The sequence below is a fragment of the Podarcis filfolensis genome (genome assembly GCF_964270895.1).
Source record: "Podarcis filfolensis genome assembly, chromosome: 2".
Taxonomy (NCBI): Eukaryota; Metazoa; Chordata; class Lepidosauria; order Squamata; family Lacertidae; genus Podarcis; species Podarcis filfolensis.
The window spans coordinates 99,997,383-100,285,740 of NC_139605.1; the positions used below are offsets into that span (position 1 = coordinate 99,997,383).

General features: G+C 42.6%; 5 protein-coding genes and 5 long non-coding RNA genes across 31 annotated transcripts in view; 5 read left to right on the top strand and 5 right to left on the bottom strand.

Moving 5' to 3' along the window:
- The first annotated feature begins 8,569 nt into the window (after positions 1 to 8,569).
- Positions 8,570 to 64,065, top strand: ABCA5 (ATP binding cassette subfamily A member 5). 10 transcript variants are annotated; one of them, XM_083598535.1, is made up of 40 exons: positions 8,766 to 8,987; positions 16,167 to 16,363; positions 20,008 to 20,126; positions 21,048 to 21,252; positions 22,293 to 22,454; positions 22,846 to 22,943; positions 24,449 to 24,678; positions 26,795 to 26,936; positions 28,572 to 28,760; positions 30,874 to 31,021; positions 32,582 to 32,750; positions 33,524 to 33,582; positions 33,924 to 34,034; positions 34,524 to 34,699; positions 34,848 to 34,967; positions 36,466 to 36,604; positions 36,744 to 36,834; positions 37,340 to 37,479; positions 38,106 to 38,225; positions 38,787 to 38,988; positions 40,359 to 40,528; positions 41,391 to 41,563; positions 42,405 to 42,542; positions 43,820 to 43,933; positions 45,926 to 46,096; positions 47,267 to 47,380; positions 47,711 to 47,848; positions 49,173 to 49,238; positions 51,716 to 51,807; positions 53,512 to 53,635; positions 54,057 to 54,174; positions 54,278 to 54,369; positions 55,329 to 55,504; positions 56,116 to 56,191; positions 57,847 to 57,941; positions 58,739 to 58,858; positions 59,002 to 59,151; positions 59,497 to 59,576; positions 60,386 to 60,441; positions 60,959 to 64,065. In XM_083598535.1, the coding sequence occupies exons 3-40, from the start codon at positions 20,022 to 20,024 to the stop codon at positions 61,061 to 61,063; spliced, it is 4,974 nt and encodes a 1,657-aa protein (XP_083454661.1). In that variant the 5' UTR covers positions 8,766 to 8,987; positions 16,167 to 16,363; positions 20,008 to 20,021; the 3' UTR covers positions 61,064 to 64,065. The 10 variants fall into 10 exon arrangements, with proteins under 10 accessions (XP_083454663.1, XP_083454661.1, XP_083454660.1 ...); XM_083598536.1 differs by having other exon boundaries at positions 8,980 to 9,220; XM_083598538.1 differs by lacking the exon at positions 8,766 to 8,987 and adding an exon at positions 10,943 to 11,036.
- Position 64,066: 1 nt separating this feature from the next.
- On the bottom strand, positions 64,067 to 68,558 carry LOC310755750. The gene is made up of 2 exons (XR_014544507.1): positions 68,488 to 68,558; positions 64,067 to 65,282 (listed from the first exon to the last, which is right to left on the bottom strand). It is a non-coding gene; the product is annotated as an uncharacterized lncRNA (long non-coding RNA).
- A 17-nt stretch (positions 68,559 to 68,575) lies between these two features.
- LOC310755543 (cholesterol transporter ABCA5-like) lies at positions 68,576 to 125,701 on the top strand. 8 transcript variants are annotated; one of them, XM_083598551.1, is made up of 41 exons: positions 68,734 to 68,882; positions 69,604 to 69,931; positions 71,043 to 71,111; positions 71,866 to 71,986; positions 72,713 to 72,917; positions 74,481 to 74,642; positions 75,210 to 75,307; positions 77,473 to 77,702; positions 81,036 to 81,177; positions 85,136 to 85,324; positions 86,721 to 86,868; positions 87,988 to 88,156; positions 89,441 to 89,499; positions 96,408 to 96,518; positions 97,874 to 98,049; positions 98,186 to 98,305; positions 99,922 to 100,060; positions 100,168 to 100,258; positions 101,640 to 101,779; positions 102,979 to 103,098; positions 103,197 to 103,398; positions 105,271 to 105,443; positions 106,251 to 106,378; positions 106,750 to 106,887; positions 107,431 to 107,544; positions 109,804 to 109,974; positions 112,420 to 112,533; positions 112,908 to 113,042; positions 114,186 to 114,251; positions 115,266 to 115,357; positions 116,197 to 116,320; positions 117,625 to 117,742; positions 117,848 to 117,939; positions 118,585 to 118,760; positions 119,319 to 119,394; positions 119,852 to 119,946; positions 121,007 to 121,126; positions 121,238 to 121,387; positions 122,372 to 122,451; positions 122,953 to 123,008; positions 123,331 to 125,701. In XM_083598551.1, exons 4-41 carry the CDS (start codon positions 71,882 to 71,884, stop codon positions 123,436 to 123,438), a joined length of 4,932 nt encoding a protein of 1,643 aa, XP_083454677.1. In that variant the 5' UTR covers positions 68,734 to 68,882; positions 69,604 to 69,931; positions 71,043 to 71,111; positions 71,866 to 71,881; the 3' UTR covers positions 123,439 to 125,701. The 8 variants fall into 8 exon arrangements, with proteins under 8 accessions (XP_083454679.1, XP_083454682.1, XP_083454676.1 ...); XM_083598554.1 differs by having other exon boundaries at positions 74,484 to 74,642; XM_083598553.1 differs by lacking the exons at positions 68,734 to 68,882; positions 71,043 to 71,111 and adding an exon at positions 68,576 to 68,727 and having other exon boundaries at positions 71,868 to 71,986.
- On the bottom strand, positions 70,125 to 72,826 carry LOC310755753. Its single transcript, XR_014544511.1, has 2 exons — positions 72,733 to 72,826; positions 70,125 to 70,639 (listed from the first exon to the last, which is right to left on the bottom strand). It is a non-coding gene; the product is annotated as an uncharacterized lncRNA (long non-coding RNA).
- Positions 102,962 to 104,630, bottom strand: LOC310755766. The gene is made up of 3 exons (XR_014544525.1): positions 104,288 to 104,630; positions 104,087 to 104,146; positions 102,962 to 103,080 (listed from the first exon to the last, which is right to left on the bottom strand). It is a non-coding gene; the product is annotated as an uncharacterized lncRNA (long non-coding RNA).
- A 294-nt stretch (positions 125,702 to 125,995) lies between the features above and the next one.
- LOC310755544 (ABC-type organic anion transporter ABCA8-like) lies at positions 125,996 to 210,460 on the bottom strand. Of its 3 annotated transcripts, none has more exons than XM_083598558.1 (40): positions 210,187 to 210,460; positions 189,860 to 190,220; positions 187,499 to 187,611; positions 182,168 to 182,378; positions 181,287 to 181,460; positions 179,138 to 179,238; positions 176,329 to 176,555; positions 174,605 to 174,743; positions 172,382 to 172,567; positions 170,665 to 170,797; positions 167,457 to 167,628; positions 166,948 to 167,006; positions 164,372 to 164,482; positions 163,695 to 163,870; positions 161,150 to 161,269; positions 158,988 to 159,126; positions 157,511 to 157,601; positions 157,019 to 157,158; positions 156,703 to 156,822; positions 155,775 to 155,937; positions 154,870 to 155,033; positions 152,421 to 152,548; positions 150,622 to 150,759; positions 149,880 to 149,993; positions 146,529 to 146,705; positions 146,139 to 146,252; positions 144,387 to 144,500; positions 141,219 to 141,287; positions 139,531 to 139,622; positions 136,448 to 136,571; positions 135,405 to 135,531; positions 134,458 to 134,549; positions 134,022 to 134,194; positions 133,624 to 133,699; positions 131,978 to 132,072; positions 131,385 to 131,504; positions 130,692 to 130,832; positions 129,529 to 129,608; positions 128,930 to 128,985; positions 125,996 to 127,753 (listed from the first exon to the last, which is right to left on the bottom strand). In XM_083598558.1, exons 3-40 carry the CDS (start codon positions 187,601 to 187,603, stop codon positions 127,655 to 127,657), a joined length of 4,860 nt encoding a protein of 1,619 aa, XP_083454684.1. In that variant the 5' UTR covers positions 187,604 to 187,611; positions 189,860 to 190,220; positions 210,187 to 210,460; the 3' UTR covers positions 125,996 to 127,654. The 3 variants fall into 3 exon arrangements, with proteins under 3 accessions (XP_083454684.1, XP_083454685.1, XP_083454686.1); XM_083598559.1 differs by having other exon boundaries at positions 187,499 to 187,614; XM_083598560.1 differs by lacking the exon at positions 189,860 to 190,220.
- LOC310755735 lies at positions 190,214 to 198,238 on the top strand. The gene is made up of 2 exons (XR_014544487.1): positions 190,214 to 190,423; positions 197,710 to 198,238. It is a non-coding gene; the product is annotated as an uncharacterized lncRNA (long non-coding RNA).
- A 4,707-nt stretch (positions 210,461 to 215,167) lies between the features above and the next one.
- Positions 215,168 to 242,212, top strand: LOC310755667 (uncharacterized protein). 4 transcript variants are annotated; one of them, XM_083598958.1, is made up of 6 exons: positions 215,168 to 215,226; positions 218,123 to 218,349; positions 225,659 to 225,873; positions 237,311 to 237,438; positions 239,201 to 239,347; positions 241,441 to 242,212. In XM_083598958.1, the coding sequence occupies exons 2-6, from the start codon at positions 218,189 to 218,191 to the stop codon at positions 241,753 to 241,755; spliced, it is 966 nt and encodes a 321-aa protein (XP_083455084.1). In that variant the 5' UTR covers positions 215,168 to 215,226; positions 218,123 to 218,188; the 3' UTR covers positions 241,756 to 242,212. The 4 variants fall into 4 exon arrangements, with proteins under 4 accessions (XP_083455084.1, XP_083455083.1, XP_083455082.1 ...); XM_083598957.1 differs by having other exon boundaries at positions 215,186 to 215,597; XM_083598956.1 differs by having other exon boundaries at positions 215,186 to 215,354.
- A 31,337-nt stretch (positions 242,213 to 273,549) lies between these two features.
- LOC310755742 lies at positions 273,550 to 275,071 on the bottom strand. Its single transcript, XR_014544495.1, has 2 exons — positions 274,936 to 275,071; positions 273,550 to 274,713 (listed from the first exon to the last, which is right to left on the bottom strand). It is a non-coding gene; the product is annotated as an uncharacterized lncRNA (long non-coding RNA).
- Positions 275,072 to 275,123: 52 nt separating this feature from the next.
- Positions 275,124 to 288,358, top strand: part of FAM20A (FAM20A golgi associated secretory pathway pseudokinase) — a gene marked incomplete at its 5' end in the record, with an annotated part of 44,059 nt that continues 30,824 nt past the window's right edge. The window contains one exon of the mRNA XM_083598811.1: positions 275,124 to 275,473. Coding sequence (XP_083454937.1) covers positions 275,124 to 275,473 — 350 coding nt within the window. The remainder of the gene's footprint in view (positions 275,474 to 288,358) is intronic.

Below are 288,358 nucleotides of genomic sequence, written 5' to 3' on the forward strand. Positions count from 1 at the left end.
GTACTGCGTGAGATGGACCAATAGTACAAAGCAGCTTCCTATTTTATAATGCATGACGGACACAATTTTGGCTTTATGTACTATCCCCGGCATGTATACCCTGTGTAAGTTTAGAGTCGCCTGTAAATACTCTGTAAATACTCTGTATACCTGAAGGAGCATCTCCACCCCCATCGTTCTGCCAGGACACTGAGGTCCAGTGCCGAGGGCCTTCTGGCAGTTTCCTCGCTGCGAGAAGTGAGGTTACAGGGAACCAGGCAGAGGGCCTTTTCGGTGGTGGCGCCTGCCCAGCAGATGTCAAGGCAATAAACAACTATTTTACTTTTAAAAGACAACTGAAGGCGGCCCTGTTTAAAGAAGTTTTTAATGTCTGACACTGTATTGTTTTTAATATTCGGTTGGAAGCCTCCCAGAGTGGCTGGGGAAATCTAGCCAAACTGGCAGGGTGTGATGGGATGGTGAGCTGCTTGCCATTCCTTTCTTTGCGGGCAGACTCTGGCAAAGTGACCTGGCTGCTGGCAGAGATAACATTTCTTGGCGCTCTTTCCCTCCTTCTTCCTCCCTTCACTGGGATTTGAAACTGCGCGCGCGCGCGCTGTTCCAACTTCCATCGGCTCTCCAGGCGGGAAACTTGGTTCTGGAATCTCTGGAATGCGGAAATCCCTCCAACGCTCTCCTTTCCCCTCCCGCTTCTCCAAGGCTCTTGCCTCCTGGCGGGCTCCAATGGTCAGCGCTGATTTGGTCAGCTGGTCCATAGACTCCGCCCTGGGCGCCCGGGAAAGTTCGTCTTTCACCGCCGAAGAAAGCCCCTCTTCAAAGAGCATTTGAATGGGTTCCGCCGATAAGTCCCACCCCAATTTATGTATCAACATTGTAAACTCAGTCCAGTACTCACGAACCGATCGGCTCCCCTGTTTGCAAGCCATCAATTGCCTGCGCACCAGTCCCTGTTCAATCTCGCTGGAAAACATCAAATCCATGGCGCGAAAAAACTTCCTCGCGTCCTTCAGCATGTCACTATTCCCTGCCATCAGGGGCCTCACCCAGTCTCTCGCCCCCCCTTCGAGATGGCCAATCACAAACGCCACTCGCGATGCCTCATCGGGAAAGTCGTTAAACTGCAGTTCGAGAGCATACTGCATCTCTGTCCTAAAGGCTTGGTAGTTCCTGGGGTCCCCCCCAAACTTCTGCACCATTCCTGGCATCTTTCTTGCTAGTGTAGCGCCTTTTGCCTTTTCTGCATCCTGCGCCCTCCTTTCTTTGTTAGTTTGCATTGCTAGCTGGAGTTCCAACACTCTGTACCTTTCTTCCAGACTTTTACTTTCTCCAGCTCCTGCTGCTCCTCCGGCTCCGGCTGGGTTGCTCATGATGCCTCTCTGCACAAGCTGCTTTCAGGGACTGTCCGATTGCTGTGATGGGATGGTGAGCTGCTTGTGCGTAAAATCCTGATCCCTCAGAGTTTGGCTAAGTCCCCAAACCTCTGTCTGTGATGGAGCTCCTTAAGTATGGCTCCATCAATCGCTCGTTGAATCGGACAGTGGGCGTTTACGGAACTTCTTCCAGCATAAAAGCTCCTTAACGGAAACGCGTCTTCTGGACTCTCGGCGTGACAGTTTCCGCCGAGGAGTGGGTGTCCCTACGGGAGGTCCTGAAACCTCCCCACTGTTCTCACTTGAAGTGTCTCTGAGCCCTCCCTCCGACTCACTTTCCCTTGGAACTCCACTTCTCCCCCTGCTGGTCCCCTCCTCCGCTGAGTGGTCTCTCTCACCCTCCATGAGCCCTTTCACCTCCTTCGTCTCAGATGACAGTTCCCTGACACAGGGTATTAATAATAATAATAATAATAATAATAATAATAATAATAATAATAATAATTACTACTCTTCTTGATGGTAATGTTGCACCATTCTTTGGTGTGTGTGTTTTTTTAAACTGTTGATGGGCCCATATTTATAATTTTTCTTTGACCATTTTAAATTTATTTCGTCTCTACTTGGATCTTTCATATTAGCATGTTAGCTTATGCACTTGATCCCAGTTAGCAACAGAGTCGAATACCATGGCAGCATCAGTCTCGAGGCACATTCAGTAAAGCCCCAGAGCTCAGACTGGGCCAAGCTGCTTTTGCCAAGCATGAGGCTTTCTTACTAAGCAGCAGACTAATATTTATTGTGCATGCAATATGCAACAGTAATAGATAATTTGAGGAAACCATGGAAGGGAAGTCAGTCACTAATGTAATGTATATTGGAAAATGTTGGTCTAATTGTATTTTATTTTTGGATAAATAATAATAATAATAATAATAATAATAATAATAATTGTGCATTCTGAGCAGCAGCAAGCTATAAATCGAGCCAAGAATCCCCACCGACAGTAATATTGGAGAAACGGGGGGGGGGGGGACAGGTTTTTTCCAAAATGCTAGTCAAAAGAGCAAAACTGAAAATCTCTTGAAACTGGCAAGTTCCATTGAACCATGACATGAGTTCTATTATAACTCAAAACATTTAGTCAACTAAACATTTAGTCAACTATTTGATGAAGAAAGCATGCAAGAAATCGGTTTTCTGTCAATAAAGATGGTAATTTAACATTACTATGTTGAAGTTCTTTTGCTGAATACTGTTAGGAGCTCTTTTGTCTATTTGTAAGCTAAAGGGAGACAGTCTTACTACTTAGATCCCTAGTTGAGAGCAGAATACAAATGAAAATCACTGAATCCAACTCTAGAAATCTTAGAAGAGGAAGTTAAGGAGTGATATTAAAAACAACAAACACTGGGATTAGATGGATTTATTTAAAAAATATTAAACTGTAAAGATGCAGCTAAGGAAAATTGGAGATATCCCCCAGATGCAGAGAAAAACTGGAATAGCAGCTATTCCTAAGCCTAGAACAGGATGCATGTACAGTGGTACCTCGGGTTACATACGCTTCAGGTTACAGACTCTGCTAACCCAGAAATAGTACCTCGGGTTAAGAACTTTGCTTCAGGATGAGAATAGAAATCGTGCGGCGCAATGGCAGCAGGAGGCCCCATTAGCTAAAGTGGTATCCCAGGTTAAGAACAGTTTCAGGTTAAGAACAAAAAAATTTTTTTCCTGCCAGTAGCACCTTAAAGACCAACTAAGTTAGTTCTTGGTATGAGCTTTCGTGTGCATGCACACTTCTTCAGATACCTGAAGAAGTGTATCTAAAGAAGTGTGCATGCACACGAAAGCTCATACCAAGAACTAACTTAGTTGGTCTTTAAGGTGCTACTGGCAGGAAAAAAAATTTTTTGTTTTGACTATGGCAGACCAACACGGCTACCTATCTGTAACTAGGTTAAGAACAGACATCCAGAACGAATTGAGTACTTAACCCGAGGTACCACTGTATCTGGAATCTTACAGGCACATCGTTCTACTAAACAAAGATGCTAATTTATTCAAACATCCTTGCCAAAAGCGTTAAGTGCTATATTAAGAACCAAAAAGGTTTGTTCACAGTGGACAGAGGGTTCAGTATGTACAATATATCCACAGAACTTGCCTCTGAACAATGGCCTCCCTGGAGGAAAACTGCCATGGCATTTATCCGAGGCACTTTGTCTATACTGTACTTCAAACTGTGTATAATCTGTTCCTTACATTCTTACTGCTCACAGGAAACTCTCTGCAAGCAATTTAGCAACTCCTGTCTATCTCACTTTTAATACCAACAGACAACTCCTTTTCCAAGATTCATAAAAGTATGGTTCAAAGAGTGGGGAACTCCATTCTCACGAACAACTAACTCAAAAATAAGAGGTTATGAAACCTACTTGGTCCCGCCTGTTCCAAGCAAGACATTTGTGCTTCTGACAGATTTTCAGCACTGGGTAATGAATAGATCGCATATAGCAGCAACAAGTTTTCACATTATATAACACGCTGCTTGGTATTTCAGGCAGACGGCACAGAAAAGGTTGAAATCTGCATGGCAAGAGGATCTGTAGGAACCCTTTGTCTGCAGGGGGGAAAGCTGATCCAGCAGCTGGAGACAACAGCAGCCTTTCAACATGGGTTAGAGAATGCTCATTGATATCTGTCCAAAAGCTGACATTTGTCCTCACTGCAACTGCACAGCGTTTATAAAATCCTACATCCCAGTGTTGGAGGGCTTGTGGGAAAACAAATACAATACAGAGGCCAGTGTTGAGAGCGAATATTTAGTGCTTCTACTTGAAACTTAACGCTCTCTTCAGAGACCCTGCTCTGAGGGTCCTCACCAAAAGAAATGAGGTGGAGGACCTCTAGGAGAGAGCCTTTTTGTGGTGGCACCCCAGTTATAGAATAGCCTTCCCAGAGAAGTTTACCGGGCACTATCTTTATGGTCCTTTAAGGTCCATAAACAGCAACATCCTAGAGGTCCCGGGCCCTAAGGAAGTGAGATTAGCCTCAACCAGAGCCAGGGCTTTTTCAACACTGGCTCCGGCCTGGTGGAACACTCTGTCTCATGAGACCAGGGCCCTGCAGGATCTGATTTCTTTCCGCAGGGCCTGTAAGACAGAGTTGTTCCGCCTGGCCTTTGGCTTGGAGTCAATTCGATTCCCTCCCCCTCTTTCTTTTTTCCTTTCTCCTCCTGTGATGAGGCAGCATTTTAATGTCGTATTTTAATCTTGTTTTTAAGTTGTATTCATTCAACTTGTTTTTATTATTGGTTGTTAGCTGCCCTGAGCCCGGCCTTGGCTGGGGAGGGTGGGGTATAAATAAAATTTATTATCATTAATATGTCTCCCACCCTGCCAAAATCTGTTTTCCAGGTGGGGCTATACCAGGGTTTCCTCAACCTGGGTCTCCAGCTGTTTTTGGATTACAGTTCCCATCATCCCTGACCACCGGTCTTGCTAGTTAGGGATGATAGGAGTTGTAGTCCAACAACAGCTGGAATTGGGAAACCCTGGGCTATACAAATAGACAGAGACCAAATCTAAATAAGGCAAAAGCGTCCAGGAGGGTGATCTTTACAGTGGTACCTCGGCTTACATACGCTTCAGGTTACAGACTCTGCTAACCCAGAAATAGTACCTCGGGTTAAGAACTTTGCTTCAGGATGAGAACAGAAATCGTGTGGCGGCGCAGCAGCAGCAGCAGGAGGCCCCATTAGCTAAATTGGTGCTTCAGGTTAAGAACAGGTTCAGGTTAAGAACGGACCTCCGGAACGAATTAAGTACTTAACCCGAGGTACCACTGTATTTCACTGCTGCAGCAGGATCCCTTGCCCGACAAGTAAGGAGGGGGGCAAGAGATGCCCATGGCGTAGAACAAAGAACCCTTATGCATCTTCTCAAATGAAGAACTTTAGGCTAATTGGTGACATTTTGTTGTGGCCTGCACGCACTGCTCACTGCCACTTATCAACAGCTACATTCCTACCCTATCAGGCTACTTTTGAAGTAGACTTTGCTCCACAGTGGGGGCTCCTCTTGCTTATCTTCAACCTCCCTCCTCATCTGTCTCACAACTATCAGGTTGCATAAACATTAGGCATTCAATTGTCCGCCCTTGGCCTTGCTCAAATGCAAGCATTGTTCAGACAGCTGTGTTGTTCCAAATTAGTTCTTCACAGGTGCCGGGTTACTATCTTTTTCACATGAGCCTTTAAACTAAAACTTACGCCAGGTATCCCCAAACTTGGCCCACCAGATGTTTTGGGACTACAATTCCAATCATCCCCGACCATTGGTCCCGTTAGCTAGGGATGATGGGAGTTGTAGTCCCAAAACATGTGGAGGGCCGATTTTGGGGGTGCCTGACTTATGCTTTTCAATTTGGGTTTCTCAGTTTTAAATTGGGGTTTGTTTGTTTTAAAAAAGTAATAACATAGTTCAATATTAATGGCACCTTCAATATAAAAATTTAAAAACAGTGCTTGTTGTTGCAGGACATTCATGTTTGCTGGAGTTCTTCAGTCACTAGGACATTGGTTAGAAATATGCAAACTAAAAATTACATCATCTATTACACTAATGGGGCACAGTAGCCTGGTTGGCTCAGCAATGCCATGGGGGGGGGGGGAGGAGAAGGGACCAGGTAGGAACGAAGTGGTTCTGAACTCCTCTCTGCGAGCCTGCACATTTGCTTAGCTCCATAAGCCATAGTTTCGCTTACTCATGATTCACAACCCAGACTAGCATCTGCCTGGCTTGTTATTTGCTGCTGACATGGATGGCGCAATTTTATAAAATATTACGGAGTTTACTTGCAAGGGACAATGGTTCAAAAGTTCCTGGTAACTGGAATAATAATTCCCCATATTTCCCCATATCATACTTTGGAATGTTGCTTGCATGGCAAGACGCTCTTTGGTTAAAAATGGTAGAAAGGTTTGTTGTTTTTACTTTTTTGCAGTTTGGAATTACACATATGGTGACAGCGTCAATTTGATTTCTTGTAACTACTACAGCTATATCATAATAAACATAACAAATATACACAATTTCTACTCAAGATGCCATTGTTTATATAAATATCAGGTGGCAAACTGTTGTTGTTGTTTTTAAATGCAACAGAATTTGGTAAGAATTCTGAGGATGACTACATGTGGCTCACTAGCTCTTCCTAGACTGTGGGGCTAATAAGCATCTTCTACGTTGAAGAATTATTATGTTCAGCTGCTCAGTTTTCCTCCTGCCAAAGTGTCCTGAAATAGCAACAAATTAGACCCCTGTCTTTGAAGCTTCAAGTTTCTGCCTGGAATGAAATTAAAAGGGAAGAACGAAGATTCAGACCTAAAGCATCTGTAATCTTGCTAGGAGTCTCTCTCCACTCCTGTTAGACCTAGGTTGTTTATAAAGCCTCAGATGCCATCCTGCCCACACTTCCTTGGGAGTAAGCATCACAAAACCCAGTGGGACTTACTTCTAAGCAGGGGGGAGGTCCCAGATTTACAGAAGCCATCCCAGTTTCTAATTTGATCCTGGAATGTCTCACTTTTCCTTAGGAAGTCCCTATTTTGATTGGAGAAATGTTGGAGGGTATGGAGTTATCCGAGCTCTGAGCTATCTGAAGGCAGCCCTGTATAGGGAAGTTTTTAAAAAATGTTTAATGATGTTTTTATATATGTTGGAAGCTGCCCAGAATGGCTGGGGCAACCAAGTCAGATGGGTGGGGTATAAATATAATAAATAATAACAATAATAATTTCATCAGAGAAATGTTGGAGGGTATGTACATTTAAAGCACACAACTTCCCTCAAAGGAAACATGACAACTACAATTCCCAGAATCCTTCAACTACAGTTCCCAGGATCCTTCCTTTTGCGAGGAGAGGAGAGGCATGTGCATTGAACGTGCTCTGAATGTACGGTTTGGCTCTGTGTTCAAAGAATCGTAGAGTTGGAAGGGACCCAAGGGTCATCTAGTCCAACCCCCTGCAATGCAGGAATCTCAACTAAAGCATATGTGACCGAGGGCCATCCAACGTCTGCTTAAAAACCTCCAAGGAAGGGGAGTCCACAACCTCCCAAGGAGGACTGTTCCACTGTCAAACAGCTCTTACTGTCAGAAAGTTTTTCCGTACATTTCGTCAGAATCTCCTTTCTTATAACTTGAAGCCATTGGTTCACGTTCTACCCTCCAGAGTAGAAGAAAACAAGCTCGCTCGCTCTTCCATGGGACAGCCCTTGAGATATTTGAAGATGGCTATCCTATCTCCTCTCAGTCTCCTCTTTTCCAGGCGAAACGTAGCCAGCTCCTTCAAGCGCTCCTTGTAAGGCTTGGTTTCCAGACCAATTGATCATCTTAGTTGCCTTCCTTTACACACGTTCCAGCTTGTCAACGCCCTTCTTAAATTGTGGTGCCCAGAACTGGACACAATATTCCAGGTGTGGTCTGACCGAGGCATAATAATAATAATAATTTATACCCTGCCCATCTGGCTGAGTTTCCCCAGCCACTCTGGGCGGCTTCCAGCAGAATATTAAAATACAATGATTCATCCAATATTAAAAGCTTCCCTAAACAGGGCTGCATTCAGTTGCCTTCTAAAAGCCCAATAGTTGTTTATTTCTTTGACATCTGATGGAAGGGCAGATGTGGTACTATGACTTCCCTTCATCTGGACACTATACTTCTGTTAGGACTGCCATATTTCTAAGAGCCAAAAACATTTGCCGACTTCCACTTTTAACTATGGAGCGCTATGACGGCTCTCATTTCAAAGATCAATGAAGAAGAAGAAGAAAGGACTTGTCCTGGAAAAAGAGGACATACAGTGGTACCTCGGGTTAAGAACTTAACTCGTTCCGGAGGTCCATTCTTAACCTGAAACTGTTCTTAACCTGAGGTTCTTAACTTTAGCTAATGGAGCCTCCAGCTGCCGCCACTGCGCAATTTCTGTTCTCATCCTGAAGCAACGTTCTTAACCCAAGGTACTATTTCTGGGTTAGCGGAGTCAGTAACCTGAAGAGTCGGTAAACTGAAGCGTCTGTAACCTGAGGTACCACTGTATATGGCCACCGTGTTGATGCAGCCTAGCATAGCATTAGCTCTTCTTTGCTGCTGCATCATCACACTGTTGATTCATGTTAAGCTGGTGGTCCTGGTGTTGCGCGTGCTCTTCCTACGCGTGGCCTGGCTTCTCCACCCGATCCATCTCCCCGCTGCCCTAGGGGTCGCCACCGGGATTGGGTAGGCAGACTCCTCAGTGTATAATCCGGTGTGTGTGTGTGTGAAGAAGAGGCCACCGAATGCATTGCCTGGCAACGCGGCTAGGATCTGCCGCATTCCGTCCCGAGGACTCGGCGGGAGAATGTTTCTTTTCTGTCGTTACGTCTAAAGCGGCGCCTGCGGAACGGCGCCTTTTATTTCCATTTCTTCCCTTCCCTCGGAGCGGGGAGGAGGAGAGGAATTCGCTGGGCTTGGAAACTTGCTCCTACCAGCAGACGACGCTCCTTCCTCTCTGCTTTCCGTCCAAGCCGGCGGAAGGCAGCTCGCCTCCCTCTCGCACGGCAGAGCCAGGTAAGCTGCCGGCTGCTGCCCTGGGAACGAGGCTGAGGGGGCAAAGGCGCGCGACGGCAGCTGCGCGCCATGCGCGCCGGCCGCCGCCTCCTTCTCCGCCTCCTCCTCTCAGCCCCCTTGACGAAGCGGGCCTGAGGTGGAGGAAGCGGGGCCGCCGCCGCCACTGCGTCTCGCCGGCTTGGCTGTTTTGGGGAGCGGCGGCTGCTTCTAGGCGAGGCTGCGGCTTCTCTCAGGTACAGGCTCGGCGCGGGGAGGAAGGCGCCGTGTGGGGCTGCGCGCTGGCGAGAAAAGACGCGGGGAAAGGGGAGGCCAAAACGAGGGGGGAAGAAGAGACCGTGTGGAAATATTCAGGGGAAGGAAAGGAGGCGGCGGGTTGGTTTGTTCGTTTGTCCCCCCTTTTTTTTAGAGGGCGAGCAGCACCCCCAGGCCCAGGCCCCTCTCCTCCCCATGTTCCTTTGCTGGAGAAGCCGCTCGGGGGCAGCAACCCGACGGCCCCCTCTCTGGGAGGGTTGCCAAGGCCACGGGGCTGTCTTGGGCAGGTCGGCGCACGCGGCTCCTCTCCGAGCCCAGACAGGCTTGGCTGCTGTCGCTGCAGGTGTATATGGGGCTGGAGCTGTCAATAATTGAGGAGCAACCCTCACGACGGCGTCGGGTTTCTCCGCTTCTGGGCGCGGAACGCAGCGCCTCTTCGCTGCTACGCGGGCTGGGAGGGAAGGAGTTTGGTTTTTGTAAGCTTGTCCGAAAGCATGCCTTTCGCTTGCGTGCGTTTATGCGCTTTTCCCTCCCTGCCCCTTCCAGAATAGATGCTTTTGCACAACCTCATTATGCTGCCCATAGGAGCCAACTCCTATGAAATATTGGAGGGGGGCCAAACCACCCCCTCCCAAAGCTGATGGGCATTGCAGTTCAAATGGTGTGTGATCGATTATGCTGGGCAGGGTTACCGCCCGCCCACCCCATACAGTGGTACCTCGGGTTAAGTACTTAATTCGTTCTGGAGGTCTGTTCTTAACCTGAAGCGCCACTTAAGCTAATGGGGCCTCCCACTGCCGCTGTTCTTATCCTGAAGCAAAGTTCTTAAACTGTGGTAATATTTCTGGGTTAGCGGAGTCTGTAACCTGAAGCGTATGTAACCCGAGGTACCACTGTATTTTGTTCAAGTTGGCACCCCGGATGCTGCATATGAATTAGGCATCAAGTGACATCGTTGCAGTTTTGCAGATAATGAGATATGCAGGCAGGGTGGGGAGGGAGAAGAAGAGCAATAGCAAGCCAGGTCCAAGGGATGAGGCTTTAGTAACACCTACTGCTTAAATTAGAAATATCCATTCGGGTGGCATGAGTTGGCAGTGTGCCTCCTCACGTTTGGAATGCAGACAGTGGTGCTTTAAGAACAAATCCCAAGGCTGTTCTTCTAGAGCCACAGCCAGAGTGGCTAGCTGTCAAGATATCAATGCAGCCACCGTCAGTTATCTTTTGAATGCAGTCATGCCTGCACATGCTTTGATTATGGGAAGGAACAGTCCATATCTAGCTGCAGACAAGGAAAGGCCATCTTGTTTTCCTTTGAGGAGCAGCTGTATTTTACAATTCACTTCTACTGTAGTCCTTCTGGGTTCTGGTTAGGGTTTTTGGGGAGTGATTTTGTTTAACTGTAAAGAGAGGCTGTGAAGAAGAAAAAGACCAACAAGAGCACAAATTAATTCTCTGGTTTCCCTATCGCCCCCAGCTGCTCTCTCTGCAATGGCATGCCAAGCCCTGAATTGATGCTGCACCTTCCTGTGGCGCAAAGGCATAAGATAAAAGTGAATAATGCAGATTGAACACATGTATGTTAGGGCTGCCGTCTTGTCAAACCATTTTGGCAGGAGGTTCCAGAAGCAATAAAAATAGATGATGGGATATGATGTTCTGTTAAATCCTAAAGAACTGTTTCTGGGATGTTTGAAGGGTCACACCTGACAGGAAGACTTGGAAAGTTCGAAGAGTTTTACGTGCGATAGCAAGACAAGTGGTAGCTGCATCTTGGAAATCCTCGAGAATATTTTGGTATGAGGAAATTTGACATTTCTAACCAAAACGTACAGATTAAAAGGATACTCAACAGACAGGTTTATTGAAAAGTGGTGTTTATTTATAATCAGTGGAATATGAAATACCATGATAATTGAACCATATATATTATTTTGATAGGTCCAACATGATGTTGTTGTTGTTTTGTTGTTGTAAATTTAAATCATATCTTCATATGCTGTATATTTTATTATTTAAAAGTAATACGGTTTTTTATGTTTGCATTTTCACAAAAACAAAAATCGTTTTTAAAAAAATGAAAAATGGTAGATTTGAATTGGAAGAGCAAATAAGAATGCTCAGCTAATTAACTTCCCATTAAATTTGTGTTATCGTCAACACCGCTTTGCAAATATGAATGGTCACTATAATGATTTTACCATTAATGTATGGTAATTGTCACAGTCTGGTCTTGTATTGCATTTATCCCTTATCGCTTACACATTCCCACTCCCCATCTGCATTCCCATGCAACCTTATGATGTATAGATCGGTCAACTTACGTAAAATTTAATGCATCTGAAGTGGAGACTAATCCGCAGAAGCGTATGCTATATATCACAAGCTTTTCAGTAGCTTTTAATATAACAGGCTTGCATGGCTAACACACTGGATGTCTGTTAGCTGATTGATAGTGATTGCCTGCTTCATGTGGAAATCTGATTGCATTAACAAAACGTTGATTTTCATCTAGCAGGCCATAAGCATAGTGTCAGAGCAAGTTATTGGCAGTACAGTTGTACCTTGGAAGTCGAACGCCTTGTGAGTTGAATGTTTTGGCTTCCGAACGCCCCCAACCTAGATGTGATTGTTCCGGTTGGCGAACGTTCTTTGGAACCTGAACGTCCATCGCGGCTTCCAATTGGCTGCAGGAGCTTCCGTGTCTTAGTTCCTGAACGTTTTGGAAGTCGAACGGATTCCGTTTAACTTCCAAGGTATGACTGTACTGCATAAGAACGTAAAAGCTCTGCTGGATCAGACTAAAGGCCCATCTAGTCCAGCGTTCTGTTCTCACGGTGGCCAACCAATTGCCCTTTGGAGGCCCACAAGCAAAACATGAACCTTAAGTGCATTCTGCCAGTGGTGATTCCCAGCAGCTGTCAGCCAGGGGCACATTGTCTCTGATGCTAACTGTAATATAGTTGTTGTCTGTGGTAGTGAAATATGTATATTGAAGTTTATATTTCAGCCATTCTTTGGCAGTTCATGCCACTAGGACTGCAACACTCGGGCTTCTCCTTTTTTAAAAAAACAAACCATAATCCCATTAGAACTACTGTTTTATTAATGTGCATATTTTTGCATAATTAATCAGCAATTAATCAATTAAACCACATAGCTTATTCCACTATGATTTCTTCAGACAAGTGGCCATTCTGTTTGCCAGCAGCTCCTACAGTTGCTCATTGGGCTGGCTCACTGTAAGACTGTGTTTCCCTGGTTAAATGGCAACTATAGCTGAAGCCTGCTTTCTTAACCTTACTTTTTTGCAAGTGACTTCAGCTGAAATAAGCGTAATTTTGAATAAATGTTGTTAGGAGTGCTTGCGTCTGAGAGCTGACAGGCTAGTTGGCATGAGGGAGAGGACCTTTTCAGTGGTGGCTCTATACTTTTGGGTTGAATTGCCAGCTGGGGTTCTTCAGGCATAAGGAGAATCCCAAAACTCATGTTCTTACTACCACTTCTTTGATATATATATTTTTATGGTTCCCTCCTCCCCTTTATTTTAACTGCCTTTTGTTGTGTTTTTATTGTTGTTCGCACTGTATTTTTTTATGGTTCACCATATCTAGAGGGCTTGGACCCTTAATGGCAGCTTAGAAGTATTTTAAAAGAAATAAACGAATTAGGAGTATGTTACTTTAAATAGTTCATATTAATGTTTGGACTGAGAAACAAAATGAGCATATGACTGAGGTACTATGCTCTTTGTACTGCATCTTTTAACTGATTCCTGCCCTGTAAATAGTGATTCTACTTTTAAAGAGTGTGCACAGCTTTTCCTAATCTCTTGACGTATTGGCAATATTCTGAGCAGATTTAAGAGTAATCCTGTTCTGTTTGCTAAAAAAAAAAGTAGGCAGTTGGCAGAAAAGATGGGATGTGATCTGTAATACTCACAGGTTGATCATGTGTGGATATTGGATTAAGAGGAAGGAGAATGATGATGTATTATCATGCATCTTTTCCTACAAAGTACAAGTACGATTGTACGTGAGAGCTATACAGGCTAATTTCAATTAACTTGTGTTACCAATAAACTATTGGCGGATTTTAGATAAATCATTTTGCTTCTTGCATTGTGTAGTCTATATAGACCTTGGAATTTTCTCTCTCAGAAGCTGTGGGTGAAAAGCATTCAAACAAGGACCTACAAAATGCTTGTAGGTTACCCCTAACATTAGCTCTAGGTTTCTAAAATCATATTAGCAAGGAGGTTTTTGTGTGTGGGGGGGGTAATGTCTCTGGTTCACTGCACTGCAGCTGGGCTGACTGATTGGCTAAGTACCTTTGCGTGACCTCCATGCTACACCCCCCCTGCTTTCTTCAGATTTGCATCGGATGCCACTGCTAATTTAGCATTACAGCACCATGTAGAAAGGAATGAGAAGTTGCTTTGCAGAAGTCGCCTGTACTTCTTCTGTAAGCCAATACTGTACATGTGAAGTTATCTGGATCTTTAACAAAAGGGGGTAACTAGAATACAGTTTAGTTCAATAGAGGCTTCAGTCAAACATGACGGGCATTAAATATGTAAACAGAATGCCTCTGTCTGGTCAGGAATTGTCTTTCTTGAAGTAAAGTGTATCTGCCTACTATAATGACATTTAAGTCTGCCTTACTGGCCCCCGGATGAGGTTTCACACAGTTTCTCCTCCTTGAGTGCTTTTATTTCAGTACGCCCAGATTGCAAAGTGCTGTGATCACAAAGCTGTGTGTCCACAGAGAGACTCTAAAAGCCTCTTTCCTTTTTGTGCAAATTGCCTCATCCAGCCAATGTTGTCAGTTTTGTCAGAAATCCCTTTAACCCAAGTTCTTCACAGGCCAGATCCTTATAGAGAGGAATTGCTGTCAGATTACACAAATGTGCTTGAAGGATAACTTCCCTTTCAAGATGATATTATTATTATTATTATTATTATTATTATTATTATTAAAAACTATTCAAAGAGGGGAAGCAAGATTAGTGATGTAAATGAACATTGATTTCATATAGCAAATGTGCCATCTCTGTGTACATATGGTTAACTTTCTGCACCATGTTTTAAAGAGGTTTTTTGGCAGGAGTGACAGATAATTTTAAGCTACAGAGGTGAGAAATAAGTTACGGTTTGTTTGCTCATCTTTGAGATGACTTGTTGAACAAATCGTGGTAAAAACAAACCATAGTTTAGCATTACATGCAGACAGCCTGTGAGTTGAACTGAAATAAGCATTTGTATTGAATACTTCACATGAAGCGGTTAATACCGTACAGTAAGCTGTCTTTCCAGGCTTAGCAAGGTCACTTCCCCTACCTTGGGAGGAACTAAGTAATCAAACCTATTGTTCAACCCCTAGTTTACCAGAGAAGCTCAACATGTAAGGAGGTGTGAGCTTGTTGCTGCAGCTCAGACTGCATGGCTCTCACAAGCCATTCTTGAGTTTAGGGAAGTTCTTAATGTTTGAAGTTTTATTCTGTTTAATATTTTGTTGGGAGCTGCCCAGAGTGGCTGGGGAAACCCAGCCAGATGGGTGGGCTATAAATAATACATTATTATTATTATTATTATTATTATTATTATTAGTTCCTATGCCAATAATTTAGGAACTGTAACTCAGCCAAATTTTACAGTCTGTGCTGCTTTTTCTGAATGCTGTATGGAAAAGCATATGAATCTGACCTTCGAAGAGTTTGTAAGTAAACCATTTTAAACTTGCCAAACACGTGGTCTTTTTCTATGCTGGGAAGAGGGACATTTTTGAACTCACAAGGACATATTTTAAAAGTAAAACATGCTTTACTTTGCTGCATGTTTTATGATTTTCAGTCTCTGCTCGGGTTATCTCACCAAAGAGTACTTGCCCCAGATCTGAATTTTGGCAACCAGGAATTCTTCTCATAATATATGTATTCTTGCACCAACAATATTACCCCTCATAAGAGAAGTCAGGATTGCAATAAGGTGCAAGAATTTGTGGAGTAAGGTGGAGTAGAATTTTGGGCTGTGGTTGTTCACACACTGTGGGAGCCAGTGTGGTGTAGAGGTTAAGAGCGGTAGATTCGTAATCTGGTGAACCAGGTTCACGTCCCCGCTCCTTCACACGCAGCTGCTGGGTGACCTTGGGCTAGTCACACTTCTCTGAAGTCTCTCAGCCTCACTCACCTCACGGAGTGTTTGTTGTGGGGGAGGAAGGGAAAGGAGATTGTGAGCTGCTTTGAGACTCCTTTGGGTAGTGATAAAGCGGGATATCAAATCCAAACTCTTCTTCTTCTTCTTCTGGCGCCACCTCAGGCTATATTTGTGGAGGGGACACTTGGAGTTGCTGCAAGGGACATAAACTTTGCTTGCAGATGGCAATAGTCATTTACCATCACAGAACAAATATGACTTACTTAACTAGTATGTGCCTGACTAGTGACTGCCACCTAAACAAAAGTACTGCCACAAGTGTAGTAAGATATATGACACAAGAAAAGACCAACTGTTAAGCAAGACCAACTCCACCTTGTGTAGCCATCTCAACCTCAGTTATGCTTGCTGGTAATGAGCTTTTAAGGCATGAGCAAAAAAGAAAAGAAACCTGCTGGTGTTGTATTATTTGCTTTTGCATAGGATTCTACAAGATGTTGCTAACATGATTAAGTAGACATATACCAAGAAGTCCATATAGGAAGTATCTTAACAGTTAGCTATTGTGCTGGCCATATGACCCAGAAGCTGTCTGCGGACAAACGCGAGATGAGTGCCGCAACCCCAGAGTTGTCCGCGACTCTAGGTACCCCTAACGGTCAGGGGTACCTTTATCTTTTTATTGTGGAAATGTTCTCTTGTTTATTTGCATGTGCCGCTTTGAACAAGCTTTTCTGGTTGCTTGTCTCACTGTCACCTTTCTTGTCTGCAGCTTGAAATAAAATCCGATATCATTTGAAAGAAGCATTTCCCGGTCTCTCTCATCAGTGTTGGGACTAAGTGATTTGGCTGTGCCTGAACCCCTGGCGGGCTTTTGCCCATAACAATTTGGTGACCCCCAAAGAGACCACACTGCTTGATGTTGCCAAGGCCCTGATACTCTTAGACCTGACCAAAGGAGCAACACAGGTAAGTTCACATTCCTGTGGTCTTTTCTTGGGAGTTTGGACCTTTGTATGAATCGCCAAGTTTGTCCCGAAAATTGAGAGACACCTTTCTGGTCTGATTTTGGAAACCTCTGGACCGGTGGGGTCTGGAATCCATGCCTGGATGGTCTAGTAATGTATTTGGTTTAGTTCTGCTTAAATGTCTATAGCTCAGATAGTTGGTTTTGAAACAGGTTTGAGACGTGTAAAAATAAATTGGTGATCACAAGTTGAAGTTCCGTAGCCTGTTGAGTAAATTTTATTGGAAAATCCATGGTTTGGATCAGTACTGTGTGTTTTGTTGGTACTTTTAATATATATTTTTAATATGGCGCTGTGGGTTAAATCACAGAGCCTAGGTCTTGCCAATCAGAAGGTCAGTGGTTCGAATCCCCGCGACGGGGTGAGCTCCCATTGCTCGGTCCCTGCTCCTGCCAACCTAGCAGTTCGAAAGCACATCAGAGTGCAAGTAGATAAATAGGTACTACTCTGGCGGGAAGGTAAACAGTGTTTCCGTGCGCTGCTCTGGTTCACCAGAAGCGGCTTAGTCATGCTGGCCACATGACCCGAAGCTGTATGCCGGCTCCCTCGGCCAATAAAGCGAGATGAGCACCGCAACCCCAGAGTTGGTCACGACTGGACCTAATGGTCAGGGGCCCCTTTACCTTACCTTAATATGTATTTATTGTACTGAGGAACACAGATTGTGATGTGTATATATACAATACCATTGCCTTGCTCTTGAGTCCTGAGAAGGCAGGGGTAACCTTTGGTTTTGACCTCTTGATCTCTGGGCAAGACAAAGACATTGTTTGTGACTACTGGATGCTAGAAGTTAGTGAACGTTGTGTTAAGAATATTTGTTTCCTTCCTTTTTAAAAAACTTATATTTGTTTTATTTCCTCCTTGTTTCTCTAGAGAGGGGTTCCCAGCGGTCCATGACACTTGAGTTGCAGTGGACAGTTCGTAGATTCTACTGCAGATGTCATGACTTTCAAGTCCGGGATGCCAGACAGATGTTGTAAAAATAATAATAATTAGAAGTCATTGGCTCCTTATATTCTTTTAGAGGTGCACTTTTGTCCACATCATATGCAGTAAACAGAAAATCAATATAAGGACTTGTTTGTTCTTTTTAGGATAACAAGATGCCAGAGATTACTAACATAGATGTGTCAGGCAGGCAGATTGATAAAAGTGTTTCTAGGCAGCGGTCCGTCCTTCCCCATGCCAACTAGCTAGTGGTGAGTGCTTTGAAATGATGCAGAGCAGCAGGAAGACTATGCACAAAATCTAGTCCTTGCTTGAAGCTTTACTAATAAGCAGAGCAGTCTGTTGTCAGTGAGCTGAGTCTTTATCTGTGTGATTTCATTGCCTTGGTAGTGTCGGTAGCAGAGAGTAGAGTTCTCACATTTTTGTCTGTCTGTGGCGTATTCAATTAAAAAGCAATTAATAGCAAGCATTTATTTCAGGAAAACTTAATGATTTGATAAATTGTTTGTTTTCGTGGAGACTAGGTCAGGAGTGGAGCCATAGTTGTATAATGTTTGTGATGGGAATAACATTTAAAAACACACGCACACTTCAATGTTGTTTGGCATTGTTGTCATTCACTCACACTTGGCTTCTCAGAAGACAGTTGATATTCAGTATTCCTAAGGGCAGTGCTTTCTCTTCCTAAATCACAGGGATTTTCAATCTTTTCCTTTCCTTTTCCTTTTTCAAAGTTCCCAAGGATGGAGGCTTAGAAGAGATGCAAACATTATAAACCTAACCATGCCTTGTCTGTAATGCTTACCATGGAGCACCATTAAATTCATTAATGGCATTATAAGACATGGTAAGCCATCCACCATGGCGTACCATGGGTGAGCAGTGCGCTAGCGTCCAGGCTGGACTGCTCCTTCTGCACTCCTCCATCACAGCAACAAATAAGCAATTGTAACATCTGTACATTTTCTTTTCATACGCTCCCAACATTTCCCGAGAGGAATTTGGGACACTCCCCATCCCACTGCTTGCCTGCTCACCCCCCTGCCACCTTATCTTCCTCTCTCCACCGCTGTTTGTGGCCTGTGGTTGCAGGCAAAGACCACAATGCACGGTCAGGGGAAAAACAATGTTGTCCAGGGTTGTAAAGACTGCAGAGAGAATTGGGTGCATTCTTCCCACCTTGGATCAAATCTATGCTTCCACATGCCATAAGAAAGCTGCAGAGATAGCGCAGGATAGTGCGCACCCCGGAAATGATCTCTTTCAGCTTCTGCCTTCTGGAAGAAGGTAAAGGGTTATAAAGACTAGGACTAGCCGCCTGAGAAACAGTTTCTATTCAAATGCGATTTTGGTTTTAAACGCAGTGTAAGGTAGTCTCTATGGGAGTATACTGTATTTAATTATGGGGTATCAGAGTTTCTAGAGGGCTAACCAGGCTGGGATAGCAGGCTTGTTGGTTTCTGAATGTCTGGTGTAGATTTTCAATTTCGTTGTTCTATATGGGACAGTGACAAAAAAGACTATCGTATTGTATGATGCTGTAGAGGTGGAGTTCGTGGTGCAGCAGAAGTGTGTTTTCAGCACACTTCTGGAAAAGCCCAGAGCCTTGGCTAGGGCAGCACCAGCACAGGTGGAGACTGTGGCAGTGGTGGTGTTGGCCAAAATGGGACATCCAGGATTACTTTCAGAAGCTGGGGTTGCTTATGTAAATCTGGGATGTCCCGGTAACATTGGGACAGTTGGGTGGTACGCCTTTTTTTTTAGTATTGTTAAGTCCAGTTTTACAGCAGTACCTCGGTTCTCAAACGTAATCCATTCTGGAAGACCGTTCGAGTTCTGAAATGTTCGAAAACCAAGGCACAAAGGGCTGTCTGCAAATTCAATTGAGAAAATTGAAAAACACGCAGCGGAAGCTGTTTGACTTCTGAGGCGCATTCAAAAACAGGAGCATTTACTTCTGGGTTTTTGATGGTTGGGTTCCAAAACTTTCATCAGTCTAGACGTTTGAGAACCGAGGTACTACTGTAGTAGCTTTTCCCATGCTTGGCAGAGAAGAGTATTTCTGATCATGTGCAAACATAAAGCTTGATGGAATTCTGCTAAATAAATACAGTGTTATAACATCTGGACTTGGAGGGTTGTTTGTTCATCACAAAATTAACTAAAGTGTGGGGATACGGATCCTTTTTTTGTGCAGCACCCATATTTGTCTTTAAAACTTCCACAGGCCCAATGTTATGATACCAAAAGGTTTTTTACTTCTACCAAGGCTCCCCTCATTTCCCCCTCCAATTTAGACTTTTAAATTATTCTTTCTTGATTGCTCCCTTAGTTTCTTTACCGTGAAACTGTGATGTCCTGCTTAAAATATGTGATTCACCCCCGCCCCATTTGACATTTACAAATAAATAAATGAATGAATGAATGAATTTTGTAATAAATGACTCAAAATAATGTAGAATCGCTGATGGAAAGGTCTTTTGGAAGGCAGCCTTGGGTAGTTGTCAAATTATTCAAAGCTCCTGTAAGAGTAGTCTGCTCATTATTCTACAATTAACAATATGCACATTGGACATTTAAAAGGTACAAATTCATTTTAGGCAGCATGCCTCATGCTTTTTGCTTGCTTTTCAGGCCACGTGTGAAAAATGCCTACAGATGCTCCAAGACATGTTGGAGTGTGGCGACAAACCAGAGCTCTTTTATACAAGAACTGCCTAGTTAAATGGAGGACGAAAAAGAGCAGTGTTCAGGTGAGCTGAACAGCAGTATTCTAATGTTTATGGCTGTCTGTGTTTTCTAGATTTATGTGAAAATGTTGCTGAAGGTTTAACGGCATTGCTTTATTTCTTGGGGCTATGTTTTAAAGAGCTCTTTCAGATTCGCCCTTGGGTTCCTCCATCAAAAAACAAAATTGCTTAAATGTGATGGGCTATGCTAAAGGCAACGTTTTAGTTAGCCAATTTTAATCCTTTGTGCTCCACGTTTTCTAAAAAGTGGAACTTGCAAGTATAAGGAATGTATACAATGATTATCATGAGCTCAGTAGGAAAACAGTGTAACCATCTGAATTGCTGTAATCACGCCGTCATTTCAGTACTGCCACAATCTCAGGAGAAGCCTTGGTGCTTTTCTACCCATGCTGCAGCTGACTGTGCTTTTTGTTATTATGAATCATCAAGGGCACACTGACTGCGAGACAATATTAGGAGCAATGCTGTAGACCAAGAGCTGTTCTGCAAAGAGCATTTGCCAATGGAACTGCCAGAATGGGGCAGAATCATGCAAAGGACATGGGTGCTGCTAGAATAGACATGCCATATCCTATACCGTTTCAATCTGCAGTGGGTGTAGCTGTTGACAGAGCAATTTTGCATCAACCCCAGACTTGGTGTAACAAATTTCCCTCCCGCTGGTTCTCATTTAAGTCTGTTGAGATGCTGTACCCACTAGTCATGATTATTTGCTTCTAAGGGTTTTGAATTTATCTGAATAATGTTGATTAATTTGATGTACCTCTTTTATACTGAGCAAGTTTGTGCAAAGGGTACAGTCCTGTTTATTATGCATATTTAAGCTTATTGCCTACCATGGGGTTAGGTACAGGAATGCAGCCTTAGGTGGCTACTGTTAGTTACTGTTACCCATTTAACTTATTCATTTCATTTGTGCAGGAAGTCCTACTTCCACTTTTCTTTTTATTTTGGCTAATATTAATGAGCATGATGTATCCAAACAAGAAATATGATGAGGTGCCTGATTCTGATCTTTATTCTGTGGATCACTCCAGCATCTCTGAGTTAATTGTTGGCTACACACCAGCGAATGATGAGACAAGAAAAATCATGCACAAAATGTCTGCAGAATACTTTACAGAAGGTATTGTGAGCTTTCTTTCTACTCTTCTTCTTTTTTTGTTCCATAAACGTGTTTTGCCTTTTCCCTTTGCATTTACTTGGCAGATGCAGTTATCAGAATGATTTATCGAGTACGTTTTCTGCATGGAAGAGTGTTTCTCCTGTGTAAACACTACATTCTCAAAGCCTTTGACTTCACATTTTGTTCATAGTATCTAATCCTACACGACTACTGAATCCCTCTTGCATCCAGCTCAGCGACATATAAGGGCTCAGACAGACACATTTAAGGAGGAAGGTTTCTTTTCTCTCTCACTAGAATCTTATCTCCCAATGTGCTGTTCTCCATTGTTTCCCACTATTCAACTTGTCATTGATGTTAGAAGACTGCCTCAGAGGCCCTGAAGAATACATCTTCCTACTATACAGTGTTCTCATTGCTGCATACCAAGGGAGTTTTCACTACTATTCCTGTGCCACTGCCTAAATCACATTAATAAGCCACATAGCAGTTATACCTTCCAGAAACAAAGAAAACAAGTTCAAGTTTTGTCTTTCTCCTATTGGAAAAACTGGGTGAATATCCCTCCAGGGACATTGGCATCCTGAGTCTTAAGTGACCTGCCCCCATCCTTATGTTACTTGAGAGCAAAAGATCTGGGCTCTGCCATTATATTTCCAGTTGCTTGAGTAGAAAACACTTGCACTTCATTTGCCAGGGGCTCAGAGCCCTAATCTATAGAATCGGTCCACGGAAAAAGTACTTTTCTATTTTTGAAGCATACAATTGCTAGGCTCATGTATAGGACATGATATTCATACGAGTTTACAATTTTCACTTTGCTGTCTGTTGCTTTGAATAACTTCAGGGGTTCCCATGCTGCCTGAAAAGCTAGAGCTGCCCTTTCCAGCACATACCGGTATTTGTAAAAACAAAAACAAAAAAGGCCTCCTAGGCTGTGGGCTAACAAATGAGGCAGCAGCTAATGTACTGAATTGTCCTTCTGTTGATATAGATGTCCATAGTTGAGAGTAGCTAAGAGAGACTTTTATATTTTGCAGGAATAATTACAGAAGAATTTCTAAGTGAGGAGGGAATGCAAGAGGCTAATCTTCGTAACCCTCGAAAATTTGTGGGTGTAATTTTCAAGGATTCTATGTCCTACCATCTCAGATTTCCTCCTGCAAAGGTTCCAGTATCTGCAATTTATATGGAATCCAGAGGTAATACCTGTATGTATGTATGTATGTATGTATGTGTACCCCTTATAATATTACAGCTTTAGTCATGGGAGCAACTTGCAACATTAAGTTTCAAGACAGTTGTTTTTGGTTGAGCAACTGCTAATCTTTTTGCTGATGCTTTTTCTTTGTTATTTTATTGAATGTATTTTTTGAAGCTGCCTAGAGTGTTTAGGTAGAAGAGTGCATTAAGTAAGACTACCAAACCCACATTTTTGTTCCCATAGCATAGAATCACTGGGCAAAATCTAGCTCGGTGACAATAAAACAAATTCATAGGGTTTTGTCATCAGAATTTATGTCAGCCTTTTTGCTTTTGGCTAATTAACAGAGAAAGTTTAGGTTTCTCATCTTAGAATTTGTTTTTCCACAGCCAGCTGCCCAAGCCCTTCCAAGATATGTGAAGCTGAAACGTACTGGCGCAATGGATTCACTGCTCTACAGATCAGTATTGATGCAGCAATTATACAGGTAAATGCAAAGAATGAGAATGTGAAACACCGTGAATCATTGTTGTTCAAGAAGAGTTGATGTATTAAAAGTCATTGCACTTTCTTCCTTGCATTGTAAGGCATTTCACATAATGGAGGGCTTTTGCTCAAATGAATGGCAATAACATTTGCTTTCATGGTGACTATCAATCAAGTGTATATGATGATTTCTATAAAGATATCAAGGCCAATGGTTAGCCAAATATAAAACGCTTTTTTCTGAGTAATGCCATATATGTCCACCCAAATGGGTATTGTGGATATACGTGCAAGCAACATTAACTGTGGTATGTGTTGGTAAAGTTGGTTAACTGGATATTTGCGATAAGCTACAGCAGACAGGTAAGTGGAGAGTACCATCATAAGAAATGAGAAAACAAGAGGTATGGTACACTTGACTTACAAGATATGCAGAAACATCAACCTATAACTGAAACCATTAGAGGAACAAGGAGAACCAAGAATAAAAGGCTCTGTATTACATCAAGAATTTTTTTCAACCAATTAGATGTTACTTATCCCAAATTTCTTGAGAAACTTGCAGAAGGGACAAATGTAATTTTTAATTTTTTTATGTATTCAGTAAAATCTCACCAAACAGAGGCAAAAGAGGTGGCCTTTGTTTCCCTTTCAAAAAAACAAACACATGAAAATTATATTACATGAAACATTTACCCACAGGTAAATGTCTCACATAATGCAATTTTCTATACATCACTCCGCCATCATGTCAAAAACAGCATTTTGAATTGGACATGGAAGCAAGACTGGAAGCCCATAAACACAACAAAGCACTTGAGAATCTCACAGAACTCAAAAAGAACTTACTTCTAATGACTGCACTGTATGGATGCTTTCTGAGCATTTATCATTTTTGCTTGTGAATGTAACATCCCATGCCAGTTTTGGTTTGGTTTAGTTTTCATGTGCTTGTCTCATAAAGTTCTATTTTGCTATTTGGTTTATATGGGTAAAATAAAATAAAAATAAAATAAGGCCGTTCTTTGTTTTGTTTTGTTTTGTTTTGTTTTGTTTTGTTTTGTTTTGTTTTGTTTTGTTTTTAAGTGGATTTTGGCATGTTGAACTAGTTCCAGGAATGCTTTGACATAGATATGAATCAGTTTTTGGAAAACCTGAAAAGTTGGCGATAATGCAGCGTCACAGGTTGTAGTATGGACATGTTTTCTGTCTGAAATTCATTTTTTATTAATTTATTTGACTATTCCTCTGCTCAAGAACCCCAAGATTCATAGAGTGAAATAGATAAAGCAAGCAAGCAAGCAAGCAAGCAAGCATTTAAGAAATCAGTTTTGTGAAACTCAAAAATGTTTGAGTTCCATGGGATTTAGCTGGATTACTAAACTACGTTAAAGCACACATTTTTGTTATCTTTGTTTTAATGATTTTGGAATTAAACTTTACTTAATAGGGGCAGCATAGAAACTGATTTTAACATTCCCTTCCTTTTCTTTCTTTCTTTTTTAGCTGAAGACTAATCATTCGCTATTGGAAGACCTGAAACTAACAAACGCGGTCATGATGGGAGAGTCTGCCATTATGGAAATAGACAATTTCCCTCGTGCAATCATTTTAATTTATTTAGTAATTGCCTTTTCCCCCTTTGGTTATTATTTGGCAATTCATATTGTGGCAGAAAAGGAGAAGAAATTGAAAGAATTTTTAATGATCATGGGTCTCCACGACACTGCCTTTTGGTATGTATGTGCCTTAGTTCTTTGATGTTAAGTAAACAGAATGGATAGCAATGCAAAGCCAAAACCATGTTTTAGTGTGATTGCGTAGGCTCTCAGAGACGAGATCATAGCTGCTTTGCTCCTTCTAATCCTGCTACTGTGAGCTAAGCCATGGTTTACAGCATGTGGTTTGTCTGGAGGAGACTTACCTGAAGCCTTTCTCCTCCTCCTACCACAAACATGGACAAACAGATCACAAGGGCTTAGCTTACTCTCAAAGCCATTGTTGATTTTTCATGTGCTGCCATTATTGATATAGAGATGAGCTCTGCCAAAGGCTCCAAAATGGATCCAATGGTGCCTGGTAAAGAAAAACCTATTATCCTAATGATGCTGCCAGCCTTTTGCTCAATATGAATTCCAAGAGGCCTTGCAAAATGTTTCCCCAGGCCAGGATCTTATACCTCATTTCCAGAGGTCAACTAACACTTAGATTGGGTACCATTATGTAGCCCTGGTCTTGGCAGGAGGGAGCACCTTTGTAGTTCTGACTGTTGCAGTTCCTCTGTTGTGGAGAGGTCTGGAAAGGAAGCCTCTCTCCCTGCCCCTGCCCCGCTTCAGTGTTGTTTCCCTTATCTTGAGCCAGAGGATGATGATGATGATGATGATGATGATGATGATGATGATAATTTATTATTTATACCCCGCCTATCTGGCTGGGTTTCCCCAGCCACTCTGGGCGGCTTCCAACAAAAGATTACAAATACATTAAAACATCAGTCATTAAAAACTTCCCTAAACAGGGCTGCCTTCAGATGTCTTCTAAACGTCTGATAGTTGTTTATTTCTTTGACATCTGATGGGAGGGCGTTCCACAGGGCGGGTGCCACTACCGAGAAGTCCCCCTGCCTGGTTCCTGTAACATCGCTTCTCGCAGTGAGGGAACCACCAGAAGGCCCTTGGAGCTGGACCTCAGTGTCCGGGTTGGATGATGGGGGGTGGAGACACTCGTTCAGGTATACTGGGCCGACACAGATAGTTGGCAAAGGATTAGATACATTGGCAGAATTTCTGAGACAGCTGTTTTGAAAGAGTTCGGAAGAATTATGTACTTTAGAACCTTTTGGATTAAAATGTTATTGAACTCATTTCAATATCTGTGCCACAATGTGCTCCATTCATTTGAGATTCACGCGAGGGCTCATTTTAGGGCCTTATCACTTCGTGCAGCATTGAGTAGCATGTATTACATTTGGCTTCAGTTTGTTGTTCTTCATGGTCTCTGGAGTTTCACAACTGAGTTCTGCACCTATGTTGAGCGAGTTCAGGATTTTCCTAGAACTCCCCTTCTCTTTGGATACAGCACTGAATTGAGAGACAGGTTCTCTTCTGGCTGTTCTTACAATAACAGCATTGATAACTTCCCTCTGTCAGTTCCCTTACAGAATTTCTTATAACACAATCCTTTGCATGTTTACTCAGAAGTACGTCCAACTGTATTCAGGTTGGCCAACAGTAATTTTGTCTTGTCTTGTTCCAGCCTCGGTTTGTTAGCCTACGTTCAAACCATCCCAACAATGATGTAGAACCTTTTTGGCTTTAAATGAAACGGAGAAATATTGCTGGGTGTCAAAATCCCTGGCCCGCCATTTCCTGTGACTTCATGTAGATGCTAAATAGTATGAGGGACAAAATGGGCCAGTGCCAAAGGGGTGAGCGGTGGTCCCCCCAAACCACCTTCTGGGGACACTTCACCAAGCAGGACTGAAGCCACTGAAAAATGGTGTCTCCAAGCCAAATGTTAGCCAGATGGCAAAGAAGGCTATAATGGCCGGTGGCATAAAAAGCCACTGAGCATTCTAGTAGAACTAAGAGGGACCCCATTACTTCCCTGTCTATTATCTAGCGTAGATAGTTGGCAAAGGCAATTTTAGCCCCAAACTATTTCAGAACCGAGATTGGAAGGCTTTGGCCTTCCTAGAAAGTTCCCAACTTGCTCTTCTCAGGTACAGAAACCAGGTTTGAGACGTGCCCAGATGACCATTCAAAGGACTCACAGAAAAAGTATCTTTATCTGTATAGTTGTACAGATGACCTTGAAATTTATGAACTTTCATTGTGTTTCTCCTCTTTCTAGGCTTTCTTGGGTCCTACTGTATACCAGTCTGATATTTGTCATGTCCCTTCTCATGTCGGTCATTGCAACATTCTCTTCGCTCTTTCCCAAAAGTAGCAGCTTTGTGATATTTCTTCTTTTTTTCCTATATGGAATATCTTCCGTAAGTGTGTGTATGTGTTCGTGCTCATTGTCAGTATATTGAAAGTACTGTGTTTTGGAGTCCTTCTTGCTATATTGGCACAAACGATTTGTTTATGATGTGTTTTTTTCCTCTGCTGTGAATAGCAGTAGGTACCCTACCTCTTTGACATAAGAGGTCCCGAATAGTTACATTTGCTTATACATTTTGGCAGACATTATTTCTCATTTGCTGTTGAATGTATTCAAATGGCTACTTACCACATAACCCTTCCCTGATATTAGAATGAACTGCATTACTTATTCACTGCAGTCTTATTTTAAGCTGGCAGCTTTTAAAGAGTTATTAATTATCCATTAGCCAAGGGTGCAGTTCATCTTGGAAAAATTATTGCTGATTTTTAGTGGACCTGATTATTCTAGTAGTTTCTGAGTATTTTAAGTCTTTTGACTTGTGAATAATTTATTGCAGGCATAGGCAAGCTCGGCCCTCCAGATGTTTTGGGACTACAACTCCCTAGCTAACAGGACCAGTGGTCAGGGATGATGGGAATTGTAGCCCCAAAACATCTGGAGGGCTGAGTTTGCCTATGCCTGATTTATTGTTTCTTGATGCTTGCAGGCATTTAAATAAATCAATGGTGGGTAGCAGAATGCACTCTGTGGATACGAAGATTAATTTATTTACAAGTTTATCATCTGCACTCCCATAAAAACATAGCAAGGCAGAGTACAACATACAGATAACATCAATTGAAAACATTAATTAAAATGTACGAGTTCAAATGAAAAATCATTTTGTAAAGTGCTGTCTAAACAAAAAAGACATCTATAAGAAGGGAGGGATTGTTCTTGCTGAAACTACTAGTAGAGAGGCCTAGTGAAGGCCAATCAAGCATCATGGACATAAGGAACCACCAGAAATGGTCCATTAGAGGATTTCGATGGGGCAAAAGGAATGAGGTGGTCCGTAACTGGAAAAAGTTATTTGAAAAGTCTGCTTGTTGATTGTTGGCAGATCTTATTTTTAAGAATATAGTGTACTCCATATCACTTTCTCTTATCACTCTGGTCTCATGGCCAAAATGAGATAATGGATGTTAACATTGACTGTGTACACTCATAATGCTAAACTATAATTCAGTGCTATGTGCATGAGCAGAAAGGAATTCATGCAAAGTGATAGCTACACCCTCTCGCTGCCTCCTGTGGGGCCAGGAGTTTTGGCTTTTCAGTTTCAGAACAAACATCTTCAAACAATGAAGCTGGCTTGTTTATCTAATCACTGTCCATTTCAAACCACAATTCCTCGTTTGCATGTCATGACAAGCCACAAATTGTCCAAAATGAAATGTAACTCTGGCAAAGTCCTTAGCACGCGACCCCACGTTTTTGTGTGGGCTCCTTTCTGTTCATGCACACAGTAAACAATGGTTTAACACCATGTGCAAATTCAGCCAGCATATCAAAAGCTATAACACTCTTAGGAAAAGGTCCTCAGGATGATGAAGCCAGTTGATTTCTTGGATCAGGTACATTATAGGTATTAAGAGAGCAATACGTTGTAATTGTTCCAAATTGTCTACACAAATTATGATTTCAGCAATTTTAATCGAGGTTTATTGTGCACTGAAATAAATGTTCTGTTTCTGTTTAGGTTTTCTTTGCATTTATGCTGACTCCTCTCTTCAAAAAATCAAAATATGTCGGTACGGTTGAATTTCTGACCACCCTGGCTTTTGGTTTTGTGGGCCTGACAGTTGTCCTGCTGGAGGATTTTCCAAAGTCATATGTTTGGTTACTAAGTCCTCTGTGTCAGTGCACATTTTTGGTTGGTGTTGCGCAGGTTAGTAAAGTTCCCTATTTAATCAGTGCTGGTATATGGGTTTCCATGAATAGTAACTTCACTATGGCTTAAATACAAGATAGGATGATAAGATTTCACCTCAGTGTAAAAAATGTGTGACACGGAGTTGTCATTTCTTAAACTTGCAGTGAACATGTTGCTTGTTTATTATCAATGGTTTTCTCATCAGCTAACACTGGCAGATATTTTGGGGGGACCAGAGCCAGAATAAATCTGCAACCCACACCCAGCACTCTCTGGGATGAGTAAATTTGGAATAGCTGGATCTTGGGCTCAGCCAGGGCTATGCAAGCTCAATTCCCTCATCTTGGCTCAGCTGGAGATATGCCAGTATAAGTCCCATAGCCAGCTGAAACCTGCTGAATTGAAGTCAGGTCAGGATAAGTCCCCCCCCCCCCAAAGGGCATTCTGTGGGTGTGGTAGGGGCAGGGCAGGGGAAGACTTAATGTTATTCCAAACTACGTTCAGCTCAATCACATGAACTAGTCATACTTGTATTTTAAAGGCTTGTTTAAAGCCTGACACCATCCCCGCTCCTGAATGTGTCCAGGATTTCAACTAGTGTCCCAGGGGAATTTCGGAAAATCGGCCAGATGTCAACAACTTCCCCCAAAAGAGCTCCCCAAAATAGCTCAACAACCCTGGGATGTGTCCCAAAGCATTTATTTTTTTTACTCTGGGACAAATTACACTGGCTTCCTGTCATTTGCACTGCTCTAATTAGCCTTTTCCTTTTGCTAGTATACAAACCAATAATAATAGGTCTACACAATTATTGATGTAGGAGAATTAATGGTTTTTGTTTTTATTTTGTTATGTATTTTGTGTTCTCATTTTGTATTTTTATCTTGTGAAGTGCCCCGTGATCTTCAGATGAAGGGCAGTATACAGATTTAAATCATCATCATCATCGTAATAGTCTTTAAGGTGCCGGAGGACTTAAGCAAAAACAACAGTCATAGATAGCCCTCCGAAAGGAGGTTTCTGCTGTAAACATTTGTACTAAGTGTACTGATTTGCCACTGTGAAAATGTGACTGCTAACCTTTCCCCAAGATAGTCAGTGGTTAGGTTCACCACCCATGCACTATATAAACCTTTCTCCTTCCATGTTCTGAGTAACCTCAGCTAGAACCTGCTAGGGTCTGCATTCCAGCAAAATAGGTAGGACCAGAATAAGTGCACATTCACACCCTTCTATTCTCCTCTTCCCCTTCCTCTCTTATGGAAAGCTAAGTAGAGACAGGCCAACTGCCTGGCTTGAATTCTCAGTCGTGGGGGGTTGAGTGTGGCATTGTAGCCTTTGTTGCTTGGGCTAGTGTGCTTGTTTACATGCCTGCTTTCTTCACGGCACTGCAACCCAAGAGGAGGCAGCCAAGGAAGCCATGGGAATTGGAGAAGTTGCGAAGTTGCACTCCCCACTCCCAGCTGTGGTAGAGGTATTCTGGTCCCCTCTCCTGTTGTATCATTGCTAGGCTGACCAGAGCAGGCATGGCTTGAGGTGAGGCCGCTGAGGTCTGCATGAAATGATATCATGGTCTGGAGGTTCACCATTCCTGTTACAGGGGCAATGTTCAAGCTCTCATTTCCCATGAAACATGGGCTTACTCTGTTCCCCGTGGGATGGCATTCACTCTACCTGCAACCATCATTAATGGTTCATTTTGAAGCTCATTGTTTCCTCTCAAAAATGCAGGGTGTTGTGTGTCCAGTTTCACACAAATAACAACTGTAACTTCTTCGTCGTCGTCGTCTTCTTCTTCTTTATTTATTTATTTATTTATACCCCGCCCATCTGGCTGGATTTCCCCAGCCACTCTGGGCGGCTCCCAACAGAATATTAAAAACACGATAAAACATCAAACGTTAAAAACTTCCCTAAACAGGGCTGCCTTGATGGCCAGTTAGAAAAGTTCCCCTGATAATATTAAATAAAGTAATTCTGTTCCATAGTATCTATAACTTCTATGGTCAGTCAGTTTTATTGCACATAGCCAAAGGCTGCTGTAATGTACACAGAATCATTCAAGAATTAAAAGAAAATACGCTGGATTAATACGCTGGATTACTATAACTTCTGTATTTGTTTGCAGGTGATGCATCTGGAAGATTATGAAGAAGGAAGCGTTTTCTCAAATTTAAGCCATGGTCCTTACCCTCTAGTTATTGCACTTTCACTATTGGCCCTGGACAGCATGCTTTATCTACTCCTAGCACTTTACCTGGATCAGGTGATTCCAGGTATGATTGGTTTTAGCATACACGCACATATGTGCTAAACATTGCCTAACACAGCATAAAGTTGGTAGCATCTGGTAGGACAACATCCGGTCGGTTCAATGCCCACCTGTATAGGTGCATCCCTGTTCTAATAGTTAAGTGGGAAATTGTTCAGTGGGTTATCCCCATCCTTCATAAGAGAGAATGAGAAAGCATAAATAGGATTCCACCCCTGGATCTTGAGCCAGAGATGCTCGTGGGTGAAAGAAGGATTTATATGCACCACTAGTATTGTGCAAAGCAAAGCATTGTGCAGCTGCACAGACAGCAGATGTGTATTCCCAAACAACTGTCTGAAGGCATTTGACACAAATGCATTACTGGAGGTCAGCTGGTGTGCCTGATAAGTTGCCTGGGTGGGAATCTGTTGTTACTGCTTGGATGGGCTGGGGCCTTTGCACATGCCCCAGAATTATGTGGTTCTTTTAGCTTTGCTTAGCAGGTGACTATGCAGTGTGTACACTCTCGGTGCAAGTGCACAGAGGGGGCAAACCATGGCATAAACTGGCGGCTGTAATTAAAAAGAGATTGTTTGGGAATTGAGAGGCATGTATGCTGACACCTAATTAGGCACGTGATAGTTTGCTATCTGCCAACACCAGCATGAGCCTCTGTTTGGTCTTCATTAGCCCTGGCGAAAAGGAAAAGAACCTTCTTTTGATTTACACTGTCATGGTGGGGACTGAATCAATAGCCATTTGCGTTTCCTAAGATTGAACACCTTTACCTTCAGTTTCCTCTGTATCTTAGATCCAAATGTAGCATGGACTTGAGACAACTGAGTTCTGATTGGTTGTTGCCAATGGAGGCTGGTCCATTAGGGCAAATGGAGCTCTTCTCCACCAACTCAGTCTACCATCAGCCAGTCCCCGTCCCCCCCGCCTTACAGCCTGTCCTGGGGGTGGCACTATCTGCCAGCCTGCTGCTCCTTAGTCTCAGTGCTGCACTTGCAGAACTTGGCAGGGAGGAGGATGGGGGCAAGAGTGGAATTAGTTGGCTCTGCTTGGCTTTGGCGCCACCTGCTGTTGACCTCCCTGTCTCCCGTCATACTAATCCCAATGGGCACTACCCACCGCGAGTTTTTGCCTCTCGCTCTTACCCCCTAGGTTGGCCCAGTCTGTGGGGTGAAATTTGCGTGGCCGTGTTGCGAGAACGTAAATAAATTTGAAACAACTTTCCCAGGCAGCTGTTCAAAATGGTTCCATAAATCCAAATATGTGTTTCTGTTGGGTTCAGAAAAGGCAAACTCTACACGTATCTCCTGATTCATTTGAGCAGAGCAACTGGGCATTAGTTTATGCTGATAATTGAAGGACGTGCATGCTCTGTAGTACTGACAAACTTTCCTTAATAAAGACCTAAACCCCGAATAAACCTTACAGTTTTCTCAGCTATCTAAAAAACCAGTAAGCCATAATTGGAAATCAGTGAACATAAAAGCACCTAGCATTGATATGCTTTGATCAGCCTGTAGTTAATATTTACAGGCCTTTCTTCCTCTCTCTTTTTTTTATTTCTCAGGAGAATATGGATTGCGGAGAAACTTTTTTTTCTTCCTGAAACCATCGTTTTGGTTAAAGCGAACCAGAAATTATAAAGAATTGTATGAGAGCAGCATTAACGGGACCTTAGATTTCAATGAGATAATTGAACCGGTATCCTCTGAATTTCAGGGGAAAGAAGCTATCAGGTATGGACTGATTATGCTTCATTCTAGCTTCTGTTGCTAATGTCAGTTACTAATACATCAGGGCATGGGACACGGATGGCACTGTGGTCTAAACCACTGAGCTTCTTGAGCTTGCTGATCAGAAGGTCAGCAGTTCAAATCCACGCGTCGGGGTGAGCTCTCATTGCTCTGTCCCAGCTCCTGCCAACCTAGCAATTTGAAAGCAGCCAGTGCAAGTAGATAAATAGGTACTGCTGCAGCGGGAAGGTAAACGGCATTTCTGTGCGCTTTGGCACTGGTCACGGTGTTCTGTTGCACCAGAAGCTGTTTAGTCATTGTGGCCACATGACCCAGAAAGCTATCTGTGGACAAACGGCAGCTCCCTCGGCCTGAAAGCGAGATGAACCCCACACCCCATAGTTCCCTTTAATTGGACTTAACCGTCCAGGGGTCCTTTACCTTTACCTTTTTTACATCAGGCAAGTCTGAAGTAGCAGTGATTCAGTGATTGGAATGTGCAGTTACTGCAAGTAGCAATTATTTTCATGGTTCAACTAATGTCGTGTAAGAAATGTTATGTAGTGGTTTCCGCATGTTACTGTGAACCAACTGTACTTCTTTTGAATATTCAGATCAGCTTTCATTGCAAACCAAAGCAAGCATTATTTATGGTGAAATAAATATTGATCCCTTTATATTGTTCACTTTTTATCTGGCTAGGGAAATTCTGCCAGAATTCTGTGTTACCTTTTTTTAAAAAAATAAAAAAATAAAATTAGCTTGTCTTCTTTCAGAATCAACTGTGTACAGAAAACATTTGTTAAGAAAGGTGAAACTGTCGAGGCTCTAAAAAGTAAGAATTTCATCCCTCTGCCACAAGTGGGAGTCCTTGTACTTCGGTTGCTGCTGTTTATTATATAGGGACAGCAGAAGCAATGATATAGCACTTGATCAAGCTTCTCTTAAACCTCACTGATTATTAACTCTTCTGGATGTTTAAATATATTAACTAATATATGTTATATTATGTTGTGATAGTTTCTTAAGGGTGAGTGGGACTGTACTCTGTATGGCAGGGTTTCGAACATTTAATAAGGAAGCATGTAGAAGCACTTTCTTACAGCTTTTATCTCTGTCCCTCACCCCCACCCCAAATCACTTCATTCTTCTTTCCTTTCCTTTCCTTTTTTTAAGGTTTATCCTTTGACATATATGAGGGTCAAATAACAGCATTACTTGGACATAGTGGAACAGGAAAAACAACCTTAATGCACATTCTTTGTGGATTGTGTCCACCTTCTGATGGTAAATATCATCAAAATGTGTCTAGTTTATCTGATCTGGGAGCTAGTAAAGAAAAAAGAAAGAGTCTTTCTAGGAAGAATTAAACAGGTAGAACTACTTGAATTAATTCATAGAACAACGAGTGCCACATCACTCCCGCAGAGGGCCTTCTCGGTAGTGGCGCCCTCCTTTCTGATGTCAAGGAGATAAAGAATTACACAACTTTTAGAAGACATCTGAAGGTAGCCCAGTATCAGGAGGTTTTAAATGCTTGATGTTTTTATTGTGTTTTTAGATACGCTGTAAGTGGCTGGGAAAACCCATCCAGATGAATGGGGTATTAATAATAAAATTATTATTATTATTATTATTATTATTATTATTATTATTATTATTATTATTTCCAGCTAAGTCCCTGCTGCAACTCCAGTGGTCCACACTTACTATTTTTTGTCTTAAGATTTCTTTTCTGCATCATTGCCTATCTTAATTGTATTTTTTCCCCATTAGGTTTTGCGTCAATCTATGGATATAGAGTTTCTGAAATAGATGAAATGTTAGAAGCAAGAAGAATAACTGGAGTTTGCCAGCAGTTAGATATATATTTTGATGTACTAACAGTGCAAGAAAATTTGTCAATAGTTGCCTCAATTAAGGGGATACCCCCCAATGATATGATACAAGAGGTGAGTTAATTGGATGCAAGCTGCACAGTGCATGCAATCATGTTTAATTAAGGTCAACATATTATATTTAATGTTTTCTAAGCGAGCTTGGTAGATGTCCCGGTAAATTGAGGTTACCGCTAAGTACTTTTAATCCTTATTTTTAAAGGTCCAGAGAGTTTTACTAGATTTGGATATGCAGCCCATAAAAGATAACCAAGCAAAAAAGTTAAGTGGAGGACAGAAAAGGAAGCTGTCAATTGGAATTGCGATTCTTGGAGATCCAAAGGTAAACGGTGGCGTAACTGAATGTCCATAATATTTTGTTTTCCGCATGCAAAATAGATGCTTCTTTGCCTTGCATGTAACAGTTAAGTATCTGTAGAAACATTTTACAGTGCATATTCATTATTCCCATTCATTATCCTATTTCTGCTTTTAAAGTGACAATACAAAATAGCCAAGCTGTGGTTTATTGGAATTGACTGGGATTTTTATATCCAGTTCAGTTGCAATAACACTCTTGGTGAGAGTGCTGAATCCTAACCAGTAGACCACCAGGGAACTCAATAATGCTCTTGGAAATGTATGTCCATCTCTGTATACCCAACTTGCCAAAAAACTTATGTCCACCTCCCCATACATCCATCTTGGGACTGAGTGCCTTTGAGGGTCTATTGTATCTAGAACTATTGTTGAGGGTCCTCTTTCAAATCATTTTTGGGCTGCAAAGTTCAGTGTTAAAGGAAATAAGTTGGTAGCTTCCAGAATTGGGAGTAGAGGAATAAGCAATTGGGTTTTTCTCTCTCTCCCTCTAACAGCTTCCAGTTGACCAGCCCTGAATCTCAGCAGCGCAGCACTTTAATGCTCCTTTCCTATAGTGTTGACAAGTGAAATGCAGTGGTACCTCGCAAGACGAATGCCTCGGAAGACGAAAAACTCGCAAGACGAAAGAGTTTTTCGTTTTTTGAGTTGCTTCGCAAGACGATTTTCCCTATGGGCTTGCGTCGCAAGACGAAAACGTCTTGCAAGTTTGTTTCCTTTTTTAAAAAAACCGCTTGAAGAGGTGCAGTTGCGACTGACCGTGCTCCGCAAGACGAAAAACATTGCAAGACGAAAAGACTCGCGGAACGAATTAATTTCGTCTTGCGAGTCACCACTGTACAGTGCTTGTGGAGCATCCAAACTGAAAGGCACTCAATCAGTTTATCATTAGATGGAGCGATGGGGACGCGGGTGGCGTGGTGGTCTAAACCACTGAGCCCCTTGGGCTTGCCGATCAGAAGGTTGGCTCTGTCCCAGCTTCTACCAACCTAGGAGTTTGAAAGCGTACCAGTGCAAGTAGATAAATAGATACTGCTGCGGCGGGAAGGTGTTTTTGTGCACTCTGGCTTCCATCACGGTGTCCTGTTGTGCCAAAAGCGGTTTAGTCATGCTGGCCACATGACCCAGAAAGCTGTCTGCAGACAAACGCCGGCTCCCTCAGCCTGGAAGCGAGATGAGTGCCGCACCCCATAGTCGCCTTTGATTGGACTTAACTGTCCAGGGGTCCTTTACCTTTTTTACATTTTAGATGGAGCAAGTGGCTATTACCTCAAGCATGCTGATAGCTCCCTGTTGTACGTTAGTGGTGCCATTTTTGGTACCCATCCCCCAGCACTCAGAATTGAGATGACTGTATGATAGTGGTGAGGATAAGTGGCTGCCTTATTGCTAATAATCTCACTGGCAATTTGAAATGAATAGCTAGATATTCAATCTATTGCTTTCCTTGGCCAATAATTCAGGTATTACTCTTAGATGAACCAACTGCTGGCATGGATCCGTGCTCACGGCATACAGTTTGGAACCTGTTGAAAAACGGAAAAGCCAATCGCGTGACGGTGTTCAGTACCCATTTCATGGATGAAGCAGACATTCTTGCTGGCAAGTGCAAAACATTTTTGGGGGAAGTGGGGTCTTTGTTTGTTAAATATGTGTTTGGCAATATGACCAGCTTTTTACTCCATTGGTTATTACTGTATCAACTGGAATAACTGACGGTACCCTCTGCTTTTGTTTCTAGATCGGAAAGCTGTGATTTCTCAAGGAATGCTGAAATGCCTTGGCTCCTCTCTGTTCCTTAAAACAAAATGGGGGATTGGCTACCGCTTGAGGTATCTGTAGTTCGAAAGCCTGTTTCACTGTGTGTGGTAAAGGCCACAGCCCAGCCCAGGGTTAGATGCTATTAAACCCAATGAAGTCAATATATTGCTGCTCACAGGGCCGGCCCAAGATATTTTGGCACCTGAGGCAAACCACAAAATGGCGTGCCACCCAGGGAAGAATGGGTGAGTGAGGATCTACATTAGAATACAGAAGGGTGGAATAAAGATCTACCCTGGGATCTGCTGCCTCTGTGTATCCTGCTGCCTGAGGCAGTAACCCCACCTTGCCTCATCGGTGGGCCGGCCCTGGCTGCTAATATTTCCTTTGGCTTTGTTGGAATATTAGAATATGGAAACATACTTATAGATTTTGTTCTTCAGTTGGATTAGGAAAATACAATTTCTCTTGTAAGTCGGCTTTCAGTATGTTATTATTCCTAATTGTTTCTAAAAACAAGACAGGCTCGCTTTGTAAACAAAAAATGCTTATATTTTGTATTTCCCTCCCCCTTAGTATGCACATAGACAGGTACTGTAACACAGAAGGTACAGCATCTTTGATCAGACAACATATCCCTGGAGCCAGTTTGTTAAAGCAGACTGAAGAGCAGCTTGTGTATGCCTTACCTTTTAATGACATGGACAAATTTTCAGGTATAACTTAACTGTCTCTTGAAATTTCTAGTGAATCACATGGATGGCTTTTTAAAAATAAATTGCTGACATGGGAGGAATTGGTTCAGATTGGGACCCCAGTGCAGAGAAGCCTTAACACTTTGCCCCACATTGTTGTCCCAGTCTGGATGACCCCCACCCCACCGAATTGCATTGGGGAGGAAAGTTCCCATTGGACTCTCTAGTTTGGTCTTTATTTCAGGCTATATAGTCTTTGACTTACGTCCTGTTATGTGGAACAAAGATACGGCAGTTATTCTCGAGGAGGACTGCTCACTCCCAACTCTTTCCTCCACAAATAGCAGTTCTGGAAAGTAATAGGAAAGTTCACTGCAAAAAAAAAAATTCCCCAAGGCTTTTTGTCGCTTACATGAACACATTTCTGGACTACAACTCCCATCAGCCCCAGCCAGCATAGCCAGGGATGATGGGAGTTGTAGTCCAGAAACATCTGGAGGGCCACAGATGTTGTGCACCTCTCCCTTAAACAGTAGTGATAACAAAAGCCATGTTGTTGTTGTGCTAAGAACAACTTAAAGAAGTAAGAGAGCATAATTGCAAAGAAATGTATTTCCAAGCATTAACTTAACTACTTCTTCTTACAGCACTGTTTGCTGATCTAGACACTCACTCTCATTTGGGTGTCATTTCTTATGGAGTAGCCATGACGACTTTGGAGGATGTGTTCCTCAAGCTGGAAGTCGAAGCTGAAATCGACCAAGCGGGTGAGAAGCAACTGCAGTGCTCTCTCTAGTTTTCTAAAATAAAACAACATTATTATTTAAATGTAGACCTACCTTTCCTCCCAAAGAAGCCCAGTGCAGCAAAGATGATCAGTATTGAGTTTATTAAGGTTGTATTTGCAACTGGTAGTAGTGTACAAGATCCCATTCTCGTGATATATTTACAATGGGAGAGATCATTAAGACTGCAGTGCCAACCATATTTATTGGAAAGCTGTGCTGAACTCATTGGGTCATTCTAATGCAAGGGTTAATATATTGTTCTAGAGCTGTTTTTGATTTTCAAGATTCTGGTTCCAACAATGCCGCCCTCCAAAAACAGAATTTTCTATTTTCTCCTTTAAGTAATACCTCATACCTCTGGGCACAGTCCTGGTGGCACTGCCAAATTAATGCGAATCCCAGAGTATAGTGTGGCAAACTTAAATGTAGGGTGTTACTGACAATCATAGTATAAGTGTGGACCCAAGCTTTATAGTGCTGTGGTTTGATCAGAGGGGATAAATTCTAAATTGCCAACCTGTTCTACTCTTTCCCTCTTAGATTTCAGTGTATTTAACCCAGAGCAAGCTGAAGAAGAAATGGATGAGAAATCTGTTGATGAGTTAGAGCAGAGCCTACTACTGCTATCCGAGACGAAATCTTGTGCATTGAGCAATAAGTCTCTTTGGAAAAAGCAGGTCTTTACCATGGCGAAAGTACACTTCCTTAACTTAAAACGAGAGGTTAAATCAGTGGCAGCGGTGTAAGTATTTCAGCTTCGCGTCCCATAGAATTGTAGACCTGGGAGGGACCTCAAGGGCACTCTACTTCAACCCCCTACAATGCAGGAGTCGCAGCTAAAGAATCCCTGACAGAAGAGCAAGGTCCAACCTTTGTTTAAAACCTCCCAATTTTTTCCCAGAGGGCGAAGCATGTGGCGAATGGAGCATCACGCCACTCCCACTTCTCTTTATATATGTTTACTTGATTAAATGTTGGGAAGCATTGGAAATGGTAAGGTAAAAGGACCCCTGACCACTAGGTCCAGTCGCAGACAACTCTGGGGTTGCAGCGCTCATCTCGCTTTACTGGCCGAGGGAGCCGGCGTTCGTCTGCAGACAGCTTCTGGGTCATGTGGCCGGCATGACTAAGCCGCTTCTGGCGAACCAGAGCAGCACACGGAAACCCCTTTTACCTTCCCACCGGAGCGGTACCTATTTATCTACTTGCATTTTGACGTGCTTTCGAACTGCTAGGCTGGCAGGAGCTGGGACAGAGCAACGGGAGCTCACCCCATCGCAGGGATTCGAACCGCCGACCTTCTGATCGGCAAGCCCTAGGCTCTGTGGTTTAGACCACAGCGCCACCCGCGTCCCACTTGGAAATGGTGGGAGAACAGAAAACTTCTTGTTTACAAGTAGCATTCGTTCCACATGCCAAATATATATACATAACCTCTGGTTACGAACTTAATTCGTTCCAGAGGTCCTTTCCTAACCTGAAACCGTTCTTAACCTGAGGTGCCACTTTAGCTAATGGGGCCTCCTGCTGCCGCTGCGCGATTTCTGTTCTCATCCTGAGGTAAAGTTCTTAACCTGAGGTACTACTTCTGGGTTAGCGGAGTCTGTAACCTGAAGTGTTTGTAACCCGAGGTACCACTGTAATAGGGATGGCAAACCTTATTCATCCCGAGGGCTGCATCGCCAAACACAGCATTTCCCCAGGAGTTGTGCTTACACAGGAAGTTGATAGCTGCCCGTTGATAGGCTGTTGGGGGGGGGGAGTCTTTAAGGGGTGGATATAAGAGGAAAACCAGGGACAGTGTGCTTGTGGGCTGTGTTAAGATGCTGGCCTGCTGGCAACTGTCTGAGAATGTGGATGAAGGATATGATATCGTTCCTTTAGACATGCCTTGTGTCTGTGTTTTGATTGTTAAGTCATTTCAGTGTTACAAACTCTATATCTATTTTTCTATCTATCATGGGTTTTTCTAAAAAAAAGAAAAGAAAAGACTTGAACACCACAAAAGTCTCAAGTTAGGCTCTTCACTGAACTAGAGAAAAGGAATTATTAAATAGACTTACATATAAATTGGATCCGTTTTAATTATGCTTTTTCTTTCCTTTTTTCCAGATTTTTGCTATTCGCAGTGTTTCTTCTTATTCAGATTCTTATGTTCCTTATACACCATTCCTTCAAAAACGCAGTGATCCCTATCAAACTCTCCCCAGATTTATATTTTCTTAGGCCCAATGAAACTCATCACAAATACAAAACCAGTCTCCTCATTCAAAACTCTACAGGTAAGATGTATTTTATAATGTATTTCAATCACAATTTTAATACGTGCATCTTTATCATATTGTTTTATTTTCTTATTGTGAACTGCCTTGGAATTATTTTTTAATGAAAGGTGGTATGAAAATGATTTTTAAATAATTAAAAACATCCAAGTTATAAAATACAATTGATTGTGATATACAGTGGAAATAAAAGAATAGTATGTGTTAGTTCAGGTTGAAGAGTGGCTGGTGTGGAGCATGACTGGCAGGTGGTAAACTCAGTCCTCAAAAGCAGAAACAAATCTGGGCATTCAATCTCCTCCTAATTCATTTGCAAATTGGACTGACAGACATGTTTTGCACCAACAACCATTCTTCCCCCTGATCCTGTTAGCTAAGAATCATGGGAGTTGTAGGCCAAAACATCTGGAGGGCCGCAGGTTGGGGATGCCTGGTTTAGGCAAAGCATCTCTTGCTGCTGTAATAGCTGCTGGTGGCGAAAAGGGGGAGTTATTTTTTGTTTGTTTTAAATGAAGATTTCTGCCATTATTCTCAAAGGTGAGCAGCCCCTTTAAATCTTGCTACTGGGTTTCTGGGGGTTTTCCTGTTGTTATTCTGTCTCTCACAGCTACAATAAACCTACCATTAAAATTATGGACTGGTCATTTCTTCGTCAGAGGGCAAACGGGCAAATTTAGCAGGGGATTAAATACTTTCTCCCCTCACTGTATATTCAACACAAAAAAACCAGCGACAATTTGTTGTTGACAAAGGACAGCTGGACATATAAAGGGCCCCGTTACCTTCAGTAGCTTCGGGCCTCATCAAATCTAAATCCAGCCTTGATACTCGCGTATCGTTCTCTTCATTGTCTTTAACCTAGGATCAAACATTGACGACATCCTCAGATCTCTTAGGAGCCAGAATATTCTGACAGAGATACTCAATGGCAGTGACTACGGATCAGCTGACTCCCATGGAACACCATTGAATGGTAGTGATTACGTCTCATTTGCTCCACATAATGCAGGATTAAACGTTTTGCATGATGACAAGGTGAGAAGAAATACTGGTCCTCATGGGATTAGAGACAGGAAGGCCTGCAGGGGGGGAAAGCCAGAAAAATGGGGGGGCAGGGTTTTTTTTCCATTTTCTTCCAAATGGGAACAAACAGCTTTGGGGGGGGGAACCCTGCCCCCCCAATTTTCCCGGGTTTTTTTTTCCAGGCCTTCTCCCATCTCTGCTTGGGATGTAGAGAGCTCAAGTAAACTGTTGCGCGTGTGGTTGCAATATGATGGAGTTAACTTGCTGGAAGCCAAGTCGGCTGGGTCACTGCCTGGATGGGTGGTTATCTGAGAACCCCGTGTACAGGGCCCTGAATTCTGGGATGGAAGAAATGTACTAAATATAAAGAAGCAATACTTTTAATGTTTATTTTTAGTGCAAAAATGTTTATTAAATGTATGAGTCACCTATTAAAGTGACATTCAGAACATAAAAAACAGATCCCTCCCCCGGTTGTAAGCGATGGACGATTACTTCTAAGAAGTGGGAAAGAATCCTACAATAAGTCCCAAATTAGAGCCATTGCTTCTTGGAATAAACACAGGGGAGTAACATGGCGAATCACTATTTTTGCATTGTGATTTGACCACCAACAACCATGCAGTTGCATTATAGCATTTATCAAGGTGGGACTTGTAATGTTGTGACATGTTTTGTAAAATCCTTTTAGAAGCACATGATAGATACTCTATAGTCTGAGGGCATCCTTGCACAGAGGTATTTGCAAGCCTGATGTCCCATAAGTAGTATTATCTGAGTCTTCTCAACGCTTTGTGAAACTGTGTACTTTTGATTCTGGAAGCTAGTTTTTGCGTTATATTTTTTTTTGCAGAACTACATGTTTACAGTGGCTTTTAACCGTACAATGGTACATTCTTTACCTGTTATGATGAATATCATTAGCAACTTGTACCTGCACAATTTAAACGTAACTGAAAGGATCCATGTCTGGAGTAACCCTTTCTTTCAAGTAAGTGAATGCAAAACCCAAAGACTAATAATTGTAAATTGAAGTGGTAAGGGAAATGTAGGTGTGTTTTTTTCTTGGGGATAAGCAATCCCCCTGTTTTGCTCCTTTATTCCATTATGGATCCACTGCACTCCAGTCTGGTCCTGTAGATGTATGCTCAGCGGCGGAGCTTCATGCTCCAGCATCGGGGGGCGGAGAGCAGGCGGGGGCAGGGCTAGCATGTGTCCTGGGGGTGTGGCATGCCACCTGCAGGGGCATGGCGCCCAGCACAGGCAGGGGGGCAGCCATAATGGCACCCCACTGGGATCGTGCTGCCGGGGGCGATGCACTCCCCCCGCACTCCTCTTCCTCCGCCAGTGTGTATGCTAAGAACTGGGAATGTCTGCAACATTAATTCCACCCTCATATTTTTCTTGCTGCAGTTTCACCATTTATATTTATTCGAATTAAGCACACGCACACAGACACACATTTTTTCTTCTTCTTTGGCGATCACTCGTAGCCGAGTAAGATAGTCTTCCATAAACACGGTTTTAACAATGAGTCCGTAAGTGACTGTGGAGGCCAATTCTGGATCCACACGTCCTTCCACAGTGGGGACATTGGTTTCCAGGCGGGAGTTGATCACAGTGAAGGTTTGTCAAACGTGTCTTCCTCTTACCACGTTTCTCCCTTGCGTCCTGAGTTCGAGTGTCTTCAAAGCCCGTGACACCTTTGGTAAAGGCTGTTCTCCAACTGGAGCGCTTGCAGGCCAGTGTTTCCCAATTGTCAGTGATTATACTATATTTTTAAAGATTTGCTTTGAGACAGTCTTTAAACCTCTTTTGTTGACCTCCAGCATTACGCTTTCCATTTTCAAGTTCGGAATAGAGTAGTTGCTTTGGAAGACGATCATCAGGTATCCGCACAACATGACCTTCTTCCAGTATACTGACATTAGTTTGCCTGTCTTCCCAAGTGATGTGTAAAATTTTTCAGAGACGCCGTTGATGGAATCTTTTGAGGAGTTGGAGATGGCGTTTATAAGTGGTCCATGTTTCACAAGCATATCACACATGAGCACAGCCAACCAAACACAGCCAACCATCCAGCTGTGTACGTGTGGCCTACAAATGTTTGACAACCCTTCTACTGTATACCTTTCCAGTCACTAGCAGACAGCAAAAACAGGGTGTTGATTGAGTCCATTTGTGGACCCCCCCCCATGTCTGCAGACATAAAATTAATGTTCCAGGTGATTTTTTTTCCTTCTTACACTGAAATCTTTTGACTTGCAGGAAATTACTGACACAGTTTTCACACTAGTTCTGTACTTTGAGGCTGTGTTACTAGGAGTCATTGTAACTGGGATGCCGCCGTATTTTGCCATGGAGAACGCAGAAAATCACAAGGTAATATATTTCAACCCCACAGTATTTAGAAAAGGAACATAAGTCTTATTTACTGGTTCCCCCAATCATCTGGTCAAACATGATATGATATGAATGAGTAGATAATCAGGCCATCTAGTTGTCCTCATGACCCACATTAATTGATCTCACTTTGTAGTGTACTAATCCATAATATACACAAACATATTATATGAGGACCAGCAAATAACAACCACTTTCTCCAAGATTGTTTTAGGATGGTACCATTCAGCTAATCAATACTAAACTAACACAGTGCAGCCTGAGAACATTTGTAGGGGCAAGTATTGAGAACACATTCCACCAACTCTGGTCACACCTATCCAGTGCTTTTTTTCTGAGGGGGGGTGGAACGCAGGGGTATGCATACCCCTAAACATTTTGCGAATCTAAGTTTGGCCTTATTGAGGGGCAGTATTTCAATATGAGTAGGAACGCCTAAATATTTTTTTAAAAGAAAAAAAAAGCACTGCACCTATCTATTTCTTGGTCTGATTTAAAGTGCCTAAATGGTTTGGGGCCTCCACATGTTGGAATGTGATGCGAGAAAAATAAAAAATTACTGGAGGAATTTTTTTTAAAAAAAAACACAAATGAAAAATATCTTAGGCTGTGAAATGCCTGTCTGTCTAGTACTTTTCACACTGAATTTTGCAGAAACTTTTGTGTCATCAGAAAAATTAACTTCGTGTATGTTAGCTGCAGCAAAAATACTTTTTTGCTAAAACACGGCTAACACATCATCTATTAATGAAAGGTTGGAGAAACTTTGGGAGTTTGCTGCTAGGGCCAAATTAACTCATTACTTCACATTTAGGCAACAGGAAGGTATGATAGCTTCATAATAAGATGGAATAGTTTTATTGAATATAGCAAAATTAAATGATTGTGGCCACATGTAATAATAAATCAGTTTGTAATGCAATTCAGAACAGATACAAATAGTTTTCAATATAAATCAGTAGTTTTTCAGTTCTTCAGCAGGACAATACCCTCTCTTTGTTGGTAGAGCCAGTGTGGGGTAATGTTTAGAGTGTCGGACTAGGACCTGGGAGACCAGGGTTCAAATCCCCACTTGGGCATGAAACTCAGTGAGTGACCTTGGGCCAGTCATTGCCTTTCAGCCTAACCTACCTCACAGAATTGTTGTGAGGATTAAGGAAGGAGGAGGGAGAACCATGTACGCGACCTTGAATTCCTTGGGTGGGGGGAAGGTGGGATAGAAATGCAATAAATAAATATTTGATAATGATGATAATAAACTATGAATAAATTAGTAGTATGCGATTTATAATATCGCAATTAATTATAGTTTTAAAATTAAAAGATGCTGCACAAAGTAGGTATATGCCCATATGTGTTTTTAAAAAAATGGTTTGGGACCACGCTAACTGAAGACCCCTTGTACCTGCCTAGGCTTTATGACCAGTCACTGAGGTCCTGGTCTCAGCAATAAGAGATGTTAGGTTAACAGATTACCAGGGACAGAGCCTTTTCAGAAGTCATTGGCATTTGTAGACCAGGGATTATATCTCCTTCTCTAACCATATAAAATCCACACGCTGCTCTGGAGGATTTTTATTTATCTTACGCGGGCTTCCCTCTCTCTCCGACACCGATGTATCTGTCTTTCCTTCTTTGAGCTGATCTCTACTTACTATATAGCTTTGTTACTAAATAAGACTATTCTTATTTGATCTGTGTTCATCTCTTACTGGTGTTTTGGCTGCTGTACTTCAGTCCAGGAAGTTCTGGGCTTGCCGGAGGCATCTTGTTGGTGAGAACAGAATGCTAGACTTGATGGGCATCCAACAGGGTTTTTCTTACATTATTACATTTCTGTGATGTGCATGAGCCGTTCAGCTCTGTTCATCCCAATCCAAAACTGCTGAAGAGCAGAAATCTGGTTAGGCTAATCTGGTTAGGCTTGGTGCCATTTTCCATGTTTGACATGTATTTTAATGTGTTTTGCAGATCAAAGTCTACACTCAACTTAAGATCTCAGGTCTTTATCCATCTGCATACTGGTGTGGACAGGCGCTAGTTGACATTCCTTTATTTTATATTATTCTCCTCCTCATGATGGGTAGCTTATTTGTATTTCACCATGGAGTTTATTTTTTCCCTGAAAAGTTTATTGCTGTGGTAAGTTTTGCTTAATTTCAAATAAATTTCCTGTATTTTACTCATTCTTTGTTGTTGTTGTTGTTGTTGTTAATATATTTGGGTTATTAACCCACTTCTCAAAGGTGGAGACAAGATCAAAAATACCTAAATCTTAATTCCTACTACAATAGAAAACAATGATACCACTTAGCCCCTCATACTGGTTTCACTATGGCAGTGAAAATCCAGCACAGATGCAAACATCTGAGCGCTTCCCAAACATTCAGTTTTTGTACTGTCTTGGTATGCAGGTGCTGTAAACATAAGAATTATTTCCATCTCTTTGAAGTTTTTTTCTGGCTCATGGCATTTAAGGATTTGTATGCCAGTTCCAATCCAACATGGCAAAGTATGTCTGAAAATGGCAGTAGAGATACAACAGTGCAGCTGTGAATTTGCTTTCTAGTAGCTACTCCCATTAGGGTATGGGCTGCTGCTTTCTTCATGCAGATTCATGGGCAATTTTGAGCAAAGCGCATATTTTTACTGATAAAAAGTAAGAACATCATCAGTGTACGCCAGCATGGTGTAGTGGTTAAGAGCGGTGGACTCGTAATCTGGTGAATCGGGTTCGCGTCTCCGCTCCTCCACATGCAGCTGCTGGGTGATCTTGGGCTTGTCACACTTCTCTGAAGTCTCTTAGCCTCACTCACCTCTTACAGAGTGTTTGTTGTGGGGGAGGAAGGGAAAGGAGATGGTTGGCCGCTTTGAGACTCCTTAAGGGGAGTAAAAGGCAGGGTATCAAGTCCAAACTCTGATTCTTCTTCTTCTCCCTCCCCTGTTTCCCTTATCAAGCGGCCATAGTACAAATGTGACCAGCCATTTTTGGTAAAAAGTGGTCTGTGTTTTCCTTTATCACATGGACCCAAAATCCTTCCCTCCTTCTGAAGTCTCCATGTGCAGGCTATAATCCTGAGTAGCCTGCAAGACCAGTCCTGGACAGGAGCAGGGCTATTGGCTTAAGGTCTGTGAGGGAAACATGAACAAAATAACAGAAGGGGGAACTTAAAGGACATCATTGAGCCCTGTAGGGATTCCCTGCTCAGGGGTTTAGGGGAGCAGGGATTGCCTTAGTTTCTTAACTGCTGTTACCTATTTCCACCTCGGAACATGTTTTAATTAACACTAATAACTTTCCTTTCCTTACAGATTTTTTGCCTCATTGGCTACGTACCATCAGTAGTTCTGTTCAATTATGTTGTCTCCTTCACCTTTAAAACAATTCAAAACACCAAAGAATTTTGGTCATTCATTTTTTCAGTGGTAAGTTTAATGGTTGTGTTGAAGTTGCCTCTCCTGCTTACTTTGCAGTAAGTATTGTATCAGTTACATTCCCCCTCCCCCCCCCCAGTAATTTGGATGTGGCCCAGTCCTGCAAGCACACAAACCCTGTTTAGTGTTTGGCAGCCTTGGCTACCAAATGCAGGATAGGACTACCAAGAATACATGGAGCGGCCATGTCCTCTGGGTGGTGGCACTGGCCATGCCTTCCCTCCCCAACCTCATAGGTATGCACACACGGTTCCCTCCATGAGAACGGGAAGCCGGTTGTTGAAAGTCCAAGTCTTTATTTTAATTTCTTTTCCCTTTCAGGCAGCCTTGGTTTGTTCTGTTGTCATCGAAATAGCGTTTTTTATGGTGTACTACACAACAGCGGCCGTCCTTCACACCTGTTTTTCTGTCTTCATTCCAATCTATCCCCTTATTGGGTGCCTCATTTCTTTTATAAAGGTAAGTTTTCAAGGAACTGAAATAAGGATATGTTCTGCTTGTGGTGTGTCCTAGGGGAGGGAATATATTAAACTGCAATGTGAGTGCAGGATAAAGACATATCCAATAGTATTATGTGGGTTAGCTCCTTCCTCTGATACCCACTACAAAATAAGGGTAGACCTTTTTCAAAGAGCATCATGGAGGTTGCCTGGGCAAGAGGAACGATGTGAAGAGGGGCAGTTTCTCCTTTCACTGACAGGAAGAGTGGAAGAGGAAACTTACTGAGGCAATATCCCCAACCATAGCAGCCTCTGAAGTAAGAGACTGGCATTGTATTAATGTATGCAGTACTACCAACCTTATTATATACTTGTGAAACATGGATCACTTATAAATGCCACCTCCAACTCCTCGAAAAATTCCATCAACGGTGTCCCCCAAAAATTTTACACATCACTTGGGAAGACAGGCGAACTAATATCAGCGTACTGGAAGAAGCAGAGATCACCAGTGTTGAAGCAATGATTCTTCAACATCAACTTTGTTGGACTGGTCATGTTGTGCGGATGCCTGATGATCTTCCAAAGCAACTACTCTATTCTGAACTTGAAAATAGAAAGCGTAATGCTGGTGGTCAACAAAAGAGGTTTAAAGACTGTCTCAAGGCAAATCTTAAAAAATATAGTATAAACACTGACAACTGGGAAACACTGGCCTGCGAGCACTCCAGTTGGAGAACAGCCTTTGATGACACTCAAACTCAGGACGCAAGGGAGAAATGTGCTAAGAGGAAGGCACGCTTGGCAAATCCACACCGTGATCAACTCCTGCCTGGAAACCAATGTCCCCACTTTGGAAGGACATGTGGATCCAGAATTGGCCTCATTGTTAAAACCATGTTTATGGAAGACAGTCTTACTCAGCTACGAGTGACCGCCGAAGAAGAAGAAGAAGAAGAAGAAGAAGAAGAAGAAGAATCGTGCATTTTAGTCACAGGCAATTATGGGAGCTCCCTTTTACCGTGTCATTTTTAAGCATCATGAAAACTTTGATAATATTTATCTTTGAAATATTCTTGTTATATTTAAAAAGGAGGGGAAGCATTTAAACAGCATGGTTACAATCCGGAAGAGACATCCCATTGGAATAAACTGGTATTTTTAGTTTATGGTATCTTTAATAGTGGTATTAACTGTATTGATTCACTATAATTCAGAAGAAAAGTTTTATCACTCTTTGGGAAAGCATGCAGATTTTCTGAATTGCAGTGTTAAAATTAAAATTGGCATCTGCAAAATACATTGAAAAGAGTTGTATGAATAACTATTTGTTATCTTGTTAGATAGCCCGGAAACTTGATAACAAGATGGAAAGGAATTCAGAAAGATTACTGGTTTCAGTAGTAGCGGTAAGCATGCTGTTTTTCTTTTGCTATTCGGGGGATCGGCTATTTGGTTACATTTTGGAGAGTAATTATTGTTACTGTTTATCATTTGTGCAAACCCGTCATATTATTGTGTGCTTAACTTTTGTTTTTTTTTGTTTACATGCAGTATTCTAACATCAAGTAGTATAGTTTCACCTTTTCAATCAGAGGGCATGTGGTGTTTGTTCCAGACAATCCTGGAAGTCCATAGATTACTTGGAAGTCCATAGATTACTTGGGTTTTTGTAAGATCCCAGTTGAACTATTGCAATGCTTTATAAAGTGGGATTTCTTGAAAAAGCATTCAGAAATTTGGACTAGTGTAGACTGTGGCAGATTATTGACTGGAATTCACCACAGGGAACATATTACCAGAATGCTGAATGATTTTCTTAAGACTTCCATTCAGTTTCTGGGTACCATTCAAAGTGTTCGTTTTAACTTTCAGTAGTGAGTCTAGAATTTTAAATGGCCAACTTCTCTTATGTGAGAGTTCTTTAATTTAAGAGCTTCATCTGAGGCTCTACTTTGAGCGCCTCTGTCTTTGGAACTTAGGCAAGTGCCTGCAGAAGAGAAATAGCACCCCAGTTATGTAGTTTCTTTTCTACACTGCAGTCGAACGCATTGTTATCTTTTAAAGTCTTGTGTGTCTGTCCTGATTGCCCATGCTTTACTAGAGCTCCTAATATTTATTATCTGGTCTTTACTTGGTTTCTTAATTGTCGGGTTTTAATTCTGATTTTATGAGGAATTTTTTTTTTAACATAAATAATTTAATCTACAGGTGGGTCCAGAAGGTGCAATGACAGAGTGAAAGATGCTCCATCAAAATAATTTTACTTTTACGGTGTTTTCCTAAATACTCCTAGCATTTTCCATGCCTATAAAACTGAATGAAAAAGGCAAATTGCCCAGAATATTTATGCCACATTCTATATCGCCTTACTATCATTCAGATTGATACTATTTAAAAGTAGGAGGTTGTATCCAACCAAGTTCTACTAAGAGCAGATCTGTTAAAATGAATGTACCCAGGTTAGTCATGTCCAGCAATTTCAAGGGGTCTCTTCTGAGTAAGACTTAAACTGGAGACATCCCAGTGAATTATTCCACTTGTGAACTTGTCTTCAGACTTGGAGAAAAGGAGAGAAGAACTTCACGAGAGTGGTTGGTAGCAACAAAACCAAAAACTTCACTCCTCCATTCTTCATAAAAATGTGACCAACTGAACCACCTTTTCAAATAACAATTAGGATGCTATCCTTCATTCTGGGCAGTGTAATTCAGAAAGATTATTTCACGCTTAAGGCTGCTGCTTGAAAAATCAATCCGAGGGTTCAGAGGTCTCACCTGAGGTCTCATACTTAGGAATGATTAGACCTTTGTTGATGCAAGAGGCCTTGTTTCCAGTGCCAACATAAGAACAGCCATTTTGCCTGACCCTGTCACTACTGTGGCATGTAAGTGCTGCTCAAAACGGTATTTAGAAGGGACAGGGTGAGACAAACCTACTTATTTCTTAAATAAAACAATAGTATTTATTTTATTGATCTTTGATCAAAACATTTGAAGGTCACCTTTTAGAACCTGGTCCTTTTAGGCTGCTTAAACAAATCAGCCTACAGATGGATACAGAAAAAAATGAAACCATGGAGTGTAACACTCTCCCTCAATCTATAATTTTAGGTGGTGTACCCACCATGTCTTCAAAGGGCATTTGAAACACATTCTTTCCCTCACAGAATTTTGGGCATTGTAGTTTACTGCTCACAGAGTTACGATTCCCAGCTACCTTTAACAAACCACAGTGCCTGGAATTCGGGGGGCGGGGATGTGCTTCAAATGTGCTTTATATGTTTAGTGTGTACCACAGTTTTACATTACACTGTAGAACGGGAGGAGTGTTAATAAATGTTCAGATCCTGAAGTTCAGTTGAAACCCAGAAGAAGACATGTAAGAATACCGTGGGAGACCTCATATCAGGAAATATATCTAGTTGTTTTGGACTAGTCTCCATGAGCCCCAGCCAGCATAACCAATAGTCAGGGATGAAATGAATTGTAGTACAAAACAAGCATTCTGTGAATGATGAAGAAAATCAGACACCTCTTTCATGAGGGGGAAACGTTCAAGAAATTAAGAGAACAGATTTCAGCAGATTACAATTAGGAAGACTGTGATTTCCAGATTGAACATTTTTTAAAATAGAACTTATAAAAAAAATCACCACAGAGCCTGCAACCTTATCATAAAGGTTTGCACTAAATGTGTCTGCCTGCCAGTGCCATAGTCTCATAACCATACACAATACCATGGATTATAAATATAGTACAGCAATTGGCATGCCCCATTCTATAAATTCATGTTTACGTTTCAGTAAACTTGCAGTTACAAATACAAATCAGCACAGGACCAAAGCTGTTTCAGTTAATGTACTTTTTTCCTTTCTTCAATTTAGCCTTATTTGCAATGTGTAATTTGGCTCTTCCTTCTACGATATCTTGAGGTGAAGTGTGGAGGCAAATCGTTGAGAGAAGACCCATTTTTCAGGTTGGTTTGTCTTTGAAGTAGCAGTATTCAGAACAGTGTGCACCAACCAAAAGAATCAGCACAGATCGATGCAGAGGCTGAGATCCAAACCTGATTTCAGGATGATATTATTAGTTGTATTCGTATTAGTATTATTTGCACTTATTAGCCACTTTTCTTACAAAATACAGTGATACCTCGGGTTACATATGCTTCAGGTTACAAACTCCGCTAACCTAGAAATAGTACCTCGGGTTAAGAACTTTGCTTCAGGATGAGAACAGAAATTGTGCTCCGGCGGCGCGGTGGCAGCATTAGCTAAAGTGGTGCTTCAGGTTAAGAACAGTTTCAGGTTAAGAACGCACCTCCGGAACAAATTAAGTACTTAATCTGAGGTACCACTGTAGTTCAAAGATTAAAATCAATATAAAACCAAAGCAGAAAAACCCCCATTCATATGTATTAAAAGCCCTTTCATTTCACCACGCATTGGATGCTGAACACAAGGTTTGAGTTCATGTGAGGAGAGGCGGTCCTTAAAGTATTGAGCCACATAAGGCTGGAAGCTTGATAGGCCCAAAACCAGCACTTTAAATTGAGCCCAGAAGCTAATTGGTAGCCAGTGTCATCATGCCGGAATTTTTATATGCTTGGACTGACTTGCTCCCATTCAGCTCCCAGCTGCAGTTTCGGAACTGTCTTCAAAGGCATCCCCCTCCCTATACAATGCATTGCAGTAACCTAACCTAGAGGTTACCAACGTAAACAACAGAATTTAGGCTGTCCCAGTCAAGATAGGGGCACAGCTGGGCCAGCGGTCAAAGCAGATAGATAGCCCTTGGTGCCACTGAGGCCCCTTGAGCTTCAAGCAACAGTAATGGTTGCCAGAAGCTATGTAGCTGCTCCTTCAGAGGGAGTGTAACCCCATCCAGAGAAGACCACATCCTCTTCATCTGATCTAACATCTAACCCTAGCAGTCATGTCTGGATTAGGTTCCAGTTTATTGACTCTCATCCAGTCCATTACAGAGGTAAGACGTCAGTGCATCACATTCACTGCTATGCCTGCAGATGTAAAAGAGTAGGGCTGGGTGTCACCAGCGTATTGCTCACGGTGTACTGCAAAACTTCTGGTGACCCCACTCAGTGGTTTCATGTTGGTGTTAAGCAGCACGGGAGATAAAACTGAACCTTGCAGAACCCCACTGAAGGCTCCATGGAGCTGAACAGTTGACTCCCCAAGCACCATCCTTGGCTGTTGCTCCTCTTCAAGCCAGTACTAGATGACTCACAGAATCTCGGCACATGGGGACCCTCTCCTGTTGCGAGGGACTGTGCTTACTGCCAGTTCTGCTGCAGTGATGCATCGGATAGGGACATATCAGCAGGGTTGCATGTATGGAACTTTCCATATTATGGACTGGCCTGTTGAGCTGATGGCATTACAGTGGTACCTCCGGTTGCAGACAGGATCTGTTCCGGAGGTCCGGCCGGATCCCGAGGTTTTTGCAACTGGACAACTGCTTCTGTGCATGTGGTAGTGGACCACTTCTGCGCATGTGCGCACAGCAAAACCCGGTAAAATACTTCTGGATTTGCCGCTTTCGCGTCCTGAAATTTACGTAACCAGAGGATTACGTAAACGAAGGTACTACTGTATTTCTGTTAGTGCTATGTATCCAGCGGTCCCATGAGCAGAGTTTTAACATATTTCCCTACCTTCAGAACTCCCGTGAAAGTGAAGCCCTGGAAGTTCCCAGATGTGCCACATAATGAAGATGAGGATGAAGATGTTATGGCTGAGAGGTTGAGGGTTAAGGAGATGACAACCTGCCAGAGCTGTGAGGAGGTAAGTCTTTCCCTTCAGTGAAAAATCACACTCCCTAGTTTGCACCCAATGATGTGCTAAGATTTAGGGAAGCTGGAAGTCTTTCTCCTGGCCGCACAGGAGGAAGACAGGTGAGTGAGGAGTAGATGAGCCTGAGGCTTCTGCTTAACCTCAAGCTCACATGTTTGTGCCTTAGGCTCGTGTGTTCCTGCACATCACATTTAACCAAGGTTTGCTAATCCTCACTTCAGTGGGCTAATTCACCCCGATATTGTTTTCTGCTGATTTCGGTGTTGGTGATGTAAAGAACAGAAATTAAATTAGACACAGCACGCATCGGGGGGGGGGATGGAGCTCAGTGCTCGGATGGATTATTTTTTAAAAAAAATTGCATTATATAATCTCATTCAGTATTCAACTCTATCATCTTTTGTTTTATTAGAAACCAGCAGTTTTGGTCAGTAATTTGCATAAAGAGTACGATGAAAAGAAAGATTTTCTTCTTGGCAGGAAAATAAAGAAAGTGGCAACAAACCATGTCTCTCTTTGCGTAAAAAAAGGTTTGAGTTAAATTGTTTACTACGGAATCAATACCCTTTTTTAGAAAATACAACACACCCTCTTGTGAGGCACAACTGCAGGTGCTCTTTCTTTTTATTTCAGGGGAAATTCTGGGACTGTTGGGCCCCAATGGAGCTGGGAAGAGCACACTCATTAATATATTGGTGGGAGAAGTCGAACCAACTTCAGGCCAGGTATTCAAATGCAACCTAACCTGTCTGCTCACTCTTCCTTCTGAGTTTTATTGTGTTCACCATTACAGGAGTTCTCTTTTAATTAAAAAAGGAGGGAGTTTCATAGCTCAGGCATTGGTCCCTCTTTCTAGATTGAAGAAACTGATATCTCATACCGAATCTACATAAAGTTTACGGTTTGTTTTCAGAATGAATTGTCCATGCAGCTCGCTGCTCACTCCACACCCTTCATTGAGTTGCTTAAGAGCAGTAGCTCCAATGCCAGTCTTCCTTCTGCCACAACAGCAGTGTGGCTCACTGGGAAGCGTGATCTGACACGCCAGCCAGCCAGAACAAAAAGCGTACAGAAAGAGAGAGAGAGAGAGAGAGAGAGATTGTGGTGGGTTGACAAAGAAAGAAGGGGGATTGTCAGAGAGCATGGGGTGTGTGAAGTGTCCCTTTTCTTCAGAAGCTCAGTGTGCTGATACTGGTACAGCTGTTGGTTTTCATTTGCGCTGAAAAGGGCCATACAAAACTGAAATGGTTGAGCTGAACGAAACAGTGTTACGAGTTACAAACAGACTCACGCTCATCTTGATTCTGGCAACATTCCAGTAGAAACTAAAGATAGGAAAAATGGGTTCCCCTCGTGCATATAACACTTTATAAAGTCAGAAATAGGTTCGTAGGAGGGTTGGAACTTGCCCAGCTTCCATAGGATTATCATTTATCAGTAAGATAAAAACTCTTCAGATGGTATTTCTTGCCATTGTTTTAATTTAGCTCTTCCTATTGTTCAGTATTTCCTTGCAAACTTTATGTAGGAATTTTAAAACCATAGACTGTGTAGTTTATTTTTATGTACACCATATTGGAATGCTAATTATTAATCGGTATAGAAATGTTTTAAATAAATACATTAACAATAATAATGACAACAACAAGGTGAAAATGTTAACTAAGGATTGGTATATCCACAGGTGCTGATGGGAGATTATTCCTTAGGTGAGAATAACGAGGATAACTCCATGAGATTTGTGGGATACTGTCCTCAGACAAACCCACTCTGGCCTGATATTACATTGCAGGAGCATTTTGAAATTTATGGTGCTATCAAAGGAATGAATGAAAGCGACATGAATGAAGTCATAAAATGGTAAATATTTTATTTTGAACACTTGTTGTACAGTAGTCTATCCCCCCCCCCCTTGTCCTTGGGTATGGGTATCTTAGTTAATTGCGAAGTATAAAAGCTGTAATTGATTTTGATCAAATTGTACTTGTAAAACTTAGCATGTCCCTTTAAAATGCAGCTTTCAAGTATTAAAGTGGTACATACTATATTTAACAGAAGTGTTTCTTTTACACTTGACAAATGGCTCAAAAGGGAGATAACCCCAGAAAGAAACAAGATTTAGAAACCTCAGAGTGGTGTTTATAAGTAGCAAATACATACCAGGAACTGCTCTAAGTTTTAAGATACTGGATGGTTCACAGGGGGGTGGCCGCGGAAAAGGATTCTCTGAGAGCTGCTAAATCCATCTTCCATGCCCTTCTTCCTTTATTGGACAGTTTTCACCAGGCACTGTTTGTTTTACTACTTTTGTCCAGGTAAATCACATAAATCTCACTAGCACATTGAAAAAGATATAATGAGCATATAATGAATTTATTGATGTTCTCTCATGTAGGCTTTTTAGAATGCTTAATACTGTAGTGACACCCCTTTCTAGACTACAAAAATGTTGGCCATGTGGTTTTCTGCAGCGTTTCCAGTGCACTTGACTTCAAGGAACATCTTCAGAAAAGGACAAAGAAACTTGGAGCAGGAATCAAACGGAAGGTATTTTATTGCTTTAAAACGTTGCATTTCTAATTCATGCTACATGGAATAAACGGGCATTTGACTGTATGAGCACCCCCTGTTCAAACTGATGTAAGCAAGCAGCCCTCTGCCTTGATTTTTCCTCAAACTCCATTCTCTGCCTACCTCTTCCCCAACAACAATAAAATCTCACCTTGCAAGAAGTGGACATGGTAGCAAGTGGAGGAGAGCTCAACCGAGAATGAAAAATGCCTGTCTCCCTAGGCGATCATCCATCAGATAGGTAGATACTGACATCTATTGTCCAAAGGCAGAAAATGCAGAATTGAGGAAGTAGATTGCCTCTCAATGTACAGAACCTCCTGTCCATTCGTGAGATTTTCATGGCATAGTGCCTCTTTCCCCCTCCCTCAGCCCCGTGCCCTTTCAGTCATAGGGCAGTGGTACCTTTCGTTCTCAAACTTAATCCGTTCCGGAAGTCCATTCCAAAACCAAAGTGTTCCAAAACCAAGGTGCACTTTCTCATAGAAAGTAATACAAAACGAATTAATCCGTTCCAGACTTTTAAAAACAACCTCTAAAACATGAATTTTACTATCTAATGAGACCATTGATCCATAAAATGAAAGCAATAATCAATGTACTGTACTATAAAATCAATAAGACAGTATTATAGATGATAAAAATGAAATTTATTTTTTTCTTCCTTGCACTGATGATAGTCATTGTTTGGATGGGAGGCTTTTATCCATTTCCGCAGTCACACAATCAGTAATCAGTAGCTGAATTGGGTTCCACACAGTCACAAAAACAAATTACCAGTAACTGAAAAAGCCTCAAAAACAAAAATGCAAAATAACTAGCAAAAACAAAAGCACCATTTGACTTCCGAAATGTTCGAAAACCAATGCGCAGCTTCTGATTGGTGCAGGTGCCCTGGAAACAATAGCTGACAACCGCATTGGGCGTTTGGCTTCCAAAAATCGTTCGAAAACCGGAACACTTACTTCTGGGTTTTCGGAGTTTGTGAACCAAAGCGTTTGAGAACCAAGACATTTGAGAACCAAGGTACCACTGTAGTGGTCGTTTGCTTTTTAGTTAACCTTCCTTCCATCTTCGTTTCTGTGAGTGGTGTGTCAGCTCCTGGCAATTTATGCTGGGTTTCTTGGTGGCATGCTTATCTATTTAATCTCCAGCATTTGCAATTCCACATGCACAGCAACGTTTTTCTCCCTTGCCAGCTTCCCCCCTCCAAAGTAAGCCTTTTTTCTCTGAGACTCTTTTCTCTTACTTTTCAATGTCACTTGATTCCTCCTTTAAACAAACAAACAAACAAACAAACAAACTCAATCTGTCTTTCCTACTTTCTTCTTCTACTCTCTTCCCAGTGGCAGTCTGAATGGGTTGGAGCCCTCCTCTACCTACCACCTACTTCAGCTCCCCCAAAATGAGACTTCCCCCCCCCCATTTTGGGGGAAGAGGCAATAGACAGAAATATTGCCATTGCACCCTCTGGCATTAAATCGAATGCTTGGAGATCCCCTTTGAGGGTTTCCAAGTGTTTGCACACTTTGAGGATTAAAGTCAATATAGTTTCAGTGTGTGCACGTTTTCTTCATCTGTAGAGTACCTGACCATCATATTAATCTTTCTTTCCTGCCCTCTTGTTTTAGCTATGTTTTGCCTTAAGTATGCTTGGTAACCCTCGTATTACTCTACTAGATGAGCCATCTACTGGTATGGACCCCAAAGCAAAGCAACATATGTGGTGAGTAACACCAAACGACATGGAGAATGTGTTTTAGAATGGAATATCACAGCTTTTTATTTAGAATTACATCTCACCCCTTACTGCATCACTTTCAATGCAGCTAGCAAAACCTGGAATAATCATCTGAAAAATCAGCACAGTAAACAAACATTGACGGCAGGAACATAATACAGTTGCAACACAAAATAACACTGATTCTATTATTATTATTATTATTATTATTATTATTATTATTATTATTATTATTGCTGCTGCTGCTGCTGCTGCTGCTGCCTCCCCCACCCCCAGAATGCCCAGGGTAATTTTGGACAAAGGAAAATTGACAAAGTAGGTGGCAGCTATCTTAGGGAACCTCAGCTACCTCTGCCACCTCAGAATCAGCAAACAGTTGAGAAATATAGATATTGTGCTACCCACAGTAAACTCCAATCTCTTAAGAACCCTCCTGCTGATTATCAAGAACTTTCAACTCCACAGTACCAGAAAAGGGAGTTTTGTGCCATTTTCCCCACATACCCCAATGAAAGGATTTATCAGAGTATTATGTAAATTGTAACCTATGGCCAGTGCGCTGGACCTACCTGTCATCCCTGGGGAATGGGTACAAAAATACTTGGATATGGAGATACAATTGAGGTGTGTGAGAGATTCGTATTCCATTGCGTCTCCAGCTGATGGAAAGTCCAGCAGATGACTTTATGTCCATTATATGCTACTCCATAGAGAAATACTAAAAAAGTGAACCATTTGCAGTTTAGCCACTCCACTTTTCCACTATTTATTACATCTGACAGGAAAGCAATTCGTGCAGCTTTTAAAAGTAAAGAGAGAGCAGCCATTCTGACAACTCACTATATGGAAGAAGCAGAGGCTGTGTGTGATCGAGTCGCAATCTTGGTGTCTGGAAAATTAAGGTACCTCCTCCGCGTCTTTGGGATATCTTGAATAAAAGCATCTTGGGCTTTTGCATTAAAATATCATGAAAGATTTTAACATTAAGTTCGCCTTTGTCTGCCTGCCTGCCTTTTCTTACCCTCCCCCCCCCCCCCGCCCAAAGATGCATTGGTACAGTTCAACATCTCAAGAGTAAATTTGGCAGAGGATATTTCTTAGAAATGAAACTGAGACATGTGCCGCTTACAGAGAAGAAGGAGTATCTTCAGAGGGAGATTCTGCGCATCTTTCCAAATGGAAGTTACCAGGAAAGGTAAAAAAGCAAATCGTGTAAGAGGTCTGGGTATTAAACTAACAAAAAGAAGCTTGATTTCCCTCAACACCCCTGACAGGCAGCTAAGATCTGCTTGTTATGTTTGGTTTTCTCTTTGCAAATCACTTTGATTGGTACTTTTCTTTGTAGGACCCTCAACTGGCTGTGTTACAAATAAGTTGATAGAACAGATAAAAGCTGCAGTCTGATCCAAAACAACAGCCTGTTCAGGCGTATTACAACATTTTATGCTTAATTCCAGTAACATTACTTAAGTAGCTGGTGGTTTTCATTTCTGCTTAGTTGTTGCTGAATGCGCTGATGCCTGTTTTATCTTTGTTGCAGTTTTGAATCTATTTTGGCTTACAAAATCCCAAAGGAAGATGTCCACTCACTTGCATTATCGTTTTCTAAACTGGAGGAAGGTGAAGTAACAATTTACTAAGTAGAACCTCCATCTGATTCTCAATTTTCTATCCAAACCACCTGTTAACCTGAATTCATCTTAACCTGAATTCATCTTGTCAATCACCACCCCCATCATCACGTCTCTTAGAATCACAATTCTCTCTGTAAATAATATATTCCCTTATCCAAACCCCTGGTCAGTGGATATGTTGCCTTCCTGATTTGCCTTCCTGAGACACATTGAAGTCTGTTAACTTTTAGAGCATTTAAAGAGGTACAGGATTTCCTCTTGATGCATTAACTTGTTGTCTTCTCACAGCCATACACAATGCTTGACTAGTGCTTGCATCCTTAAACATTAAAGTCGTCTGGAAGCTCCTAATGTGCAGAAGAGGTACCTTGGTTCTCAAACTTAATCCATTCCGGGAGTCTGTTAGACTCCTGAAACCGTTTGAAAACCAGAACACTTACTTCCAGGTTTGCATTGTTTGGGAGTTTTGTTCGACAACTAAGCTGTTCAAGAACCAAGGTACCACTGTATACTGTACTGCAATGCACACAGTGGCTTTCCTGGTCACTGGAATCTTAGGGAACAGCAGGGTACATGTACCCCGATGTGTCTGTATATGCGGGAGCCAGAAACTGCTAAGAGCTTTAGGATGTGCACATCTTAATGCTTACGACCTTCAGATTGATCAGTGTTTTCTATTTTTACTGATGTTGAGAGACAGGTTTCATTTTAAAATGCATGACCATGTAAAGTAATTTTTGATGTATAATTAATTACTGTTGAGGAGTAAGGAGTTTTTTCTATCACTTTTAACAGCAAAACATGCGTTTGATGTTGAAGAGTACAGCTTCTCTCAAGCAACACTTGAACAGGTAATTTAAACAGACTTTTTCAAAAATATAATGCAGCGTTCCACAGAACATAGTTTCACGGTTTTCAAATTTATATTTGGTAAAATCAATTGTTTGCTTCTGTAAGCTAGCTATATTTACAGAAAACATGGTCACAGAAAACATTCACACCTCTCATATCTGGCCATAATTTTATTACAGCTTTCCGAGTTCACAAAAGTTTTGTAAATTAACATGACACATAATTTTTGGACCAAACTATGGCTTAGCAAAAATGTGCAAATGTTTGGGTTCTGGGAGCAAATATCGTTGCCGCAACACTCCTGCTTCTTCTCTACTAACTAAAGCTAAGTCATCCTTTGGCTTAGTGATACATCTAAACGCGGGCTTGTGGTTTGCAACCAAAGTTTTAGTCTTGGTTTACTGCTTGTGGAGATTTCAAACTCTCTATTAACTTGGGCTACCATTTTGCCTGCAAAATTCTCACATGCATTGTGGTTGTAATTTAACATATTCATGAAGCTCTTACTTGTTTTAGGTATTTGTGGAACTTGCAAAAGAGCAAGAGGAGGAAGACAGTGGTTTTGGAACACTAAACAGCACACTTTGGTGGGAACGAGCGCAGGAGAGAGTGGTTTTCTGATCTGGTCCGCGTTGTAGAATTTTACCCGTTTCATTCTTCAACTTTTTTTTTAAAGGACTGTTTTTCCCCCCGTCTTTGTTTCCTTCTTTTGGAATGTGTATGAGCACAGTGAATCGGAAACATATTCCCAAACAATTCTAAGTATAAATAACACTGATTTCACCTAAAAATGCAAAATGGAGCCTATTCACCTTCTTTGCCTTACATACATCAACATTATAAATGTCTTTTATCTGTGACTTGCTCTTTTTATGTGAAACGTTTTGTAGCCATGGCAGAAAGAGGGCAGATTAGAATTTAATTTTTTGGATGCAATATATGCTTTCTACTCTAGAATTTCATATACCAAATTTCATCAGTCAGTACAAGTATGTGGTATCCTCTTTAGCAGAAGACAACTACAGATTTTTAAAATTTATGATTACAAGGCATTTAAATGTGATGCAGTTCATGAAGCTTGATTTCAAGAACCACCTCTGAAGAAGTTGTAGGGAGAACATTTTGTGACACCACTGAGCAGTCTACAGTATAGTAATCGGTTTATATGGATATTTTTCAGAGGAGATTTTTGCTAAAGACCATACTGACATGGTTCCGGTTCAACCTGGTAACTCCTGTCAGTTTGCACACATTTTTATGTAAGCTAAATCATAAGAGAAAGCAGTTCCCTAGACTAGCAGGTATTATTCAGGTGGCTCAAAGCTCAGGTACACCTCAACTTGTAATAAACCACAAAATAGAATACTTAGCATTTATTTAATCTTCTTCAAACTTCTGGGGAAATTCATATTGGAATTTTCTTTGTATGTTAAGTGCTCAAGTTGATCGTACTGTGCAACCCAAAGTAAGGAAGTCTGCCCGGGGACAGGAACATTGGCAGTTCTGGCATCACAGACTCCCATTTCATACAGTCCCCATTGTATGATGGCTGAGAAAAGGGGAACAAGAGCATCAGAAGGCACAAGGACACGTCCATGATAACCCCACCCACAGCAGCAAATTCAGACACAGTTCCCAGCAGCAAAGGCTGATCCACCCAGTACACCCATGACCAGACAACACATGACACTCACACTCACTGTGATACTGTAAATACACTTAGCACCAGCAGTGCTGCAGCTGGGTGGAAATCAACACCTTGTCATTTCCACTTCAGGTCCCTAAACGCAGCACTCACACCACCGAAACACACGACAACAGGCAGATCATTTTTTTTTAAGCCCTTTATTGCTACGATGGAACCAGCTACACAGTCAAACAAAATATCTCTGTGCACCTTGTTGGGGATCCCCCTAGAATGACATTTGTGCATGTTGGCTCTTACATCTGCAACCTGAGCGGAGTAGCAGAAGTTTATTTTATTTACATTTGTATCACAAAAATATATATCAAAGCGGTTTACAGCAATAAAAATATAAAATGGGGCCTGTGGTCGTCCATGGGTGGGCTGGCTCCTTTGTTGCAGGGGACTCTGTCGTTTGCTACAAAGACATGCTCCCTTTTTCTGGACTAGCTTTGCTGGGCGGGGTGGCTGTGTGAAGTCCTCTCCAACCCGGTTATCATTTTTTAGTGGCATTTCCTGCTGGGTCCTGTTATCTGTAGAGCTGCTGCTAAAAAACCTGGTTGGGATGGAAGCCCAAGAGTAGTGTTAGCTTTGCCCCATGAGCTGTAGAGGCAGGCTTTGAACAGAGTGCCTTCTGTTTATGTTCTGTGCAAAATGCCCTTTCACCAGAACCCCCCACCCCCTCATGTTCCAAGTCCACAGCCAGAAGCATAGCCTCATGCACTTTTACCTGTTCTGACATTCTGAGTAGGGTTTGACACGTCACAGGTTTGTATCCAATGTACTGCAGTGGTTGGCTGTCTGGTTCTGCCACATGGATGAGGGAGAGAGGGCAAACTGGGAAGTCTGGTTTTGACACATTCGATTGTGTCTTTCTGGGTTTCCCTTCCACCAGACCTTTCGGTGGGATTTGCCAGGTTGTGAGGGTGTGGCCAGCAGCTATAGGGTCTGGTCTATGTGGAACTGTGTCTGTCCCTAACCACGCCCATTCTTCACCAAAAGCACCCCATCCGTGTGCTTTTCACTAGGTCAATTACCAGCAATCATGTCTTCTGCCCTCTCCATGGCCAAGGAGACACCTTTCTGACAGCTTGGACCCTCTCTGTCAGTACAGGGCCCCAGTACTGCCACATCCAAACCCATTTAAATGAAGCTATGCACTATTTGAGTTAGAATCTACATTGTCAGTTTGCAAATTTTAATGCTTTTTTAAAGCAAATTTTGCATCAGAATTAATGACTGGTGCATTTATGCACTAGCCCCCATCTCCAAGCCCCTTTCCTTTTGTGTTGTATGGGCTAAATACCAGCCACATGATCTTATAGCACTGCAGGTCAGTTGGGCATAATCAGCATTTCACTAGTTTAGAAGAGAGATTTATTGGGTCAAGTCCCAGAAATATATTGCACTTTAAGGCTGTGTAGGATTACATTATAAACCACTCTGAACAACCACATATTAGTCAACAAAATCCAAATACATGTACATAAAGTGTAGTATAAGGCTGCCAGGTATATAAATTGTTTGTTCTGAATGGTAAGTCTAAATTGTGTCACTGTTGCAAGTTGCACAGAAGCCTATACTGCATGCACAAGTACATTTAAATAGTTTAAAGAAATAGGTTTCTTTCACGTTTACAAATGCAGATTGTGAAAACCAAATAGCTAAATCTATTTGTACATTCCTATAGCATGTTGAACTATTGCATCATTGTGGTTATTTCTGTTGAGAGTTTCAACACATTAAGATCTACCACTTTTGGCAGGCAAACTTTTCTGTGTTCAGTTTTCAAGGTCTTTCCTTGACAGTGAAATTGTAGCCACGCACACCACAACCTTGTATTTATTGTGATGTTGATGATGATAACTATGGAAAAACATAACGAAGCTGTTCCAGTATCACTGGGAAGTAATAAAGATCTATGTTTCGTATAGCCATACTTGAATGTAATCAATTTATGATTGGGATATAAAGAGAATTCTTCAAAAATGATAAAGAGGCGATCACATTAGCACACCCCTAGTGTAAGCTGAATTCCATGCAAAGGCCTAAAATATCTGTACTTAATTAAAGAATGTTAACCTCTGACTAAGCACTATAGTATGAAAGCTAAATGCTGGATTCTAGCAGACTTACTGTTGCTTCAGCATGTACTCTTACGAAAAGTCAATTTTTCCATTAGGTTCTAGAGACTCTTGCTATTGCTACTTCGATTCAGACTTTGCTAAATGCACAGTACAAACGCAAAACTAAGATGTGGAAAAATATGTGTATATATGACAAATGATCCTCCAAAATCTTGTTCCTATAAAATCATGTTATTTTTGATGTTGGAAGGCTGTTTCTCAAGCACAATTTTCGCTTGCAGGATTTGTCATGCCTTCCTATTTGAAGAAAATTGGGAGAAGGGTTTTTACACAAGTCAAAGTTGTGCTGCTATTATTTTAGGGGGCTCGGTACTTTAAAAAGAAGGTTGAGATACCACAAACAGGTTGTTGCTGACTGGTTGGTATTTTAACCAGGCAGATTTCCCCCAGAAGCGGTAAATCTGGATTGAATGGGGGGAAATGCAGGTGGGCATTTTGATGTCAAGTACTATCATTGTGGGGGTGCTTTAAATATGCTTCAAAAGTATGGTCTGTATGCAGCCTAGGAAAGCTTCGTCACTCCCAAATTTACAAAAGAGGTATGTAAGCAAAAACACGTTTCTGAGCAAGACTCTCTTAAATGAGACTTTGGGGGCTTTTAAGAATTGATTTAATCTTCCACTGCACTAGATACATAGCTTTGGTTCTCTATGATTATCTTTAACTTGAAATCGGTAGCGAAGAGGTGAAGACCAGAGTGCAAATTGCTTGGCCTGCAGAGGTATGAACAGCTGTTCTAATGTTAGGGGTGTGAAAGGGGAAAGTCAGATTTGAGGGGAGAGAAATAAGTTGAAGGTCAGGCGTTGCCTATTCTAAAGCAAAGATGTCTTCCTTAAAGGGCTATTTGCAAGTTGCAAAATGAGCTTTAGCTAACGACAGCTTAGTGTCTCACGTAAATCAACTACATTTCTTCTTCCACACCAGGATTTCTCCTTTATTGGGGACCTGTGCCCCTGGCAAGGAAGCAGGGGGCAAGTGGACACTCCTTTGCCAATTCCTATGGAGACACCTATAAGGATAGAACAGATTGGGGGAAGAAAAATAGTACAAAGGAAACAAAATCGATTTCCAGGGCTTCTTACTACATGAACAGTGAGCTGCAAATGAATTATCTGACAAGGAAAAGCTTTTAAGTGGGAGTTGGTTTGGGAGAGTTGGTCTTGGGGAGGGTGGGGGGTTCCCAAAGATGAAAGAGAGTGTAGAGACGATTTAGATGGCACTGATTCAGCAATGAGTAGTGCAAAAATGTTGAGTGCAAGAAAAGGACTGTGCGCACATTTCGGATGTAGTTCCTTAATCTTGATGGATGCTAATGGGTGACTAAGTACCCTCGGTGGATATTCCGGTGGGCATGCTGTTACAATTTAAAGATTTGAATAATTTATTTGAATTATAATGCTAACAGCGCTGAAGCACTTTTGTGCCGGCAGCTGGAAGCAGAGTAGGAGGAAACTGAAGATGAGGACTAACACAGGACTTAGGTATAACAAGCTGCACTTGAATGCTTACAGCTTCCATAAATCTGCTCTCATACATATACATTCCAGTGTTACCGACAGCCTGTCTGCTGGCACTGAATGCCCCCAGCTTTCCTGCTGAGGGACACAGGAAGGAAGAATGGCATCAGACAAGAGCAGACAATTTAAACAGCTCTGGCTGCTTACCCTCACAAACCTCATGCCATCTCAGAGAGGAACTGAGAGGTGTCTGAAGGGTTTTGCCCAAATATGGTCCCTGCCCTATGCCTGCACCCCAAGACAGTTTTGATAGAAACGAGAATCGAAAATAAAAGGTGGTGCAAAAGAAAACAAAGCACCCAGCTAAAACTTAGAAGGTAAAATTCCACACTGGGTATTCACCTCATATTGGCTCCCTCTAGGCTCTAAGTCTAAGTGGTCCAGAAAGAAGTCTCCCCTCTGGTCTGCCCTGATTGCCCCATCCATAGACCAACCAGGGATGAGCCAATATGGCTGTGAGCAGAGACTGCAAGTGCACTCAGAACTGAGTGATCCCAGCCACACCGACCCATATCTGTCTTCCATCCTCCTGCTCCCTTCTCTGGAGGGCAGGGGACTTTGCTTCTGCTAGCATTAAAGCATTTGTTGTTACATGTGTTTGCAAAACTCTCAAAACTATCAGCAGCTCACCGCTACTGGAACCTTGTCTGTCTTAAGCACTTTTTGTATCTGGCCTTCCTGCCATGACTGAAGTGTTTGAATTATGTAATCAATAATATTAAAATGGTCAGTAAATCATACTGCTGACTGCTTTATGGGGAAATCAGAAGCTGGGTCAGACCAAATGTCTATATAATTCAGTAGTTTGTTCTCACAATGACCAGCCAGATGTCAATGGGAAGCCCAAAAGCCTAAGAGCACTTCACTGCTTGTGATTTGTTAGGAACTTGGTATTCAGAAGTAATATAGTAAAAATACTTTGGCCATCTCATGAGAAAAGAAGACTCCCTGGAAAAGACCCTGATGTTGGGAAAGATTGAGGGCACAAGGAGAAGGGGATGACAGAGGATGAGATGGTTGGATAGTGTTCTCGAAGCTACCAGCATGAAGCTACCAGCATGTGGGAGGCAGTGGAAGACAGGAGTGCCTGGCGTGCTCTGGTCCATGGGGTCACGAAGAGTCGGACACAACTAAACAACAACAACATCTGGCTGGGTTTTAGTGTTAATATAGCCATCATAACTAATAATATGTATAGCTAAGTTACTGGAGAAATATAGCTAAGGTAATTTGGCCTTCATAAGGTATAATCATGGACAGGATCCTCTGATCCATTTTTAAAGCCATCTGAGTTGGTGTTCCAACGTGTCATGTTATGGAAGCAAATTTCATAGTTTGAGGATGCACTGTGTGAAGTACCACTTTTCTGCTTCCCATAGATGCCTGGTTGGTCACACTGAGAATGAAATGCTGGATTGTTGGGCCAATGGCTAGATACAGCAGACTCTTACGTACTTGTTTATTTTTGTCTGTCTAGTTCCAAATGTCTTGAGATGCATTTGGTATTGTGTTTTTTGAGCCGTTGTGCCCCTGCCCTTGAATGCTGTGTCAAATCATTTTTGAAACTGCCACGGGTCTTTTCAGAAGCAATGCCAAACAACGGAGGACTTGCTGTTCAAAGGTGCATGCACGGAGAATAATAATATTGCCTCAAACCTCCAAACACAGTTACCTGATGACTTTTATTTAACTCTACACATTTGGGACTACAGTACTCCTCCTGAACGCAAGAACCCACTTTACATAAATTGCGAATCTAAATTTTCTTCTCGTTATCAGTAATCAGTTATCAGTTCCCCTTGCCCTCCCTCCTGCACCTCTTGTTTAAGGCAAAGAGGCTGTATCCTAAGGAACCTTGCTTCAGAGTAACATGCCCTCCAACACTTCTCGGTTGAAAACAGGGGCATCCGATTCCATAATGATAATTTTAATATTTATACCCCACACATCTTACTGGGTTGCCCCAGCCACTCTGGGTTACTTCCAACGTATTTAAAAAATATAATACAGTAAACATTAAAAAAACAACACCTATACAGGATTGCCTTCAGATGGCTTGGGGGGGGGGAGTCAAATAACTCCATACCCTCTGACATTTCTCCAGTGAAAATAGGACTTCTTAAGGAAAAGTGGGACATTTCGGAATCAAATCAGAAGCTGGGACGGCTTCTCTAAATCAGGGGTGTCCCTGGAAAATAGGGAGGGTTTGGAATAAATCAAATGAATCCTCGAAGTTAATTTCATGGGCGTAGCCGGGATTTTTGTTGGGGGGGGACGACAGCCGAGGTTTCTGGGAAATCACGGGTAAAAATAACAAAAATAACATTAACAACAAGAAAATGACATTAACGGGCGGGACATGCTTCTGCTGGGTGAAGGCAGAAAGTCAAGTTAATTAAGTACCCCTTGGTTAATTTGCACACATATTGCACACACACTGGAGCGGGGAGGGCAGAACCTCAGTTGATTGAGAACCTCAGTTAATTGAATAGCCCTTGGCTACGGCCCATGGTTAATTTGCTTATTGGCCGCAGTACACACACAGAGACGAAGACGGCAAAGCGAGGAAAGATGCTGGCCGGTCTTTGCCTCTGATTTGGCGGCTCTACCGACGACTTAGCGCAGCTAAGGCTCCCCCCCCCCCCCCCGCCGCCGCCGCCCCAAGGACAGGTGAGTTCGGCTCCCTGGTCCCCTCACCAAAGGCGCAGGTGAGTGAAGAAGGGCGGCGCCGGCGGGAAGTAGCTGTCGCTCCCGCGTTCCCCTCCCTCCCGCCGCTTGGGGACTAGAGAGACGCCGCCGACGCCGCCGCTCGCTGCTCGGCAGGGATCCTGCGGCCTGACGCAAAGGCCTTCTTCCCATCCGGAGGCAGCAGCTGCGCGCGCAGGCCGGGAGCGGTGGCACGGGAAGGAAACCGCCGTGAGGAGGAGCGACGCTGCGGTGAGGCGAAAGGGAGGGATGCTGGAAGCGTCGAGTTGGAAGGGGGCACCCCGAGGGGTCATCTAGCCCAACCCCGTTTGCAAAGCAAAGGGTTCTCAGCTAAAGCATCCATGAGGGGAAAGCAAGCGAGGGAAGGCAGGATACGTTAGTGTGGGGTAATAATAATAACAATAATTAAAATTGTTGTACCCCGCCCATCTGACTTGGTGACCCCAGCCACTCTGGTGATAAAAGGGAGGAGGGGCTTTTGTGTTTTTTGGAGGGGGGGGACGCATGGGCGTAGCCAGGATTTTTGGGGGGAGGGGTCCTCAGATTTGTATTGATTTAAGGGAAGCAGCTCCCTCCCCCCTGGATACGCCCATGGGGCTGGGGGGCTGTCCCACCACAGCAGCAGCAGCAGCAGCAGCAGCTGCACCTTCTCCAGATGCCTTATTGCCCTTGGCTTGAGGGGCAAGGAACCGACCTTTGTGCTTTGAAAGGCGTCGCAGAGGCTGGTGCATGGGTTGCCTTTTTGGGCATGGAGCCAGCGCCCTAATGCATCCCTCAAATCGACTCAGTCAGGCGTCGCTTGGAGACACAGTGAATAGGGAAAAAAGAGAGCTTAGGACGGGATGAAGGCCAGCGAGGAAACAGGCGCTGTTTCTCTTATCCCCATTATCCCCTCCTTTTCACTGCTCCTCTGCTCCAGCACCTGCCTGCCTCCTTGGGTTTTAGGATTGCCTGCTGCTGCTGCTGCTTGAATCCTCTCCTCTCTGGGCTGCCATTTAGGTCCAACCCATTAAGCTGCCTCCGCTGCCACCGCCTGGTCTGGCTCCTTGGAGGCTGCTTGCTGCTGCTTTCTATTACTAATTGTCATCTTCCTTTCCCGGACTGCAGTGAGGAGGAGGACGTGATTGGCACGATGCTACGTTGGGGACTGAAATGCCAACCAGGAGACGGCAAGGCGATGATGAGCTGAAGTGTGGCTGAGGGCCAGTGGGAACACCGTGTCTGTGCTTCTTCCTTCCTGGGGTCTTTTAACGGCCTCCTGCTGACTCCTGTTCTTGCTTGTCCATCTTAAGACTTTCACGTCCACGGGTGCGGCTTGTGCCAGATGTCATATAGGGTCAGGATTCTGATGTCTTGACTTTGGAATCCCAGAAGAGCTGAGACACAAGGATCCTGCACGTTTCTCTCCCTAGCAGATCGTTTTCAGTCTACACAGGTTGGTTAATACTTTTAAATTTAAAAGCATTACTTTTTAATTAAGCATTTAACACCTGGCTGTTCTGAAAGGCTGCTGTCCAAGGAACTCGTTTAAGTAGGTGCTGTTGACAGACAGATGTAAGGTGGAAACTGTTCAGGTGAAAGGGATTTTTTTTTTTTTTTTTTTTTTTTGGCCATGAAGAATGTAGAAAGTTCTTTATTTTTGTCTCATGGGAAGGATTTTGTGGAGAAGATCTGTTGCTAATTCTGGGCAAGTAAGGGAGGTATGTTTATTAGCCTGAGGTGGGGAGAAGGAGATTGTGCCAAGCTATATAAGAGGAAAGTTCTCCTGGATTTAATCCTGGATGAAGGGATCGATCTGGCATGTGCTACAGAAACCTAGCTGGTGTGACACTGTGTCTTATTCTGTCCTGGAGATGTCCAGCTGCATTATCTGCAAAGCATCACAGGTGAATAGATGGCTAGGGTCAGGCAAAACAGCTGTATTTCATAGTAATTCCTTTTTCTTTTCTGTTTTTTTACCCATCAGTGTTGGGCTGTGGGGAGACACTGAGGTTCTAACCATCTCTGTGGTGGTCTCAATTTTACCATGTTGGAGATTTCTGGGCTGTTGGTCTGAGTGGGGGCTGCAATAATCCACATGAGGCCTTACTATACAAGGAGTGACTCAGGATTTCATAGCCACCATGGCAACCTTTGGACTGTCCTGTTATATAGAGAGAACAGATACATGGATCTGGTCATGCACTTGATGTGTTTGGTGCCTTATCTGGATTGAGGTAGAACTACTCTAGTGAAGGAGCCCTTTAGAATTAGTTCACTGTTGTGGGCCACTCATTGCTTGGTGAAGTTCAGAATCTTGCAATATCTGATTCTTTCAAGTGTGAGGAAATCTGTTCAGATGGTTGATAGCTATTAGTTTTCAGAATACCTTAAAAGATTCCTTATTTAGAATTACTTGCAACCCTGTCACCGAACCTATGGGAGAGGGAGCTTATGTGGATAATCAATATGAACTTGTGATAGGTATGTTGATTGTATGGTGACTTGCCTGCCTATTAGAAAAATTCCAGATTACTACCCTATAAATATGTGGTGAATGTTCACAGTGCAGGAGAGGGGTCAACAGTTGTGGCACTCAGACACAGATGAATTGTGCAATCTAGGAAGAAAAACTAAGGAAAGACAATGAAGTTCAGAACCTCCTCAATAGTGTTTCCATAAGTGTTACTTATTCTTGAATATATTTCATATTCCACATTTCCTCTAAGTAGCTCAAGGCTATATGCACTCCTTCCTTATTTTCCTTACACCAGCTCTGTGAGATGACTTAGTATGTGAGAAAGTGACTGTTCCAAGGTCAGCTAGTGAACATTGTGCCAAACTTGAGTCTCCCTAATCCTTATACAGCCCACTAACCACTATACCACATTAGCTTTCCTACTTGCTCCATATGCAGGGTGAACTAGATTGGGTCTGTGAGGGCTTGTTCTACGCACAGGACCAGAACTGTGAGGGTCTATGTGTTGATGAGTGAGTCAAGAGAAAGAATTTAGCTTTCTTAAAGCACCAAGGAACAGTTTGAAAATAGCTGTGCCTGTTGAAAAGAGATAAGACTCCATTTGATCTGTGATGGGATTATAATGGTGGTGGTTAACATCAAACAAGTCCTAGAGCAGCTTTTAAACTGACTTAATGGGGGACTACTTCAATGTGACTCATTCCTAAATGAGGATACGGTAAATGTTTATGGCCATTTAAATGAGGGATAAAATAGAACTTGTGAATGAGCATCCAGAAAGACCCAATATTAACTTTAAGAGTATGTAAGAGTTGGCTGTTTTAACTATTGTTGGGCATTTTTAAAGGTGCAAATTAATTTAAAGTGCATTTTTAAAAGTGCAAAGGCACTCATGTATTGCTTTGCTTTTCAGGCTACACATAAAAAATGTCTCTGGATCCTCCGAGACAAATAGGAGTGTGGCGACAGACCAGAGCTCTTTTATACAAGAACTGTCTAGTTAAATGGAGGACTAAAAAGGCTAGTGTTCAGGTGAGTTGATTTTTTTATATGCTGTTATGAGTTTGGAGTGCTAAGCTGTGTGCCAGACCACTCCAATCCCTGGATCCAGTGAGTGTTAAATTAAATCAAGGCTTCTTATTCTGGGAATAGACAGACTAGCCTCCTGCTGAAGTGATAGCCTGGGTGGTGAGTTGTTAAGGGGTTCAGTGTGAGATGGCAAATGTCAACAGACAAAGCCAGAGTTTGGAGTAGAGTTTTTGAGTGATATGACCTAGAAGTAAAGCAGCAAGCTGGAGAAAGGGTAGGAAATGTTCGATTTCTGTTTGAATCCAAGGCTGTGGCTAAGGGAGACAAAGACAGAGCTATGGATAAGGGAGAAACAAGACACTTTAGGGGTGTTAATGCTGTGAACGTCATAAGCTCAGTTTGTATATATGTGTAAATAAACCATATATCATAAATACATCAATCTCTTTTTCTTTAAATGCCAAGAGTTGCTAATACGTTTTTAAACTATTAATAGTGCATGATGCAGAATTGCAAACCACTTTGAGGTTTTACTATTGAGCAGTATGTACATTTTGTTACATATATCTCATTCATCTTTACGTTTTGTAGTAAATGCTGCAGCCCCTCTTCTCTGTTATGTGTACCTAAGCTGGTTGTCTTCATTGGGCCTGTGTGCATAAATGCAACTGTGGCTCTCTCATTTCGTTTCTTCTTTTACCATTTAACTTGTTTGTTCCCTATATACAGGAAGTCCTGATTCCACTTACCTTTTTAGGTTTGCTAATAATAATAAGCATGATTCAGCCTAACAAAAGGCATGATGAAGTTCCAGATTGTAATCTTGATTCTACGAGTTGCTCCAGCATCTCTGAGTTTATTATTGGCTACACACCAGTGACTAATATGACAAGAACAATCATGCATAAAGTGACTTCAGAATACTGCCCAGAAGGTACAATGAGTTGTCATTCTGCACTGTCTTTCATCAATTTGTCTGGTGTGGTTTTCCTTCTTGAATTTACTGGGGAAAGTATGTGTCTTATTGCAGAGATACTAAAAGTTGAAACCGCTTGAGTTTGTTGCATGTATTTCTCATACTAAACATAGAAAGTAACAAAAAGGATGTAATGCTCTTTAAAACCTAAACATAATTATGTAGCCAAATATTCACTCCCTTTACTACCACTAGACAATACAGTGGTGTGCTTTTAAAGCTCAGTTTCACAGTTGTCATTTTGGCATTTTAAAACAATTTGTCTATTTCTTATTTGTACTGCATTTATATATTTTTAGTATCAATTCAGGAGCTGTGAGAACTTTCTAAGATACTTTTTGTCTTATCCATTCTTGATATTTTAATTATTAGAGCCTTAGGTTGTATTAGGCGTATTGCTGGATACTTGAAAGAATTTGGGTATAGGTTTGTGACACAATTTGCATAATATTTCCAAATGTTAACATTTTTAAGAATGCTTTTAGAGCAGGAAAAAGTTGTGGCTCTTGCTGTCAGCAATTGATCTGATCTATGGGGCACTAGCAAGATTTTCTTGGCCCAGCTCACTATATATGTATTCACACTCTTCCCACCTCACCCTCCATAAGCAGAATAGAGTTGACCCTCTCAGTAGGTTGCTTCTGTGTGAAAGATATGGGCTCTGCGATGATATTGCCAGATTTGGCAGTGCTTCAGTGGGTGATACTTGCACCATATCTAGCATAAAGTGCACAATACATGACTAATGAACAGAATTGAGCCACAAAGGAAAATGGAAAAAATCCTCCTATTTTGGAAATAAAAGAAAGCCATGCTCATCTACAGCAGGGATGGTGAACCTGTGGCCCTCCAGATGTTGAATTACAGCTCTCATTGGGGGAGGGCCTTAGCTTAGTGACAGAGTATCTCCTTTGATACAGACAGCCCTGGGTGCAATTCTCAACATCTTCAGGTAGGTGCAAGAGAGATTCCTGCTTGAGATCCTGAATTCATCAGTATAATCATCATTTATTTATGTTCCGTCTTTCCATAGGAAGCCACACTCAAGGCAGCTAAAAATATAAAAATATGCATAATTTACTAAGTTACAAAATACAACAAAATGTAAACAGTCAAACAATAAGCTAATTAAAACACGTCACTAGGTAATATACTAAAAATTATAATTCATAAAAGGTCTAACAAACAATAAAATACAAAAACAGTCCCAATAACAGTAAAAAAACCCCCCCACACCTCTTGAATTAAATATTTACCCCAACAAAAACAGCCCATGTCCCTGATAGTCTCTGGGGATTCTGAGCAGCATGTCTTTCTGGACTCATGGCAAGGTGGATCTCTGTCACCTTCAACAGTAACAGTTTCTGTCGCTCCCCTGGTACCTTTAGCAGTAGTAGCTTTTGTAGCTGGAATTGGTCGAAGCCAGCACAGAGATCTCTGAACTAGATGGACCCAGTGGTTTGACTCTGTATTAGGCAGCTTCCTGCAAAAAAGTAATCAAGTAACTTTGCTATTTTGCAGCAGAAGATGCAAAAGAATTTCTGAGTGAGGCAGAAATGGAAGAGGCTAGTCTTCAGCACCCAGAAAACTTTGTGGGTGTCATTTTCAATGATTCCATGTCCTATCACCTCAGATTTCCTACTGTAGTGGCTCCAAGATCTTTAATCCTCCCGACATCAATAGGTAAGTTTAAATAAATGAATATGTAAAATATGTGTGCTTGTTAATTTTAAAGTACAAAACGTAGATGTTTGACCTTGTCTTGAAAATGGAGACTCAAAAAAACAGTCAACAACAATAATCGGAGAAAACTGTTTTAATAGAAACAGATATTTAGGAATCCTTTCCACATGCTTATTTTAGGCCCTGTTTGCAAGCTCCCAGATTTTCAAGATATTTGCACAATTGGCATTACTCATTGAATAGAGAAATCTTATTGTGTTAGAATTTCAGTCGTAGGGGTGGCTTGCAATAGCAAGACTATCTGCTACTACTTGTTTTGCCGATTGTGTATAGCTCCGCATGGCTATTTTATTAATTTCTGAGCATCAGTATCTTGATCCTCTGCATGAATTGTAGGGCAATCTATCCATGCTGGTATGGTATCTAGAATGGTGGAGATGAGTAAATTCATAAGTTTTTAGAATCTGCATGTATAGTGCAGAAACCTAATGTCAACCCAGTTTTGATGCTTTTGAATAATTAACAGAGTTTAGATTTTCCTTCTTATGCTTTGATTTTTTTCCATAGCCAGTTGTTCAACCCCTTCCAAAATGTGTGAAGCTGAAACATACTGGCATTCTGGATTTGCAGGCATACAGATCTACATTGATGCAGCAATTATAGAGGTAAATATAAATAATCAGAATGTGAGCAACTCTGAATCACCATTATTTTGTAATAGCTGACATATCAAAAGGTAATATGGGTCCCCCCCCCTTGTATTTCAGGATATTTTATATAATGGTGTGCTTCGCACATCATGTTAAGCCAAATCAGCAAATGTGTGGGCTCCTGGATAAGAGATCATAGCTGCTTTCATGATTTAGCTCTCCCCAGACAAACCACGAACTGCAACCAAGGCTGCTTCTGTGGTTTACAGCTCACGGCTTGTCTGGGAAAGCGAAACCACAAATGCAAGTTTGGATGACATGCTAAGTCAGCAGCACAGTACAAAACAATTAGGGAAGAGCAAAGCAGCTCTAATCTCCTTTCTGAGAGGTTTGTTTGTTTTTGTTTGGCTTAATGTGATGTGTGAACAAATGCAATGAGGTGCTTTCCCCTAAGCATAAGGCATGATAGTAACAGTTCCGATCATCACTGAATGTTAAGTTTAGGCAGTGATTTCCATCAGGATATCTGCGTCAACCATTAATGGCAGATAATTTATTCTGAGTGTTACCATATACATTTATGCAAATGAATACTGTATATATACCCCTAAGGAACTATGGCCAGTTATGGATCCCTGTGTATACACGTAGTATAAATATATGTGTTAAAAGCCATGATTTGAATCTTGAGTTACCTTTCTGCAAATGGAAGTATTCATTCTATTCAAGGACGAAATGGTGGGAGGAGGCAGTTTTTTTCTGATTACCTCCTTTCCTATGCAGCTCACCTTGCATGTTGTTTTAGAGAGTTGTGGAAGCCTTCGGAGCAGAATTGAGGGTGGGACATGGGGGTTTTATAGGCATGGGATAATTAGTCAAATTTGCCTCACCCCTCTTCTTCTGCCAGTGGGAGTACCCTCTGAGTGGAGTTCTACTCACATGAATTTGTATTTGACACCCATATGTATCCTTTCATAGACACTGTAGCAATTACCAATATGTATCCAGCAAACACTACTTTGTATTTTTTTTCTTCACGAACCAAGTGAGAAAAAAGTTTGTGAGAGTCACCACTAAAATTTTATTTATGAAATTTCATAAACCACTATTTAAGCCGGCACATACATTTATCAAGAAAACACTGCTAAAATTCACAAAGTTGTCAAATACCATGGTACCTCGGTTTTGAAACATAATCGGTTTTGGAAGACAGTTCGAGATCCAAAACGTTCAAAAACCAAAAACTCATTACGGAAGCCTCAATACGGAGGCCGCATGGCATGTTCAACTTCCAAGGTGAGTTTGAAAACCAAAGCATTTACTTCTGGGTTTACGACATTCGGAAACCGAAACGTTTGTCAATGGAGATGTTCGAAAGCTGAGGTACCACTGTATACATAAAATAATCAGTAAAACTTTTAAAAACAAATATAGATACTTAAATTATATGTCTTGAGTAGGCTTGCTGAAATAACAGTTTTCAACCAGCATTTATATGAAGTGAAAGTGCCTGCCTAATGACAATTGGAAAGGAATTTGGAAGTATAGGTGCTGCCAGACTAAAAGACTGCTTCACTACACTGGGCTACTAGATCCAGCAATTGCATCCTGCCACACTGATATTCTAGAACTCTGAGAAATGAAGATTTCCAGTTCATGAATATCTGGGTAATAATTAACGCTGCAGAATTTATGTGGCCACTCTTTCATATAGTAAAATAATTTGGTACTGATTTTTTAAAGAGGGATTTTGACATATTGAACTGATATCCTGAATGTACAGTAGGGGGGAAAGTATTTGATCCCCTGCTAAATTTGCCTGTTTGCCCTCTGATGAAGAAATGACCAGTCCATAATTTTAATGGTAGGTTTATTGTACCTGTGAGAGACAGAATAAACTGTAATTTATAAAGATTGCCATACCCACTTTTGGAAAATGTGAACTTGGTGAAAGCAGAACAAGGCAAACTCTGGGCACTCACTATACCTTGTAACCAAAATGCTGTTGTGAAGGATCCCTTTTGAGTTTCATGGCAGTAAGTTAAGTTTGGTATAAAAACTAGTTAAAGCAATGAGATTGGTATTTGCAGATTTACAGTTTATTTTGGAAATAAAAAATGCCTGTTGAAATAGCTGCTACAGTAATTAGAAATCTGATTTTAACATTTCATTTTTCTTAGTTGAAGACTAATAAATCAGTTTTGGAAGAACTGGAATCAGCAAAAGCTGTCAAGATGGGAAAGTCTGCTGTTGTGGAAATAGATAATTTCTTTCGTGCAGTAATCTTAATTTACTTAGTTATTGCCTTTTCACCTTTTGGCTATTTTTTGACTATTCATATTATGACAGAAAAAGAGAAGAAACTGAAGGAATTTTTAATGGTAATGGGACTTCAAGACACAGCTTTTTGGTATGCATATTTCTTAGTTCTTTGATGTTAATGCAACTTTTGTTCCGTTTATTTATCTCATATCAGTGCGTTATGCTACTCCAGGAAGAAGCAGCACATAATAAGTTAAGCCAACTTAAGAAAGTTCATAAAAGGAAAATTTCCTGTGCCTTCCTCCCCTGCTGCAGCCATCTGAGACTTGGTACTGGTTTACAAAGCCCTATTATAACAGCTTGGGACCAGGATACCTGAAAGATCATCTTGTCTCTGTGGCTGTACTCTGCACTTGTATTTTTATTGGTTAATCACTTTGGGATGTTTTATGTGAAGTGATTCGCAAGTGTGTGTGTATGTATTTATGCAAGCAAGCAAGCAAGCCTCTCCAGAGGACCAGAGGTCTCTCCAGAATGTTTCAGTGCTCTAGAACATGTTGCACCTGTTGAGGGAAGGGAGAATCACTAAAAATTAGAAACCCTCCATCAACCCTCCCGCATTGCTCAGGAGGACACCCCCCAACGTTGCAGTTGTTCAGCAGAATCTCTGATCTGGATCTTGCATAGAGTTGGATTTTCTCCACTACAATTATGAGTTTAAAAGCTTTCCTGCGGAACAGTCTTAAATACTAGTTGCAATAAGATAAATGTCACGAAATAACAAAGTAACCCATTACAAACGAACAATGGGGTTCAGTCCTTTATACTTTCCCCCCTCTGGTCCCAGCGGGAGAACCTGAATTTACTCATCTTTGCAGAGCTTCTCTGCAACTCTTCTGATGATGATACTGCTGCTATCAAACACCAACAAACTCACATACAGGCTTAAGTTTCAGCTTCCTGCTGTGAATTTCTGGTAATGAGTCATCAGGTAGCTTATCTTACTGAACTGGAAAAATGCCAGCCTTTTCTGTTGCTTTTGCAGCATTTTAAATGTAGTGCATTCAAACGCAGCATGTTATGTGCTTTTAAACTTATAACTTTAACACCCTACACCCCCCAACCCCTCTGGAAAGGTTACAGGAGTAAGGAAGGCACAGTGTTTTTTTCTTCTATGATTTTTTTTGTTTGTTTTAGGATCAAAGCTAACATCATCATGGTGTTCTTGTGACAGTTTTTCTATGTGAACATCTTTGGTTAATTTAAGTGGTCCCATTTGTGTGCTAACTTTAACCTTAAGGCAGTGAACCAAGCTGCATGTGATATGCATTATATGATCAAGGAAATGGGCATGTAGAAGACTTTGAGGAAATGATTTCCCCATTTTATATATGGGAACACAATGCCAAAGCCTGAGAAACGGCAACACACAAAGCCGCCGCTCTGTCTCTGTCATGCACCCAGAAGAGCTCATACAGCCACACATAAAATAAAAACTGTGTTTCTGTCTCTCCCTAAGTAATCAGATGTTAAGGGACAATGGGGTGGGGATGCTGTTGCCCTCATGCCTGTTTTACAAGCTGCGTGGAACATTTGGTTGGCTATTCTTGTGAAAAGAATGCAGATCTAAATGGGAAAAGTCAATATGTCAAATGAGTAGAAGACAGAGGTCAGCTTTGAGCCCCAAAAGGTTAAACACCTCCTTTCAGTTAATATTTGTTGTTGCAACACAGCATATTTTTGCATTACAATTCCCATTATAGAATTTACATGTGTAGGCTACTTATACAGATATTAATAAGAGTGTAGGGCCCAAAGTATTTTTCCAGATATCATGCGTAAACTATTGAGACTGTGTCTTGCTTCTGAGCAGATATGCAGACGCTCATTCTTCAATCTACAGGTATTTTCTGTGCTGTTACTGTTGGTGATCTTCTCTATATTATCTGTCATTCAACTGCACACTTTTAAGCCTTCATTTCATCCCTACTCTCCATTTCAGTTTATCTCCATTTATTTCCTCTAGTTTATTTCTCTTCTCCATAGCCAAATCAATTTCATTTCTCTTCTCTAATTTTCCGTTCAATTTTATTTCATTCCCATTCATTCTTTCTTGTAGTTTATGAAAACCCCTCTTTCTGCAGTTTATTTGTTTGAGATTACCACATGACTAAAAATGCCTATTATAAAATATTGCTGCTGTAATAAAACACTTGTGGAATGAACACCACTTTGAGGGGTGTCATGCACCAACATTGTGCATTTACTACTTGTCAAAATTTCAACCATCTTTTTGCCCAAGGTTTTGAGACAAGTTAGATAGAATGTCAATTATACCAACTGTTTTATTCAATCCCTGCTGCCTTGAGAAGTTTGAGTGATTTATTAAAATAGACAATATCCATTTTGCCAGGTAACATCATTGTGTGAAGTGCATGGTATATTAGGAATGGAAATAGAACTACATGCAACTAGAATATATGGGTGAGCACTCTCAAGATCACCTTGGATTAAATTGGAAGTGATCCAGGGCTGGCCCAAGATATTTTGGCACCTGAGGCGAACCACAAAATGGCTCTCCCTCACCAGAGAAGAGGAGAGGAATGGAAATCTACATCAGGAACAAGGGGGAAGGGAATAAAATCAATCTTTCTCAGTGGTTAAATTGGGAGTCAAAGGGGCCAACTTTGAATCGCCAAGAAGCTGCTGTGGAAGCAGTATGGGAGGGGCTGCTGAGGAGGCAACAGATTCAGCCTCTAAGGAGCACATTGCAGCCATCACTGCCACCATGGTAGCAGCAGTAGCAATGGGCGATGCATTCCTTGGAGGCCAGATCTGCTGGCCTTGTGGATCCTACCACCCGAGGCAGTCACCTCACTTTGTCTCATGGGTGAGTTGGCCCTATCGAAGCCCTTCCAAAACCCTTGGATCACTTTTCTGAGCCAATTCAAAGCTGGCAAAATGATGGACCTCCTCCCAGCTTGTGAGGTCTGCAGGGACAAGTCGTGTTCACTCTTCAGTTTTGGTCTTGCCAACTCTTAATCTCCGGCAGACCTCACAAGATGAGAGGACCTCCATCATTTTGTCCTCAAGTCATATGTATTGCTTGTACCCCAGTGGTGTCCAAATGATTCCTTCCCAGAGAAGCCTTTCACTGGCAGCAGACAATATATGTACCACTTGTTTATTTCAGTGGAAATGCCCACATAAGCTCTAAGCCTAACATTAACTAGTTATTTTCTTCCCATGACCAACTTACCCAGCAAAAATTACTTTTCTTGGTTTGTGGCTTACTATGTACATTGCAAATATTTTAGATGAATATGAAGTAATTCATCTTGTCATGCTTACTGCGATTGTGTGCTTCATTAATTTCAGGCAAGGGTCCATTTTAGTATTGACTAATATTTAGCTTCAACTTAGTAGTTCGTATAGATAACTTTGAATTCATGAGCCTTCATTGTGTTTTCCCTTTTTCTAGGCTTTCTTGGGTCTTGCTCTACACCAGTCTGATTCTTGTCATGTCCCTTCTCATGTCGGTTATTGCAACATTTTCTTCGCTCTTTCCCCAAAGTAGCAGCTTTGTGATATTTCTTCTTTTTTTCCTATATGGATTATCCTCCGTAAGTGTGTATGTATGTGTGCTTGCTCATTGCCAATATGCTGAAGCTACGTGTTTTAGGATTGTCCTACCTGTTGACATAGAGGTATCCTATGATGGTGTTTCACAGGTACTCACTAATTTAGGGATAATCCCAGGGGCGTTAAGGGAAGATGCTATGGATTTCCACCAGAATAATGTTACTTCTACCCAGATAAAATGTAGCAGGTCTAACAGACACAACTACAGCCTCCATGGCAGTTCTGCCACCCCACCAATTCGCAACACTGAATGCTGATGGCTTCGCCGTATTAGCCATCCATGGAGGGATCCGGTCAACAAGAGTGATGGCATCATGTCACCCTAGCTAGAACACATATAAAATATAACCCAGCAGCCCCAAAGGCTCCACAACACTGTGCCCAGTATAGACCACTATGGTTTAGTGAGCAGGAGCATAATAGCTGATACGTACAGTGAAACCCTTCAGGGACCACTTCTTATTGAGAAGAATTATAAATCCCCCTAATAGTGCTACACAGGCAGTCTGCAAACAAGCATCTTTTGACAGACAAGTGCACAAAGTCATTCAAGTGCACAAAGGCATTCAGATTGGCTACTCTGATCACAGCACTAACACAATGGATTCCCAAGAAGGTTTAAGCTGAATTGGACAATAATGTTCCCCCAAAGATACAGATTTTGGGATGAGCAAGCTATTTGGAAAGGACAGGAACATAACACATAAGGAAGAGCAAGGACCTCAACAGGCTGCTCCTGGAGGCCATTTCTAGGACCTGCATTTTAACGCAGCAGAAATGAGCTGTGCAGTATGTAGCGGGAGATAGCAGGACCCAACTATATAAACCAGGACTAAGGGAATTCTTAAAGAACCCAGCACAAGTTTAGTATGCATGAGGTCTCACGTGGGTACAGTCTCTCATTAAAAGGACTGGAAGACGGCATACCTGAGGCAAAGCAATGTGACAGCCAATTGAAAAAGGTGATGTGTGGACCTTGTGGAACCCATAGAGCCAATGGTTTGTCACTTTTGCTCAGCCCCCTTTATCCCATCCTGTCTATTTCTGCCTTTAGTGCTGTGTGCCACCTTCTTTGCTCCATCTGACCTGGTAAGGAAGAGAGCTTATACTAGGCATCATTGGGGTCAAGTGCTCCACTTCTCAATCTCAAAGGTAGCTATGCATCTCATTGCCTCTGCTGGTATGCGTTGAGATCCCACCTTCATGGCAAACATCCCCTCTTCCTGCAGAGTGTGTACGTACCCTGAGCTGGAGACAATATTGGTTGCCGTTGAAGGCGAAAATATTATTGGGAGTTTACACTGTCCATATTGTAGCAGCGGGTGAGGATTGGACAAAAATGGGAGAGATCTGGAGAAGTAATGTTTCAGGCATGGATTCCTGCCTTTCCCCCCGCCCACTGGGCTTCCGTTTAACTGTGTGTGGTGGCCAATGGTAGCAATGGAAGTTATTGTGCGTTATCTGGGATCCTGAGAGACAGGGTATTTGCAAGAATTCTGAAAAGATACACATGACCGTAACCTTTTTAACTTTGCACAAACAGTAAACATACAGGGCTAATAAGTTTCCAGAGTTCTTCTGTGATTTCTCTGGACACATGCACAGAGTAGTGTAACTTACCTAGTTGTCTGAACTGTGTTGTCCCCGTCTGAGTCTTATATACAGCTGTTGGTGTGTCATGATTGCCTGCAACATTTGTTGAATTCCTCTCCTTGTGTAGTGCAGAAGGCAGTAATGTTGAAGTGTCCATTTACAGCAGCAGGAGTCTCTGAACTAATGCAAGCTCATTTGTTGTAATGTTATACCACAATCAGGGTTAACATTTTAGTCAGAACAGGATTCCTCTCCTTCTGTAGCACATTATGTAGGCATACTGTTATGCCAGCACAGTCATGGCGCTGTGGTCTAAACCACTGAGCCTCTTGGGCTTGCCGATCGGAAGATTGGCGGTTTGAATCCGCGCAACGGGGTGAGCTCCCATTCCTCGGTCCCAGCTCCTGCCAACCTAGCAGTTCAAAAGCACCCCAGTGCAAGTAGATGGGAAGCAGATGGGAAGTCAGGGCAGGACTATTAACATTGGTGCCGTGTGTGGGCAGTAGTCTGTTCCCATTGCCAGTCTGTCCACAGCATTCTGCACAAGAGTGGCCCTACATAACGCATGTTGTTTCTGATTTATCTGTGTTTCTCAGGACCAAACTGCATGTGACAGGGTTGCCACCCATCTATCTGTCTGCCGTTTTTGTTCAGATGCCAAGTGCAATTGGAAGGGCAGTATATCTTTTATATGAAAGGGCATACTTGGGGAGATGAGCGAAACTCGCCACTTCACTGTGCTTTGTTTCATTAAGCAGTCTTCTTCCAGCTCATCTTTGATAGTGGGACAATTGGGTAGAAGAATTGAGCTGGGTAGAATTGCTTGAAGCAATGGAATGTGGTGCTGGTGGGAGTTGGGGAGAACAGACTGTATTTCTTTTCATGTAGTCCTCTTTCCCACCATGACATGTGAATGTGCCTAAGACCCTTATGATTGCCCCATCTCGGTTATTTAGACCAATTTGTCCATTCCTATTTTAGTCCATGTGTCTTTTGCATGTATTCACTTATATGCCCATTCTGTCCCATTTCTGTACTAATTTACTTTCTTTTTAAAAAGTTTGCACAATTTGCATATAAATAAGTGTTATTGAATGTATTTTATCTCAAAATGTTAAAACTTTTTTGGGATAATTGCTGTGTTGCAACATTCAGAGAAGTGATTAAAATAGCAATGTTCTGTTCCATACATTAGTCCAGGAGTTTTGGATTAGGTCAATTCATATTGGAATTTGTAAAGTTCAGATTTCCCAAGCATACCTATGTTTAGTTTGGCCCAAAGTCTTCTGGCTCCTAACATTTAATGTATGGAAACATCTATTTATAGCAAGAAGAGAAGGTGACCTGTGGGTACTGATTTTGCACTTATTCCGAATTTATGAATATAGCATATGTAAATGGACTGTATATTCAAGGGCCTTTAAAGTCAAATTCTGATCTTGCTCTCTGTTCTGCACAATCTGCCCATTATTTACATGAAAGGTTTATATAGGCTGCATATTGTACAATCAGGCCTCTACTATAATGTGTATAGTCCGTACATTTGGATGAAGTTTAGTGGAAAGACTGCTTCTGTGGGCTGGCATCTTTACCATCAACCAGTCCCTGAATCTATCTGTGATTCCTTCTGCCCCTTGAGAAAATGCTGCTTGGGTTGAGAACAATAACCTCCCCCAGAAATAATAACATATTGCTTATAAAGATTTTAATTTTAAACTTCTTTGGGAATCAATCTTGGCCAGAAAATGTTATATAAATGTAGCATTCTGCTCATGGGACATCTCATTCATAGAAGGGCATGGCAGGTGACTCAGAAGACAGTCATGGGAAGAGAGAATTGGGAAAATTCCCTCCCATCCCACTTCCATGAGCAGCAGCTCCTGCAGCCCGTCTTTTCATGGAATCAAAGCAAAATACATAATTGCTTAACATTGAAAACCTCATTAAATGTAAGAGCTGCACTGTGATTTGAATTGCATCTTGGCCATTCACTGTCTTTCTGAGCCTTGAATCTTAATTGAAAGTGATCATTTTTGAAAAGGTGACCTGTTTTTATTGCAAAAGAATCATTCCTTTAAAATCACATTATATTTTGTTAATGCGCTCCTTGCTACCTTAGATTTCCCACTCTGATTTCATAACCAATTTGGGAAATTTTGATGTTGCGGTTTGCAAGAAAATCCTCAGCCTGTTAGCCAGCTGATGTCTTTCATTAGCATATTATATTATCTTTAGCAAATACTAAGTGATACAATAATTATGATTTTCACATATAAAAATTGAGATTCTAGTAATTTTAATCAAGTCCTATTGTGCACTGAAAATACGCTTTCTATTTCTGTTTAGATTTCCTTTGCATTTTTGCTAACCTCTCTTTTCAAAAAAGTGAACTATGCTGGTTCAGCTCAGTTTTTCACAACTGTGGCTTTTGGTGCTGTGGGCCTGAGCATTGCCCTGTTGGAAGATTTTCCAAAGTCTTTTGTGTGGTCACTAAGCCCACTGTGTGAGTGCCCCTTTTTAATTGGTGTTGTACAGGTTAGTAAACTATTTGTTTGTTACTGTGGCATGCACCCATCACTGTGGTTCTAATATGAGACGTGATAATATTTTAAATCTTTCATCTTGGAATAAAGTATGTAACAGATCTAGAACTTGCTTTGAACTTTTTATATATGTGTTTCTTGTTATTTTCTAATCCGTTATTAAGTAGACATTTTAACCGATGAGAAAAATCAACTGTAATAAGTAACACATTTGTCAGAAGTTCAAAGAACACTGTGTGTTGCAGACTTTTTATGTTAATTTTGCAGCTTGCTGTCATAAATGTGTAGTTTTCAGTGTATCACAAGGAGACTTTTGCTAGTAAAGCAGGAGATCACCTTACGGTCTCCGCCTCTGCAGTCTCCCATTCACCTCAAAACATTTTCTCTAGAGGCTCCCCCAACTCTCTGGAGCAGATTTTGAGGATGCAGGGTGGGAAAAAGGAAGGTAGAAGAAGAAGAGTTTGGATTTGATATCCCGCTTTATCACTACCCTAAGGAGTCTTAAAGCGGCTAACATTCTCCTTTCCCTTCCTCCCCCACAACAAACACTCTGTGAGGTGAGTGGGGCTGAGAGACTTCAGAGAAGTGTGACTAGCCCAAGGTCACCCAGCAGCTGCATGTGGAGGAGTGGGGAAGTGAACCCGGTTCACCAGATTACAAGTCCACTGCTCTTAACCACTACACCACACTGGCTCTGTAGTGGAATCCCATTATATGAGCGGAAGTCAGCTTTACAGCCACCGAGTTTTTCTTGTGGGTCAGATATTAATCCAAACTGTAGAAGAACACCTTCCCACTCCCATCCACCAGCTATGGTGGTAACAGTGAACTTACCTCCCCACTTCTTTTTCTCTTCCGCTTTCCCTGGTGTCTGGAATGCTGCCACAATAGCATTCCATGTCTCTGAAACCCTGATGTTAGTTTGGGCATTTTGTCGTTAGAGAAAATTATGCTTCCTGGGGATCCAGGAAAAGGAAGATCTGAAAGAGAGGGGGAGGATAATGGTTGGGAGAGAGAGACAGACACATTCAACCTTTCCTCCTGCTGCTGTGGCCACAACTGCCCTAAAGGTGGAGGCGAGAGAAAAATGGCATCTCACTGCTCAACAGTCTTTGCTGCCTTACCAACCATGAAATATAGAGGGTTGAGTACTCCCAGGGGATAAGCAGTTAAGAATGAATTTAGGACTGGGGGTGGGGGTGGGGAATAACTTGATTGTTCTCTGCTTTAGCTCATAATTGTCTGCCCAAATGAGGAACTTGGCCCATCACCCCTACTTATGATGGCAACTTGATGATCATCATCAAGGTTTATATAGTGTTACATTACCTTACTATTTTAGTAAAGTAATGCTGTCACGTACCTGCAATTTTTATATGTGTTTGCAGGTGATGCATCTGGAAGATTATGAAGAAGGAGCTATTTTCTCACATATAACTCATGGCCCTTATCCACTAATTATTGCTTATACGCTATTGACCCTTGATAGTATGCTTTACCTGCTCCTAGGGATTTATTTCGATCAAGTGATTCCAGGTATGTTACAATCAAAGAAAAATACAAAAAAACTTGAACAACATCAAGGGTTTGGTTACATATTAAGTATTGTGATGCATATTATACCGTATTGGTGAAATACTCATTTTAAGTGTATCATCATCCTTAGTGAAATTGTGCCCATACTAGAAATCTTCATTCTCAACCTCTTTAAATTCATTCTAATCATTTGGGAGATATGTCGGAGAACCAAAATGTCTGGATATGTTATGACCTCTGGGCACTATCGAAATTGCCAGTTCATATACAATGTATGTGATTTAAAATCCCCACTGGGATTAATGCAGACTGAAACCCGTTAATCATATACCCCAAACTACCCAAACTATAAGTTATATTTCATAATTCTGGTATATATGTTTCTGGTCTACTAATAAATAATAGTAAATCACCCACATATCTGTCTGTGCTTAATAAAACCATCCTAATCTGAATGGACAACTATTATTATCACTGGCTGAACTCTATTTGACAAAATCGCTTTTAGTATCTTCTGTGTTAATTAAAGAAATTTGCCTATAATTTGCACACATGGTCTACTATTCCTAAGCGTGGTACAAGTCATACATCTACACATCATAAATTGAAATTGACTGGGTGCCTAAGCGTTTTGATAAATACAGAAAAGCTTAGGAGTCATATAGTTTGAATGTGTCTTTTACTATTCTATTCTATTCTATTCTATTCTATTCTATTCTATTCTATTCTATGGTATTGCTCTAATACTCCTGTAGGATTCAGAAATGGTCATTAATCATGGGCATTTTAAATGCAAAACTTTTATATCCCAAACCACCTTAGATTTGAAGCCAATAAATAAACAGAAATAAATAGCACATCCATATAAAATTAAAGCAGAATTTCAACTTGTGCATAGTGTGTATGTATGTCTGTGGCACCAAAGATGTATTTGTAATTTATGCTAAAAATTACATGCCAGTCTGTAGTACAGGAAGATTTCCTGGGTTACAAAATAAGGGATATAGTTTGCACAAGTCTAAAAATTAGCAAATGATAAACAGAAAACAGTCCAAACATGTAATTATACTGTGTAATCCATATGTTTACAGATTCTTTCTCATCTTTTTTTACCCCCAGGGGAATACGGATTGCGGCGAAGCTTTTTCTTCTTCCTAAAGCCCTCATTTTGGGTAAAGCGAACAAGAAATTACAAGGAATTGTATGAAAGCAGCATTAATGGAAGCTTAGAATTCAATGAGATTGTTGAGCCTATATCTTCCGAATTCCAGGGAAGAGAAGCTATTAGGTATGACGGATGATGCTGAAGTTTAACTGGAACCTATTGTCAGTTATTAATTGTTTTTGCACTTAGAAAGAAACTGTCTGTGTTTGCATGAAATGATAAAGAACCTTGGCTTAATAAGTAATTTTGTGTACAAGCAGCATGCACACACTTTCCGATTGCTGCAAGCAAATCAGCTCAGCCTGACATTTGAATGCAGGAGTGTTGTTCATTTCTCCCTAACAAGCAACTCTTGGTAGGCAGCCTTAAATCAAGGCTTGCTGTTGGCTTTCAAATTCTGGTTCATTAGTGATAAGCAAACCACACTCCTAGGTCACGTGAAGGGAAGAGGAAAGAGTTGAGTAATCCTCTGCATGTACATTATGGTTTATTAAGCCAGGGTCCTTGGCTTAACATTGCAAGCAAACATGGCTGCTGTGTGAAGTATGCATGCAGTGATAATTAATTTGTCACTCAAGAGGAGCAATGTGATAGTTTTCATATGCAAATATAGTTTGTGATTGTCCTGTGAATTGATATTTTTGGCAAAGAAAAAAAGTCCATATTGAGAAAAGACAGTGTTAATCAGTTTTGGTTCTATCAAAACATACATTGTAGACCAGTACCTGTGCAAGTGATCTGAAGCTCCATGTATTGCTTAAGATGCAAATGTTGCATGTTGCATGCACTAATATTTCTTTCCTGATAAGAGTCAACAAGGGAGTCACTGCATGTACAAATCTCTGTTGCATGTTGACTAGTCAGTTTGCAATTGAGGCAAGGAAGGTCATTTTGCTAAGCACTCAAAGTACTATGTAGGTCTTTGCGTAGGAACCAGCTTAGTTTCAATCAGAAGTGAGGCATATTCAATCCAATTAACCTTGGGTGCCATTTACCCATATTTTCTTTAGTTTGACAGGAAGCCAAATAGCAAAAAGTGGTATTTGTGGTTTAGAAATGTTCCATTTCATCTTTTTCACTGTATTCTGTGGTTCAGACTCCTCCTCATTGCATCCATTTCTCAAATGTTTTATGAGAGATCAAAGTCTGGAAGAAATCATAGTCAAATTATATGTTCAGGAAAAGTATGTGGTACTTTCTTTCTGGGAAGGGGTTGTGGCATAGTTTCCCAGGTGCATTGTACTACTTTTGAATCTGAAGATCACCTTGCATTGTAAACCAAAACAGGAATATTCAAGCTAATATAAATATGTGGCACCTGCATATTCTTTGATTTTTCTTGCTTGGTAAATTTCCCCAAAGTTCTGTGTTTCTTTTTGAAAATAAATTTATCTTTTCTTCTTTCAGAATCAATAATGTCCAGAAATCATATATTAAAAAGGGTGAAACTGTGGAGGCCCTGAAAAGTAAGACTTCTTAGGTTTTCAGCTATCTGCTACAAGTGTGAACCCTTGTCCTTTAAGTGTTGCCTGTTTGTTGTTTTCTGACAGTGACTATTTGCATGTCATGCTAAACCGTGGTTGAGCACAACATGCACTAGCAGAAATGAGTTTCAGCAAGACTTAGGCTAGTGCACTTCCTTCTTTTCCTTTTTTTTTTTTAAATACATATTTATTAAAGTTTTAAAAAACAAAGAATTCATCATTTCAAAAAATATCATTTCCATACATAAAGCTCAAGAAAAACAACAATATATGACAGAAAAAGGAGAAGAAAAAAAAATGAAAGAAGAAAAATAGAAAAACAGAAAAAAGAAAAACACTCTTTCTTAAATTTATAAAGTTCCATACCCCTCTGTCTTGACCTCCTCACATCCCCCTTTTTTGTGTTCCACTTTACTCCAATCAGATTCAGCAAATTCAAAACCTTGTTTCAACCATACTTAATTTTATATTCTAATTATTATGTCCCCATTTTCCATTTTTTTAATCCATACCTCATCTTATAAAATATGACATAATATTGTTCTATTCATAACCCCTTATCCTTTTTTTTCTTAGATTCTTCTTTTCACACACCTTTGGCCAAGGTCACACAAACCCTGTTACTTTTACTTCCCACATCCTATTGACACTCAAAGATTTTACAGTATTTTTGTAGATAGTCCTTAAACTTTTTCCAGTCCTGTTCCATCGATTCTTCTCCCTGGTCACGGATTCTGCCAGTCATTTCAGCCATCTCCATATAGTCTATCACTTGCGTCTGCCATTCCTCCACGGTGGGTAGATCCTGTATCTTCCAATATTTAGCTAAAAGTATTCTTGCTGCTGTTGTTGCATACATAAAGAATGTTCTATCTTTCTTTGGCACCCATTGGCCAACTATGCCCAAGAGAAAGGCCTCTGGTTTCTTGGGGAAGGTACTTTTAAGTACTTTCTTAAGTTCATTATATATCATTTCCCAGTAAGCCTTAACTCTTGGGCAAGTCCACCAGAGGTGAAAGAATGTTCCCTCAGCTTCTTTACATTTCCAACATTTATTGTCAGGCAGGTGATAAATTTTAGCAAGCTTGACTGGGGTCATGTACCACCTGTAAATCATTTTCATAATGTTCTCCTTTAAGGCAATACATGCCGTAAATTTCATACCGGTGGTCCACAACTGCTCCCAATCAGCAAACATAATATTATGACCTAGATCCTGCGCCCATTTGATCATTGCTGATTTGACCGTTTCATCCTGCGTGTTCCATTTCAACAGCAAGTTATACATCTTTGACAAAATCTTAGTTTTTGGTTCTAACAGTTCTGTTTCCAATTTCGATTTATCCACCTGGAAGCCAATTTTTCTATCCAAATTATAGGCCTCTCTTATTTGATAATAATGAAGCCAATCTCGCACTTTGTCTTTTAATTTTTCAAAACTCTGCAGTTTCAATCTGTCACCTTCTTGTTCCAAAATTTCCCAATATTTTGGCCATTTAGCCTCCATATTGAGCTTTTTCTGAGCCTTAGCTTCCATAGGTGACAACCACCTTGGGGTTTTACTTTCCAGCAGGTCTTTATATCTTATCCAGACATTAAACAAAGATTTTCTGACAATATGGTTTTTGAATGCCTTATGAGCTTTAACCTTGTCGTACCAAAGATATGCATGCCACCCAAAAACATTATTAAAACCTTCCAAATCCAAAATGTCTGTATTTTCAAGAAGCAGCCAGTCTTTCAGCCAGCAGAATGCTGCTGATTCATAGTACAATTTAAGGTCTGGCAGGGCAAATCCACCTCTTTCTTTTGCATCAGTTAAAATTTTAAACTTAATTCTAGGTTTCTTGCCCTGCCAGACAAATCTAGAGATGTCTCTCTGCCACTTCTTGAAACAATCCATCTTATCCAAAATTTGCAAGGATTGAAATAAAAATAGCATTTTAGGCAATACATTCATTTTTATAGCTGCAATTCGACCCAACAAGGAAAGCTTCAAGTTAGACCAGATTTCTAAGTCTTTTTTAACTTCTGCCCAACATTTCTCATAGTTCTCTTTAAATAGGTTCAAATTTTTCGCCGTCATATTAATCCCTAGGTATTTCACTTTCTTAACCACCGTTAAACCTGTTTCATTCTGAAACCTATCCTTTTCCATTGGAGTTAAGTTCTTCTCTAGTACTTTAGTTTTTACCCTGTTTAGTCTAAATCCCGCCACATGACCAAATTCTTTAATCATTTCCAAAGCTCTTTTCATACTGGATTCCGGCTCCTGTAAAGTTAGAACCAAATCATCTGCAAAGGCTTTCAATTTATATTGTTTGGCTCCGACCTGAATGCCTTTTACAAATCGGTCCCCTCTTATCATGTTTAGCAGCACCTCCAGGACCGAGATAAATAATAATGGAGAGATAGGGCAACCCTGACGTGTTCCTTTTTCTATCCTAAAATCTTCAGTCACCACATTGTTTACAATCAATTTCGCTTTTTGTTCTGAATATATTGCTCCTATACCATTTTCGAACCCCTGACCCACTCCCATCCCTTTCAAATTCTTCTTCATAAAACTCCAAGAGATATTATCAAAGGCTTTCTCCGCATCGATAAAAACTAAAACAGCTTTCGTGTTGATATTCCTTTGCAGCAACTCCAGAATGTCAATTATATTTCTTGTATTATCAGACAGGTGTCTGCCTGGGAGAAAGCCTGCCTGGTCCTTATGTATTACTTCCATTAATACTTTTTTAAGTCTGCTAGCTAAAATGTCTGCAAAGATTTTGTAATCCACATTCAAAAGGGAGATGGGACGGTAGTTCTTTAGTTGTGTCTTTTCAGCTTCTGTCTTGGGTATCAATGTGATGTATGCTTCTTTCCACGATTCAGGCGCCTTTTTCCCTTCCAAAATCTCATTACACACCTCCTTTAATGGTTGAATTAAGAGATCTTTCAAAGTTCTGTAGTATTTGGAGGTTAGTCCGTCCGGTCCTGGAGATTTGCCCAGTTGCATGTTCTGAATGGCACCTTCAATTTCTTGTTCTGTAATTTGCTGGTTCAATACTAATTTATTTTCTGAAGATATTTTTTGTAATCCATTGGTTCTTAAAAATTGGTCTATCTCAGTTTCTTTCTGCGGCCCTTGCGTATAAAGTTGTTTAAAATATCTCTGAAAGCACCTTCTAATCTCCTCGGGGTTCTGTATGTTTTTTCCGTTGATCTCAAGATTTGTGATCGTGTTTAACTTCTGTCTTTTTTTCAGTTGCCACGCCAATAGTTTCCCACATTTATTAGCTGACTCAAAAGTCTTTTGTCTCATTTGTTTAATTTTCCACTCTATTTCTTCATTAATCAATTTCATATATTGCACCTGATATAACTTAATCTCTCTTAGAATCTCTTTTGAGTTTGGTTTAACTCTTAACTTCTTCTCCCCTTGTTTTATTTTTTCCAAAATTTTCATTTTCTTCTCATTTTGAGATCTCTTTTTTATTGCATTCTGTTGAATCAAGAACCCTCTCATGACCGCTTTGCTTGCGTCCCAAACCGTTCTTTTTTCAACCGTAGTTCTCATATTAATTTCAAAATAGTCTTTCAGAGTCTTTTGGGCCTTCCTTACGATATCTTGGTTTCTTAGTAAGGTGTCATTCATCCTCCATCTGAAGGAGCCGATAGGTGTTAGTTTCATTTCCATCTTTACCGCATTATGGTCGGAGCAGGTTTTTGGGCAGATTTCCACCTTTTTTATTTTAGGTGCCAGGCCTCTAGTTGTCCAAATTTGGTCGATCCTTGTCCATGTCATTTTGGCTTCAGAAAAGAATGTTCCCTCTCTACCTAGGGGATTTTTGGTCCTCCAAATATCAATCAAATCCATATTGTCAGTCAGTTCAAAAAAGGTTTTTGGTAGTCTGCCCTCTTTCGTTATGGTCTGTCTTTGTGCTTTATCCATGTTCGTGGACACCACTCCATTCATGTCTCCCATCATAATAATATTGTTATAGTCAATAAAGTCCATCAACGTCTCATGCAATTTCTTGTAAAACTCTGATTTCCCCTCATTTGGTGCATAAATTCCTAAAATCAGAAATTTCTCTCCTTGTGTTTGGATTTCTATTGCCAAAATTCTTCCTTGTTCATCTTTAAAGAGAAGCTTTGGTGATAGGCTTTCTTTTGCATAAATTGCCACGCCTCTCTTTTTAACCTTGTCTGATGAGATAAATTCTTGGCCTAATTTTTTATTAATTAACACTTTTCTGTGCAGCCTAATCACATGTGTTTCCTGCAAGCAAATTATGTCCAATTGTTCCTTTTTTAATAAATGAAAAACCTTCTTCCTTTTTTCCGGGGAGTTTAGACCGTTGGTATTCCAACTTAGTAGTTGCAGAGACATGTTGAGATGGTGTTATTTTCCTCCTGTTGCTCCCAGAAGTGGCGTGTCTTTAGGATCTTTCAATTCCCCAGGTGCAGGTATTAAACTTGATGATCCCGATCCTGGATCGCTTGGCTCTTCAATCCCTTTCTGAAGGTCTTCTCCGTAGTCGTGCAAAAATTTGTCTTTATCTTCCACCGATTTGATTTTAACTTTTTTCCCTCTGAAGGTAAAGGAAATCCCTTGGGGGAATTCCCATCTGAAGATAATCCTGTTGCTTCTCAGAAGTTGCACCAGATCACCGTAATTCCCTCTGAGCTCCAACAAATGCTTAGGAATATCCTTATAAATTTCCAACCTTGATTCTTGGATCTCTAATGGCGTCTTGAAGTGCGCACTCAGGATTTTGTCTCTTTCCTCCCTCGTTCTGAGGGAGATTAGACAGTCTCTCGACTTAATCTTCCTCCCTCCCTTTCCCAGTCTGAATGCGCTCACAATTTTAAAGTCCTTTTCTTCTTCCAAGGGCCAAGATTGTGTAAATTCCTTCGTGAGGTACTCAGTTAGATTTTCATTGTCAATTTCCGGTACAGATCTGATCCTTAAATTGTTTTCCTTATTTTTCAGTTCAATCATAGACAGCAGTGCCTGGTGTTCTCCTATCTGTTTGCGCATAGGTTTGATTTCTCCCTGAACTTCTTCAACTTTCTGCTTTGCCTCTTCAGCAATTTTACGGTTTGCGGTAGTGTCTTCCACCAACTTTCCAATAGTTTGTGCATTTAAGTTTACTTGTTGAGTCAAATTATTAATGCTTGCGGTGTTTTGGTCTATCTTGTCTGACTGGTCAGAGACTTGTTTACTTAAGCCTTCCAACTTTTCAAATATTTTATTTAACACTGAAGTGAAGTCCCCACCTGAGGCCATTCCTTCCGGCCTAGGTTGTTCTATATCTTCCACTTGTGCCACAGGGATTGTGGGGACAGAGGATCTGCGCAGCTGAGAAGTTAAAGTAGTTTGCAGTGTTTTGGCTTTGGCTGATCTTGTCCTTCCGCTCATAACCCTTCTTATCTATGCGTCAAGGTCGTTCTCACAGTCTGTCTTTCTCATGGAAATCCCCAAATCAACAGATGGAAAATTCCCCCAGTAGGTTGCCAAACCAAATTATTCCACTAGAGGGATACTGTAGTCAGGAAAGCTCAAAAATGTCGCAGTTCATAAAAGTTGAAAGTTCCCTCTAGACGTTAAACAATATCCAATTTATAAAAGACCTTCAGACTCCTCTTAAATTCCTTAAATTTCCACAGAGTTACTCTTTAGCAAAGATAAATTGTCTCAGCAAAGTGCGAGATATAAAGTAACAGTTCCAAAGTAGCCTTCAAATTCCAAACCCTGGCAACTCAGTAGCCAGGGATTCAATGCTCTACGGTCCCGAAGTTCAAAGGAATCGGCTGGAAAAAGCTGATTTTTTCACCCTCCTCCCCTCAATAAAATTGAGAGGGGGTCTTCAAAGCTTGATGTGAGAGTTTGCAACTTATTTATCCCAAAGTCTGGGGCTTGGGTTTTTAAAGAGTCTTTGCTTTGTTCTTGAAACAAAACCCGGGAGACGGACTTCCTGGTTGCGTCTCCCGCTTGTGTGCCAAATTCTTAAATTTGTCTTCATAAGTCAAATAAAGTCCCCCACTTACGGGTTGAAGTTTGTAGCCGAATAGTCCCAGGAAAAGGGTCAGCGCTCACCGGCAGCAGCTTAGCGGCATCACTCCGCAAAAAGAGCGATCGACTCACAACGCCGCGCCACCCCCGACACGATCCGGAGCTCCTTACGGGGTCCCTTCACGTAGCGGAGGAGCGCTACAGGCGCCCGCCGAGTCCCACGACCACAGGCTATCCCCACCTGTGGGTTTCTAGCAGGGGTCTCCGCTTTGCCGTAGCGGACGACCCGTTTCTGCAGAGCTTCCCCTTCACGAGTGGAAGGAGACCGCCATTACCGTTCGCGCCGCCCCCGGAAGTCCACTTCCTTCTTTTCCTCCCATATGCCTGGCAGGGCGAGTCCAGAAGATTTTGCTTTTGCTTTACCTAAATCACATCTTAACCATGGTTTAGCATGGTGTGATCAAGGAAAAATAAGCTGCACCAAATCTTAGGATTGTGCACTCCTGTTCAGAAACTGGGTTTCTTACTTCCAAACTGCTCTTGACCAAACCAGAGGAGGAAAGCGGAGCACATGAGGCCAAGGCTCAATGCAAACATGGCTAATGGGAGCAATGATATGGTATGTGGGTGAGTTTCTCTTTACTGACTACTCATCTGTAATCAGTAAATATCTCGATAAGGAAACATCAGTCAAAATAAAATCTGTACACAACTGTGTGTTTGGCTTTATTAAATATTAAATGTTCTGTTAATGGTGGGGTTTTTCTTAAGAGTAATTGATAGTGTACTCTATGTAGCAGTGGCTAAATACTTCCTGAAGCTTGTAGCAATACTATATAATGCCATTAATTAATCCCCTTCCTGTTTCGTTTCTTATTAGGTTTATCCTTTGACATTTATGAGGGTCAGATCACAGCATTACTTGGACATAGTGGAACAGGAAAAACAACATTAATGAACATTCTTTGTGGATTGTCCCCACCTTCTGATGGTAAATATGTGCCTACTTCTGTTCTCTTTGCATTTGTCTTAAAGAGCGTTAATGGAAGAAATCCCCTGGAAGCCTATTTTGTGGTTTTTGTTTTGAAATATGTAACCCTTGGGATGGGCTTAATGTAGGTTCTGACTCAAGACCCCACTCAGGAAACCTGGGACATTTGAATCTTTGAACAGAAGCCTTCTCTCAATACACACACACACACACGTGCAGGCAGTGCTATTTATTCAAATAATAGTGGATGAACAAGAGATTAACAATGTAGGGAGCAATACAAAAATATATTTTAGTCTAGTTCATTCCACTGTCTCTCAGGGTCCATCTATGCCAAAGGAAGTTTGTGCCCTTAGGTCTTACTCATGGTCAGTTAAGGGATTCGGCCCATAGATGCAGAATTTGAGAGCATCACAATACTGTACAGTCATACCTTGGTTTTCGAATTTAATCCATTCTGGGAGTTCATTCGACTCCTGGAACAGTTCGAAAACCAAGGCGCTGGATGTTCAGCTTCCAAAAATTGTTCGAAAACCGGAACAATCACTTCTGGTTTTCAATCGTTTGGGAGCAAAAACATTCAAGCTCAAAGGTGTTCGGCTTCCAAGGTTCCACTGTAATGAAATCCAGCTAGCAGGTCACAGCAGAGAGGCTGCAGTGCAGCGGCAACTGAGGTGTGCTGCAATTAAGAACTACAGCAGATGGTGGCCCCAAGGCTTCTGTGACTCCACAGCTGCAAACCAGTAGTAATGGTTAATTCAGCCAGTAAAGCTTAGCAATTCCTCATTTCAAGCAGTGTGCAGGAGAACAGTTCAGCTCTCTTTCAAAATGTTCCCCCTCTCTCTGATCAGGTCTGTGATCCCTGCTTTCCAGAGGTTACTTTTTGGGCATCCAGCATCACTCTTATTGAGGGTAGCTAGCTGACAAGAAGGCACAAATGGTCTTCATTAACAAGTCATTCATTAACTAATTCCAACTTTTACAATAAAACATAGAGGGCAGCTCTAGCCAACATGCAAATGATTGTGGCATGCTGAATTTGGACAGTGTTTTCTCTGCACTTTCTGCTTCCAGCTGTTTAGTGGCATACATTCTTTTCTCTACAGCTTTACAAATCAGTTCCAAGAGTTGTACTGTTTCTAATGTTTTCTGATTTGTGTGCGTGTTGGTGGTAGTGCATAAATTTTTTTTGATCGCTTTTATTTTAAAATCAACTCTGCATGTTCAGTGATGTTAGACATCTTGACTTTTGGGGGTGTTCTGCCTCAGGTTTGAGCTAGCTGCCTCTAGATATATGTTCTACGCTGGTAGCCATCACAGTGTTAACATTTCCGCTCTTGCTTTTCATGCATTAGGATTTGCATCGATTTATGGCTGTAGAGTTTCGGAAATAGATGAAATGCTAGATATAAGAAAGGTAATTGGAGTCTGCCAGCAGTCAGATATATATTTTGATGTATTAACCGTGGAAGAGAATTTATCAATAATAGCTTCGGTTAAAGGAATACCTCCCAATGATATGATACAAGAGGTGAGTGCAGGCTAATGACCATATTCCATTATGCTTTCATAAATATATTCCATTATACTACCATAATGTCTGCAAGCCATCTTGAGCCTTAAGGGTAGGGCATTTAACATGAAATACTTCTTGTCCTTGGTTTAAGGTCCAGAAAGTTTTACTCGATTTGGATATGCACCCCTTTAAAGATAACCAAGCTAAAAAACTAAGTGGAGGACAGAAAAGAAAACTGTCGGTTGGATTTGCAGTTCTTGGAGATCCAAAGGTAAGCACCAGAAGGTCAAAACGGTTGATTGATGCAGCAATAATATGTAATTTATTTACAAGAAATGTGTTTCTCTGCACTGCTTGTATGGTAAAGTAGTAGATATATAGAATCAGTTACATGGCATATTTATTATGCAGATTTGTGCACCCATTCTAGTAGTTGTTGAAACTAGAGATGGAAGCATCTGACTGTCTTATAGTGGCATCTCACAAAGTTAAAGGAATCCAGAAGGATGCAGATTTCAATCTGAACCGCAGGTCTAGTCTGTGAATTGGTTAAGGGGTATCTGTCTTCAAATCCTAGTTTGTTGGGTAGCTATTCCAGCTCTAGTTGAAATGGATCAAGGTAGTCCCTTCCTGTTCAGTTCTGACAACGTGCTTGCCCATCTCTCAGTACCAACCATGCCAGAAATGTGGACAGGGACACTGGGACAATCTAGCAAGAAATCTTTGAGCCAGATGCTTGCCTTGCTGGAGCTGTATTTCCAACTGTATGTCAAGTGTTGTTGTGGAATGGGGATGTTTTATCAGAGTTAACCACCTATATTTACCTGCGTGCATTTTTTTTTAACCTCTGTACTACTACATTTGATTGGTCATAATATGGCTTTGTGCATTTGCCATATAGCCCTCAACTTCCGGTTACCAACATTGAGGTTGTTGGTGTAAATTTCCTCATTGTTACTGATCAGAGCCAGTTTAGCAGCTGCATATGTATTTAAGTCATATTTAAGCTGCATATTTATTTGAGGCAATCCTACATAACACAAGGCCTGGAGGCCTATTACATCCCCTCGCTCTGAGTGTTTGAAGCCTCCTAGGATAATTCCAAGCAAAGTTGTTTGTAGCTCTCTTCCCACTACTTTGTGAAAGCATCTTAGGCACTTTTATACATAACACCAGACGGTGTGGGCTAGGGCTTCTGATCGTCTTTTCCCACATCAACATGGCTATTCTGAAATGGCTTCTAGAATAACATAAGAAATGAGCTAAAGATCCATTCACAGCCCATCAGAAGTGGTGATAGCACTGAAGAATGTCTATGTCACTACATCTACATTGCTCTTGGAATGGTGCCAACATTTCTCATCCAAATTTCTCCCCAGAGTTTTTGCAGTTCTTTACTAATGGAAAGGTTAATGAGAATAATGCCAGAATCTCTGGTGTTGTTTGATTTGTACTTCTGGACTGTGTTTCTTTTGGTAGGAATGGATTTGTCGTAATTATTATAAGGGGTGGGTGTGGGCATGTGGGTGTATGAGACTTCTCAGTTTGCAGGAGCTGAACAGGATGTGTTTCATGAAGCAGAGTGTTTTAAAAATTATTTTATTTTTAGTATATTCCCAAACTACTGGCAGGCAGACTGAGACCGTGAAATAAAAACTTACAATAACAGGAGACAATGTGCCTGAGGAAACAGTAGGGTTGCCATATTTCAAAAAGTAATAATCCAGACACAAAAGTTGTTGAGCTTTTTTCTTGGGATCTTATCTGGTCAAACTGTTCACATATCTGATAGAAGTGATGATAATGATAAACAATATTATTGATAAGGGATAACTGCTACTTTAAAAATGAATATCTAGTCCATTGTTTTCCATGGCCAATATTTAGGTATTACTCTTAGATGAACCAACCGCTGGCATGGATCCATGTTCACGGCAAACAGTTTGGAACCTCCTGAAAAATGGAAAAGCCACTCGAGTGACTGTGTTCAGTACCCATTTCATGGAAGAAGCAGACATTGTTGCTGGCAAGTACAATTTGGGGGTCTTTGTGTTAGTACCAGTTTGGTAATATGGCCAGCTTATCGCTGTATGAACTGATATAACTGAAGGTATCTTCTGTTCCTGCTTCTAGATCGGAAAGCTGTGATTTCTCAAGGAATGCTGAAATGCCTTGGCTCCTCTCTGTTCCTTAAAACAAAATGGGGAATTGGCTACCGCTTGAGGTATCTGTAGTCTGAAAGTCTATTTCAATGTGTTCATTATTTTCCACTTTGCCAGAATTTTACAACTAACTTAAAAAACACCCAGTTTGGTTAGCTGGAAGTATAATAGCAATGAGTAAAAATGAACACTAGTTGGTTCATACTGCCTTATTTTCTTTCTTAATTATCGCTACAAAGCAACTGTGTTACAAGGTTATAAAAAAGCATTTGACAGAACAATTCTATGTCTATCCACTCAAGAGTTCCCACTAAATTTAATACCACTTACTCTCAGGTAAGTGAGTACAGGATTGCATTCTGAACAAAATATTAAATAATAATAACTTTTTTGGATCAAGCAGACATTTATACCTGCTAGAAATTTCAGTAACATCCACAAAGTACTGAATGGAGATATGATTGAGTGTATCAGATAGAGTTGCCCCCAAATGCCAAAACCCCCGCAATTTTTTCATTGACTTGCCTAATATCAGGCATGAAGAAACTTCCAGTTTGGACTGCCAAGCCATTTCCCCCAAATATTGCCAACCCTGCCCATCAGCTACTATCGTTGGTGATATCAGCGAGTGGGCTGGACCTTCTTGGAAAGCCATCTCTTCAGCCTCTGAAAAGGATCAGTGTACGGTGGGCCTTCCAAGAGGAAAAAAGAGTCTGCTACCTTTTTGCTGCTGGAGAGAAGGAGCAAAAGTGGGAGAGAGAAAATGCTGCAAAGAGCACTCAGTCTCCACTCTCCTATGCTCAGTCAGGAGTGTGGATATTAATTTAAAGCAGCCATTCTTTTGCTTTTTTAAAAATAATTTTTATTGAATGATTTTATGTTACAAAAAACATTACAACCATACTACCACAAAATATAATTGAGAAATAAAAATTACATACATCAATATTTTGTTTGTTATTTACCCTCTTATTTCCTCCCAAACATTCCATACAAAACACACACATTCTTTGCAGTAGTTTCCCTCCCCCTTTAAAGTTTGCTGGAGGAACTGCAGCAAGGAGCACAGCAAGCAGAAGGGATTTTGACAAGTGGGCTGGGTAACCCATTTGTCAATCACATTATGTCATACTGAGATATGATTGACAATTGTATTGGCCCACCCATCTGTCAGAGTCAGCCTGCTGAAAAGAACTGACACTTAGAAACAAAAAAGGTTCCCCACCTCTGGAATATATCTCAAACGTTTTTGTGATTTATCTGTTAGATTTTTAGATAATTTATGAATACTTATATGTAAATTTTGTTTTTCATTTGGAATAAGGAAATTAAAGTTTTAACATATGGCTTACAATATGTTCTTTTTGTTACTTAAACAAACAAACCATAGAGTCCCACCTTGTAAATAATAATTAAACATTGTGTGTGTTTGTTTTTCCTTAGTATGCAAATAGACAGATACTGTAACACAGAGGGCACAGCATTTTTGATCAAGCAGCATATCCCTGGAGCCAGTTTGTTAAAGCAGACTGAAGAGCAGCTTGTGTATGCCTTACCTTTTAACGACATGGACAAATTTTCAGGTACACCTCATCTCCCCTTTGAACACCAGTAAAAATTGGGGAGCAGATGAGGAAAATAATGAAATTCATGGAAAACTAAATTGAAATGGACTTCAATAGAAATAACATAGGTTTTGGGCCTGTTATGCAAGGAAAAGAGATGGTATTTATTGTGAAAGGGGTCAAAACACCCCAAACTATCTTGTTTGGTTTGTGTTTTGTTTTTTGTAATCTTCCTTCCTTCCTTGGCATGCTTTTAATAAAAATTATATAGTAGCAAGACAGTTCCCAGAAAACAACAAAAAACCCCTCAATTTCAGACACATTTTTGACACTTTGATAAATGAAGGAAAACATTCACCTTTTGTTTCATGTGACTTTGAACTGTTACGCTATATGCAGTCGTTAAACAATAGTGGCACCAAAGGCTTTTTTGTTGTTACACTCAACGGCAAACAGAAATAAGGCAACATGATTGCAAGAAATGTAATAGCTTTAAAGCTCAGTGGGAGAGAATAAACTTTGCATGCAGAAATCTCTGGCACCACCAGGTATGTCTGGGAAAGACTTGTGTCTGAAGCCCTGGAGACCCACTGTCATCGTAGACCAGCAGACAGACATAATACACCCATCCAGATACCTAATTTGGCACTCAAGGCAGGCAATTTTTCTCTAAACCACTCTCGCCTGTTCCACCCCTCATGCCATATATGATATGCAGTCATAGAATCGTAGTGTGTGTGGAGGGGTGTCATCTAATTCAATCCCCTACAGTGCAAGAGTCATAGCTTAAGGAATCCCTGACAGATGGCCATCCAACTTCTGTTTAAAAAATTCCAGTGAAGGAGAGTCCGCCCACCTCCAGAAGTAGTCCATTCTACTGTCAAACAGCTCTTGCCACCAAAAAGTTATTCCTAATGTTTAGTCAAAGTCTCCTTGAACATCTTTGAGGGGAAGGTAAAGATGCAACTCCCTGCTGAATTGTTTGCAGGCACTTGCAAAGCCCAGTTTGTTTGCCTGCATGGTTTGATTACATCACGGTGATGTCAGGTGATTGACCTGTCAGCAATCCTATCCATCAGCAATGCATCCAATCCCTGCTGTAGGTAGGGATTGATCAATGGTATAAGACAGCTTCCTATATTTCTATTTCCAAGCAGTAGCACGGCTGCTGCTGCTCCTGCTACTATTACCACATCTATTCCTGCTTCTTCTTCTAGCACTGTTTGCTGATCTAGACATGCATTCCCATTTGGGTGTCATTTCTTACGGCGTTTCCATGACTACCTTGGAGGATGTGTTCCTCAAGCTGGAAGTTGAAGCTGAAATTAACCACACAGGTGAGAATCAATGACAGTACTTCCTGTAGTACATTACAGATCAATGATTTGGTGGTGGGGGATAAATTCTAAGTTGCCTAATCTGTTACCCTCCTTAGATTTCAGTGCATTTAACTCGGAGCAAGCTGAAGATGAAATGGATGCAAAATCTATGGATGAGTTAGAGCAAAGCCTGCTAATGCTATCTGAGACAAAATCGTGTGTACTAAGCAATAAGTCTCTTTGGAAAAAACAGGTCTCTACTCTGGCAAAAGTTCATTTTCTTAATTTCAAACGTGACATCAAATCACTCACGGAAGTGTAAGCATCTTGGCTTTCTGTTTCTTAGTCCAAAATGTATGAGAGTCAGGAGGTTCTTCCGCAGCCCAGAGTGAAGGCTACATCTCAGATTGGCGCCTTGTGTTGCAGCACCTGATAGGGAAATAGTGAGTACAGCATGTATGTGTGAAGGAATTGCTATTGAGTCTCTTCGCTGCTTCCTATGCTGCACACATGTAAGCAGCATTCTGCATCGTTGTGGAGAGTGGAAGGTCTGTGTAGTTTTCCCTTATCTCTTAGTGCAAGTTAAATTTGGGACTCAAATAGCTGTTGTTGTTGTTGTTGTTTAGTTGTTTAGTCGTGTCCGACTCTTCGTGACCCCATGGACCAGAGCACGCCAGGCACTCCTGTCTTCCACTGCCTCCCGCAGTTTGGTCAAACTCATGCTGGTAGTTTTGAGAACACTCTCCAACCATCTCGTCCTCTGTCGTCCCCTTCTCCTTGTGCCCTCAATCTTTCCCAAATAGCTCAAATCTTTCTCAAATAGCTAGCATCCAGAAAAGAAAGAGAGTACATATGTGCATGCGTGCTTGAGAAACACAAGGGAGGTGTATGCGTGCCTCCTAATCCCTGTAACGTTCTAGTATGCCAAGGAGAAGCCAGGAGATAGTTGGGGCTTAAGTGTGTTCATTCAGCCTTATTATATTATATTATTTCTGCTCCACCTCACCTTTGCCAGCAATATCTGTGCGAATACTTAATGCCCTTCAAGAGGGCAACTTGCCACATCCTGAAAAAATGTTTGAAAAGAAGTTTGAGTGAGGAAGTGGTAAATTTCAATCTGTGCACATTATGAAGCATTCACAAGGATAGAGTCGTTTGAAAAGAAATTGCATCAGCAAACGTCACATTTGGCTGCAAGTTTTCTTACCTAAGGCTTACACGTGAACTTCAGGAAACATTTCCGTCTTATGTTTTAACGATCCAAAGACAAGGAGCCCACGGAAGGAAAATAAGTGATTGCATTCATGTCATGGTCCAAGAGGGACAGGTGGCTATTGCTTGAGACTGGAGGTTATCCACATTTTACCTTTCCTCTCTTTCAAGACATGATCTGTGCGTTAAAGCTGCAGGTCTGAGCACCGTTTTTGTTTTTAATCCTCTGGAGCTTTCCCCACGCAAACCTGCTCTTTAAAGCTCCAAGCGTCAATGTGTGGAAAACCCAACTCGGCATTGGCTCTGCTTGAGCACTAAATAATGGGTTTTCATGGGGAAAGCTCCAGGAGAAAATAAAAATTAATCTGTGCCTAGAAAGAGCAGGGATAAGTGTGGATAAGCCCTCTGACTATAATGCTAGTTTTTCAATAACACTCCCTGCCCCTTCACCTTTCTGAACTTTTTAAATACCACACAAGGTGCCTTAGATATCATACTCATGGACTGCTGTCTCAGTGTAGCTGTTCACAGGCTTGTACTTTTAGTATGTGGATGAGTGAAATCATTATTTAATGATTTGTCATCCAGAGCAAGGATTGCAGCCAATTTTACCAGTGGATACAGTTTAAGGGGATTCTTCCAGAGAATGCTTGAGCAGGCCAACCTGGTTCTGATCTAGCAAGGTCCTTTCCTTTGTTACTGCGGAAGAGTACTGCGGAAGAGTACATGCTTGTCATCCTCAGGATATCTTGAATATGTGTTTCGTATTGAGCAAACTTAAGACAGATTAGTGTTTCCAGTAAAACAATGCAAAGTCACTTAGAGGTTTTACATAAATTAAAAAGCATACCGATTGTGTTAGATTAAATAAAAAAATACTATGGAGGAAGGCTATTCAGTCTACCTCTGCTCTAAAGGTCACAATTATTTACACTAATTTGTACCAGCTTTACGTGTACTTTTTTCTTCTTATTTCAGGTTTTTGCTATTGACAGTGTTCCTTGGTGTCGAGATTTATATGTTCAATATGTATCGGCAATACTTCAAAAATGCAGTGGTTCCTATTACGTTTTCTCCAGACTTATACTTTCTTAAACCAAATGAAACTCAACATAAATACAAAAGCAGTCTCCTTGTTCAGAACTTCACTGGTAAGTTACATTTCAATTTATTCACTTTTATTCATTTCACCATCTGGCATTTCAATTTTTTTTTACTGTATGACATACAGTAGGAATAAATTAAAAGTGTAATTAAGTTTAACAGTAATCAGTGTAATGAATGGTTAGCTTGAGGACAGGTAGAAAAATCAGCCCTCTGGCATGTCTGGTTTGATACCCCACCCCATTCAATCACAAATTGAATTTAAAGATATGTTTCTAGAATTGTATCTGGCCAACTTCATGGAAGAGACTTTAAATAGTTTGATTTTTTACCAAAAAGCTGAAAGCTTTACAGCAGCATCAGTTAGTGGGCAGGGTATAAATATTTAAAAATAGATCAATAAAATAAGCAACATTATTTCATAATTATAGTGATTACATGACAGCACAGTTCATGTGTGTGTGTGTGTGTGTGTGTGTGTGTGTGTGAGAGAGAGAGAGAGAGAGAGAGAGAGAGATAATATATACACATATTGTCAGTGCTTCAAGAGTATTGATCTCCGTCATGCACAAAGCAGACCCACTCAAATAATTAACTTTCATTTATTTCAATGTGTCAGGTCTGAGTATGACTTAATTGGAATTCACCCTAAAACTCTAAGGATATTTTGATGTTTATACGGGACTTCTGGAGAACATGAGCCTTCTTGTTTGCTGCAATACCAGTGCTAACTCTAAATGTTCAATAATAATATGTATCTTTGACATAGCAGGGAATGGGGAAACTCTTTGCATGCAAGGAATCTTTGTGCCTGTGAGACTAACCTTTCAACTTTCTTTATTGTCTCAACCTAGGATCAGACATTGATGACATCATCAGCTCTCTTATAAGCCAGTATGTACACACAGAAATATTCAATGGCAGTGATTATGTATCAGTTGCTCCCCACAATGGAGCATTAAATGTATCTCATACAAGCAAGGTGAGAAGAAATGCCGGTTAAATATATTGGGTCTATGTGGGCATTGGTTCTGTTTGCTGGCAGGGAGTTGGGGTGCAAAATGAATTTTTTTCCCAAGTGGGATAGGGGAGGTTTTGAAATTTGAAGAGGGAACTCGACTTAGAAACAGGGCGGTAGGTCTTTTTCCTTTTTCGTCACTGTCAGCCTTGGTGGCAGCAGCAGTGGCAAGATCAAAGCTCACAGAGTTTTCTTTAATAGCTCACATGTCATTTCCTTTCTCCCAGACTGCCCTGGTGTTGTTCCAGCAGCACATAAAGTGCTAGGGGGAAGGAACGGTGGCACTAGAGATTTGTCGCTGATTATGCTCTTCTTCTTGTTGTTGTTGTTTTCAGAACTACATCTTTACAGCTGCTTTTAACTGCACCATGAAACACTCTTTACCAGTTATGATCAATATCATTAGCAATCTGTATCTGCACAATTTAAATGTAACAGAAAACATCCATGTCTGGAGTAGTTCGTTCTTCCAAGTGAGTAAATACAAAGTCCAAAAAAAGTTCTTGTAAAATGAAGTTGCATTCCAGTTCATGACAAGGTGGCCTTTGTGTACATTGGATTGCATGACGTGATCTCCAAAACCAAACACGTTTTAAATGCCATGTGTTGCGGTCTCCCAGGTATTCCCTGTTTTGCAGCCCTTTATTTATTAGTTTTAGTTTTCAAACTTTTATTGTACTGTCTTTCAAAAGAATTAAAAATAAGGTTACCAGATATTTTTTCAATGAATCCGGGGATGCTTCTCAACTTCAATGGATTTTGTATGGGGACTGATTTGTAAATCCAGGGACTGTCCCCGGGAAATGGGGACGTCTGGTAACCTTAATTAAAAATGCAAAAACCTTTAAAGTTTCACAGCTCAAATATGTCAGATTATATAACTGCAAACTAAATATAGCAAAAACAGACTGATTTATCAAGCCACGGTTAGACACCCCCCAAAAAAAACCTTAAAATTATATTTCACAGTGGGTTTTTCCCTTTGTATTCTAATATTGCAATTTGTTATTTTGCAGAAAATCACTGACAGAGGTTTCATAATGGTGCTGGTTGTTCAAGCTTTGACAGTAGGAGTCACAATAACTGGATTGCCATCATATTTTTCCATGGACAATGCAGAAAACCACAGGGTAACTTTGTATTAGAACATACTTTTTTTTAAAAAGCAATGTGAAATGTCCTATACATTGGTTCAACACAGTGATTCCTCAGACCAAATTCCTCAGAGAGAAAATCAGGAGTCACCACCTATTTGGCATCGTAACTTACTTTAACTGATTTCATACACTGTAGTGAATTAATTTAATTCAGGGAAGATATGGTTGTATGTAAAAGTGTTCAATTAGAGTAAGGAAATAGCAGCAATATTTATAACTCCTCTGTTCAACCTAGTTACCAAATCGTATTGTTCAGCTAATTGATTCTATGCTGTCATAACTTGGGCTGCTTCTCATGCTGCATTCTAAAGAGCTTATTTATTGGGTTTGATTAGTAGGATATTCTGGTTCAAATTCATTGCCACACTAGGACTCAGGTGGAAATTACAGATCATTCTGGTGAACTTTCATTTTACCAATCAACGAGTCACTTTGCTTTTTCTTCCTCAAACTACGCATTTGCTACTACCACCCAAACTGTCCCGTTATTCAGTCTCAGGAAAAAATCCTATACCTGCTCTCTTAATTTTAATGATGCAACTATGTTTCTTTTCTTTTTCTTTTCTATGTGTCTTGTTTTTGTTTTTTTGCACCATGTATGCCTGGGTTGACCAAACCTTAAGTTCAGAGAGCAAACACAAATTTAAAAACTTTCAGCCAAACTTTCATATATTCTCTGCAGATGCTTACATAACTGCTTGTTTCACTACTTACAAAGAAACTGGCATAAAAGTAATTATTTAGATGGAAATGATCCAAAAGCCTTATCTTCCTTACACACCATGTTACTTGTAGTATAGCACAACTCCCGATATATTGTGGTGTTGTACACTGTTGAGAAGTCTTCTGCTAGCTTGCCCACAAAAGTTAACAAACATTTTCTCTTTTCACAAATGGCTTTTTGGATCCCACCCTCTGGCTCTCTGAAAACCACAGCTATAGTAACTGCGGTTGCAACCTCTTTATTCATTACTTTTACTTGGGAGTAAACCACATGGAGTTATATGGGATTTACTTCAGAGTAGACATCAGAGTCTAAATGGGAGTATGTAATTTGGCTAAATGCTGCTTACATTTATCCTTTTTTTAAAAAATCATCTAATTGCATTTGACCTCAATATTCCTAACTAGGACTGTGCAGGCAATGGCCTATTGATCCCATGATCCCATGCTGCCAGCCATATAGGATGAAAAAGAATAAATGAAGCTTCTTAATTCCAGTGTCTCTGGGTGGGAGGTTGCAGGCATTACCTTTATTTGTTGCTTGCTATTGTTAATGTTTAATATTTAATATTACCTTCAGTGACTGTCATTGGACTAGGTACTCACTGTTGTGCCCCACTGTAAAACAGGACTAATGTCCTCTAGATGATATAAATGAAATATAGTGCATATATATGTGTGTGTGTTATGCATTTGATTTGCCTTGTAGCCTGTGGCTTGCCTCCCTGCTTTTGCCAGCTGGAGCCACCTGCTTGCATGCATATTAGTTCCTGCTTTCTCCTTGTGGCACGTTTGACTCTGGATTGTGTTGGCCCTGCTATTGTCTGCCAAACCACACTGCTGAGCTGCTGGACTCCGCCCCTAGCCCTACCCACTCCTGTACAGGAATGTCCCTATTTTCACCCATGAAATTTCGGGAGGTAAGTACTCCCTGGTGTGCAGGACTCTCTGCCATTGCTGCACTTTTCTTTGAGCTGCTCCCTAGTTGTAGATCATTTTAATTTTCTTAATAGGATATGTTCTTCCTCCATCTTGGTTCATTCATCAGTTAGGGATGTTTGAGGTGTCTTGTTTCAATTAAATTAGAAGGACTCTTGATGTGTGTTCCCAATGCTTTTCTTCTAGAAAACCTTATGTTCCAGCCCTACAGATAAGCTAGTGGCCGAGGGCCCAATCACACTTCCATTTGTCCACCACTTTCCTCCAGGAAAACCCACAGCTTAGCACTGAATCAGAACAAATAGCAATCTGCCGAAAATCTGGTTGCTGTTTGATCTGATTTAGTGCTGAAGAGTGGGTTTTTCTGGGGAAAGTGGCAAGCCAAAGCCACTCAGACCCGTATCTATAAAGTACAAGAAATGTGGGTGAACCCATAGAATGTTTTGTACTGTATTTTTTTTAAATAGTTCATTCCAGATCATATTATCAAAAGCAAAAGTACAATTGCTGGATTTCCTGCCATTCCCCGTATTTGACCTGGATTTTCATTTATTTTTTGCACCTTTGCAGATCAAAGCCTATACTCAACTTAAGTTATCAGGTCTTTATCCATCTGCATACTGGTGTGGGCAAGCACTAGTTGACATTCTTTTATATTATATTATTCTCCTTCTGATGGTCGGAATCTTGTTCATAGTACACCATGGGATTATTTTTTCCCCTGAGGAGGCTCTTGCTGTGGTAAGTTTTGTTTTATTTTTTGGCTTAATGCCCCCTTAATGATACTTTTATCCGTTCCTTGCTCCCCTTATTGGCGTCACCTCAACAACAGAAATCCAGTAGGATTCAGAAAAGATTTCCCTATGGCAGGAAGGAACTCTTTTGCCATGGAAAACCCCACTGCACCTGTTGAAGGTGCGGGCAGGAATTACTAAACTAATGCTGGCAGGAATACCTGGAACCTTGGAAGGGAAGAATAGGGCCAGCGATGGAGCCACTGGATCAAAAATCAGTCTGTTTCCCTTGGAGGAACCGATCCAGGACTCTTTGCTGCACCATCCACAAAGAATAAAAATTAACTGCCCAGGTAGGCAGGAGCCGGCAGAACTGCCCTTCTTCAGCCGTAGTAAAGATTCTTCCCCACGGCACCATTTTATTTTATTTATTACAAAAGCAGAATAACACTGTATTCAACTTGGAGGTTCCCAAAGCATCTTACAGAGTACAGCAAGCCACAAGCCACATAATTACTAAAATCAACAGAGCAGCAAAGTGAACATAAAGCAGAAATTGCCTGCCATTTTATATGCTGCACTCACTGAAGTGTATTTCAAACATCCTGCAATAAATAAGGTAGTATACTTACGTTTTTCTGCTCTACTTTTAACCCAAAGAACCATCAACCTTTTGGCTTTTAAATTGGCATAGGAGCAGATGGTAACACTGTAAATGAATACAGCACCACTGCAGGTCGTGAGGAACTTTCAATAATGTGCAATAATTAAGGGAGTCTTTGTATTTCTTATTTTGTTTTTGTATTAAAAATATGACCCCTAATTTCATTTGCAAAACATTGCAGGGTAATAATAATAATAATAATAATAATAATAATAATAATTTATTATTTATACCCCGCCCATCTGGCTGGGTTTCCCCAGCCACTCTGGGCGGCTTCCAACAAAACACTAAAATACAATAACCTATTAAACATTAAAAGCTTCCCTAAACAGGGCTGCCTTCAGATGTCTTCTAAAAGTTTGGTAGTTATTTTTCTCTTTGACATCTGAAGGGAGGGCATTTCACAGGGCGGGCGCCACTACTGAGAAGGCCCTGGTTACCTGTAACCTCACTTCTCACAATGAGGGAACCACCAGAAGACCCTCGGAGCTGGACCTCGGTGTCCGGGCAGAACGATGGGGGTGGAGATGCTCCTTCAGGTATACAGGACCAAGGCCGTTTAGGGCTTTAAATGTCAGCACCAACACTTTGAATTGTCCTCGGAAACGTACTGGGAGCCAGTGTAGGTCTTTCAAGACCGGTGTTATATGGTCTTGGCGGCTGCTCCCAGTCACCAGTCTAGCTGCTGGATTGTGGATTAGTTGTAGTTTCCGGGTCACCTTCAAAGGTAGACCCACGTAGAGCGCATTGCAGTAGTCCAAGCGGGAGATAACTAGAGCATGCATCACTCTGACGAGACAGTCTGTGGGCAGATAGGGTCTCAGCCTGCGTACCAGGTGGAGCTGATAAAAGGTATTCTAGGGCTGCCATATTTCAAGTTGTTGAGCTGGGGGGGGGGCAAAGTTGGTCTTTTATTTACAATGGGATCTGAAAAAGGAGACGCTCTTTGTAGTTTGAGGGTTGAAGCCATGTGGGCATTTGTTTGTGTCTGGAGAGTGCAGAAGACTGCTCTTATTGGGAGATAGGCTGCCCGCTGCTTTGGGTGTCAACCAACCAAATCATACTTGTACTCATTCTGATTAGTTGAGTTCATTCATTTCAGTGGGTCTTCTCTGAGTATGACTAACATTGGATATAACCCCTTATTCTTTTCAGGCAGCCCTAAGTAAAGCACAAACTTTCACCTGACAAAAACAAAGAGCATGAACCCTAATTAGCTCTACCTTCTCCTCTTTGCAGGTGTGCTTAATGTTTTGCTCTGCTATATCCCATGACATTGCTACCCACAAGACCCATGTGTGCCTCCCATACATAGATCCCCAGTCTTCCTGAAGTCTGCATTCAGGCTATGACCATTTGTAGTCCACACACCCAGCTCTGTAGGGTATGGAAGTTCTGATATATGTACAGTGGTTCCTCGGTTTACAAACTCAATCCATTCTGGAAGTCCGTTCTTAAACCGAAACTGTTCTTAAACCGAGGCGTGCTTTCCCTAATGAGGCCTCCCGCTGCCAGTGCCCTTCCACCATTCGGATTTCATTCTTAGACCGAGGTAAAGTTCTCAGACCGGGACATTACTTCCGGTTTTGCGGAGTTTGTAAACTGAATTGTTGGTAAACAGGACTGTTCTTATACTGAGGTACCACTGTATATGAAACATGCCTACATTGAGCTCTATAACTTGAGTCACCTTCCCTCAGGAAAGGTGACAGATTGTATTCTGTGTTCTTAATCATTTTGTTGTGTTTTCATGTTATGCATAACTCAAATTTAATTTCCCTCCTGCAGGTTTTGTGCCTTATTGGCTACGTACCATCGGTAATTCTGTTCCATTATGTTGTCTCTTTCACCTTCAAAACAATACAAAACACCAAAGAATTTTGGTCATTAATTTTTTCAACAGTAAGTAAAAGTGCAGTACTTGATACATGTTTCCTAGTTAATGCAATTTAGTATTTTAATTGATTGTTATATTTAAGAAATAATTATATGTCTTTTTTTCATTTGAGTTGTAGCTCAGGCCTGCAAGTGCATAGTTTGCTGTGAAGCATGAAACCAAACTTTACAGGATTAATTATTTGTCTCTTATGCACTATTTACTGTTCCTTTTATTCTGGATATTACATTTCACTTTCTTAACAAAAGCAATCTATACAGCTGGTTTTTCAGTTGCCCACATGCAAATGAATGTTACAACATTTTTTAAAGATGGATAAAAAGAAATCAAATGGTTCTCTAATTTTATTGTAATTATCTTTATTTCTTTTCCCTTTCAGATAGCCTTGATTTGTGTTATTGTTATTGATGTAGCTTTTATTCAGTCGTACGCAATAGCAATTATAATTCACACGTGCTTTTCTATCTTCATCCCAATATATCCTCTTATTGGGTGTCTCATTTCTCTAACAGAGGTAAGTTTGGAGTGAACTGAAACAGTGATAAATTTTGTCTGTAGTTTCAAAAGTCTGGTGTGCAGGAGGGCCAGTGATTAAAATTTCATTCCACATCACTCACTACATGACTTAAGACTAGTTATGGGCAACCATAGCTGGGCTCAGGAAACTGAACTATTTTGAAAGTTGGGAAATAAGTTGTTATTTCTTGCAAACAACAACTGTTCATATATAGCATTTGATATAGCAATCTGATTTTAGGGGTATTCCAATAAAAGGGTAATTCAGATTGAAATCCACTTTGTGTTGGGATTCAGGGTATGTGTGTGGATTGGGTCAAGGTGTCCTTCCATCCAGCCCTGTTGGCCTCCATCTGTATTGGAATTACTTAAGCTATTTTCTTATTTTGGTGGACAGGGAGTGCAATAGTTTGGTTTGTCAAACACAATTCTGAATCAAACCAGCTAGTGTATACCCTCTGCTAGTCAGCAGTAGACTGATCTTCTTTACAATACTATGGATTATGAGAGGTGCCATATTTACTCGAATGTAATGCACACCTTTTCTGGCCAAATTGCACTGTGAAAATTAGGGTGCGCGTTAGATTTGATGGCATATTTGCATTCGCTAGCAAATGCTTTTTTGGTTTCAAGGTTTTGAAATTTGAGGTGCGCCTTAGATTCGATTGTGCATTAGATTTGCCTAAATACGGTATTAGATAGCAGTTCAAGATAGATGTTCTCAGTAGTGAACCCTGACTTTGGAATGCCCTCCCCTCTCAGATGCAAGCAGTACCAGCACTGATGGAGTTTCAACACCAGCCTATTCATTAAAGCATTGTACCAAGTGTTGATTCTCACCTTTTTGATCTAGTTATGTTGTCCACATATTGCTTTTTATTTAAGTTGTACTTAAATGAAATCTACTGTTTTTCTTGTATTTTGATGCTCTCTTTGAAACAAGGAAAAGCAGGTTTGTTTGTTGTAAAAATGTATGTTTTTTGATGAGCTTCCTGCAAAAATCAGTTTGTGGAAGAAATAATTCAAATAAATTAATTTTTTCAAAAAGTATTGTAAAAGCATTTTCTAAATGGTAATATTATATAAATGAACTCAGAATGACCTGTAGAAATATTGAAAAAAGCATTTTCTATATTGTTAGGTAGCAGAGAAGCTTGGTCGAAATATGGAAAGAAATACAGAAAGGCTATTGGTTTCAACAATAGCGGTAGGCACCATATTTTCCCTTAAGAATTTAAGAGATGGGTTGTCTGGATACACTTTTACATGTAATGATAAGGTGTTATTGTTTTTATTTTATTTCATAAAATGTATATATTACTGCATGTAAAAAACCTCAAAGTGGTTTACAAAAAGGTGTGGGGCAGGTGAGCATGGTTTGGAGAAAGCTGCCTCTTGGGTCATATTTGATCCCCTGGCCGGTCAAGTTTGATCCATGGGCCAAAGGTTTTCCACCACTGATCTATGGGGAAGACATGGCAGTAATCATGGACATTAAATTGAGCTTAAAGGGATCATTTAGAGTTATTTTGCTAAAACATAGAAGCAAGTGTATGCTGGTGCAACTAGTCTTGCTTCTAACACTAGCTGAAGATCAGCCATTTTTGATGCACTATTCCTGACCTTCCCACCACTGTGGCATATAAATGATATTGAAGGATGTTTAGCACAAGCTGGGTTCAGGCGTCCTCCTAATTGCTTAAATAAATAAATAGTTCTGGAGACAACCGACAGATGGGTGCAGAAAGGGAAATGTAATGAAGGTCTTAAGATGCTCCATCAGTCTAATTGTATTGTATATATTGCTTTGTGATGCCTCATGTGAAGTGTGATACATGAAGTAAATAAATAATAATATTTTATTTATTATTGTATTTATATTCTACTTTTTCTTCAAAGAGTTCAAGGTGGCTACACCCTTACTCCCCCCCCCCCCTTTATCCTCTCAACAACCCTGTGAGGTAGGTTAGGCTGAGAAGGAATGACTGGCCCAAGGTCACCCAGTGAGATTCACAGCGGAGTGAGGATTGAACCCTGGTCTCCCAGGTCTTAGTCCAGCACTTTAACCACTACACCACACTGGCTCTATAAGTTTATCTTACATTGTTTTGTGGGAAGAGAGTAGAGCAATGTGCGATCCAAGAGGGGGGATGCATCTAGGGTCTTTGTAATGGAGAAAATCCATTTTATTTAATGTGCTTATTCCTTTCTTCTCTTTTAGCCCTACTTGCAATGTGTCATTTGGCTCTTCCTTCTACGCTACCTTGAGGTGAAATGTGGAGGCAAATCAATGAGAAACGATCCATTTTTCAGGTTGGTATACCTCTATTTACAGTACTGAAATTACTACACCAAGCCAGTGTTAGTCAGTAGTGAACTGCAACAAAGTATACACATTAAAAGTCTCTTGGTCCATAGAGAAGTGACCACTTGCTGATGTTTAGGGCTTAAGGGAGGGCTGGAGTTATTACTTAGATAGGCAATACTTTTAGGGATGATAGTGAAGCAACTGGAGTCCAAGATCCTTGCAATGCCACAACTGGGATCCTTGCAATGCCACAACTTTTTCTGTTCACGATCTAAGAGTTGTGTCTTTGACATCCTTTCTGATGCTACTTTATTAGGCAAACTAAAATATCACAGAATAGTGTGTATGCTTTCCTAGTTAGTGGATCAGACAAATAAATTGTAGCCATCAGCACCAGAGAGTTTATTTGAACTTTCTCCCAAGTCAAACACTTCAATATGCTTTAGAATGAGAAGGAAAACAAAACCTTCACACAGCTTCTCTGAACACCCACCCATCGTCCAACCATTTCTTTAGCTGACTGAATATGTGATGATTCTTGCATGAAAGAGTATTATTCTTATTGTTGCACATAAGAAACTGAATCAGGGATAAATGGAATATTATCAGGGATTGTAGCGTGAATGCTGCCACCTTCTCATTCACCCAATCACTCTTTGATCTAGCAAAATATCTCACTAGTCTATTTTAGGTGTTTTTCTAGCCAATTCTGTCACAAGGTCACATTGGACAGGGAAGTATCAATATGGCTTCATGTAGGTCTACCTGATGGCATTATTTCTGTTAGTTCTATCTGTTCAGAGGTCCCAATGAGCAGATTTTAAATATATTTCCTTAACTTCAGAACTCCTGCGAAGCTGAAGGCCAGGAAATCGCCAGATGTGCCATTTGATGAGGATGAGGATGAAGATGTTGTGGCTGAGAGGTTGAGGGTTAAGGAGATGACAACGAGCCAGAGCTGTGAGGAGGTAAATCTTGCTCTTCAGTATCAACCCTGTGAACACACTGGCACCTGGTCGTATTGTAAGACCTGTACAGTGGTACCTCGGGTTATATACGCTTCAGGTTACAGACTCCGCTAACCCAGAAATAGTACCTCGGGTTAAGAACTTTGCTTCAGGATGAGAACAAATCGTGCTCCAGCGGCGCAGCAGCAGCTAAAGTGGTGCTTCAGGTTAAGAACAGTTTCAGGTTAAGAACAGACCTCTGGAACGAATTAAGTACTTAACCCGAGGTACCATTGTATAAGGGATGCGGGTGGCGCTGTGGGTTAAACCACAGAGCCTAGGACTTGCAGATCAGAAGGTTGGCAGTTTGAATCCCCGTGATGGGGTGAGCTCCCGTTGCTCAGTTCTAGCTCCTGCCAACCTAGCAGTTCGAAAGCACGTCAAAAGTGCAAGTAGATAAATAGGTACCGCTCCAGCGGGAAGGTAAACAGCATTTCCATGCGCTGCTCTGGTTTGTCAGAAGCGGCTTAGTCATGCTGGCCACATGACCTGGAAGCTGTACGCCAGCTCCCTCGGCCAGTAAAGAGAGATCAGCGCCACAATCCCAGAGTCGGTCACAACTGTACCTAATGGTCAGGGGTCCCTTTACCTTTACCACTGTATAAGGGGTGATGTGCCTTACCTCTCTTATAGTGATAGTCTGTTTCAAAAAACAGAATTTCCACATCATGGGTTATGCACCTTGTTTATCTAACAATCCCTGGTAAGCAGAAGACATGCTAAGTTTATGGGAACTGAAAGTAAATGTCCATGAAATCCTTCTCCTGGCTGCACAGGTGAGCATGTGAGTTTGAGGCTTTGCTCAGGCTTGTTTCAACTTATGCATGTAGCAAGAAAGCATGGTTTAGTTTTCCATGTGTGTTATTAATTATAATAATAATAATAATAATTTATTATTTGTACCCCGCCCATCTGGCTGGGTTTCCCCAGCCACTCTGGGCGGCTTCCACAGAAAACCAAAAATACACTAAAATATCACAGATTAAAAACTTCCCTGAACAGGGCTGCCTTAAGATGTCTTCTGAATGTCAGGTAGTTATTTATCGCTTTGACATCCGATGGGAGGGCGTTCCACAGGGCAGGCGCCACTACCGAGAAGGCCCTCTGCCTGGTTCCCTGTAGCTTTGCTTCTCGCAATGAGGGAACCGCCAGAAGGCCCTCGGCGCTGGACCTCAGCATCCGGGCAGAACGATGGGGGTGGAGACGCTCCTTCAGGTATACTGGGCCGAGGCCGTATTAAGCTCTGTTATCTTTTGTTTCACTAGAAACCTGCCATTTTGGTCAGCAATTTACATAAAGATTATGATGAAAGGACAGATTTTCTTCTCGGAAGAAAAATCAAGAAGGTGGCAACCAATCAGGTCTTTTTTTGTGTAAAAAAAGGTTAGTGCTGAAGTAGTTGTAAAAATAAATAAGTCGGGAAAATAAAATGCACCATCTCATTAAACAGAACTGCACATTTTACGTGTTTGCCTTTTCTTTTTCCAGGAGAAATTATGGGACTGCTAGGCCCCAATGGAGCTGGGAAGAGCACACTGATTAATATGTTGGTGGGAGAAGTAGAACCAACCTCAGGCCAGGTATTCAAGTGCAACCTAAAGCTCGTGTCCCCCTCTTCCATCCAGAACAGGTTTCATAGCTCAGGCTGTAGTCCTTTTTTTTTTTTCAGAGGGTGAAAAATGTTATTTCATTTTCTTTTCTGGATATTTCTTTCCAGCTGGCACATAACTACCTAAACCTCAGCTAGATGCCCAAATAATATTATGAAAGAGTGGTGTGCCCATTATTGGAAATGTTCATGCATATGAATTTTCAGTGCCTAACTCCTTTTTGGTTTCATAGATAATCTCAGAAGTATGAACTGGGGGGGGGGGGCGGTCACAAGACCTACTAAAATACATGGTTGAGAGTTGTGAACAGACTCATGTTTGCGTTGCTTCTAAAGCTAACACTTTTAGAGGGGGTACAATGGGTTTTCCGTTCATATGATATATGGCTTAGATTCAGAAATAGGCACCAGGATGTTGTGACTACTCATACGAAGGCTATATCCCAGATGGCTCCTGGTATATAAAAGAGTGATCATGTAGTTGTAAAACCAAACTAAATACTCCTGAGCATTTATTGTCATTTTTTTGAATTCAACTTTCCATACAATCAACTTTTCTACATGTTAACTGCAAACTTTATATAAAAATATTGAATAAGGACTGGTATATTCACAGGTGCTGATGGGAGATTATTCTTTAGGCGAAAATAACAAGGATAGCTCCATGAGATTTATGGGATACTGTCCACAGACAAATCCACTTTGGCCTGATATTACATTGCAGGAACATTTTGAAATTTATGGTGCTATCGAAGGAATGAGTGAAAGTAACATGAAAGAATTCATAAAATGGTAAGTATATATTTTAACTACTTCGTTTACATTCAGAGAAGTTTCTTCTCTCTTACTTTGGTATAATGTCTCCCTGAAAATGGTTGTTAGCTTCAACTTAAAAAACACACCACACAGATTCTTGTAGATACACAGATATATCTAGGACATAAATTTGCATCATTTTATTTTTAGGCTGATGATCACTGTAGTTCAGATTCTGCTTTCTGTTATGTATCAAAATCTTCTGCACTAGTCTGAAGGTAATTTGTAGTCAACAGTTTAAGTTACAGACAAAATTGTGAGGTTGCAAGACTTTTCTGGTTACATCTCTTAAAACACCATTAAAAAAACACTTAAGCTACCTGTGGCAAACATTTTGATTATTTTTGTAGGGAAGATCAATCCAGTTAAAACCACAAATAGTGTAAAGTTAACTGGAGGTCAAATAATACTAGCTAAAACACAAAATGTCATATGAAGTAATTTACTTAAAAAAGAACTAATGAGCATACACTAAAGTTCTCTAATACTGGTTTCTTAGAATGTTTAACACTGTATACTTTTGTTTTTCTCCAGCATTTCCCATGCACTTGACCTCAAGGAACATCTACAGAAAAGAGCAAAGGACCTTGGAGTAGGAATCAAACGAAAGGTATTTGATTGTTGTTTTTAAGCTGAATTGCTAAACCAAAAATCCAGGATCAATAAGCCTGTATATGCATGACCACTGTGAATCCACACATTCTTGTTTCATATAAGCGGCAAAACAAACCATTGCTTATTATTGTGTGCAAACCCAGAAACTATGGTTAATCACCAAAGCAAGCCAGGGGGCATTAAGCCCCAAAACATTGCTTAATAACCTGGCTTCTTTTGAAGCTAGTTTCTAGGTTTGCTCGTAATGGAAAGCTGTGCTAAAAATCTTGGCTTGTTCTGCCACTGGTAGGAAGGAAGGAGCAAAGTAGTAGGAAATGGGCTGCATGATGATGCACATCACTTGTGCATATCCCAGATTTAAGTCAGGATTTTTGGCTTGGTATTAATGTTAAAATGCAGCCAATGGTGCACTGTATAATGTTCACCCTTCCCTTCCCTCCCTTCTCTTTCAGTTATGCTTTGCTCTTAGTATGCTTGGTAACCCTAATGTTACTCTATTAGATGAGCCATCTACTGGTATGGACCCTGTAGGGATACAGCAGATGTGGTGAGTAACCCCAAATATCACGGAGCCTTTATGTGGAAAGCAATATCACATGTGTGTGTTGCTTATAACCATGCTTTGCTCATTATCTCTCTTCTGCTTCTAAACAGTAGGCTCAGCCTTTTTGTATCTTTACAATATACATATCTTGAAGATACGTGCTTAGATAATCTATACCATATTATTGACTGCCTTCCTATTAATGCTATAGGTGTATTCATTTATATATATGATGGGTGTTAACAGGGCTAAAACAAACCTTCTCCCCTGAAGAGTTTACGGTCAAAATTGGGTGTGGCATTGGGGAACACTATTAGCTGATCCTTTCCACCCTCTTTGCTGTTTCCTCTTTCATGTTGACCAGGCTTAGGCAAACTCGGCCCGCCAGATGTTTTGGGACTACAACTCCCATGATCCCTAGCTAACAGGACCAGTGGTCAGGGATGATGGGAATTGTAGTCTCAAAACATCTGGAGGACCGAGTTTGCCTATGCTTGACATTGACACACAGTAGCTTTGTTCCCACTGGCGGTCCTTTGTCTTTCACAGAACTTCCATGGCACCAGCTGCATGTCACGACCAAGTGTTCATCCAGACTGCCTTTTGTGCCATGTTTCTAAGGCATGGGTTTAAACCTCTGAGCGTGTCTTGTCGCTTTCCCCAGGAAAGCCTGCATTTCACTGCTGAATCAGAACAAAGGGCAGCTGGGTTTTCTGTGAGCTGGCATTTATCCAATTCAGCAGTAAAATGTTGGTTTTCCCAAGGAAAGCACCAGGACAAAAAAAAAAAAAAACAAAGCAAAATGCTAAGACATGGGCCTTTAAAGGGCAGACCTGTGTCTGCAAAGTGCAACGTAACAGGAAGTCTAGATGATCCCTAAATGTCAGAGGGAATGCGAGGAAAGAATGCATTTGGTGGCTACTCACAGTATACCACTGCCTGTACATTTCCCATCCTCTGTTTCATCCCCCACTCACTTGCGGAAGATCCAACAAATGATCTTATGCCCTTTATATGTAACTGCACACCGAAAGAGCAACAATTTGTAACTTATTCACCATAGGAAAGCAATTCGGGCAGCCTTAAAAAGTAAGGAGAGAGCAGCCATTCTGACAACTCATTATATGGAAGAAGCAGAGGCTGTGTGTGATCGAGTCGCAATCTTGGTGTCTGGAAAATTAAGGTACGTCCTTAGCATCTTGAGTGAGGAAGCTCAGATTTTTATTGTTAAAAACGAATTTAATGCCAAAATCTATTATTTTGTTTGCCTGTCTCTCTATCCCAAAACTGATAGGTGCATTGGTACAGTTCAACATCTCAAGAGTAAATTTGGCAGAGGATATTTCTTAGAAATGAAATTAAGAGAAGTGCCGGATTTACAGCAGAAGGAGCGTCTTCAAAGGATGGTTTTGCGCATCTTTCCAAACGCAAGTTGCCAGAAAAGGTAGAAATCAATAGTTGACATTTCTGAGCATTTAAAAAAAGTGCTTACCATTCTTTTTTCAAGCAATCACTTTAAAAATAAAAGCAGAGAGAAAATCTTACAATTATAAGAAAAGAAAACACTATTGCCAAAATGTATTATTTTTCTATGAGAGCTCTTGTACACTTTGGGCTTTAATGCTTACTAGAGAAACATATCTTATATACCAGAGGTTCTGGAAATGTGGTCCAAGGCCCACCAAAGAAACTGGCATAGTAAAGCAACCAGCATTCCCCTTGTCTATTTTGCTATCATTTACCCAGCCATAGCTGCAGAAGGCAGGAACCTGGCATCCCTTTCGGCATTTGCTGTGCCAAGGATCTGTCCAGGCATGGAGTTCACTACCCCCCACCCCCTTCAGCTTGGCTGAATCACTCATTATTATTTTCTGATGTGATGGGAGCAGAGAGGTGCACATCTAAGACTGGTGCTGATTTAAGCTCTCCTCATAGTGTTCGAGTGAAAGAACCCTGAATTACAGTGGTACCTTGAGTTACGAACTCCACAAACCTGGAAGAGTTACCTCGAGTTGAGAACTTTGCCCCAGGATGAGAACGGAAATTGTGTGCTGGCGGCGCAGCGGCAGCAAGAGGCCCCATTAAGAACAGTTTCAGGTTAAGAACGGACCTCCAGAACGAATTAAGTTCGTAACTAGAGGTTAATCAACACATTTTCATTCTCAAAATAGATGGAACTTGGTACATGGAAGGTTTCATCAGTGAATGCTTTGGCAACTAGGCAAGCACCTTGAATGTCACCCTCTCATATCATCTAAATATTTTCCTATTAGATAAAACCTCTAGTTTGATTCAGAGTTATTGTGCCTGTTTGGCTACACTGTACAAAATGCTTAACTCCTGCAACTTTACTCCAAGCAATTTTGTGATTCTCCTTTCTGCTTAGTTGTGGTGGTATGTACTTGTGTCTGTTTTTTGTATGTTGCAGCATTGCCTCTGTTTTGGCTTACAAAATTCCAAAGGAAGATGTCCACTCGCTTGCAGTATCTTTTTCTAAACTGGAGGAAGGTGAGGGAACAATTTACTAAGTAGAATCTTCATCACTGGGTTCTAAGTTATCGATCCAGATCTCATAGTAATCTGAATTCACCCTGCCAAACTCCCACATTGTCCCCAAACACTATGTAAACAACACATTCCTTTATCCAAACGTTAGATTACCTACAAGCTTTTATGTCTCCCAGGCCATTTGCCTTGGTGCGTGTGTCGCCTTCTTCCCTTGCTTTTGTGAGGCGTAGTAAAGTCAGAGCATTTTAAAGAGGCACAGGATTGTCTCATGAGAAATAAACTTGCCATTCCCTTAGAGCCATAAGGTATGTTTGACAGGCTGCAGTGTCCTTAAACATTTAAATCCACTGCACTACAACTTGACAGTGGCTTTCCCATTGAGGAACAGCTGGGTTCCCTGTTTTGGCCACTTCTGGCCATACTGATTTTAGTTGATTGTATGTGTGTATGTATTCTTTTGATGCCTATGATTGTAATACTTCTTTTTAACATTTCTAACAGCAAGACATGCTTTTAATATTGAAGAGTATAGCTTTTCTCAAGCAACACTGGAACAGGTAATTTAACCATTTTTCAAGAACAGAGCATGCCAGCCCTAGAAAATAGGTGTGGTGTCTCCATTTACATTTCTTAAATAAAATTGTAATTTTATAATTCATAAATTAGTTACATACCTAATGATGTTTTGTCACATAGTGGGGGGTGCCATCAGGAATTGATCCCCAAGAAGAAAAACCTCTATGTTTACATGTACAGATGATTTGTAGTATAGCACTGTTGCCTGGTGGAGATTTAGAAACCTATACTAGCTTAGAGCACTATTCTGCTATAGGAATGGGCAGAATCAATGTTTTAATTCATTTATCTTATTCATTTTAGGTATTTATGGAACTTGTCAAAGAGCAAGAAGAGGAAGAGAGCAATTTTGGAACCCTAAATGGAACAATTAGTTGGGAAAGATCCCAGGGGGAGAGAGTTATTTTCTGATTTGTTTCACATTGCAGAAATTTAAGAGCTTCACTTGTCACGGTTTTTGCTAAATATTTGTTTGCTGTGGCTCTAGAGAACAAATATCTTACAGAGCCTATTCCTGAGCAATTGAGTAAACCTTCTTTGCCTTACGAAATATTATGAAATGCCTTTATTTTTTAATACTCTTACTACTATTCTAAGACTTGCTTCTTTTTTAAAAAAGTAATAATGAAAACCTCTATGATTTTATCCTTTTGTTTTGTTCTGTAGTAATGGTGGAAAGAGGGCAATGTACTTAATATATTGTTTGGGGGCAATTTATTTTTCAAAAAACTCATTAGCTTTATGGGAAGGACCATGGCTGGGCGCCAGCAAACTCTTTCTAACCCACTAAATTTAAGCTTCAGGTAAGACCAATCGTCCTATTTCAGTGGGTTAAGGAAGGGTTAACTGAGTTGGGACTTACCACAGCGATTCCCAACTGCAGTGCGAATACTAAAGAACCTGATGCAACACTGTGCTAGCATCAGCTGAAGAATACACGTCCAGTCTGTAGTGCCTAGGGAAGAAGATCATGTTGCCACTTTACAAATATCCAGCAATGATGTGTTTGCAGCAAAGGCAGCATTAGCTGCTGCTGACCTAATTGAATGAGCATGGACCTTTGTTTGCTATGGTCATTGTTGAAGTGCTTGTTAACTCTTTATTGTACTACAGTACTCTTTTTAAAAAAGCAGTTGCACTTCCAGAAATCCCCTCATCTCAGTCAAAAAACAATGGGAGCATAATATGGGTTATGAAATAAACCCTGCCCAATGGACTAAACTGTGGTCTAAACCTCCCTTTAAATATAAGCCAAAAGAAGGCAACTCACATTGAAACCTATCTCTAGATGGTACCTAACAACCCGAAAGGTGGTGCTGACACACCCAGGAACCCCACCAAAATGCTGGAGCGGTTGCACCCTTTTGGACATCAGTCCTACAAGAAATAGGCAAAATAACAAAACAGGTACTAGAAGCCACCCAAGAACTGGCCTTACTGAATATTTTCCAAGACAATAGGCACACTCACACTACAAAGAACTCATAACCCACCTATGCTCAGCAGCCAGGATCATCATAACTAGACACTGGAGGTGACCTTCAGGAGTGAACATAAGCCACTGGGACCAAACTGTCTGGGAAAACCTAACCAACAAACTGAAACTAGCATGGGGACAAACAAAAGAGGATGCCTTCACCCCATTGTGGCTCCCCTTTATTACATACACAGCCCAACAAGGCAAGAACTCACCGACTGCATATGAATCGATATGACTAACTTGACCTAGCAACCCCTGTCCCTCACCCATGCAAACAAAACTCACTGCAGTCAGGTGAAGGCAATCAACCAGGCCTTGCCTCCCAATCTCCCTCACCACCAGTGAAGATGAATGAATAGAAAGAGAACCTACCCATGTGACACTGACACAAAACACTATGTAAAATGAACATTTAGTACTCCCTTCTCTCCCCCCACCTTCTCCCCCAAGCTTTTATTGACTAAAACATTAGCGTCTCATGTCGAGTATGACTGATCTGTAGAAAGGACTCTGAACTGAAAACAGATGCTGTTTGTACTCATGTAACCCAATAAAAATTAATTTAAAAAAAGCAGTTGCACTTCAGAATTAGTGACAAGGCATTTATGGCATTGTTCTAGCTCCCCCTTTTGGGTTACATGTTCTGAACAACAGTCACATTATCCAGAATAGATCTGGTCAGATGGGTATAGTCAGCATTTCATGAGCTCAAAATAAGTATTTTGTCTGCAGCCAATCACTTTAAGCCACTATGAATTACATTCAATAATGTCAAAATACATTTCAATATATGTGTAATGTGGTATAAGACTACCAATGCTCCATTTTGTTTTGGATGGTTTAAACCATTACCATTGCAAGTTGCAAAGAAACCTGTATACTGCATGCATGCATACGTCCATTTATTTAAATGGGTTTCTCTCACTTTTCCAATGCAAATTGTAAAGGCAACATGACTAAATCACTTTATACAGCACATTAAAGCGTTGCATTACCTTTTGCCATTTTTAATGTCAACACACAAGATGTACTACATGTTTGACAGACTTAACTTTTTGTGTTCCGGTTTCAAGGTCTTTACAATTTGTAGCAGCACACCCCAGTTCTAATGTTTTGATAACCATGGCAAGCAATGAATCTGTTCCATTGGCTGCTGGAATAACAAAATAGAGGAATAAACATTTATATGATAAAGTCATACTTGCATGTAATCAATTTAGCATTAGTTTGTAAAGAGAATAAAGTGGAGATCATATTATCACACCCCCATGAGAAACTGAATTTGAATGAAAGCCATACCTTATATCTCTACTTATGAAATTAAAGATGTTCCAGCCACTGATGCACTCTATAGTTTGATGGTTAAATTGTGGGTTCTAGCAGATTTGCATTTGTTTTAACATGCATGCTTCCGGCAGACTTGCACAGATGTAGGGTGACACCGTGCTGGCTTCACGATGGTAGTACTAACAAATCTTCCATCCAATCTTCCATTTTGCTTTTTTTATTACTTTAAAAAATGTAGTACTTGCAGTTTACAAAAGAAAGATTAGTGCTAGGAGCTGCTTGTCTGGAAACAATCTTAGAGAAAGTATTGCCACTTTAGTTTACATACATCATTTTACTTCAATCTCTAACAATATAAACCCATGAACAACAGCACCAGAAACAGAAATTATGCTCCGTTACAAGTCTTGATCAACTGACAGACGTAACTTAGTACAATTTTCACAAATATATGTTCTGCAAATGCAAATATATTTTTTTCAGATAAAATAAAAATATAATAATCTAGATCTCTTTATGGTTTGGCATTACAGATTAGTAAAGCATTTTTCAGCCTTAGCTGTCTTTCACTCCCTCCTTTCCTTATGGTTTCTAATAGCTATGTAAAGCAAGGTACTGTATTAGGTAGTTACAATTCATGAATCTTGTGGGGAATGTACAACCCGTTAATTTTCCTGCCAGCTTCATACAGCTTTGATCCAAAAAGAATATGTGCAGAGCTGCTTGTCTGTGCCTGGAAATGTTAAATAGTAGAGGAGCTTCTTTCATTCATGCAACCCTTCAGTTCTCTGAAGCTTATGGAAATAAAAAGGAAAGCTTAGAATCGGAAGCAAATAATCTTCTAGAAAGTGCTTCTGGTGAAAGAAGGAAGCATGAGATGGTTGGAATTTAAACGGCATATTATTGAAATGAAGTTCTATGGGTTGAGGCAGCTAATTGTGTCCACAGTTCCTATTTCACATACTGTATGAGATGACGATACACTACAAAAGTGTTCGATGTTACTATGAAGTGTGAAGAAGTAATGTTTATTTGAATTAAGTTTTAATGGATGTTGGGTAATGTGTTCTGACATTTGTACTACATTGTGATGCATTTGACATGGGAAGTTTTCTGTCTGCTCCTGTGGAAGTTAGTTTACCTGCCGCTTGGGGCCTTAACTAACAGCTGCGATAATTTCTGAATTTTCAGTTTGGCACCATTGGCTGGAGCTGGACTAGAGGGGCCAGAAAAAAGTACATATTTAGCCAAGTGCTGGTTAGTTGGCGACAACTGAACTTGTTGGTGCTTGGTGTCATGGAGACAGCAAGAAAAAGACAGCATAGGAAGAGCAGCAGTGAAAAATAAGGAAGGCCTGGGTGGAGTGGCTTGTGGGAAAAGACTTGCTGGGGAAAGCTGAATCACAAAGGCATTTACCCTTTTCCAACCTGATAAATATGCCAAACAGTACAATGTTATGTTCTAAGCTATACATAATGCATTTTATGGTTTTTAAGTAGTAAATTAAGCTGAGATGATATAAGAATTATGTACTGCATATATTTCAATTCACCCCCCCCCCCAAAAAAAAAAATTCAAAACATTTTTTTCTGGAAAACAAAAAAATTCCAGGGGATGAACATGTCCAGAAATGGTACATTTCATTCTCTGCGTATGACCAATATGGGTTTTGGTCACACAGACCTGTACGTAGAGCTATATGTAAAGTCCTCCCGTCAAAAGGCTGGACTCCAGTCTCACATGCTAAAGGAGACACATTATTCAGAGACGGGCTGCTAGATCCTTCTTATATCCTTCTTGTTTCAAGGGACCAGCACTTACTCCTGTAAACATCAGTTTCATGTCTAGGTTGTGAACAACTTAAACATCAGCCTGCTGCAGCTGTTGCCATTCAAAGGCTGTGCTCAGAGACGGATCGAAACAATCACGTTCCTGCTCTTTGACAAGTTCTAGGAAAACCTGCACAATACAGTAAAAAAAGGGTTTCTTCAGCTAAGTAGTGCTTGAAAGGCATCACATTTCTTTGGATCATTCTGATGAAAATGAAGGTAATTAAATTTCAATCCTATTAGGTACAGATGTGATCTAAATCTGTCATTGTTTTTAAAGGAGGGAGCCTACTCCATCATGTCAGTTGCCATTTCCTTTAAATATAGTAAATTATTAGGTACAGAATGTGTACCTAACTGCTCAAAAATTGTAAGCTGAAATTTTTCTTTTAAAAAACCCCCCTGATGAACACCATATTTTTTTTAGCTAATCCAAGAACTCAAAAAAACAAGCAAACACTCCATGCATCTCCAAGGAAGTGGGGAAATCTTTCTACTGTCTGTACACAAACTAATGATCATGATAAGGAAAAGATGCTACAGGGAGAAAATCAAGGGTAAAAAAAAATCACCCTCCCTTATTCAGGACCTGCAAGAAACATCTAACTTGCCCCATGGGCTGGTTTCTCCCCCTTTTGTATGCAATGGAATCACGTAGCTACACAATATATAAAGCAGAAGAAACCAAGGAATTCACCTGCGGGTGCATTGCAGGCTCCTCCCCACCTCCCAGTTCTTTCCAGGAAGAGTCTCCATTTTCCCGTTTAGTATGTCAGAGCAAGGCCATTCCACTGACTCCAGTAGGGGCAATCTGAGAGGCCAGAAAAATCTCCTCTGCTGAGGTTTTAAGGGTGACCCTTTGCCTTGCCTCAGTTCTTTTCAGAGTCAGGCTCAGGAGAACTTCACCAGATCCCTAAAAGTGGTTTTGCAGAAAATTCCCAATTGGATAGATAATCCTTAGTTCTGCATGCAGAGATCCAGCACTGGCTGGGGAGGCACTTGCCAAGCTCTCTTGGCACCATAGCTGTCAACTTTCAGATTTGAAAATAAGGGATCAGCAGCCTCGAAAATAAGGGATCAGCAGCCTCACCTGTCCCAGGGACAGTCTACGGGATAACTAACAATCCAGGATAGCAGTGGGAAACGGCACTGGAATAAGGGAATTTCCCGCAAAGAAAGGGAAGGTTGACAGCTATGCTTGGCACTACTTTTCCAATCCAGCAGAGGAAGCCCATGAGGAAGCCGAATAATGGTGAATGCAGTGCTACAAATCCCACCATGCAATTATATTTGAAAATCACATTACCTGCTCCAAGGTGTTCAAAGAAAAGCTGTACTCCTCAAAGCTGAAGCTTCGTTTAGCTGTGTGGATAAAAAGCCAATTATGTTTGGTTGACCCAAATCAGCTTGATGGGTTCTTTTCATGGGAATGACTGAATTTCAGTGCCAGAGCATCTGTTTTTTATGTAGAAGGTTCCTTCTGGGTTACTGGAGAGCCTTTGCCAGTCAGCAAAGACAATGCTATGCTACATGAACCCGATGGTCTGATTCAGGCTGCCTTCAGATGTCTTCTAAAAGTCTGGTAGCTGTTTTTCTCTTTGACATCTGGTGGGAGGGTGTTCTACAGGGTGGGTGCCACTACCGAGAAGGCCCTCTGCCTGGTTCCCTGTAACCTGGCTTCTTGCAGCAAGGGAACCTGCAAGATACAGTATGCCTCTACATTCCCTTAATGTGCTGGATGTTACACATCTTTCTAGAGGTGTTGAGGTAGGGAAGGCCTACCTAGTGAGTCGGAAGGAGGGATCCTCTCCACTGTGCGTAGAGGGAAGGAAAGGGGGCAATACCTAAATCAGGTGGGCATTAAAATATCCTCCACAAACAACTACACAGTCTGTCTAGATGTACCTTCCTCTAACATGGAGAAGGCCTTCGATAGAGGCAGCGCATCTTCCATTGGGATCTTGTAGGCCAACAAAGTGGATATCCTAAGGGGAGGGAAATCAACTCAGTCACCAGAATGGCTTTGATCCAAATGGAGTAAGTGCAGTACAAGCGGTCTACGTGTACACAGCCCTGGTTAAAAAACCAAAGTCCAGTATGGGGGAATGGGGGGAGTTGAATCTAACATGCACACACACAGAGAGAGAGGAGAGAAACTTTTCCTGCTGAGCAACAAGACTAGATTTTTATAGGGTCTCCTCGTGCACAGCCTTGGCTGTTGGCAGCAGCATGCTTTGGGCTCTCAAATTTCAACGCCACCCTATGCAGCACTAAAATTTGGCACACCCCCACCTCTCTCACTCTATTCTACAGCCTTCTGGTGCTTCCTGGGGAGGCGCACAGTGCAATCACACTGGTTGCATGCCACCCTAAAACCGCCTCTGCTGTTGGGTTCAAAAGGGGAACACATGAGTTTCCTCATCCACCTATGGATAGAAACAGAAGCCACCTGAAATGGGGAGTGTGGGGCCGTCTCCAGAAATAACACCTTTTCAGTATGTGGCAGGTCCTGGTTCATTGGGGCCTAGAAGGCTGGGGGACAGGAAGAAGCAGAAGGGTATTCTGTCCCCATCCTGTTCATCTGGCCCATTACCAAAAGCTCAAGGAGGGTAAGTAAGAGGGTATAAGTAAGAACATAAACTATAAAGGTAAAGGGACCCCTGACCATTAGGTCCAGTCGTGGCCGGCTCTGGGGTTGCGGCACTCATCTCGCTTTATTGGCCGAGGGAGCCGGCGTACAGCTTCTGGGTCATGTGGCCAGCATGACTAAGCCCCTTCTGGCGAACCAGAGCAGTGCACGGAAACACCGTTTACCTTCCCACTGGAGCGGTACCTATTTATCTACTTGCACTGGTGTGCTTTCGAACTGCTAGGTTGGCAGGAGCAGGGACCGAGCAACGGGAGCTCACCCTGTCGCGGGGATTCGAACCGCTGACCTTCTGATCAGCAAGTCCTAGGCTCTGTGGTTTAACCCACAGCGCCACCCGCGTCCCTCTGAACATAAACTATAGTAACCAAAATAATTCAGGAAATTGTGTGTCAAGCTGCAGGAAAAACACTGCAGTTACCTTTCTTGACGAGCTGCATGTGGGAAGATCTGTAGAATATGAGTATTCAGAAGCTCCCCATGGTCCACACCCTTAACTTTTATTTGGAGCAAATAATTTTTGCCAAATTTGCTTTTCAGATACTGAATAGAACCAAGACACCTGCAGAAGGAAGGAATCAGCATTTGTGACATTTGGATTTGAGGATTGAAGATAATGTTTTTTTATAGAAAGTGGTTTTGTTGAGTGTTGGAGTGGATGAAGTTATTATTGTTTATATATAGCGGACAGATGAAGATGGGAAGTTCTTTAGTTTCTGAACTTTATCTTTTCCTCTTTCTTTCTTTCTTGCTATGTTTTTATCTTATTTAGATCAATGCTGATAAAAAAGATATTTGATATTAAGTTCTGTATTTTTATGAACTCTAATAAAATTTATTTTTAAAACACACTTTAGACAGTTATTGTCAAAAACGTAACAAATTATAAGTTGAACACGGCGAGCTTCAGAATCAGAAGAATCTATTTGCATCAGCCACTAGCCAGAGTAATAAAATAAAATACAGTGTACTGAAGATAGAGGTAAAAACTTAACTACACAGCAAGCTTCTTATGAGAAGGTGGAAAAAGAATAAGAAGAAACTTTTGCCCCATCAGCACAACAGCTGTTTATGGTATCCTAATATGCTGGAAAACAAAATGCAAAAAGCTCACCTGAGCTGTCCAGTCACCATGATGGCTACTCTGTCACACACTGCCTCAGCTTCTTCCATGTGGTGAGTTGTCAAAATGGCTCCTTGGTCTTTGTCCTTCAGCGCAGTGAGGATTGCTTTCCTGCAGTCAATGTAAGATTTACTAGGGTGGAGTAGGGTTGAAGGAGCCGTAAACAGCCTGTTCCTAGCAGACATTATTGTCTGGTACAGTGGTACCTCGGGTTAGGTACTTAATTCGTTCCAGAGGTCTGTACTTAACCTGAAACTGTTCTTAACCTGAAGCACCACTTTAGCTAATGGGGCCTCCCGCTGCCACCACACGATTTCTGTTCTCATCCTGAAGCAAAGTTCTTAACCTGAGGTACTATTTCTGGGTTAGCGGAGTCTGTAACCTGAAGTGTATGTAACCTGAAGCGTATGTAACCTGAGGTACCACTGTATTTCAAAAAGACACTGAACAAATTCACAATATTTACTCGGATTCCTAAATGCAAGTATATCATTATAAGTATACATTTTGTTTTGAGTGATAAGCTGTTATGTATTGCAAATTCACAAACCTGGTTCGAGATATTAAGTGTATGAGTCACTCACCACACTTGGCGCTTTCCTTTAGGATCCATTCCTGCTGTTGGTTCATCTAATAGCATCACTGCAGGATTACTCAGCATGCTCAGGGCAAAGCATAACTAAAATGAAGGAAATAATAATAACCATTTAAAGTTGCTTCAAACATTTGATAGGATATAATTTGGGGTGGGGAGTAAGTACAAATACAACTAATAATATTTGCAGAGGGTTTTGGAAGACAGATGAGTCTGTGGTGACAGTTGCCCAGGTGCAGAAACCCAGAAAATTATCAATATGTGAGTGAGAACTAGTGATTGTAAGAAGGCGTTGTTTTCTGTTCCACACACTTGATTCCATTGTGCTGTAGTTTCTCTTCTGCCCAAACTGCATTATCCGTCTCACAGTCCGCTGTGGCAAAAATATTTGTTTCAGTGCAAAGGAAGCAACGGTGGAAAGAATAATGAATTATGTATTGTTTGCAGACTGAAAGAACAACAACAGTAAATGCAAAACAAAGTGGTACATGCTGGGTTCATTTCCATTTCGGAAACAGAATGGATAAACAAGCATTGGCAATTTCTGTTCTCATTACCGCTTTTGTCAGAATTCTCCAACGTCCCTAGCGAGGCCAAACTAAAAGATGCTGAATGCTCGGACAGGCAAATAAGCCAATAAGAGATTTTGGTACCCTTTTTCCTTGAAGAAACTGAGGTTGGTGGACAAGCAAGGCAATTAGGACTTCCAAGGATAATTTTCAGCCCCAAAGTTTTGAATGGACACACTGCAGCATATTTAGAGCAGAAGGTCTGTTAAGAACTAAGGTGTGGATATGTTGTTGAAATCACCGAGACAGCAATCTGCACCATGGACTACATTGTTCTGTGATCCTCTTGCACTGCATCTTCTTATTCACAACCAATCCAATTAACTCAAAAGACAGGCTAATCTCCCAGCCAGCATAACATAATGACATACAATGTAGATGTTAATAAACCAGGGCTGGCTCCAGGTTTGCACACTGTATCCACCTGCCGCCCTCCTTGTAGTGGGCTGTGAATGGCCCTGGTTTTTAATGTTATGTATTCAGTGGTCCATGTTTGCCTGAGCTTGAGTCTGGACTAAGAACTCTGAGCTCCTGTGTTCTGATTCGATACATGATATCCAATCATAGAACATTTCAGGATTTGGGCCTCTGCCATTGGCCCTTGGACTCTGAGTCGTGATTTGCAGCTTGGAAGACAGCCAATCACGTTGGGAGTGGGAGTGGCCCAGGCCTCCAGAAATGGATATAAGCAGTTGCTTTGCCCCTGTTATCCAGTTCTGTAGTTCAATAAAGGTTCTTGCTGTTATCACTGTGTCTTGCCTCTTGGAAACCTACAATTCATTTAACAGAACAGGGAACTGGGAGAGAGCATTTTCTTTCAGTAGACAGGCAGATGAGATGGACTTCCTGGCAAACAACAGCAGCAAAGAAGTGGAGGCGGCAGTGTCGGTGAAGACCAGGATGCAGCAGTGTGGGCAAGGAGGAAAATAGGCAGTGCAGTGGCAAAGAACTAGCTCTGACTGAGCAACAAACCCAAGTACCTTGTGATGCCGCTTGGTCTCTAGCCATTAGCCAACATTAAATATTTGGCGACCGGTTCAAGAAACTAACAAAACACAGAACTTACTTTCCTTTTCAGTCCAGCAGGTAATGCCTTAGCTGCCGTTTTCAAATGGTCCTGGAGTTCTAGAGCTTGAACTATTCTGAAAGAAGGGGCAGAAGAAACGACATCTGGAGTATTCTAGAATGGATCTCTTTTGCATAAGAATTACAGGGGAGGTTGCAAGTGAATCTCAGGGGTGCTGTTATGATACTGGATGGAGATGAACCACATGTGCTATTTGCCAGTGTAAGAACTTAATGCTAACTGCCCACCTCCCAAGGAGAAATGTCAATGCTAAAAATAATTAGCTTTCAAAGTCCAACGATTCTGTCAAGTATAGAATGCAGGGCTTTGCACTCAGTAGCCCAAAAACTAAGAGATAGGAAGTGTACCATGAAAGCAGGATCTTTTGCTGCCCTTACCGACTGATAGCAACACCAGCTGAGTCTTTCTGCATCCCTTTCACAGCTGCATTAATCTCCAGATGTTCTTTCATGGTCAGGCTGGGCCAGAGGGCATCCTCCTGGGGACAGTAGCCAAGAAAACCGACAGCATTTTCTTCCGTTGCGGCTGCATCAGCTCCTTTCATCAGGACCTGTCCAAAATATTGTGGCCCCATTTAAATTTGTCCAACATGAGTCATCTTTTGAAATATAAAAGTCCTATCTAGGAAATTAAAGGCCAGCCCTCAATCTTCTACCTCCCATGCAAAAATCCCTCCCTGTTACTAGCCCTAGATGGGAATCTGCTATTGATGCCATTGACATACTACTCTTTGTAATGCACTGAAGTTGGCTTTTGCAGTGATGGTGCATCTGTTCATGAAAAAGAAGAGTACATTTTAGTGCTCACACTTACCTGTCCAGCTGTTGGATCTGTGTCTCCTGTTATCATATTCATTGTTGTACTTTTACCAGCTCCATTGGGTCCAAGTAGCCCCAAAATTTCTCCTAGAACAACACACATACTCACACTTTTGTAAGGATACTACATATTATCCCAGCAAATAAAATAATAAAATAAAATAATTTATTATTTATACCCTGCCCATCTGGCTGGGTTTCCCCAGCCACTCTGGGCGGCTCCCAATAGAATATTAAAAACATGATAAATACATCAAACATTAAAAACTTCCCTAAAAAGGGCTGCCTTCAGATGTCTTCTATTTCCTTGACATCTGTTGGGAGGGCCTTCCACAGGGAGGGTACCACTACTCAGAAGGCCCTCTGCCTGGTTCCCTGTAACTTCGCTTCTTGCAGTGATTCAACAAAAGACTCTCAGAGGAGGACCTCGGTGTCCGAGCTGAACTGGGGGTGGAAATACTCATTCAGGTATACTGGACTGAGGCCGTTTAGGGCTTTAAAGGTCAGCACCAACACTTTGAAATGTGTTGGAAATGTACTGGGAGCCAACGAAGGTCTTTCAAGACCAGTGTTATATGGTCTCAGATAGCTAGTTATATTTATAAGAAATATTGCAAGGATACTACACATTATCACAACAAACAAAATAAAATAAGGGTAGCTATATTCATAAGAAATATTGCACTCTCAGTTGCCTCAGTCATCTTCCCAGGTACTACTCAAAGTCTTTACAATTGATTGCACCACATCAGAAGCCAACCCACCAAGCAGCCAGCAGATCTGGGGTTTAGGATTGGTCTGCCCCTATACTGATTCCTTTCCTTCCTATCTGAGTCCCTTACAGTATATTCAAATGTCAAGCATCCCCCAAAATGACTACAAAGTAAAAGTTATGCTTTTCCTTGGTCAAGCTGTAACAGTAATTTTCCATTGCCAGCAAACCTTTTTTAACACAGAAGGAGACACTTTTGGTGGCCACTTTCCCCGGCGTCTTGCTTTTCTTGCCACAGGAACAAGCCTTCTCACTTCTGTATTCTTTGCGCAAGTTGCTGACTAGGATAACTGGTCTCTAAATAGGTGCAGAAGAGAGAAGCTTGCTTACGGCACATATACGTACATACCTTTGGTTTAAGTGGGTCAAAGCAAGAACCATGGAAGACATTCTGCTTCAGACAGAAACATAGGAAGAAGTTGACTTATAACAAGCCAGGCTATTTGTCTATTTACTCTCTGGCTGGTGGCAGTACCCCAAGATATCAGGCAGAGGATTTCCATGCCCTTTACCTGACTCTGAAGCCTTCCTGTATGCAAAGCATGAGCTCTATCAGTGAACTGTGGTCCCACTCCAAAGCTAAATGCCTCAAGTATACATCATCAGATAGTGCTAACTGTGCCAGCATCCCAACCACACACCTGTGCAAACAACTGTCAGAACTGTGGCATATTAAGAAACCAGGTAAAGATGATGGAAGAAAAGATGATGCTTCAAATTATTGTTAGGTCAAGTAAGTCACCTTAACATTAATATGTTAATATTAATAAGCCAAGACAGTGGTTCCCAATCAGTGGTCTGCATAACCATTCACATAACAAAAGCTACTGTAGAGATATCAACATTTTCAAAAGTATGGGGGTGCATGGCTTGGCTTTTGAAAAACAGGGTATCTGCAGTAGTTAGTTTTCCAGCACTTAAGGTACTGACACACTTCTTCCGGACACTAATATCTCATCCCTACATAGAGCTCTGTTTATCTAGGAGGCCTCAGTCCTTTTCTCTTAGCATCTCTTCCTCCACTTCTTCCAGCTTTTATAAGAAGTACCCGGGGAGTGCCCAAGATGTTAAAGCAGTAAAAGCTTATTTTCCAGAGTGACCATAAGTTGGAGCAGGCATCATGTTACATTGCACAAGCAAATCACTGCAATGAACATCAGAGCAAGCTATAAAGCCTTTCTAAAACAAGGAAATCACAATAATTCTGCTTTACCTCTTCCTGATTTGCAGAGGCCAGTGCACTCTGAACTCTTGCCCTTTCCTCTTGAACATCTCTATCATCGCCCTGACTGGCTTCTTCAGGATTCTGATGGCTGCTCTTTCTCTGTGGAGAAATCCTACAGATCAAAGACACCACACAAAGTGTTTCAAAAGCACTGCACACCAAGGAATGAATTCCACTCTCAAGTAGGAAAGCAGAAAACAGTCCATAAGGAAGCGAGAATCTCTGAACTTAATGTGGAAACTCGTCACAGCCCAGAAAATGCTGCCTTACAAAACTACATCTGCGTTTGCAGATAACTGTCCCAAATGCATGGGGGGGGGGGGCGCTAGGCAGAAACATATGCATAATTATAGTTTGTATATCCCTAGCCACAGTATTATTGTTGTATGAATTTTGTTGGGGGACGGGGAACAGTCCGCATGATGCCCCAAGTGACTTCCAATTTTTTCCTTCCTCTATCTGTAGGGGGGGTAGGAGGTATGAGAGCAAACTCATCAAGCCGATCTTTAGGCAATGGCTGTGGCTGAGTAGATAAACAATACAATAAGCATAATTGCTCTGCTCCATACTGCAGGTCTGGATCCTGTCTGGGTGCAGGCTAGGGCCATGGCAAGAATCCATCGGTGACCCTGGGGGTGCTCTTAATTGATGTATATCATAGGGCTCCCACCTACCAGTGGTTTACCCTTATGAGACTCCCTGCAGACGGGCAGAAGTCCGGATATCATTTTGCCCAATGCCTAAGGCAAACCGCTCACGTCTGTAACCAATAAAGGTAAAGGGACCCCTGACCATTAGGTCCAGTCGTGGCCGACTCTGGGGTTGCAGCACTCATCTCGCTTTATTGGCCGAGGGAGCCGGCATACAGCTTCCGGGTCATGTGGCCAACATGACTAAGCTGCTTCTGGCAAACCATAGCAGCACACAGAAACACCGTTTACCTTCCTGTCGGAGCAGTACCTATTTATCTACTTGCACTTTGACATGCTTTCGAACTGCTAGGTTGGCAGGAGCAGGGACTGAGCAACGGGAGCTCACCCTGTCACGGGGATTTGAACCGCGGACCTTCTGATCGGCAAGTCCTAGACTCTGTGGTTTAACCCACAGCGCCACCCGCGTCCCTTCCGTAACCAATAAAGTTGTGGCCTATTTTATCCCAATAAGCTAAACATTTGTGTCTGTGTGTTTATTATCTAATGGAACTGCAGGGCCCGGGGCCTCGCCAGGCAAATACAAGAACAATAGCCAGTGTAGTGTAAGCTAGGCAGAAAGGAGGTGAAGAAGCTGGAGACACAAGAGACATGCTTGTTCTGTGCTGGGCTTTGGGGCTTCCCTGGAAGCTTAATGGGAAAGCAAGATCTGTTGGGAAGTTAATGCTGTTAAGTCCTCTCCAGTCCCTGCCAGTCTTCATTCAAAGAAAACTGAACTCGAGAATGCACTGAAACCCCTGGAATCTCTCACCATTTGGAGACTGGGGTGGTATGTAACATTATTAAGATCACCATTATTATTTTTCTATTTATAAAGTCAACTCCTGGAGCTAAAGATTGATTGTTAACGTTGTTAATATTGTTTTATAAATGCTGTATTGATTTGTTAATCATATAATATGGCTTGCTTTAAATGTGATGCTTGTCTTATTTTTTTAGTTGTTGATTTGTAAGCAGTGTTTTATAGATTGCAAATGTTCTACTGATGATTTGTTAATTATTCTATTACATTTATGTTGTTATTTGTGATGTTCTATTATGTTCTATCATGTTATTGCTATTTTTTGTTTGTTTGTAAGCCGCTTTGGGATTCATTTGAATGAAAAGAAGCATAGTAATATAATAAATCAAATCAAATCAAAACATATATTCTGCCTATGTGAGGCAATTTTTTGAAATCATACTTTAACAACAAAATAGTATCCTCTTTTTTCAGAAGTTTGGCTCTATGGAAGAAAACAAGGACCCTCATGAAATGAAAGATTCCTAAAAATTATGACGGTGTTTGTTAAATCTTGAATATCCTCTTTAAAACAACAACAACTGTGAAATGCATCTTCCCTTACACATTGCCAAACACATTAAAGCAGAGCTTTTCAAACCTTTCACATTGGTGACCCCTTTTTAGACATGCATTATTTCGCAACACAGTAATTCAGTTTTACTAGCAAACTGGAGGTTAAACTAACCCCTTCCCAGCCCCAGGAGGAGAATTGGGGTTTGGCTTTTGCTGCCCAACTCCCCATGGGATTCTTTGAGTCCCCCAAGTCCATGATTTTTACCTCAGCATGGGGAGCATTCACACGACACACCTACACACTGCAGCCGACACACTAACATTTCTCAACACAGAGTTTGGAAATCTCTGCCTTAAAGTTTTCATGGAATAAATAAATAAAGCGAACCAAGGGCTGGATTAAACTAAAAAAGCCCCGTCAGTGGGAACCTGTTCAAGAACTTCCAAAAGTACAACAGGACTACCCCAACTCCTCCATCCATTACTGCATCAAATTGGCGTGGGGAAGGGGTGAAGAGAACCCCTGGAACAGTAAGTGGGAAGAGAGAGAAGTTGATTCCCTCAGGCCAGCAGAGATGCATGGACAGAGCCATTTGCTTAGCGCTACACTGAATTACTCCCAGGGGATATTGGGATTCTTAAGCGCAGAACTAGGAAAACTTGCTTTTTTAAAAGAGAGAGAGAGAGAAGAACCTATGGATATAAAAAGTGACGTACAGATGTACATTGGAAGTTGAACGGAATCCATTCCAGAAGTACGTTCAACTTCCGAAAAGTTTGGAAACCAAGGCACGGCTTCTGATTGGTTCCTGATTGCGCAGGCGCTCCGGAAACAATAGCAGAAGCCGCACCAGACATTTGGCTTAAAAAAAAAATATCGAAAACCCGAACACTCACTTCTGGTTTTTGATTGTTTGGGGGACAGAACGTTAGACTCCCAATGCGTTCGGGAGCCAAGGTATGACTGTATGTATTTGAAAGTCATCATTTCAGAAGAAAAACAGGAAAACCTTTTGCATTACTAAGTCTGACTGCATAAGCAGGTTAACCATATGTGTACAAACCTAAACACAGGATCTCTTCTCATAACTGGCCTGCCATATTTTGCCGTCAGACAGCGAAGTAAAAGAATGAGAACCACAATGTGGAAGTAAGGCTAAACAAAACAAAAAACAAAAAAATCAGAAACAACCAATTATGTTCAAGAAGTGTACAGACCTATAACCAATTTAAGTCACTATATTTGAGCTACAATCCTATAAACTAGTAGTGGGGGAGGCCATTGCCTCTTCATTTGGTCCATGCAGCCATTTGGGGCAAACCAACACACCTGCCAATCATCTGAGATCCTAACCACATCATGCCTGGGGCAAGTAAGGGGATCTCCCATCTTAACACCAGGACACTAAGATCAGAGACAAGCAAGAGTTATCTCCGATGCTCTTATCTACAATGTGGTCTTAGTGTTCTAGTGCTCATCAGTAAGATAGGGAGATAAGATTCCTCTCCTTGCCATTTAAAAACCAGGTAGATAGATCCATTGTAGAGAAGGATTTTGTATGATGTAGGTACACTTTCAGAGCTCTGCGCACATCCAGGGAGTGCCAGGCTTGCTCCTTAGGTTATTTTGGATGCAGACGGAAAGTCAGAGAGTCAGATTTTGTTGGCAGTGGAACCTAGATAGACTTTCGGAAGGAAGGAAAGGGTCTGAACATAGCGCCACCTTATCCTTGTGGAAAATACAAAGATGTTTAGGTGTAGAAAGGGCTGAAAACTCTGACACTGTGTGCCGAAGTGATTGCCACCAAAAGAGAACTTTGAAGGAAAGGATCCTTAGGGATGCAAGACATAGACGTTTGAAAGGAGGTCTCTGAAGAGCTGTGACAACCGAGTGTAAATTCCAGGTGGGGAAGAGATGTGCCATTGGTGGGTGTCGACATACCGCACCCTTGAGAAAGCATTTGACTAACCAGTTCTGGGATAAGGGCAGCCTACCGGTAGCACTCAGAATTGAGGAAATGGATGAGACATGTCTTTTGAGTCGCACATCTCACCGGGCACTGATTCTGGAAAATTTATCAATATAAGTAAACAACTAAGGAATAAAAGAAGAGTGGCAAATAAGCAGAACAACCAAACAGAAAGAGCAAAGGAAAGGGTTTCATTTGTCTGTATGTCTGTCTGTCTGTTTGTTTGTTTGTTTGTTTGTTTGGTTAGTTGGTTGGTTTTTGTGTGTGTGTAAGAAACCACAATGCATGGACAAACAAAGAACTGTAGAACTAAAACGACGATAAGGGAAATCTAAAGAAAAAAGAGGGTTCAGAAACTAGGAAAAAACTTAGTTGAGTCAGGAGAGCTGGGAGGAATGTACTGTACAGGTGAAACTCGGAAAATTAGAATATTGTGGAAAAGTTCATTTATTTCAGTAATTCAACTTAAACCATGATCATCACAATTATAACAAATAAAGGCTTGACATATCTTGCTTTGCATGTCATGAGTCTATCTCATATATTAGTTTCACCTTTTAAGTTGAATTACTGAAATAAATGAACTTTTCCACAATATTCTAATTTTCCAAGTTTCACCTGTATGCATCTAGACAGGAGGAAAAACTGAGGGAGTCCAGCCTGCTCCCCACAAGTCTTTGCTCCTGTCTAGTGTCTCACAACAAGGTGAACACCCATTCCATTAGATACAACACCCTACGAACTAAAATATCTCCCATACAAATATTGAATTCATTCCTCACCATAAAGGAAGCCGGCCAGATCAGATTTATTAATGGTCTCTCTTCATCATAAAGCCATACACTCAACATCTGTAAGGGGGAAAAAGGTGATTCTGTAGATTATTCCCTCTAATACTGAATTCAGGTTGTGCCAGTGCCGGTCAGCTTGAAAGTTAGTGTCCCGCCAAATTAAGTTAACTGTTTCTGCTTACTCAGAAGTATACTAGTTTGTGAAGTAAAAGAAAATGACTTCGAAAGACAGTGACTCGAGGACCTGTGAGCTTCTAAGACCTACATTATGTCAAGTGCTTCTTGTTGTGGGAGATAGGAAAATTGGGAACTGCGGGTCCATGCAGAATTGTTCTTTATGTATTAAATCTGTATACTGCCCTTCATCTGAAAATTGCAGGGCGATTCACAGCATATAAATACGAGACAAAAGATACAAAATGCATAATAAGGACAAGAACAAACCAAAGCAACAAACATTTCCCCCTTCCAAAAAAACATGTAAAAGGACATAGGATGTTAGTCAGCCAAATGCCTGGCTGCAGAGGATAAACTACACTTCCCAGAATCCTTTTCATGAGGCAGAGGAGAGGATGGGCTCCAAATGTATGCCCGGTGGGGTGTGTGTGTGTGTGTGTGTGTGTGTGTGTGTAGGCAGCCAGAATCAACAGATGTGTGGGCGATTCCCAGAGGGCCTGGAGCCCCCTCTTGACGTGGAGGGGTGCAACAGAGCAAGGGGGGAATCCTGGAATTTAGTACCCAAATGTCCCATTGGATCTCTGCTAAAACAAATTTGCTAAGCATTTTGTGAGTAAAGTCCCTCAGGTTTTGGAATTGGGGGGGGGAATATATTTTCCCCCTTTATTTCCCCCCCAAAAAAACTAGGTGCACCTTATGGGACGGTGCGTCCTATAGGGCGAAAAATACGGTAATTTGTTCTGGAGGTCCGTTCTTAACCCGAAACCGTTCTTAACCTGAGGTACCACTTTAGCTAATGGGGCCTCCCGCTGCCGCCGCGCCACAGCCGCACAATTTCCATTCTTATCCTGGGACAAAGTTCGCAACCTGGAGCAACTACTTCCGGGTTAGCGGAGTTTGTAACCCGAAGCATTTGTAACCCAAGGTACCACTGTATTACATCCCAAGGATGTGGAGAGCACCTCAAGGGGGTGGAGATGTCTTCCACTCCCCTCAATATTTGTTTGAAGGAGACCCAGCTCAATGTTGTGGAAAGCTGCACTGGCCTGTGCAGTGTCAGGAGCCATCGTGGGTACCGGCATGCCTAGCTCAGGGTCACACCAGCCTGTGCAGCATCTCCCAGCACTGCGGGGACCAACATAGCCTAGCAGAAGGCTGCACCAGCCAGTGCAGTGGTGGGAGACATGTGTGGTGTCACGTGACATGCACATGACGTCATACATGCGTGTTGTGCTCCAGTCCCCCCAATCTTGAGGCTAAACTGGCACCGCCGGTAGGACAGATGCTTGAAAGTGTGGGGCCAATGATGCAATTCCTTGATCCTCTGCTTCATAAGAGCAAAATGCAGGGGGTTGACCAGGGAGTAATTAAAACTTAATTATGGGAGAAGGTGGTGCCACCATCCTCGAAGAAGGTAGCAGTATGACCTTTCCTCAAGAGAGCCTGAAGTGTTGATAACTATGTCCCTGTCACCATTATCCCTCTTTTTGGCCATGTGGTTGGGAGGGTGGTGGCAAGGCTGCTTCAGGCATTCTTAGGTGAAACCAATTATCTAGACCCATTCCAATCCAGTTTCAGACCAGATTTTGGGACTGAAACTGCCTTGGTGTTAGGGACCGTGCTGAGGAGGGCTGCACAGATGAGGAATGGTGGGAGCCTCCCCCTCCCCCTGCTCCTGCAGTGGGACAGTATAGATTTGGAATAGTGGTTCACAGAGGTACATAGTTCAGAAGACAAAAATTGGGAAGAACTGGGGGGTGAACAACTAGGATAAGAAGAACCGGGAGAGAGAGAGTTAACAGGCCCTGGTTCGCTGGAAAGTGTCCAGCTGATCAGCCCAAGGTCAATGAGATTAGATAAGGTAGCTGCACAGATGGCACAGTGGTTGCGAGATCCGGTTCCAAAAGAGGAGGTGGCTCGGGGGGGAGTGGGTGTAAACCTTAATTGGGAGCACCTTTATTCCAAGAATGGACTCCTTATTCTTTCGCTATGATCATTAAAATCTCTTTAAATGGTAAGAGTCTATTTTTGCTTCGTTCTGCTTATCCACGGGCCAAAGGGAAGGAGGAAGCCACTTCCCTGAAGCCTGACACTTGGTCACCCTGGTTGATTACAGTGGTACCTTGGGTTACAGACGCTTCAGGTTACAGACTCCGCTAACCCAGAAATAGTACCTCGAGTTAAGAACTTTGCTTCAGGATGAGAACAGAAATTGTGCTCTGGCGGCCCGGCGGCAGCGGGAGGCCTCATTAGCTAAAGTGGTACCTCAAGCTAAGAACAGTTTTAGGTTAAGAATGGACCTCCAGAATGAATTAAGTTCTTAACCCGAGGTACCACTGTATTTTTGTTAAGTGCAGGGGAAGCAGAATTTCCTCTTGGATCTTCTTGACCTCCGTGCAGCTTTTGGTACCATGAACCATGGTATCTTCTGGTCTGTCTGCCAATTTCAACACAACACTGCCGCGCATCAGAACCTGCACTGTGATGGTGGAACGCAGTCAGTGAGCAGCCTCAATACTTCAGCCCTGAAATCTCCTGACAAGTAACAACAGCTGTGTATTTCTGGGATTACAGACCAGGAGGATGTGCCATTATGAATCTGGTGGCCCATGATGAGCTACTGTTTCCTTAACCCAAGAGCACAGTTGCAAAGCGATAGCCTAGCGGACCCTAACCTTTTCGAATTGTGTGATAAATTCAGAAACTGGACACCAAATAATGCCGATTTCACAGGGCGAAAAATTGCTCATGTTTGGAACTCCCCCCACCCAACACAAATCCCCACCCTGCAAAAGCACAGACAAAACGCACAGACAACACCACATAAAAACAGGAAGCCTCCCAACCCAAAAACATCATTTAAAAATGAAAATAAAATTGGAAGGGGCAGGTGGTCTTGGTACATGACTAAGGTACCAAGGGTTCTTTGGTGCCCTAAGGGGCAAGTTCAAGATACCAGGAATAGGCTGCACTTTTGCTTACCGTTGTGAAAGTAAATATAAATTCTGTTGCTGTAAACAGGGGAAGAATTATTATTAGTAGATAATGCACATAGTGGACTGCATAGACTCCATTAATCAAACCAAGCACGTTCACCTGAAATGAAACAAGAAAAAAGTATATTAAGCTTTTGAACAGATTAAACAGCTTCTTCCCCTTTTGTTTTCCATACTGAGGCTTAACTCCTTTACACCCCAAATGAAACACAACCAAGTGTGTGTAACTACATCTCTCAACTTACGTGGGGGTTATGTTCTGAGGACAGAGTGTGTGGCCAAAATCACGTATGTCAAAATATAATGGGTTCAATGGTGGGTGGGATTGCCAACGTCTTTTTTCTCGGATACCTGCACCACTTTCTGTCCCCTTTCAACTTTTGTTATTATTTTTTATTTGCCAAGTGCATAAAACCAAATGCTCAGAAAATAATGTGCATAAGCTGAGAGTTACCACTCTGTGGGTAGTGGGTGAATCCTACCTCCCACCCCACTGGAAGATGCGAATTGCTGGGGTGGGAGGTGGAATTCACCCGATACCCATAGAATGCAATCTATACCCCAGGGCTAGCCCAAGACATATTGGCATCTGAGGTGGACCCCAAAGTGGCTTCCCTTCCCTGCCAGAGAAGAAGGGGTGGGGGAAGATCTATATTGGGAATGTGGGAAAAGAAAGTTTGATAACGGGAACTGCTGCCACTGTGGATTCCAACGCCTGAGGCAGTTGCCTTAGCTTGCCTCACGAGTGAGCTGGCCCTGAATAAGATCTACATTGGGGTCTGTTGCCCCAATGGATCCTGCTACCTGAGGCAGTTGCCTCACCTTACCTCACAGCCACTGGCTTCACAGGCATTATTGAGGAAGGGGCAAAATGATAGTATCCTATTCTAGTGGCAAGAAGAAAAGTTTTTTGTGGCAGAGTATAAGACAGGTATAAGGGACGCGGGTGGCACTGTGGTTAAACCACAGAGCCTAGGACTTGCCGATCAGAAGGTCAGTGGTTCGAATCCCTGCAACGGGGTGAGCTCCCGTTGCTCGGTCCCTGCTCCTGCCAACCTCACAGTTCGAAAGCACGTCAAAGTGCAAGTAGATAAATAGGTACCGCTCCGGTGGGAAGGTTAACGGCGTTTCCGTGCGCTGCTCTGGCTCGCCAGAAGCGGCTTAGTCATGCTGGCCACATGACCCGGAAGCTGTACACCGGCTCCCTCGGCCAGTAAAGCGAGATGAGCACTGCAACCCCAGAGTCGGTCACGACTGGACCTAATGGTCAGGGGTCCCTTTACCTTTACCTATAAGACAGGTACAGATCTCTTTGGGCAGCTCCTGAAGAAGGGTCCTCACAGTCCCAAGTATGGAATAACTTGGCTCAAATGCAGACAGTTTGAAGGAAGTATTTAGAACAGGGTTTCCCAAACCTGAATCTCCAGCTGTAGTTGGACTACAACTCCCATCATCCTTAGCAAGCAGGAGCAGTGGTGAGGGGTGAGGGCAGTTGTAGTCCAACAACAGCTGGAGACCTGATTTAGAATACCGCTTAAGTATGCACACTTAAAGGATCACTGCTCATGCTCTTTTCTGTTCAACGTGTCATTCAGTCTTACATTATTTCACATTATTATATTTGAAGCATCCATTGATTTGTCTACTTTAATGGAAAATTATAAACAATTAGAGGTATTGTAAGATTAAGAATATAAGGAAATAAATGATCAGTCAGTGGTCTGGTCATAAAACTTACCAAGATTAAGACGAATGACCAAAAACTGCTAGCATGCCATTTGTTGCGAAACACGAAGGCAATTACATATAGGAATAAGACCATTGACATGCTGTAGCCAAACAGAAATGACACCTGTTAAGAAGAAGGTTAATATTTATTGTTAAGACTGGTGTCTGAAAACACGGGTTTTCTGGGAACTCATTTCATATGACCAAACTATACAGAAGGCCCATTATGTTCGGGTGAGTTTACTCCCTTGTAAACTATTGAGGATCGCAGCCCAAGTTTATTATTCAGTGGAAATGGTTCAATGTTTGTAACATTTGTAAACATTAGTTTGTAAGCATTGTAAACATTAAAGGTCATTTAAAGACTACTTTTAAAAGTAAAGTAAGTAATTATACTCACCAAACATAAAATTGCGGTAGTATGGCCATGAGGTCCCAAAATGTCTAATAGTCTGAGCCACGGCCAAAGCAGCAGCAGGAGGAGAATAAAATGCAAAGGGACGTCCACCAGAGCTAATCCACACCAAAAGGCAGAAGGAAAGAGTCCTGAGACCCGCAACTGAGAACGAGTTTTTATCTAGCAAAGAAAATTGCAAGAGATAATTATGCCCTTCAGTATATGATTTGTGGCAAGATACATAATAAAGGTAAGGGTAAAGGGACCCCTGACCATTAGGTCCAGTCGTAACCGACTCTGGGGTTGCAGCGCTCATCTCGCTTTATTGGCCGAGGGAGCCGGCATACAGCTTCCGGGTCATGTGGCCAGCATGACTAAGCCACTTCTGGTGAGCCAGAACAGCGCAAGGAAACTCCGTTTACCTTCCCGCCAGAGCGGTACCTATTTATCTACTTGCACTTTGATGTGCTTTCGAACTGCTAGGTTAGCAGAAGCCGGGACCGAACAACAGGAGCTCACCCCGTCACAGGGATTTGAACAGCTGACCTTCTGATCGGCAAGTCCTAGGCTCTGTGGTTTAACGCACAGCGCCACCCACGTCCCTAAGATACATAATATTTTTCATCAATTACTTAGTCCCCCCTTTCTTTTATGCCCCCTCCACAGGAGGTTCAGATAAGATGGGAGTGGTGGTTCCCCACTTGTGGAATGCTCTCCCCCAAGAGGCTCGCCTGGTGCCATTGTTACTTAACTTCAGGCACCAGGTAAAAACATTTCTTGGGTTTTAAATTGCCTCCTTGTGTGGGAGGGGTGTTTTATTTCAACTTTTTAAAAGTAGAGTAGCCATTTAGATTTTTCTTTCCTTCCTTTTATGACAGATTTAAGGTATGTGTTTGTTTATTTACTGTAACACTCTTTGAATGGCTTTGGTTAAAAAGCGACTAGCAAATTTAATAAATAGAACTAATAAACTTTGTGTTAAACTACAGAGCCTAGGACTTGCCGATCAGAAGGTCGGCGGTTCGAATCCCCGTGACGGGGTGAGCTCCCGTTGCTCGGTCTCTGCTCCTGCCAACCTAGCAGTTCGAAAGGATGTCAAAGTGCAAGTAGATAAATAGGTACCGCTCCGGCGGGAAGGTAAACGGCGTTCCCGTGCGCTGCTCTGGTTTGCCAGAAGTGGCTTAGTCATGCTGGCCACATGACCCGGAAGCTGTATGCCAGCTCCCTCGGCCAATAAAGCGAGCTGAGCGCCGCAACCCCAGAGTCGGCCACGACTGGACCTAATGGTCAGGGGTCCCTTTACCCTTTACTTTTACCACCAGGGGACCATTCTAAAGGGTTTGGGCTCTGCAATTTACAAAACGTTAATGGAGAAAGAGATGGCAACTTAAGGATTTAGGGAGGCAGTTAGAAAATCAAGGGTTTGGGAGAAACCTCCTCTCTGTACCAATTTGGCCAGGATTGAGGAAGTAGCATTGAAGACACTGCTGAGGTGACCACTGGTCTCCTAGTAAGTTGTCATGAATTAATAGGGGTATCAGCTGAAATGTGAGCAAAAACAATGAAGTTCTGAATAGGAGTGTTCTGAGGAAACAAGAGGGTGAGGGGAGGAAACGAGCAACCAAAGACTAAAGAAGGAGAAGTCTGAGAAAAGTGTCCCATTCCTAGGTGAGATAGGGAAGGAACTACGGGAGCTGGCAACTTAGTATGCCCTTGGATGTCAGACAGAGGGAATGGTGTATCAATACTTCAAATAAATACCTGCTCTCTCCACTTGAATGAATTGGGAAATCTTTGCACTGACTGCAAGAATACTGAACTGATCACCTCTTGCCACACTTACCTACCTGGACCTGCAGATCATTGCAGGAGGCCCTTCTACAGGTGCCCCCACTAGGTGAGATGCAGCAGGGGGCCTAGAGTGAAAGTGCATTTTCAGTACAGTCATACCTGGGGTTACAGCCACTTCAGGTTGCGTTTTTCGGGTTGCGGACCACCGAAATCCGGAAGTACCGGAATGGGTTAATTCCGGGTTTCAGCGGCCGAGCATGCGCAAAAGCACTAAATCATGCTTTGGCATGCACAGAAGCACCAAATAGCAACCCACACGTGCGCAGACGTGGATTGTGAACGTGCATCCCGCATGGATCACGTTCGCAACCCGAGCGTCCACTGTAGTGGCATCACAGTTGTGGAATGACCCCCAGAAGAAGGCGCACCTGAAACATCTTTTAATGCCCTTTCAGAATTTAAAAACCTTACTACAGTGGTACCTTGGGTTAATTTGTTATGGAGGTCCATTCTTAACCTGAAACTGTTCTTAACCTGAGGTACCACTTTAGCTAATGGGGCCTCCTGCTGCCAAGGCGCCGCCAGAGCATGATTTCTGTTCTCATCCTGAAGCAAAGTTCTTAACCTGAGGTACTATTTCTGAGTTAGCAGAGTCTGCAACCTGAAGCATCTGTAACCTGAAGCGCCTTTAACCCGAGGTACCACTGTATAGCAGTTTTATTCCCCCCCACTTTTTTTGGTGTGCTCATTTTTTCTCAATTCCGAAATGTATATTATATTGCTCTTTTTTATCACTCTTTCAGCTTACTTGTTTTTTAAAACTTTTTTTAGTAGGGCAGTCTCTACATTTCAAAAACAAATAATAAAACATTCAAAGGGAGATCTGGATTGGGATATAAGAGCTAGCATAAAACTGAAAGTTTTTATTTCTTCCATTGTGGCACATTGGAATCAATAGAATCGTTAGCTCCCCATTGCGATCTCCCAAGGTTTGAACATAAATCCAAGAGCTATATCCAATTCAAATAAGTTATCATAAAAACAAGAATGTAGGGGTGATAGGCCCCAAAGATATGATTCTGTCTTACACACATTTAACTTGCACGATTTCAACCATATGCAGTTGAACACTGGCTGATTGACGTTAAATGCTGGTGTGTGGAAAGGGCTTTGCTTGGGAAGTGAGGCAGAGAACTTAGAAACTATTTTTACACTGGATTTTCCTGGTGCACATAGAGCTTTTAAGCTATCTGGCTTGCTTTCTGAGCAAGGCTATCTCCTCTCACCAGTCTGGGATGCTCCCACAAGATCACATAAAAGTTTGGTTCCAAGGGTTTGAGTTCATGCGTTTTGCCTATACGGGCGACCCTTGAAACTAAACTTCCACATAAGACACAATTGTACTGCAATGCCAAGGGTGCTGTGGGTGCTTGGACAGTAAACTATATGCAGATCCAAAATTGATAGATAATCTACTGAATTTGATGTCAACTGGAGTGGGGGAAATCAAAAGACTGCATTCATTGCAAGGGAATAAGTTTCATGCATGTTTAATTACTTTACCTTGTAGTAACGACCGCTCATCATCGCAAAATGTGCTGGAAAGGTAGGGTATATAAATACCCCCAACATGCACATGTTACAGAAAAACATCCATAGCTGTTTGCTACTAAATTGCTGGGAAACAAATCAGAAAGATAAAGTTTATAAACACTGTGTGACAGTATATATGATTAGAACAGCTGCTATTATTCTCTGCACTTGGTAGGCTTAAAAATGATATTTAATTATAGGAATAAAGTTGATCGTTGCTTATTTAAAAGTTGTCTTTAGGTTGATGATGTAGTACTGTTAACTATTATAAACTCACAAGAATCAACTGAATTCAGAGACTACAGCAGAGTCTCTGAGTATAAAATTGACTCAGGTGGTACAGATATTATGAGTATTAATATACTGTACTAGAAGAAATTAAAACTAAAATATCAAAACAAATGACTATTAAGTGGACAAACGTTTCTATCAAATACCTTGGAATATATATAACACCAACTAATAAAATGATGTTTCAAACTGAACGCATGATTTTTAAAAATCACAGAAGTTCTGAAAAATGGATGAAATTAGAAATACCTTGGCTTGGAAGCCTATCAATATTAAAGATGAATGCAAATCTATTAAAGAGAGATTGTGTGTGTGTGTGTGTGTGTGTGTGTGTGTGTGTTTTCACACTTATTCACCACTACAACTAGCCCGCCTCTTCACACTACTGTAACCATTCTTACAATCCAGTTGAAAGACTTACAAATAGAAACATGTGACTCCAGATTCGAATATGGGCAGCGGAATTTAACATTCGCAGGCGTGCATTGCTGATGATGTTGACAAGCACTGGAAAGCAATTGGTCACTTCCATGTGGCATATGAGTGTGAATCTGTATTTCTGAACCGAGACAAGAAATGAAATACAAGTTAGAAATTCAAGTGAGTCAGTGAATGAATGCTGAGAAAATAACAGCCTGTAATGAAAACAGAAATTTATAAGCCTGCTTTATGTGTTATTTGTAATGAAGGTGTCCTACATCACTAAGTGCCTTCAAGTGTGGACCTTGGGCAGCAGATGGGGAAGAGTGGGGACAGGAGCCTGAGGCAGCAGAGCAAAGTCTTGTCTGAAGAAAGATGGTAATGCTGGTACTGGAGTCTCTGTTGCTGTTTCCCTTCCTGTCGAGGAGAGAATGTTGCCAGAGGCTGTGGAGAGCTCAGAGCCACAGCCTGGGGTGAGGCTGAAGAGGATTCACAAGAGGAGGTCTGCCATTGTCTCCCAGGGTCAGAAGATGCCTTCACCAGTGGGAACAGATGCACCCACCTTGATGGAGTCTGCACCTGCGGGCTAGACATTCTTACAAGGCTGATTCTTTCAAGGAAGGTATGTGCCGTGCCTTAGCTATAAACGGGGTTGTTGTTTTCAGCCAGAACTCACAGGAACTGAGCTCCAGCACCTCTCAGGTGGGATCCATTACCATTATAAGATAACGAGCGAGGCGTTCATGGTGAGTTCCAGCACCTCTTCTTCTGGAAAAGAGCTTGCTGGGTAGGTATATGAACTTGTTGGGACAGCTTCTGTTATGTACTAAGCTTGGATCCTAGAACAATAGGCAAGTAGGATCCTAGAATGCAACAACTGATTGGCTTGCAGGAAAAGACCAATCAGGCTCCAGGAGGAAGTTAATCAGCCTATTAGGCTGGTAGGATCCTAAAATGCAACAACTGATTGGTCTGCAGGAAAAGACCAATCGGGCTCCAGGAGGGAAACAGAATCAGCCAATCAGACAGGACTCATTGTGTAATTAATGTATATAAAAGCCTGGGGTTTGGGGAGCAATTCAATCACTGTTTTACAAGCTGCAATAAAGAGCATGAAATCACTACAGGACTCCGAGTATATTTCAGCTTCATTGCTCTCATACAGTTGTGAACTTTGTGCCCCCATATTTTGGAATCGTGGCCTTGCTTCTAATCTGGCTGAGATGGAGCTAGCTGTTACCTGTTACCTGATGCTGCACCAGTATTATACACTGCTTAAAGAGCATTTCTCTTTAACTGGGAAAGGCATTTAAAAACAGGCTTGCAAAACAGCTACGCTCAACACCACAAGATGCTGCTTGCTTTCAAATTCAAAACATGTACAACCATATTTGGTTACCAGGATTTTTTAGTATTGCTTTTATGAAGAAACAAGGACAGTCAAAGCTCTCCTTCGTTGTCAGGGAGCCAGTTGCACACGATCCTAACCCCCTCCAGCCAGCGATATGGGGCTAAAGATTAAAAAAGGAAGCCACATGGAAATGCAAAGAGTAAGTCTGCCCTGACATTTCCTGCCCCTGCACAAGCTGGCACAAGATGGTAACAGTCGATATGGGGCTTTGCTCCCCAGCTTTATCCCACTTAGGATTACACACACCCCCAGTCAGAACTCAGTTCTGGCACCTCTCAGGTGAGCACCATTGCCATTTTAAGAAAACAAGGGAGGCGTTCGTGGTGAGTTCTGGCACCTCCTTTTCTAGAAAAATGGTACTGATTGCAACAAAAAATAACTGAAGTTACCTTGTCTTCAAGGGCTACCATTATAGCCCCATTGTGCACTAGTTGGTCACTGACATTTTTGCCAGAGACAACTTCTACCAGGACATTCTGATTCTTCACTGCTTGGATGAAATTGTCAATGCTTGCACCTGAAAAAGAAAACAAGGATTCACAGAATGACCGGAGGACTGTGGTAGAATCTTAATTTCTCAAACAGGAGAAAACCAAAATGAAGTGCAATACAGAATTTGAATTATCTTTGTGTATCATTTAATGCCTATTTATTTGCTAAAATGGGTTGTGTTATCCCACTAGCACAAATGGGCTTCCCTCACCCTCTCCTCCCCAAACTGACTTGAGGGGAGGGAAGTTTGGGGGAAAACCCCTAAAACAGCATGAACGAGGAGATGAGCACTGACGGAACAATCGCCTTAGTGCCATCTTGCATTCCACCCAAAATTCTTAATTTTTTATTTTTACTATTGAGGTAATATTGGAATTATCTTATTCTTTTAGGACTGCCAATAGTGCCAGGCTCCATGATATGACCCCGTCAGTGAAGCAAGCTTTGAAGAGCCATATCCTGGTTGGCTGTAATCAAAATTTTTGTAAGCAAATATCTGATACCTTACACAATCTGGCATCTCAGTCAGCCCTGGAGGAATCCTCTTCAGAGGAGGACTTGGCACTCCCCAAAGCTAACATGATAGAGGAGCACGATGTATAATGGGGCAGTGAGACACAGCAGGGGGATTTGGGGCTTTCAGGGATCATGGCACAAGACCTTTCTCCACCAGACCTTTGCTCAAAATCAATGGTAGAGGCTAAACCACTACTGAGTCCAAGGGAGTACTGATTCCTAAAGTTGCAGGCTCAGTCAGCTGCCTGATGCTGAAGTTTTCTCCAGAAGAACATGGTCTCGTACGGAACAAAGGGTTATTTGTAAGGAACCTACTCCTTATGAGTAGACCAAACTCCTCAGGCAATCCATAGAGCTATGCTGTAGTTGGGGCTCTGGGTGCTCTTAGTTAAAAAGCCTTCAGTTCCTGATAGAGAGCTGGAAAAACATTTTTCACTCGCTTTCTACTGGTCCATTAAAATTGTATGAAAACTTCATTTTATTACATTCATATTCTATCCTTCCTTCCAAAGGGCTGTTAGACATGGTTCCCCCTCCCCTCACTTTTTGCTCACAACACTGAGACAATATTGGATTAAGAGATGATTATTGTTCAGGGGGGTGCCACTAGGGGCGCATTGGAAGATGGCCGACAATAACATCTCTCCGACCCACACGAGGTAATTAAGAGGCTGTGATGGGAGTAAGCAGCCTCCCTGCCCCCCCCAAGTGAGTGGGGGGCTGCCCTTGCCTGCTGTGCCCTATACCACCCCCAAACTCGAGGGGGTGGGGGCACTAGGCAGAAAGCCCTTGTGCGGACTTCGGCTCTCCTGGACGCTGTCTCTGATTCGCGCCTCTGGCTGCAGCAACTTCAAAAGAAATAATTAGGTGGAAGCAAATGCACATATTTCAAGGAAGAATGGGGAGTAAAGACTGCTAATTGAAGAGATCTCTGAGAAAGAAGACGGGTTGGATAAACAGGAATATATCATGAGAAGACACACCAAGGCTCGGTATGTCGGCAACGGGACTGGATGGGGGGGGAACTTTCCTTTCTTTTCTTTACGTGATTAACCAAGAATCCCCCCCCAAGTCAGAAATGCCGCATAATCTCTAACCAAAAGCATGTTTTAAGGAGATCGTGGAAAGTTTAAGAGCTTTGGGATGACGCAGTAAAAAAAACACCGTCGCCATTTTGGCAAGTTCTGTCGAAAGACTTATGTCTGGGAGGAGGAATGGATGTTTTCATACTGCGGACAGCCTCCTCAGAGGACTAAAGAAGGCGACAGATTTGCGAAGATGAATGATGGAAAGAGTGCTTTTATTTATGGAAGTGATTATATATGGAAACCATCTCGATATGGTGATTGGACTAACGGAGAAATTCACACAGGATTATAACTGGTGTTTACCTGCTTAAGGAGATTATCAGAAGAGATCACAAAGAAAAAAGAAAAATATATGAATAAGATGAGACGTGAGAACAGCAAGATAGGACTGGATAGAAATATGAACATTATTTGGACAGATTTGTGGATATTAACACAGCAGCAAGAAGATGACTGGAATCCCCTTCGGAACTTGAAATATGGGTACCCCCAACAAAAAAATTAAAATTCGGCTTTGTAATTCGGAATTTATGTGATGTGATTTGATTAGATTGGTCGGTTAATAAAAAATATTTTTTTAAAAAAGAGAGATGATTATTGTTCAATCACTGTGCTTTATGCTGAGGAGAGATTTGTACCCAGGTTTTCCCAGTCTGGCCATGGTGTATTAGCATGTTGGCTCTTGGTCGAAACCTGATTGGGGCGGGGGGGGGAATCTCAATATTCTGTTCTTCACTCTTACCTGTATTATTAAGGATCAGAAGTCCAGCAGACCCTCTGAAAGACTCCTTTCCTGGCTCAAAATAAAGCCCAGGATGTAGCTCTGCACAATGCAGGCTCCCCCAAATAGTATATAACAGCACCTGGATGACTAAAGGTGCCAGCAAAATTCCAAAAAGGAGCAGTCTGTAATAAAGAAAGGATAGTAATTAAGCAAATGAGAATGATTGCAACTGGTATTGAATCTATTAGTGTCAGCAACCCCATTTCTGTCACTGGCCAAACCAGCCTATCCCCCATTGCTAACCTCTCAATTCTGCCGCCCACCTCAGTACAGTGGTACCTCGGGTTAAGTACTTAATTCGTTCTGGAGGTCCGTTCTTGACCTGAAACTGTTCTTAACCTGAAGCACCACTTTAGCTAATGGGGCCTCCCGCTGCCTCTGCGCCGCCAGAGCACGATTTCTGTTCTCATCCTGAAGCAAAGTTCTTAACCCGAGGTACTATTTCTGGGTTAGCCGAGTCTGTAACCTGAAGCGTATGTAACCCGAGGTACTACTGTACTCCTGTAGACCAGCCCCCTCCACCCGCATGCAACTACTAATCCCCATTTCCACCTTCCCAACCCCATTTCTGAAGCTGCTTCTCTATTCTACACTGCAGTCCCCTTGCACCCCCACATTCCCCTTTCAGCCCCATTTCCATGCCTCTTCCTATCCCTCATTTTCTGCCCCCTCCTCTTGATGGGAACAGGGATGAAGGTGAAAATAGTGTATGACTGTGGCTGCAAAATTGGAAGGGTAGTTGATTCACAATTGTGGTGTGTGTGTGTTAGTAGTTACAGTGTGGTGGAGGAGGCTAGGGGGCGATGCTACATATACAGTAACCCAGATTGCGACGGCTTTTAAGCAATTATCTTGGCACTTACAGCGTTCCCCAGAGTTTGCTCTCGCGCTTGAGATTTAAAAAATGCATTCTTGCCATGGCGCAAACTTGTTGCCTCCAGAGTTCTGATCCGCTTATGGTTGCCTTTCCCGTGTCTGAGAGCAATAGCAGATCTTGTTCCATTTCGTCAGCACCCTTTGGCCCCTCTTTGTAATCAAATTTCAAAAGCACAAAATCAGAACTTTGGTATTGGCCAAAGGAGAGACTACTTGCTTATACAAACTCAGTTCTGACTTCTTCTGATGCTGGGTCAGTCAATCCCCTACTTCCCCCCAGCTCTCCTTGCTGCCACCACTACTGCAGATGTTTTCCCCCTGTCATTGATAAACCATCCCAGCTCTCACTCCCAGATTCAAAAAACAAACAAACGGAAAGGCAGCTGTAATGCAACACTTTTCCAGGGACAATCCTGGATTCACAGAAGCTGTCCAGGTTTCTGATTCGATCCCAGAATGTCCCGTTTTTCCTTAGGACGTCCCTATTTTCATCAGAGAAATGTTGGAGGGTATGGAGTTATGCAACCCCCAAGCCAAGGAGATAAATAACTATACAACCTTCAGAAGACATCTGAAGGCAACCCTGTATAGGGAAGTTTTTTAACGTTTTATAGAATCATAGAATCTTACGAATTGGAAGGGACCCAAGGATCATCTAGTCTAACACCCTGAAATGCAAGAATATATGTTTTATTATGTTTTATATATATTTATTGGAAGCCACCCAGAGTGGCTTGGGCAACCCAGTCAAATGGGTGGCATATAGATATTATTATTATAAAATAGGAGAAATGTTGGAGGGTATGCTCCCACGACAGTTGGATGCCAACAACAGATATGGTCCCAAACTCATATTTTCCCTGCTGTAGCAGGGAATCACTACTAGAAAGTATGTTATTTGGAACAGTATGTTACCTTTCTCATCAATCATTTCATTTCCCTCCAGCTTCAAGAAGACATCTTCCAGAGTTGTCATGGTAACCCCATAATTAACAATTCCTAGTTCTTTCTGGCGGTCCATGTCAGAGAACAGATCTACATGAAAGGGAGAAAAAAACTCAAGTGCTTACTTCTAGTTCAAGATTAGCATTTCCAATCTCCATTACGGCCTTGTGCAAATCCTTTTTATTGTACTTACAGCCCAAAGTAACATTTTGAGGAACATCTCCATTAATGGTACACTCAAAGATGATAGCTATGATATCATTTACATATTCAAGACGATAATTACCTGGAAATTTATCCACATTTTCCAAGGGCAGTATATAACTCAGCTCATTTTCATGTTGTGCTGATAATTTGGCAGCAGGGATGTATTGCTTGACCAGGGATGTTGTTCTCTCGGGGTCATACAATTCATTTACATGCATCCTGTTCGTATTCAGAATGGATTTAGATGGACACCAATTACCAAGTATTGCATTCCTTTAATAAAACTGTTATCTGAATCAAGTATTTATGACATTACTAAAACCAAAAGAGTTCTGCTGAAAGAAACAGCAGCACAGCATCTTTACAGCCTGATCTCTCCCTTCCCTCTTTTTGGTCTGAGCTTGGACCAAGAGACGTTGAGCAGAAAGGAGGAATTTCTTGACATACTTAGATTTTTTAAAAAAGAAGAAGAGTTTGCACAATTTTATAAATAAAATAGATAAATATCTGTGATTGCCCACCAGAGATTGCAAAATAGGTAAGAGTACAAGACTGCCAAACTCAAAAGTACCTTAAATGGTAGCCAACACCCCATTTTTTCTTCAAGAATAAAGATGAACCAACACAAGACAGCCTGCCATGAGAGATAAATGCTTTCCGGTCTGGAAGGAAAAACACATAAAGTTCTGGTTTTACTTATCACATTCTGCAGAAATAAATTCTTCCCCATATCCAAATCTGAAGCAGGAAATATCTGAAGGGGAATGTGCAGTGAGCTGAGATTCAGAAGGGTGATGCAGAAAATAAAATGAGTTCCAGAAATGCTGCCTTCATTTCAAACAATCCTGTTTGTTTACATGCACACGAATCAGAGGAGTATGTTGCACACACAAACAGGCAAGCTGTACAATCGTCACAGCAGGTCTTGCAAGCAAATCTATTTCATTGGGGTAGGGTTAAGTCAGCATAATTGTCCAGGTCACAAAAAGCAGTCTGGAGCGAGTCAGAAGCTGAAGACCAAGGTGCAATCTAAGGGAAGCTACATATCAGGAACCCGGAATAAGATAGGAAATGCAAAACACATTTCAGCTAAGGCAGAACTTGTTGATCAAGGCTCAGCTGGAAGAGATCTATTTACTCCTTGTAGCCCAGGTGGAGCCAAGCTTGGAAAATGCAAACACTTGTCCCCCAGAGTGATGGGAGGGATTATTTCACCTGTCCTCCCAGTACAGATTATTTTACAATTACATGTCAATTGTTAGGGCAGGGCAGTTGATGTCATGCAAAAAGAGATGCAACAGATAACAGGGAAAGGATCCAAAAGCTAATGAAGGTGATGGAATGAGAGAAAAGATTGGTCACCCTCAAACAGCTGTGAAGACTGCATTGAAGAGTAGTACCTGCAACCCATTAAACCAGCATTTCCCAAACTTGGGTCTCCAGCTGTTTTTTTGGACTACAACTCACATCATCCCTAACTAGCAGGACCAGTGGTCAAGGATGATGGGAACTGTAGTCCAAAAACAGCTGGAGACCCAAGTTTGGGAAACACTGCATTAAACACTTAGTCCAGGCACCCCCAACCTTCAGCCCTCCTGATGTTTTGGACTACAATTCCCATAATCCCTGACCACTGGTCCTGTTAGATAGGGATCATGGGGGTTGTAGGCCAAAACATCTGGAGGGCCACAGGTAGGGGATGCCTGGCTTAGCCAGTGAAGCAGAAGTTGGAGAGGTAATAGCAATTTGACATTTCACAAAGGTATTGGAATTTCCATGGCTAGTCCTCAGCACACCTGTTACTCCTGGAATAACAGGAACTTGGTGAATGACAGCATAGTGAAAGATGTGAAGGAATCATCTAGGGTGCTATGTGGATCACCTCCTTTACGCAGTGCAACGGAAGAGCTTTTTGTTCCAACAGACAGAAATAAGGATAGTGCAGATCAGTGCGGGATAAGTTCCCAAGTCACATGGTCTCGGTTATTTCTCTTTCGCTTCATGCCTATACCTGTCAAACTGCTTTTACCATGAGGCATTCTACTAACCAGCAAGAATATCAGCTTCATCCATTAACTGAGTAGTGAGCAGAATCACTCGACCTGCTTTGCGCTCATTCAGGAGGGCCCACACTTGGTGTCGAGAGTAAGGATCCAGCCCTGCAGTTGGTTCATCTAATAGTAAGACCTGTAGGCAGAACATGCGATTGCATTTTCAGACTCAGAAACCTTGAGAAATTAGCACATAGCATTCCATGTTGAAGTGGATTCTTTAAAAAGAAATAATAATAATAATAATAATAATAATAATAATAATAATAATAATTTATTTATACCGCACCCATCTGGCTGAGTTTCCCCAGCCACTCTGGGCAGCTTCCAATCGAGTGTTAAAAACAATACAGTATTAAATATTAAAAACTTCCCTAAGCAGGGCTGCCTTCAGATGTCTTTTAAAGATAAAATAGCTGCTTATTTCCTTCACATCTGAAGGGAGGGCATTTCGCAGGACGGGCGCCACTACCGAGAAGGTCCTCTGTCTGGTTCCCTGTAACCTCACTTCTCGCAATGAGGGAACCGCCAGAAGGCCCTCGGCGCTGGATCTCATGCCTCATGTGTCCGGGCTGAACGATGGGGGTGGAGATGCTCCTTCAGGTATACAGGACAGAGGCCGTTTAGGGCTTTAAAGGTCAGCACCAACACTTTGAATTGTGCTCGGAAATGTACTGGGAGCCAATGCAGATCTCTCAGGACTGGTGTTATGTGGTCCCGGTAGCCACTCCCAGTCACCAGTCTAGCTGCCACATTCTGGATTAATTGCAGTTTCTGGGTCACCTTCAAAGGTAGCCCCACGTAGAGCGCATTGCAGTAGTCCAAGCAGGAGATAACTAGAGCATGCAGCACTCTGGCAAGAAAGTCTGCAGGCAGGTAGGGTCTCAGCCTGCATACCAGGTGGAGCTGGTAGACAGCCACCCTGGACACAGAATTAACCTGCGCCTCCATGGACAGCTGAGAGTCCAAAATGACTCCCAGGCTGCGCACCTGGTCCTTCAGGGGCACAGTTACCCCATTCAGGACCAGGGAGTCCCCCACACCCTCCCGCCCCCTGTCTGTTAGCTGCCATCCATCCTCCAACTGCCTCCAGGCACTCACACAGGACCTTCACCGCCTTCACTGGTTCTGATTTAAAAGAGAGGTAGAGCTGGGTGTCATCGGCATACTGATGAACACCCAGCCCAAACCCCCTGATGATCTCTCCCAGTGGCTTCATATAGATATTAAAAAGCATGGGGGAGAGGACAGAACCCTGAGGCACCCCACAAGTGAAAGCCCAGGGGTCTGAACACTCATCCCCCAGCACCACTTTCTGGACACAGCCCAGATGGCAACCCAATTGGGACATTGATATTGTTGCATGCCACCCCAATTGCCGAGTGGTGCAAGAGCCCAGGGGTTCCAGGATCTTACCCAGAGTTCACTTTCCTTGGAATGAGGGACAGCAAATACTGTGGTGCCTTTATAATATATGGTTTATTTACACAAATATACCACCCGAGCCTACAATGGACAGGGTCACAGCATTAACATCCCAGAAGGTCTTGCTTTTCCCATAGCCAAAGCCTTGGATTCAAACAGAAATCAAGCATGGCTCTCACTCTCTGACTTCTGCCTGCTGTCTGCTTCCAGTCCAGCTCTCTCTCACATGCCTCTGGCACTTGTCCTTCTCACCACCAGCCAGGTGAGGGAAGGGGCCCACTCATTTGGCCTCTGGCACAAAGCCCACTTCCTTTGTTACCCTAAGGACCCATACTTAAGGGCCATTAATTCACCGAGAAGCTGGCTTGGCTATTTCAACAGTTGCATCCTCCATTACATTTTAACCCTTGCTGGGTGCAGGGTTAACTCACAACAATATAAACAGTTATGCGGCTTTAAAAAAATGTTTTGGGGAAAATAATTTTATATTATTATTTTTTTAAAAAAATTGAAGCTAATCTTGTACTAAATGTGAAAGCTTCACTTTACACACAATGTTTGGGGAATGGGAATTTAGATGGGAAGTAAAGATAAGACTGAAGTTAGGGAGTTTCATGACTGACCACAGATCAGTGAGGGATCTACACACTCCATTGCTTTTGAGAGGAAACAGTAGATGCATTACTCATGGAGAGTACTTATGAAATATGTTCAACAGGTCTTGCTTTACCTACCTGTGGCTCTCCCAAGAAAGTAATCGCGAGAGATAATTTTCGCTTTTGCCCACCACTTAAACGATTAGCTTGGGTGTCTTGAATGGCATCGAGATCCAAGAGGGTCACTAGCTTTTGCACCTGTAAAGCATATAAACACATGTTTCAAGCACCGAGATGTTCGATTCTTTCGGATTTCTTCCTATCTTGCTTTTCAGTCACTTGGTTGGTTGAAAGCAACAAGCTATTTTATAGAGGTTCGAATCTTAATGGAATATTATGCAACCTCTCATATTTGAAGTATAAGGCATTTCCAGATGAGATGTCGTCCCTGGAATTAGGATCATTTGCTCAAGCAGGTTTTTGGAAGAACCCAAATGGCATTGCTCCAGACTGTTGTATTCCAGGGTTTGCTTGGTTATGCAACGATGCTTGTGCTATTATTATTATTTTTTATGAATGCCAATGGGATTACAGTACAGTTTCATGTGTGGACTGGAAAACACTATTGGTTCATCTAGTGAAGAGTGGTCCATGAGGCAGTTCAGTATTGCTCACGCTACATTTTCTGGATGCACAGCTGTCACTCAAGGAGCCCTTCAAGAAGGTTTAGAGTTTGAAATCAGCTCTTGAGAAGCAGAAAGTGGGATTGCATTAAGACCCTGCTCCTTGTTCCCTCCCAAACACATCAACACTAGGACTTTAATATGCACCGGCTGCCTGAATATCTGCCGCTAAATGTTCTACAACATGGTCCATTCCTACATTATTTTTCAATCATGCCTTTTTCTTCACCCATGCTGTGATATTTAATAACTAAGGAAAAGGCATTGCACATAGCATCCATTAGGTGACTCCTGCTGCAACATTCTGCCTTCATTTTTGCCTTCAGTCAAGTACCAAGCATTATTTTGCAAGTCCTTGTTTTCCATAGATTTCAGCTAGGCAGGAAAACCTTAATAATTTCAAACTGCTGATCAGGATTTCATCAAAACAATGAAAAGGTCTGGTCCACAACAAGCATGGATAAAGTACACCAGTAGTTTGCAACATCTAAAAGAAATAATATGAAATGATTTGTTGCCAGCTGGAAAAAAAGAGGTCAAAGCGCCACTTTTCAGCACTTTGTAACTTGCTGTAATCGTGGCCATTTTTATTGGATCAGTTTGAAATGCGGTGCTTTTGTAGATGGCATCAGGTAGATTGTAAATGCCAAGTTGCAAGTTATGAGCCCAACAGAATCCTTTTTATCAGCTATAGAATTTTGTGGCTAATCATTCCTGAGCCTTGTTTCTGCTACTCAACCAGAGGAACCCTTTTGTTTTCTTATAATCTATGCACTCTTGTCTTTGCATTACACCCAAAAATAGCTTTTTCTTTTATCAATTTATTACTGTTCTGCTTTGTTTAGTATGTGTAATTGAAAAGTCAAAAATACAATGCTTAAACAAACAAAACTAAATCAATACAAGGTATATATTCAGCTGGGAAAGTCTGTCAAAAAAATTAAATTCATTTGTTTCTGGAAAGAGCAGATAATGGGTGCCTGTCATATCTTGACAATAATACTGTTCCAAAGAAAGGCGGGAGCCACATGAAGGCCCTGCTCTGAGTTATACATATACTCAGCAAGAATCTCAACATACCCTGCAACCTGCCACAGAGGAAAATCAGGATGCATGTCACATGACACAAACAATGGGCATCTTTTGAGGCCACACTCTTGTGGGAGCCAAAATAGTACATCCCGGGATCCAATCAGGAGCTGAGATGGCTTCTGTAATTCTAGATGTCCTGGTCAAATCAGGACAGTTGGGGGGTATGCCTCAACTCAACTCATTTCAAGAGAATCTTCAAATAATTCCTCCATAGTATGATAACAAAGACAGTGCTGGAAGAATTTTCATTTGTGTAGGTCACAAGGCTTACATATTTTGTTCAGTTACTGAATTAGTCCCAGTCTAAGGGACCCGGGTGGCTCTGTGGGTTAAACCACAGAGCCTAGGACTTGCCGATCAGAAGGTCAGCGGTTTGAATCCCCGCGACGGGGTGAGCTCCCATTGCTCGGTCCCTGCTCCTGCCAACCTAGCAGTTCGAAAGCACGTCAAAGTGCAAGTAGATAAATAGGTACCGCTCCGGCGGGAAGGTAAACGGCGTTTCCGTGTGCTGCTCTGGTTCACCAGAAGCAGCTTAGTCATGCTGGCCACATGACCCGGAAGCTGTACGCCGGCTCCCTTGGCCAATAAAGCGAGATGAGCGCCGCAACCCCAGAGTCGGTCACAACTGGACCTAATGGTCAGGGGTCCCTTTACCTATTGCAAATTTATTGCACCTCTCCCATTGCAATTAACAGGATTTAAATTGGTTTCAACAAATTTGTCCCATTGACTTCAGCGGGACTTAAGCACAATGAGTTTTCTCTGAATTAGGCTGAGTAAACCTCAAATACAAAGCAGAACAAATGATAAGGCAGTAATCCCTTGCCATGAACCTGTTCTACAAAGAAAATAGACGAAGAATATAAAGAGGCAGAACAGAAATACTTGCCATATGAATATATCCTTACCTCATTCTCAATATCATTGCTTGGAATCCCCTTTATTTTAGCAAAAGTCCGTAAATTTTCTTTCAGCGTTAGGAATTCAAATTGCACGTTGAATTGTGGACACACAGCACTTATCTCCCTAATTTGTTCCATATCTTCCTTTGCTGATATATTGTACTTGAAGATGGTTGCAGAGCCTGTACACATAAGCAAATAGGAAGCAAATAGGTTGGCTTAATAAACAGAGTAGGCTGTTTGAATTCTCATAAAAGTTTCAACATATCCTATTAACTGCTGTCCTGCTAAGAGTGGAAATGAGACCTAGACTGCAATTCTAGGTATGATTGTTTGGAATCCTCGCAGCCTCAATGACAACAACGAATCTCAGTTCTCCACAAAGCACATAATTAAACTACGGAAGTTGCCACCCTACAGTGTAGCAATGGCCCCCCAACCTAAATGGCCTTAAAAGGGGATTTGGACATGTTTGTGGCTGCTAGTCGCAATGGCTAAATCAGAAGACTGACTGCTGTGGAACTGCTACTGCCCCCTTTGTGCTCTTCCCAGTGGCGTGTGGTGGGCCTTTGTGGGAATCAAATGATGGACTTGATCAGGCTTTGGTCTGATCAAGGGGAACCTCCTCCTGTTCTTATGGATTTGGGTGGCAGCCTCCTTCATTTTAAAGTTCTGATACGTACCATCAGATGGCTTCAGAAGTCCACTAAGGATGTTTAGCAGTGTTGTTTTCCCAGCTCCACTACAACCAAGAACTGCAGTGATTTGACCTTCATAAATATCCAAGGACAAGCCTAACAGAAGAACAGAAGTTAGCTCTTAAAACGGCCAAGGTACATGGAGGCTGCATTCCTAAACCCTCTTACTAATAAGTTCCATTGAAATCTCACTTCTGAGTAAACCTACAAAACTTCCCGTCACGGCTCATTTTTAATTTCCTCACATCACATCACATCAAGCACTAGGGATGCTGCCAAAATTCTCGTTTGAATTTTCGGATGGATTCTTGGAATTTCATACTGCAGAATATTGCTTCTCCATGGAATCAATCGGGAATTAGGAAGAAATCTTCCACTGTTACACCTCCCCGCCCCATCCTAAATTTTGTACAGAGAGCTGTGCATGTATAGTCCTGATGTCAGTTTACAGTGGTGCCCCGCAAGACGAATGCCTCGCAAAACGAAAAACGCGCAAGACGAAAGGGTTTTTCGGTTTTGCGTTGCTTCACTAGACGATTTTCCCTATGGGCTTGCTTCGCAAGACGAAAACGTCTTGCGAGTTTGTTCGCTTTTTTCTTAAAGCCGCTTGAAGAGGCGCAGTTGCGACGGACCGTGCTTCGCAAGACGAAAAACATCGCAAGACGAAAAGACTCGTGGAACGAATTAATTTCGTCTTGCGAGGCACCACTGTATTTCATTTGTCTCCACTTTTCAATATCTGTATGAATTTTTGGCATGCATTGATAAAGCACTGCAAAAAGTCATATGATTGCATCAAGAGGTGTTTTTGTTTTTTATCACTGTGCATGCAGTGATATGTAGTACGGGGGGGGGGGAGTACAATACAGTAGTAGAGTATGTGTCTTACATGAAACAGGTCCCTAGTTTAATCCCTAGCATCTCCAGGGCTGGGAATGTCAGTGCAATAAGCCCTTGTGAGCTGCTGGACAGTCAGTGCAGATGAGCCAGAGGTCTGATTGGGTATAATACAGCTTCCTATGTTCCATATATACATGTACTTTTGTGAGCTCATAAAATAGTCCAAAAATGCCGCTTGATGTGTTTACATAGAAGATCGGATCCAATTGTTTTCCAATTATCATGAATTCCTGCATTGCAGATGGCTCTTGGGTCCCTGCCAACCCTTAAGATTCTATGATGGAAACGAGACACATATAAAAAAACGTTGTGAAAACGCTTTTTTAAAAAAGTTTTGAAAAATGTATTGAATTTGCCATAGCTCACCATCACCATCTAATGTAAGATTGCATAATGCACTTTACAGCACACTTTGTTTGTTTGTTTGTTTGTTTGTTTGTTTGTTTGTTTGTTTGCAGCTATACAGTATAGCTGAGTCCTAGGATTCAATTTACCTTCTGTCTACCCCAGCTGTAGGTTTTGTCCTGAAGATATCCACTTCTAATTTGTGGACGTTAGTGACAGTGTCAAGGAGTCATGTCTCCTCAAGGGTGACAAATGAACTTTATGAAGATTATTTTTGCATTTGGTATTTCATGTGCAAATGAGTTAAAAAAAAAAGGCATAAAAGGTTTTGGAATTTGGTTTTTGTATGCAGTATTACTGATGCACATACAGTATGTGTATCAGGATTGTGGAGGAGAGATTAATGGACCAAAGGACATTGCATCTGCCGCAAGCTGTTGATGGAATGCTCAGGGATGTTTAAAAAATAATTTCGTGTGTGTGTTTGTTTCTCAGTTCCACGCTTTTACATGCATTGTGGTATTTTATGCATCATGACTTGCAGTTATTTTTATTGATCATAGTTTAGTAATTATTGTAATTGTTAAGAGTGAATTTTTGCTTAATTATTATCAGCTGATGTTCTGAGAGTTAATTTTATGGTGTACTATTAGATTCTAATATATCAAATAAAGTAATATACAATAATCTAAGTTGTTCCATTTTAAAGTTATGTTTGATTGTGACTTTTGGTATTGGATCAAATTATTAAAAGGTATGTGTTCTTTGTTGTATATTTTGTTGCTGTAAACTGCCTTGTACATAGTAATATAGAAAAGTGGTACAGTATTCATAGGGAGTGCAGTGGAAGCAATTCTCCTAGCTGTTTATGAATGCAGAAGCAGTTGAACATGGGGCAGTGGTGAGCCCATGAATCAATAAAGGAAGAGGGGAAATCCATTATTTCCTACAAACCGCCTCGTCCCACCATAAAAGTCAGTGCTCAATAAATCTAACTGCATTGAGGGGAGGTTAGATATTAGCCACAAAGCTTAGAGTGGGCAAGCCTGCTGAAAAGGCAATGGAAAACAAAAAGAAACCAGACTACTTGTCCACATTTAACAGTGCAAATTAGGAGGGTTGACCCCTGTGCTCCAGAGCAATGCTTCACAAACGTATAGCCAAGGCTCCTTATTCTGCTTCCAAGCCCACAACCCATTGTTAGTTTCTCCTTTTCCTTCAGTAGGCGGTGGAGTCATTGAATCTGCACACACAGTTTCATGCATGCAGCCCAGTCCCACTACGGAACGGACGAGAAAACATGAAAAGCATCTCACCTCTCAAAGCTTCTGTTTCCTTGCTCTTCTCTTTGTAAGTTTTTTTAATGTTATTTAGTCTAAAGGATTAGGAAACAACGAATGGTTAATACAATACTGGATTTTAGTTACAATTCAGTCACAACTATCTCCCCGGTGGTGTATCATCTCTATGGGAAATGGTCAAGCTGTGCAACTTTGAAACTATTTCAAATTCAGACCAGATATTATCTTACTTCCCTATCAATGTTGCACATGGGTAGAAAGAATTCTTAGACATATGCTCGGTTAGTTGTCATTCCCAATAAACAACCTCATCCACATACTTGAGACTCCTTGGCATTTTGTGCAACAGGAGTATATATTTCTGTCTGCATCGCTCTCTTGTGAATGAAAACAATGTTCCCCGATACCCTCTGAAAACAAAAACTAAATATTTTTGACTTCATACAGATCCATGGAGCAGGGGCAGGATTTCTGCGTCAATTTGCTCAAAAAATTATTTAAGGCCACGCCTCCTTAACTTTTACCTAATGGCTTCCTTTCCATCAAATTCAGGAGGCACAAGCTCAGCATTGTCACTGAAGATATTACCATGGCTTGGTTCATTTGTAAAAGCAGTGCTGGTATAGCTTCCTCTTGATTTAAACCAGTAGGACTTCTTCAGGAAAAAGAAGGGAGGATAGGGCACGCCATATTTGTCTAAGATACACATATAAAAAGAGTTTTATGCATCAAAAGGTTCTATTAATTCTTGGTATTAAACATGTAACACACTTCAAATTTATCAGCCCTTGCTACTTTTCTATAGCACAGTCTCAGTGACCAACATTTAGTGGAAATGGATGTTGCAGCTTACTTAAACAGTCATTCATTCAAATATGTAGTGGTTGTGGAACAAGTCACATAACTTTAACCGAATAGATACATCGGTTGCATTCAGGCAATCATATCTTGGCTTATTAAGCCTCAGCCTCTTTCCTGTTCCCTTCACACGAGTCACATTAAACTCAAAATGTCTCTAATTGACCATAGCTTTGTGTTTCATCTGAACTAGGAAACTATGGCTGATAATTTCAGAACAAAGCGGGATTTTGCCTTGTTCTAAAGCCAGTAAACGTCATTTTCTGGTTCAGGCAAAATAAGAAACTATGGTTAATTAGAGACTTCCTGGTTTGATTGCTCATATCTTGCAGGGAAAAGCAAAGGGGTTGTAAAATGCACTTTTAACTGTCCTAGATGAAAGCAGGGCTAGGACCTAAAACCTAACAAAGTTTCTTTAAATATACCTTCATAGAATCCATATTTGGATAATGCTTATGCTTTCAGAATCTTAAACAGAATATATAAGCTACTACATCTTAAGCAAGGTCTAGTACTGCTGCTCCAATCATGCTATTTCCCTTAGAAAAGGCATTAATCACAAGGCTTCCTAAATTACAGAAGTCAATTCCAAAGAAATAAATCAGAGGTTAGGAAATGCAATCTACAGAGATGCAATCTTCCAGCCAAAAGCCATTTCTTCTAATTTTTGTTTTGCCCACCCTTCTCACAGCAGTCACAACAATTTAAGATATTTAAAAACAGTTAAAGACAAATTACCATACTTTTCCGTCTATAAGACGATGTTTTTTTCCCTTAAAACAACGCTTAAAAATTGGGGTAGTCTTATACATGGGTAGTACAGAGGGAGGACTGTGGAAATGATTTCTGTCTTGAGTAGTAGATAGTTACTGGTGTTATTGTGGGTGATAGGCTGCTGCGACAGTGTCCATTTGTGGTTGGGCATTGCTGCGGCAATGTCTGCTTGCAATTGGTCGCTGCTGCGAGAATGTCCACTGGCGATTGGTCGCTGCTGCGACAATGGCTGCTGGTGATTGGGCTCTGCTGCGGCAATTGGGCATGTGATTGGCAGCTGCTGGTGTCGATCGGAAATACGATAGAAGGCTTCTGCATTGCGTTCGATCGCAAACGTTTGGAATTTGGGTGAGCTCTTTTTGGCATTCCTCCCATTCTGGACAATCTCCCCATTTTCTTAATATTGAGTCCCAAAAACTAAGGGGCGTCTTATCCATGGGGGCGTCTTATAGACGAAAAAGTACGGTGTTGTCACAAGAATAGGGTGGATCCTATCCCTATGTCAAAGACCAGAGTACATCTCAAATCTCAAAGGCCAGGAGGTACACCTGCAGTATGTCAGAAACTCTTCTTACTGGGACTTGTGGATATACAGTTAGAAAAAGACTATGGAACTTTGCTACAATATTGTGATTGTGGCTGCAAGTCTTTTATATGCACAAAGATGGAAGGGCCCACTATTACCAACAACAGAAGAACAGCTGTTAAAACTAACAGACTTAGCAGAGATGGAGAAATTGGCCTTGTTTAATGCATTGTGAACATTTGTTAAAGACTGGAACTCCCTCATGGACTTTTTGCATGAAAAATAAAATAAAATACTGATATCTGAATTTGAGGATTGAAGATAATGTTTGTTTATAAAAAACAGTTTTGTTTGGTGTTATATTGGATTGGATGAAGTGACTATTGTTTTTATATATAGTGGACAGATGAACAATTGGAAATCCTTTATTTTCTGAACCTTATTTTTCTCTCTTTCTCTTTTAACCTCTTTCCTTCTCTTTTTATTTCTTTCCTTTTCTTTCTCTAGCTCTCTCCCTTGCCCCTCCCATTTTTCTGTTTTTATTGCATTTAGATAAAAGCCTTGGTTTGATTTGGTGGTTGTTGTTTTTTTAAAGGAAAAAGATATTAACTTTCGTATTTTTCTCTATGCAACTTAATAACATTTATTTAATAAAGAAACCATACAATGAAAGTGCCATCTGGGAGAGAGAAGTCCACAACTTGGGGGCTGCCACGGAGAATGCCCCTCTCCTCAAAAAAACTTATGAGAGCAATGGAAGTACAGTTGTACCTCGGTTTTCGATCGTCTTGAAAGCCGAACATTTTGGGACCCGAACGCCAAAAACCCAGAAGTAAATGCTTCCGTTTTCAAACTCACCTCAGAAGTCAAACAGCTTCCACTGCATGTTTTTCCATTTTCTCCACTGAATACTTGCAAGTTTTCTGCGGACTTCCCACAGGTATCTTGTTGGTTACTGTGAGAACAGGATCCTGGGCTTGTTGGCTCTTTGGATCTTTTATGTTCTTACCAAGAACATAAAGGTAATGGGTAAAGGGACCCCTGACCATTAGGTCCAGTCGTGACAGACTCTGGGGTTGCGGCGCTCTTCTCGCTTTACAAACCGAGGGAGCCGGTGTTTGTCTGCAGACAGCTTCCAGGTCATGTGGCCAGGATGACTCTGGCAAACCAGAGCAGCGCACAGAAACACTGTTTACCTTCCCGCCGGAGCGGTACCTATTTATCTACTTGCACTTTGATGTGCTTTCGAACTGCTAGGTTGGCAGGAGCTGGGACCGAGCAACGGGAGCTCACCCCGTCACGGGGATTCGAACTGCTGACCTTCTGATTGGCAAGTCCTAGGCTCTGTGGTTTAACCCACAGCGCCACCCGCGTCCCTACCAAGAACATAAACCACTAATAAAGTCAACGGATGAGAGGGTCTGTGGGGAAGGAGGCAAGGCTTTCAGATATTTGCTTAGGGTTTTAAACACTAGTGGTGTGAAACATCTTCAACTGGGCCCAGAAACAAATGCAACTGATGCAGTTGTTTTAAAGCAGCAATTATGCAGCTAGCATGCTTGTCGTATGCTTACCGGGTATGACCTTGTCAAAATAGAGGGCCAGCAACATATATAAAGTACCGTCAAAAACCAGGATATATGTGCATGGTTCATGCATTAGGCTAGACAAGGTGAAGTTTCCTCCATATTTTTGAACATGGAGAATCTGTGGGGGGAAAGAACAACGTCTAAGTCCCCGTGGGTCAAAACTGGAGGAAGAAAAGTTTGAAACGGAATTAGCCCCTCGCTGCCTGCCTGTTGTTTAAAAGCTAGCCCCACATAAGCGAAGCATGGATCACAGTTAAGTAAAATAGAATAGAATACAGAGGAGCACCTGTTGTATCAGTACAGTCATACCTTGGGTTACAGATGCTTCAGGTTTTGTTTTTTCAGGTTGCAAAACCCAGAAGTACTGGAACAGGTTACGTCCGGGTTTCGCGGTCGTGCATGCGCCGAAGCGCTAAATCACACTTTGCGCATGCGCAGAAGCACTGAATCGCAACCCGTGTGGGTTGTGAACGCTGCGGATTGCGAACATGCATCCTGCATGGATCACGTTCGCAACCTGAGCGTTCACTGTATGCAGATTTCTGTACATTCGCTCTCAGAATACCTTAAGAGAGGCGAATGGAAAGGGCAGGGATTGCCCAACACACTTTCCTGCATAAAGGAAAGGGTAAATGGGTGCTCTCCCCTCAGCTCTCCATGTGCAGAAGCCATCTGGACCAGAAGCTGGACCTTACTTCAGTACTGGTGACGGGACAACACCACTGCACCTGTGGGCAGCAGGTTAGTTTCGGAGGCACAGGGCATGTCATGTGGCACACACAGCAATGTCCTCCCCTGCTTTACACTGTGCATGGCAGCACTGGGGTGCTGGGGGAGCGCACCGCCCCTGGCAGCGCAATCCTGGTAGGGTGCCATCGTGGCTGCCCCCCTGCAGGTGTGCCAACCCTGCCCCCACCAGCTCTCCACCCCCCCCCGGTGCTGGAGCATGAAGCTCTGCCACTGCATTGCAGGGCCAGCCCTGGAAAATGCCCGTGCTACCATGGTGGTTGGGATCTTTCTCCACCACAGGCGCCAACTCTATAGGGCTGAGGTTCCTTCAGACCCCTTCCCAAGTCTGTTGGGATGGGGCTGAGCCCCCCCCCCCCCCGTGCTAGGCCTCCTCCCACTATTGGCCTCCTCCAGGAGCTGTCACTAGGCAGGCTGAGCCACCCCATTTTGCCCCCTGTTCCACCCTCCGCCTCAGCCCCACGCTGAGGGAGAGGAAGCTGCAAGCCCCGGGGCTGAGGCAAGGGGCAGCCGACAGCTACGCCTTTGCTGGGAAAGGGGGGGGGGCATGGTTTCTACTATTACCGTGCTGAAGAGAGTCGTCAGGAAGGGTTAGGCTGTGCTGTGGCATTTGTTGCATCAGGTACAGGGGCAAAGAAACAGATGCTCTGCTGTGAATGTGACACACAGAGAGCAGGAAAAGAAATAAGGGGCTGCAGGCCAGCATGGCAGGGCAGGGTGGGGAGAACTGACAGGGTTTCACTTTCCTGTTTTTGAAAGGACAGAGCTGGCCCCTGCCTCCATGGTCAGCCTCCTCCCAACCCAGTGTTCGTCACATGCACAACAGGCCCCACAATGTTGGGCACAACTCGGCACCTCTGCTCTCCACTGAAAACATGCCTGAAAATCAGCTTCACCAAGGTTGGGGGGGGGGTAGAATGTTGTTTTCCATTCCAAATAAAGCACAGCGCCCTACCTTTGACAGTTCAACACCAAAGGCGAAGGGGCAGAACACACTCAAAGTCCATTTCAAAGCTGCAGGAACTAAATTGATCAACAGAACAATGCTGATGGCTCCAAGAGTAAACATGAAGAGGAAGACGACAAATGAAGTGGTCTTAGGCTTCTTTAGGAGAGAACTGAACATGAAGCAGAAGCATATCTGAAAAACAGGATACAACCAGTTAGCAGGAATTGAGTTCGATACTATAGTGGTACCTCGGGTTAAGTACTTAATTCGTTCCGGAGGTCCATTCTTAACCTGAAACTGTTCTTAACCTGAAGCACCACTTTAGCTAATGGGGCCTCCTGCTGCTGCTGTGCTGCCGGAGCACAATTTCTGTTCTCATCCTGAAGCAAAGTTCTTAACCTGAAGCACTATTTCTGGGTTAGCGGAGTCTGTAACCTGAAGCGTATGTAACCCGAGTTACCACTGTAATTTAAAGAGATTGGATTGCTATCGAAGTAAGTCGTGCTTTGAGCAGACCCACTAAAATCAACAGACTTAAGTGCCAGTATTTTTCGCTCTATAAGACGCACCTAGTTTTTAGAGGAGGAAAACAAGGGAAAAAAATATTCTGCATCTGAGGCCTCTCCCCTCCTTGTGCTATGCATTTGAGCGCTCCTGAGCCTTGCCAGGGGCTGCCGATGCCGCAGCTGCTGCTGCTGCTTCCAGCACATCAAGGGGCTTGCGAGGAATACAGCCAGGCAGCCGGCTTAGGGGGCAGCCGGGCTCTCAGGAAGGCTCAAGAGAAGCCCAAGGCAGCTGGGGAAAACAAGAGGAAGAGGAAGAGGAAGGAGGAGGGAGGATCAGGCTAAGGAGCCGCTGGTCCGCCCGCCCGTAAGGCTCCCTTCCGTCCTTCATCCTGCTTCGCTGGGAAGGCAGCACAACAAGAGGCTTTGCGCAGCTCTCCCTCTTGCTGTTCTGGCTTCTGGGATAGCTGCGCAGCCTGCATTCGCTCCATAAGACGCACACACATTTCCCCTTACTTTTTAGGAGGGGAAAAGTGTGTCTTATGGAGCGAAAAATACGGTAAATTGGTGGTCAAATGGCAAATGCAATTCAATGTAAACAAGTGAAACTGATACGTGTCTGGTGGGGGCATATTAATTTTACATATATGCTCATTAGGTTAATCATGACTAATCCCATTTGCCAGTAACCTCCACAATCTGTTACATGGGGAGGTTGTGCACAAAGGGCTACAGGGTGGAGGAGAGGAAGTCCCATTACACAGGCAGATATCTACTCATGCAATGTTGGATGTCACTTGAAACCTGTCCATATTTTTTATTTTATTTTACATTTTAAAATAATGTTAAGAGATACAAACAGAGAGCAAGCAGGGCAAGTTCTTCACCGACTGCCTTCTTCAAACACAGGACCATTTCCCCAAAAGGGAATATTTAAACCTTTCTTATCCTGAGCCATTGTTGGCATAGTGTCTCAAGAAGAGGACTAAATGATTTCTTTGCCCCATAGCATCTCCGAATTCCTTCCAACAATCCTGAGAAGGATGTTTGGTGGTGGTGGTGGTATTGTTTAAAAAAGATAAAATCTGGAAAAAGGCACAGTTGGCTTACCCTAAGTTTCTTTCCAACTGTGTACAGAGGGCATCCTTACTCAGAGGACAAACCACAATCAAAATGTAGGAGAAAATGTTACAGTGGTATCTCTGGTTATGAACTTGATTCGTTCCGGAGGTCCGTTCTGAACCTGAAACCATTCTTAACCTGAGGTACCACTTTAGCTAATGGGGCCTCCCACTGCGGATGCGCTACCGGCATGCGATTTCTGTTCTCATCCTGAGGTAAAGTTTTTAACCCGAGGCACTACTTCCGGGTTAGCAGAGTCTGTAACCCAAAGTGTTTGTAACCCGAGGTGTTTGTAACCCGAGGTACCACTGTATTTGGAATGTGACAGCTAGCATTCTGCTGGCTTAACTGCAGCCAGGCCTGTGTCTGAAGCATGGGGCCAGAGTCTTGTTTCCCCCATAAAGTTCCTGGTTGGCTGGGAGGCATGAGATGTTCTTGGCATGACAACGTAAGTCTGGCAGGGTCCTGGCAGGGAGCCCCTGGCCAGCTTAGCCCTCCAAGGCCTGGGGCAAAGTACTCAGCTGCCCACCACCTGCACGGGCCTGACTGCTGCCAACCCCCCCCCCGAATTAAGTACTTTATAGAATAAAATTCACATACTCACACATGATATGCCATAAAGGAAGAGCAGAAGGAATACTGCAGGAAAGGTGCTTGCAGTCAAAAAGGAAATCATCAAGGGAAATGCCATCAGACAGGACAAAATCGCAACGTACACAGCATACAGCAGACCCCAGGATAGCCTATGATGGAAAAATCCTGTTAGTCTTCTTGACAATTTGAACTCCGGCACGTGATTGGGATAAAGGCTATGCAGAATGAAAGAGGACAAAGACGACACTCAAAGTTGCCTAAGTGAGAAATTTGACATAGAAGCATCCATGGAAGTTTTGTTTTATGACTGGAAGGGATCAAATGGTGTTTTTTTAAACTTTTATTGATAAATACAATACTTACAAAGACAAAACAAAACACAAAACAAACTTATTATACACACATACATACACCTCTCAACTTAGATTACAAAAAAGAAAACAAACAAACAAACATGCAAACATAAATCTTGACTTCCCTCCACCTCTGTGTGGCTTCCTTTATTTCTTTTCTTCTTTTCGCTGTGTTATCAATATTATTTTTGACTATCTCATCTTATACCCATTTCTTCTTTTTACTCTATAAGTTTCATTCATTGCATATTGATATATTAATACCAGAACAATGTTTTTTGATGTATTCCTTCACGCAAGTCCACTCCTCAGTTTTTGGTCTGATTGGCCTCTTACCACTGCTTTAAGTCTTGCTGATTCTATGTACAGTGGTACCTCTGATTACGTACTTAATTCGTTCCGGAGGTCCGTTCTTAACCTGAAACTGTTCTTAACCTGAAGCACCACTTTAGCTAATGGGGCCTCCTGCTGCCGCTGCGCCGCCGGAGCACGATTTCTGTTCTCATCCTGAAGCAAAGTTCTTAACCTGAAGCACTATTTCTGGGTTAGCAGAGTCTGTAACCTGAAGCGTATGTAACTTGAAGCGTATGCAACCTGAGGTACCACTGTATTCACAAAATCTTATTTGCCATTTTCTTACTGAGGGAGTTTTTTTCTCCTGGAAGGGATCAAATGTTTAGGCAGATGGAACCATGCTCTTCACCCTTGCTAATGGCAGCTGATGATGTAGAGTAAGAAAGAGGAAATAAACAACCCAATGGCAACACAGCCAAGGTAGGAGTACCAGAAGATTATGCTGAGGGAAAATAACTCAGGTTCCCATTTGAAGCGGCACCTCCATGTTCAGTGTTGTCTAATGACCTAAGAGTGCCCAAGGTGGTAACATTTCCAGTCCAATCTCTATTATGATTAAGGAACTTGTTATGTACTGAGTTGAATAGGATCCAAACTGCAGCAGTCTGATTGGTCCTAGAACAATAGGATCCAAAAGGCAGCAGTCTGATTGGTCCTAGAACAATAGGATTCAGAATGCAGCAGTCTGATTGGTCCTAGAACAATGCAGCAGTATGATTGGTTGGCAGGAACCACCCAATCATGCTCCAGATAGAAGTGAATCCACAACCTGATTGGCTTACAGTAGAATTCCGGAATTAGCCAATCATGTGCAGCCCATTGTGTAAATAATGTATATAAAGCAGATACTTTGAGGGGACATTCATTCATTCCTCCTCACCACTATGAGCTGAATAAAGAGCATGAAATCACTTTGCGACTCTGAGTATATTCCAGAACTATAGTCTAAAATACAAAAACTCAGATCTAGGGGCCTCGTATCATTCTTTTATCCTTTTTCTCATAGGAAGCCAATCCCATAGCTCACCAGAATGCTGTGTCTCGTAGCCCCATTGTCTTCATCATCTCCTTCAATTTCCGTTTTTCTCCTGAAACATTTTGTGACAAGAAGTACAAAAATGGAGAGAAGCACAAGACTGTAGCCAGAAAGGTCAGGTTGTTTGCTAAGCTATCTGAAGGAGTAAGAGAAGATGATCTCATACGGATGCCACCAATAGATTTCATTTCGTCCCAAACAGAATGGTTGGTGATCAGCTAAAAATTAAAGTTAAGAAGGCAACAGTGTTAGGAAAAAGTCATTGAACAATTCCACAACAGTTCTGGAGTATTTCACAATTCTCATTGCCACATGAACCTGTTGCTCATCCCCGTTTTGCAGACATAGCTCAATGGCAAAAAGGTCTTCACATGTCGCCACTCTGGGCGGCTTCCAACAAATTATTAAACCACAGTATTACCAAGAAGGCCCTCTGTAATCTCACTTCTTGCCAGCGATTTTTTTCCTTAAAAAATGTTTAGGGGTACTCTCATTTTGACTCAAGAAAATCACCATTTTATATTTCAAATTGAGGAAAATAAATACAGTAAATGGACAAAAGTACAAAGATTCACAAAATGTTTAGGGGTATGCATACCCCTGCATCCCCCCCCCCCGAAAAAAGCACTGCTTCTTGTAATGAGGGAACTTCCAGAAGGCCCTTGGAGCTGGATCTCAGTGTCCGGGTTAAATGATGGAGGTGGAGGTGCTCCTTCAGGTATACAGAAGGTATACATTTAGGACTTTGTTTAGAAGCAGAAGTTGAATTGCCTCCTAGCCCTAGAATACATAGATGCAAGAAAATCTAGGCTTGGGCAGTCACAAAGCAAAAGGCCTTGTGACAGAGAGCCCAGCTTAATAAAACTATAAGGGACTCGTTGACAGTAAAAAGCTCCTGCAGAGCAGGCTGAGCGCTTGCAGCTGGGCCTGGGTGAAGTTTGTCAGACTAGACCAGTGTTTCCCAAAGTGGGCAATACTGTTAGGTTGTGGGTGAACATATCAGATGACACAGCGATTCTTCAAACAGCTCTTGTTTATTCACAGGCCAGGACAGAACTGAACTGAAGGGTTCAGTCAACCTGCTTATATAGAGTTCCAGTACAATGTAACTGTAACAATTTTCTAAAACTATCCAATCACTGAATGGCACTTTCGATCCCTTATTTGCATAACTATCTACAGTATCTCCTTGCTGGCCCAGAGTGAGAACTTCATTATATAACAAATACCACCCCCTGGGGGGCACTGGGACGATCCAGGGGGGCAGTAGAAGCCTCTGGTGCAATTGAATAAAAATAAGGGAGCAGTGGAAGCATAAAGAAAGAAGAGGAGAAAACTCTGAAAAACCATTCATACATGTTTCATCTGTTGTGCAATGACGCTTATCGCCAGGTTGGGCACAGTCGTGGGATGGCAACAATGCCTCCCCTGGATCCGGCGGTTGTGCTGGAGGCAAGGGGTTTTCCCAGGCTTCGGTGAACCCTTTTCAGCTTCACCCAGGCCCAGGAAGTGGATCGCAGCTTGCTTGCCTATTTATAATGTCAAGCTTCAAGGTGTCTTATTTACAACAGCATCTTTCTTTACTGTGTTGTAGGACTTAGGTAGAAATATAGATGCATAAAAGAAGGCAAATTTATCATTGCATCTTTCTGTTTGTTTGATTAAAGACGGCAAATTTCCAGGGGGCAGTAGGCCAAATAAGTTTGGGACCCTCTGGACTAGACTATATAAGCCTCAGGGATGGAGGACCTATGACCCTTGAGATGTTGCTGAATTCCAGCTCCTGTCTTCCCTCATCGTTAGCCATGCAGGGCTGATACAAGTTGGAAGCTAACAACAATCAGTGGACCACAGATTCCCCATCCCTGACTCAGCTGAGGTCTGGGAGCTGCTAAAACAATTTGTGTCTTTCATTTCCCAGATGCTTGTGAACTGCGCGTTTCACTTAATCTGCCCTACCTTGTTATGAGGGGATGTGGGTGGCGCTGTGGGTTAAACCATAGAGCCTAGGACTTGCCAAACAGAAAGTCGGCGGTTCGAATCCCTGCGACGGGGTGAGCTCCCGTTGCTCGGTCCCTGCTCCTGCCAACCTAGCAATTCGAAAGCACATCAAAGTGCAAGTAGATAAATAGGTACCGCTCCGGCGGGAAGGTAAACGGCATTTCCGTGCGCTGCTCTGGTTCACCAGAAGCGGCTTAGTCATGCTGGCCACATGACCCGGAAGCTGTACATGACTCCCTCGGCCAATAAAGCAAGATGAGCGCTGCAACCCCAGAGTCGGTCACGACTGGACCTAATGGTCAGGGGTCCCTTTACCTTTACCTTTTTTACCTTGTTATGAACTATTGCTTGTTTCTGGGTTGAGATTTCCCTTGTGTTTCTGATCCCAGTGTCCTTTCGACCTGGTTCTAGATGGGGTTACTCCACCCTTTCCCTGAAAATTGAGACTCACCTGGCCTGATCAGGACACCTTCCTGATGGTGAATATGCAAGAGGGAAAGTAAACAGTTTTTAATGGTACTCAAGTGTACAGTTGCTACTCATTTATTAATGCACAGTCCAGATGTGTTTCTTCAAGTGTGTACTTGTGTTGCAGAGGGTCTATTTCCCCATATATACAGAAAGCTGGAGCCTGGAGCTGTTGTATTGTCAAGGAAGCAACTCAGACTTAAGGCTGGGCTTGGGTTAACTTTGTTGTCAGACTTCCACATTTTTATATTACATTTAATATATATCTTGATAGGGAGACTAATATGATACAGCAGTGTAATGCCTCAAATAATAAAATAACGCTACTTACTTCAATAATAGCACTGTCAATGCTGGACTGCAGTGATAGAAATCCTTGAAACCAGTATTTTGGATTTTTACAATAGTCTGATGTATAGTTGTAACAGTAATCTACAAGCAAGAAGAAGAAGACGTGGACAGTGTGTTATATGCACATTCTATTAGGTTCCCTACTGTTATGGAAGCATTGAAAATGTACGGTAATTAAACCAGATTTAATCAGAAGGGAATATCAAATGTTCTAAAAGATTCTTTGCTCGGTAAATCCTATGAAAGGTCTGAAGGAACATAATTTAAAAGCTTTCCAAAAGTATCCTAATCTGAAATTTTCTTCGGATTTTGACGTTCTGAATTATCTGGTCTCATTTCTGAAGTAGGACATATATGTTAGAAATGCTTTATCACCTCCTATTCCACAGGGTTCTGGCCTAAAAGTTATGCATGCTCAGAGCAGGGACAGAGGAGAGGAGCAAGTAGATGAATATGTGTGCATGACTACTTTAAATATCTTCCTACATGAAGAAAAAGGAGCAGAAGTATTTAATTATTTATAGGTCTATATATAGGGACACGGGTGGCGCTGTGGGTTAAACCACAGAGCCTAGGACTTGCCGGTCAGAAGGTTGGCGGTTCAAATCCCCGCGACGGGGTGAGCTCCTGTTGCTCGGTCCCTGCTCCTGCCAACCTAGCAGTTCAAAAGCACGTCAAAGTGCAAGTAGTCAAAACAAAAAATAAAATTTCCTTCCAGTAGCACCTTAAAGACCAACTAAGTTAGTTCTTGGTATGAGCTTTCGTGTGCATGCACACTTCTTCAGATACACTGAAACAGAAGTTGCCAGATCCTTCTATATAGTGAGAAGGTGGGGAGGGGTATTACTCAGAAGGGTGGTGGGAATGGGTGGTTGGCAGATAGCTGGGATGAGCCTGTTGACGACTCTTAACGACTGCAATAGGTCTTAACGACTGCAATAGGTCTTAGCCACCCAATCTTAAACAACTCCTAACCCACAATAATACTACAACCAGACGTAACACGGACACTGGCACCAGAGCCTGCAATAAACCCAGATGCCAACTTTGCTGCCACATACACCCGGACAACACCATTACTGGCCCCAACAACATCACACATACCATCTCGGGACTATTTAATTGCTCATCGTCTAACATTGTATATGCCATCAAATGCCAACAGTGTCCCTCAGCTCTCTATATTGGACAAACAGGCCAAACCTTACGCCAAAGAATAAACGGACATAAATCGGACATCAAGAATCACAAGACAGAGAAACCAGTAGGAGAACACTTCAATCTCCCAGGACATTCTATACAAGATCTCAAAGTAGCTGTATTACTACAAAGGAATTTCAGAAATAGACTGGAAAGAGAAGCTGCTGAATTGCAACTCATTACCAAACTTAAAACCATGGAGAGACCTGGTCTGAACAAAGACATTGGATTCTTATCTCATTATACATGACAAAGCCATTTTTCACCTTCTCACCCCTTGCTTTTTCCTGTAAGACCTATTGCAGTCGTTAAGAGTCGTCAACAGGCTCATCCCAGCTATCTGCCAACCACCCATTCCCACCACCCTTCTGAGTAATACCCCTCCCCACCTTCTCACTATATAGAAGGATCTGGCAACTTCTGTTTCAGTGTATCTGAAGAAGTGTGCATGCACACGAAAGCTCATACCAAGAACTAACTTAGTTGGTCTTTAAGGTGCTACTGGAAGGAAAAAAAAAAATTTGTTTTGACTATGGCAGACCAACACGGCTACCTATCTGTAACTGAAAAGTGCAAGTAGATAAATAGGTACCGCTCCATCAGGAAGGTAAACGGTGTTTCCTTGCGCTGCTCTGGTTCGCCAAAAGCGGCTTAGTTATGCTGGCCACATGACCTGGAAGCTGTACGCCGGCTCCCTCGGCCAGTAAAGAGAGATGAGCGCCGCAACCCCAGAGTTGGTCATGACTGGACCTAATGGTCCTGTACCTTTAGGTCTATGTGTAGGATAGATATGCAGCTGTCCATTCTACATTAAAAGCTTACTCATCTTTATTAACTTAACATGTGGGTCCAGATCTGCACCCGACTGCACAGTACACCTATGAATATCTAAGAAATGGAATGTAAATACAAAGGCATATTGGATTTACCGATTTCTTCAACATTAGCGCTTGGAGAAACCACTCTAGGATAAGAAAATCTGAGTCGATAAGAAGTGTCGTCCTGAAAAATAACTCCAACATATTCATAGTCATCATCATCATATTCATTCTTTTGCGCAGCTTCCATTGCATTTTCATCTTCTACCGGTTCTAATCTTATACCTTTAGTACAAAAAAAATTGCAGTTACTATATGAGCCTCCATACAGAGAGACTGAGTGAGAGAAATGGCTTCTTGTGTAGAGGCTGCAAGCAATTCAAGTGTATCATTATGACATGGGCATCTCACAAGATTATAGAGCTTAGGACAAACTCGGCGCTCCATATGTTTTGGGACTACAACTCCCATGATCCCTAGCTAACAGGACCAGTGGTCAGGAATGATGGGAATTGTAGGCCCAAAACATCTGGAGGGCCGAATTTGCCTATGCCTGGCTTAGGATAAGGAAACCACAGAGAACTTTGCATGCTGCAATCTCACTCCCTAACCACCTCCCTCTTGCATGCCTGTGGGAAGCTGCCAAAGTTACCCACTCCCCCCCCCCAAAAGGTGCAGCCAGGCAGGCCAAAACACTGGGGTTCCCTGTCCCCAGTTGAAGAAACACTGTTCTGCTGTTGACAGATGGCTTGATTCCTCAGAAGAGGTCTCAATGCTGCCTGAAAAGGGCTGTTTGACAGGGGAACCCTCTGCTTTATTCACTCTGGGGGGACAAAAGGGTACTCTGCACATGGACAAAGACACTCATTATTTGCCTATCTCTTCTAGATCACACTCCTGTCATAGAAAACAGCCTCAAGAGCTCATCCATTTTCAACTTAAGCCTTACTAAAGAAATAACGTACCAAAATGTTTTAATAGATAGTATATACCTTTCATGACAGAGGTGGTTTTTACTTTCTCCATGATTTCCATTGCCATCTTTGTTCTTGGAGTATACAGGATTCTAAGTTCTGTATAATTGAAGGAAGGATCATCTAGTTGACCAAGGAATGCCTGAGGTATTTCATGAGCTGGCTCAGAGAATATCCATGCTGTTGTTAGGTAAAATGCGAGGAGGAGAACCAACACCGAGAACCACTCCTAGAAATAACAAACAAGTCACTGACTAGAACAATACATTGGATGTTTTAAGCTATGAGAATGTTTTTGTTCCTATGGGTTCCTATGGTTCCATATATAAAGTTAAAGGTAAAGGACCCCTGGATGGTTAAGTCCAGTGAAAGGCGACTATGGGGTTGCAGCGCTGATCTCGCTTTCAGGCCGAGGGAGCCGGCATTTGTCCACAGACAGTTTTCCGGGTCATGTGGCCAGCATGACTAAACTGCAACTGGCAAAACCAGAGCAGTGCACGGAAACGCTGTTCACCTTCCTACCGCAGCAGTACCTGTTTATCTACTTGCACTAGTATGCTTTTGAACTGCTAGGTTGGCAGGAGCAGGGACAGAGCAATGGGAGCTCATCCCGTCGCGGGGATTCGAACCACCAACCTTCCGATCAGCAAACCCAAGAGGCTCAGTTGTTGTTTAGACCGCAGCGCCACCTGCATCCCCATTTCCATATATAGTGGAAGGGGATGACGGAATGCCCCATGCCCCTGTTGAACACAAGCATTCTTGTACACATGTGCACGAATATGCATATATCTATAACCCCCACAAATAGATTGGATTTGCCCATAAAGGTGGGGTCACTCCTTGAAGAGCTAGAAAAATGGAGCTGAAGCTTTTTCTGTTCAGAAAAGCATGGGCAAACGTCTGCACAGAAAACATGTGAAACATGGGCATTGTATTCCGGGGTCCTACACCTTTGTTCCAGAGAAAGCGTTATGGGCCTCCAATACCTCCCTTGCATTGCTAGGGAAAATTGTGATCTTTTGGGCTCCATGTCAGCTCCTCAGGTGAGCTTCCCTGGGGAGGGCCTTCTACAAGTGGGCAGCCACTGCAGAAATGGCTCGTTCTCATACTGCCGCCCTCCAGACCTCTTGAGACACACAAAGACGGGCCTCAAATGATGATCACAGGGTCCGGGTCAGTTCATATGGGGAGAGGCAGTGCTTGAGGTATTGCGGTCTTGAGCCATATAAAGCTTTTATAGGTCAAAACCAGCACTTTGAATTTGGGCCCAGAAACTAATTGGCAGCCAGAGCAGTTGGACCAGGAATGGCTTTATATGCTGAAACCTTCTTGCCCCAGTGAGCCACTGAATTCTGCACCAGCTGAAGTTTCGGAACCAACTTCAGAAGCAGCCCCAGGTATAACATATTGCAGTAATCTAACCTAGAGCAGAGAAAACAGAAGTTAGGCTATCCTGGTCCAGATGGGCCACCAGCTGAAGCTGATGGAAGGCACCCCATGCCACCAAGACCACCTGAGCCTCAGGTGACAGCAGTGGATCCTCAAGCCATGTACCTGCTCCTTCAGAGGATGTATAGTTCCACCAAGAGCAGGCAGCCTCCCATTCATCTAATCTAAGGAACCACCCACTAACAGTGCCTCAGTCTTATCTGGATTGAGCCTCAGTAATCCAGTCTATTACCAAAGCAAGGCACTAGTCCAGCACTTCTACTGCCTCACCTGCAGATGTAAAGGGGAAGTATAGCTGTGTGGTTTTGACTGTTTTAAAATGACCATTACAGATCTTCCTGTTTGATTAATCCTAGTTTTCCTAGACTCAAGCAAGCCTTTACAGCTCTCAGTTTCGAGATGTTTTCATTGGCTATGACTGACGGCCAAGATTATCAGATTTTCCCGGCGTAGCATAGATGTATTTGGGGGAATATGTGGATAGAAGATCTTCCACACTACATTTTATTTTGTCCTTTGTACCTGGAACTGCATTTTAAATGTGTATAATTTATTGGGATTACATTCAGAATCCATCAAAGAAAAGATTTGTTTTCTGTTGGCAGACCTTTTAATGACTTATAAGGTATCTCTTTTTTTTGTACTGACTTCCGTAAGGATCTGGGTGAAAGAGTTTTCAAGGCACAATGATGCTCTGATATTTATTTGATTACTCATAGTTGTTTTTCCTAATCCTTTGATGTTGCCTGTTTGTTTTTTAAAAAAGCTTTTTAAAAATCTATTTTTTATAAGTAGTATTTGCAGTATTTGCATACCATTGAACTTGTCTGATTTTTGGAAAGGCCTTTGTTTGTGTGAAATACAAGCCTGACTTGAATTGGAGCCATGGTGGTGTATTCCAAAATCAACTTACTACACTTATGTAACCCCTTAAAAATTCTGCCAACTTTTTGCTGTTCCAGCCAGGATAGTTTAAGGAGAGAAATACCTCTCCCCCCATCTTTTTAATTTATTTTTTTTGCAAAAGCACAATTAGAACCATGTCTTTCAAATGTAAGAATATATTGACAGTGCTTATTACAGTAGCAATGCTATACTGAACAGAGCTTTATCATTACAGTGGTACCTTGGGTTACAGACGCTTCAGGTTACAGACACTTCAGGATACAGACTCCACTAACCCAGAAATAGTACCTCGGGTTAAGAACAGCTTCAGGTTAAGAATGGACTTCCAGAACGAATTAAGTTCTTAACCCGAGGTACCACTGTAATAGCAAATTAAAACTAACAGGAGAAGAGGATGAAAGGGAGAAGTACTGCAGCTATCTTTAAGTTAAGAATTAAGTAAAGGTAAAGGGACCCCTGACCATTAGGGCCAGTCGTGGCCAACTCTGGGGTTGCAGGGCTCATCTCGCTTTATTGGCTGAGGGAGCCGGCATACAGCTTCCGGGTCATGTGGCCAGCATGACTAAGCCGCTTCTGGAGAACCAGAGCAGCACACGGAAACACCATTTACCTTCTCGCCAGAGCGGTACCTATTTATCTACTTGCACTTTGACATGCTTTCAAACTGCCAGGTTGGCAGGAGCAGGGAGCGAGCAACAGGAGCTCACCCCCGTTGCAGGGATTCGAACCGCCGACCTTCTGATTGGAAAGCCCTAGGCTCTGTGGCCACCCGCGTAAATATGATGTATTTATTGTTATTTTTAGGTTTGAAGTTATTGTATAAATATGTTATTAGTAGCTTTTTCTTTTAAGAGGCAGCAAAGTGGGAGAAAGGAGAAACAAACCAGAAGCGGAAGTTGGGGGGAGCCTAGGAGGGGAGGGAGGAGGGATTGCATAGTAAATGTTATGAATGTGAGATGTGTGTAATGAATGAGAAAGAAAAATGAATTTTAAAAATTCAAAAAAGAAAAAAGTAAGAGGGAAGGGAGGAAGGCTGCTGGCAAAGTGGCGTGGCCCCCTCTCCACCCCCCTGCCATGTGCAGCTTGCTCCACCCCCAATGGGCGGCTCACTCCGCCCCCATGGGCATCTAACCCCCTGGGACACTCGCCACGGCGCCCCCTGGGAATGCTTGTCCCTCCCCCCTGGGACGTTCGCCCCGCCCCCGGGTGCACAGCATATGTTTGCATGGCTGTTTGTTGCAGCAGCCCTGGCTACAAGCTCCCCAGGGCAACTGGTGGCTCTAGGGCTGGCCAGGCACCTCTGTTTGGGGCAGGCAGGGCAGCTCAGAGACCAGGGGCGGTGGCGGCTGCTGCCTGGAGGACTCCCAAAGAGAGGGGAGAGGGGAGGAGTCTGAAGGAACACATCACAAAGGAGCGTGTTTGAAAAGGGGTGAGGGGCTGCAGGAGCTGCAGGCAAGGGGTGACTTAACTGGGCTACAGAGGCTCGGAGCGCATTTCCCCCACCGGAGCCTCAAAAAGAATATAGTTGGTCAAGGGAGCCATGGACTAAAAACAGCTGAAAACCTCTGATATATGCTATGGCCCAGATTCATAGGATCCATTAAATTATCATAGGTGAACTTTTACCCAGTTACAGCAAATAGCCATACAGGTGTCTGTTTGTCTTTGTGATTGATTATATTTTGTTGGACTGTTATTCGGTATAATAACAACAACAATAATATTAATATTAATAATAATAATAATAATTTATTATTTATACCCCACCCGTCTGGTTGGGTTTCCCCAGCCACTCTGGGCGGCTTCCTACAAAATATTAAAATACATTGGTCTGTTAAACATTAAAAACTTCCCGAAACAGGGCTACCTTCAGATGTCTTCTAAAAGTCTGGTAGTTGTTTTTCTCTTTGATATCTGATGGGAGGGTGTTCCACAGGGCGGGTGCCACTACCGAGAAGGCCTCTGCCTGGTTCCCTGTAGCTTTGCTTCTCGCAGTGAGGGAACTGCCAAAAGGCCCTCGGCACTGGACCTCAGTGTCCTGGCAGAACGATGGGGGTGGAGACGCTCCTTCAGGTATACTGGGCCGAGGCTGTTTAGGGCTTTAAAGGTCAGCACCAACACTTTGAATTGTGCTCGGAAACATACTGGGAGCCAGTGTAGGTCTTTCAAGACCGGTGTTATATGGTCTCAGCGGCTGCCCCCAGTCACCAGTCTAGCTGCCGCATTCTTGATTAGTTGTAGTTTCTGGGTCACCTTCAAAGGTAGCCCCACGTAGAGCGCATTGCAGTAGTCCAAGCGGGAGATAACTAGAGCATGCACCACTCTGGCGAGACAGTCTGCGGGCAGATAGGATCTCAGCCTGTGTACCAGATGGAGCTGATAAACAGCAGCCCTGGACACAGAATTGACCTGTGCCTCCATGGACAACTGTGAGTCCAAAATGACTCCCAGGCTGCGCACCTGGTCCTTCAGGGGCACAGTTACCCCATTCAGGACCAGGGAATCCTCCACACCCACCCGCCTCCTGTCCCCCCAAAACAGTACTTCTGTCTTGTCAGGATTCAACCTCAATCTGTTAGCCGCCATCCATCCTTAATATGCTGATACTGATAATATGTTGGGACATTGGGCCAAAAAGAGGTATATAGGTAAATGATAATAAAAGAAAAAAATAAGTGGACTATAATTTATCCTACTATTTCTTGCATGTTTATTAGAACATCCTTGGAATGATATGCACTGACAAATCAAATAAATTTTCTGCAATTAACACAGTAATTGAAAAGGCTAGTTCCCCATTGCAACTTTACGAGTGGCTTCTCCCCTTGACTTCACTGTAAAACAAAATGGCAATGGCAATGGCAATATAGCACACAAGTTAGCAGTTTGTATTCAAACGCTTAATCAATTTTCACAACTTTAAATTTTAAAAAAGAACAGGAGAAGAAATGCTGAACATTTATTTCCCCTTGATTAGCAATTTTTACTTGCCTGAAAGCTTTGCATCCTCATCCTCCATTTCAGAATTATATTTTTCCACAAAAGTGCAATTGTCTGTTGATACACACTTCTATTCCTCTGGCGTTGTCCCTGCATTTTCAAGCCTGCTTAAAATGAAAAATAAGCCTGTTCAGTCAGAGGTTACTCACTCTAGGCAAAGTGCGGCACTGGGCAAAGGAATAAATTGCAACACAACCCACCCTCCCACTTATTTGCACAAAGTTCTGTGCGTATATTGATTTTCCTAGCTGGGTATGTGTAGATACCATACAGAGTCCAGACTAGCCTCTCCCAACTTGGTGCTCTTCAGATATTTTGAACTACAACTCCCATCAGCCCCAAGGAGCATGGACAATGGTCAAGGATGAAAACATCATACTGGATATTGGGGGGGGGGAGGTTTGACAGGTTGGGTCCTCCATCATGGAGGGCACTTATGTGGTGAGATCACCAGAAACTGCCTCCTTGTTGTGGGGCGGGCCCGTTTGGATGGCCACAACACCCCATTGGTTGCCCCTCTGTTGCTGGGGCAGAAATTTGGTCAGTTGGGTTGGCTATTGGCTGCTGCACGTCGCTGGAGTGTTTCACTTTCTTGCGACATGCAGCGGATCACCCGCCCTCCTCTCCCTATATTCAGGGTTGTTCTTATGGCCTTGCTATGCCTGTCTAGGGGTCGTCTGTTTTGGAGCAGGGACCCGGTAGGAAATTTGCCATTTGGCTGATTGGCTGGTGCCACTTGGTTTTTGCCTCATGTGTTTAATGACAAACAGATGTTAGAGGTAAGAGGTTAAATCAAACTTTATCAACGTGTGCATAGGGAAAATCCAGTTAGTGTCATGCCAAAGTTGAGTTAGGATCTCAATAAAACATGTTCCCACTCTGCTGCTCATCATGTTTAAGCATTCCTGGACCTACTGCTACCTTTGACCTTGAGTTATTTTGCACCCATCCATGAACACAACGGGATGTTTGAGCATCAGATACCAAATACTCTAATAGGTTTGAGAGAGCATCTGAGTTCTAACATTCTTCTTCCATGTAGTGTTTCAATCTCTAGGTCAGTGTTCCCCAAACTTAGGTCTCCAGTTGTTGTTCGACTACTACAACACCCATCATCCCTAGCTAGCAGGACCAGTGGCCAGGGATGATGGGAGTTGTAGTCCCAAAACAGCTGGAGACCCAAGTTTGGGAAACAGTGCTCTAGGTGAAGATTCTGCTTGAAATGTTTCAGTGCAAGTATATTGGGATTCCCATCCTGTTGTTCCATGGCCCCGAATGAGATTTTATTTTGGAAAGAAAAGTAGGTGGGTTCATTTTTAACACCTGATTTTATTGGCCATATTCACATATATATTGCATTTTATGTAAACTGCTTAGAAGTTTTAATTAAGCAATATATAAATCCTGTTGGGGGTGGGAATAAACTTAGACTTCACCCAACAGAAGGCAGTGAGAGAGAAACACAGTGAGGGGCAGAATGGTTGCATAATCTCCGGCTGTCAGAATATTTAAAGGGACAGAGGCGATCTTGGGTATGTGATCTGGCAAACCCATTCTTAGGTGGCGAGTCCAACCAGTCTACTTCAACTATTCATCTGCCTGCAGATTCCATTTAGGACAGCAGGGAAGAAAAGGTAGGAAATATGACTCAAGAGAATATTATTCCAATCAAATTCATAAACAAACCAGTGACCAGCTTTACCAAATCAAGTGAAGCTGCTAACAAACCTAATAAGGAACACCTGTCAAAACTTTGCAATGCTTTGTATAAAACTAATTTGGGATGGCAACGTTAATACCTCCACATGGATGGTAAAACTCTTAGCATTCGCAGTTTCAGAGCTAGCTTTCCCATGGTTTTTACTGCTCAAGTGCTTTAACAACAAAATTGTGTTAAAATATTTCTATGGGTAAAAGAAAATTCTAGGTCAGGATATTGCTGCAACAGGAAGACATTTATTTTAGACTGACCTAAATAAATCAAATCACAGGCATACCAATCAAACTCTGCAGAGGATTTCACATAGTTGGCATGTGCAATCCTATGCAGATTTACTCAAAACTAAGACTCGCCAAGTTTAAGGAGAGTTACTCCCAAACAAGCATATAGGACTCCAATGTTAATCCACAAATGAGTCAAGATGAGCTGGCAGAGTTTAGGTACATAGGTTAAAATATCCAGATCACTTATCAGTTGATATCCAAGCACTTTGAGTAAGTGAGTTTGCATTCATTCAGCAGCAATTCTCCCCTCTTTCCCTTTTTGCTCCCAAATAACTAGGCTTCCCATCAGGTATTAATGGCAAGAAAATGCATCGAGAGGCAAAGAGAAAGCAACATTGAAAAGCTTACCTTAAAGTAATCAATTTAGGCTAAAACGTCAGCAAAGGATTCAAAGAAAACTGCATAATAACAGCAATGTATTTTCTTTGTCTGAAATATGATTTATAAAGCCTCCAACTACTCTTTCTGCTTCTTTCTGCCTTTTCTCTTTCCAGTCCATAAATGCAGCCAGAAAAAGCAACGGCCATTCACAACAACTTCGTGTTTTTGTCCTCCAGTAGTTCCTCCCCTCGAAAATCTTCTCCCAGGACAGTTGAAGAGATTTCTTTGTTCTGACAAGACTTAATCATTCTTGATACAGCTGGACCGCTGATGGAAAACTGTGCCCCAGAGTTTTGCACAGGCAAACAACTTTGTAAATATATTCTGCCTGCAGCAAATTGAAAAGGAGCAATGTATTGCAACGTGGGAGAGTACTTTTAAGTGCACTCCAATTTCTGAGCAGTAAGAGGTCTCAGATTCCCCAAGCATGGCTTGTGTTTGGTATAACTGGAAAGAATGTCATTTTAGACTACCACCACTCCATGATATAAGGAGCATAAGTAAACGGCAGAGCAGAGACAGAGGAACCAGGTAAATAATGAACTCCTTGATCACCATGGGAGAGCAGGGTTCAGTCATTGTGATATCCAAGTTTAAAATCAATCGGCATAAAGCAATTATTCCACAATCCACTACCAAAGCAGTCACATCAGAAAGAGGGCTTCTGCACTTTTAATAGGAAGCAGTTTGGGCAGGTGTAACTTAATTGGGCTCTTTTTCACCTAGCTACCTTACCTGGCAGACCCACAAAACTGAGTTATTGTTTGATCTAGAGTACTACTTGAGGTTATTAGGTCCCTTCTATAGGGGGGAAATAACATATTCCTTGTGATTCCTATCGGGCAGTAAGAAATCTTCATTCAGAGTTGCAGTTAGTGGGATAAAAAACACACACCCAGAATCACAAATTAGCAATGCTTTTCCTGAGAGAGCTATATATGGGCTCTCTCTCTTTCCTGGGCTGTTTCTGATTGTGCTGGGTAAAAGCAACTCGAGATCCAGATGTGTGGTCTCATTGCACTTAATATCAGCTGGCCTCTAGTGGTAACTGGCAGTAAATTATTCCACAATGAGCAACAGCCTACCAGTTCTTAACACTTCACTTACCATATCTGTAGTAAGGAGGAGGAGAAGAAAAAGAGTTTGGATTTGTTATCCTGCTTTATCACTACCCGAAGGAGTTTCAAAGCTGCTAACAATCTCCTTTCCCTTCCTCCTGTGAGGTGAGTGAGGCTGAGAGACTTCAGAGAAGTGTGACTAGCCCAAGGTCACCCAGCAGCTGCATGTGGAGGAGTGGAGACATGAACCCGGTTCACCATATTAGAGTCCACCGCTCTTAACCACTACACCACACTGGCTCACCAGCAAAATATGCACCTAGGGCAGATTTGTCATGTACCAATAGATCTTAACTGTCCCCCAAAGGGGGGGGGACTGATTCTACTCCTCTTTTTATTTCCAAGATTTAGTTTTGCTGCCATCACCCTGCCTTCCATCTGGAGCAAAGCGGTGGTAGAAAATCCAGTTGTGTGGTTAAACATTTGTTTCCTAGTCATTTATTACCGTATTGGCCTGAATATAAGCCGTACCTGAATATAAGCTGCACCTTTAAAATTCGGGGGGGGGAGGAGAGAATACCTGAATATAAGACGCTCCCTTAAAATTCCGCAGGCACTCGCACCCGTTCCGTTTTAAAAGCAGCCCATAGATCAAAACCATAAGGGGAGGGAAACATAAGGGTCAGACTGAGTCCAAACCAAAGGCCAGGCGGAACAGCTCTGATTGTATTGTATTGCACATATACATAAATCAAAACTCACAAACTTAAACAAAAAAGACTTATGTAGAGAGAGCAAAAAAAGAAAAGAATAAAATCAGAAACTCCAGAAAGGAAGAAAGAAGTAAGAGATATAAATATATGCCTTTTTGTAAGTACATTTAAATCTTAGAAAGAAAAGAAAAAGAAAAGAAAAAAGGAAGCCTACATAAAACAACATTAGTTCATTCTTCAATAAACTAAGACATTTCCAAAAAAAAGAAACATAGTTGTTGTCAACTTCCGCCAACTTCATAACAGTTCATTATTTCTAATTAAAGTCTACCTGTCTGTATTTCAGTAAATCCCTCATCTTGGTATCAGGGAGTTTTTTCCTTTGCGGCGTTATTCTAAACACAGCCAGATCTTAGCTGATGAACCTTGGTTCATCAAGTAGTTATTTAGGTAATCCCATTCTTTTTTAACTATCTTGTTATACTTATATCTTATATCTGTCAGCTTCGCGAGTTCCAAGTACTCACACAGTTTACACAACCATTCTTCTTTGGTGGGTATATGATCTTCCTTCCAATACTTAGCCACTACATGCTACATAAAGAAATAGTCTTGTTTTCTTTTTAGGGATATTGTTTGTCAAAATTCCCAAAAGAAATTATTCCGGTTTTTTGTTGAATGTAATTTTTAATAACTTTTTCATCTCCTCATAGGTCATGTCCCAGAACTTTCTAATCTCTGGGCACGCCCACCACATATGGTAAAAGGTTCCTACTTGATTTTTGCACCTCCAACATTTCTTGTTATAAGTTTTATTAATTTTTGCAAGCTTTACAGGGGTCCAATACCACCCTGTATTGCGTTTTCATGAGATTTTCTCTCATTAAGTAACAAGCCGTAAATTTTATATTCTTTGTCCATAGTTCTTTCCAGTTATCCAATTCAATTGTGTGGCCTATATCTTGTTCCCATTTTATCATAACATCTGAAAGAATTTGTTACAGGGAGGGACTAAGACTCTAATATATACCTGTGTGGTGATACAAATCTTGTTGGGCAGTGAAAAAAATGGGCACTTTAATGTGGTTGGATGGATGAGGGGAGCTGGGAGGGGGAGGACCTTTTGACAACCCTGCAATGTAGTCCGATTGCATTTTCCACATTGGGGTTCCACCCCCCCCCCCAGGAAATGCAGCTGACCGCAGCAGCGGCGTAGCAGGGGGAAACGGGGTGATTAAATGTGTCCCCCGTCCACTGGAGTAAACAGGAAACTTCTTGTGGGTAAGATGGATTTCATCATTAAAAGTCTATTGGTTTTCTTTTACTGTTTGATAATGTCTGCTGCGCAATATCTATTGAAATATTTCATTGGTGTGTAAGTTTGCTTATAGTGAACATGTGTAAACATTGTCAAGGTAAATCTCCACAACCAACATTAATCTAGACTTGACCACAGAGGCAACCTGCCAAGAAATGTTTGCAGTTTAAGTTGGGGGGGGGGGACTGCAGGGAAAAGACATTAGAAACCTTAAACTGGGCAGAAGAGCAGCGGATGGAAGCTTTCTTTCAAAAAGACTTGAAAACACGAAGCAATTTTGAAGGATTACCTCAGCCCAAAAGGGTGGAGGAAGGAAAGAATAGCCAGTGTTGCTCTGGGACAGGATAAGTTCCAAAAAAAACCCACTTCTTTTAAAAGTCTTGTAGGGAACATCCAGCTGTTGGAAGTCCAGGCAGTTTAGGTCAGAAAAACACACAATAAACATCTTGTTATTCACTTATTGGCAGAATTTTGTTCACATATCATGGTCAGTGCTGGGACGATGAAAGAAGCCCTCCAGACCTTGTTGGACTCTAGTTCCCTTCAGCCAAGCCGGTGGTCAGGGATGATGGGAGTTGTAGTCCAGCAACATTTTTAGGGCCTCAGATCTTCCACTACAGTCATACCTCGGGTTAAAGTCGCTTCAGGTTGAGCGTTTTCAGGTTACGCTCCTCGGCGACCCAGAAGTAACGGAAGGCGTTACTTCCAGGTTTCGCCGCTCGCGCATGCACAAACGCTCAAAATTACGTCAAGCACATGCACAGAAGCGGCGAATCACAACCCATGCAGATGCAGGTCATGTTCTGCTCTGGATGCGAATGGGGCTCCGGAACGGATCCCATTCGCATCCAGAGGTACCACTGTATAGCTTTTGTGGTGGGCACCATCTTACCATCAAATCTTTTTTACTTATTAATCAGTCAATCTTTCAATTTGTGCCAAAATGCGTTTCTATTAAAAAGAATTTTTAGCAAGATACAATTTGAAAGAGAGAATATTAAGAATGCTATAATGCTACAGTGCCTAGTGGAATGACTGGGAGGGCTAACCAATCCAGGAATCCACTCCTTTACTGCAGGAAAATAATCATACAGTGGTACCTCAGGTTACATTACGCTTCAGGTTACATACACTTCAGTTTACAGACTCTGCTAACCCAGAAATAGTGCTTCAGGTTAAGAACTTTGCTTCAGGATGAGAACAGAAATCGTGCTCTGGCGGCGCGGCGGCAGCAGGTGGCCCCATTAGCTAAAGTGGTGCTTCAGGTTAAGAACAGTTTCAGGTTAAGAACGGACCTCCAGAACGAATTAAGTAATTAACCCGAGGTACCACTGTACTTACAAAATAAAAAATTAAAAATAAAATAAGGTGGTATTTCCAGGAGGTCCCACAATGGCTAACAGAGGAAACCATTGCCAAAGCATAAGAGCAAACAGAACACAATGCAGAGAAATGTTCACCAGAGCTAATCCACACCAATATGCAAAAGGAAAGAGTCCTGAGACCCACAACTGAGAGTGAGTTTTTATCCAGCAAAGAAAATGAAAAGAGATGGTTTTACCCAGTGCTTTTTTTCTTTAAAAATATGTTATGGGGTACTCTCATTTTCCTACTCATATTGATATACTGCTCCTCAATGAGGCCAAACTTAAATTCACAAAACGTTTACAGGTATGCGTATCCCTGCATACCCCCAGAAAAAAGCACTGGTTTTACCTTTCAGTATTCCATCTAATTACCGGTAAATGGTCACAGGTACAGTCAAAGCTCGGTTCCCAAATGCCTCCGTTATCGTATGTTTTTTCTCTGGAATGCTGAAAACCCAGAAGTAACTGCTCTGGTTTCTGAACGATTTTCAGAAGCCAAACAGCTTCTGGGGAGTTTTTTTTTTCTTTCTTGTTCTCTCCATTGCCTTTGCTGACCGCCCTTTGATCCTCAGTTGTCGAACATTTCGGAAGTCGAACAGTCTTCCGGAATGGATTACATTCGACAACCAAGGTTTGTCTGTATAATATGTGTCAAGGTACACAAAGCTAATAATATGCATCAATTATTCACAATAATTTCCTTTTCCTTTTTTTTACCCCTGACTCTTATGACAATTTCTTCCTTCCTCCTCCTAGTGCATTTTTTCACTTCTCCAAGTTCTTTATCTTTGATCCTGTTCCACTCTTTAAGGTTCAACATCATCATTAAGCATGTTATTCCAGAACATTACATGGAATTGTAGTGTTTTTCCATATGCTTATTGGGTTGGTTTCTGCATATTCTTTTCTAATATGTTAACTTAATCAGTGTTACAATAAGACCATATTTTTCTCTATCCACTCAGATTCTGTAAAGGGATATACTTTCCCCCCACTTCTTAGCAATCATTCGTTTTGCAGCTGTTGTAAGATTGATTACTATTTCTAAATCATTTTCCAAAATAATATCCTTCAGATAACCAAGCAAGAAAACTTTAGGTTCTAAAGTTCATGAGACATCCTGACATATTAGTCTGCACAGATCTTGTAAAGGCTCATACTTTGAGACAGTTCCAAAAGATGTGTATAAAATCAGCTTTGACTGAACCACATCTCCAGCAAGTATAAACTCTAAGCCTGCATATTAGATCACATTTAGCATTTTAGAGAGTCTTACAACAATTTTCCTTTGAATTTTCTGCCATCAGTTTAAATGGGATATTGTCCCAAATACATTTCCATTCTTCCCTCAGTATTACACCTGATAATTCTTTCTCCCATTTTTTTTTCATGTATGCATCTGGAATCTGATCTAAGCTTGATCATAAAATTTCGCAAGGGTGCCTTTATCTATATGACTGGTGAACAAAATTTCACACTTATTCTCTTTTCTTAAAGAGGTGTGTTTATGAATTTAAACTTGCTCCTCTAACCTAAAAATACTAAAAAAAAGCAGGCCTCTTCTTCCTTCCAAAGTTGTTAGAACCCCTTCAGATGTCAAGTCAACCTGACCCCGTAGTAACATCTTTATAAACTCTCTGATTAATTGTGGTTCTTGAATCAAATATTCGTTCTAATATAGGGCCGTTGAAAGTGATAATCCAATAAACATTTAGGTGGGTGGAAACTGCTGGAAAAATGAAATTAAAACCTTATACTGCACATAGCCATTCAGTTAGAGCTGTGGGTGGAAGGTTTTTTTATGACCGAGTTGAAAACTTTTTTCTTTTCTTGCCTCAGCCAGAAGGGTGGAGGGAAGAAAGAGTCGCCAGCCACCTCCATATGGTGTTGCTCTGGGACAGGATGAGAAAAGTGGAAGGCAAACAAAACAAAACTCCTCTAGGGAACATACTGTTGTTTGAAGTCCAGACGGGCAGTATAGGTCAGTCAGATAGATATACAATAAATATTTTGTTCTTCAGTCGGAGCTGTTTTATGTGGAGGTTGATGCTGGGACAACAGAGCAAGCTTCCTATAAAACAAGGTGAGGGAAGTGAGGCAGTGTGGTGTACTGGTTAGAGCGTTGGACTAGGACCTAGGAGAGACCAGGGTTCAAATCCCCACTAGGGCATGAAGCTCACTGGGTGATCTTAAGCCAGTCTCTCTCTCTCTCTCGCTCTCTCTCTCTCACCCACCTCAAAGGTTTGTTGTAAGTATTTAAGGGGGAGGAGGAGAATCAATTCTCCAAAGGAACACAGACTCTGTGTGGGTGCCTGGAAACTCTTGCTACCACTCAGCAAAGCGAAGGGCAGACGTTTGTAACAATATTTTTTTTGTGCACCTTTGAAGAAGAGAAGAAGAAGAAGAAGAGTTTGGATTTGATATCCCGCTTTATCACTACCCTAAGGAGTCTCAAAGTGGCTAACAAACTCCTTTCCCTTCCTCCCCCACAACAAACACTCTGTGAGGTGAGTGGGGCTGAGAGACTTCAGAGAAGTGTGACTAGCCCAAGGTCACCCAGCAGCTGCATGTGGAGGAGCGGAGACACAAACCCGGTTCACCAGATTACAAGTCTACCGCTCTTAACCACTACACCACACTGGCTTTCCCACCTCTCTGGTTTATCCCTGGCATTAGTGTTTTCCATTCATTCTCCCCCTCCCACCGCAACCTCCATTTCCTTTATGGTTAGCGTTTCTCTGGCCTTATCCCCAGATGAAAATGGTGCATCAAAGACAATGTTAGTTTTAAGAACGTAAGAACGGTCCTCTAGTCCATTTAAGGGCACCTGCCATGTGTTCAGGAGGAATTACGCAACCATGGGAGTGGGGACAGGAATTCAGCATTTCCTGATTTGATTTATAAATCTATTCTGTCCCTATGGAGGTGTTTCGGGACTGGTTTTTGTTTTGTTTTCAGAGATGCACAATGTTCAGTCCTCAACTCCAAACTCTGGATATAAATCTCACATTGCTGCCAATTTACATCAGCTGGATAGGAAGAGGTTTTGTCATTTGGAATCATTACAAAAGTTTCTTTCATTGATTGCTAGTATGGGTAGAGAACCACCCTCCAGCTTTGTTGTGCTACTGATCCCCCTGAAGGGAGAGGAGAGATGATCGACCATCCCTGGAGGACACTGGGCCCACCCACCATTGATTTGGAACATCTGGCCTCAGCACCAGACTTCTGGGTGGGGTGGGAAGGCTAAAGGGGGGGAATTGTTGGTTTGGTGTGAATGGTTTGGGGACAAATTATTGCTCTGTTTATTATGTGAGTATGTTTTGAAATGACTGTTACTATATTATATAAAATATTACAGATCCTCCAAGTGTCCCTATTTTCCAGGGACAGACCTGGATTTACAGAAGCCGTCCTGGTTTCTGATTGCACCCCGGAATGCCCTGCTTTTCCTTAGGACATGCCGATTTTCGTTGCAGAAATGTTGGAGGGTATGGAGTTATGCAACCCCCGAGCCAGGGAGATGAGTAACTATGCAACCTTTTGAAGACATCTGAAGGCAGCCCTGTCTAGGGAAGGTTTCTTTAAAAAACGTTTTATCATGTTTTTATACGTGTTGGAAGCCACCCAGAGTAGCTGGGGCAACCCAGTCATATGGGCAGGGTATAAATAATAAATTGTGGTTGTTAAATAGGACATCCCTATTTTCATCAGATAAATTTTGGAGGGTATGATATTAATGTATTAGTGTATTATATTATTGCCCCCACTTCCCCTCCTCATAAGGTATTATGTACTGTATCTTTTCTGCTGTCTCTTGGAGACGTTTGGGTAACAAGTGATTAATAAGTCTAATAAATGAAATGAGAAATGGATTCTATAACTAATAATCTACCCAATAATCTGCTTTCTTTTACCACGATGATATTTGAGAGGGCACAATCACTGGGGGGGGGGACAGGGGGACAGGGACGGTTTAAACAAAATCTCTGGTGTTAATTCAGCTAAATGTTGCTAACTATGTAATTAAGTTCCATTGAAGCCACTGAAGACTAACAGTAGCTGGATTGGAGCCACTGCCCTTTGAAAAGGAATGAATGAAGTCCCAAATAATTGCTGAATTATCAGTTTGTCTTCTGTTCCCTGTAAACTGCAGACAAAATAACAAAACGAAGTACTGTACGGCCAAAGTTAAGCATGTTTCAGTTTCATTGAATAATGTGGGAGAGTTTGTGGTGTCATTATAGGACATGAAAAATGCTGAACTCTGGTAGGATCTTTCAGCGTAAAATTTTAAGCATAGATTTAACATGTATTTAACATCTATTTCACAATAGATGTTCATACAAAATGCATGTTTACAAAACTATTGCACTACCAAACTAACAGTATGCTTGTGAAACATGGACCACTTATAAATGCCATCTCCAACTCCTCGAAAGATTCCGTCAACGGTGTCTCCAAAAAATTTTACATATCACTTGGAAAGACAGGCAAACTAATGCCAGTGTACTGGAAGAAGCAAAGATCACCAGTGTCAAAGCAATGATTCTTCAACATCAACTTCGCTGGACCAGTCGTGTTGTGCAGATGCCTGATTATCGTCTTCCAAAGCAACTACCGGTACTCTATTCCAAACTTTAAAATGGAAAGCGTAATGCTGGCGGTCAACAAAAGAGGTTTAGAGATGCTCTCAAGGCAAATCTAAAAGAATGTAGTATAAACATTGACAATTGGGAAACACTGGCCTGCAAGCGCTCCAGTTGGAGAACAGCCTTTACTAAAGGTGTCGTGAACTCTGAAGACACTCGAACTCAGGACAAAAGGAAGAACTGTGGTAAGAGGAAGACACGTTTGACAAACCTTCACTGTGATCAACTCCCACCCAGAAACCTAGGTCCCCACTGTGGAAGGATGTGTGGATCCAGAATTGGCCTCCACAGTCACTTACGGACTGTTAAAACCGTGTTCATGGAAGACAAACTTATTTGGCCATGAGTGATTGCCAAAGAAGAAGGTGGTGGTGGCACTTGACCTTTTGATAGGAAATGCTCTACAAAAATGGGGGGGGTCGAGGAGGGTCAGGAGAGTGAGAAAAGTCTGTATTTTCATCTGAGGAATGTTGGAGAATATGGCCTTCCTGGGTATGGAAGATTGATAACATGGTACAACAGCAATAACAGCAGCAAGAAAAGGAATCTCACCTTACAGGAAAATATCTAGCAATACAGTGGTACCTCGGTTCTCGAACGTAATCTGTTCCGGAAGACCGTTCGAGTTCTGAAATATTTAAAAACTGAGGGTCAAAGGGCCATCTACAAATTCAATTCAGAAAATTGAAAAACACGCAGCGGAAGCCGTTTGACTTCCAAGGCGCATTCGGAAACAGAAGCATTTACTTCTGGGTTATCGGGTTCTGAAACGTTTGTCAACGGAGACGTTCAAGAACTGAAGTTCCACTGTACAAGGGATATAAGAAGCGGACAGATGTAAAGACACCTCACGTTAAACTTTTAAGTAGGGGAAAGACACACACACACACACACACACACACACACACACCGTTTAGCACATTCACTAACTTTGAAAACATTAAGGGAAGTGTAGTAAGAATGAGGCCTAAGGAAGGGCTTTGCAACTCATCTGAGGTTACACACGCCAAAACCAAACCAATTGCTTCCAGATCACTTCAACCAATTAACCCTGGATTTGGCCCTTACTAGCACACAATTGAATCCTCACTCCAGTCCAGTTGGGGGTGGAATTCCAGTGACCAAAAGTTTGTACAATAGTTTCCTTTGAATAGAACTTTCTGAAAGTGAGAACAGAAGTGAATATACAGGAAAGGAGGAGGAAAATATTTTTTGGAGGTCATCAGGAAGGCAGCTTTGCTCTACTAACCAAAAGGCCATGGAAACGGAATGTTCCACAGTGGGACCGAATTTGTTCTCTTCCACACACACAAAAAAAAACCCTAAATTTTTCTAGCTTTGTCTATTGTCCTCTGACAAGAAAACCATTATTGTGTAGCCACATTTGTACTTAAAAAAAAATGTTGCACAACGTAATGCAGATTCCTAGAAAAACCACAGAGGAATATTTCTCTTTCCTTAGTTCCTGGGAGGATAGAAGTGATCTTTAAGACGTAAGACTGGCTCTTTTACAACTGAGTTGTAGATTTTGCATAAAAGCCTCAGCAAAATCTGCATTTTTAATGTCTTTGCATAGTCTGCCACCTTCTGGTGATATGTTAAAATTGCAAGGCTTGCATTTCCATATACACTGTGTGTGTGTGTGTGTGTGTGTGTGTGTGTGTGTGTTTGTTGATAGATAGATAGATAGATAGATAGATATAGATATAGGTATATTATACTGGTATATATTGATATAGATATAGATATATTATACTGGTATATATACTGGCAAAATATATATATATATATATGGCTGTGTACACATTACAATTTACTCTTGCTCCAGTGCACTCCCACCACTGGTGTTTGAAGCCATGCACACATGCCGCTAGCCACAATCCATATACATCCTGTCGTTTCTTGAGAAATGGTGCCCTTTCCCCTCAAACCAGCTTCCATCTGATTTGGAAATGTAAGCTGTTTTCAAGTTGCAGTTAAGCTGAATTGTGTACATTTGAGACAGCCATTGCCTACACATTGGTGACAGCTTCACAAAGATGAGTCTGAGGGATGTGAAGGGTAAACTAAGCAGGTAATGGGCAAAATAATATACAGTGATACCTTGGGTTAAGTACTTAATTCGTTCCGGAGGTCTGTTCTTAACCTGAAACTGTTCTTAACCTGAAGCACCACTTTAGCTAATGGGGCCTCCTGCTGCCGCCGCGCTGCCGGAGCATGATTTCTGTTCTCATCCTGAAGCAAAGTTCTTAACCCGAGGTGCTATTTCTGGGTTAGCGGAGTCTGTAACCTGAAGCGTATGTAACCTGAGGTACCACTGTACAATAGCTCAGAAGATGCTGCACTTGACTAGTTGGCTGAACGATGGGTGCGCAATCTCATACAATCAAGCAATCATCTCACTAATTTGCCTAAGACATCTGCTGCTTCAACACATTGCAGAATAAATGGCAACTATATATTGACCTACCGTATCAAAATACATAATTCAAAAGTATAATAGGGAGTGCGAATGCAAAGCAATTAATTAGCATAATATATATGTTTCTCACCGACATCACGTTTGATCAGTTGCAACCCTAGAAGTGGTGAAAGGATCTGAGAAAATACAACCTCAGTACAATACAAACAAAACAGACTTTAAATTTCAAAAACAATACCTAAAAGATGAATAACTGCTAATCTAAAAGAACTCTACAATCTATCAGTGGCATCTTACACCTCATGAGTTAAGCAAGATGTAGGTGATCAGGGGCAGATTATTTACATATTTTCTGGAGCAGAGTAAAAAAAAAAAATTAAAATGAAAGTGTGGTTCTCAGCATAGTGCAGGAAATTCTAGGATACATTATCTCTAAAACCTTCAGTGTAACCCCTTTGTGTGTGCTGAAAACAGGAGTGGGAATGCCAATGTACAATTTGTTGTATGTTAACAGGCTCATTGCTCAGCTTTGGGAAGAAAAAATGAGCTTTGCCATTAAAAGAATGGTTACAGAAAGTACAGAAAACTGCCCTAATGACTAAACTGACATATCAGAGAATAACATCACATAGTCAACAGCAAGACAGATTCACAGAAAGATGGGCATTATTTATTAATTTCTGGGACAACATCCATGATAATACAGTTCCATCCATGTTTCCCTCATGAGTTTGTATAAGCCCTCTCTTTTTTTGAAGCATATCTATATAGTACTAACTTCACCTGTTTAAACAAAAGCAAATCAACACCCAAAATCAATAACAAATCTTAAAAGGCTGCGATGATTTGAACCCACACATTTGGAAACCCAAAGCTGTCCCTGAGCCTAAACAAACAAAAGCTAGCAAACAGACAATAAAAAGAGCTCAGCTGCAGACTTCTCTGCGGCTTTTAGATTTTGCTGCTTTTATCTAGTGTGGGTTGCTTTGGCAATATTCTTCCATTTTGACCGTATTTTATGACCTTGAAAGCTGCCCAGGGAACTTGTTTGAAGGGCTGGGTGAAGAAAGATGCCAAAGTAAATCATTAAATAATAAAGACAACCATCACTAAAATAGCAATAAGGAAAAACATAAAAGCCACAGAAATGGAACGTGTTGCGAAAAGGCAAATGGACCTGCTTGTTTTTATGAAGAGCGCAGAAGAAGGCTCCCCAAACTTTCTAGACCTCAGTGGGCTCTCTTGGATTTTTCAAGAAGTAAGCTCCAACCCTTTTGGTCACTTCTCGCCCCAAGAGACAGAAAAAAAGTACGTTTAAAAGTCGGATCCGAAAGAATTATTCCGCGCCTTCCAAAGCACATTGAGCTGACACAGAAAGTGGGAAAGAATCAGCGCTTTTTTCCAGCTGGAACTCGCTGGAACTCAGTTCCATCGCCTCTCAGGTGGGCACCATTGCCATTATAAGAGGACTTCATTGTGAGTCCCAGCACCTCTTTTTCTGGAAAAATAGCACTGGAAAGAAGTCTTTCAACTTCCTCCGTCAGCTCTCTGTATTTTTTCAACAGAGAAACCAGTAACATGCATAAGCAGCAGCGAGTGGGCAAACTGAGAGGCTTTTGCGGGGCCAAAGAATTACCTCAGAAGTGTTCATTGTACAAACAGGCATGTTGGTAGCCTCAATCATAGAGGTTTTTTCCAGTTGTTTCCATATAAAGTAGTGGTGGGGGGGAATGGCTTCTCATTGTTTGTATGTTGATCCCCGTTTACGCTATTATGCTAAAGAAGTACACCAGAATTTAGTGGTGTTGGATATTTTGGCTCCCAAAATGTCCTCGCCAGCAATGGCCGCATAAAATCCTTTAGTCAGAACTGAGCGATGGGCAACACACTGTCGTGAGTCAGGAGCTGTGTGAGGAGCCAGTAGTCAAAACTGAGGTGAGGACAAAAGCATACCCTCCAACATTTCTCCGATGAAAATAGGGGTGCCCTGTTCTGTAACAACAATTTTACTACAGTGGTACCTCAGGTTAAGTACTTAATTCGTTCCGGAGGTCCGTTCTTAAACTGAAACTGTTCTTAACCTGAAGCACCACTTTAGCTAATGGGGCCTCCTGCTGCCGCCGTGCCGCCGGATCACGATTTCTGTTCTCATCCTGAAGCAAAGTTCTTAACCTGAAGCACTATTTCTGGGTTAGCGGAGTGTGTAACCTGAAGCATATGTAACCTGAAGCATATGTAACCCGAGGTACCACTGTATTTATACCACATCCATCTGCCTGGGTTGCTCTAGCCACTCTGGGCGGCTTCCAAAACATATAAAAAAGGTAATAAAACAGTAAACATTAAAAAACTTCCCTATACAGGTTGCCTTCGGATGGCTTGGGGGTTGTATAACTCCATACCATCCAACATTTCTCCGATGAACATAGGGACGTCCTAAGGAAAAGCAGGATAACATCAGAAACCAGGACAGCTTCAATAAAACTGGGACTGTCCCGGGAAAATTAGGGACAACTGGAAGGTTTGCAAAAGTGGGGAAGTTAAGATCAAGGAACAAGAGAGAAGTCATGAGTGAAGGACAAGCCAAAGGAGAGGGTGAGGGAGGAGGCTTATTGGTTTGTTCTTGTTCTTGTTTTTATTGTGTATTTTGTGTTTTTTAACTTGCATTTTTCTGTTGTAAGCCAACCTTAAATCTACGGATGAAGGGCAGTATATACAATTAATAAAATAGTAACAATACTATAGACAGGCATGCCATTGTTCAGGAAGGTCTACTGTATAAATAGGGGTATAAATAGTAAAGTAGTATAAGTAATAAAGTAGCAGTAGTAAAGTGATAGTAAAGCAATAGTAAACCAGTAGTGAAGTAGCAGTTAAGTAATGGTAAAACAATAGTAAAGTGGTGGAATAGTAGTAAAATAGCAGTAAAGTAGTAGTAAAACAGTAGTAAAGCAGTAGTCAAGTAATAGTAAAATGGTAGTAAGGTAGTAGTAAAACAGCAGTAAGATAGTAGTAAAATAGTAGTAAAGTGGTAGTAAAATGGTACATTAGTGAAGCGGTGAAGCGTGGAATAGTAGTAAAGTAGTAGTAAAGTAGCACTAGGATTGTCGTAAAATAGTAGTAAAGTGGTAGCAAAGTGGTAGTAAGATAGTAGTAAAATAGTAGTAAAGTGGTAGTAAAGTGGTAGTAAGACAGTAGTAAAATAATAGTAGGGTGACAGTAATATAGTAGTAAAATAGTAGTAAAACAGTAGTAAGATTGTAGTAAAATAGTAATAGAATGGTGGTAAGGTAGTAGTAAAGTAGTAGTAAAGTAGTAGTAAATGTCTCTATTTTCATCAGAAAAATGCTGAAGGGTATGCTTGAGTGTGCTTTCCTGGGTGGGATATTTCCTCAATAATGGCTCTTGCTTGCTTGGATGAAGGATAGAGAGGGGTGTTTGTGTGCGTAGAAACTACCCTGCTGTACAAAGGTAAAATTTGCATTCATGAAATTTGCTTCTGGTCCTGCCCACCACTGTTATGTGGCCCTCACAAAGTCGCCCAGAAGCGAATGTGGCCCTCGGGATGAAAACTGTTCTCCAGCACTGCCCACAAGCAAGAAAACATTAGCCCTTACTCATTTGAAAAGGGAGCCAAGGAGCTTGCAAGAAAATGTCTTTTCTGTCCGATTATTTCGACATTTAAAAGGTCAACATCTTGACCTTTTTGTATTCTATGCATTTAAAAAAGAAAGAAAGAAAGAAAGAAAGCCTGACAAAGAAACAACAGAATTCAGTCTTCACTTCATATGGAAATAGGAGCATCTCAGGTCAGGTATATAGTTGTGCAATCTTCTTCTCTAAACAGCTTCCCCTAGCATCTGTTTCTAATCTGAAAAGTATTCTTGAAAAAAGAAATCTGTATTTTGGAAAGAAATTGAATACTATCTTGCAGATCCTGTGCGGTTCGGTCTGAAAGATTATCTGTCTGGTTTACGCACAAGAGGGAGCCTGGGTTCTGCATGCAGAACAGATTCATTTACTTTCAAAGCTCTAGTCTGGTTGATATCTTACAGGTTGCAACAGAGTCCAACGAGTCTTATGTGGCACAGGAGAGGGGAGAGGGGAGGAAGTTTGGGTCATGGGCAGCACATGCTGTATATATGGCAGATACCTACAAAATCCCAAGTAACAGCTGCCAGCAGAAATATTCACTTTTTAATATGTGTAAAACAAGCAAATGGGAAAAACCCCCCACTAAAACTCTTTATTTGATGGGAGTTTTACCCTTGTCCCACTCCTTCTCCCAGGGAAAAAATCTGGGTCGATGTTTGCTCTGATTTATCACTAAACAGCAAGTTTTCTGGGGGGAATGCAGAGGGGCAAAGGCAAAACTGCTCAGACCTATAGGGCATGCGTTGGACCCACACTATACCTGAAGGAGTGTCTCCACCCCCAACGTTCTGCCCAGACTCTGAGGTCCAGTGCTGAGGGCCTTCTGGCAGTTCCCTCACTGCGAGAAGCAAAGCTACAGGGAACCAGGCAGAGGGCCTTTTCGGTAGTGGCACCCGCCCTGTGGAACGCCCTCCCATCAGATGTCAAAGAGATAAACAAATACCTGACATTTAGAAGACATCTGAAGGCAGCCCTGTTCAGGGAAGTTTTTAATGTGTGACATTTTTATGTATGTTTAATCTTTGTTGGAAGCCGCCCAGAGTGGCTGGGGAAACCCAGCCAGATGAGCGGGTTACAAATATTAAATTTTATTATTATTATTATTATTATTATTTGGCAGGGGAATAGTGGAAGTGTGGCTGAGCCCCAAGTAGAAGAGAAGAAGAAGAAGAGTTTGGATTTGATATCCCGCCTTTCACTCCCTTTTAAGGAGTCTCAAAGCGGCTAACAATCTCCTTTCCCTTCCTCCCCCATAACAAACACTCTGTGAGGTGAGTGGGGCTAAGAGACTTCAAAGAAGTGTGACTGGCCCAAGGTCACCCAGCAGCTGCATGTGGAGGAGCGGGGACACGAACCCGGTTCCCCAGATTACGAGACTACCGCTCTTAACCACTACACCACACTGGCATTGTATGCATTGGGGTTTATTTATACATTTCTTCATTATATTTTATACCATTTCCCAGGCAAAAACCATTTCCCTCTCCCAAACCAGCTCAGAATAATTAAAACGCAACACACAATCCTAGTGGCAAGCACTGTACATAAATAAGACATACTCGCTAGTGCTCATTCTTCAGGTTTGTGATAGGAGTGGCTGAAATCAAGTGATCTATTTAGATAAGAGCTGTTGTTAGCCTGCAGGCCTAAGTCCCACTGGTTTCAAGAAGGAATTACACGCAAAGGTACACAGAGGACTGCAGCCTGAGTGGGTAATGGAGGCATTCTTGTCCCTAATAAACATGTAGGCAAATACATATATTTATAATCTTTAAGGTACCACGCTGTCATTTTCCAAGAAGCCTGATACAAACAAGCAAAATAGTTTGCATTTATTTATCTCTTGTTGGCAGAAGTAAACAAATCCTAGGTGATCTGATTGCATCCCAGACTGTCTGGAAGGATACAGTGGTGCTCACGTTGCCATTGAAATCTGAACCAGATCAACATCACAAGGGCAAAGCACTTCAAATCTGACATTTGGGTAGATTTGTTCTTGTGGCAAAAAGCAGGAAATGCAATGTTAGAAATATCCTTTTATTTTTGTTTCTGTTTTAAAAAACCAAAACCCTTCCTGCCATTTTATCCGGATATCAAATCCAGAAGCCCTTTTAACATCTTCCTCATCTCCTTGTGAAGCTGAATTCATATTGTGGTTTGGGTTTTATGCCCTGTCGTGCTTGTTGGGCAGTTTAAGGTCTTATTTTTGCGGATCTGGGAGGACTGGGTGATCCGGAGCCAGGAAACACTGATGGGACTATGGGATGCCCAGTGAATTTCCCCATCGGTTAAGGAAAGTATGACTTAGCACTGAGGCCACTGAGCACCCTTCACTGAAGCAGTTTTGGTTCTTTTCAGCCACCAAGGCCAAGCTGCCCTTGTCACTGAATGATGAGAATATATAACCCTGTGCCATTAGTATCGTATCACCATCCTTTTTGTTTTGTTATGAAGCCCCTTCCACAGCTACCCTTTGACGCAAACCTCAATGTGTCACCCTTTTGCTTTGCCAAAGCAGCTGCTATTATTCCAGCACAGCTGATCAATCTTCCTTAATATGATACTCCCCACCAACGAATGCACCTCCCCTTCTCTTGCTGGAACATCCACTGCCTTTGGCGGCTCAGTTTTCACACCTGTGGAAAGCACCTCGAGTGCCAAACAAAAGCTCATTTACCAGCCCCAACACATGCTTTCCATTAATAAAGTCATTAAATCACACATACGATATATTGAATATACCAACTACAGGCTTTATAATAGGAGCAATCGGAAACACGTTTTAATTTCAAACTCCCCAATAGTCCATGCACCCCCAGGGCTGGGAGTTGATTTCTTTCAAGCCCACCTTCTCAATTCTTGTGGGGGGTGGTTTGCTTGTTTTTTAATGGAGCCTACATGTAAACAGTAAGGTAAAGGTAAAGAGACCCCTGACCATTAGGTCCAGTCGTGGCCAACTCTGGGGTTGCTTTATTGGCCAAGGGAGCCAGCGTACAGCTTCTGGGTCAAGTGGCCAGCATGACTAAGCCGCTTCTGACAAACCACAGCAGCACACGGAAACGCCGTTTACCTTCCCACTGGAGCAGTACCTATTTATCTACTTGCACTTTGACGTGTTTTCGAACTGCTAGGTTGGCAGGAGCAGGAACCAAGCAATGGGAGCTCACCCCGTTGCAGGGATTCGAACCGCCGACCTTCTGATTGGCAAATCCTAGGCTCTGTGGTTTAACCCACAGCACCACCCGCGTCCCTCATGTAAACAGTATGTTTTACCAAATGCTGGAGGTTTTCAACCTTTTTGAGTCCACAGTTCCCTTGACCAACTATATTCTTTCTGCAGCACCCCTGTGGGGCTCAGGAGCCCAGTTATGTCACCCCTTGCCTGCAGAGCCGGCAGCCCCTCACCCTTTTTCGAACACCCTCCTTTGTGGAGGGTTCCCTCAGCCTCCTCTCCTTTCAAGTCCCCCAGTCAACTTCCATCTTTGCCCCTGTTTTCTGAGCCACCCCCTCCCCACCCTAAAGTGAGGTGCCTCCTCACACTGCCCTACAGGGGCCTGGGAAGAGGATGCCCCCAGCCTTAGTAGCCCTAAGCAGACTGGCCAAAGGTGAATGTGAGGCCAGCACCTTGCTCACCTTGGAGGCAACACTGGGCAATGGCAGGCCTGTATGGCAGAAAGGCTTCCCTTCAGCGCCAGACACTCAGTTCCCAGGCAAGCCTTGTACACAGAAAGCACAAGAAAGGCCAGCAGGACACCTCCCTCTTGTCTGTCCATTCCCCACAGCAAGGGCTGGTGCACTGGCTAGCTGGGCTCCCTCCCTCACTTGCTTGCTTACTCTGAGGCCACCTCAGCTCCTGGCAACCAGCAGCCTCTGGCCAGCCTGAGAGGCACCATTTGCCTGGGGAGCTTGTAGCCAGGGCTGCTGCAACAGCTGTGCAAGCCTTTGGAAGCCAGAGACACGAGAGGACATTAGAGGAGGGAAGGAAGGAAAGAGGGACAGAGGCCAGTGTTGCCCACGGCACCGCTGACCATCATTCAAGGCAGGGTGCCATGGCACACTGGCTGAAAACCACTGGCTTACAGCGTAAACCTTGTGGAAGGAGGCCTCCACTAGGGCTGGTCCTTGTAACCATGGCCAAGGACAACAGAACAGATTATAATTCCCTTTGAGTCTTATGGGGCCATTGAAGTGATTTGGAAAACACAGCTTTAAAAACCTTGTCACAGAGAGGTTCCCACACCCACTATCTCGTCTTCGCTCGGGGGGGGGGGCAACCTTTTTACCTCTTCATAATTTGCAAGAATTCCAAGGGGGGAATCCTGTGTCCCCACTCCAAACTTCCCTCCCACTTCCATGGAACATTGCCCCTATTTTATTTCCTTATTTATTCATTTATTTCATAAAATGTATACACGACAGACCCTCCAAGTGTCCCTATTTCCCAGGGACAGTCCGGGATTTACAGAAGCCGTCCCAGTTTCTGATCTGATCCTGGAATGTCCCGCTTTTCCTTAGGACATCCCTATTTTCATCAGATAAATATTGGAGTGTATGCGACCCTCAACCCCAGGAGATAAGTAACTATGCAACCTTTAGAAGACATCTGAAGGCAGCTCTGTATAGGGAAGTTTTTTACATGTTTTATTATGTTTTCATATATGTTGAAAGCCTCCCAGAATGGCTCGAGCAACTCAGTCAGATGGGTGGGGTATAAATATTAGTAGTAGTAGGATTGAATAGGATGTCCCTATTTTCATCAAAGAAATGTTGGAGGGCATGACACCGCTTAATTATAGAAAAAAACTTGAAATGGTTTACATATGTGGAAGTCTTCTGCCAACTACCTTCTTCCGCAGATAGCAATTCTCACCCACACCTCCAACGACTCAGCACATTGCAGTTAGATGGGAATGACCACTGAGCACATCCAAATCTATTTTGTACTAGGAAGGAATAGGGAAGCTGCAACCCTCCAGAGATTGTTGGACTCCAACTCCCATCAGCCCTTGCCGCCATGGCCAATCATCTGGAATGATGGGAGTCCAACAGCATCAGGTAGACCACTGGCTTCCCCCCATCCACCCCCAGCCTGTTTGGACCCACAGGTTACCTGGCAATCAAGTCCCACTGGAGTGCACGATCCCAAGGCAGATGCTAGCACATAAATCCAGCAATCTGGCAGGCCAACAGATAGAAAGACCAAAGTTCAGTCAGGTCAAGTTCCTGCCTCTGCAGCTGATCCAGGGGTCCGTGAACTTGGAGGTTAGTCCCACACTAGTCCCAAAGAGCTCCCTGGAACATCCAAGCTATGGTCCAACCAACATGGGAAGTAGAACAAACACAGCTCTGCTGTCCTTCTGTACTTTGCCAGCTGATTGTGGCATCTGGGCTTGACGAGGCATGTGAGCCCCACCTGTTCTGAGTCAACTCCAACTGAAGAATCACACACCTCTTCCCAGACCTAGCAAGCCTCACCTGGCCACCTAGGGAGCTGGGCTGTGGGCCTGCCTCATCCTCCTAGAGCAGGCATGCCCAAACTTGGGTCTCCAGCTGTTTTTTTGGACTACAACTCCCATTGTCCTTAGCTAGCAGGACCAGTGGTCAGGGATGATGAGGACTGTAGTCCAAAAACTGCAGGAGACTCAAGTTTGGGAAACACTGTCTTAGAGCATCCCTCCCACTGCTCCCTAGCGTCAGAGCCTGCTATGTTCATGGAGACACCCCTCTAGTGCTGGGTCCTGCTGTTCTGGTGCCTGTACACTGACCCCCATTCCTTCGCCATCCTCTGTCACCCTGAGAGTACTTCCTACACCAACTTCTCCATCCCCAGCTTGCCCATCCCAGCTACAGCGCTCATTGAGATCCTCTCCTTTTTCTCCCTCCTTCCTGTTGTCCTGCCAGTTCATGGCATTCCCTGGTTTAAGGGTTAGTTGTTTTTTGAAAGATGGGGTATATAAGATGTAGAATGGAAAGGGGGAAAGGATGGTCAGGAAAGTGTTGCAAAGAGAGGAAAGAGCAAGAAGGAAACAGAAGGAAACACAAAAAGTGCTTGGTACAAGAGTAGCTCTCCCTATAGGTGGCTATTTCAGTTTTAAAATTTTGGTTCTAATGATGTTTGTTTGTTTGTCTGTTTGTTATACTGCCCTTCATCCATAGATAATCAGGGTGGCTCACAATTGAATGTGCTATAACTATGATCTATAACTTAGATATAGCTTAGCCCAAAAATTCTCCAGCGTTTCCCCCTCCCCCCAAACCAGGGGTCAGCAAACTTTTTCAGCAGGAGGCAGGTCCACTGTTCCTCAGACCTTGTGGGGGGCCAGACTATATTTTGGGGGGGGCGGATGAACGAATTCCTATGCCCCACAAATAACCCAGAGATGCATTTTAAATAAAAGCACACATTCTACTCATGTAAAAACACGCTGATTCCGTCCGCGGGCCAGATATAGAAGGTGATTGGGCCAGATCCGGCCCCCAGGCCTTAGTTTGCCTACCCATGCCCCAAACCATTCTCCATCAATTAATATAAATTGCATTCAACAATTATCATTTTTTTGTATGCGCTTTCCTTAATTCTTCCTTTCTTTCTTTCTTTCTTTCCACTACTTTTAAGCTCCCCACTGCATTTGCATTGGAGTAAAGCACTCAGTCTAAGGCCATTCAGCAATTAAATATGTTTGCAAGGATGATTCTCCAATAGCTGCCACCAGCCTGCGTTTGATTGTATCAGAGAGATAAGCAACCCTCAGACATACTGCTTTCAGCGGAGTCACTTTGTACATTCTCCACTGATTCACCAAGTGTCACTAGATCCACTGATGTCATATTCATTGTGGACCAGCCCTGAGGGGACAAGCAGCAGTGTGAAGCATATTTGACACTAGCTTTTATATTGAACCTTTTCAGGCAGGTCTTCTTTTCAGTCCTGGCTATTTACCATTTGTCAGGTAGTGACAGAATGTGACAGTTCCGCTACTGTTGTGGGAAAAGGCACCAGAAACCTCATGATAAATAAACAACACCATGGAAATGAAGAAATAGCAAGTGCCGTCTTCAGCAGATACCAGCGAAGTCTTATTACAGCAGCAAGAAATAGAACCATAAAGGTGTATTGTACACTCAATAGTGTAAGAGCTGGTTTTTTGTTTTTACCTATGGGAACCCTAACACATAGAATAGTGAGGCAGGCAGGCAGGGAGGGAGGAGATAAATAGATGACTGATAGATAGATAGATGATAGATAGATAGATAGATAGATAGATAGATAGATAGATGATAGATATAGATGATAGATAGATAGATGATAGATAGATAGATAGATAGATAGATAGATAGATAGATAGATAGATGATAGATAGATGATAGAGAATTGGCCTTCACTAGCTCACTTATGTAGCTCTCAAAATTGCTAGACTACAACAGAGGGGCCTCAAAGGTTAGTCCCCTATGGGATGTTTTTTTCCATATCGCTCAGAATCATAAAGCTGAACTTTAGGCACAAAGCACCATGCTCAACAATCATCCTTTTATCCTGTCCTTGAGGGAATATATATTTTAGAAGTATTGCCCTTTTTACTAGCTCCAGAAAGAGCTGCTTTCAAACACTTTCACACTGAAAGTCCTCTGTCAGGGGCAATATGCCTCTGAATACCAGATTCTGGGTTTCACAAGTGGCAATATCCTCTACTGCGTTCAGGTCCCCTTTGCGGGATTCCTGTATGCATCTAGTTGGCCTCTATGAGAACAGGATGCTGGACATGATCCATCAGGGCTACTCTTAGTCTTTTGTCTGGAGTTATGGTTCCCCTGATAAAGTTAACATTTGAAATGGATTACAACAACAACATGGGAAAGAGAAGGAGGAGGAGTACGTAGAAACTTTTTTTAAAAAAAATTATTTATACTTTTCAAGTTTATACATTTCATTAGTTTTGCAAGTTCAGACCCAGAGACCTCCCCCCTAAATAAACACACAATTGACTCAAATTTTAGTTTTGGTTTTCGGCAGAATTTAGGCCACAACTTTATTGATTACAGAAAAGTGAGTGGTTGCATAAGCTCTGGTTCGACTAGCTCCTTGCACCCTTGCAGGAAGCGCTGACCCAGAGCTCTATCATAGGTCAGCCAAGGGTGAACACCTGAGGTAGGTGAAAAGCCTGGGAACAGACTCTGTTCACTCCCCAGAGCTCCCCTGGACTCAGGCGCGGGCACAACCCCCTCTTGGGGGTTGACTAAACCAAGTTGAGACCCTAGATTCCTTTAACGGAATACCCTTCACGTAGGGATGGCGAGGCTGTTCTCCCATCCCTATCACTTGAACCAGTGCCTATCTGCCACACAAACACCCGCACTCGCCACCAACCACTCGTTCCTGTAACCAACCCCTTAACCCCACTGACACTGCTGTCAGCCACAAATCATTCCCAATCACAGACAGATGAACCCCAACAAACCTGTAAAGGGATGCATCATGGAAGGTAATGCTCTGGTGACAGATCACCATCCCATCCAAGGCCAGAACCTTCTTGGCCACTGCACTCTGGATGCGCCTCCTGGCCCTCTTGGTGGCAGCTGGGAATTGGCTACCTCACCACACACGTTGCTGCAGAAGCTGCGACCAAAAAATTTTGAGTCCAGGAAGAGCTGCCTTCAACTCTTCCAAGTCCTCCTGCATGCGGGTCCGCAAGGAAGCCGGGAGCTTCCGACAAATCGTTCTCGCCCAGCTGCACCACCAGTGCCACAGGCATGCTTCCGCAGACATCTTCACCCACACCGTCGTGAGAAGCTCCTCCCAACACATTCCTTGTCTGGACACCCAGGAGACGTGCACATGGTCAGGAAGTCCAAGCCTGCGTCCGAATCCAAACTCCATTGCCCTTCTGCTGGCCCAGTGGACAATCCTGTGCCAGACTATCCAGATGTGCAGGGCAGGCAGACCTAGGAATGAACAAAATACCGTATTTTTCGCCCCATAGGACACACCAGCCCATAGGACGCACCAAGTTTTTTGGGGGGGAAATAAAGAAAAAAAATTATTTCCCCCCCCAGGCGCTTGTGGGGCCGGCAGCGGGGAGAAGCGCTCTTCTCCCCGCCGCCCGCCTTCAGACCAGGTCCAGGGACAGCGGGAAGACGCGCTGCGCCTCCCCACTGTCCCCGGAGCTTGCGGGGCCGGCAGCGGGGAGAAGCGCTCTTCTCCCAGCCACCCGCCTTCAGACCAGGTCCGGGGACAGCGGGAAGACGCGCTGCGCCTCCCCATTGTCCCCCGACCTTGTGGGGCTGGCGCTAGGGCTCTCCTGAAGCCTGCATTCGCCCCATAGGATGCACACACATTTCCCCTTCATTTTTGGAGGGGGAAAAAGTGCGTCCTATAGGGCGAAAAATACGGTAATATTAATAACCGTACATCAGCGCTGCTTCTGTACATAACCCCTGTATGTATCAGACTTCTAGTGGCCCACATCCTTGATCCTGTCAACAGGCCCCAGTGCGCCACAGTGGTGGCAGCACCAATGCAGAAGGAATGAGGTGCAAACTCACTGGCCAGCAGGTCACACGCTGCAATCACCTTACACATCACTGCAGCAAACCGTCCCCGATCTTTGAGGGGATGGCTTCGCTTTACATTTTCTTGCTATTAAAATCCTTGCTGCAGTTGAGGCATACATGAATAGTGGTCTGTGTTGCTTTTGGATTTCTGGTGTCATGAGTCCTAATAAGAATGCCTCCGGTTTTGGGGGGAATGAAGTCTTAAACATTTTCTTTAATTCATTATAAATAAGGACATCCTGTGCTTCATCTTATTTAAAATGTTCAATCTGCTGAGATACTGTGGGGACTTCCCCTCACCCACCCACAATGCTTAAAAAGTAAGGTGTATTCCTATCCCGGCTTCACTGTGTGTGACACTGAGAAAGTTGGGAATGCACTCATGGGAACTTCACAATACCAGTGTGGGAATGAATGACTGCAACATTATTCAGCCACTGTAGTAGAATATATACAGAATATATACAGAGATACATATGAGCAGGTTGATAGCAGGCTGCATCACAGAAGCTTGAACGAAAGATTCTGGAAGGTTCTGCTAAGTGGTCTGATTTGGCATTCTAGGAAGCGGCAGTTGGTTCAGAGTCGCAAATCCATACGAGTAAGAAGGAAGGATTTCCAGATATTTCCATAAGACACTGAGGGCTAATGATTAGCCGTCATGTCACCTTGCTTACTGCCACAGAGGTTTTGAACTGAATCTAGCCATCTCCCCCCAAAAAAGTTCTGGTAAGAAATGGGCTCAATGATACTTGGGCTAAATACCTGGTTTTCAAAATCAATAGATCCTGTGAGAAACAGAAGAAATACAGGATGGAAGGAAGGAAAGAGGAACAGTATTTATCCCTCCCTCCCTCCCTCCCTCCCTCCCTCTCTCCCTCAAAAATAAATATACAGTAGTTTTAAAATTAAACTTGGGAGACCAAAGGCCTAGCACAGGATTGGGTAACCATTTTCTGTCACAGGCTGAAGGTAGGTGCTGCAATTGGCTTACAGCTTTGAATCTTTTAGGATGAGATGTTTTCAAGGTGTTGTAAATGAAACCCAATCAGTAGTTGCATTTGGAAGATTTCACAGCCAACCACCATGACAGGCAGTACTTTTCCAAAGGTGCTCCATGTTTAGTTCTCTTTGCTCTTGCCCACTGTAAGATGCTCTACTCCATGGGTCACAAAGCTCCTCCATTTAACAACATATCCACATCCCAGGTTTTATTCCCAGCATCTCCAGGTAGGGCTGGACATGTTTGAAACTCTGAAGAGCCACTGCCAATCAGTATAACCAAAACTATACCAAATAGACCAATGACACCAGTATACCTGAAGGAGTGTCTCCACCCCCATCATTCAGCCCAGACACTGAGGTCCAGCACTGAGGGCCTTCTGGCGGTTCCCTCACTGTGAGAACTGAGGTTGCAGGGAACCAGGCAGAGGGCCTTCTCGGTAGTAGCGCCTGCCCTGCGGAATGCCCTCTCAGCAGATGTCAAGGCAATAAACAACTATTTTGACTTTTAGAAGACATCTGAAGGCAGACCTGTTTAGGGAAGTTTTTAATGTTTTATGTTTTATCGTGTTTTTAACATTCTGTTGAGAGCCGCCCAGTGTGGCTGGGGAAACCCAGCCAGAGGGACGGGGTATAAATAAATTATTATTATTATTATTATTATTATTATTATTATTATTATTATTATCATCATTTCTTAGAAAGTCTTATAAGCTTCCTGTGTTCCTATTTATAGGACCCTGTTTGGACACAGGGTGTATAGTATGAATTGAATATGACTGGAATGCAAAGGCAACTTGAATTTCAACTGTCATTGACCAGCTGATGCTGCCATCTCCTTACATATGTCCAATATGTAAACACATAGGTTCCTCATCCAGTACAGCTAGTAGCAACCTTTCCAGCACTGAAATTTTTCAGGACAGGTCAGACTTGTATTGCCTAGGGCCAAAGGCATAAGGTGTTTCTAAAGGCCTCTCCATCAGATTTTAGGATATGGGAAAGATTATATGGAAGGAGGCAATCATTTAGGCAGCCTGAACCCAAGTCATTTGGTTATCTAAATATATATATTTGGGTTTTACTTGAAAGTATTGTTACATGATTGCCGTCATTTAAGATGGGGTAAGTTGAAGAATCTACATGACCATAAATAAACAAATAACGGGATTTACTAGATATGATTTTGATTACAGAAATTATGAACCACTTCTATTAATAAATAAGCCCATGACGGGGTGAGCTCCCATTGCTTGGTCCCTGCTCCTGACAACCTAGCAGTTCAAAAGCACGTCAAAGTGCAAGTAGATAAATAGGTGCCTCTCTGGCGGGAAGGTAAACGGCACTTCCGTGCGCTGCTCTGGTTTGCCAGAAGCGGCTTAGTCATGCTGGCTACATGACCCAGAAGCTGTACGCCGGCTCCCTCAGCCACTAAAGCGAGATGAGCGCCACAACCCCAGAGTCGGTCACGACTGGACCTAATGGTCAGGGGTCCCTTTACCTTTACCTTTTAAAGCAACTCAAGTAAATCAACAGCATACTTAAAAGGTAAAGGTAAGGGACCCCTGACAGTTAAGTCCAGTTGCAGACAACTCTGGGGTTGTGACACACATCTCGCTTTACGGGCCAAGGGAGCCCGCGTTTGTCTGCAGACAGTTTTTCCGGGTCATGTGGCAAGCATGACTAAGCCGCTTCTGATGCAATGGAACACCGACACCAGAGCAGCGCATGGAAACACCATTTACCTTCCCGCCGGAGCGGTACCTATTTATCTACTTGCGCTTGACGTGCTTTCAAACTGCTAGGTGGGCAGGAGCAGGGATAGAGCAACGGGAGCTCACCCCATCACAGGGATTCGAACCGCGGCCTTCCGATCGGCAAGCCCAAGAGGCTCAGTGGTTTAGACCACAGCACCACCCACATCCCCCATAGCATGCTTAAAACAGCTAAAAACAACCACAACAATACTAAATGTCTGACCAATTAAGCTACAGTTTAAATATAGCATGGGGACAGTAACAATGTTCATAGTTAGAAGTTCTTATAAAAAGAAATGACTTTGCTTGTAAGTGAAACAAGAGCAAATCATCCTGGGCAGGCAAGCTCAGCAGGTGGGAGAAGCCTGATTCATATATCCCAATCAACCACCAGGAAAAGAGGACAGAATGCAAAGTCTCTATTCGTGATCAGAGGAGGGAGAAAGAGAGGGGTGAGAGGAGGTGTTCTACAAAATATCTAGTTACAGATAGGTAGCCGTGTTGGTCTGCCATAGTCAAAACAAAAAAAAAAATTTCCTTCCAGTAGCACCTTAAAGACCAACTAAGTTAGTTCTTGGTATGAGCTTTCGTGTGCATGCACACTTGGTATCTGAAGAAGTGTGCATGCACACGAAAGCTCATACCAAGAACTAACTTAGTTGGTCTTTAAGGTGCTACTGGAAGGGAAAAAATTTTTTTGTTTTTACAAAATATCTGTCTCTGTCTCCTGTTGCTCAGCTCCCTGGCAAATACTGGTGACGCCATTTTCACGCTGGTTCCTGGAGAGTCCATCGCAAGAGTGTGATGAGCACTGAAGACCTCATGTTTGGTTCAGGATCCGTCATCCTCCACAGCTCCTCTGACAGAAATGCCAGGCTCTGGACGCCAGAAGGAAAATTGGTGCAGGGCCCTGCCCATCCAAAGAGATGGAGCCTGAAAAAACCATCAATATATGCCCATTCCAGGTAAGTTTTCCTTTGCTACAGTTTCAATCATCTTCTCTTGTGGCGTGTCCATATCACTTCGCATTTCTTCCACTCTGTAGAGGTGTGTTGAGCACAAGGATCTAAACAGCAGTCTTCCCACCTGAGAATGTTGAGGGCCAGGGCTGGTCCTCAATCATGGACTGCATATTCATGTGTTCAGTCAAATGCCTGAACATGTCTGTCGCAATGTCTGTGGTATCCTGGCAGAATCCTGTAGAACAGCATTCTTCCATCTTGGCTTCCCAGATTTTGCACTCCAGTTCCCATCACCCATGACTATTGGCTAAACTGGTTGGGGGTGCTGGGAGTTGTAGTCCAACAATATCTAAGGATTTAAGAGTGAAGAACAGTGCTGTAGAGAAATACTGCAGGTATGGAATCAACGTATTCTGCCCTCCACTGTGCCCCAGATGCCTACAAACACTACACGAATGTTATGCATGCTTCTGTATCCATATAACATGTATGCAAACCACATTTCAGCTGCAAACCCTTTCACTTTGTTCAAGTGTCTTGAAGAACTGCTCTATAATAATCTGGAGCTGATAAAGAATACGTTGAATCAATACATATTTGCAGACCCTGTGATTATTATTTTTATAGAGCATTTATGTAAAGAATATATTTATTAAGACCATAGAATATCCTTTTAAAGAGAACAAATAATGTACTAACCTGCATAACTAGGGGCAAAATCAATAAACAATATTAATTTGACCCAGGCAGGCTATCAAAATGCTTTATAGAGCTGACATGATTCAGACTTCTTTATTGTGCCAAAGGTTTGACCCAGGTTTCATAAGGTGCCTGGTTTATCATTTTGAGAGGGTGCCCTCTCTATGAAAACAACCGAGGCTGTGTGTGCACCCGCAGTGTCAACAAATGGAGCCCTATCGTTCTAAGTCCTTTGTGTTCTTTCTCGCAAACTCAGTTGCATCAAGGGAAAATCAGCTCCATATGTTTACAAAGGAAAAGGTCAGTTTAAGGAAACGGTGCCAACAAATGTGCTCTGAGAAGTTTGAATTAAGTCCGTGAACAGACATACAAATATGATTTTCATTCAGAGACACAGAGGAATCCATGAAGTTTTCCCCCCTTTTCCCCCCTAGGAGGCCCCATTTCCCCAAAGGTTTGCTGCTGTTACTCCTCCACATGTTCTCCCTAGCATGGAGATAAGAGGGAGGTACATCCAGCAAGGGACAAAACAAAGCCCTTATGGGTCCATCTTTCCTGCAAGGAAGAGTTGAATACACACCATATATTTAAAGCACAGCCCCACTTCCCATCACAAGAATCCTGGGATAGTTTATCCCTCACAAAGCTACAGTTCCCAGCACCCTTGAGAAACTATAATTCCAGAGATTCTTTGAGGGGGAAATGTGTTTTAAATGTATGCAGTGTACCATGGGTACGCAAACTAGGGCCCGGGGGACAGATCCGGCCCAGTCGCCTTCTAAATCCGGTCCGGGAATCAGCGTGTTTTTACATGAGTAGAATGTGTCCTTTTATTTAAAATGCATCTCTTGGTTATTTGTGGGGCCTGCCTAGTGTTTTTACATGAGTAGAATGTGTCCTTTTATTTAAAATGCATCTCTGGGTTATTTGTGGGGCATAGGAATTTGTTCATTTTTCCCTCTCCAAAATATAGTCCGGCCCACCACATGGTCTGAGGGACAGTGGACTGGCCCCCTGCTGAAAAAGTTTGCTGACCCCTGCTGTGTACGCAGGGGAATAGCAAACTGTGAGGTGAAATCCTTTGCGTTTCAGCCGAAACGACCTCCCACTGAAGGGGCCACAAAACACTGCATTGCCTATAACGGTTGTACAGGATATATAAAAATAGACTGCGCTGTTACCAAAGCCATTGGCAAATTTTATAGCACAACCTTTGAAAATCATCAGGTTTTCAAGTTAATGTTGCCACTAAAAGAGGCCGTTTTAGGATAGCTTGACTGGTTCAGCCACACTGGGCACCACACTGCAGCCCAAAGTCTGCCACTGTTACCAACCAGGTTGTGTAAATTCTTTGTTCAGGAAAGCAGGTCAAGCATGTGTTGTACCATGCATGCTGTGCCCACAAGAAACAAATGGAGCTTTTTCCGTGGGCTCAGTAGGCAGACAGCACAGCATTAAGGTTTTTTTTATTTATTTAAAAACATTTTAAAAACACATATAAAGTTGAATACTAACTGCACAGCTCATAGATATATATATATTTAAAAACAAACAAACACTGAGACAATGTTCTATATCTAACTGTGGGTTGTTTACGCACAAAGAGGCGTTCTGCGTTCTGCAGTGAGATTTTGATCCTGACATTTAAGTGATGAACCTTGAGGTCAAGAGGATTCAGCAAATCCCAAACAGCAAAATCTGAAAAATTCTCAACCTTTTGTAAACTTGCATTTCGGCTCTGAACGTGCTGCTGGCTGTGGGACCTGGAACTCCACGTGCAGCAGCTGAGGAGATTTCTCTGACAGTGAGAGTGCTTCCAAACTGGCAACCTTGCAGAAAGCAAATTTGCAGCACTACCTCAAGAGCACAGCCTAGCCAGGGATCCCACAGACATCCTGCTCCCAAGGCAGTTGTTTTGGGGTTGCTTTTATGTACAAAATGACCCTGCAGTGCTTCCCCTCCCCAAGTTCTTGTTCCAAACTGGCATTTAAACGCGTTGCTCTCTCTGCCATTTTGCTCAAGAAAAGCACTGGAGGGCTTCCCAGGAATAAGAAAAGCAGACACATAGTGGTACGGTGATCTTACTACCCTGGCATTTCCCTCTTAACTGTATGTCCTGTAGCATAGTTTTATCTGCGGGTGAACTTTGCCAAGTCACGTAGGCTCTGCACTTCAAGAGAGGTTATTATTTATGCTCCTAACTGATCCACACATTTCTGAAGAGGATTTAAGCCAGTGGAGGCTACTCCACGAGGACAAATAGGGCAGCGCTCCTCCAGTCTGCCTCCAAGCGGCCCCCACCTGCCTGGAGTGTGAGAAACTCAAGATATATAAGCTAGGTATTTAACACCTGTCAAGCTAGCAAAAATGTACAGAATGATCAGTAAAGCATGTTGGAAATGTAGAATGAAGGATGGAGAATTTTTTCACATGTGGTGGACGTGTGAGAAAATGAAAAAAAATTGGGATATGATTTACAATGAATTGAAAAAAATGTTTAAATATACTTTCCCAAAAAAAAACCCAGAAGCCTTTTTGCTGGGGTTGATAGATGAAATAAGAAAAACAGATCAGAGATTATTCATGTATGCTACGACTGCTGCCAGAATCTTAGTAGCCCAAAAATGGAAAACTCAGGAAATACCAACATTAATGGAGTGGCAGACAAAAATGGTTGAATATGTAGAATTAGCAAAACTGACCCACAGAATCCATAACCAAGAGGAAACAAAGTTCAGAAGTGAATGGAGTAAATTTGTGGAGTATATACATAATAACTGTAGAAGTTTAAAGACTGTAGTAGGACTAAAATAAATCTTATGACATGAAAAGGATGATGTTAAGAATCTGTGAAAAAAGGAAAGATTAATATGAAAACTTCTGAAGGGAGGGAGGGAAGTCCATGCTCGATAGAGCATTGAGAAAATAAGTGTACATAAGATTGTAGAACATTAATGTATTTATTTTGTTTTGTTTGTGTTAAAGAAAACTTAATAAAAAGCATTTTTTTAAAAAAGATATATAAGCTAGGCACCAAATGGGTTTACGGTCGCCAAAACGGAACATCTAGTTGCCATTTGGGGGCCAGATGGCTTGAAAGTTGCATTTTTCAATACGGCTTTTGGGTTCCTGGAATTCGTTCTGGTTGTGCAGATAAAATATCATGGACAGAATTCTAGAGGATGTGTTATTAGTGCATGAAAACAGTCAAGATCCAAGAATCTCCAGGCATGCACCTCCAAATGGTGGAGACATCAGGTGGCATCCTGACACCAGGGCATCTTCACTTGGTCGCAAGTGGCTGATAGGTAAAGGTAAAGGGACCCCTGACCATTAGGTCCAGTCGTGGCCGACTCTGGAGTTGCGGCGCTCATCTCGCTTTATTGGCCGAGGGAGCCGGCATACAGCTTTCCGGGTCACGTGGCCAGCATGACTAAGCTGCTTCTGGCGAACTAGAGCAGCGCATGGAAACGCCGTTTACCTTCCCGCCGGAACGGTACCTATTTATCTACTTGCACTTTGACATGCTTTCGAACTGCTAGGTTGGCAGGAGAAGTGGCTGATAGCCAGGTGCAAAATGTGCCTGCCGAATTTTGAACGCTGCCTGCCTGCCTTCTTTTTTACATCTAGTCCAGAGTGGTGGTGGCGGTGGCACTGCCTGTTGGTTTAAATTTCTCCCCTAGTGATGCATATGGTGGGGCAGAACCACTGAGCCACCCTCTTGACAGTGGTGCTGCTGCTGCTTGCACAGAGAGAGCAAGGCAGGGCAGTGGTGAGGTTGGGGACTCTCGCCAGTGCACCTGACCTCACCCCTGCTCCAACCAGGTAAACAGCAGCAATGCCCACGTCCAGGAGGCCAGTAGCTGTGCAGCCCTCTGCCCCACTGCCCCTCTGCCAATGAAAACCCTGCCCTCGATGACACTATTGCCTGCATTGGAAAATATAAAGGCATAGCCTACCGTATTTTTCGCTCTATAGGACGCACTTTTTCCCCTCCAAAAATGAAGGGGAAATGTGTGTGCGTCCTATGGGGCGAATGCAGGCTTTTGCTGAAGCCTGGAGAGCGAGAGGGGTCAGTGCGCACCGACCCCTCTCGCTCTCCAGGCTTCAGGAAGCTATCCGCAAGCCGTGGGAGAGCTGCACAACTTCGCGCAGCTCTCCCACGGCTAGCGGAGAGCTGCCTGCACCCAGAAGCCTGGGGCGCACTGAGCTCAGCGCCCCCCAGGCTTCGGGCTTCGCGCAGCTCTCCGCTAGCCGTGGGAGAGGTGCGCGAAGTCGTGCAGCTCTCCCACGGCTTGCGGAGAGCAGCCTGTTCTGGGGGCTGGGGTCGGAGGAAGCTCGGGCTTCCCCCGCCCCAGCCCCGTGCCTGGGGGGGGGAATAAAAGTTTTTTTCTTTATTCCCCCCCCCCCAAAGCTAGGTGCACCCTATGGGCCGGTGCGCCCTATGGGACAAAAAATACGGTATGTGCTGCTGTGTGTGGTTTGCTCTACAGCAAGGCAAATAGCTTGAAATGAATTTTTTATTGGTTAAGTGATGTGAGGAAAAGAGTTAGCATCTCTCCTCCTGCCCCTGGCCGCTTGTGTAGTGCTGTGGTCCCAATCTGGATCAGGCCTTCTTGCGACTGCTCTTTGTGGACACTGAAAGAGATGGAGATGTATTCACACACACCTCAGGTATGCATTTCTCATCCATCATTTCAAAGCCTCCTCCAAGCATTGGCGAACCTTGAAGCATTTCTGTAAAGCAGGAGGCGTATTGGATTTGCACGCCATCTATCTAAAGTGTCACCTAACATGTCACCTACCTGACAACTGCACATGTAATCTAGCTAACATTTCATGCTGCAGAGATCCCAGCGTTCCTCTAGCCTGAAGAGCGGTCTGTTTAAATTTATGATCATTATAAATCCCAATGTTCCATATGCCCCTGTATGATTTCTCTATAACACGCCCCATAAGGTTGCCCATTGTTATTCCCATTTAATGGGTTGATAATTGAGGCTGAAAAATCGTGACTTGTCCAAAGTTATCAAGTGACTCTGTAATTGAACTGGGGTTTGATCTCAAGTCTCCGAAGTCCAGTGCATTTATCAACTGGCCCACAAGCTTCTCCCTGCAGAATATTTTACACTGAAAACAACTGCAATTAGTTATAACGTGAAAGCTATTTCTTCTGCAGCCTTCCTCATTATCAAGTCTGGGCTGTGGGGGATAAATGAATTTGTTAAACACACACACACACACACACACACACACACACACAGTGTGACACTTTTATACTATGACAGTAGGTGTAGCTGGGTATGTTCCATATGTACATAGGATCCTTATTTGCTATGCTCCAAAATCTGAACTTAATTTTTTTAGAAAGCAATTATTACGTAGTAGTTATTTATAGAAGTGTGTGTACAGTGCTGATGACAGCATTGAAATGAGAGGGGGGCTGGAGAAGGGGAAACATCAGAAATTGCTGTTTAGTTGAAATGCAAACTCACCTTAGCCTCTTGGGATTTGCAAGTAAGGAAGAGTGCTCCTGTGCTAAGGTCCCGCTTGCAGGTTTTCCACAGGCATCTGGTTGGCCACTGTCAGAAGAGGCTGCTGGACCAGATAGGCCTTTGTTCTGATCCAGCAGGGCTCTGCTTATGCCCTCCAGATCTGTGCTTCCATGCATGAACCTCCATCTCTCTGATACACTGTGAATGCACTCTATGGCATACCCACTTGGCCCTTGTGGCTCCGCAATGCAGGGGCAGGGGCATAAACACAGCCCAACCGTCCGCCTGGTGAATAATAACTGGCCACCATTAAGCGTCTCTTCGTTAAGGAACACCAGGTATAGTACTTGTATGAAATCCCTACAAGGGTACCTGACAACACTACTTGCAAGTGAGTCGTACATACTTAACACATACTTTTTTTTAATGTGCTGTTATTTTTAAATTGCTTATTTTATTTATATTTCGGTTAAACATTCTCTCAGCTCGTGTTCCGTGTTGGCTTTCATTAATCTTTTGAATGACTGCATGAGATGTGTTCTTTGTAAATGGCAAAGCAACCATAAATACAAAATGTAGACGTTTAAGTAAACAATATTTTGTTTGTTCGTTCGTTTACATGAAATGGGATATAAGCATATAAGCATGTGTGTGCGTGTGTGTGCGTGTGTGTGTGTGTTTATTTCACACATATAGTGTGTGTAAAGGTAAAGGGACCCCTGACCATTAGGTCCCGTCGTGGACGACTCTGGGGTTGCGGCACTCTTCTCACTCTATAGGCCGAGGGAGCCGGCGTTTGTCCGCAGACGGCTTCCGGGTCATGTGGCCAGCATGACAAAGCCGCTTCTGGTGAACCAGAGCAGCACACGGAAACACCGTTTACCTTCCCGCCAGAGCAGTACCTATTTATATACTTACGCTTGACGTGCTTTCGAACTGCTAGGTGGGCAGGAGCAGGGACCGAGCAATGGGAGCTCACCCCGTCGCAGGGTTTCGAACCGCCAACCTTCTGATTGGCAAGCCCTAGGCTCTATGGTTTAGACCACAGCACCACCCACGTCCCTGTGTATGTGTGTGTGTGTATAAAACACATTAAATCCCTACCCCCTTTGGATTAGAAACCCATGGAGTCACATCCGAGGCGAGAGAAAAGAGAATAAAAAGAAAAGGGCTTTTGCCACGCTGCCGATCCTTGAGGAGGGACAACTCTTCAGTGTAAATGAACCTCTCAAAAGTACAGAGCAAGATACCCTTGAGCCAGCACAGCATGGGAGCAGCAGCGGGGATGCGGCAAAGGACAGCAAACTGGAGGCCAAGGGGCAGCAGGAGCCAGGTAAGCAAGAGCTTGTAGTGCCTAGAAACTTCCTCACAGAACTGGCATGTATAGCTACTGTAGGAGAATAGTAAAGGACCCCTGGGTGGTTAAGTCCAGTCAAAAGTGACTATGGGGTTGCGGCACTCATCTCGCTTTTCTGGCTGAGGGAGCCGGCGTTTGTCCACAGACAGCTTTCTGGGTCATGTGGCCAGCATGATTAAATTGCTTCTGGCACACGGAACACTGTGCTAAGTGCCAGAGCACACAGAAACACTGTTTAGCTTCCCGCTGCAGCGGTACCTATTTATCTACTTGCACTGGCGTGCTTTCGAACTGCTAGGTTGGCAGGAGCTGGGACAGAGACACAGGAGCTCTGCTTGCAGCTGTTATAGTAACGTGCAGAAAGGCGAGGTCCCTTCCAACTCTACAATTCTATGAGAGAAAGAGGGATCACTCATACCCGACCTCCACACTTTTGTTATCAGGTATGAAAGATTCCTCCTCTGTTGCCCATTGCATGGAGAGATGTCCAGCCCACCTCCCTGCCCCAACAGGGTTTTCCCAAAGAAAACCCACTCTTTAACGCTGAATCAGAATACATGGCAATTCAGGTTTTTGCTCTGACCCACCGGTAAAGAGCAGGTTTTCACGGAGAATGTGCCTGGGCAAAAAAGAAAAAGCACCCAGACAATTGGTAGAGCATGAGACTCTTAATCTCGGGGTTGTGGGTTCAAGTCCCACGTTGGGCAAAAGGATTCCTGCATTGCAGGAGGTTGGACCAGATCAGGGTTTCCCAAACTTGGGTCTCCAGCCGATTTTGGACTACAAATCCCATCATCCCTAGCTAGCAGGACCAATGGTCAGGGATGATGGGGATTGTAGTCCCAAAACAGCTGGAGACCCAAGTTTGGGGAATCCTGGACTAGATGATCCTCGTAGTTCCTTCCAACTCTTCAGTTCTGTGGTTCTATGGACCTGCACTTAGAAATGTGGGGCAAATGTAAGTGTGGGTGAGTCCTCAGTTCACATTTCCCATGTAGCTCTACAAAACATGCACCATGGCATCATCATGCCTTGAGTCTCCCTGTCCCCGGTAAGCAGCCAATGGCACAGGCCGTTACAAATGAAGGGGAGAGAAGATGGCGAAGGAGCTGCTGCTTTCAGCAGTAACTCTCCATAACACACAGTCTCCACGACATGCAGACAAGCTAATCAAATTCCAGAAGGAAAATTGTCTTAGGCACAAATAATAATAATAGAAAAAATCAGCCAGCTCCCAGTGGGTTGTTCTGTTTGTTCCACCAGAGAACAGTCTGCTGGCATAGTTTTTTAAAAAACAACAACAACAACAACCGAGGAAGTCACAGTTCCCAAAGCCTTTGAGAGAAAGGAATGCAGAGTCTCCGTCCAGATCGCAAGTCCTTGTTCATTCAGAACTCTCGTGGCAGCCAGCAGGCAAATATCTGAAATATTAGACATATGAAACGGTAGGATTTCACACCAGGATGGAGTTAGCAACAGATGGTTCTAACAGGCAGACAGCCTCGTGCAACTGCCAAGCTATTCAATAGATTGCAAAGGCCTGACATATTGCTAAGAAACAGACAGGGACCACACTGCAAGGAATGCACAGCTGTAGAAAAGGAGGTGTTTGGGTTCGTTTTGTACAATGCGGTCTCTGGAATTTCATATAAGCCTCCATGGCCATGCAGTATGAAGAATCCCGCTAATAATCATCATAAATAATACACACACACCCCCAAAAATGATTTTTCTCCTTTATGCGTGCTGCCAAAGTCCTCTGGGCACATACGAGCAATATAATTAAACACATACCAAGGAATAAAGGAACACTGCCTGGTGAAATTCTTACCTGGGGAATGCAGAGGAAGGATATACCTACTTGCATTAAACTCAGCTCCTAGCCATTAGCCAGACAGGGAGCTCTGCAATTCTCAAATGCTTGCAAGCCCCTCCTGAGAGATTGTGTAAATTAGTTACACGGATTCGCATAAACACATGTGAGTGTTTCTAGTTGTCCTAGTTAACTCACCACTCCCTGCATCCTATTCTTAATCATTTAATGGGCTAATGGAGAGGATGCTGTACGAAATCTTAAAAAATACTTATTATTTTTCTTAATTAAGAATTGTTACAGGCAGTAGGCTCTGACCATAACATGCATCTCCTCTTCTCTAGTCCTAACTAGTATCTCATGTGCCTCCTTATCACACAGCTTGCCTTTCTTGGTCTTTGTGCTGCCACAAATTATAACTAATAAGGCCACATTTGCACTGTACATTTAAAGCAGCATCATGCTACTTTAAACAGTTCATGGTCCGCCCTCCACGAAGAGCCCTGATTTGTTCAGGTTGCAGAGAGCTACAATTCCCAGAGTTCCCTGGGAAGAGGGATTGACTGTTCAACCACTCTGGGAACTGTAGCTCTGCAGGGGGAATTGGGGTCTCTAAACAACTTTTCGCACCCTTAAGAAACTATAGTTCCCGTGATTCTTGGTGAGAAGCCACGGCTGTTTAAAAAGCAGTATGAAATACTTTGAATGTATGGTGCATACGAGGGCCATGAACAGTGCCAAGCACATTCTAGAAATGCTCTTGCTAGGTCATAATGTTCTTGCTACTAGTATAGCAAGTGCTCAGCGTGAACAGGTGGAGGGGAACTGAGTTCAGAGAGATCTTGGTGAGAATAGGGAAGAGTAAGGAAGGACGGTTGCCACGGATGATTGACATGGAGTGAGCAGTTCAAATAGGGATGCTCACTTGATAAACGTGGAACTATGCTTTCCCCCATTCCCAAGAGGCAATGCAGCAGCTTTAAACTTGTAAGCGCAACGACTGTAGTACATGGGGAGAAACTGCCATTGTAAATACAAATAAAGAGTTTGTGGGGGCCCGCTAGGCCAAAACATTCCTCCCTTGTGAGTCTCCTGCTATTGGCCAGTCTTAAAGTCACCGCTTATCTGCCATCCCAAGCATTTTAAAGCACCATCTCAGTGCTAGGCAACGGAGAGAAAAGCCTTTAAAAAACCCCAACCAATTTCCATGCCTTTACATAAAAGCAGAAGCCAAGTTCCTCTATCCATGTCTGACTCTTCGTGACCCCATGGACCAGAGCACACCAGGCACTCCTGTCTTCCACTGCCTCCCGCAGTTTGGTCAAACTCATGCTGGTAGCTTCAAGAACACTATCCAACCATCTCGTCCTCTGTCGTCCCCTTCTCCTTGTGCCCTCCATCTTTCCCAACATTAGGGTCTTTTCCAGGGAGTCTTTTCTTCTCATGAGGTGGCCAAGTATTGGAGCCTCAGCTTCAAGATCTGTCCTTCCAGTGAGCACTCAGGGCTGATTCCCTTAAGAATGGATAGGTTTGATCTTCTTGCGGTCCATGGGACTCTCAAGAGTCTCCTCCAGCACCATAATTCAAAAGCATCAATTCTTCAGAGATCAGCCTTCTTTATGGTCCAGCTCTCACTTCCATACATCACTACTGGCACAGATTGCCTTAAATACTGTTTTGTGGGTCTATGAGTCACCTGTCTTTATCCTATATTTAATGGGTTGGCCAAAAACACCTTTGTGAACGTGTGTGTTAAAACACAGATTAGTGCTGCATCCACACGGCTATTTGGATGGATATATAGCAGGCCTTATCTCAACAGTGAAAGGCAAAGTCTGTGCCAGCTGTTTAACAGGGAGGAAAAGCTATGCTACGCCCCTCCTTTGCACTGTGCAGTTCAAGACACTGTTATCTGGAGATTCTTCTGCCTTCTCAGCCAAGAGAGGCTGTAATCCTGGGCAATTGCACTTAATTCAAGTGCGGAGGCTATTACTGGAAAATTGGGAAGAGAGGCTGCTGCTCCTCAACATTTCGGGTGGTGTTGTTTTTTGCAAAGGAAATTATTTAAAAGCATTCAGACAAAAATATTATTTGTTGTTTTTGCAATGCTTAGTGTTCTTGAAAGTCAGAAGTCGGTCATTTCTTCCTACTTTCATGAAAACAAAAAAGCGGCTAGTTTTTAAGCCTGGGTTTGTGTGGTTGTTGGTTGTTGTTTTTTCCGAAGAGAACCATCAGTGGAAGAAAGTGTTGCGAGAGGAGTTTCTTATATCTGCTGGATTATTTTACATTTATACAATTATCGTTCTCATTAAAAATAAAAATTGGGGCCAAATAAAACATCATGCCCATACTGCTATTACTAGCACCAAGGGGAGGAGATATTCTCTACTTTTTCTGCTCTGCAATTAAGATGCAGTTTCAGCAGGAAGGCTATTCAGATCTTTTAAAGGGCGAAAGAGGAAAGGCTTGCTCTCTGTGTGTGTCATCTTCAAGGCAGCCACGTGTGGCTGCTAATTAGTAGTAGTTGTAGTAGCAGAAATTGGCCTGTGAAAGATTCTAGTCACACATCTCTGGTGTCAGTTCTTGTTTGACCTTAAGCCTTGGATGTGCATAAGCGAATTGAACATTAAGGTATGTAAGATTTGATCAAATCCAAGTTTGCCCTGACCACCCCTTTCAGTCTGTCAGCCCTAACTTTATTTTATGCAGCTATTTAGATCATTTTGCAGGCCGCCTGCTGTTAGCTCTCTGTCCTGGGGCTGGACCAGTTAGGGTGGGGAAGCTTAAGCATTTTACTTTGTGGCCATCAATGCAAAACCCGCTGTGGTGAAAGGATAACAATTAAGAGAAGGAACTCAGCCCAAAACAACTGGCCTCAGTGCGTACGGAAATCCAAACTCACTTAAGTATATAAACAGCTTCGCAGAGTCAAGAATCCCTTAACATATACTTTAGAAACTGGAAAAGATATATAAGTGGCAGGCAGTGGGTAATTTATGAAATGTGTAACCTCAAGGTTTTTTGTCATGATAAACCAGCTGAGATGTTTGTTGTTTACCAGGTTGTAGTGAACGGAGGGTTGCAACACCTCTGCCCTGATATCTTATGAGGGCAGACTATAAACACAGTGGTACCTCGGGTTACAGATGCTTCAGGTTACAGACGCTTCAGGTTACAGACTCCGCTAACCCAGAAATAGTACCTCGGGTTAAAAACTTTACTTCAGGATGAGAACAGAAATCGTGCGTTGGCGGCAGCAGGAGATCCCATTAGCTAAAGTGATACCTCAGGTTAAGAACAACTTCAGGTTAAGAACGGACCTCCATAACGAATTACGGTAAGTTCTTAACCCGAGGTACCACTGTACTTATATAAAGAGATGCAAATAAGTAATTAAACATTACTGTTTTGTAACTAGAAACAATTGCAAAGGGCATGTGAGTCTCTCACATTATAAACTGAAGGACAGAGGCTCCTCACCCTCCAGGAAATCTGAGGATGGAGAAATACAATTCAAGAAAACTGCCTGTTCTTATTTGTCAGGCTTGAAAGGGGAGCCTGTGATGACTCTCTAGCAGCTGTCTTTTCTCTCCATGAAATGTAGTCAGACAAGGCCGCCCACTCCCATGTAATGGGTTTATGTTCCCCCCAGTCTTCATTTTGCAGTTAGAACCCTAGCTGCCTGTTGGCTCTTCTTCCACCTTCCTCCACTTGCCAAGGCAAACTCAATCGCTGCCTCCCAAAACTGAGAGAAAGTACACCCTAAAAGAGTGCTTCCCCTGCTCATTGGAGCCAATAGTGTGACAGGGATGTTGCCTGGCCACAACCTAGAAAGCTAGTTGATCTAATTCTGTAATGGGACACCAACAAAACGACCTCTACTGCAACATCTATGCAGTACTTCTTAATCCAGCCTGCAGGAGCAGCTGTGATGAGGAGAGTAAAAGTTTGTTCTTCCAGTTTTAAACAAGACACAGTTTCCTGTGTTGTCCAAGCTCAGAGAACAGTGGTTTGCTCAACTCAACAAAGTACAGTTTCCCCCACTGGCAACTGTGTTTTGTTTAAAACTGGAAATGAAAGCCCACAATCTCTTGCCCCTAGCTGTAAAAGATGGAGCACACAAATCTGAGGCTTGTGCCATTTGTGGTAATGGGAAACCTTGGTTTCCTGTTACGTCTGAACCAAGCCTATGTCTCTGCTTATGGTAAATGAAGCCTGATTCCTGACCCCCATCCGAAAATGTATGTAGTTTCACAAGCGAATGTTACTTACTGTTTGTAAGTTCAATGCTTAACGAAACAAACTGCCAAGCGTGACAGGAGCTAGGACGTTATCTCAATTGAAATTTTAGCCAAAAGCAGGCATTCTCAGGTGCTATTCAGAGGAAACAGTGAAAAATATCATGGCAGATATTAAATGAAGAGTGTTGTGAACTGTTGGTTTATGAAGTCTAGACGGGTGGGAGGGTGTTACCTCTGCATAGCCCATTGTTTCAAACTCATTTCATATCAGAAGCATCTGAAATGAGAAATGAAAAAGGGGGGATATCTAATTCCCTTGTTCAAACAGATACACTGCATAATTTTCTCTTTCAAAATCCCATCTTCAAACATCGCCTTGGAGATCAGCCGCTGCCTGTCTTTCACACAAATCATAACATGATTAATCTATTGACACTCAGTCTATCTTTCGCCGTCAATCACCTGCATCTGCTTTTCTCTGAGAAAACAACCTGAATGTTGTAAAAATGCTCATTCCTCTTGGAACAGAATGTATTTGCTGAGCATCCTTGAATAGTCATTGGCCCATTATGGCAGGGACAAGGAAGGCATTGTCGGACCACAGGCCCATCTACTCCAGCATCCTATTCTCACAGTGGCCAAGCAGGTGCCAGCAAGAAGCCTGGAAGTACTACATGAACACAACAGTATTCTTCCCCCCTCTTGATCTCCATCAACTGCTACAGAGAGACATACCACTTCTGATAAGTACATAATCATCATGATTAGCATTACAGATAGCATAAATTTGTCTAATGCCATTTTAAAGCCATCCAAGCTGGTGGATATCATTAATTACATCTTTTGGTAGAGAATCCCATAATTTTACTAGGAAGTTTAATGTGAATAAGTACTTACTTTGTCCTGAATCTTTCAACATTCATCTTTGCTGGATGGCCCCAGATTCTATTGTTAGGAGAGAGTGTTTTTGTACATAGCATGCGTAATTATAAACTGTAGCATTTTCATTTTACTTGCTTTTTTCTGAAGTAAAAAAAAAGCCTTATATATTGCAACCTTTCTTCACAGGAGAGCTGCTCCAATCCCTTGATTATTTTGGTTGCCCTTTCCTACAACTGCGATATTATTATTATTATTATTATTATTATTATTATTATTATTATTATTTTATTATTATTATTATTATTATTATTATTATTATTATTATTAATTATGCAGTGACCACAAGTGCACACAGTATTCCAAGTGTGGTTGCACTGTGATATCTGCAGTTTTAATTTCAATCCCCTTTTCCTAATGTTCCCTAGCATGGAATTTGGCTTTTTCAAAGCAGCCACACACTGGATCGACAGTTTAATCAGGCTAGGCACCATGCCTCCGATATTTGTTTCCCGATAAGCCATTGCAAACTGCACAGAGCAAACACGTCTCTTTGTCTCCAGTTTCCAACCTGCTTCCAGCTCACTCACACACAACTCTGCCTATTGTTCTCCTGTGTAGCAGCAGGGTGAGGAACGGCCACCCATTTGCTCTACGGCACAGAGCAACTTCTTTGGATATGTAAACTGCGGTACTTAACTTGCCAGCCAAAGTCATCACCTTCACAAAGGAACTGGTTTGGCTGCTTCCCTCTGCCATGCACACAGGATGACAGGTTTAGAAAGGGCACAGGGTATGATCCAGATTACCCACCCACCCCACATACACATTTCTCCTAACAATGAGTTACAAACCCAAAACAGTTCCCTAGCGGACCCTGCATCTTATACCCCTCCGCGGTGAAAACTGTCCCTTTATCCCTCCTCTCTGCTTCCTGTTCTTTCACTGGTTTCTGATCCATAAGAGGACTTGTCTTCTTATCCCATGTCTGCTAAGCTTACTCAGAATGAGCGGCTTTTATCAGAAGCTTTTTGAAAGTATAAGCGGCGGTATGGAAGTATAACCAACAAGTAAACAACTGCATGAAAATCAGACCTGCTGCAAGCAGCAAACAAGTGAAAGAAGCACATGTACAAGGGGTGCAAGGAGGCCTGAAAAACCCACCCTGTGCTGATCTGTGTTGAAGGGAATCAGCACCGGGTGAGTTTTCCAAGCCCCTCTGCTCCCATCTTTTGAAGCTCTGCTGGAATTCCAAGGGTGCCCATGTCTTGCAAAGCCTGCCTGGTGCTGATCCTTTCCATCTCTGATCCAGAAGGTGCAACACATGGGAAGCCTTGGAAATCCAGTGTAACTTCAAAGGAGGGGCGTGGGGATGCTCCCAGGTTGCAGAAGAATTCTCCCCTCCCTCTCCATGCTGCTGTTACCTTGCTAAGTGACGGGGGGGGGCAGGTCCTGGATTTTTAAACTTGCTGCAGCACCAGTGGGAGGGGACCAAGGGGAGAAATAATTATTTCTCCTCTTCCTGCTGTTGTATAGAGTCACCGGCAGAGGGGTTTGTTGCTTGAGGGAGGAGGAGGGGATTTGTTCTCTAGCACCCACCCCAAGCACCTTTTGTTGTGTGTGTGTTTTAAAGAAAATAATAAATTGTTATTTATACCCTGCCCTTCCCGATTCAGAAAACTGGGCTCAGGGCGGCTAACAACAAATTTAAAACACTCAATTGATGCAACTAAAAATAGCATAAAATACAGTAAAAACGTGAATAACAATAAATTCAGAATTCAAAAATCAATTTAGGGGGGGGAATCCATCCAATAAACATTAGATGATCAAAAGTGATGGGCAGGCCTTGAGTTTGCCCCTCTTCACGATTTGTAATGGAATTTATTGCATAACATTCGATAAAATTTGTCACTTGAAGCTCACAGTCAGGGAGACGCACCGGCCACAAGTGACAAAGCTGGATCTAAGAGTGCATACCCAAGCTACATACCTGCTCCTTCGGGGGCAGTTTGAGTCCTTCCAGAACAGGTTGTCTCCCCAGACTCAAGAATAGCCCACCAACAGCACCACCATCTCATCAGGATTCAACTTCAGTTTATTGGCTTATAGACCTCATCCAGCCAATTACTGCCACCAGGCACTGATGGAGGTAAACATGGATATACCTGCAGCATCTTCAGATCGCCTGCACTGAGATCTTTGTGACCTTGTCAATAACTCAGCCAGGCACGCTATCTTATCTCCCAACTAATTGGTATGCCTGGAACGAGTCGAGAAAATTAGGGGAATTATGCATGAGTTTAAAGCTATTGTTGGTAGACTATTTGCTTCCATTGTCTCACAGGCATTCTGCTTGTATCCCGTGAAAGCATGTGGGGTGTGTCAGCTCCTTTGCTGTCAAGCAGTAATGGGCGAGTTCTTCCCAGACTGATTTGGAATGGATTAACTAACTAAAACAATTTCCAAGATAAATTGTTTTCAGTAGATCGAATGATGTGCCAGGCTAAAGTTCAGGTCCACCATGTTCCTGATGGTGTTATCTGAAGCATCATGGGGTCTATAAACCTCCCCAGACCAAATCTTCTGCCAACAGCACCCTCTCCCTTTTCCTGAACCGTCTTTATCTTGCTGCAGTGAGGGGCTCACAGCTGGAGCCTCTGCTAGACCCTATGTGCTGCCAAGAGCTACTGAGAATCATGGGGACTATATGACTCCTACTGAAGAGTCCTTATGCCCACCACTGACTAGTAAGTGTAAGTCAGGGGAAAGGCAGCAATGGCAAAACCTCACCAGATCTTTAGATTAAAGCAATCACCTACCAGGCTCACCCAAAATTAAGAGCTGACTCAGTATCAGCTCACAGGAGTGTTGAGTTACTGAAATTAATATTTCAAATCACTTTCCCAAATAAGTTTCAGTGCCACCGCTTAGCAAACAATATTTATAGATCCAGGATGCAGAACAAGAACACCTGACTGGGACATTTCTCAGGCTCTAATTGGGAGGACAAATTGGGGGTAAAGGACAAGGTGAAGAAAAAAATATCCCTGAACTCAACTGTAAGTTAATGCCAGTTCACAGAAGTGAAGGGCAATATACAGATGATGGACACTAGACACAAGAGAGTGCCCATCATTTGCAGTGAATACAGAAAAGGGGGATCTTGAATTTGCCAAGCTGAACATCTCCAAATGCTGGACACAGATGATATTTCCTTTCCTTAATTAGGCTGGTAACAGCTTGAATCAATATTAACACATGCAGAGACTGGCGAATAATTTCCCACCTGCAGCAAATATAATGATGTCCCCAAAGTCAACATGACAACTGGCATGAGGAATGTTTCACAGCGGTCAGAAAGATTAATCAATATAATAAGAGGTGTGATTTTGTTTTGTTTTGTGTGTTTCTTCATAAGCCACAGAATGTGCTGCTGTGAGCTGCATTCCACTGTTTAGTGCCAGCCAGGTAACATTGGGCAGAACTTCATCTGCCTTGAAGAACTAAAGTCTCTGGGCCTTTTTAATAACTGCTTTAGTGCTTTATGCATCCTATTTCCACCAACAATATAAAAAGATAGGAAGCTGCCCTCTGCTGAATCTGACCATTGTCCCTCTAGCTCAGTCTTGTCAACATTGACAGGATTTCAGACGGCGTTGTCTCTCAGCCCTATCTGGAGTTGCTGGGAAATGAACCAGTGACCTTCTGCAGGCAAGGCTGATGCCCTCCCATTCAGCTATGGCCCTTCCCCAAGATATGTGGTCAATATCTTTGTGAGGACGCTGGGCAAATCTTTCTGCTGGACACTTCTGACTTATTTAGGGGGAGCAGGTGGGACGCAAGTAGGTGTGCAGGTCCTACAAGTCCCCCACCACCAACATGAGCATCCTTGCCTTTCCCCAGGTTTGCTTGTTCCTAACTAGCTCTGACATTCCTGATTTTCTCGCCAAATTGAAGATGTTCTTTTTCCATGCGCGCACGCACAAACACACACCAATATTACGAGGAGCCCAAGCACAGAGGCCGGGGGAAAGACACTTTATCCAAACCCAGGCAGTAAGAGCATCAGAGTGTGATGAGCAGGCACCATCATAACTAAACACATTGAGATCCCACTTCTGCCACTAACTCAGGAGGAGAGCAAGGGGCAGTTGTGAGTACAGGCTTAGAGACTTGAAGGGTAAAGAAGGCAGCCATGAGTTGCTTGGTATAGGAGCTTCTCCCCCCTCCCCAGAGCTGCTTGCTTGCCTGATTGATTTTAATAAAAGTTATATAAGGTAAAGGTAAAGGGACCCCTGACCATTAGGTCCAGTCGTGACCGACTCTGGGGTTGCGGCGCTTATAATAAAAGACCTGTAAGCCGTTTACAATAAACCAATGTCCATAAACAGACTCGCTCATCAAAGCTTGATGGCACAGTAGTAGCAAAATATATTGTGCACCTCCTACTACATCCCAGGCTGCTTTCTTTCCTCAGAGCCTCAGCTACCCAGAATTGACCGTCCTCGACAAGCGTCTCCCAATCAGGCTCCTTCAGAGGACACGGCGCAAAGCCGACTGAAAACACCCCCGCTAAGCAGCATCCTAGGGCAAAGAAAGCACGAGGTAACAGCACTGACGATAGCATTTGCTCTTCCTGCTGTCTCTGATCCTGATCTGACTCACACACGCACACCCCTCCTTCCCCAGTGTAGGTTAGAATTCAGGTCAAGGTTAAGGGCTTCTCATATAAGCACTGGTTAATCAAAGGGGCTCCACATGATAATGAAATTTTACCGAGAGTAAGCCAGCTTTGATCCAGAGAACTGCACATATCAATCCATGTGCCAAAGTGAGGTTTTGGGTTTGGGTTTCTTGAGTGCCACCCCCTCTCCTGAATCCTCTTTTGAAAGTGAAAGAAACCTTAAAAGCCAATTGTGATATGGCGTTGCTGTGCATAATATACCGGGATGTGCGCAAAAGATAATGCTTCGTTCAGAGTCTGCTTCAGCACTTGAAAAACGAGGCCACTTCATCTCATATTGCTTTCGGTATCTTCAGTTTGAGTCAAAAGTAGAACCTCACTTTGGAAATGTGAGGTTTTGTATGTCCCTCTCCCCCATTAACCAACATAGGGAGATGAATAAATAGTATCTCATTTTTACTTTTGGATAGCAGTGGATGAAACTTGCAGGCATATAGCCCCTTCTGAGGAGGTGAAGCCTGCCAAATTTCTGACAGATGGGGGGGGGCAGGGAGCTGTACAAAGGGAGTCAATGGTTTTTCTGCAAGTAGTTTCACTCTCCCCATCCCACACATTGTGAGGGGGGGGGGCATTTGTATGGAAATGGACTAAAAGCCTAGACTTGTCCTTGGGTAAGTAACCTGCAGAATCTCAGATAGATAGGTGCTGTGGTTATGGGACTGAGGAGTTAGGAGGAATGAAGACTTGTTCTGTTCTGCCCTTTGAAAGCAATGTGATTGGAAGGAGGAGAGGAGAGCCCAGGCAATGTTATTGCCTTGCTATTGGAAGCTAGAACCTTCAGCTACAAAACTATACTATACCTCCACTGCCTCCTACCTCCTCTACCTGCCTCATACTTTAAGAGCTTGGAAAGAAAATGTAAGCATTTCTAAGAAATACTACGAGACTCGCTCTCTAAGATGGATCAAAGGAGCGTCACAACTCACTTGCAGCCATTTTGGAGAAGTCCTGCTTTGCCATAGCCTGAATCCCTCCATCAGCACTTCCAAGCTCCTCGCCTGATCACAAAATGACACCACAACTCCTCTGTTTATATTACAGCTGTATTTCTAGGGTTTCCAAATCTTGAAACCTCTTTGGAAGCAGCCTCACTAGATCAGAACCAGCAGCATTCACATCTGCCTACTGGCCCAGAAAAATGCAGATAATGTCAGTAGGGGTGATCTCAAGGTTCACTCTAAATCTCTTGTTGACCAGCTAGGGGTGTGTGTGTGTGTGTGCACGCGTGCATTAAAACAAATAAATGCATTTAGGATTCCAAGGGGGCAGGTATACCCCTTGCCCTGCCCTGCCTCCCATGATTTGTGTTGTTTTTTAAACAACAACAATCAAACATCTCCCCTTAAGAAGAATATTAGCACAGAAAAGCTATAACCATTCTTGCTGGTGTGCAGCTTGTTCTGTGGTGTGTGTTTTTTTAACGTGGGGTGAGCATTCAGAAATGGCGCCACCTGAAGCGATACAATCCTCCGGACTTTGCCAGCTCCTTCTTGCTATATTTGTGAACCAGGCCTCACTCTGCCTCCGACTGACAGATATGACAGCTCATGCGTCTTTCTTTCTTTCTTTCTTTCTTTCTTTCTTTCTTTCTTTCTTTCTTTCCTTGTCCAATTTTGACACCAGAGCTTTTTCAAACACAATCTGGAAGAAGAATTCCTGCAAAGAATAGCTAGGAGGACAGTCCGCCGACATCTGTTTGGAGAAATCAATCCCCACAAAGTCAACCGGTTCGGGGCAGGCTGTTCACCTTTCCATGCGCTGGCAACTACGGTATGTAACACATGCTTCTAGAGCCCCTTGGCTTACCTGCTTTTCTGACCGGCTTGCCTCTAGTCCTTTGTTGGCCTTTTACAGCTGTCTCTTGAGTTGACATGTGAGTTTCATTACATACATAATTATTACAGTTTGTTATTTGATAACCTGAGCAGGTCAAAACTCCTAGCGTCATGTTATCATATTAGTCTCATAAATCTTTGGTGCTTAGCATGTTAGGCTATTACTAAAGCAAGTGTGCCTATCGGCGTGGAAGACATCACTTAGGCTAGAAACTTGGCCCAGAGCAAGAGTTCTGTGTCAGGCCCCTCATAAAAATGTAGTTCTCCTTCCTCTCTTCCAGCCCTCTTACTTTAATCCTGTTGCTTTATGGCACTACAGCCCAGCCACATGAAATGCCAAGCTGCGTTGATTTCACTGCGACTTTGAGTTAGTGCTCTCAGAATGGCAGTTTGATAGATTTATGAAAGATTTAGAAAACTTATTGATTGGAATATTTGTGTGAGATTGTATGGGAAAAATATAGAATAACAGATACAATCTTGCTTAAAATGTATATAGGAAGTGCAGTGTAAGCGATGGAAGTCAATCAATTAAATTTTATTATTATTTTCATACTGAGATATTTGTAGAATAAATTTGGAAGAAATTCTTCCAACTTTTCTTCTTCTTTGTTTCTCTTTATTTTTTTCTTTTCTTCTTTTTTCCTCTTTTCTTCTTTTTTATATATGTGTGCTTATCTGAAATATATATGTATGTATTTGCGATATTTTGCTTATATTTTGTAATAATTATGTTAAATAAATTAAATAAAAAGAAAGGAAGAAAAAGAGAGTTGCTTCCCACCGTCGGCTGTGAGCAGACTTCCACAATTTACAGTTCACGTGAGCAGCCTAGCTGTGTGAACGGAGCAATAATACTGAATCTGCATACTCAAACAAAATGGCATCTCCAGTTCTGTAAAAGAGAAAATTCTGATCCCCTCCTCCCTGTGCACAGGAGCTGTGAGTTTGCAGCTCCATGGTTATGTACCATGCTTACACAAGTAGGCCAGTCTTCTGCAGGAGTGAGCCAACAGTTCTGCATGGAAACAGATGGTAAAAATGCATTTGACTTCAAACGCACCCTTTCTCTTCTCTTCCATATATATATATATGCTTTTCTAGATGTTCCCCAACCAAGAGCTAAACTAGATACCTGCACTATAAATTAAAGCAGGATCATGCCACTTAAAACAGTTGTGGCTGCCCCCAAAGAATCTTGGGAACAGCAGGCTGTTAGAAGACCCTTGCTCCCTCTCAGAGCTACAGTTCCCAGAGTGGTATAACAATTAACCCCCGCTTCCAAGGAAACTCTGGGAATTGTAGCTCTGTGGTGGGGAATAGGGATCTGCTAACAACTATCAGCAGCCTTAACAAACTCAAATCCCCTGGATTCCTTGGGTGAAGCCATCACTGGCTAAAACAGTATGATGATGCTTTTAATGGATAGTGCAGATAGGGCCATAGTAATCACCTGGGTGCAAATAATGTGTGCTTTCCTCCCTTTTTTGCTATGCAAATAGCAGTGCCAGGGAAGTCTGAGCAGCCTTTAGAGTATAGACCAAGGGGCTAGTGAGACTGGGGGGGGGACCACTAGCATAAGAGCATAAATAGTCCTGCTAGATGAGTCCTATGGCCTATCTAGTTCAGCATCCTGTTCTCTCAGTGGCTAAGCAGATACCCACAGGAAGCCTGCAGGCAGAACCTGAGCCCAAGAGCACTCTCCCCTTCTGTGGTTTCCATCAACTGGTATTCAAGAACCATGAAGGCAGAGCATAGACATCATGGCCAGTAGCCATTGATAGCTGTATCGTCCATGACAATCCCAAAAAAAGGAACACCACTCCAAAGCTGCTATTTCTATTTCAAGGAAAGATCAGGCTTTTAACTGCACATTAAATTGCATTCATGGAATTAGCATAACGTCTACTCTGACCCTAACTGGCTGTAAGCAGCTCAGAATAGGGATTTGCACTCTATACGCATTGATCATGCTATGTCCTCCATCATGATCCTCCCTTCAAATATGGCCTCTGCAATCCTTTGTAGGAGATGGAGACTTTCACCTTGCCCAGCAACTTACCCATGACTGCACGGATGGTGAGCAAGGGAATCGTTTGCACCTCAGAGTCCGACTTAAAGTCCATGCAGCTGACATTCCCAGAGCTGGATGAAGTGTCTGCAGAAGAGCCCAAGGCAAGTGACAGGAAGAAACCACCGGATCAAACCAAAAAGGCTAAGCTGCCCCCCTTGGTTAAAGCTTCAAGATCTCGCCTCTCTGAAAACAAGAAGACTTCAGGTTGCCGTCTTCCCTCGGTTCCTGCTGTAATTGCATCTGCATCACTAAAGTGGGGAAAGTTTTAATAACTTCTTAAGGCTGCTGACATGGATTCCATCAAAGCATGCCCTAGTGTTCTGGTCTTGGTATCTGGTACAGACCACAAATGTTCAGACACTCTGAAGCCAAGCACTTCTTTGGTACATGAACATTGCAGGGAAAGAATATCTGTATATATCGAATCACCAGTGGAGGGGGAGAAATCTAAATGTTCCATTAAAGAAAGTACCATGGGCCTCTTTGGTGGGCAAAACTGAAACCATTTTAATCTGTTGCATGAGCTACCAGGGTAAAGCAAGGATGTTTCTCTAAGGGTGCAAAGTACACCTTTTAGTCTGAATTTGGCACTTGTGGATGTTGTCCAGGAGGGATACAAAACTGAAGAGTGTGGGGTGGGTGTTGAGGATATAAATGCTAACTAATATGTTTTATTTTTGAATTACAGACTTGGGAAATATTAAAAGCAATTTAATTTGTGAAGAAGCTTGATATTGTCTACATATCATTCTTTGGACAGCTCTAAACAGATTTGCCCTAAAGGGTTTCTAGTTAGGTGGGCAAGAGCTCTTTTGGTTCAAGATTTTCCACAATCTAACAAGACCTTTTCATCGGGAAACATTTAATCATAGCTGGCTCATTCCCATGGACAATCCATGACAGTTAAAACTGGCTTAAGGTTTAGTCTAAAGGTATGCACAGATGGCATTTCAAGGACTGGCTGTAAAATGGGCACTTGCTACATTCTGCACATGCCGTTGCTAATTCTCCAACTGGTCCTGCAGCTCTTGCCCAAAGATGACAGCAAGCAGAGACCCCGAGCATGCCATATAATCTGCATTATTATTAATTAATTTATGAATCGCCTTTTCCACGTGCTCTGCAAATATATCATAGAAACAGGTAAAAATTATTTTTGAAAACAGTACCAAGAAATAATCAAAGTTGGTTTTTTAAACACAAAGCAAACAAAATGAACACCCAAGGCAGAGAGATCTGTTCCTCCAGCTAGAAAATCTTGTGGAAACAAAAAGGTACTCAGTTGCTTCTACAAAGTGCAGATAGTTATGCCTGTTGTATCTCAACAGGAATGCTATTCCACAGAGCGGTGGCAGCCACACCCTTGAGTTGCTGTGGACATTTCAGGCTTCTGGTATTTTTGACACTTGAAGGAGAATCTCTCCTGCAGAACACAGTGACCTACTGGGCACATGAGGGATAAAATCAGGCCTTTCAGCTGGGCACCATTGCCATTATAAGAGAAAAACAGAGTTCATGGAGAGTTCTGGCACCTCTTTTTCTAGAAAAAGAGCACTGGATAAGGTAATATTTCAAGCAACCTGGTCCTGAGCTGTGTTAACAAATACCAAAATCTTGAACTTGGCCCAGTAGCAGATGGGCAGCCAACAAGTCAAGAGCCTCAGAAGGATTGCAACCTCTGCCCACCGGGAAAATCCTTCAGAGTGTTCAGGGATCCATCAGAATCCATAAACCTCCAGGGGCGAATCATCCTAATCAGTTCCTCCATCCCTGCAGGGGGGGAATTGGTGCCATTAGCCCAAGCTTCACCAGGAAGTGGCCTGACTATGACAACGCAGTCACAGAACCCCCACCCCTTTTCCAGGCCATCAGCCTCACCACCAGGAGCGAAGAAACACAAATCAGTGATTGTGTGTCAGGCTAAAGATGGCCATTTGAGACAGCCTCATGGAGGCCATGAAGTCCCATACCAGACCAGTGAGAACAGCCTCAGTATGGACATTCAAGTCCCACAGGACAATAATTGAAATTGAAATTGAAATACTTTATTGTCACTTGTACAACTTGTATACAGTGAGATTACACAAGCACCCCCCACTCAGCTTAGTCTTAATTCCCCTCGTTTACTGACGCACACCCACCAAACCCGAAAGTCAGTTGCCCTGTTGTTATCTTTTCATTCAGCAGCCTAACAGCCCATGGATAGAAGCTGTTCTTTACCCTGTTGGTGCGACTAATCACACTTCTATATCTTCTACCTGAGGGCAGGAGATCAAGAAAGTGCCGGCCAGGGTGTGAATCATCCCTGAGAATTTTCCTCACTCTCCTGAGGCAATGTTCTTACGCTATTTCATCCAGCAGATTCACGGGACATCCCATAATACCTTGTGCTGTATTCACCACCCTCTGTAGGCACTTCCTATCAGATGATGTCAAACCAGCGTACCACACCATGATGCAGTATGAAAGGACACTTTCTATTGTTGACCGGTAGAAGGAGATCATCAAATGTTGATTGACATTGTTCTTCCACAATACTCTGAGGAGATGGAGTCTCTGTTGGGCTTTCTTAACCACCTGGGTTGTATTTATTTTCCAAGTAAGGTCTTCACTGAGATAAACTCCTAGGAATTTAAAGGAAGAGACTCTTTCCACACAGCCCTCCCCGATGTACAGCGGTGCTAGTTCTCCTCTCTTCCGCCGAAAGTCCAACACCATCTCCTTTGTTTTGCTGATATTAAGGTGCAGGTTGTTCCCTAGGCAGCATGTAGGTATTTTTTGGACTTCCCCTCTATACGCTGATTCGTCTCCACCTGTTATTAAACCCATTATGGTTTAATAATCCTAGGTTCTCCACACCAGAGGTTGCTTCCACCAACTCAGTCAGGAAAGCAGATGGGTGGGCAGTACACCAGCAGCACCCCCAATCTGTCTTTTTGGCCCAACATCCTCAAGCCCTCGAGGCCAGTCCGCAAATAGAGAGGTCTCGCGATGAGCAAGATAGAAGTAGCTGTATTTTGAAGGCTTTCTATTCTTCTGAATTAGCTTAAGTGTGTCCTGGGTTGGTTATAGTGAGATTTGGCCCAATCTGACCTATTTCCTCTAGGGCTAGAGATCCCCAAGTATCTAATTAGCCGTTGGGCTTGCCTCCAGGGCTCTGCTGTCTGATTAGTTCTTAGGCAGGTTGGTAGTGGAGAAGACTAGGCTGCTTTGGATGCAGGCGAGATCTGGAATTGCAGCTTCAAGAGACACTTCGTTAATTCTACAGTGGTTTGCTTAATTATACCTCTCAATAAAGCAAAATGTTGCCATCTCAGTTAAAAAAACACTAAAAACCTTCAGTTGAAGCGACATTAATAGTGAGTTATAAAGCAAAATCGCAGTCTTGTGAGCTATAATTGCCCTGTAATCTTCACCTCATTACTATGTCTGTAATAGTAGTAATCACCCCAGGTACGGTTTTGTATTCCTGCTTTTTCAGCAAAGGTGGAAATTATGATGCAAATACTTGGGTCTGTCTTAAATTGGAATTATACTCTGGGAGTAGATCTAAATATTAGGAGATAGTACCTGATGTTGCTTAAATAGTTTGCTTCCTACGAGTCCTGTAGTTATACCAGACAGCACAGCATCATTGTTTCAGGACTAGCTTGTACATCACGGGATGAACTTCAGCAACTAATGTCTGACAACCCTCCTGTTTTTTCAATGCCAGGCATATAGCAGTAAGTCTCGTGCCATGGGGATGGGGGTCACTGCCTTTCACGAGTGGTGGGTTTTGTTCAGTGTGGTTGGTACAGATCTGTTTTAGGATTACCAGTGGGGTTACCCTTTTCCAAACAGCCCTGGGTTCCTTTCTCCTTCAGAGTTTATTGCATGCAACTTCGAGATTATCCAGGTTCTCCACCACAGAACCATAGTTCCTTGGTTCCCAGTGGGAAAAGAATGATTATTAAAGTAGTTTACGTCTGTAGTTTACGTCTGTATGCTTAGAGTGTATGCTTAGAGTGCCTGTCCGCTGCCACAACCATCTAATGTCTCCTGTAGAATGCAGATCTAGATTCCTGGTGAAGAGGAACACACACTATGGTGGACATACCAATGGAGGATGAATTGGAAAAGCGCTCTTCCCCCCCCCAAAAAAAAAGTCTTATAAGAGACAGGATTTAGCAGACTTTCAGCATGCTTTCTGCAGGAAAGCAGGATATAATCTCTTGCAGCCATGTTGCATGCCATTACAAAATTAGCTTTAGAAGGTAAAATCAAGGTCTGCTTCGCTCCCAGGCTGCTCTGCCTTGCAATGTAATTAGTTATAGTCATCTTTAAAACACACACACACCGCTAATGGCTACCTGCCACCATGATGAGAACACCGCGCTGTCACATACTGAGACTTTTCCAGACAAGCACAACTCATTTATTTGTACACTGAGACAGCACTTGGCACTGGTGATAAAAGCTGTGCTCTGATTTAAGCCTTTATAAGGGCAGGAGTTAAATGGAAATGTCTTCTGAATCAAACTGACATTAGCAATGTCTAAACATTCCCCCCAGAGATGCTGCTCTTGATGACACTGCTGCAGTGCAAAGCTATGGAAGGAGCTCAAGTCCCTAAGCCAAGGAATGGCTGTAAAAAGAGCACATCAAGGAGAATTTGCTTCAAAGGGCAGCAATCTGGTTCACAAAGAAAGGAGTGTGGCAATGTGAGCTAAAAATGTACCGTCCGTGGAAGAAAGGACAGTATTGGGTTTTCGTATTTTATTTTAGACATATTTTTCATTCCAACATTATAGATCACCATAACAGGAACACCACATTTCTTCTTTGAGATGTTTGTCCGATGTGTAATAATATAGTAGAACTTACCCAACCAGTCCTCCTGAGATGAAAGTTATAAAGCAAAATGTGCAGGTACCCTTTTAAGCAATTTCTGCGAGATGAGCTGGTTGTTCCCATCTTTCAATATTTTAGTGCAGCCAAAGTTGTGATTGATGAGTGAGTTTAGACACCAAACTACAGGAATCCCTGAGGTCCTGAAGAGCTCACATTTCCCCTTTCCTTTTGTGTACTTTTCTTTCTTGCTTCTGTCTCAGTTTCTAATCCTTGGAATCCCTTCCCAACTATCTAACAACCAGAATTCGTCTTTCATGTGGTGGGTTCATTTGAGATCAGGTACTCCGTATAAGTTGCTTTCTTTCAAAACTCTGGAAAAGGGCTTGTCTCCTGCTGTGCAAGAGCTACAGTCAAAGCACTCATTAAGAATTCACTGTATAATTTACTTAAATTACAATGGTAGAAATGTATACTCAGAAGTAAGTCTATGTGTGTTTAATGTGGCTTACTCCCAGGTAAATGGGTACACAATTGCAAAATCAAGTAATTTCAACACACATCATTAATAAAACAAACATTATAATAAACATTATAACATTTTAAATCCTGTTACTTACTGGTTTTTCTATTGGGACAGAACTTTGGAAAGTGGGAGCAGATTTTGTTTTTTTAACTGAGCAATTAGGAAAAAAATAGTTACTCTCTGCTTTTCCTTACAATTTTACCTATAAAAGTAAGGTAGTAAAACTTTTTAAAGATAAAATTTAACAATCTCCCACCCATAGTGGCTACAGGCCTAAGGTAAGTCTTCTTAGAAATTAGTCCTCTGTGCACACTAACCGGAGGGTAAGCACGATTGAACACAGATGACACTTATACACCTAAAACATGTAATATTCTGGCCAGATTAAGACTGGTTGTACTAATTTGTGATGCCTCAGGCTACAGAATCCAAGGGGCACCTCTGTGGCCACAGGCCCGCCACTGCCACCAGGAAAACGAAGAGAAGCAGCAGCAGCACTTTCTGGGTTCCAGCGAGATCCTGCAAGAACCCTACAAAATCATGAAGAGGCCTCCCTCTGGGTGATCTCATGACACTCTCATGAGATCTCACAGGTTTCTCTCTAGATCTTGCTGGAACCCAGAACCCAGCCTGGTAAGCGAGGTTTCAGAGGGGGCAGCAAGGCGACACAAAACGGGATTCAAGCAGTGAAGTGGGGCAGGCTGTCCCTGCAGGTGAGGTTGAGACTCAGTAACTGGCCCAAGGCAGGACGTATTTTATGTTTTTATCTTGTATTTTTTGTGTTTTGAACCAGCCTGAGATCTGCGGACGGAGGGCGCTATATAAATTCAATAAACACATAAGTGACGAGTCGGTGAATTTAAAATGTAAAACATTAAACTGTTCAGGGTCTTTTCTTTTCGTTATCAAGGTTGGCAAAATGTTTTTAGTTTTTGTTTTGCTGATACTTATGTGTGCAATGTATTTTTAGTAGTCCACTAAACCTTATGCCATAATAAATTTATTAGTCTTCAAAATGCTGCAGGACTTACTCTGTGGTATTTTATTTCATGCATTCCTGGGGGGTGGCACCTTCTCCCCCACCCCGATCACATTAACCCAGTTTTAACAATAGGGTTTATCGAATGGGAATGTTCCTCTCTGCTAAGAGTCCTGTGGAATGACACCAAACTAGAATGCCAGAAGAACAGTCCTCTGTGCAATCATTGCAACAACCAGATGGAGAATTTGGCTGTGTGTGGCCTGCGTAAAAGAAAAGTGGGACATTTCAAATATTGTCCCATTGTGCCAATTCTTTTGAAACCGTACATTTGTGCTGCAGTGTGGTTCCTGTTTCTTATTATTGTAAAATTGACATTCTTCCTTTTCTGAAGTATTTCCCCCATAGATGCATGCAAATGAAAATATTTCATTAGAATGGGTCATCAATCATCTATCCTTGCTCTGTTTCTCCTAAAAATCACGTGAGCCAAGATTGATTTCCTGATAGCCCTTGTTTATAGGACTGTGTAGGTGACCCATTATACCAAAGAAGAAAAGCTGAGATATAAGCATTCTCAAGAATCATGCCCAGAGCTATTGAAGGAGAACAGAATGAATCCTCAAATCTGAATTCATTCTCTTTTGAATCCAGCAATGGTGATTTTTGCTCATAGATGCAGGCCTTGCCAAAAACTTTCATATTTTAAACTTTTCAGAGACTGGTTTATTCCAGCAAAACTATTTCTTTCATCAACATTTGTTTCTCAACATAAGCCAAATGCCTCTCATATTTTTCCACTTTATGGAAACAATTCTTGGCGGGATGTAAAGTTGCATGAGTGTTGTTTTAACAACTAGTCACAGTCAGAGAATGGCATTTCTTTCACTTCTGGTTCTTGTTTTTTAAAAAATCTTAAATCTTCATCTATGTTTACATTTCATTTTCAGCAATGAGGACTAGTTTTTACCCTAGCTGACACAGGTCAGTTTGAATGACAGCAGACTCACAAACACAATCATTTATGTATCTATGTAGGAGTAAGTCCCATTGACTTTAGTGGGGCTCATTCTAGCCTCAATGCATCAGACATGAAGGCCAAATGGAAATGATTCTCTGAAATTTCATAAAGCCAATTTCAGCTCTGTAAAGTCAAGTATTCCATGAAGATGGGAGAAAACTTACAAGAGACAATCTATTTGCACTATAGTAGGTCACCGATCTTTCGGGGTCAATGGGTATATTTGAAATTTTAAAAAGTGTCATGAGTACCAGTTACAAAATGGCTGCCATGGGGGGGGTGCATGACACAAAATGGCTGCCACATCTAGAAGAGCAGAGAGAGCCAAAAAATGGTGCAGGTATTCTACCCCTACACTGTCCCACCATCAATCCCGCATCAATGGGAAAATGACATCTATTTCTGCTCACAGAAAGACGTTTTTTGTTTTGTTTTGTTTTGCTATGTCTCAAAAAGACGAAATTCAGCAAGGAAGCAAAGCCCAGGCCTAATAATGGCATGTGTTTATTAATTTATTATTTAGACCAGAGTAAGTGGCAGCAAAAAGCAATGCACTCTAGAAAATTATCTGACCTGATTTTTCATAAACTAATCTCCCCCTATATTTGAAGGACACCTTGGCTGTCATTCAGGGCTTTGCATGCCAAAAAGAAAAAGAGCTGAATCAGCAGGAGATTCTGAACGGAAAAATTAGTTTGTCCGTGTTTTCAAAAACAAAAACAAAAAAACCCCAACAAACAGACAATTTACACAGTTTGCAGTAACAGCAGTCGCTTGCCTGGATGGCAATTAAACTGGCTTGTTCAATTGGCATTTTTAAAAAGGCAGACGACAATGTTCTGTATGTTGCAAACACTCTTGAGCTTCACTGGGAGACGGACAAAGATGGCCCTTTTGTGTTTCATGCTAAATGCCATCAAAGGGCCAGTCGCCACAGTGGGTCTCTGCATTCAGACCACTCTTTCGGGACAAGCCATGTGTTACCTATCGCAGGCTTTCTCCAGCAGAGTGCTTTGAAGATTATTATTCATTACTTTTGTGTCCAAGGAGCTGAGTGTAGCTTACATGGCGGCGTATGACAAATAACCCATTTTCTCCTCTCAAAAGCTGCGCGTGAGGTAACTTGGGATAAGAGATGCCAGCAACCAAAGCCCATGCAGTAAAAAAAAATAATCATGCCTGTATACCAATCTGAATGAACCATCTCCTGGCAATGGGAGACATGGATGCGGACGGTTCGAGTCCCCATTGCTGCAAGGAGCTTGGTGGGTGAACCTCAGGCCTGTCCCTTGGCCTAATTTACCTCATGGCGTTGTTGTGAGGAAAAAATAGGGAGGAGAACTACATGCACCATCCTTCATAGGATGATCCCAGATTCTAGCATTAGGAGATAAAAGGGAGAAAAAAACTCTGTTTGCACACCATGGGGATTTTTTCGCCCCCCTAAACTAAAAAGCCCTAATTTGGTGGCCGTCGCCACATCTTGTCATAGCGAATGCCATGGTTTAACTATGTGCTGAATCTTTGTGGAGCGAGGTGAAATATAGCTATACTAAAAGGATGAGGGGGGAAAGCATAACTGTTCACCAACAATATGTAATCACATGATTATGCTAATGATGTCATCTGTGAAAGTGTGTCCTTTTGACATCCATCAGACTTCAGCAAAAAAATAACATGCCTTGCATTATAGATAGCGTAATTCATTGCCTCATGACTTAAATGTAGGATACCCTGATCTAGACATCTGGGGTGATCCACAGCCCTCTTTTTAAATGCAGCTCAAATTACTATAATTTTCTACCTGTCTCCTGCCATGCTCCTAAATATACTGGATTTTTTCCACAGTACTTTAATGAGTAGCTTAATCAGAGAGGTATAATTTACTAAGATTCAGTGGCGCTCTCTGCATACACATGAAAAACTTTTTTTAGTGTTGCATTTATTTCTCTTCATGTTTACCTGTTAGCCTGGGTTGGTTTTTGTTTTTGTTTTGTATAAAAAAGGGCTTCATTTCCCACCCATCATAATGCAGCCCATTACATTTCAGTGTAGTTGTATCAGCTTGGCCTCTGAAACACCATTCCTCATAATACCTGGATGTTTTTAGGGAATAAACATCATTTAAGTGTTTGGCATTCCAGACTTACCCCTGCATTCCCCAAAAAGGTTTTGAACTCAAAGTGCACTTTCCATTAAGATCCAAATATCCAGAAAAAAACAGCTCTTCATGGATTATTATTATTTTCTCAGAAGATGGGAACTGAGTTGTGTATTTTGTATGCATACGTGGCTCTTAGGGTACAGAACATTGCTGAAGATAAGCCATTTTGGGTCTGATTGGTACATCCATGGCGGATTAGCCAGGGAGTTGCATACATACTGCCTTGGGTTTCATGAAGGAGAAAATAAAATATTTAGTTTTGTGTGCTTTTTCTGTAAAAGTCAATTTCAGGTTTCCCTGGTGTGTGGGTGTGGCTGTTTTAAAGACCTAGACCTGAGGAAAAGGACTGTAAAACCATTCTGGGAATTGTAGTTCTGTGAGAGGAATGGGGGTCTCCTAAAAAATCGAAGCACCCTTCATGAACTACACTTTCCAGGATTCCTTGGGGGAAGTCATAGCTGTTTAAAGTTGCATGATACTGCTTTAAAAGTACCGTCCAGATGCGGCCTATGTTTCTGTTAGTGCTAGTTTTTGTTTGCGTTTGCTTATTTCTTTAAGATCCAGACTCAATGAAATTTTCAGCGCTCCCTTGACGTCCACATACACAGATTATGTGGATCCAGGGCTCACAAACTCTAAAAATATGGATATAAACTCTGCAGCATCTATGGAGTTCAAATAATTTTGCAAAAAGATAGAACCTAGGGGTGCTATTTTCATGTATTTCAAGCCCTCAAGTAGCCACATCCTGTTTGTGTGGAAGAGAAAACAAAAGTTAAACTTTCAGTAACCTTGGAGTGTTGGGGTGGGGGAATAAGAGTTTAGCGTTTGGAATAATAGTCATCCCTTAAATTCATCCATGGCAACTGACCACAGGCTTATTCACTGTTTTGGGAAAGTTTCTGCTTTACCAGCAAACATGCACATATATACCAACCTTTTACAGTAGATTTTGGGGAGGAAGGGGAGGGGAGGTTCCATTGGACAGTGACTTAGTTGGATTAACGGATAGGGAAGAAATTTGGCTTGGTTAGGATTTTAAAGCAAAGCTACCTAATCTGTACTTTCCCAAGCAATATGCGAACCGGAGTACAGCAATCCTTTGAAATTTGCTCTTCTCTGAATTTTGTGATACAGTTGTCCAGTCAAATAATGTGTTCAAAATGAGTATATTCGGAGAAAGTATGTATAAAAAAAATTGTATATTGATTAAAATAGCATATAAAATGCATTATAACAGGGGAGGTAGCTTGCAAAGATGCATAGAACAGATAAATTTGTGTACCAAAATGTGTCTATTATAAGAAATCTGCACTAAAATATGAATGAATTTCCATGAGGAATTTTACAAAACAAAAATTGCAAACTGATGCAGGAATGTGGGGAACTGAACTTAAGACTAGAGAAACGAGAAACTGAGAGAGAAGCTGACATTGAGAGATTTGTCCATCCTTGGTGGGATTCAAGCCTGAGTCACGAAGCAGCTTCCCAGCATCCTCACAGAAAATGCCCAAAAGAATGGTCTCCTGTGAGCCATATCATGTCCCCAGAAAATGCTGAGGAAAAATAAAAGCCACATCCTTTGTGTGCTTTGTGGGACTAAGTGGTAGGTAGTGGGGGCTCAATATGCATGCGTCTGGATTTTAACCTCTCCCTAGCCTCAGGAGGAACTCTATATATATATATATATATATATATATATATATATATATATATATTTAAAATTAGGGGCAAGAGCATTGAAACCTCTGCCCAGCAAATAATTTATTCCTCTGTCTTCTACACTAAAGGCTATACAACTTTGCTTTATTCCTTCTGAGGGTGCAAAGTTTTTATGTTTGACGCATCAGTGTTTTTAAGAGAACATTCCAAACCACTTCTTCTTCTTTTTTACAACCACTGATAATAATCACCACTAAACTGGTCTCCAGAGAGGAGAAGCCTTTATGTCATAACTTTGCAGGAAAGGCTGACACTGCTCACAGTATTTAACCTTGCTGGGGCATATTTGTTTAGCCTGTTGTACAGTTGCGCTGTCTGTGACCCTTCCTAGACTTTGGTTGGCCATTAACAGCATGTCTATTAACCCGCTCCATCCTGTGTTGCTTTGATAAACTACGTTTCCTTACACCTCCCCACTGTGGAGTCGTAACTCAAACACTGGGGTACCATAGACATCTATCTCTATGGTAGAAACCTAAGCTAGGAACATAGGAACCTGCCTTAAACCATTGGTCCACCTAGCTCAGCACAGACCTCAGTGACTGGCAGTAGTTCTTCAGGGCTGCAGACAGGGTTCTCTCCCTGCCCAAGGACTGACCTACCACTGAGCTATGTCTCTTCCCCTAAATAAATCTGCTTCAGTCCAGCTAAAGTCTGTCCAAGCTGCCAGTTGCCTATGACCTGAAACAGGACCCAAATAGTGCCTCCCCTGCCTGAAAGGGCTCCCCAATGGCAATTGCATTCCCCTAAGGCAAGTGGGTCACGAGCTTAACTAAGTCCATCACCAGGCATCCCCATGCAAGGCTGTTTCAGCCAAGCCTAAGGCCAACAAAATATTGCAGTGACTCCATGAAGCAGGTCTTATCACCTTGCTGCATGGCAGGTCTGGTCTTGCTAACTGTTGCAGGAATTTACAGGTGCAAACAGATGTGTGCGTGTGGGATTTCTCAATAAGAAAGTTATTGAATATATTTATAATTGATTATAGGAGTCGGAACGAGCCATTGTGTATTGAAATAATGTTTGCTGCCGGTACTTTTATATAAGAACTAGTTTATAGAGGAGGCTGTAGCACCTGACATTGCAAGTGAAAGATGCCATTTGCAAATGCCACCTTCTCTGAAAGCAGATCAAAGTGGTGGTGGGGATGTTCTACCTTTTGTGGGAATTAAACTCTAGTTCCCATTTAGCAGAGTATGCAGTAGGGTGACTTGACCCTTTAATTAGTCCTCTTTTCCCCCTCCTATAAAAACGACCCAAGACACCTTCTTTTAAGGTTTAAAGAACATACAACTTTGTATGGCAACATATGTTGTAAGGCAACATACTTGCCTATGCATATTAAATACAGAGTTATTCAGCTCTCGCAATTAACCCTTTACATATGCATTTTTGCTATATGTTGGTTTTCTATTTGATTGCCCATCAACAGCCAGCATCTGTTCAGCAGAATGTGTAGGCATACAAGTCACACTCCTCCACTATGGTGAGACATGTTGTGTTTCTGTTTTAATTATAGGAGCTATTTCCAAACTTGTGTCTATATGTGTAAATTAGCATATGTAAATCTAATGTCCCTTTTTGTACTGATGCACTTCCTCTTTTTTTCGTGCTGCATCTCTGACCACCCTACAGTCCATTATACCTCCACATTCCCAATTGTCTCTCAGCCTAACTTACAGCAAATGATCAGTGTGATTAAAGAACCGCACAACCCCCATGCACACCAGCCTAAATTCCATAGAGGATTTAAGGCTGATTTGTGGCTAAGGAAGCAAACACAGATTTTTAGTGATATCAGATAAACAACTAGGTCTGCTTTCCTAGATCTCATCCCAAGGGAGTTTCAGTGCCATACCTGCAACTATCAAAAATCCACCTTTCTCTTCTGGAGCTCAGAAGTTATCACGAACCATGATGAAAGTTGTTTCCATGTGTGGAAAAACCTTTCTATCCCCGACAGAAACACCAATATGAAAAAGGGAGCAGAATATTTGCCCTGATTCAAAGGGTTTTGTAGGGCTCATTCACAGCATTTTTTAATGGGATTTTAAATGTCTCCTTAAAATGTTAACATGGGTTCATATGAAGCTGTTCTGAACAGTTCTTACATCATAAGGCGATGCTATTAAGCTTCAGTTATGTCATGGGTCAAGGAGTAGGCCATAGGTGTCAGCTAGATTAGACTCTGGAATTTAGTTGATGCTCAGCTGAGAAAGAGCACGGATCGGACAAAGAAGCAGCTTATCAATAAAAAGCAAAAGAAAGCAACCAATAGGAGACAGATTGTTCAAAAGGAGGGATTGGCAGCTTTTCCTGTATAAACAGAAATCATTTTGTTGGCTTCCTCTACACATAAATTCTGGATCTGACCTTGTAAACTCTACACAGTTTGAGTAACATGTTCCACTGAAACTGCCTCCTCCTCCCTTTTGTCTCTTCATGAGCTCACCAATGGAAATTTCACTCCCAGGGCTAATGGCAACCAAGGGCCCCACAATTTTCTTCAGGAGTGTAATTGGGAAATACACCAAGTGGCCATGGTCCAGATTCTTATCTGAGGCCCCACAAGCTATTATTAAGGGGGTGGAAATAGACACATGACCAGATTCACACATTTAACAGCACAGCTAGTTTGGGAATAGGCTGCTGATTGTATCCCCCATGCAGGGAATCTACACAATCATGTAACAGTACATACTTCCTAGTTACAGAAACCTAGGCACTCAACAAAGGGTCTGAGGACTCCAGCAATAACATTCTTTCCAGACTGGATCACCTCAGCATGCAAGTAATAATAAAAGAACTTGAGTTAGAATGCTCCCGGGATTGGGTATTGGGTGTGTGTGTAAAGAACTAAGTCTGGGCAATGTTTCGAGAGGAAATCTCTGGAGAATGGGATGTCAGGCTAAATGTGTGGAAAGAGTCGAAGGGAAGAGGAAAGGACAGTTGGGTCAGTAGTGGGAATTTTCTCAATTGAAATTTGGAAGAGGGAGAGGGATGACAGCGAATAACTAGGTGGAAATGGATTAGGGAGATGACTAGTTCTGGTTGCGTTCATCCCAAACTTCAGTTTACTGTGAATTTGGTTTCAACACTCTGCTGTTAATCCTGGGAAATTCTTAGTGAAACATCTGCTTAAAGGGTTTGAACACTTACCCATGGTTTGGTCCCAACAAGACTGTGACAAAAAAATCTCATACACACTGGGGGGGAAAGCAGGCCAGAAAGAAAGCCAAGCTGGCAATTTCATTCTTACTTGGGTTATTCTTTGAGCTTGGTCCTAAAACTCTCAATCAGTTAGTCAACAGAGCCAACAAAGGAAGAACAGTAGCTGAGATGCAGAGCATGCTGGTTGTAATACGTTGCTGGACTTCATCCATACTTCCAGACCACAGGCTACAGCAAAGCTGATGGCCCAAACCACAGTAATGCAAGAGCAATTTTCTTTATATGTTTGGGTGAATCACCCACCTACCCATCACACCTGACCTATTTGCACATAGTATATAATTCTGCTAGCAGTTCCAGGACTGTGTCAGATCTCTTTGTGGAACATAGATTTTTATTTTCTCTTTGCTGTACCTCGGTGCATTAAAACTGGGGAATGAATTGGATTTTCTGTTGAGCACAAAATATGGCTTAAACATCCAGTTCAGTTTTTAAAGTGCTATGCTGGACTAGAGTACGCCATACTTGATCTAGATGGCATGCTCTCTTTGGCTTAGCCTCATCAAAGAGAATTTGGATCTTTTCTCATGAAGAGCAACATCTTCAGCATATTAAAATTAATTCTGTCTGAAGTGAGTCCAAAGCAAAAGCACTTTAGGGCATACTGACAAAAATAGTTGCCCTGAAACAACCTCAGAGAAATCAGTGTTCTTCAGAATTACACGTCAATTGATCTGTAGCCGCAAAGAATTGAGAGTCCTCCAATAAAACTCTTTTTTAATTCAACGGCGCCTATACTCTCACAATCAGCTGATGTTTATCTAGTATGCTCAAAAGCTCTTTCCATTCTGATGATTATCTCTGCTAGATGTTCTGCTAGTATCCACTGCCATACATATGACTGTGCAGTGTTATCTACTCTGGGAACAGGGATGGCACAACTGGAGACATGAGCATTCTTCATGCAATGCACATTTCTTCAAATGCATAACATTACTTGGGCTTGTATTCTTCCCATATCCATTTTGAGACCCCCTAAGTTGGCATTAGTCATGACCTGGCTGGCTACATCAGGATTCAGAAGCTATGTAGCTTCCGGGAAATGTGATCACGATTCCTTTGCAATTTAATATAGCAAAGAATATCTGATTAGGTAGGTAGATAATCCTGACTCCTGCTACTGCTTGTATGAAAGGAGTGGGTAATTGTTTCTGGAAGGAGGCGGGGGCCAGCTCCCACCTTACGCTTCCCAGAACATCAGAACATGCTTTTTCTGTTTCTCTCTCTCTCTCTCTCTCTCTCTCTCTCTCTCTCTCTCTCTGTGTGTGTGTGTGTGTGTGTTGCAGTTCAGATCCACAAAGGAGATCAACAGAAGACTCACGATGAGTAAGGAACATTCACCGCCTCCAGGACACCCTTCTGTCACCCTTGCCTGCTTCTGTAACAGAAGTTGAAATTGCATTGATATGAATGATGAATGGTATATAAATACAGCAAGCGTTGTTGTAGTTGTTGTTTTCCAAAATGCCATCCACATAAATTCTTTAATACACTGTGAGGTTTGCATATTCAAGACCCTGGTTGCAAACTTTCTCAAATCTGCCAGTACGGATTGACAAAATTTACTGTGTTCCCAGCACTGCCTTATAACCCAAGGTTTCATAAATATGCATGCCCATCAGATAATCTGTGTCTTTTATGATGAAGTTCTTCCGTTTTGGGGTTTGCAAAAGTCTTAGATCATGTGACTCATTCTGAAATGACATTTAAAAAAAAAAGCTGGGGTGGAAATTTGTATGAGAAACGATTTACCCATTCTTATTCTTCTTTCCGTAGGCAGTGTTTTGATGGGCTATATTTAACCTATACCAAGAGCTTCATAATATTGCAAAAGATGGGACTTGTGGAATTAAAGGCTGTTCTTGGTATTGCAAATACAGTTGTTGCAGTTATAGCACCTATTGGTCCTCCAGAGGCAGCCATTTTGTAGCCTCCATATCCCTGGGTAGGATAAACATTTACTGCAATTCCTCCAACTGGCTTTCTGTGGTTAAAAGATTTACTAAAGCCTACTCTGGCCATCCCTTGCTTTACACAAAAGATGGTGCTATGGCAGATTGTTTCAGTGAACCCCTTGGGCTGCAACTAAAAACAGCTCTGGGTTGCAGCCAGGATGGTAAGCACAGCTCATGTTTCGCATAATTCTAGAACTTTTAACTTTACCGCCATTTCTCACTGCATGAAACTGCTGCTGTGCTTATGGCTAGAAATGGGTGAGTATGCCAATTTCAGTTTCTCTCAGTATCTTGTTTTTCCAATCTTAAATTCTGTTCTCCACATTTCCACAGCAGCAAGCGATTTTTAAAAAAAAGTCTGCATTTTATCAGCATTTTAGTGTGAATTTCTCTTCATATACACATTTTGCATGTGATTTTGATTAATATACACATTTTTGCAATTTCCCCTAATATAATGCATTTCTTTATGTTAGTTTCAGAAATATATGCATTTGTATCAACACTTTGTCCTAGTACGTGCATTTTTGTACATGTGAGTTGGCTGGAGAATGGCACTGCAAATTCTGAAGAATGAATTTTGAAGGACGGCTGTGTTTTAGTTCATACCTTGTTTCAGAAATTGCAAATTATGTTGTTCACCTTGAAATGTAAACCAGATCAAATTTTTCCACTACCCCTATAAATGTCACAATGTCCTTGGCTTGCCTGCTGTAGCCGATGACTGGCAGGAGCTGCCAGCTTGGTGATGAGCCACCAGGTCTACAGGCTGCACTATCTCCATGGGCAGGGAAGAAGTCCAAGTACTAGTTGTCTTCCCTGTCTCTGCCTTCTGCTGATTCCTGGCTTTATCTCCTGGCTCAGGCCTCTGGCATGATTCCCGGTTCCAACTTGACAGCTACCTCTGACTCACTGATTTTGTGCAATGGTGGAAGCACTCTTGAGTTGGGGATTGTATGGTCTGCCGAGTCCTCTGGAGTTGACCCTGAGAGAAGCCCAACCAAATAATTGGGTGGTGGTATCAGGCACTTGATGCTATCCCATTAGTACAATCCCTCTGTATGTCTAATTGGCAGGTTGGGCAGAGCTCTCCTAAACAGCAGCTATGTTGAGCAGAGCATTCATAAAACTGGAAGGGGCCTTGTCCTTATGAGCAGCAGATCTTAGCTGCTCATAATCTCGTGGATCTTGCTACTTTATTTCATTTCTTATGAATACAATAATTTACGTCACAGTCCCAATTTCCAGAAATTGAAGCTCAGACCAAGAGGAGTTAAAGACACACCAAGTAAGTGCTGGGAGGACAGACACACCGTCAAATATCGCTTCTTCCCAGTTTAGTAGGCAGAACATCTTGCTACTCAATGTGGCTATGGGGGAAGATGGAATTGTCATTATCAATGCCGTCTGGTGGTCACTGTTAATATTTTGCATGACCCAATGCAAGCCACAAAGTGGTTGTTGAACTGCATGGCACGGATTCAGAGAGATCAAAGTATTCCCCCAAATGCCCCAAGGGGTAAAGGTAAAGGGACCCCTGACCATTAGGTCCAGTTGTGGCTGACCCTGGGGTTGCGGCGCTCATCTCGCTTTATTGGCCGAGGGAGCCGGCGTACAGCTTCCGGGTCATGTGGCAGCATGACTAAGCCGCTTCTGGCGAACCAGAGCAGCGCATGGAAACGCCGCTTACCTTCCCACCGGAGCGGTACCTATTTATCTACTTGCACTTTGACGTGCTTTCAAACTACTAGGTTGGCAGGAGCAGGGACCAAGCAACGGGAGCTCACCCCGTCACAGGGACTCAAACCGCCGACCTTCTGATCGGCAAGTCCTAGGCTCTGTGGTTTAACCGACAGCACCACCCACGTCCCTTGCCCCAAGGGGTAGTTGTACTTTTAAGAAGCACCCAGGGAGAACAGCTCTTTTTGAACCAAGCAGTAGGCAAAAACATGCAACTTGTGATCTGCTCTCATAGGGACAAATGAGTGGGAAAGTGACTAGCCTTTCCCTGCAATTAAATTGTCTCATAACCTAATCATGATCACGACTGGGCTGGTAACTAATGGGTTGCTGTTTCTCTGAACTGGACTGTGCCCACAACTGAGCACTGCCACAGAAAAACTTTCGGAAAAACGCTTACTCTAAGCATCTGGTTTTCTGAATAAAAGGGACGCTGTTGGCATTGTCTTGAGGTCATGACAAACTGGCACTGCATCGTAAACAGATACTTTGTCCCTGCCTCACCCCTTCCCTCCTCCACATTTCCTGAATGGATCACCCGGGGTGGGGGGGTTGGTAGCAGAGTCTGGAGGGGAAGTCTTATTGCTAAGCAGATTCTGCAGAATACGTTTCCAAACTCTTTAGTAGCTTAAGCTTTCTGTACTGAAAACAATCTATAGCAGAAGAAGGTGTCTTTTTTTAACAGTAAGAACAGAAGTTAGGGGTTTGTTTGTTTTTTAAGTAATTCAGGAAGTGTACTACTTTTATAGATCTCCTGAGGATTTCAGCTGTTTGTTCAGATGACATAAAACAGAAGAGGAAATAAATGCAAAAGGTTTGCAGCAACGGATCCTGAAAATACCTAAATCTGGAGAGAGAGAGAGAGAGAGAGAGAGAGAGAGAGAGAGAGAGAGAGAGAGAGGCTGAGGGCTGGACCAAACCAGCACTGGCAATGTTCAGAAAATAGGGCCTTCTATTAGCTTTATACAAAAAATAAATAAATTCAGATTCTCCAGTTATCATCAGAGATACTGTTAAGATGTTTGCTGAGAAGCAAGGCTCACTCAGAGGGCAAAATCAATACATAAAATGTTTGAATGCATTTCGCAAATCTGTTGTTTAAAATGTTAAAAGCAGTTGCAGGGATGCAGTGGGAAACTAATCAAGACTGCACCACCAATGGGAGGGTTTTTTTAACCCTTTCTCCTCTGCCACAGTCTCAGTGAACATCTCCCCATCCAAAAAGCTTCTATTGAGCCCAGACAGAAAGCTTCCATTCATTTTAATTTTATTATATGTAAGTTATTTCATTATTTATTGGCTTTAAATTGTAAAATGTGGTAGTAAATTAATTCCCTACCCTCCCTGCTAGTGGATACTGATGCCACTATTCTTCCTTCCTTCCTTCCTTCCTTCCTTCCTTCCTTCCTTCCGTTCTTGTTTGCTTGCTTGCTTTCCATCAAAATAACTTAAGCAATGCCAGAAGTGCCAACTTGGCCCCGTGACCATGGGTGCCTGGGGCCATGGGTGCCATGCAGTGTGCATAGCCCTAGCACCAAAATTTGTGGGTGTCCGGCCCCTTCATGGGGAATCTTGTGGGTGCTCAGGGCCCCAGGGAGTTGGCACTTATGAGCAATGCTGGGTCCATTGCATTCTAATATTCTTTCTCTCTCCATAATGATACATCTGCAACAAAAGGTATCCACCAACTAGACTCTAGCTGTTCTGCAACAAGCTGTAAACTCTAATGAAGCTTAAACTTCAAAGGGAAACAAAATCTAACAGCACGTCAAAATGGCTATTTATAAAGAAAATAACAATCTCTGTCCCATTTCCAAGGGACCTGGCTGACCTGCACACACTGAAATCTCAATGCTACTGAATCAAGGCGATTCCTGGTGGTACCTGCTGAAAGACTCAGGAGGCTGCTGCCATAAGAATATCGATCATAGTAGTGTCTGTCAGTCATCCTTTACTATTGAAATTATTATTGACCCAGAAACTTGCTAATTCGCATCCACACACCCCTGTGTATTCCTAATTGTGGTGAAAGCGCTCCTCAGCTGTCAGCAGAGATTTGATAAGGCAACAGGACACTTGTTTTCATGGAACGCTTTGCTGCAATTTTAATGAAATGAACCAAGAACATCCCAAATAAGACGGGACAGGTGTCAGATATGCAAAGCAAGACTGTACCTTTATGAGATGTGCAGAAAAGGGAATCCCAGCAGGCACAGCCATTCTTACCCCTGTGTGGCAAAATCCACTCACTGGCATTGAGTTTAGGATCCGTGTTGATCTTTCAATCTAGTCACTCTGTGTGGGGGTGAGCTTTTTCCTTGCCACAGGAATATGGTGATTCCCAATCCCATACACCCTAGGGTACAATCAAGCTGAAAGCTGCTATCTTTCACCAGAGAGCCAAGGGAGGCTCGGCGCATGGGATTAGACCATTGGTCTGCGATGCTTTGCTAACCACTGTTTTGCGAAAGTAACACCACAGTTTCCAGCAGCCTTAAATCCAGACTCTGACTCATGAGGCCATCACAGCATTCGAGCAATAAATCATCTAGTAATTATGCCAATAACTGTTCCTGTTTGGTACACTAAGCAAAACAAATCCTTTGTTACGTTTTCTCATCACTGTGGTGCAAAAATAACTTGCGGTCTATTCTTGACATCTGTTCCTTTTCACATGCAATTCTTTCCATCTTCTCTGAATGCTACAACTGGGCATCATTTCTAGAGCACTTTCTGCTTGCCCTCACAACAACCTTATGAGAACGGGTCACTATCTTCTCTCATTTTACAGATGGCAAACAGAAGTGGAGAGACAAAATGACTTCATCACGGTAACTCAAGTAGCGCTTGAATCCAAGTCCCATATCCACCTCTGCCACTCCAGCTCCTGGACCTTCCTGGATCTAAATGTGGGGTGCTTTTTAGAAAAAGCAAGGGGATGGTGGAAGCAAAGAGGGCTTTCATTCATTGCCCTCCCGGCTGCTGATTTGTCCCTCCAAGAATATCTGCACGGACTTCCTCTCCCTTATTTCCTTCTTTGGCATCCTAGCAGCAGGAAAGCCCACAAGAGGGACATACAGAACAATCCTATATAGGTTTCCTGAGTAGTAAACAGAATTCAGGGGGCTGACTCCCACATCAAGGTGCATAGGATCACAGCATATTAATGCATCCACATGGTAGTTTTGGAAGGGGTCAAAATAATAATAATAATAATAATAATAATAATAATAATAATTTATTATTTATACCTCACCCATCTGGCTGGGTTTCCCCAGCCACTCTGGGCGGCTTCCAACAAAACACTAAAATACAATAGTCTATTAAACATTAAAAGCTTCCCTAAACAGGACTGCCTTCAGATGTCTTCTGGTAGTTGTTTTTCTCTTTGACATCTGGTGGGGGGGTGTTCCACAGGGCGGGTGCCACTACCGAGAAGGTCTTCTGCCTGGTCCCTGTAACTTGGCTTCTTGCAGCGAGGGAACCACCAGAAGGCCCTCGGCACTGGACCTCAGTGTCCGGGCAGAACGATGGGGGTGGAGATGCTCCTTCAGGTATACTGGACCGTTTAGGCACCCGTTTAGGCAGCTTACAAGGCCAAACTTGCCATAGGAAGTGCCAAGGACACATTTACACACAAATATGTCTGTTGTTCCAAAGCCAATTCTTTTATTTTACCATTAAAGTGGTAAGCCAAGTACATGAGAAGCTACTGTGCTCCAAGTTTTGATGCATCTTCCTCTGCAGATTTATATTGCTTTGGGAACCCATCTAAAATGTGTTCGCACAAAGTTTGCAGGTGTTTATGTGACATCCATGGTTGATCAAGAGTCCATTATGATTTGTTGGTGAGGACATCAAATGGCAGGATGCCAAGCAACTGTCATATCCCACACTTCCCAGCGCATCTTCCTATTATTTTCCTTACTGCAAAACGTCTGGGGGTTTTTTGGGAAGTAAAATCAAACAAGAGCACCAAATCCACTATAATTGTGCAAGCTGAATTTGCCTGTTTTGTGATTCAATGCCACCCACGAAATAGCAACAGTCTGGCAGCGGCCGTGATTTCTCTGAGACCAAGGGAATTTCCAGTTCTGAATATTGCAAGCTAGAAACTTCATGCAAGGGATTGGGGAGGGGGAATTATCCACAACACAATCAAGAGGAACGGGTGTCACATCTGTACTAAATCTGATTTCTTCCTCAGTTGCTAAGCACCTTGGTTATAGATGCAGTTGTTTTTCCCTTCTAACGTCACATCTGGAGCCTGAGCCAGAGGTTTTGTTTCCTGAATTCTAATTACATACTTTTTAAAGGTCACCCAGAAGGAAGGATGGCAGAGGAGTCTTAACGTAACGCCAGGGATGAATTAGGGCACCGTGAAACCTGAAAGATTGTCTCTCCAGTCCCAGACCAAAGAGGGGAGTTCTTCAAGGGTGCAGAATTTCAGCCAGACTCTCTGAAGGCATGTTGGGAATACGAAGGGAGTGGTAGGAAATATTATGACAGTGTATTAAACCTTGGCTGCACACGCATCTGAATGAGAAAAGCAATGAAACGAGCAGCCAAAAACTCTGCATCCCAGACTCAGAAAAACAGTTCAGTGATTTAAAAACATTCAGTTGCATCTCAGGAATGCCTGCGAAAATGTACTCTGTTTCACAGCCCAGTACAAAGCTACCAACAACATCCACTTCTCCCCAGGATGAGAAGCAAACGGCTATCAAAATATCAGGGTCAGCAGTTCCATGGATCAGAATAACAAGTGGGATGGTCACTGTTAGAAGGCTGTCATGCTGCGCTGCCATTGTCATAATTACACCATGCTGGTGTCAATCATTGGGTGTGAATCCTTCACCAAATGCCTTGGCAACTAACTAACTAACTAACTAACTAACTAAATCCCAGGGTTACTATCACTATCTGAGTTTCTCACAGTGTCCTGGAACAACCCTACATCAAGGGATTGTGGGAAAATAAAATGGCAGCCAACCAATAGTGTTCGAAGCTCTGCTGCTGGATAAGCCAGCTAGAGCTCACCAACAAGGGGGTACAGGCTGCCACAAGACACTTCACTCAAATATGAAGCTGCACAGGGTCTTGATTCCTCAGCAGCAGGTTTTAAGCATCTTTCTGCCTAAACCAAAGCCACTGTTCAGCCGTTCAACACCAGAGGTTGTACTCAACTCACAAGGACATGGCAGTATATTCTGTGATGTACGAGATGTTCAGAGATGGAGCGACTTGCATATTTGTCCGGCCACAGATTCTAACTTTCCCAGAAGTTATTCTCCCAACCATACAGCAGACTAACAATGGCTTGGCATGGAAACATGTCTGACAGGATTCCCTGAGAACACGGACTGCTTCCTACATTTTGAGAGATATCCAAGGTTAGTCATAATCATTTCAACTAACTGGTCTTGCTACCAGAAGCCCATGCAGTGCAACTATGCTGAGGTTCTTGTGCCAGCGCTCCGTGCTTTTCATTGGCTACCTGTTGTCAGCTACTCTACCTACCAAAATTCACCTGCATCCTTGCCAGAGAAGCCCAGCTACTAGCTGGCCAATAATTAACTTCCTTTTCTTCTTGAGCAAATTTTGAGGGGATCTGGAGGGCTACAGAAAAAATGAGGGGAAAGTTCTGCTGCACAAGTGGAAGATTGTTGCACTAGCAAAAGGGCAGCACTAGAGACAACCCAGTCGAAATACAATAATTTGAAATAAAAATAATATAATTTCACTACAATAACGCACGCACACACACACACACACACGCTCTCTCTCTCTCTCACACACACACACACACACAAAATTAACAGTTCGTTTTACATACATCGAAATTTAAGTGAGCATAAAAGTCAACAAAGTAAAATAATTTCACACCTAATCATAGCCCCAAAGCTGACAACATTAGGCATTCAGCCCCTTTCAGTGTGGGTTTCACTGACAATCACTCATAAGTGAACAACAGGCAGAGTGTTAATTCTGGCCTCTTTCTAAAACCTGATGAGGTCTGGCTCCAATTCAGCCTTGGTTTTACTCTTATCCATGCAAGTGCCAGGCAGGTAGGTATTCAAGATCAGGCATCAACCTGGCACCTAAAAGTACACACCTACCTGTAGATACTTACCTAGGACTGGGAGTAAGTTCCGCTACACTCACTGGGGTTTTCTTCTGAATCAACATGTGTAGGATTCCTCTGAATGCATTCATCAGTAACTAATTGAAGCCAATCTCTGGTACACAGACAACTTTTTAAAAATGACCTGTGATATTTTGGCACCTCAGTCCTAAAGGTTCTAATTGTCTTGTTACACAAGCATAGAATAATGTTTTGCATATACCATCATAAGCTCCTCCTCCTGCCAATTTTGTAGGATTTAGGACTGGGTGAAAATTCAGTTTTTCTATAGTGAATTATTCAACTGCCTGATAGTATACATCTGCATGTGTTCTTACCTAGTGCAGATTGTACAATATAATTTACATTCCTTTCTCGTTATTCACAGGCAAAACACATTGTTGGAATGTAATCGGCTCCCCATGTTGTCTGCAAAGTGTATTTTGCGGAATAATCAAAGGGTTTTAGGCTTGTCTTTCTCTAAGCACACTAAACATCCCTCCAGCACCTTGTGACATGATCACAGTGGATACCTTATGAGATGTATAATCTGATACCATCTGTAGTGTTGGCATTTCCTCACTTTAGCCAGAGAAATGAATACTGATCGGCACATGGAATGGGGCTAGTCTTTCACCTTAACAGGGAAAACCATGCTGATGAAAATGTATTTGTATATTTAGCTAGACCTTTGACATATTAGACATTACAGGCATGCCTGCAGAGATTTCTGAGCAACAAAATAAATAAAAATAATATTACACATTCTTGTTTGTAAGGCGCGTCTCCACCCCCATCATTCTACCCGGACACTGAGGTCCAGCGCCAAGGGCCTTCTGGCGGTTCCCTCACTGCGAGAAGCCAAGTTACAGGGAACCAGGAAGAAGGCCTTCTTGGTGGTGGCGCCAGCCCTGTGGAACGCCCTCCCACCAGATGTCAAAGAGAACAACTACTACCAAACTTTTAGAAGACATCTGAAGGCAGCCCTGTTTAGGGAAGCTTTTAATGTTTGATGTATTACTGTATTTTAATATTTGGTTGGAAGCTGCCCAGAGTGGCTGGGGAAGCCCAGCCAGATGGGCGGGGTATAAATAAAAAATTGTTGTTGTTGTTGTTGTTTTATTACACGACAAGGAACACAATTCAGTGGGGCACTTCCCAGCACAAGCCCAAATAAAATGAACAAAATTGGCATAGAAGTACCATGTTCTTGTGTAGCTCGCATTCAGTTCAATGGGCCGTGCCCAGGAGACGTTCCCAGTCGAGTGTGTCCCGTACTCAGGGCCAGCCCTACCATTAGGCAGAAGGAAGCAGGTGCCTCAGGTGGCAGATGCTGGAGGCCAGCAGTCTATCAACCATTCCCCAAACTAATCTTTAATGCTGAGGATTTATGAATAATAAAAGCCTGGATATTTTCCCATGGAGTTAAAAAAGAAGACAGTACTGTGCAAAGAAAAGGCTCAAGAGTAGTCCTAACCACAGAATGGGAATCAGAGAAAATGACAATTTAATACAGAGCTAACCTCACCCTTTGGGTGGAGAGCTTTTTTGTAAAGTCTCTCATTTGCTGACAATGAGATAATAAATGCCTTCGATCCTAATGCTGTGGTTTCCTGCTATTGACTCATTTTACTGGGCTTCCACGATAGTCTCTCAGCTATCCTATGATAACTTGCTAAAACCTGCTGGCTAATCCTCTTTTTGAAAGCATCTCATTGTGCCTGAATCCTAGGCAACTGCAACCAGTTTTCCATTGCAAAATGCATGTAAAGGATGATAACTGAAAAGAGACCAGATCCACTGGGTGACATGCTTAGGACTAAAAGGGTGAGGTCCAATTACACGTTCCAAATCTGGATTAATCAGTAAATTGAGGATAAAAGTTCCAGGTTGTGTTTCTTCCTGTGGTTTTACCAGAATTATCCCAGTGAAGGAAAAGGGATCAATCCAGGCACTTTGAACATTCCTTGAGGTCACCACTAAGCAGATGTGGGGACTTTAGCAACATTTCCAGCTTCTGGGTAAATGAAATACAGTAGCCTCTCCAGCTTCACAGCTGAAGCCCCTGTTCATCAGCTTGGTTGCGGTGGGTGGACAATATTTGCATGCTCCCCACCACCACATGAAACAAAACTCCCTGCACATTCAAAATTGGAGAGAAGGCTAGAAATTTCTCCTTAGCATGCAATCTATCCTCAGGACAATTTTAGACGGGGAGCATGCAAACAAGTCAATTCCAAGGCAGCTGTCTGAAGTAGTACACGTCAGTATGATGCCCACTATGCTAGCCAGCTGATCATATGATGGGACGCGGGTGGCACTGTGGTCTAAACCACAGAGCCTAGGACTTGCCGATCAGAAGGTCGGTGGTTCGAATCCCCGTGACGGGGTGAGCTCCTGTCACTCAGTCCCTGCTCCTGCCAACCTAGCAGTTCGAAAGCACTTCAGAGTGCAAGTAGATAAATAGGTACCGTTCCAGCGGGAAGGTAAATGGCATTTCCGTGTGCTGCTCTGGTTCGCCAGAAGCGGCTTAGACATGCTGGCCACATGACCTGAAGCTGTACACCGGCTCCCTTGGCCAGTAAAGCGAGATGAGCGCCGCAACCTCAGAGTTGTTCGCAACTGGACCTAACGGTCAGGGGTCCCTTTACCTTACCACTGCAGTGGGAAGGTAAACGGCATTTCCGTGTGCTCTGGTTTCCGTTATGGTGTTTCATTACACCAGAAGCAGTTTACTCATGCTGGCCACATGACCCGGAAAGCTGTCTGCAGACAAACGCCAGCTCCCTCGGCCTGAAAGCGAGATGAGCGCCACAACCCCATAGTCGCCTTTGACTGGACTTAACCACCCAGGGGTCCTTTACCTTTTTACCTTTACTTTATGAGCTCAGCTCTCAGAACTACCAAGATTCTTATCCTTGTGGATTTCAATTATTGGGCAAAATCCTCTGTTTGGTTAGAATGCCACAGAGGGAAAATACTAACCGTACCATGAGATTCAGAACATTTGAATGCCTACAAGCACATTGCATCCTTCTGCTGACTTTTTGATTTTGTGACTGCTTCATTCTCAGTCCAAGCCCTTAAATCAGACCCTTCCTTTTGCTCGTGGTACAAAATACTTTTTAACATTCTACACGGTGCTCTCTAATGGCTAAGCCAAGTAAAAAAAAGAGCTTTGCTTCATTTTATAGACCCATGCCATCGCTTCAGCCATTCTAAATGCAGAGCTCGTGTCCGTCAGTCTTCCAGATTTGATTTGGTTTCAACAGAGGAGTGGCGTCTGGTCATCAACATTAGTAGCCAGAGCATTTGTAATCTAGATGAAAGTTTCCCGCCCCCTCAGCCGCTCTGAATTCCTAGGTCAACTTTTAGATTACGAATGAATATATTCCTCTCCTAGGCTGTGTACACAAAATGCAGCTAGGTTGTTCTTTTTCTCAACTCAGATCAAAGCTGTTGTTGTTGTTGCTGCTGCTGCTGCTGTTGTTGTTTAGTCATTTAGTCGTGTCCGACTCCTCGTGGCCCCATGGACCAGAGCACGCCAGGCACTCATGTCTTCCACTGCCTCCCACAGTTTGGTCAAACTCACATGTCCAACCATCTCATCCTCTGTCGTCCCCTTCTCCTTGTGCCCTCCATCTTTCCCAACATCAGGGTCTTTTCCAGGGAGTCTTCTCTTCTCATGAGGTAGCCCAAGTACTGGAGCCTCAGCTTCAGGACCTGTCCTTCCAGTGAGCACTCGGGGCTGATTTCCTTAAGAATGGAGAGGTTTGATCTTCTTGCAGTCCATGGGACTCTCAAGAGTCTCCTCCAGCACCATAATTCAAAGGCATCAATTCTTCGGCGATCAGCTTTCTTTATGGTCCAGCTCTCACTTCCATACATCACTACTGGGAAAACCATAGCTTTAACTATACGGACCTTTGTCGGCAATGTGGTGTCTCTGCTTTTTAAGATGCTGTCTAGGTTTGTCATTGCTTTTCTCCCAAGAAGCAGGCGTCTTTTAATTTCATGACTGCTGTCACCATCTGCAGTGATCATGGAACCCAAGAAAGTAAAATCTCTCACTGCCTCCATTTCTTCCCCTTCTATTTGCCAGGAGGTGATGGGACCAGTGGCCATGATCTTAGTTTTCTTGATGTTGAGCTTCAGACCCTATTTTGCGCTTTCCTCTTTCACGAAAGACTTTGATTCCAGATTCTATTCCAACATCCCATTTTAATTTGATATCCATTCTTTCTCCTCGTGCCTTAACTACATCATAGGTTAATTCCACCAACTACCTTTGAGAAGTTTAACTACAGCTTTAATTTCGCCACATCTTCCTAAGAGGAATTGGAACCACTTTTATTATTACTTTGAAGCATACCTCCGGTTGAAATGTAAACATTAAAACTTCTTGTTGCTGCTTTTAGATGGGTCAGACAAAACCGTTGACTTGGGTTAGGAATTTTCTTCAGCCAAGTAAGCTGTGAAAATTCATGAAAGGAACAGCTTCCTATACGTTTGGAAGAGTCCCAAGCAGACCCGGTGTTTTCAATAGGGCTTGTTCCCTAGTCAGTGTGTTTACGATTGCAGCCAAAAGTTTAAGATTACTGTAAGATGCTGATCCCAGCATATCCCCAAAAGCAGCCAAAGTAAGGCTGTAAACAACAAACTCCAGGCAGGCATTCCCACTCATCTGATACTGCTGCTCTTGGCTGAACTGCTAAAATATTCTGTTACAGCCAGGTTGCTTAGAAATGCCAGAAGCTGAACATGTTCCTGGCAACTAGAAGGAGAAGAGGGAAAGGGAGGGTCATGCCACACCTTCTGCTGGTAATTTCAAGCATGCCCAAATTCTAGTTTATGGCGGATTTGGTATGCCTATAGGTATTTGTTTATGCAGAGTTTTCAGCATGATCATTAATAATGAGTTATTAATGTAAGAGTATTTTCTCCTAATGGATTAATGCGATTAATATTGTTAGCACTTAAGCTATGGTAGCTAGCTACCAGCAAAAGTAATTTAATTCCATAGCCTGAACTACTTTTCATAAATTGGTTGTAATGAAACTCATCACTGTTTAATTCCCATTACAGTCTTATTGATGTCTGACATGCTCCCTCTTAAGCCCCAATTTTCTTTTTCCAATGATGTACTGTTTCTCGATTGATTGTTTCGACGTTTCATTAATATATAATGCCTCAAGTGAAGAAATTGAAATAATGGTAATCTATTCTCACTGTGCTCTAATGACATTTCGCTGCAGTTAAGCTGGTCGTGTTTTTTTATTATTATTTAGAAGAAAACATTGATATCTAAGTTTGAACAATCTAACGCATTTGGGGGAATCATGCCCCAAATAACATTTCAATTAAAATCTCTTTGGGGTGGGTCCACAAAACTGCAGGAGGCACAGAAGAGCTTACTGTGAATGTATATAATGTTCGAACTTTTCAAAATGCCCCAAAGACTAGGATTATATTTAACATTCTCTAATTTACATATTTTTTTTAAGTCTGTAATACATATTTTAATGGAATTTCGAAATATCTCTCTTCAGACTGCTTCCATCGATCATGCCCTCCTGAGACCTACTGTGACAAATGTGACTGACAAGAATGACAATACGTTGTGATAGAATGAACAGCGAAACCCACCTCTATGGTAATCTTTTTTCCCCTTCCCTGTTTCAAATGGGGCATCTTGAAATTCTTGGATGCTTGGAAACAAATATCAAAAATTATTTGTTTGCTGAAATAAAGGCTCTGGCCAAATCATCTCAGCCTTACAGTCCTAACCCTGCCCCCCTGCCCCACAAAATAAGCAAATATTTAAACAAGAATATAGTTAAGATTCAGTGGTTTTGTTGCTGATTACTAATCATGGCTGATTAGTATTCGTGTTAATTTTTAGTTGATGTTTTCATTTTTTGTATGCAATTATTTCACTGTCATATGTTATGTAATTCTACCCTAGAATCATATATGATGGAGGGTGAACAATGTTAAAGAAGACAGTGGTGATGATTATGTTAAACTGAACATATTTCAGCTAGTCAGGATATTTTTATTTATTTGTTTGTTTAAATGGCAGCCTTTCCAAGCCCTCTTTGAATTCTTTCTTCAGAGGCAAAGAACTGACAGGAGGTTGGCTTGTTTGTTTTTTTACTCACAAAAATATTTTTGCTTGCACTTTAAATGTAGTCTCTCCACCAATCCTTTGTCTTCCTCTGTTCTGATCTAGCTCCTGAAATCTCTCCATTTAAAAAAATAACCCATATAAAACAATAAAACTGAGAAAAAATTCACAACCATACTTTTAAAACATGCAAAAGTTTTAAATAGTAAGGCAGAGTACAATTTTGTTCTACCACTCAACTCTAGCTTACTTTACTCTGGGTTAGGAGGGGGGGAGGAGCAAATATGCTTTGCCCATTGTTAGTAACATGGTTATATATACCTGACGACGCCCACATGTAGCTTCTGTTAGGTTACCTAAGAAAATGGAAATAGCTCAGAGAAGGGGAAGGGTGTGTGAAACAGTCCTCCTGAGGAATGAAGACAGGAAATGAATTTTAAAGTGGCTTGTGCAAGTGCTGCTTTTGCAGGACAAAAAAATAAAAATAAAAATCCAGAATATGGAGCCAGAATATGGCAGTTGCCTTGTACCATGGTGGACAAGCTAGTGCAGTCTCCTCTGGCTGTCAGGGTCTCGGGAAGAGAGTTAAATGTTGGCATCGTGTAATACAATGTGGCACATTTGGATTTCTGAGTGAGTGGTGTGGGCGTCATCTCGTCTTGCCACTTCTCTCCCCTCCCCCCCCGCCCATTATTTCATTTAATAAAAGATGCATTCTCTGCAGAAGTGTCTAAATGGCTAGCATCCCTCCTCCCTCAAGAGGCAGAAAGAAAGGGTGTGTGCACACATGTCGGTTTTTGAAGGGATTTGAGCAGTAAACAGCCTCAGTCCAATGTACCTGAAGGAGTGTTTCCACCCCCATCGTTCTGCCTGGACACTGAGATCCAGCACCGAGGGCCTTCTGGCAAGTTACAGGGAACCAGGCAGAGGGCCTTCTCGGTAGTGGCACCCGCCCTGTGGAACGCCCTCCCACCAGATGTCAAAGAGAAAAATGACTACCAAACCTTTAGAAGACATCTGAAGGTAGCCCTGTTTAGGGAAGCTTTTGATATTTAATAGGTTATTGTATTTTAGTGTTTTGTTGGAAGCCACCCAGAGTGGCTGGGGAAACCCAGCCAGATGGGCGGGGTATAATTAATAAATTATTATTATTAATTATTATTATTTTTATTATTATTATTATTATTATTATTATTATATATCCTATCCAGAAGTGTTATCTTGAGCCTTGAAAAGCACGTAGAACCGAGTGTCACTCATTCAACTTCCTCCTTTAGTTTTATGCGCTGTCCTCTTCACCGCCTCGTGACCAAGAGGGCAGGGAGTGAGCGGGCTCAGAAGCTTTGTGGGTGCCAAAGGAAGACCTCAAGGGCACTCTTCTGCCCATGGGCACCCTGTTGGCAGCCCTTGCACTATTTGGAGAGAGAGAGAAAGTGGAGATGCCGAAGAGTGGACCATCAAACCTCCCCAAATAAGTGCTTAAACCATGGGTTAGGCAAACTAAGGCCCAGGGGCCGGATCCAGTCCAATCGCCTTCAAAATCCGGCCCACGGATGGTCTAGGAATCAGCGTGTTTTTACGTGAGTAGAATGTGCCCTTTTATTTAAAATGCATCTCTGGGTTATTTGTGGGGTCTGCCTGGTATTTTTACATGAGCAGAATGTGTGCTTTTATTTAACATGCATCTCTGGGTTATTTGTGGGGCATAGGAATTTGTTCATTTTTTAAAAAAATTCAAAATATGGTCCAGCCACCCACAAGGTCTGAGGGACAGTGGACCAGCCCCCCGCTGAAAAAGTTTGCTGACCCCTGACTTAAACTTACGAATATTTGTTTACATGTAAGAGGGAGTATGCAAGGAAAAATGCTGGTGAAAACAATGGGTTCTTCAGCCCTATTTCACTGTGCGGTCAGCTAGCCCTCAACACCATTTTGGTGTTGTTTTAGCCAGTTGCAAGAACTTAACCTGAACCACTTGTTAAGAAGGTGCTTCTCTCTGGCGGCTCCATCTTAACTTTCCTGAAGCTGTGAAGCAATTCAGCTGATGGGTGGACCGCTTGCCTTTATAACCCAGATTTCCTCCAGGAAATTCAACATGGCATACATGCTTCTCTCCCTTTCCATATTTTCCTCACAACAACCCTATGAGGAAGGTTAGGCTGACAGTCAGCTTCAGGGCCAAGTGAGGATTTGAACCTCCCATGTCCTAGTTTCACACTCTACCCACTAGGCTGTACTGTCCCCTAAGTTATTGATAAGTGTATGCCGTTGCCCATCCCATGCCAATGGAAAGGCTTACAAAGCCACGGGCAATAGCTGACCCGAACTTCTAAGAGCGATGTGCACGTGGGAGAAAAATCTTGTGTACCATCATGAGGGCTAGAAGCTCGCTTGCTTTTTTGGGAAGAGCTATTGGGCATCGCCAAACGTGCGAGCGTGAGGAGGTGGGTGGGGAGGAAGGACTACACCTTCCGCCCGCCGTCGACGACGCTAGATCATTTCTGGCCACCTCGCAGGAATGTCCTCGCATGTGGCTCCCTTCTCCGAAGGTGGATAAGCCTCTCTCTCCGCCGAGGGGCTGGGCGCTGCTGCTGTTTCAGGAGCCGAGAGCTTTCCTTCCCCCCGATGGATGCCGTGCGCGCCACTTCTGCTCCGTGCCCAGAAACTGTCTCAGGCTTGCCCAGGACATTTCGGCGGCGCTTCGGGGCTGGCGAAGAATGCAGGGAGGCAGCAGCGCAAGGCTGCGTCCGGATGGGGATCTGCTGGCCTCTCCGGAGCAGCTGCTGCTGCTTCTGAGCTAACCTCTCCCTGGGCAGGAGGAGGAGGAAGAAGAAGAGGAGTAGGTCAGGTTAGTGGTGCCTGCTCCCCTCCCTCTCCTTCCCCTCCCCGAGCAAGAGCCATCCTCCCCGAGGCTGCGCTGCGCTGCCTGCCTGCCTGGGCAGGGCAGATTTGGAGAGGCGCTTTGGCGAGGGCGCAGCCTCGCCGCTTTCCTGGAGAAGAGGGACCCTTGCGCTCTCCCCACCGCCTCACCTGCTCCTGCAGCTGCCGCGGGGCAGAGGTCTGGCTCCGGATCCAGGCTCTGGGCGTCCCCTGAGGCCACACACACACACGCCCCTCGGGACTCGTCTCCAGGAAGTCCCTCGGCGCACCCGGAGAGGCGCCAAGGGGGTGCCACCACCCACGTCTCCAGGGCGCAGCGATCCCCCGTCGGGCTGGCCATGCTGGGGCTCCGGCGCGACCGGCTGCTCATCCTGCTGCTGCTGGGGGCGCTGCTGAGCGCCGATCTCTACTTCCACCTCTGGCCCCAAGTGCGCCGCCGCCTGGCCCGCGCCGGAGGGCACGGGCCGGGCTGCTCCTGCCCCGCCGAAGAAGCTGCCGCCGCCTGGCCCCCTAGCACCGAGCCCTGGACGCGGCTGCCGGAGCAGCGCAGCACCCAGACGGCCGGCTCCAAGCTGCGGAGGCTCTTCTCGCACCCGCTCTACAGCGCCCCCGAGGGGCCGGCCGAGAAGCTGCTCAGCGGGCAGGAGGCGCTGCGCTACTACCGACGCAAAGTGGCCCGCTGGAACAGGTGCGTAAGCCGGGCTGGACGGGGAGCAGACCTCCGGGGGAGAGCGGGGCGGGGTGGGGGGCTTCGCCGGCTTCCCCGGGCAGGGAGACTCCGCCGCCGCCGCGGATCCTCCCCCCGTTAGCATCGCCTTTATTTTCCTACCAGTGCCTGGAACTCCTAAGCAAGTGCGTGTTAATTTCGACCATACGGACTAGAAACTTGCTGGTGTTGTTCAAAAGGGAAATGGAAAGGCCATTCTCTCAGCCCGGGGTGGGTGAGGGGAATAAGAGTTCATTGCAATGTCAGTTCGGGAAGATTGGGTTTTTTAACTTGGTTCTACTATTTGAGAGTAAAATGTGCAACTTCTGGCTACAAAGAAGTGGCCGTCTTGAGCGCAGACCCGAAACTCCAATGGGCAATAAGGGCTGCTGCTTCTCCACTCGCTCTGTGTCTTCTAAACCCCACTGAACTCAGTGAAGGCATGCATTGGATCCAAGTTTGTATGTTTCCATCCTTCCGCTTTAGCCCTTCGCCTCTTTATTCTGGGTGAAATTGCTTTATTGGCCTGCATAGTCCAACCCTGCTTTTTTAAAAAAAGAAAAAGAAAAGTTTCAGGCATAAAGGTCCACTATGTCAGTCTTGAAGCCCGATAACCTTTTCAGCTGATCCTCCTTATCTCCAGGCTGTGTAATGCTTCACCTGCTGATTTCTGCAGACTGTGTTGCTGTTAAAGATATAGGGACAAGACAGGTTGGCCTTTTTCTCATCAGTTGCCAACCTTACCACCACACTAAAAAAATAAAATAAAAGACAGAGCAAGAATGCTAAGATTTGCTCTCCTGGATGCAACCTAGGTAAAGGGACCCCTGACTGTTAGGTCCAGTCGCGGACGACTCTGGGGTTGTGGTGCTCATCTCGCTTTATTGGCCGAGGGAGCCGGCGTACAGCTTCCGGGTCATGTGGCCAGCATGACTAAGCCGCTTCTGGCGAACCAGAGCAGCGCACGGAAACGCCGTTAACCTTCCCACCGGAGCGGTACCTATTTATCTACTTGCACTGGTGTGCTTTCGAACTGCTAGGTTGGCAGGAGGAATGCAACCTAGGCTGTGTTAAACACCATACATTTAAAGCGTATTTCCCACCACTCTCACCAAAGAATCCTGGGAGCTGTAGTTTGTGCTGAGAATGATAGTTTGGGGGCAAACTACAGCTCCCAAGAATTCTTGAGGGATGTGCTTTAAATGTATGGTGTGTACACAGCCTAGGGCTCAATGCAGATGGCAGGGTTCCCTGACCTTACGGCTGGACACATTCTTGTATCTCATGCTCTTGGGGGGATGAGACTGCAACTTGCTACTTGCTGGAGTAAGCTGCACTGAACAGCAATTGCGACTTACTGTGATTCTTGCACATCAGTTGGGAGGAGGCCTATCCTTCTCCCTGGCTGCTGGAAGAAATAATATGTGGCATTGAGCATGTTCACCAAACAGTAAGTTAAGCAAGGCTCAGTTCCTGAGGTTAAGAGGTCGTTTGTCTGGGTTGCAATGAGGATCTTAGTCACTACTGGAGTAGATCAAAACCAGTAGCTCAGTGTCAAGGCCGCACTTGCTGGAATATTTCGGGGTGATCAGAATTGCAAGAGGAGAAAGCTGCTTTTAAAACTGGACAGCACAGAATGTTCCATGATTCTAAGCAGAACATCTGTCCTCCGGCGTAGAGCAAGTTTGGTAACATGATCTTTAAAATGTGACAATTTCTGTGCTCCTTTAACTCCTTGCAAGAGGTTATGACAGAGCCCAACGTGTTAAACAACTGCATACATTGGTAGGATTGACAGAAAACTTGTAGTAAAAAATCTGAACTATGGATTGACGAAGGGTTTATAAAAATAGAGCTGTGATAGAGATACAGAGGAGGAAATCGTTACACTGAGATCCACAATTGGGAGTAGGGAGGGAAGTCAGAAGAGATTATATGTTTATGTATTTAATTTATTTGTTTATGCAAAATGGAAAATGCAAAAATAAAAATTATATATATAAAAGAAGAGCCAAAATGTGTTCATTAGCATGAAGTGTAGTTAAGAAATAAGCACTAAAGGGAGAAGGAAATGGGGGTGCAGTCCTATCTGAGGGAACCTGGATCCTTGCTCATTGCAAATAATTTGCACCACCACTCAGCTATGGCTCTTCCCATCAAATTAATTCATAGGACACCGCAGCTGTAATATTTGGTAGCTCTTTGTATATTTGATTACAGCTGATTATCGAGGGTAAGCCACAGTTTGAAGTTTGTTTTATGTGAATTCTCCCTTCCTCAAATACAGTGGTACCTCAGGTTACATACGCTTCAGGTTACATACGCTTCAGGTTACATACGCTTCAGGTTACAGACTCGCACAGTGGCGATGCGGCAGCAGCGAGAGGCCCCATTAGCTAAAGTGGTGCTTCAGATTAAGAGCAGTTTCCGGTTAAGAACGGACCTGCGGAACGAATTAAGTACCACTGTATTTCATGCAGTACTTGACCAGGAGCACTGGCGGAGGAAGAGGAGTGCGGGGGGGAGCGCACCGCCCCCGGCAGTGTGATCCCAGTGGGGTGACATCACAGCTCCCCCCCCCGCCAGCGCTGGGCGCCACGCCCCCACAGGCGGTGTGCCACGCCCCCAGGACATGCACCAGCCCCGCCCCCACCTTCTCTCCACACCCCACACCCCAGTGCCGGAGCATGAAGCTCCACCACTGACCAGGAGATCACAGTTCATAAACTAAATGTCAGAACCTAATTGGAGCTCATGGGATCAGGCCCCTGGCCCATCTAGGCCCCAGCATCCTATTCCCACAGTGGCCAACCAGAAGCCTGTGGGGAAACGCGCAAGCTGGACCTGAACGCAACAGAACTCTCTCTTCCTGCATTTTAGCAACTGATTTTCAGAAGCATTAGAAGCTCCGACGGTGGAGGCAGAGTTTAACCCCTGTGCCTTGTAGCCATTGGTAGCCATCCCCTCCGTGAATTTGTCCAGTCCTCTTTTAAGAGAGCCAGTGTGGTGTAGTGGTTAAGAGCGGTAGATTCGTAATCTGGGGAACCGGGTTCGCGTCTCCGCTCCTCCACATGCAGCTGCTGGGTGACCTTGGGCTACTCACACTTCTCTGAAGTCTCTCAGCCCCACTCACCTCACAGAGTGTTTGTTGTGGGGGAGGAAGGGAAAGGAGAATGTTAGCTGCTTTGAGACTCCTTCAGGTAGTGATAAAGCGGGATATCAAATCCAAACTCTTCTTCTTCTTCTTCTTAAAGCCATCCAAGTTGATGGCCATCACTGTGAATTCCATAATTTTCAGCTTCATTAGATATCCTTGAGTTCTAGTGTTATGCAAGAGGGAGAACAACTTTTCCCTATCCATTCTCTCTCCATGCTTCCTACGAATTCTTCCCTTATCTCAGATTTCATGCAGTATTTGATCACGGTTCATAAACTAAGGGGGAGATACAGCTTTTTTTTTTTACATCTCCGTCTTATTCACCGTTACTGGGAAGTAAGGCATGCTGATTGCTTTGGCACGTACGGAAAGGTAAAGCTGCTGAAAACTGCAGCCTTAGTCTTTTAAAATGCACACTGTACAAAAAAATAATTGGGGAGTGCGTTGAGCAACCGTGCCCTTTCTAAATGCTGCGATTGAGCTTTGTCTTTAAACTTATAACAGGGTCACTTCTATCCTGCAGGAAAAAGTCGAGCTGAAAGCCTTGGCGCCGGAGCCAAAAATCTTTATCACAAACCTGCCACCGTGTCTATTTTGTGCTTAGTCCCTAATCGGTGCAGCTTACGTGTCACCAGAAAAGGAAAACAAAGTAATAATGTAAGAAGAAGAACTGGTCTGAGCTCGAAGGAGCATAATAAGAGTGTGTGACCTTGCTTTGGTTCAGTGGGACAACTGTACTTCTCTTTGAACCACTGAGACGTGACTATAGAGATAAATAAGTCTGTCACCTTAGATCAAAAGCAAGCATGATGCAAGCACAGCTCTTTGGTCTCTTGAAACTTTTGCAAATAACAGCGGTGGTGATGGTGGGAGAGAAATATGTTTTTTTCCTAACGGTGCAAATAGCTGCTTGGGGGTATGTGAAAGATTTTAATGTGGAGAATGGGGGCGAAGACAGTCTTCTTCTTCTTCTTCTTCTTCTTCTTCTTCTTCTTCTTCTTCGATCACTTGTAGCCAAGTAAGATTGTCTTCCATAAACACGGTTTTAACAGTGAGTCCGTAAGTGACTGTGGAGGCCAATTCTGGATCCACACGTCCTTCCGCAGAGGGGACATTGGTTTCCAGGCGGGAGTTGATCACGGTGTGGATTTGCCAAGCGTGCCTTCCTCTTATTTATTTATTTTTAAAATATTTTTTATTAAATGGTTTTATGTTACAAAAAACAATACAGCCATACTACCACTAAATATAATAAAAAAATAAAAATTACATACATCGATATTTAGTTTGTTATTTGTTATTTACCATCTTATTTCCTCCCAAACATTGCATACAACAACACACATGTGTGCAGACACCCACACCCACACAGAAAATGATAATAATGAAAGTAAATATTTTTTCCCCTTGTATCTTCCCAAATCTTTTCTTCAACTTTGACTTCCTGTCAAGTCCCTTTGCATATGTTTTATCTTATATTTGAATGTACACAAAACAATAAACCTTTCTATACAATTTTTCTAAACGTGCCTTCCTCTTAGTATGTTTCTCCCTTGCATCCTGACCTGGGGTGGTGTTACTCAGAGTAGACCCATTGCAATGAAAGAACCTGACTTAGTCACTTAGTGGGTATTCCCTGAGTAAAACATAATTCAGTATTGCCCCGGCCAGTTAGCAACACTATTCTGAATGCATGCATGCACCTGTTTTTCTCTGTTTGTACTGCTGTCCTGAGAATTCTCAAGCAGGAACCACTGTGCTCGGTCACTCCCACACTGGGATGCCATCAGGAATGCTTCTTGCCACTTGTGTGCAAGACCTTTCTGCCCGCTCAGCTCCCATCGCCACCTGCCACCCATTTGCCTCTCCTACCAGCAGGCAGGCCAGCCACCTGCCCCACTGGAAAATGGCATTGAAAGCCAGGAGGCAAGCTGAGAAAAGAGGACAGTGCCCAGCTGGGGGACAAATAGCTGCTTAGGGAGGGAAAGAGGGAGGCACCAACTTGCAGAAAATATTGGGGGTGGGTGGATCCCCTAACTATTTTATGGGGGGAGCTGAAGAAATCAGGGCCCCACAAAATTGGCACCTATGCACTGAAACTGCCTTGCCCAGTCTGGTTGATGGCATTTTTGGGGAGGTTGATTTTGGGGGTGGGGGAAAGTATGATTTGATTTGTTCTCCTTGATCTCTCAGCGGCTTTTGATACTGTTGCCCATGGCATCCTTCTGGAGGGTCTCAGGCAGGTGGGGGATTGGAGGCACTCTCTGACCGTGAATCTGCTCCTACTTTTGGGGCCATTTCCGGAAAGTAGTTATGGGTGGCTGCCGCTTAGCACCATGGGAGTTGTCTTGGGATGTCCTTCATCTTGTCCCCTGTACTGTTTAACAGCTTAGGGTGAAGGGGCAAGTAATTAATATTTTTTATTATTATTTTATTTATATTTATAAATATTTTATTGTTATTATTCTAATTTATTTATTTTTCAGATTAAAGTTTTACAATCACGTATCCAACATACAACATAAAAACAAGATTCCAAAGAATCTCCTCCCCTTTGTGGGTCCTATTGTTAATCATTTCCTCCTGCATCTTTTACGATAATCCAAACCTTCCTTTTCTTTTCCCCACTTAATTTATTTATTATTAATGTTGCAATACATATATGAAATCTTTACATATTGATACATATACATTTTGTTCGTAAATTCACATTTTCACATTTCGTTATGTACCAACATTTACCCATTTCTTATTTTTTGCCCTGTGTCTTCCCTCCACCCGTACGTGACTTCCTTGTTATTATTTTGTAACTTTATTATTGAGATTGTAATTTTGTATCTTGATAATTAAACATTCAATCTTATATATCTGCTTAGTTTAACTTAACTTAACTTAACTTTGTGAAATCAGTCTATCCAAACCTTTTACATCTTCATAATCCAAACCTTTTACATCTCCATTATGTTCAAAATTCACCTTGAAGCTACAAGCGTTATTCCAATCCTACGAACGATTTTAGCTGTTTACAATGGTTTTTAAGATAAATTATAATTGTTCCCCATTCCTTATTAAAATTTTGGTCACCTAGAATTGGCCCAGAGATGGAAAGAAGATAAAGTCCCTACCAGAGAAGAATGGCAGATTAAGTTGATTCTTCCTGTCATTGTAGCCATCTCTGGGCCAATAACATCCACGCAGCTGTGGTCACATACATAAATAGTCTTTTCTGCTCCCTTGGGATTTCGGCACCTAGAATTCCTAATAGAAAGGCAGGGGCAGGTAATTAATAAATCAACAGTGATTAATTTAGCTAGTTGTTGAACTGAAATTTTATTAAAAATTAATTAATTGATTTAATCATCATCATAACTAAGAGTTAGCTTTGTGCGGCAAGCCACTTTCTGTGCCCATCCACCCCTGGGCCTAAAATTCCCTACCCCTGCTCTATGGAGACCTTGTGAAGTACACTGGCTGCCCCTTGCCACCAGCAAGCAAGCAAAGCCTTAAAAGACTCCTGCTACAAATGCAAATACAAATGTGGTGCTGTGGTCTAAACCACAGAACCTAGAGCTTGCCGATCAGAAGTTTGGCAGTTCAAATCCCCGCGATGGGGTGAGCTCCCATTGCTCAGTCCCTGCTCCTGGCGACCTAGCAGTTTGAAAGCACGTCAAAGTGCAAGTAGATAAATAGGTACGGCTCTGGCGGGAAGGTAAACGGCGTTTCCGTACGCTGCTCTGGTTCGCTAGAAGCTGCTTAGTCATGCTGGCAACATGACCCGGAAGCTTTCTGCGGACAAAATGCCGGCTCCCTTGGCCTATAGAGCAAGATGAGCACCACAACCCCAGAGTCGTCCACGACTGGACCTAATTGTCAGAGGTACCTTTACCTTTACCTTTTTTACAAATGCCTCTGGGCAGGTTTTCGAAAGCTATGGCTTTACAAAGGAACAGGGGGCGGTCCCATTGGCAACAGTGGGCTAGCTGAAGCCCGAAGCAGCTCTGACAGGTTTTGCGGGAGAAGCAAAGGGGAGATTGCAAGCTGGGAGAGGTGAGGCAAAACTGAAGTGAAGGCATGGGAAAGAAATGAATGCAGGAGGAAAGAATGTCCCAGAGAACTACCCCCCCCCCCACACACAATTAGCCAATTAGGTTGGTGTCGTGGAAACTCCTCTTGCTGGCGGTGAGCAGAAATTGCTCGCCGTTGATGGATTGCTTGTCCCCGTGTCAGAAAGTTACTGACATCTTGTTCTTTCCGAACGAGTGTTAACTGGAGCATGGAGGAGCTCACACTGTTTTGCAACGAAGAAAAAAGGGGGCAGCAGTCTTTAGCCTCTAAATTAATGGACACCCGTCCGTAATATAAAAGCTGGTACACTGGAAGGCGGTTTTTTGTGCCAGGGAAAACACTCAGAAAACAGTGCTGTGTTTTCAGGCTAATGGAAGTCTCTTGGCTGCTTAGGTCTGAATTAGACCCGGGATGATTTCCAGAATCCTGATTTCTTCACCAGGCGTTGAAATGTGTTCATTTCTAGAGAGTGTCTGTTTTATACTTAGCTCGTATGTGGTCAAAAGCCAAACATCCTCCTTCAGCAATGGTTGGCCTGACTTCAGAGACATATTAAACGCAGGCTGTTTTAGGATTGCCACCTTCCTCCTCGCTCTTCCCCAACAGACGCTTTGTGCCTTTAATATCTGTGTGACAGGCAGATGTTCACTTAGGTGCAGACTTCCATGCAGTTACATAGGCGTCTGCCTATAGAATTTCTGCCTGTCACATAACAGTTAAATGCACAGAGGTTTCCGCCCCTACAGATATTGTCGGACTCCAGTTCTCTGGCCGATGATCAGGGAGGATGCGTCCAACAGTACCTGGCAGACTAAAGGTTCTCTAACCCTGAACTAAATAAAGGAATAAGGGAAATGTCAAGAATTCCAAAATGCAAAGTATAATAATAATAAATTTTATTTATACCCCACCCTCCCCAGCCAAGACTGGGCTCAGGACGACTAACAACCAATAATAAAAACAAGTTGATTAAAATACAATTTAAAAAACAAGATTAAAATACATTAAAACATTAGGATTCAGCCTCTTCACAGGAGGAGAAAGGAAAAAGAAAGAGGGGGAGGGAATCAAACTGACTCTAAGCCAAAGGCCAGGTGGAACAACTCTGTCTTACAGGCACTGCGGAAAGAAATCAGATCCTGCAGGGCCCTGGTCTCATGAGACAGAGCGTCCCACCAGGCCGGAGCCAGTTTTGAGAAGGTCCTGGCTCTGGTTGAAGCTAATCTAACTTCCTTAGGGCCTGGGACCTCTAGGATGTTGCTATTTATGGACCTTAAGGTCCTCCGTGGGGCATACCAGGAGAGCCGGTCCCGTAGGCGGCTGTGGAATTGGCTCCATATCTAACATACTGTTATAGATTTGTGGGGGGGTCACCCTAAACTCTAGTAATTAATAAATGGTGGGTTTTGATTATTTGGGAGATGTATTCAAGCTGCAGAGGAATTCCTGGCAAAGCTAGGACCATTAAGAAACAATTCAGGGCCATTGAGAGCCATTGGCAATGCAAGAGAACTGTCATTCCCCCCTTGGCTAAGACTGGGAGTTTGGGAGGTTGTTAGGGTAACTGGGTGTGGGGTGACAGGAGAGGTTTTGGCAGGGCGTTCTGGGAAGAAGAAGGAAGAAAAAAGAGTGGGGTCCATGTTGGGCAGGATGGCTGAAGGCAGGCTACTACGGGAGATGCCTTGGACTCCATGGCTGCATTGCTGTGGGGGACGAGCCCCTATTGAAATGCCCCTAAGCTCTGGACTCCCACCATGAAGGTGCAAAATGGGCGAATAAACCGTATTTCTTAATATAGTACTACGGTGGTCTCCACTGTGTCTCAACCCTGGGTGAGTGTCTGGAATTTCCTGGGATCTTGCTATTGCTCAGCAGAGAGTGGGAGTGGCACCCAACTTTTGTAATGGTACAAATGTTCTGAGGTTCAAACTATCTCCAGTACTTACCATCGTCTTTGATTTCCAAGGCTTTGGTATCTTTTCAGTCAGCGTGGAACAGAAGCATAGTTGGGAAAAGGAGCCTTTGATACAGCAGCAGCCCTGTCATGTCTTGGAGGGATTTTTGGCTGATGCAGCTTGTCAGGTGAGGCTGAGAGAAATTGCGCTGGCTAAAATTCTCCCCGCTGGACCATTATTAAAGAGAGAGAAGCCTTGCCCTTCTTCTCCCTTTGCAATCCGGCAATTCCGAATACTGCAAATTCAATATTTTGTCCTAAAATGCAGAGTGGCTTTTCCTTGATGATGCGGAAGCAAATGGCAATAATCAAATTGCCCTAAAATAAATGAAACTAATAGCCTATACCGGCGGAAGTGTTTTCATTTTCATGTCATTTTGGAGTTTGCACATGGTTCATCGGGCAAGGTGCTGAAAGCACGGACAATATGCTGCACTTAATCACAGTAAGAGGCAGTGAAATATTCGAGGCCGGCTAAGTAGCAAGTGTTTAAGCAGCGTGAGGTTACGCTGGAGTGCCTGCAAATGGATATTGATTTAGAATTTGCAGAAGAACTAATGTAAGCCAAGATGTTACGCTATTAAATGGCTGTACCAAAGATAGCTGCAGAGGCTAGTAGGTCAGGCTAACAGGTCTCTGAATGTGCAAGGGTCAGAATTAATAGAGAGCTGTGTGTAAATTGTATATAGAATCATAGAACTGTAGAGCTGGAAGGGACCCTGAGGATCATCTAGTCCAACCCCCTGCAATGTAGGAATATGCAGTTGTCCCATATGGGTATCGAACCTGCAACCTTGGTGTTATCAGCACCGTGCTCCAACCAAATGAGGCAAAAGGCTACGGCACCCCAGTATTTCCAGGCGGTCTCCCTTCCAAGTACTAACCAGACCTGACCCTGCTTAGCTTCCGAGATCAGACGAGATCAAGTGGCACGTTCAGGTAGTATGTGGCCTGGAACATCTGTGAATCATGGTGTTCTTGGGTTTTAAATGCATATTTTTTGTACAAATGTGATATGTACAATGGTGAGCTTTCCATCAGCACAAGCATTGCAGATGGAGCGACCCCCCTCTCTCCTCCCTCCCTGCGCTGCCCAGGCACCCCAAGAGTCATTGGATGGGAGGGGCAACAGGGGGAAGCCCAGCTGAACAACTGGAAGCTCTTGCACAGCTGACGGGACTCATTCATTGAATCCTTCCCTGTGTTTCTTAATCGGCTGCTTTGTAGCAAGTCAGACTATTTGTCCGTAACCCAATATTATCTGCTAACTAGGGGATCTGACAAAAATCTTTCCAATCCCTTCTTCCCTTTCCTCCTGCTTCATCTGCTTCTGCTAAGATGACAGGGACTGAACCCTTGGACCTTCTCAATGCAAAGTGTGAGCTCTGCCGCTGAGTTTTGGCCTCTTCCCAGAGGCGAATAGGCCTTTGTTCTTCCCATTCTTCATGATGGGCCTTGATTTTTAAAATATATATATATATTTTTCTTTATTTTTTACCAACAACCAAAACCCAAACAGTGAAACCCCCCAGGCGGCTGATACATTGAGTATACATAATCAGTAATAACATATTCAAATCAACCATATGTACAATTCTATATACATTAACACTCCTCCCTCCACCAGGTTTATTTAACTTTTAACGTTTTAATTGCCCCAAATTGTTCAAACCTACCCAAATAATTCAAAATCTTCTCAAACCAATCCTCCTCTTTCTCACTGACCTTAAACTCTTTCATTCTGTGTATCTTCCCAGTTAGATATTCTAAAATTATAATATTATTCAATTTTTTCCTCCGTTGGTTCACCCTTAGCTCTTCTGCACTTTTCCAATTACTTGCTATAACCTGTCTGGCTGCAGTTACCATCAATTTTACCCATTTACATTCATCTTTTGTTTTTAACTTGGTGCTACTCAGGCTAATAAGAACCATTAATTTTGAAATTTCTACCTTCCTACCCACAATTTCCGATATTTCTATACCAATCTATTTCCAAAATTCATTAAATAATGGACAATTGCACCACATATGACTGTATGTTCCCATCACTCCACATTTCCTCCTCTGCTGTTACCCAAGCCCATGCATTATGCACTGAGCTCATGGAGGTTGCTGCTAGGCAAAGTCGTATCTTCACAGGGTAACCGCTAGCATAAAGAGAAGACCAAAACCAAATTGACAGCAGCATAACAAACAGCGAAGTCAGTGAGCCAGTTCTCAAGGCTTCAGGTGTGTAGAGTCAATATACACAGTGAGAGGTATGGGAATTAATATCTAGCTTGTGTGTACCTCTGACTATTGCACAATCCAACTCCTACACATGTATATGCTGCCCATAGACGGCATCCTCACATTTTTTGGAAAGGCAGATGGATTACTTGAGTAGGATGCGCTCCCACAATTGATGTATACACTAGGCTTTAGGTGAACACCTGATCTGGCCTGTGCAGTGGTAATTGGGGCACATGGGAACCCAAGGCTTGTGTCTCCTCCCCAGAAGTAGAAGCTCCAGGCTTGGCCATTGTGTGGTGAGCTGTGGCAGACACCAACGATACTACAAGAGATGCTCATGAGTTAGGTGGTGCTAGAGTTGTCTGAATTCCAGACCTTTCTCTTGACAGTAATGTTTTGCTGTTCCAGTTCTTCAAAATGCACTGCTTGGCAATCAGATTTTACAGTTTTGGAAGTTGGGCAACATCTGGGGCACACGTTGAAATTCCAAAACGGAAGCAGAAGTTGCTGAAACAAGTGGCACAGAGGGTCCCTTCAGTGGAATGGGATCACATGTGATAGCATCCTACAGCCGAGAGACAGAGAGAGAGAGAGAGAGAGAGAGAGAGAGAGAGAGAGAGAGAGAACACTTTTTAACAAAGCTAGTTCTTAGATGTGCAATGAAACTTTGTTGTTGACATATGTGGCGTTTGCCCTCCTGGGTTTCTGACATCATACTGGGTTCATAAGGAAAGGGTTGACTAATTGTAAAATGACTAACCAATGGGAACCCAAGGGGAGGAGTTAGGAGTTAGAGTTGTTGAGAAGACAGTCTGGAGTTAGAAGAGACAGAGAGGATAAGTCTGTGGGTTGGGTTAGTCTGATGTGGGAGAGTGAGAGACTCTGTTAAGAGGAGTCAGTCAAACAGTTGAGATAATCAGTCAGAAGGTATTAGGAAGGTATATGCCGGTAAAGAAACTAAAGTTAAGATACTGACAGGAATATTATCTGAGAAATCATAAACTTGTTAATGTTTATAAAATAAACTTGTTTATTTGGTTCACTTTTAACAACTGTCTGGACTCAGTGTTTTACCCGAGAGTAATGTGTTGGTGGCAGCGGGGAAGTGAGCACAGTGGTGGCACATGGATCAATAGAACGTTAAATGTCCGGGGGCCCTGTGTGATCTCCACAACATCTATCTGTCTCAAGAGACAATGGAGTGCACCTCCAGGGGTAAAGTCAAACTACTGCATTAGCTGCACCTAAGTGACCTCCCCAGGGCACAAGCCTCAAAGCAGACCCACTGAAATCAATTAACATGGCTAAGTAAAACTTAGTTGAATACCACCCTTGGAGTAAGATTTGCCTAGCGAGTTCTGTCAGCTCAAGCCCTGTGCAAGGGCTTTTGATTGCACAATGGGGCCTTCCTCCTCCTGCGTGTCCCCTGAAATGGACTCTGTGGAGTTAGAAGGAC

Coding starts and splice junctions, on each gene's coding strand:
- ABCA5 (XM_083598537.1), top strand. CDS start 20,022: ATGCCTACAGATGCTCCAAGACATGTTGGAGTGTGGCGACAAACCAGA. Junction 24,679..26,794: donor CTCCACGACACTGCCTTTTG/GTATGTATGTGC, acceptor TCCTCTTTCTAG/GCTTTCTTGGGTCCTACTGT. Junction 59,152..59,496: donor AATGGAAGTTACCAGGAAAG/GTAAAAAAGCAA, acceptor TCTTTGTTGCAG/TTTTGAATCTATTTTGGCTT.
- LOC310755543 (XM_083598553.1), top strand. CDS start 71,882: ATGTCTCTGGATCCTCCGAGACAAATAGGAGTGTGGCGACAGACCAGA. Junction 98,050..98,185: donor CCAATGATATGATACAAGAG/GTGAGTGCAGGC, acceptor CCTTGGTTTAAG/GTCCAGAAAGTTTTACTCGA. Junction 117,743..117,847: donor CTTTTTTTGTGTAAAAAAAG/GTTAGTGCTGAA, acceptor TTCTTTTTCCAG/GAGAAATTATGGGACTGCTA.
- LOC310755544 (XM_083598560.1), bottom strand. CDS start 187,603: ATGCAGGGACAACGCCAGAGGAATAGAAGTGTGTATCAACAGACAATT. Junction 155,034..155,774: donor AGCAAACTCTGGGGAACGCT/GTAAGTGCCAAG, acceptor TCTTTATTACAG/ACTGCTCCTTTTTGGAATTT. Junction 149,994..150,621: donor GGAGTCACATGTTTCTATTT/GTAAGTCTTTCA, acceptor TTTGTTTCCCAG/CAATTTAGTAGCAAACAGCT.
- LOC310755667 (XM_083598958.1), top strand. CDS start 218,189: ATGAGCACTGAAGACCTCATGTTTGGTTCAGGATCCGTCATCCTCCAC. Junction 218,350..225,658: donor TCAATATATGCCCATTCCAG/GTAAGTTTTCCT, acceptor CCTTTGGATTAG/AAACCCATGGAGTCACATCC. Junction 225,874..237,310: donor CAAGGGGCAGCAGGAGCCAG/GTAAGCAAGAGC, acceptor TTCTTTCCTCAG/AGCCTCAGCTACCCAGAATT.